This window comes from Bacillus rossius (assembly GCF_032445375.1).
Source record: "Bacillus rossius redtenbacheri isolate Brsri chromosome 4 unlocalized genomic scaffold, Brsri_v3 Brsri_v3_scf4_1, whole genome shotgun sequence".
Taxonomy (NCBI): domain Eukaryota; kingdom Metazoa; phylum Arthropoda; class Insecta; order Phasmatodea; family Bacillidae; genus Bacillus; species Bacillus rossius.
In genome coordinates, this window is record NW_026962010.1 from 18,605,667 (window position 1) to 18,894,024 (window position 288,358).

General features: G+C 39.1%; 3 protein-coding genes across 13 annotated transcripts; 2 read left to right on the forward strand and 1 right to left on the reverse strand.

The window, feature by feature from the left end:
- Positions 1-17,539: 17,539 nt before the first annotated feature.
- On the reverse strand, positions 17,540-27,372 carry LOC134541599 (inhibitor of growth protein 1). The gene is made up of 3 exons (XM_063385142.1): positions 27,052-27,372; positions 23,243-23,446; positions 17,540-18,603 (listed from the first exon to the last, which is right to left on the reverse strand). Exons 1-3 carry the CDS (start codon positions 27,185-27,187, stop codon positions 17,984-17,986), a joined length of 960 nt encoding a protein of 319 aa, XP_063241212.1. The 5' UTR covers positions 27,188-27,372; the 3' UTR covers positions 17,540-17,983.
- Positions 27,373-63,117: 35,745 nt separating this feature from the next.
- LOC134541600 (microtubule-associated protein Jupiter) lies at positions 63,118-155,239 on the forward strand. Of its 8 annotated transcripts, none has more exons than XM_063385144.1 (5): positions 63,118-63,279; positions 147,312-147,388; positions 147,900-148,198; positions 151,619-151,699; positions 154,310-155,239. In XM_063385144.1, exons 1-5 carry the CDS (start codon positions 63,133-63,135, stop codon positions 154,522-154,524), a joined length of 819 nt encoding a protein of 272 aa, XP_063241214.1. In that variant the 5' UTR covers positions 63,118-63,132; the 3' UTR covers positions 154,525-155,239. The 8 variants fall into 8 exon arrangements, with proteins under 8 accessions (XP_063241214.1, XP_063241215.1, XP_063241216.1 ...); XM_063385145.1 differs by having other exon boundaries at positions 154,313-155,239; XM_063385149.1 differs by having other exon boundaries at positions 63,222-63,247.
- Positions 155,240-176,164: 20,925 nt separating this feature from the next.
- LOC134541597 (lysosomal Pro-X carboxypeptidase) lies at positions 176,165-272,348 on the forward strand. Of its 4 annotated transcripts, XM_063385139.1 has the most exons (10): positions 176,170-176,433; positions 196,121-196,261; positions 213,846-213,947; positions 215,443-215,624; positions 228,792-228,949; positions 237,762-237,934; positions 242,209-242,370; positions 267,822-268,009; positions 271,563-271,835; positions 272,001-272,348. In XM_063385139.1, the coding sequence occupies exons 1-9, from the start codon at positions 176,347-176,349 to the stop codon at positions 271,792-271,794; spliced, it is 1,425 nt and encodes a 474-aa protein (XP_063241209.1). In that variant the 5' UTR covers positions 176,170-176,346; the 3' UTR covers positions 271,795-271,835; positions 272,001-272,348. The 4 variants fall into 4 exon arrangements, with proteins under 4 accessions (XP_063241211.1, XP_063241209.1, XP_063241208.1 ...); XM_063385138.1 differs by having other exon boundaries at positions 271,563-272,348; XM_063385140.1 differs by having other exon boundaries at positions 176,170-176,335; positions 271,563-272,348.
- Positions 272,349-288,358: the final 16,010 nt, after the last annotated feature.

Sequence of the window (288,358 nt, forward strand, 5' to 3'; positions counted from 1 at the left end):
GAGTTGTTTGTTGTGGGGAACTAGGGTTATAATCCCAACCATCCTACGATTAGTGATGATGAAGATGCTCCACGCAAACCATGATGGCATGGTCTGTATGAAAGCAGTTGCCAGAAGCTATTTTTGGTGGCCCAAGCTGGATGCAGGAATTGAGGAAGCGGTAAGGGAATGTGTTAGGTGCCAAAGTTGTCACAACAATCCACCCAAGTTAAAGATGGTATCATGGCCAGCACCAGAGAAGCCATGGTCACGACTGCATATGGACTTTGCTGGACCGTTCCAAGGGATGATCTTTTTGATTGTTATTGATGCATACTCAAAGTGGCCAGAAGTTAAGCGGGTCAATAGTATGTCAGCTGCATCAGTTGTGCATGAATTACGGGACATATTCAGTTGCCATGGGCTGCCTGATGTGGTAGTAGCAGACAATGGCACAGCCTTCAGATCACAGGAAGTGGCATTATTCATGAAGAAAAATGGAATCCGGATGATGTTTTCACCTCCATATCATCCTTCAAGCAATGGCCAGGCTGAACGCAGTGTACAAACGGTGAAGCAGAAACTGAGGAAGTTAGTACAGGGTGATTGGAGAGTACGCTTGGCACGTATGTTGTTTTCATTACGCACAACCCCTTGTTTGGACAACTTAAAGACTCCAGCAGAGATGCTGATGAACCGGTGCCTGAAGACCATCTTGACAAAAATGCATCCGAGTGCACAAGAAGAAACTCAGGGAATCTCACGGGCCCACGAGACCAACACCTACCAGGCCCAGCAGTTTGTCTCTGGAGAGGCAATCTGGCTACGTAATTATTTGCAGGAGCCAAAGTGGGTTGCAGGATGCGTGATTGCAAGTGAAGGGAAGCTGATGTACAGAGTGTGGGACAAGCACGGCCATGAACATCGACGTCATGTTGACCAACTACGGCACCGCCTGGGCCAGAAAACAGGGGGACATTCAAATTTATGTCCGAGCGAAAGGACACGGCATGCCTCACGGCAACCACTAGGGTCACAGGAGACTGGTTCATTCATGATGGGTGGTGTCCATGCCAGAGCACAGTTGCCTTCTGGGTTCCCACCACAGAGGGATGCAGAGGTGGTTGGAAATGAGTCTACAACTGTATCAAACCAGCAAGCAGTGAGAGGAAGTGCTCCATGTTCAAGGGACTCTTCTCCATTCCGAGGATTTGATTGCCATGAAGAATCTTCTGCCCCTCCATGATGTTCCTCACGACAACGTCGACCCCCTGCGAAGCTTCGTGATTTTGTGACATCTTAAGAGGGGAGAGAATCTGTTATGTATTGACATAGTGGCAACACCGTGTTTATGTAGCACACTGTGGCAACACTGCAGCCAGTTGGTGTCTTGTGTTATGTGTGCAACAGTTATTACGTAATGGCCGCCTACTAGGGTTTACCAAAGAACAAAGTGTATCACGATTAGCTGGAACAATGTTATGAAAAGGACATTACATAGACACTGGGTGAATGTATCTTGAAAGCAACATTTTTTTTTTCTTTCATCCTATACCATATACTATAAGGTTACATGCTTCATTAAACTATGTGTGTACAGTTTTTAAAGAAGTATGTACATTTATGTGCTGTGTCATAAACAGAACTATGATACATTGAGTATGAAAACACTAATTTTTAAGGGCATTTAATCTTAAACTTTCTTTCTTGTACTAATAACTGCCAATGTGTCAGAAAGATACCTATCATGTTTAACTGTGAAATCATTTATTACAAATGTTCAGCAAAAATCTTTGCATTTTTCTTTCTGTCCAAATGACAGCATTATTTTTCCGTATGAAACACCCACATTTGACAAGTATAAAGTTGTATTACATACTTTTTCCCCCATAAAACCATTTTTATTTTAACATTCTTAATGACGTTTAATTAAATAACAATGAAATAAAATTCTAAGTGTAATTAAAAATAAGCACAATTATGATGAGGATCGATTAGATAATACTTCATTTCCATAGGATGTCCCAGGATTTTAATTTATAAGCAATGTTCTGTCTTTCTATGCCTGCAACAAAAAGCAGAAAATAATTCTTCATTTCCAATGGGGTGTCCAAGGAATTTAAAGTATAAGCTAATATTCTAATTTCTTCACATGCCTGCAACAAACAGAAACAATTTTCAAGTACTGAGGATGCAGTGAATAAGTCATATAAATAGCACTCTTGAGATAAAAGTTCTTAACAGAAAATGTACGATGAAAAAGTATTTGTGCCAACATAATACACACCATATAGTCAACATTACATTTCATACTGTAAATATATGTATAATTTGATAAGATCAATACCGTGTTTTATCGTATAATCATCGCACATTTTATTCTAAAATCAAGTTTGAAAAGTAGGGGTGCGATGATTATGCGGAAAAAAAATTTTGTTAGGTAAAGTTACAGTAGAATCCCTCCCGAACGACCCCCCTCTGGAACGACCATTCCGTAAGAACGACCAGTTTTCGAGGAACCGTGAAAAAATTCGAAAAAAAATGAGTAAAATCGGATGAAAAACAAGTGCGCTACACACTATGTACGGCGCTGCGCGTCACATTTTTCTTGGCGAGCACTGTACTGTTGGCAGGCGCACGCATGGCTAAAAATAGATACCACCCCTCCAGAGTCCAGACTGGCCACCCTAGCGATAACGGTAAACAGTGGTGCGCATGCGCATTTCTGTTGCCGTCTCGATCCCGTGTCTTTGTCTTGTGGCTAGAGGTGTAAAAGTAACGAAAAAAAGTGTACCCGTATGTATTCGTTACTATAACAATTAGGACTCGTTACTTTCGTATTGTTACTCGTTACTTCTGATACCGCATAACATGCTATGTTATGTAACAGCAACGAATCAAGTCGTATTTCGTACGCGTACAGTATGACGTCGCGTAAATAATAATAAATCGAATATAAACAATTTAAAATATTTGATAATTAACAGCTTTTGTTAACCAAAAACAATTAAATCTCATTAGAGCGGCTTTATTATAATATATCTTTTAAGATAAGAACATGAAACGTGAAAATACGCGATAATAAAAAACAAAAACATACATATTTATAATTTGTAAAAAATACTTTCTTACGTTTTTTCTTTTCCAATCTAAAACTTTGTCTACACACACAATACCTTTAATAAACAGTAAAAAACTTGGACGACGAATTTCCAAATTATACTTTTATTAATAATAAACAAACATCGTTCTTTGTAACGAATAAGCGCATCATGCGTAAAACATACGAAAGATGCGAGTAACGAAATGCATTCGCGTGTAACGTTTCGTTACTCGTTACTAGATGCCGCACCCGTTACTCAGTAACGAATACATACGGTTTGCAACAGCTCTACTTGTGGTTTGTTAGTGTGATCTTGCTCGCTGCTGGATACGCTTCTTTTGCTTGTTCATTCGGATATTTCTTGGTTTTTATTATTGTTGACGACTTATTACGCTTTGTTTCTTGGACGCCGATTTGGTTAGTGGTTTGATTTTGTGAATTTTGTATATTGTTGACGACACACGCATTTGTTTTTGGATTTTGATTTGGTAAAATTATTGACTTGTTTCTATGAACGATCGTTGACGTTTGTTTATCATTATCTGAAGCTGTAAAAAAAAAAAACGTTGCCATAGCTTCGGCCCATTTTTGTGTTTCGGCCGCTCTATATTTCAAACCACCCAGTTACGTACCATGTAAAATAGCTTTTTGGCCCGACCCTTATTTATAACAACCTCAGCTGTCACACTTTTAAAACCCAGGGAAAATACTCTGACGCCCGCTTCCCTTCTCACGTCGGTTGGTTATTATGTCCGCCGCCCGTTAGCTCGCCTGGCGCCGAGAGACGTGTCTGGCAGGCATCCGGCGCGGCGGGACGAATGTTGACGCCGAAAGAGAGGGAAAAGGGGAGGGGGGGGGGCAATAAATGGATAAAAAATAAACTACCCACGTTACATAACGTTAGCACGATGTTATTTTTAAGCTGCCCAAATAAAGGACCGTTCCTTCCGTGAAACGGCCTGGGGGGTTGGGTTGGGGGGGGGGTTTGGCCAAAAATTGCCCAAATTCTCTGGAACGACCCTTCCGTAAGTATGACCGTTTTTTCGGGAACCGTGAGGGGTCGTTCCAGCGGGATTCTATTGTATTTATAAAAACAAAACCCGTTCATGGAAAGTACGTTTATTTAAAAAAAGGTGGAGTATATGCCAAACAATCTATGTATATTAATAATTCCTTAAACAAAAACCTTTCTTCAACTTTAAATAGAAAAACCAAAACTCTAACGCGAACACAAGCCACTTGAATCTGACGTGAACTAACGTGTCGTAGTACACACTTGCCACAAAAAGAATGCGGGCTATCAAATGTAGTTAACTCGGCACCTGACAGAGAGTGCGCGTTGCATCCAATCGGCGAGATATCGATATTCGACTACGTGCACGCGCTCTATACGGAAAGCAACATAACCAAACATGAATAATGCACTGGCTACATTTTTATAAGCGGTACGCCACGGTAACGCAGACAATCAGATAAAGGAAATACAGTTTAAAAACGTCTTTAAAAGAAAATTTACACGTCAGACAACTTTGTATTTCTGTTAATTAAATAAATAAGTGGTAATGACCGAAATTAAATTTTAGATTATACCTACACCGCGGCGACGGAGACGATCAGATAAAGGAAATAACGTTTAAAAACGTCTTTATAAGAAAATTTACACGTCAAACAACTTCATGTTTTTCCGTTAATTTATTAAGTAAGTGGTAGTGACTGAATAAATATTAGATTTCTACTTTAAAATACATAGTTTTATACGGAAAAGATACCTACACAAAGCGCTCGGCATCTACTAGCAGGACCAAAAACATCATTCAACGTTTATGTGAGAAGTTTTTTTATCCCAATTTTGACAGCCTAAAATATGGTTGCGACGATTACGCGCGTGCGACCATTATGCGATAAAACATGGTACGTTTGGTATCTTATTTATTAAATGTGATTTATTCTTTATCTATTCACACCTTTCACTTTTTTTTTTCAAAGCGATTTTTTCAAACATTTAGTTATGCAAAAATTATGAAATTATGCACCATAAAGTGTTTGGTGTAATAATAACATTAAGGCAAAGGTAAAATATAGCACCTACACAAATTAATTCTCTTAAAACTATTTATAGATACAAGTACGTAGTAACAAAAGTAATGGACTTACAGCTCTTATGTTTCTCAGGTATGTAGAAGAGCGTTTTGTAGAGTTAAAGGCTTTTGAAAAACCAATTTTAAAAATAATTACGAGAACAATAATGTATGTTCATTTAAGGTGACATGGTATTTATTTCCGATGGACCAGAGGGCACACACATCCCCCTGCAGTGCAGGAATGAATATTGTTTGAATTTTTTCTAGTGAAATTTTTATTCTGAGAATTCGAGCAAAATGTTTAGTATGAAAGTGTAAGTGAAGCAGATCTCTCCATACCGGTAAGCAAGGCGTAAACATTTTGATCAGAAAAAATGTAAGGAAAAGATAAGACCTCACTAAAGTTGGAGAAACAAAGAGAAACATTGTTAGTAATATTGGTAACAGCGAAATACTGAATATTGTCATGAAAATAAATGCAAATGATGGACAACGTTTATAACAATCCAGAACACCAAATAGCTGGAATCAGTTTAATTGCACATATACATACACTAAGAATTTTTGCTGGGTATTTAAATTATACTAGTTAAGTTCCAAAAAAAAAAAATGTTTCCTTCATTGATTTTTAAGTTAATTAAGTCTCTTGAAACTTCTAATGATCTTAACTGGTTTTTATTTCTTCGCAAACATTAACCTAACACAATGACTTACATCTTTTGATCACAAAATATTTATAGTGTAACCGCCCTGTTTCTTTACTCCAGCAACACCGCGGTCAACAATCTGTCCTCACACTCTTACCCCAAGGAGGGTCAAACTTCGTGCGGGTAGCATGATCCCACCGCACGCGACTGTACAAAATATAGTTCCCCTTTTCATTCCGCAAGTGTGAGATGCTTTAAAACCAAGAGCTGGATTCAAATTCTTTTAATTCTCTCATGGCTGTTACTAAGTAGCATGATTCAAACTAACTCCTAAGAACATTAACCTATAATTCTGTATTTACATTTACATTAAATTCACTTGATTGGCAAAAAAAATATTAAATGAAAGGTCCTTGAGTCTCTATAGTTCCTGTGCGCGCACTTTTACGGTATTATGCATGAACTCGTTTGCTGTCTGTCTCGATCAATCACAGCCTAAGTGGGTAAGTTGCACCTCTCGTAAAAAGCATCCAAAAGAAAAGTACGTCCACTTCAAAAATAGTAAGACACGGGCCTGCCCTTCGCATATTCTGGCAACAACGTGTATGTGCGTTGACTGGGCCCCAGCTGGTCGTCCATGCAGATCGCGGTTGCCGCCAGCTCTCGCCGCCCCATGTTGCTCTCGTCGTCGCTGGCTCGCAATCCCGTCTCACAGGCTCGCGTGCCACAGCTCTGCGCATCACTCCACCACGTCATCGTCGTGCACCTTCGACCGTCCTCGGGATTGCTCGGAACACCCAATACCCACAGCAAACGATTTCAGTTTCATTTTAGCATCCTAACAAAGTTACTTTAACAAAATGGCAAAAACCAATAAAAATGAATATTTCTAATTAAACACAAAAATAAATACTTCTTCAAAAAAAATAAACTCACGTAGGCAACAGCTAACTAATCAATGAAGAAAGTTACCGGAACTGGTAACAACAGTACGAAAGGAACATTTGCAATAACCAATTTCACTGGCTCACACAATTTTATTCATTACTTGGAATACTAAATTATTGAAAAGTTTATGTAAAATCCTCCAGTTTCTTTTGAACACACAATACAACAGCTGAGAGACCATTGTTTTCTCAGTTTGGACAAAATTGCTCAAAAGGCTCACTTGGGCCAAAGTTGCTGCCTTTGGTCGAAATAATGTAATTAAATCTAAAAATCTCAGAAAATGAATAATGTAATAATTTATAATTTGTAAAGCAAATAAATAATACTTATGGGAACATAACATCACGTATATAAATACACATGAACAATATTTATAAACACAATTTCTATCACTAATATTCACAATAAATAAAGTTTTTAATTATATGGACCAGTATTCAAAATCATTCACTAAAATAGGTATATAATTTAAAAACACATGTGTTTTTTTATTAATTTACATTATGTGAAGCCTTATATTTATGCACTTTTTAAAAAAAAAAAATTCAATTTTACAAACTTAACATAACTTAATTTTAAAAATGTCTCGGTCACAATTTTATGAACATTTATTTACAGTTAAAGCAGTTGGTATTTTCCCTTGTTTATAGTAGCAGTCATGCTCTAAATAAATCAAGTTTTTACATCTTTACCATGATGGTGATACATATGTTTATTTACAATGTATGAAATTCAAGAACGTAATTATAGCACAGGATATTTAAGTTTGATAACTATTTGATAAGTATGGCTGACACATGTAGCTAAAAAATGATGCATCTTCTAAGTATGTAGTACTACGAAAATTAATGAAAAAGGTACTCTTGGATTTTTAGGCTATGGCAGACACTTCCATTTTTCAGTAATATCAGTCGAAAATTAACAATCGATTGTAAATCGGCAGAAATGCTTATTCAACTAGCAAAATCGGCTTCTGTTTATTTGTATTGGCACAGGTGTAATCACAATTCAACATATTATCTTGTCCTTTATTATATCACATTTATCATATTTGTCATTAATGTTATTTACAGGTTTGTTCATAGCAAATATTCTATCTGTGTGTTTTCTAAATGTTGCTACTGATCTGGACCACAGGGGTGTTTCACTTACGTGTGTTTGACTCCACATTTGAGTAAACATTGCATTTAACTGACTGAATTATTTTGGCCTCCTTCATGACGATTGCAAAAACAACAGACGTGCTTTCACGAAGAGTCTGTCTCCCGCTGCCCCGTGCATCATTTATTCCCCTCGAATGTGAGTTCAGCCAAAATAACAGCTGTGCATTTTAATGTAACATGAATGAAATAAAAGTGCCTCAACTGACAGCCACCACGTTGAGCACCACACAACTGCTCTCTTCTTCCCTTACGTGCACCTCAGCTAGTGTTGGCAATGTGGGGTTTTTGAAGGTGGCTTGGATGACAGCATACTAGTGATATGTTCTGGAGAGTCCAACAACTAGAAGGAAATCAACATGCTGCTACTGACAAATTTATTCCACTACTTTTAACAACAGTAAAGTAAGACACACTGTACCTTTTTCAGAAATAAATCACAGTGGACACAAAGATATGCATTGGCATATAACAATTTTTATACTTACGGACACACTAATTCAGAATTAAAAATTATTTTGTTGATGATACTACATTCAAAGAGGGATCACACAATATTTGAATTAACTTATTTGTTGAAGAAAGTCTATTTTACCTACACTAACACCACAAAATCATCACGCCAAATATCAACAAAGCCTCTGCAAGATGTTAAGTGCGTTGACAACCTCCGAAATCACTCAATATACTGATATATAGTTCCCGAGGAACAAAAAAAAAAGCATAAATAAGAGAGAATGGATTTACATCTCAACTATTTTGCACAAGAGACCTATCGTCGAATGGGAATACTTGAGACAGCAGGGAAAATTGAACCATTTAAGATTTTTTTTTTCACGTTGGTAGCTTTGCTGAAAATATAAATAATCATATGTTCTTATAATGGCTGAGTACTTCACATTTTCAAGAGGTACTTTGAAAATCATAACATTGTTTAGTTGTGTTTAACATATTTCCTGAATAGTTTTTATTATTTTCTTGTAAAAAACCACAAAAAGTAAGTAAAATAACTTGTTATGTACAACAAACACTATGCTTACTGTTTGATGGCTACTTTTCCAAAACATATTGGTGTATGCATGATATCATATTGCTTATACATCCTGCTTAATTTGTATGTACTTTTTTTTAGCTAACAATGTTTGTAATTGTGACAAGCATGAAAATCGAAAATTATATAAAATCGTTGGCTATGTTCACATTTTGATTATTTTTGAAGCTCTAACATACAAATAATTACTAAAGTACATACTAGGTATATTTTGACCAGTAATTAGGTGCAGATCATAGACTATAAAAATCAACTTAATTACTTTTATCATTTTCATGTTCCAGAATGGTCAGAAAGCATGCAAGGAAACCAGCAAGTACGAGGGTTATTTTTTTTTCAACCTCTGATTGGCTGTAATAAAAAAACGGGAATGAATTGGGAAATTATTTTAATGTCAAAAGAAACGTACATCTTTACTCTATTTTTCCACATAATCACCGTGCAGATTGAGGCATTTGTCGTACAGATGCACCAGCTTTCCAATACCCTCTGCATAAAATGATGCCTCCTGCCTATTCAGCCACGTTTTAACAGTGCCTTGCAGTGTGATTACAGTTTCATTTCTCCATGGCATGCCCATTAATCGATACCCTAATCGCTCGTACACGAATCGACACGTCTCGTAGTGTTTACCCCCTTCCACCAACCATGTGGAGCGGCCAACTCACACCTCAGTTGAAGCTTGGTTATGGGAATGTCAACATGGCTGCAACGATAAACTGTACGGTGAAATGCGAGCTGTGTGGAGTCATCCGTTTCTTACAGGCAGAAGGGCACACCAATGATGAACTGCAGGGCACTGTTAAAACGTGGCTGAATAGGCAGGAGGCATCATTTTATGCAGAGGGTATTGGAAAGCTGGTGCATCTGTACGACAAATGCCTCAATCTGCACGGTGATTATGTGGAAAAATAGAGTAAAGATGTACGTTTCTTTTGACATTAAAATAATTTCCCAATTCATTCCCGTTTTTTTATTACAGCCGATCGGAGGTTGAAAAAAAAAAACCTCGTACATATGCTGCTTACTCAAATAAAGCGATGGAAGATGCGATGAAAGCAGTAAGCGAAGGTAAATTATCAATCAGATGCGCTGCAGAAAAATATTCAGTGAACAGGTGTACACTTAATCGAAAACCGAAAGGAGTTCATGTTCAGCCATATGGGAGACCACCAGCATTAACACAAGATGAAGAGGCAGTTCTACTGAAGAGTATTATAACAGCTGTAGAATGTGGCTTACCCCTTTCATGTTTATATGTTAGATTTATTGTGAAGCAGTATTTGGACAAAAAAGGTGTTAGAGTATCTTGTTTTAAGAACAATCTTCCTGGAGAAGATTGGTGTCGTTCCTACTTGGGAAGACATAAAGATGCCCTCACCATAAGGCTGAGTGAGAACATCAAGCACAGTAGGGCACAGGTCAATGAGGAAACACTGAGGGAATATTTCAATAACCTCAAAAATTCAATTCAGGACATACCTGTTGAACTGTTAATAAACTATGACGAAACAAATTTGGTTGATGATCCTGGGAAATCCAAAGTCATCGTGCGGAGAGGTTGTAAACGTGCTGAACGCATCATAGATTCCAGCAAGGCAACCAGTTCCTTGATGTTCGCAGGGACAGCAAGTGGAATTCTTCTTCCACCGTACCTTGTCTACAAGGCGGAACACTTATATAACACATGGCAGGAAGGAGGACCAGAAGGGGCACGGTATAATACCTCAAAAAGTGGATGGTTTGATTCAGCATTATTTGAGGACTGGTTTGAGACAGTTGCACTGGCCTACTTCAAGAAGGTAGCAACTAAAGACCAGCAGAAAGCATTGATCGGGGACAATCTATCAAGCCATTTGACTCTCAGTGTCATCCAAAAATGTGAGGAGTACAATATTAGAGTCATCCTACTCCCTCCCAACAGCACTCATCTTTGTCAACCTTTGGATGTGGCTTTCTTTCGCCCGCTAAAGTGTCATTGGCGTCAAGTCCTTATGGTCTGGAAAATGAAACACAAAGGAACCATACCAAAAGATGTCCTTCCACGTCTCCTGAAAAGTACATTAGAGTTTGTCTCCATCAATTGAAAAGAACTTGAAGTCTGGATTTCGAGCGACCGGAATTTATCCTTACAATCCTGAGGAAGTATTGAAAAAACTGCCTGCTACAACTATTGGGAATATGTCTATTTCTGATGGACTCTCAAAATCATTGGAAAGTTATTTGAGAGAGTCTAGAAATACCACTTCCACCCCAAAGCCATAACAAAGAAGACTGAGTGTTGTCCCTGGGAAGAGTGTAAGCGGAACATCGTTAGAGTCAGATGATCCTGACATTGCTGACTTGGTATCTTCAGAAGGTGAAGGCAATACTCCAGTTTCAGTAACCAGAGCGACAGAAGAATATAGGCTCCAAGTTAGTTACACAGGAGATGTTCAAGTTTGTGATTTTGTTGTGGTAAGAATCAAGTTTACTGGCCCTTCAAACAAAATGGTGGACATATACTATGTTGGTCAAATTTACTTACAGCTTCAAGGTCAGTATCAGTGTAAACTGTTGAGGAAAAGTGCAAAATGTGACAAAACATTTATCTTCCCTGCTGTCGAGGATCAGTGGACTTTCAAAATAGAAGACATTATTGTGGTATTGCCATTCCCTACCATTGTTAGAGGAAGGAATAAATTCAAGTGTAATTTTTCTGTTGTTGTACAGTGATGGTTGAACTTGTTAGTAGTTATTGTAGTAACTACCTATTTAGCTAAGATTACGGTATTAATTGAATGCCAATAATCTCAATATTTATGATGTAGATCTATAACCAAATTTGCATGTTAGTTTTGTGTTAATACGCCGCCTTTAATTTTATCTAATAAACCTTTCACGTAAACAAAATTATATCTACAAATTTTAATAGTAGTAGTAATTGTTAATAACGATAATATTTTATGTGGTTAAAGTTAGACAATGTAAGTCAAACATGTACCAAAATGTATTTCTGAATGGGCGGCTCAAGTTACCCTAAACCCTGTTTAACTTGAGCCATTTATAAAAATCAATATAAATACATTTTAAATATCTTCGGGCAATATATCAATATGGGGGTCTATTCCATATAGCTTTACTCAAAATATAACCTATACAGTGTATTTTATAAATTAAAATGTACTCGTTTATGCCAAGCTGAACATTCTGAAGTGGCTCAAGTATCCCCATTTGACGGTACTAAATATTTCCCTTATGTCTTCTTTGCTGTTTTTCCTGCATATAAGGAAAGATACGAGGAAAGGACTAGTGAATAATAGAACACTTGAACAAAGTTCTGAATAGAAAATATTTTAGTGCATTCTTTTATAACCATAAACAAGCTGCTAATTTAGTACAAATTAATTAATTGCTCAACTGGCTTAGATTATATATTTGAAAAAATATCACAAATATATTTTCTGAACTGGGCAAAGTTGTGACTTACACCAAACATTGAGCCTAATAGCTATATGGAGGACATGTAAATATGTTTTTTCGGTGCTTTACACTGATGGCTTCATAACATTTTTCTGACAATGCAGTAAGGATTGTCCCAAATAACAGTGATCTTGTGGTCCTCAAATACAAACCTGGAAGTGATTTGATAGTCAGCTAGTTTTATGGAATTTTGTCTGCCTACAGCAATTAGTGTCATGCTGACAACAATAATTAAATGGAGGTTACAAGGAATACAAAATGCTGTAATATAAAATCTGCTCGAGTCATTACACAAAGTACTGCATACAATAAAATTTTTGTTCAGTTTAAAATAACAGCTCATACATGTCATTTTCATCCCAAATTAGGGACCCATCAGATTTGCAGCTTGAGCACAAAACCTATAAGAAAATTTATAAAACTTCCATTGCAGATACAAGTGAAAGATGAAAGTTACAAGAATCTGCCTCATTCCCCTAACTGTACAGTGACCTCCTTCTTAATTTGTCATCAGCAACTCAACAGAAATGAATAGGCTAGTGGAAGTTATTTCAGACTCATGGCGGAAGAGTAGAAAGATGGCCGATTAAGAGGGAGACCACTGTAGTTACCTTCTACACAAGGAACAAAACCTATAAAATACTGTAGTGTAACAAGGAGAGGGTGCGAACTTCAGGGCACCGATTTTGACATCCATTTGTGAGAGTAAAGTATCTCACAATAGCAATCTACCCTGTTAAGGAGAAAACCCAACTCTTAATTGTTCTTGAGAAATAGCCAAAATGAAAAAAAAAAGGCACAAATTATGTACAAAAAACGTTGCACTCTGAATTGCTAAGGCAGTGTGGCCCAGCGGTTAGTGTGTCTGACTGACTGACGCTGGTGACTCGGATTTGATCCCACTTTGGACATTTTATTAGATCCCACTTTGGATATTTTGTTCGATCCCACTTTGGATATTTTTTATTTTACAACAAAAGTTCCACTGCAAGCATGAAGGTAATATAAAATAAGCAAAATGCTGTTATTAACTGCACAACATAATTTATTTTTCAAATAAATAGCTAAGTGTGACTACATTTACACATCGCTGTCACTATCATTTTCTACAGATTTGGTGTACACTTACAAGTGATATTTACCGTTAAAACACATTAAACATATGTTCTGTTTGCACCAATCATCTTGAGTAAATGAGACAGTGTTGCATGAACAATTTTTTTTTAACAAAGACAGAGAGAAACAGTTTTTTTATATCATTTTGTATTGTGACACATGGCTCTATCAATTTTGCAGTATACCAAGTGTATTTCAACATGTTAGTAAACTTTGGAGTGTTCAAATGGTTAAAAACTATCGAATGTATTTTTATGGCATCTTCGCGTGATATTATTTCCTATTGTTCTTGTAATAGAGTAGGGGCATTAAACAATAATTTTATGAAATGTTTAACCTGACGGTAAAAACACACATTGCATGACTGACAAAGATACGTACACTTTGGTGGAATGAATTTGAGGGCGCAAGTCGCTTCAACACTGTCATTGTGAAAAATTTCATCATGCAAAGTCCAATCCACTTGCCCGCCCACGAATTAACGATAAGATAAATTTATACTTTTTAACGTGAAAATGTTTTTACAAAGTTTTCCATACTAAGGTTCCACCAAAGTTGGCGATAAAATGCTTTTGTTGTCACCAAAAATATATAACATATCTTGTGACTCAAGGGTTGTACCGTCAAGTGTTGTATATATTCTGAAAATAGACCACTGTATGTTACCTGTTAGTGAACTCACGTCATCGTGTGCTAATGTCATTGAGTGAGGAGAGGGGTTTGAAACAGAACCTCGAAATTCACTCTGCGCGACCAAAGATTTAGTCATAACTCCACAACGTAAAGGGTTACACAGGTTAATTGTGTGTCATCGTGTGGATATTGAAGTGCTCTAAAAGGTTAGCTAGACAGAAAAAAAAAGTTGTTAAGTGGAAGTTTACAAAGAGTTCTAAAATTGCTTGTTTCAAGTAATGCTGTGCAATCACAGAAGTATTCAGTGCCAGAGGCAGCAGGAAAGGACTTGAGTGCTCAGGCCGGTTTGTACCGAATAAAAAAAAAAAAAAAAAAAAAAACCAGAATGAGTGAGGCCCCTTCGTGAGCGCTGTAGACTTGAAGTATTGGGCGCTGTTGTAGGGCCACCAATTGTGTCAACCAGTACTGAAACTACAATAAATGAACTCAACAAGAACTATGAAGACCTGATACAGATGAACAAAGACGAAGCAAATGAAACACCTCAAGCTGATACGCGGGGCAATGTAGACCCTCACATTCTTAGGGATTCCGATAAAAATCTACAGCCAAGTGAACTCATTCCATCCGAGCGTCCGGTTCACTGTCGTACGCTCTGGCAGGTGCCAGTTTATCGAAAATAAATTCGGGTACACATGCAGCATATGCCATAGATTATGGTTCGAGAAAGATCTAAAGCGGATAAATGTGACCTTGGCAGCCTTCATCGCCATACACTTTCAGGGTGAAAATGTGGTCAACTTTGAGCTTTGCAACAACTGTCTCAAATTGAGCAAAACTCGCTGCTCGCCATCACAGAGAACTGGGTGGTGACGAGTGGTGCTGTAGTCTACGTACATAACTTTCATCTTGTGCATCAACCGGCTTGCGAACTCCGAGCAGGTTGTGTCGCTGTCCACCAAAGGAACGACTGCCCCTATGACATAATGCCCATTCACATCTAACTGACAGCTTCGTAAGAAACGTTGCTGCGGACGTCCACACACGTCGCCGACTTGGCAGCAGATACTTTCCAATTCGTGTTTGTCATGTGCCACGCACATCAGCGGATCGCTTTCAATGATCTAGTGCTCTTCCTTACTGCTTACCTCTTTCTCTATAGCGAGTTGGTCGATTACATGGGCCTAGCTGTAACTCGAAAGTTCCAATGGTGCTTCTTGGTGACTTCAGTCTCACTCAGAGCTTAAGAACAACCCACATGAACGGACTTCACACGCTGGGACCTGTCTGGATATGACATAAGCACGCGACTTGCATTTTATTTGTAAACCATACATTTTGTATTTCTCATTTCACTACCCATTTTAATGTATTAAATGTAAAGTGAATACTTATTTACACTTGATAAATGGAAAACATAATTTATAGATTAAACAGAAAAAATACAAATAATTACGTACATTCATAAAAAAGTGAGTATCATTTCTTTCCTCTTAAATTATACTTGATGGTCCACAGGAGACGTTTTCAACAAAAAAAAGTTTTACGCAATACTACCCACCCTGATTTTAGCATATTGGACTAGAATTGTTCCCAAATACTATCTACAGAGTTATTTCATGAGTTTGGTGGAGTTTTAACAAGTTACAACAACCTTGTTGAAATCTCTTTGTCAATCTATTTACAGTCTTCGATAGAATCAGACCAAATTTGATCGATGGCTCCTGCAGGTAGATGAAAACTTTCAGAAGCAACTTTTCTGATGCCATGATAAGAGTATTGGGTGGCATATGAATGTGTGATTTTGTTTAAATTTTGTCATTTAACATACACATTTTGAACATTCTTTAGGTCTAACGATTTGTTGAACATTTTTTTTGTATACACAACCTGCTTTATTAGTGTTAATTACAATGTCAAAATTAAAATTTTGTATAAAAAACTGTATTTTTTTTTATTGGAATCTCTCAGCTTTTTTAATAGTTTCTTGCAAAATTGTATTTCCAATAAATACACATGAATTTTCACATTATCGATGAAAAAATATTAATAATGAAAGGGAAAAAACGTATTGGACATGGGATTGACTTGAGTCCCAAGCATGGTAGTCAGATACTCTAACCGCTGAGTGCTGCCTTAACAATTCTGAGTGCGATGTTACGGGTACATACCTCATTTACTCGCAGGTGATTTGCCCCTTCATATGGGTCGCATCCTTAATTTTGGGCAAAAAAAAATCTAACTTTTTCACGGTAAGAGTCCCCCACTAATATGAGTCACGCCATAAATCTGTCTCAACTAGAATAGAAGTGAAGTCTTTATGGTCCATGTCTCAGCTTATTGACACTTGAGAAACACTGCATCCTGCCCCTCTCCATATTTAATGGCCCTTCCCCTCCTCCCCAATCATCTTAGCACCATGTAACAAAAAATACAAAGGAAACATTTTTCCCTGCCCCGTCTATAATTTTTTTACCCGTCACCTTCCCCAAGAGAGAAAAGATCGCCGTTCTTCAATAATAACAAGCAAGCTCTTTACAGCAGGTTTGTCATGAATGAAATGTTGCAGTAGAAAGCGTAGGAAATCTCATGCAAAAACAATGTTTGGACACACTTGCGTCACAAAACCTTGTCGAGATAGAAATGTGATGATTGAGTAAGGTGCCAGTTCACAGATATTTACAACACTCACACATGCATGCACTACCCTCCCCTCTCTCTCCGGCTGGTTTATTTTTAGATTACCCCCTCTTGCCGGAGCGTCAACCCCCACGGCAGACAGCCTCGTCACATGTTGCCGGTTGGATAGCCGCCTGAAAGGTGGCAGATGTAGCTTAACAGCACAGTTCATGATGCCTTTCACGCACTGCTGAGTTATTGTAATTAAATAATTTATACTTACTCATGACGTGTTTATTAAAAAACCAACACTGGCTAGTTATTTAAGAAATAATATTTTTTTTTTTCCCAATATGGAAAATATGCATATTGATGCAGTACATTTTATTAAACAAAATATTGGGATAAAATCTGCGAACCATACACTGGTAAATACGGTAAGATGTGCGTCTTTTTCGATTGGCTATTTCTGGAGTACAATAATTATTGAGATTTGGGTTTTCTCCTTTACAGGATAGATTGTTATTGGGAAATACTTTACTCTCGCAAAATGACATCAAAATCTGCGACATGAACTTCGCAACCTCCCCTTGTCAGACATGAAGTGCCTCAGCTGATGGTTCTTCAAAGAGGAAAAACATGGAAGACGAAGACATTTCAGACTGTATTCTAAACAATTACTAGAATATTTAATTAACAGTCATCAATTATCATTAGGCTCATTGCAATAAATCACATAAAAACATAAACACGTATTTGTAATTCAGAGTTAAATACTTTTTCTTCCCTTACATAAAATTAATAACTAACTTTAGCCAGCTAGCAATTTGCATGTGTTACAACATCATTATTCCACTTTCTTAGTAAACAAAACTGGCGGGAAAGAAAGACTGTCAGACCAAAAAATTTCACTACTACCTATTTAGGGACCTGGTAAAAATCCTTTTTTAATCAATGGAAATTAAAATTCTGTGTAAAACTGTGAAAAATTATGACTGCTGAGTCAACTAAAATTGTTACTACGTCACTTAGTAGTAGTGCCTTGCTTTATAATATAAATCTTTTCTAACATTTTTTGTACAAAAAAAATAAATTATATACTTAATTCACTGAGAGAACAAAGGCAAAGAACAATATGTACTTTGTAAGACCGGTCTGGCACAGACACTGTAGGACACGATGCTTCATGCCTTCTCTTCCTTCTCCTTGTTGTAGCGCTCCAGCTCCTTCAAGAACTGGGCCTTGGGCTTCATGACGTTGGGGCGGTCGCCACGGCACTTGGGGCAGAACCACTTGCCCTTGGGCTTGGTGGCCAGCGCCACGCACGAGAAGTGGAACCACTCGATGGGGCACAGGTCGTTGTCGCACAGGATCATCTCCCCGTACGAGATCTGGTCGCACAGGCAGTAGGTGGGCTCGTCCGGGTCGATGGCCAGCTCGTCCTCGCGCGGCGGGGAGTCGTCGCGCTGCGCCTGCGCCTGCGCCTGTGCCGCCTGGCGCGACTTGCGCTTCTTCTTCTTGCCGCCCGCGCTGCTCTTCTTCTGCACCGCCGCAGAGCTGGCGGTCGCGGCGGGAGTGACGGCGGCCGTGCCGGCGCTGCTCTTGGGCTCGGGCGTGGCCGCCTCGAGACCGGCGCTCTCCGTCACCGTGTCGTTCCGTGCCCGGCGTGGCCGCTTGGACTGGCGCTCCCCCTGCACGGGCGTGGCACTCGTGCCCCCGGCCGCCCCCGTGGCAGCGCTGGTGCTGGTCGCTCCGTGGTGGGTCTCGCGGTTCGGCTCTGTGTTCTCTTGGTCCTTGCCCAAATCTGAAACAACATGCCACTTCCTGCTGGCACAACTGGTTGACTACGTAGACACATTTTACAAAGGACCACAAACAATAAACCACAATGCAATGAAGTTTGAAATAAGAGACATGAACACATATAAAAGCCATATTAATAGCATTAGAAACATAGTGGTTACATAAAAGTATATTAGGGTGTGAAAGAAATGTGCTCTCCTGTGTATAATATTAGACTTACACTTATAGATTGGTAGAAAATATCCAACAAAAAAATAAAACACGAGAAAAATAAATAATGCTTTTATGTACTTAATACCAAATTCTCATACATGAAATATAAAATTGTTTACCCCATAAATTTTTAAATAAGAAAAAAGAAATAGAAATACTTAGACATTGCAATAGAAATGTAAGTGGCAAAGAAATTGAAAAGCAAATTTAATAAGAATGGTTGCATTGACGGCTCATACAAAACAAACAAAATTATCTTTGCAAATTAATTGTCAAAAGTACACTAAACAAATAGCATTTTGTATCAGACACAGTAAAATAACTTGCAATTAAATGTAGAGACCACAACACTATTTAAGCCTAGCAAAATTTATAATGAAGAGAATCTTTACAAGTCATGCTTAGTAATACTTTAAAAGGAAACTAATTATTTGAACAATTTTTTTTATTTAAATACTGTTATTAAAATACTGTTGTTAAAGTTTAGCTAAGTAATGTCAAAAGTTCATAACACCAATTAAGCTCAAAACATGGTTGTGATATTTCAGCAAAACTACAACCACTACACCCAAATACATTATAAGCCTTTAACTAATGGTAACATATTCAAATACTGTTCTACGAACATCCTGATCATTTCAGAGCAAGTCATGTTGCTGTCCCATTCCTTCAGTTGCACCACAACCATGGGCTACAAGAGGCACTAAGGAAATTACCTCCACTGAAGAGATATAAAAATATACCCCCAGGCCCGGCACGTTAGCACGAGTGTGTTCGAGTTCCCTGGAATTCTGTAGCAGGGAGATAGAGTTTGGGACGTGAAACTAATTACACCTGGGATCGTAAAAATATTGTTTTATTCCTTTAAAATGTTGTGAATGTATCCTAAGACAATCACATGCAGTGAATTCTTGTATGGACCTGTGGAGCCATGACCTAACATTTGCAAATTTGGAAGATTTTGGCAAAGCAGTAGAATGCTCTTTAGGCCATTGAGAGAAATTGGGGCCAGTGCAAATAATTTTATGTGTGTAGAATTGTAAATATATTGTCGTGTTCCAGAAATTTTTGGTATAAACACCTTTAAATTTCTGTCTTTCTTGGTGCAGGCTGGTTGGGTGTCGCCACAGCTGAACCGTGGCACAACTCGGTAACAGGAGCGCGTGGCGGGCCCGGGCAGTGACTGTGCTGGCGTCACACATACCGATGTGTGGCGTGAGCCCAGTAGCGTGTTGGACACTGTCTCGTGCTGACGTTCCTGGGTTGCTCTATGGTGAAACTGTCCCTCTCAGCATGAGCGACGTGGGGTCTGCTCAGCTAGTTTGTATCCTGATTGCGAAATTTGGGGCCGGCTGCACCGAAACCTTTTGGAAAGTAGGAGGGGTGGTCAGGCCTTTTTACGTGCAAGTTTGAGTGAGCTCGGGGCTCACTGGGCAGGCTCCTGCCCGTCACGGTAACAAGTCGAGGTAGTTTGAGATGCCAGTTCGCGTTTTATGATGTAAAGTTTTAGAATGACTGGGCGGGCACCGGCCACCCAGGTATCTGTTCGCACGTTGATAAGTGTTTAAAGGTAAAATGCCAAGTTAAAATTACAATGAGAACAGAGGCAGGGAAGCCCCAGGACATATGAAAAGATCCATTTCATGTAAGTTAAGTTTTTATCCAAGACTCACTCGATAGTAACTTCTTTAGTTAAGTATTTTGTTTTAAGTCTCCTTTAAGTGCCTAGTTTAAATATGTCTATTTTACTCAAGTTCTGGTACTCCCTTAAGCACAACTGGTCTCAACGATAATGTAATGAATATAGACACCTTAAGCGATTTTTTCGGCAACTGAAACATGTAAGAGTGTTACACCAATCCTTCACTTAGCATGACTAATGCGTTCCTAAAAATGTTCGTGTTATACGAAATTGTGTATTCTGAAGCACTGGTTTCCATATATAGCAAGGCTAATTTACTTAATGTGTTCCAAAATGTGTAGGGAAATATTCTTCACATAGTATAAATGTGTAGAATAACACTCAATGATAAATATGTCACGCCATTTATCTTTATAAAAAGCCTACCATCAAATACTTTGTATGACATATTTGACACCTTGTAACGTAAGATAGTTATCATCAATTGGGTGGATGACTTGCCCGCCCGGACGTGACCTTCATCTCACGTCACATATCTTTCCGCGAACTTTCCAAACCATCCTTAACTGGCAATGAAAATGATATTACTGTCCGGATATTTACATTTTCATTTTTCAAAAATTAAAGTGCTTATTCGTGTATCACCGCTTGGTTCACATCAATCCTGTCAGGTCCGTGATGTTTCCTCATTGCACCTTTCATCAAACAACGTTTTCCATGTGAATCATCTGTTCATTTCTGTTCTGTTATCTAATATCAAATATATTCCCACTAGTACAACCAACAGCATCAGACTTACACAAACGTTTGATAAGAGTCCTTATTTTGTACGTTTGTGCGCACAGTTGACTTGCTTAAACTAAAAGTACAACCAACATAAATGTGGCCTTCATGACATTCTGCACGCCGTAATACTTCTAGTTTTGTCTCAAATACTTGAACACGATGCATTATGCTTCACTTGGAAGTCATGATTCCACTATAATTCCCACTGCAGGCGCTTGCGCACATAGTTACCAGCAGATGAATGGGCAGACGTTGCTTTGTGTTATACGAGTTCCCTGCCACTGGCTGGACTGAATTTCATCAAGGCCAGGTCTGTAGCTGGGCAACAACGGTACGGCACTAAATGAATTTGCGCAATCTGAAGACGTGCTTAGTGAGGGATTGGTGTATTGTTAATCCTTATCTCTCTATAATTAAAGTTTATTTTAATATATTTAAATTTTAAGTTATTTAGATTAGGCTAATTCTTTTGTGTAAACCTCTACGAATAATAGGATGTCATACCCTAGAACCTCCTGTGGAGGAGGGAAACAGATCCTTGATTTATGTGTTAATGTCGTAAATTCTCTCGCAGCTCTAACATAATAATGATTTAATTATTTTTATTAATGAGTTATGTCGTATTTTCACCCAAAGAAAGATACCATCTACAATTTGTGTATCAGCTTGTGTGTTTTATTGTTTGATTCTAAACTTCCTTCTTCCAATTCAAATTCTAAGTCTCCACATTTTTGTTACATTTGGTGGAGGTGCCAGGTAGTTTCGTTTCTGGAGGTAGGTAGGATATTGTCATTGATTTATGATAAATTTACTACGGATGTTTTAACGCAGCATATTTGTTTATTTGTGTTCCGGACGAGGAATGTAATTGTGAATGTAGAGTGAGAGCATTTTATTTACGTGTGGATATACACACATTTCAGACAGATAGATTATTCTTGGTAGCGTGTAGGATGCTACGTACACATGTGTCTTGTTTGTTGTTAGTGCATGATTTTATTTGACTGTTGGAGTGATGTAACTAAAAGATTTTAAAGTTTAAGTTTGTACCTTTAATTATTAGATCACACAATCACTCGCACCAGTTTCCAGGCCAGTGGGGCGCTGTTTAAACATTAGCACATGTCACGCTACACACGCAAGGGAGGTTATGGGTAAATAGGAAGATGGCGGCACAACTGGCTCAAGTGGGCATAGCTCTGGACGATATCAACGCGATCACACACACAAGTATAAATCCTGCTAGTAAGTTACTAGCTACACCCTTAATACTACACAGAGACTAGTACAAGATATCAAAACCCATCCGTACCTTGCCACGTGTCAAATAAGCTTAAATGTGCATATACGTTTGCGGTAGAGTTCGTAACTTTCACGGGCACCACTGTGTCAGTCCCTCACAATAAAGTTTTAAGCATGTATTACTATCACGCTCTACTTGAAATGTTTCATGTTTCTTTTCATGGTCATCTTGCCTCATTATGAAATACAATAATGGTAGGTCCAACCTACTTCAAATCAGTGTCTCTACAAATACCTAGTAAACCCATTACAGAACTTTTTCAGGACATTTTAATAAAATTTCTTACATTTTTATATTACTGGTTATTTTTCAGATACAAGCAAAATCAAACATAACTAATACTCGCAGGAATTTGCCGATTTTTAAGTTGGAAAACTAAAACCTTTTCAGAAATCATTTCCATATGATTTCAGTGAACAGTTTACAAACATTTATATATTTAATGGGCAACGATAATCTGAAGTGGTGAGGCATCAAAAAACAAAGTGCAATGTTAGCAAACGGCTTCCCAAAATAAATGATCTGTGACGTCCAGCACTGCTAACGTTTATTTCGTGAATTTCGTGACCATTCCTTAGTTTTTTTTATTTTTTCATGACCTTCCTGACTTTCACGACGGGCAGACGACATCCAACGCAGGAGGCACAGTCATAAATAAAAAGGAGCCAGTCTCGGCCACTGGCTGGCGGGACTCACCCAGGTTCCTGTAGTCGAGGTCGAGCTGGCGCGACTTGTTCTCGATGAGGTCCTGTATCTGCTGCACCACCTGCAGCTTCTCGTCGCCCACCTCCTGCGCGGCGATCAGCATCTTCTGGACGCGGACCAGCACCTTGCGCTTGGTGGCCAGGTCCGTGTCGCGCTGCGCCGCGTCCTGGTGCTGCTCCACCTCCTTCAGGAACGCTGTCCACGCACACACATGCTTCAGTGACTTGCTCCCCGCCACTTCACGAGAACCAACTCACTTGCAAGCGTCTTAACCCTTTATAGGGCAAAAGGTCGGCAGCAAACATTTAATGTTTATATTCAGGGAACAGCTTCTTCAGGTTGATAAAAACAATAGGAAATAATTTTTTTTCTATTTAATTATATATTTTTATCATACTTTAGGGGTGGTAAATTATTGTACCAGTGACCACCTGGGATATACTTCATAAAGGTTTGTGACAAACACAAAACATTTATTATCAGTCAACAGCTTTTTTTATTAGTAAGAAAATAAAAAATGAAACAATTTATGTATTATTATTATATTTGTGTGATGATTAATATCTTAGGTAGGTAACTGTTAATATTAAAATAAAAAGTGGTTCGCAGTTTCTCATGAGACTTATAACTTTAGATTTACTAACAAGAAGGAATTCTCAAAAGGAGCAAATTATTTGTGCTTATAGATGAAAGCCAATCACTTAATCTCACTAAAAAAATAAAACTACTACACCAGCAAATTAAAAAAAAAATTAACTTTTTTTATTATTAGGCTTTACCTACATCACGTTAACAATGGTCATAGGCAACAAAAAAACTCCATCAAAAAAAAATGGAAACCAAATTGGTTACCGTCATTGTTACTTTCAGTGATTTAAAAAAAAAAAAAAAACATGGAAAACTTTCAGCACAATCTTAAATGCTTTTTGTAAACAGACCCCACACATGTATCTTGGGCAGTTATAAAATTGTATAGATTTTTCTGAAGCTCTGCACATTGTACATGTGCCCAAGTAGGCAGGTCCCTTAAGAGCCCGTGGATGATGAGATTTTGGTTATTGGTGAAGAAATTACTAACGACTAGAGAACAACTGAGAAGCCTACAAGATTGTCTATGGAGTACGGGGACCTAACGGAGACCCCCTTGTGGCACGAATCAGCATAAGTTGCATTTGGTCACCCTCGTGACCAACAAGTTCCTCACTCAGTTATTTCAAAACCCATAAAACTTATATAATTATTAAGGAAGCAGGCCCCAAGGAAAACTAACAAAGTTAACGGCCAGCGATGACAAGCGATGAAGTCCCCAGGGTGAAGACACTTCCTAACCCAGGCGGTGATGGCTTCAGAACTGCGCCAGACATAAGAAAATGGCCAATGACCAGGGCTCTTCTCGCCTCGTCCATAACCATTATGAGATACTGGATCAATGCTGCTTACCTTAATAAACTTATACATAAACACCTTCACATAATTAAAATTAATTAAGTTCTGTTAAAAGTCTCTTTACAATTATAGTAGGTACCTATGTATTTAAATTTATAAAGTTTGGAAATTTGGATTGCAGCTTGGGGATGCATTCTGTAAGTGTAACGTTCGAGTCTGCCTGGAAACAATACAATTCTCACAAGTTATTTAATGAAAGGCCAATGGGCATTGTTGAAAAGAACATAAACCTTGGGGAATAAAATAATGCATTATTACGTATTTATTGGGATGTAGCAGTGCTTCTAATGGAACTCACTCGCAACTTCTTTCGGGCCAGTGGCACACCATTTAAATGCTAACACTGATTACACAGCACACGTAGATAGAGCAGGAGAGGTTATGGATAAGGATGGAAATGGTGGCATATCGGGCTCAAGTGTGCGAGGCACTGATGATTGGATAATGTCCATTTATTTATTTTTATTCAATGATCCCCCATGGAGTCAAGGCTCTGAGATATAGAACATGTCAATCATACAATGTAAAATGTATAAGCACATACATTGCTATTATCACACATTAAAAATAATAATAATAATTATAATTCTTTAACAGCTCTTAATGCTGTATTTGATTTATTACCTATGTATGGAAGATAAATCACAACCAAGCATATTAGATTGTCCTTTTTTATACAAACTCATTTTGATAAGCAAAACTTTTCAATACCTAGTATTAAATCATTTGTGTGTGGTAAGTAAAAGATGTTTACACTAGGCTGTTTTCAGTCGAGAGAAATATTGTTTCTTTTTCTAGTTTGTTCTTCATTTAAAACCCTAAAATGTCTGTTTTTTTAAATAAATTTTATAGAAAGTAGTGTAGGTAACCTTTTGTATTAAGTATTTTAAGCCATTAGAAATGGCTCCGATAAAACCTCGAATTTGGATATGATTTTTGAAAAGGAATTTGATTAATATTCTGTCCATCTTGTTAAAATTCACTGAATAGTAATACTATAAAGTTACAACACACATTAGATGTTATAATTCTATGTCATTACTGAAATATTAACCTGAAACATTTTAAAACACATAACTTATTATAACATTCAGTATATGTTTATATATTTATTTTTGCTGAAACTACTGAAATCAGTCTGTAAATACTTCCTACAAACAAACCTTAACCTAATTTAGCTGATTTAACATTATTTTTATACAATATTATTCTATTATGTTATTAAATTTTTTTTTTTTTTTTTTTTTTCCCCAGTGACGAGATTTGAACCATGTGCCTTGAGGTTAACAAGCACGTGCTTGACCACTGTGCTACTAAGCCTGTTGAGAAATTATAAGGAGAATATGTATTGTTACACTATAATACCAATTTTCTTACATTTTTAAAACTTGAGATTACTTTTTACAATGACTGTTTTAGTTTACCAAATATATTCCAGGGTAGTTTCACTATCATTAAGTTCAATTTGACACACCAATATGTTTGGTATGTACCCTAATGTTTATGAAAGTGACTATATACAGGTTTATGTTGCTACATGTGGGTAGCACACATTTCCGACCATTGACATCAGTGCTATTTTCCCGAAATTACTTCTACCAAATGCCTAATACTAAGCGCCGTGTTGAGAAACCTATTATGTGCCGGAAATTAGGTTTTTCAACATGGCGCTAAGATGTTTACACATAATTTTTTTATTGCACTATGGTAGGGATATTGATGAAGTCATAAACAATGCTGTGCTGAAGTAATTACCACCTATATGTTTTACGGCATAAGCACAGGAATGGGTGTTTTTGGACGTGGAAGATTCATGCGCTTATTTTGAGAAAAATAAATTAGTGTATGGAATATATTTTTGGTATTGGTTCTATACTAGAATAGGTAGGGCTAAAGTATATTTTATAACATAATACAATTTAAATCATTGTACAAAGAATTTTTACATATATACAAATGTGGTATAGCAAAATATACTACACTGGGTGGGACTGTACTATAATAGATATGGCTATAGTATAATTTACGATACCCAGGACGTTAAAATCAATTTGAAAGTGAATAATTAAATTATAAAATGTGTTATCGCAAAATATACTGAACCGGTGGGATTGTCACATATCGCAAAGATTATTCATAAAATTATTACAAAAATGTTAGAAACAACATTTGCAGGTTGTTAATTTTTTTTTCTGGTGCGCCTCTCTCCTAGACTAGTTACTATAAGATTCCAGTAGTATACAACAAATATGCGTGCTGTATGAGTGAAAGACCGAGGGTGTAGTCGGCACCCTCTTAGTACACAACGTAAATAAATCATATAAAATAATAAAAATTGTTTAAAACATACTTACCTTGGTACGAGACGTCAAGTTCTCTCATACGTGTTAGGTACCTCTGCAAATCATCAGGCAAATTTTCAACGCAGTCTAAGTAGTTCTCAACATATGTAGCAGAATACAAAGCCTCGACGGTAGCTTGATTCAACATGACTGCAAATATGTTTTTAAGTTTTATTCTTAAAAAATATTATGCCTTCAATGAAACCTTTCGAAACACAAATATCCCAATTTCTCCCATACATTGTCGAAATGAAAATAACCTATCACTAAAATTACAAAAGTCAACAAACGACATGTTTGTTTTGTTTACATTTCACAGTTCGAGTTAAGCATGAGAGAGACCTGGTGGCGATTTTTGAAGTCAATAATTCAGTTAAAAATTTTAATATGAAAAAGTTATCATTAAATAATACAAAGTATGATTTATTTAATAAAGATACTTCCAGCAAAGTTTTTAAAGTTTTTAAATTATTGGGACAAAAACATTAATATAGGTTTGTTTTTCATATGGGCCAATGGAAAGTTAGGAAATTGAACTGGCGGTTTGCGTTTGCGCTCTTTATAACTGTCAAGTCGTAGTGGTCAGCGGTAGCCAGTTTCAGTTGGAAGAATATTTGTAATTTCAAGGCACGCTATTTTACGCATTGTGCTCTCAAGATGACTTCAACGCGCTTTAACGTGGGACTTGGCGACAGTAACAAGAACTCTAGCAAGTGAGTTCATTTATCTTCCGCACTAGCCTATTGCTGAAGTGTATAAAAACCCAATTTTGTTCTTTGTTAACAATTCCTTTTTATGCTTTAATATCTTTTGCTTTGTGTAATGGAATTTTATTTGTGTAGACAGATTCATTTATTACTAATTTAATGCATATATTATAATTCTGGGAATGTAGCTCCAAATAACGTAAGCAATAACTCGCACTGAATGCTTATTTTTTGATGGTTATGTCAGCATCAGTGCAATAAATTTGTAATATTCAATCAATTAATATTTGTTTTAGTTGCGTAGAACAATTTAATACGTTGCAGTGTGTCTTTTATCATGTACACGTACATTTTTAAGTCATGGGTTTGGATCTTATTTATATTAATTTTACCACTGAAGCTTTGTTTATTCAACTATGTGAATAAAGTAATTGAATTTGTGATTTGATCACATATAGAAGTGTTAATGCAGCGTCGAATCACCGGAGATAAATCGATCTGATGCACGGAGGTGAGCAGAGACCTGTTCGAGCTAGTTTGCGCCAGACGAAGCCGGAAAATGAGTCATGACACATTTTATAGATCCACTGTTAGATGACTCGTGCACATGTGACCACGCACTGTGACCGCATTTCCGTTACCTTGCTGTGCTTTTTTTGTCAGAAATCGCCCCAGTATCAGTTGCTCTAAGTGATATCGAGAAACCTTTAAGAACCAAAATGGGATTGTAACCATCAATCAATCTATCTGTCCGGGATGCGAACACGGACGACGTTTATTTTCTAGGCTTACCGAGTACTGATCGTCTGATAAGCATTATAAACGTCTCAGAACTTTGAATTAAGTTACAGTTTTTTCTGAGTAATTAGTTTAAGGTTTTTCCCCTTCAGCCCCAGGAATTTTAAGTATAAAAGCATAATATTTTATACTCATTTTGAAATTTTTTGAGAAAAGTATTTTTACAGAAAAAATTTGGGAGTTTAATGATCAAATAATTACATATATAACCTAAGCCATTTTAGGTTTGTCGGAATCATATTTGTTTAGAAATAGTGACCTGTGAATATTATTTTTATGTAATTTCAAAGAAGATTACTTTTGAAGTCGTTAACTAGGTAAAATTTCACTTGGGGGATAGAAATGGAGAAGGTTTTATTTAAAAAAAAAAAAAATTGGGAATCTTTACAGTCTTAATATAAAAATATTGCACAAGTTAAACTTAAATGTAGTACCAAAAACTAATTTGAAAGGGTTTTTAGCTAACACCAACCATTATCTTGAAGACAAAAATTTGTGAAGGAAAAAAGTCACATATTAATTTATTACAAACCTTAAATATATTACCAAAAACTTTGTCTGAAACCAATTTTGATATGACCAACACTTACTGCAAGTGATAACTATAATGAGGTCACAGACCACAAAAAAAAATATATATATATATATACATACACACACTCAGGAAGCTACCTGCGTGCACCGGACCAAAGTTAACCCATGGTAGAGAGATTGGTGAAGTTTTTTTATAGATGACAAAGTTCGAGGGGGGGCTAGGGAACACTGGGAGAACGGTTGAACATAAGTGTGTATAGAGGGAGGGATCATGGGTGGAAGATTCAGAGTGTGGAGAAGAACGGAAAAAGGAAGGCAAGTAAGTATTCCTGGTGAGGATGGGGAGGGAGTGGAGTAGAAATCGCATATGCAACAATTAATAGCATATTCTTTAAATTCTATGGGAATATTCAGTGCATTGATGAGCAATCATTAAAAACATTTTGGGACATTTGATATGTTGATCATTTTGAAATATCTAAAAGCATATAGTGAGCCCTTACATAATGTTGCCACAATGTTTCTAAATAAATATGAACTTCATAAACTACCTGCGGCTTTAGGCCAAACCAAAAATGAATTATTTAAAATTATTTTAACATTTTTGACCCAAGAGCAGGCAGCAAGTGAACAAATTTGGAAATTTTTTAAATGGTCAACAGAATTTTGTGCTAATGGCCAGAGGTGGAGAATTACTTTAGAGGTTAATGGAAAGCTAGAAGTAAATGCCTTCAAAACTTCTTGGTTGAAGCACATCAACCATAGGCAGAGACTGGATCCTGGAATATGGGAAAAATGAAAGGGAGAGGCCCAGTCACCACAGTGTCTCCATGATTAATTCACTAATTTTGTTCTTGGTTGTTTCTTGTTCACTGTTGTTTACATTCATGGTTGTTTACGTTCGCTTTATTGATTGATATGTTACACTTGCCTATTAGTCTTCTATATCTCTTGCATCTCTCGCCCCCACCATTTATTTCTCCAGCCCATTCCAATCTCTCCCTGTCCTCCCAAGAAAACATGCCTCCCTCTTTCCATTCACCTCCATTCCCTCTGTAGCTTCCACAGTGATCTCAGTCTTTCATAACCACCTCTGTGCACCTAGTTCCAAGCTGCCCCCAGCCACCCTCTCCTTTTTATCACCTTACACAGTCACTAACTTTTAAACCATTCTCCTCTGTATTGCTTCTCACTCCAACTCCTTAATCATCTCTGTTGAACTATACATTTCCCCCTCTTGCCCTTCCCTTCCCTTCTCTTCATACCCATCACCCACCTCGCTGCTCTACGCTGCACCTCCTCCAGCTCCCTTATCTCTGTCACTTGGTAGGGGTTCCAGATCACAGCCGCATACTCCATCACTGGCCTGACCAATGTAGAGCATGACTTCTCCCTTACCCCTCTTCCTGCTCCCTGTAGGGTCCTGCCAAACAGCCCCAGCGCCCTCCTCTCCTTACCACCCACTGAACTTGGTTTGTCCATCCCAGGTTATTTTGCAGGGTCACCCCTAGGTACTTATAATTGTCTGCCTTCTTTATCTCCTGCCCATTCCAGCTGTACACTTACCTCGTTACCTGCCTCTTCCTCGTGAATCCAACCACCTTCGTCATTTCAACATTCAGCAACATCCCATTCTCCTCTGTCAATCATTCCAGTATGATCATGTCACCTTGTGGATGTACCCTTTTCCCACACCATCTCATACACTATGCAATTATCCAAATACTCTCATCCTGGCCACCACATCCTCTCCGATATCGTTCTTCATTATCGTGAACATTAAGGGCCCCAACACACTCTTCTGTGGCACTCCTGGTGCCTTTTTCCTCTTCAGACCTTTCCCCTCCACTATCCCTCTAATGTTCTGTATGAACATTATAATTAAGAATCTTTGCTACTGGGAGTAACATAAATGATGCTTCAAAAAGTATTTCTGGGAATTTGATAACAGCAAATTCTAAATTACAGATGCAATATACAAGATCCTAGTTTAAAGCATTCAAAGAGCATGTGATTTGATCATGGGGACTCAGTATTTACATGTTACAGGACTTTTTTTATGATATTTAGTTAATATAGATGGTCAAAACAGGCATTGTCTTCTGTGCATAGTCTTAATAATAGTACTTTTTTTCCTACCATAGATTCATTGCATCAGAGATAGTTGTATGCCATCAGTGTTTGGATTTAGGGATGTGAATACCCCTATGTGAGGTGAAACATAAGAGTTTAATTCTTTTTCGCACATCCAGCTTTTTTTTTAAACTGAGAAATGGGTATGAATATGGGAATTATATCGGTTAATATGTATCCCCTTCCAAGCTGCTAATTGCACTAATTTATTAACCATTGATGGTCCTTTATTCCAATGTGACCAGGCAGTCCTACCAATAAAAATTCTATTGTGTGATTTCCCATGCAGTTCTTATTGTGAACATAGTGTCCTGATTTTTCAGATAAAAGTCTCAGGTGGTGGTTTTTGGGAATTATTATTAGACTGTATAAGCATCTATGTAAATTTGTTTGTATTGCATTAGTGTATAGTACTGCGTTGCTACACAGGGCTGGTAACCATGTACCCAACCTGTGGGTTTTGTGTTGGGTTTTTTCAACATATTCACTTTAAAAAGATTAATAAGTTTTATTACAATTCAACGTAAATAACACATGCAAAGTACGTATTTACATTCCAGGAGCACACAAGTACAAAACATGGGTTGATTTCAGCTTATAACTAACCCCATTGAAATTAAATAGATGAGTAATATTTCATTTAAAAAACTAAGAGTGTAGACAACAAAATAGAAGGCTTTTTATGTCTTAATATTAAAGACCCTATTTCACATTGGAAATTTTGGTAATTGGTCGTGATTGAATTTCTGTGAAGATTTTCTACAAGGTTAGCCAGTCAACACTGCTGTTGTCTTGTATAATGAACTGTTTTCAAACTTAAAATGCTTACCCATTTTTGATCTTTTTGGAGTTTTGAGGATATTTGAAGTGTATTTTAAATACACTATTGTCTTAGACCATTTGTATGTGTATATAGTGTAATATGTGATTTTTATTCAGATCAAAAATGTACAATGTGATAATGTAAGTTGGCCTATTGCTGATTCCTAGATTATATTATTTTGAAATTAAATTCATTCCAAATTTAAAAAAAAGTAATGTCATTTATATTAACTCATGTAATGGGTTTGAGGGTATGTGCAATTTACTGCAGCAAAAAATTGCAACACAAGTGTCATTCCAACCTATCAAAGTTTTGTGTTCTTGAAAAATAGCTTGAATAATGGACTAACTTAACTAGTGTAGCTCTGGACTGAGTGCGAAAACGGAGCTGCTGTGCCGTAGCCAATAAATGATTCCCTTGAGAATAACTATGTCACACTGAATAAGAGGTTAAGAATATTGCATTTGTTTCTGTGACTGGCAATATCAAACAATTTCTTACATATTAATAAGAGAGTTAGAAGTAGAAATTGGCAAGTTTTTTGTTACTGTCTCATTAGCCTACTTAACATTTTACATGACCACTGCAGAAGATTTGCTGTGTAGAATTTAGACACATATTTGTAAATTGAGTTTTGTGATGTCATTTCCATGTACCTAGTTGAATTTATTTTTCACAAAAAATATTGCAAAAAAATGATTGCCTTACGATTGATATTGCACCGGAACTAGTGATAGGCTTATAAAGGTTATGCACATTCTAAATAAAGTAGACCAATGATTGTGGGATTGAAATGCACGTCATATGAGTCCAGTTATATATCATTCACCCCATTACAATTTGAAAATGAGGGTTATCCTTTGTTCCCCTCCCTATCTCACAAACCTATCCTATATTCTGGCCATGTAGGTAGACTGGTGAATAATATCCATGAAAACAACACACCAATAAAACCCACCCCTGTATTACTGTAACTAAACAATATGACAGAAAAGGATACTTGCTGATAGACAAATTTTTGGTTAATATATAGATTATTTCCTAAAAACTGTTTCTCTACAAAATTATTAATATTTTACTGCTATAATTGCCCTCTATATTTGCCAATAACTTGTTCCATTTAAAGTTATGATTTTGTAATGAATTTTAGTGTTAAGGTTTGTTTTATAACTAATTATAATATTGTTTTTAAATTAAAATTAAAAATAATCAGGTTGTTAAGTATTTTCATGAATGTGTATGGTTTTCTGGTGCTCAAGTTTTATGCTTGTCACATTGTCGCAGGACGCCACATGACTATGTTGCTGTGGTATAGTTAGTTTTATAGTAAAAGTGAGTGAATGCTCAAGCAAGTATGCGTTTTAATTTACTATTTTACTTATGTAGTGCCTATTTAACTAAAGCAAGGTAGGTTGCAACAAGGAATCAGGTGAGTAGCTAATAAATCCACTTAAAATAAATCCTAGTTGCATTCAATGTTAGTGAACACAATATTATTTGGAACATAATAGCAATATTTACCGACACTACGAATCTGAAAATTTTTGTCCCATGAAAAGAAACTACTTGTCCTATCAAGCAAAGCAATCTCTAAATTAACCTTGAGCACAACAGTCAGTGCACACTGAGTTCTTCCATACCACCCGAACTCCTTTGATCATATGTGTACTCAGGTGAACTTCAACGTGACTGAATAGGCATGACATCTGAATCCACCTGTAGTCCGCTTTTGCAACATTTAAAAAATCAATATCGACAAACAGTCTCTATAAAAGCTCGGAACGGGATTCCAGTTTGTTTATGTATAATATTAATCTTATAGTGCATTGTTTAAGTTGTTTAATGTATATACACACATATATGTATGTATGTATGTATATGTGTATATATATATATACATACATACATATATATACATATATATATACATACTGAAAAATCAAATGGTAAACATGAAATAAGTGCCAGAATATAGTAATATGAGACCTAAAATACAAAGTTGACAATGTGTGGTCTGTGCGCACATTTTCTTGCCGGCATTATTTGTTCTTTAGAGAATTGGGAAGTGAGTTTGGCTTGCACTTTTTCTTCACAGGAAGTATGTTAAAAATTTGGTTGTAGTTTTATGTATTAGCAAGGCGTGATTTTTTGTTGCGGTCCAAAATATTTTTATAAACATGTGACTATGTGAAAAACTATTCATCACTTAAATATTTATTTCAAAAATTTTTTGTAATTTAATAATCTATATTAAGTAACCTTCCACATTTTGGAACCACGAGATATTTGCAGATATTTGGTGATATTTTTTATAATGAATGTAAATCTCTTAAAAACACTTTTAAACACGAATTGAAGTTGTTTGCAATTCATGTATATAGTCTGGATCGCAACACTAATTTTGGTGTATGTAGCGGTAGGCAATCCCCAACCTTGTCATGACCTTGTTCGCAGATAATGCAGTAACAGGACTCCAGCAGATACAATGACAAAAGAGCTTCCCCCTCCAATATTCCCTTTCTCCTTATCCATTAGATGCTCAGATATTTCGCTCCGTCCATCCACTAGCGTGGCCAGTAGCCCAGCGTGCTAAAATGTTTTTTTTTTTTGTTACTAGGGAGGCCCCTAATGTAATTGAGGCTTTGTATGTCGCACTGTAAGGGTAAAATGCTCCCCCTCTTTTTTTTTGACGTGTATGAGTCACTAGGCAGCTGTGCAGTTCGATGGGGTGTGCTATGGGTGCACATCAAAGGGGTGTGGGCTGGCTGCTAACATCCTCGTGCTCCCCTCTAGTCTAGTGTGGCGTCATTTTAAGGCCAGGGAGTCGTGTGTGTGTTGTGTGCTGAGGTCACTGTCCAGTCGGTGCGCGCTTCAGTAGAGCTCTCATCTACGTCCGGCAGATTTCAGGTAAGTAATTGGTGGCGGAGTTAGTTGAACGATGCGTTAACTTTTTTTTTTACAGTTTTTTAAATCTAAAATGTTTGTGAGTTCAACGGGCAAAAGAAACTCAGCCCTAACAAGCGAGTTAACTTCAGTCACTGTGAATACACATAGTGAGTTTGTAAAAGTAAAGAGGTTTTAATTTTATATAATTACCAACATTCGTGAAACGTTATAGTAATCAAGTATGAATATCGTACTATTGCATTTTGAAGAAAAAAAGTCAGGCTACAACTTAAGTTACTAGTGCCATTGATAGAACTGCGTAAGTTAGTTGAAAGATGTGTCTTTTGATACATTATTTAGCGAATTATAGTATGTTAAAAAAATCCAACTTCGATGTTGGACTTGTAATTTATAGAAGCTACTTTTTTTTTTTTTAGAGGACGTTACTTTATTAGGTGTAAAGTTTGAAAGGATTTTTTTTTCTTAATATTTTACAGGTATATTGTGTAAAACTTTTCTACCACCGGGTATGGGCATTTTTTATAGCAAAATAGTTTGTGGCAATATAGCTACTGAATAATACGTAATGCACTACGTGTATTGAGTGCATATGAAAACGTTCAACCGAAACCTAACCTGACGACTGGTAGGGGAACTTTCAAATTTAATTCTACCGTGATTTTGTTGCAAATGAAAACCCGTGTGATTATTCACCCGCCCGCCCGCCCACCCCTTTTAGCCAGGAAAAAAAAAAGATACACGTGTGCTCGAAGGATGTGTATTGTTGACGGTGTAGGGCTGCTGTCTGCAGTTCGGCCGGCGTCTAGACCCGACGGCGGGTTCACCCTGCAGCTAGGGTGATCGATCCCTCTCGAGCAAGCGGCGTCACAGCCCTGCTATCACGATAGTAGTCCTTCACAATAGTGGAACAGCTGTGCGTTGGTTAACTGCACAGCAGTGATATCGGCAGCTTTGTGGCGGAACTGTTTCATTTACATTGGGGCGGGGGGGGGGGGGGGGGGGGGATGTGTGCAGGACCCATGTAACTGAATTAAGTAGGTTACAAATGTGCAAAATTGGTTTTCCTGTGTGTTTAAAGCACACACTGAAATGAACGCGTTCGCACAGACCACAATATTTTTTAATCGATAAACGTGTTTCAAAGCACACTACTGGGCTATCAAACCATTATTTGTTTTTGATAATCCTTTGAAAAAAAAAAAAGAAAATTTTTTAACGCGGAATAGAACATTATGTGCTAGAGACCCGGAAATTGGCGTCAAGCTAAAATTCAAAACCTTATGTTTGTTTTTCCAGTAACCGATTTCCAAGTGAGAAACTTTTTTTCTCATTAATCGGCCCTACTTGATTTGCTTACTTCTCTCCTAGCTGGAGATCGTTGTTTCACTGTCGTAGAGGGGCGTGTTTCCAAATAACTGCAGTCCAATCATGAATACATTGCAAGAGTACGAAGATTTGAATTCTAGCTTGCGACCAAATGAATTCGAAAAATTTTCTTACTTCTATGCATTACGTTCGTGAGACAGTTTTTTGAGTTGGGGGTAGGAACTCTAAACTGGTTTTTGTACAGAGAGTAATCGTAATGCGACAGCAGTGTTAAACCTATAACTTTAAAATTGTTGGATGATTGTTGAATAGATAGGCTTTTCCGAGCAAAATATTCTGAAAGTATTTTTAATACTACCTACTTGACCAATTATTGTGCTTGATATCCTGTAAAAGGGCGCAGCTTTTTATTGCTATATTACAATGCTATTTTACCCAAGAATGATTTTATTTTGTAGTGTGCCACTGTGAAGCCCGGGGAAATTGTATGTTCATCAAATAAAACACTAGTAAATATTGCTAAAAAAATATTTAAATAGCTGGCTGTTTCCGAAAAGTAAATTTGTTTGTTAACCTTTTCTTACTCTTAACCGGTAAAGTTAATATTTATACAGTAATAGATAAACATTAGATGATGTTGGCAGAAGTTGACTGCTTTAGCAAGAGACTATCGTTACATTTTTTTTTACCATAATATATTTTCAACCGTCCCTCAAAGAAGCATGGCAGGACGCGAGCGAATCGAGGCTGCAACGGCAATTCTTCAAGAATCCTCGCAACCATTCGGAAGGTCAACAAAATGGCTGACATGTTTTCCATGTGTTTGGCATTCAGGATTCAGGTCACTAGTGCAATTGGGACTAGCCCTGTGTCAGAGGGTAGAAGTGAAAAACAGTTTTAACTGGTGAGCTCAAGGATATAACAAAAAATAATAGTTCACAATAAAATAAGTTACCCTGTACGGGGTGTTTTCTTTAGCGCAAAGTGTGACGTGAATGGTTCTTCAGAGTGATAATTTGGTGGTAAAGCTTCGAATGTTGGACTTTCAAATGTTGACCCTGCCACCGAATACTCGTTTATAATCGTTTTGACATTGCAGCATTTACTGTAAGTAAATTGTTACAAATTTGAGGGGGGTAAAATAAAATAATTTAAGATAGCAAATCCTCCGAATAACGAATCAAAACGTTTTATCTTTTTTTTTTTTACACTACGCGATATAGAGGCATAAGCAGTACAAACCGATATATGCCAAAGTTACCACAGCAGACCCTGCTGGTACCTATTATGACTACTCTGCAATATTCGTTTAGCTAACACTAGATTTGAATTGCTCATCTCGTTAGCCAACTCGTCAACTCACTCGATCTGCGCAGACAGTGTCGCGAATACACTGGACACGAGCTGCCCCGTGGATCGTATCACTGTGGAGTAGACGGAATTTGTCCTTGAGTTTCTGTGTATTAGGAACGTGTGTTAGAGAGTTCGTTATTCTTTGAAGTAGCTTGTTTGATAGTGATTACTTACAACGTATTTGAAGCCACGTAGCGGCCAACCAAGACGAACGCGAATTAGAATGCGAGAAGTAAGCGAGCCGCAGAAGACAGTTGCAGCGGGCAATGGCGGAGCCTCGGTTTGGCAACTTCCGGCAGCCAGTCAGCCGTCTCGTTCCTGATTTGTCACCCCACTTGCGCACTCAGCGGTGAATTGTACATTGATCACTGATTACAAGTCGCGATGTTTTCCCTGCACCGTCAGATGCCACCCAATATCACTTTTTAGACCATAAAACAATAAACGAAGTGACTAAAATGAAACGTGATAAATGTTAATGTAATATATATTTTTCAAGTTAGCCTTTTTTAGGCGCGTAATGAAAAAAAAAATATGAAGAGAATGAATTTTATGGTGCGTACGCAGCATGCTATAAAAATTGACAATATGAAAAAGACTACATACAAATATTAATTATGCGTGCTTTTGAATCATATACTTTCGTGATTGATACTGAATACTGGCTCATATAATTAAACACATTTATTGTGAATAGTAGTAATAGGAATTGTGTTCATAAATTTTTTCATGTGTATATAAGTGGGGTTATGTCCCGTGTGTATAATTTTTCCATTATAAAACACTTCATTTAATAAATAATTAAAATTAATTGTAACATACATTCAGTATTATTTATTGATTTTCATTATTAATTAAAATTTATCTCGATTATTTTACTAAGTAATTTTGTACATGTGTTAATATTTATATGGAATACTGAGTGTCCATTTAAATTTTTTAATGTGTATTTATACTTGCCAACCATATTCATAATACCACTCCAGTCCGTATATTACTTTATTTCTATTAATTATTTGCATGCAAAATTAATTTTTTTATTACGCCAAGTAAGTATAACTTCTAACATTTGTACATAAGTACACGCACACAATTTTTTTCCCCTGAATTTTCCAGTATTATGGAAGGATAAAATAATTTGGTAAATATACCTTCCTAGATGGTGGTATCAACTTTTAGTAAACCTTACTGTAGCAAGTTTACTGGCGGTCGCATCATTAAATTGTATTTTACCATGATAAATACAGCTGCAATGATTAAGAGTTAAATTTAATGAATGTATTGGATATTGGATACCTTGAATAGAAGGGCGTGTTCACTAAAGTGCCTCACTGACTCCAGTCTAGTTACTGAAGAATGACAATTTAGCTGTCGGAGTCCTCTTTGATCTTAATATTAGTCGTTAAAACACTATATAAACCTTTAAAAAGTAGGTCTACACCTAATTATGCTTTCTCTTTACTATTTTTTAAAAATATATGGTAAATATTTACAATCGCGGTAGATGCCAAAAAAAATGCTAAAAATCTGAAAATACTTTTATTCTGTGCCCTTTCACTTCCTCTTTTCAAAACAACCGGCGGAGGTAAGAAATTCCAAATACTTTAGGAGATATCGAATTTTTTAATTTCATTATATGTAGAGTCGCGGTAGATGCCAAAAAAAAATGCTAAAAATCTGAAAATACTTTTATTCTGTGCTCTTTCACTTCCTCTTTTCAAATCAACCGGCGGAGGTAAGAAATTCCAAATACTTTAGGAGATATCGAATTTTTTAATTTTCATCACAATACCTGCGTAGTATGCGGCGATGACCATTGTTTCTTGTCATAGATAATAAGGTTTCTTGTTTACGAGTATCATGTTTCTTATTGGACAATTTTGTCACGTGACTGTTCCGTGATTGGCCAGTATTCAAATGAACCAATATGTGATTATTTATTCCGTGATTGGTCAGTATTGAAATGAACCAATACGTGATTATTTATTCATTTATTGTTCAATACGATGTTTAATTAATCGGTCAACTTCTGCCGTGAACGACTACATCATTTCCTTATAGTGACAAAGGAAATGTACCCGCCTCCAACTTAGGTGAGTTTTTAACGTTTCTAATTTTAAAGTATTTTTTTTTATATTGTTGCGCAAGTAATAAGTAAAAAAAAATTACGTGAGTTGTTGATCATCATTTGTCCGGGTTTTGTTAGGTCAGGTCAGTTACATTATAAATAATTTAAAACTAAAGAACCATTAAATTAAATTCACATGATTTTTAATGTTCGCTTAGTTTGAAAGTATAATGTAACTGACCTGACCTAATCGACCATTTTATTTATTACGCATTCACTAACACACGTCAAAATAAAAAATGGCGACGTTCGAAGGGTTAAACGGGCGTTGTATTGCTAAATTAAAAAATTCGATATCTCCTAAAGTATTTGGAATTTCTTATCTCCGCCGGTTGATTTGAAAATAAGAAGTGAAAGAGCATAGAATAAAAGTATTTTCGGATTTTTAGCATTTTTTTTGGCATCTACAGCGACTCTACATATCATGAAATTAAAAAATTCGATATCTCCTAAAGTATTTGGAATTTCTTATCTCCGCCGGTTGATTTGAAAAGAGGAAGTTGAAAGAGCATAGAATAAAAGTATTTTCGGATTTTTAGCATTTCTTTTGGCATCTACCGCGATTGTAAATATTTACCAAATATATATATCATATTTATTTTGACTCTGCAGGGGCCAAATATTTTTCCAAGTTTTTTATGATACGTCCATCAGTAAATGTTAGTGAGGTGTAGTCATAGTAACACAAACAAACTTTTATTGGATCATTCACGATGGCAGCGAATAAGGGAAAAGTGCGAGTTCTGATTAATGTAATATAATTAATACGTTGTTGGCAGTATGTGCTTTTTTATTTTCTTTGTACAAAGATACAGCGTAACACCACTTTGGCCTGCTGTTTGTTGCAGACTTTAAAGCCTACAAATGGATTAAGTATTAAAGTTGAAATTAAGTGTAGAATCATATATATGTAAGACACTTCATTTTCTTTTTATTGCAGCCGACTATAGCTAGGGACTTGGATTTCGTTCAAAACAAACATAAGTTTTCTCAGTATTTGAGTATTTTTAAGTTAGTTAATGGCATGTTGTACGCAGTGGTGCAGAATCATCTGTGGTGGTCCTTTCACACCCGTTGCTAAACAATTCCAATTTCGTATCAGGACTGTTTATGGGGTGGCGAGAAAAAAAAAAGTAGGCTGATAAGGCTTTTAGCTGCCAACCAACTAAAATCAGTATATCTGTGCCCTGACGATCCTTGAGAGGTAATGCAAACTCGGTACATGCTGCAAGCTGTTAAAAGTTATTAGATAAGTCATCACTTCACTTGGGCAGTGCTATAGAATAGACTTGGGCACCCGTTTCAGCTGCATTTCAAAGGTTTTGAACGTGGGTATGACCAGCATTGTGGTCTGATGTGTATCGCCTGAGGTTGAACACAGGTTTGACCGCGCCGCTAGAGCGGAGGCTGTCAGGAATGCGGAGGCGACTGGAAGTGGCGACCTCTGCTGGACGGAGAGCCAGTCTCCCCCTCCCTCCTTGTCTACCGGCGCGCGCATGCCCTATCGCTCCGGACAGCAGTCGCAAGGAACGTGCAGTGTACGTGCTTCAGGTGTAGCCAGATGCACGCTTTGTTGTATCGTGTGGCACGTGGCTTCAGATGAAGTCTACACCTCGAGATCTGCCGGCTAGCAGCTGGTCTCAAAGCTTTTCCTCGTAGTTGCCAAAATGGTTGAGATGGTATATCAAGTTTTGCTATAAAATAATAAGTTTGAACAAAAAAAAGCAAAATATTTCCTTCCAGTGATATTCCGTGCGTGCTTTTAGAGACAATATGATACTGTTAATTTATCGTTTACACTACTAAATCAATAACTATAATTTCTTGAAAATAATGTGTTGGATGCGTATTCTCTATTACCTGGTAAACTCATAGGCAGTGGATTTTATGTACGTTATTTCATCCTATTTTTTGTATGATTTATTATATGTTAAGTCTTTAGTAATTTATATTTAATAGGCGGTTAGTGTGTAGAGTAAATGACCCTGCTAATTTTTACTTGCGCTAGTTTTCACTGCTGTATTAGTGACAAAATAATTCTGATTGCAATGGTGTAACAGTAAAAATTGCAGTTAGGTAATTTGTTAATCATGTAAAAGTATCCACCAATTGTTAAGAGGACCTCTAGTCTGGGCTTCTGAGGTTGGTTAAAACAAAGTTACGAATGCTCAGTTCTGAAGCTTATCAGGGTGAAGGATTACATCCTATCTTCGTGACTAACGAGACCAGGTTTTGGGCAGCTTATTTAAATCCATGGCGTTGGCATAGCTGATAAGTCGTTATTTCCGGAGTGAATTATCTAGACATCAGAGGTTCATAAACTAAAAAAAAAACCTTTTCTAATAAAATGTTACTGGTTTCAGTTAGTTTTATGCTTGCCTATCATGCGAGTTGGAGTACCTAAGCGATGTGACTACCAAATTTTGAGTAATGGGATCGCATCTCACGTTTTACTTGCGATTTGTTTAGTCTTTGTAGCAGCAATCAGCGACACGACAGGGAGACCGAAGCTGTTTTTTTTTTTTTTTTTTTAGATGAAAGGACGCCCGGCTCGTTAGTTCAAGCAGATAAGTATTGTTGACTCGCTGACTCACGCTCACACTCAGTTGCTTCAGCGCTGGCAGCACCTCGCAGTGAAGACGTTCTTGGATCAATTAGCGTAGCCTTCTGTCACTTAGCAAACCACCAGTTGCAAATGACACATGACATCTAGTTATCGATACTAGTTTCAGTTGTCTCAGTAGGCAAGGTGGGAAACCAGTGCGCTATCCCAGAGTGTAACATACTGCCCATTTTAGCATTATTTGGGCTCTCGAGTCGGACATCAGCGGATCTGCTAGATACACAATAGTGCAGTTACAGCGAACTGCAACCACACGTGAGTTCGATATGACTTGATAGTACAACTATATTTACTTTTTTTTTCCTTTTAAGTAAAGAAAATAGTTTGTAAAATAATTGAACACTTTTGATGAAAGTGTCTTTTCGCTCGCAGTCACAAAAAATTTGCGGGTCCTTCAGATGGTGTTCAAAATGATTGTTGTATTTTCTTGTGTGTGTGTGTGTGTATATATATATGTTTCGCTCACATGATTCGTAATTATGCATTTAATAAACTCCAGGGCTATGCTATTTGGTGTCATGTATGAAATTCCTAAAACTAAGGTAATACCAATATTATGTACATGATCAATAACGTTTGAAAAGTCATTAGTCAGTATAGACTAAATATCTCGTACTGGCGACCTAAAGTATTGTCCACGTTCTGTGTGAGCTATTATATAGTATTTCATGTAAAAAGAATCTCTCACGTGAGCATGACAAAAGAGTGCTTGTTGGCTGCCATTGCAGTTCGGGACGACGCGGATGCGAGCGCTAGTTGCGCTCGAACACGTAGTTGCGTGGCGGTATGCCAGGTGGCAGCACCAGTTCCTCGCAATCTCGCGCGCTGGCTTTTTTTTTCTCTCCACTGATTCTGGGATGAAAAACAGGTGGATTCGATGCGAAGTCTGCCAAGCATCTCCTTGCTTTTTGAGGCAAGAAAACTACTCCCGTTAGCAGCTCGCTCTGAAAAATAATGTTGCGACACCCAACGGTAATTCCGCAACGATAGACCGAACGAAATCCAACTAAATTATGCTTCGCTCGAGCAGTACTGCGCTTTGAAAACTTCAAAGGCAAGGACTTATTTATTTAAAGTGCGTGTTCGCATGCGCATGTTTACCTGATAGTCAATTAAGCGAAAATGCTTGAATCTGCGCCCGTTTGTAGAGAATTGTCGTAGCATTCTGTGGATATTTGAATGGTTTTTAAAAACTAGTTTTCATTGCCTTTTGTCAATCGCATTACGACGCCTTACGTTCAGACTGTCCACATAGCCAAGACCTGAAACAGATTTACAATTATTTGACTGAAAAAAATTTCTTCATTATTTTTATCTTAAATGTCCGCATAAGAGAAAGCATTAATTTTGTGACTTATTTACATGTGATTTAGTCAAAAGCGTTACACTTTTAACTGCTAATAAATTCTAAATACCAATATTCAGGAATTCACTTATCGTTATGTATCAAAGTCTTATGTATGGACCTATGGAGCTGTCGACGAATTTCTAATTTTCTGGATGAGGTAATAAAAATACATGAAATGGGCTACTGTGCTCAAATTATTAGTCCGTAATATTCATTATTAAAATTTATTAAAATAATCGCAACTTTAAATAACTCATTGAGGTTCTTGTATCTTGGATGATAACATCAAAATAGTGGTTCCTGAAAACTGTAGCAGAAACAAAAAATAAGCATGATTGTGGAGGGGGAGTAGAGAATTGATTTCCCAGATACTAAAGTGGGTATTAAGCCGTGGAATTTTTCTTGGAAGCTTATATGACTTCATGTATGTATGGTTCTATGAAAGGATTTTCAGAGAGCTGGCAGTTTTTCTGTAGAAAGTTTCTTACGTTTTCTTACTAGGTTGACATTTTTGCCAGTCAGATGACTGTTAGTTATCAACTGTGTTGGGAACTTGGCAATGCTAACCCATCTTTAATAGTTTTTGGACATGATGTGGGGCTTTAAAGCGTTAATAATCAACTATAGGTTTTTTGTGTGTCGTTATATTATTTATATGTAGTCTACCGCCGACTCATTTATTACATTTTTTAAAATTCAATTTCAATCAGACTAAAACTAATTTAATATGCCAGTGATAACTAGTAGTTTAATGTGTGACGACTACTTTTAAATTTCATTGCAAAAATAGTTATTCCAGAATCCATAAAATTCGTGTGGTAGTTTGTGGGAAATAGCATAACTGTAAAGGAATACACACTTCCAACATAAATTTTAAGGCTAATGTATGTTCCCGGACCTGGAAGTCTTTGAGTTTCTAAATATCAACAAAACATTTAAAGGCGAAAAATTTTTTTGTTCATTTTACATGAAAAAGGCAGAAATTTTCGCTGTGTAGAATTTTGGCACATTAATAAAGGTTTGTGATGCTATGTCGTTTTCGCATGATCCAATTGTAAACGCAAATCCAAATGCAAAATGTAGCACTCAATCATGTTAGAACTAGTCGCAGGCTTATACAGTTACGGTTCTGAAACTAAAAACAAATTAAAATTGTAATTTTTTAAATCACATTTTTTTTCTTTAAAGTTTAAGGATCCCCACCCTGCACCAACTTATTGACTACTAAGACTACAAATTTTTGCTACGCAGTCCTCAATAACGCTACTATTGATAACCTTTCAAAATAAAATATCCTGGATTTGGTGGGGAGATGGGGGGTTTCTGGAACGATTAATAAGGCAAAAAATGTTAATCGGACAAATTTGATTATTCGTACTGTAAACAAAAATTAACTATGGTTGCTTGGCAACATAGGCGTGCCCAGATATTTCCATTAGGGGGGGCCCTGCTAAATTTTTAAATCAGAAGCTGAATTTAGAATGTTAAATAGCCTAAATACATTCACTCATTGCCGTGTTTATATTTTTGTGCAGTATCAACGAGATATGTTTACTAGTTAATATTTATATTCGTATAATTTTAACAATCTTGAAAATAAGTTTCTTTTTTCCATAGACAATGTTTAAAGGGTACTTACACATTTTCCCCGCTCGAATTTTCCAATAGCTTGGTCCAGATCTACCTTGAAATGAACTTCTTTTTAGTGAAGGCAAACACAGCAATTCAGACAACAGAACTTTAACAAACCTCTTAATTTTTTTTTTTTGCTTGGCCATGAAATCGTGTTTTAAATAAACTAAGGCGGTTGTATTTCCAGAACGATAAAATGTTTAAAAATATTGTTAATTAGCACGCTGCAACACTGAAAAACAGTTTGAGTGTCACAGTGCCAGGAATATACGAATATTAACGAACGCATTAGAGAAAATGCCGATCTGAGTGATTACATTAGGGGGGGGGGGGGGGCATGGCCCACCTGGGCCCCCCTGTAGGCACGCCTATGCTTGGCAACCTATATGCTTAAATGAGCGTTATTTTCATGGTTTATATAAACTGTTCTTGGCTTGACGTTAAATTCCAGGACAATCTGTACATGCAGTTTTTTTTGGAAACATAGTAGGCATATTTAGTGATTGAAATGCACTTAAAAATGACTACAGATGTAATAATTTTACCCAATTATATTTGATGTTAAAATAAAGTTCCGACACATCTATCTTACTTTCCGAGATACATTCTAAGTACTCAAAAATAACGTATTTCAGAGTTCAAAAACTTGTTGTAATGTCACAGTGCTGTTTTATAGAATAAAGGATAATGAGAACTAAAAAGTACCCTTTTCAAAGTTTTAATGCTACTAATTAAAAAAAATCACTATAAAATATTATTTAATTTGGTCACCTAGAACGCAATAAATTGGTACATGACACAAGCTTAAACAAATCAAGTATTAATTATAAAATGATGTTTAAGTGTTCTGTAGATACCGTAATATGCGAATCCCAAAATCATCTAAATTATTTGTCTTCGTATAGATAAAAGTGCTTATCTCCACAATAAATTGTGGCTCGGGTAGCAAGCAGCTCTTTGATTATTTCCGATAGATTCAAGCGTAAGTTTCTGGCGTCCACATCTCGACCTAGGTGACGTATTTTACATAGCCAGTCCCTTCGTGGGCCACAGGTTTGTCGCGGTCCGCCGGTTCCACGCACCTGCCCTGGAGGGAGGAATGCTGCCCTGCCGGCTCGCCGTAACTCTGCCGTTCTCAGCCTCTGGACCGGACCCCGTCTCCCCCCTTCATCTTCTTGCGTACGTGCGGCGCAGACACGCACTTCTAACTAGGTCTATTTTGGCTATGGTACGGTTTAAGCGAATAAAGAATTGCAATGGTGTGCATTTTAAAATGCTTGTTTTATTTTTACTTTTTTTGAACTGATATTTATTTATTTATCGTCATTATTGGTGGCGAAGTTAAGGCGGTACGCCTATTCTACACTTAACCACTTTTATGCAATTACATCAAATAGTGGAGTATTAAAAATTGAGCATGGCATAAGCAGATGTTGACTAAATATTTATAGAACAAATAAAAATTTTAATTTAATGTTCAAATATTAACTATTACAAAAGATTTAACCATAACTAATTTAAAGTAATTAAAAATTAAGCATAGACATTCGTAAAAAGGAAAGTGATTAAACATACAGCAAATAGTATCAAAAAAAATATAGACGACATAGTCGTAATCAAATGTTATTTAATAACACATATGTGACATTTATTGCGCATGCATGCCACCTAAAAACTATATATAATTGTAGTACATAACAAGTATAACTGTTCTGCACTCCACTCTAACCATTCGGGAAAAATATCGATAGCTATAACCATTGTTTAAATGCCCGTGTAGTTTCTGAATCATTTAACTATCTGCACGACCTTATTCTAAACGCATTATTGATTTCTCTTTTTTGAAAAGTATATGTTCGTAAAGTAAATGGTGTTCCTCTTAGTTGATGCGAGGTGTTCCTCATGAAGGCAGAGCACTGCAGGGCCGCGCCGATGCGCGAGGCTGATCGACACGCTCACTGTGCATGCGCGCACCGAGAGAGAACTCCAGTAGCGCGGGCGTTACGAGTGGTATATACCCCTTTTTAAAACCAGTTATACATGCGTCCACTACTAGCCTATTTTCTCGAGAATTATGATAGCTACAGCTTCCAGATTATTAATCTGACGAAAAAAGTAATGCAGTTTTTCCAATATAGTTTTATATTTTGTAAATCGTGACGCAAAATATATTTAAAAAAATGGTAAAAACAAGCAATTCGTTGACGAATTTCTAGTTATTCGATGAGAAAAATTAAAATTTGAATCTATATTGGAAAAGATTATATTTTTCTGAACAAAATGGTATATTAAAAGTATAAGGTCACCGCATTAAATATCAGTTTATTTGGTTAGGAAAACTGGCTAATTTGGCATTTTTAGTGTCTGCCTTGTGCTGCTCGACGTGAAAGTTGACGCCAAGCTCCGGGAAGACGAGCAGGGTGGGGATGACACTGACACGCCTCAACGTCGCCCGCTGTAGGGGAAGTGCTGATCTGTAACGGTGATAAACCTCCCTCCTCCCTTCAACCTCCTCCCGCTACACAGCAACACCGTTTCTCTGAAGGATTCATAGTCCAGGCATTTCATGAGAAAAAGGGGTCGATTTACGGACAAATTGCAAGAAAAGGTTTTATTATATCAAAATTTGCAGAAAAATTTGTAGAATAACATATCAAAATCCACCGAAATCCACTTTATTTTGGTAACGTTTTTTCCGGGATTTGTCCCGGAAAAATGCGGAATAAATTAATAACTGGAAAACGGTGCGTTCTACGAAGAAAGGTAGAGACACTAAAATTAAAGAGAGCCAAATTTACCATAACATACAAAAAATTTACAAAAATACACTAATAACTACTATTTTGTTTTCTGGAATTCGTCACGGAAAAACCTAAAATATTGAAATAAATTGAAAATAGCGCATTTTACAGCAAAATGTTTCAGGACAAAGTTAAAGTACACAACGATTTTCATAATATATTACAAATTAACAAAAATCAACACAAAATAGGTTTTTGGTTTTCCAGAAAATTTACTGGAAAAAAAAGGACAAATCGAAAACGTGTCGTACGTCAAAGAAAGTCGTGACTAAAATTAAAGACTTTTTTTTGTATTAAATATAATTTAATTTCACCAAAATCTGCTCATATATATAAATGTATATATTTTTATATGTATAGTTTTTTTTTGTGACTCGTCCTGGAAAATCTTTAAAAATTCAATAAAACGAAAACGGAACATCGTATTGAAAAAGTTTCGGTGGGACAAACAGAAGCACACAAGATTTCCTTTACCAGATCCTAAATTCACTGAAATCTGGTAAATAGATTTTATTTTGTGATCGGCCACGGAAAAAGTATTGAATATGTAGGCAAAATAACAGAAAGCATTGTATCCCATGTCAAATTGTCAGATCCGAACTATATTCATTTTCCATAATATATATTTAAAGTCACTTAAATTATATTCCTTTTTTCAGTTAGTGATGTGTTAAAACGTTTTTGAAATCTACCAAAATTATATTCCAGAAAACAAAATCAGACTCATTTCAACTGCTTATCGTTTGAAAGAAAAATTCGACACGTCCATTCTCACAAAACATACCATACAATTAAATTTACACAAGATTTCCAGTGACCTGTATCGAGAAGAAATAGAAAAATATACACACATTGGGATGCACTCTAACACACAATACTGAATAAACATGCATTAGGTAACATACATAAGTACTTTAATTTAAAATATAGGTTACCTAAACAAACATTAACGTGATTTTATATTTCTATTAATGTTAACAAACTGATCCAACAATTCGGAAAATTACCTACATATAAGCTCGAAATGTTATTTAACAGAATCATCCTGTTTAAGAGTGGTATATACCCCTTTTTAAAACCAGTTATACATGCGTCCACTACTAGCCTATTTTCTCGAGAATTATGATAGCTACAGCTTCCAGAGTATTAATCTGACGAGAAAAGTAATGCAGTTTTTCCAATATAGTTTTATATTTTGGAAATCGTGACGCAAAATGTATTTAAAAAAATGGTAAAAACAAGCAATTCATTGACGAATTTCTAGTTATTCGATGAGAAAAATGAAAATGTGTAACTATATTGGAAAAGATTATATTTTTCTGAACAAAATGGTATATTAAAAGGTCACAGCATTAAATATCTGTGTATTTGGTTAAGAAAACTGGCTAATTTGCATGGATATGTAGGAACACCCTACCTTAAAAAGCCGTCACAGTAATTGCAGTCCTCGGGAGGTAATTCACGGTTTTTACAGGTTGATCCATGACAGTTTCCACAAGCCGAAGAACATGAGATGCCGTGTTTCCTAGAACTGCAGTTGGATGCACCGCAACCATCTTCCTTGCAAGTGCACCTGATTACCTTAAAAAGGCATTCCGGAACTGTTGGCTTGTCTGTCGAAATTGGCAAGAGAAGGTAGCCACATTTTCTCCATCCCCATTCTTCTGGATTCATCTTAATTCCCTTCCATTCTTGTATCTGATAGAAAACCCTTAAGAAATGGAAACGAGCTGAAGCACTAGTTGGAGGTAATTGTTCTGGTTGTACACATTTGGAACTAGTAGCTGCATTCTCACTAAACACTTTACAACGCAAAGTGTCGAGTGTGTCACTTCTTGACCCATTGTACAGGCGTACTACAGCTGTTCTGCCGATTTTACAGTGTCTTCTTTTGACACACTGGGAATACTATCTGAAATACTTTCGCAAGTTGCCTGAAGGCACTGTCATTCTGGAGCAGATCCAATGTTTTCCCCTTTCCTATACCATAGATGTGTGATGTGTCACATCCCATGAATGCATGACAGAAAAGAATATTACTACAAATTTCATCACCGAGCTTCAGCTTTAGCTCCTTAATGTGATATGTTTTCTTCTGCCTTTGTTCACTTTTTAAACACAAACAGTTATGTGTTTGTGAGCCAAAGTAGTAGAGTAAAAGGACAAGTAAATCTGTGTCTGTTCCTATAACTATTGTCAACTGTTATTTTGCACATTTTAAAGCTTCTTGGACAATGTAAATATCTGCATCACCTGGTGCTTCAACAACAGGACATTCTGCTTCGCGTAAATGTATTGCTAATAACCTTACAAATTGTCCTTTATTTCGCTCGTTCAAAAGAAACATATCTTTACGGAGTGATAGATGCATTTCTCCTGTGAATTCAACTACGGGTGAAGCATTACCTCTTGTTCTTCTCATATGTGCTGTGTCTTTAGTACTGTGAGTTTTCCCATATCCATCAAATACAGTAGTTGCTAATCCATAATTTTTCAAGATGAAACTCACGTACAGCTGAGCGATCTCGTTGTATGTTGCAGTATGGGGCCAAGGTAACTGATGAAGTAAATATCCTCCGTCAATGACATATTTAATTTAATTTTATATATTTTATCGTTTGCAGAGTTATAACACATGGATACATAAAATCACTCAGTACAAGGGAATGGGAATTCAATCGTATAAATAGTAACTACATATACCAGCCAGGACAATAGTACACAAATTTTAAGCACAATTTGATAAAGGTCAATTATATAATGCAATTTTTTTGCCCATAATTTAATTCACGATTTATTTTGAAGTACAGTGCACGATTTCCGTTTTTTTTGCTTTCGATAACTTTTTACCGGGACATTTCCTGAAAAACAAAAAAAAATTAAATGTTGATCTGTGTTAAATTCTCATATATTATGATAAACATTGTTTACTTTATCTTTTTCCTAAACATTATGCTGCAAAGTGCACAATTTGCGATTTATTTCATTTTTAATATTTTTTCCGGGACTAATCCCGGAAAACGAAGCAGAATTTATAAGCTGATTTTCTTGAACTTTGGATATGTTATGGAAAAGTTAATCTTCTTTAATTTTTGCCTCTACAGGTTTTGTCGTCACATGCACCGTTTTTGAGTTATTATTTTATTTCGTGTTTTTTCCGGGACAAAACCCGGAAAAAAGTTACCAAAAGAAAGTGGATTTCGGTGGATTTTGGATATGTTATTCTACGAATTTTTCTGCGAATTTTGATGTAAAAAAACCTTTTCTTGCAATTTGTCCATGTTTTTTTCATATCTTTCCTGGACTATCATGGGACAGACGATTTCCTTGGCGAGTAGCTTGAAAAGAATCTTCACTCGGTAGCAAACTACATTGTAAAAGATTTTTAAGTCTGCTGATTCGTTCAATGGTTCGTTAATGCTGTTTGTGAGCTTTCGCATAATATAAAAAAGACGCAATTATCTGTTAGTCGGTACGCATGGAAAAAAAGCAAGACAAATTAATCGGTAAGTTAGGGCGACTTTATTTAAGTGCGAAACGGAAGAAAAGAAGACCAACGGATCTGATTGAGTACCAGAAACAAAGGTAAGATATAGCGATACCGATATTAATTTTTCTTTTATCAATGTAAAAGAACACCGGAGAATTCCAAAACCGGCTAAAAACTATTTTAAGAAACATATTTTACAACTTAGTTTGTACAATGCATTTAATTTTTTAGAAAAATCCGAAGAGTTGAAGAATATGGTGCAGTTCAAGAGGAAGTCAACAGCACAATAACTGATCCCCAAACAGCTAACTTGACGGCTCATTTTTCTTTACCAGGATCAAGCAACGCAGGGAATGAAAATATGGTTCTGAATCCTGATGAGGAGTAAGTAGCCAGTGTTTTATACTACACAAACTGCGAACTGTATTTAACGATAACATTTATAATTAGCATTTTATTACGTTCAGAGTCTAATGAAAGGCTTAAATTTTTCATATAAATAATTTTCAGTTCAGTAATTGAACTTCTATGGATTTGTTCTTGGAAAAATATATATATAGGCCTAGTGTTACGGACAGATTAAAGAAAAGTTAGATACTCGGTATTACTGTTGTATGCAAGTCATAGGAAGTTATTATGGCTTGACGACCATACATACGTCATCGATTATCAATTTCAATTAGTAATTTTAAAAAGTGAACTAATAGGGCATTTATTCAGTCCAAGAAAAGTCCATGTGACGTGAAAAATACTAGTGCTATTATAAAACAAGCCGAAAGATAATTAAATTAATCAGTATGGATGAAGTTATGAGGGTGGGGGAATAATTGCGAGAATGGAAGGCAAGCTATTGATAACTCACTGTGTTCGGTTCCAAAAGACAGTTTCTTCATCCCCCACCTCATTTCCCTTGTTTGAGCGTGTCTCAGTTTACAAATGCGTTCGACTATCAACAAATTATTGTGTTACTTGTGGTAGCCGCTAGCTGTAAAAACGCCAGGAATCCTTACTGCTGTATGTTGCAATATTCAAGTGCGTCATTGGGTGATTGTCCATGTTTCCTTATAAAAAATATTGAGTGCGAAAAATTTTCGCCTCGTAGGCTTTCTAGTAAAGGACGATATACAATATGGCTCTCCTGCAAACAAAAAACATTCAGTAAATATATGATGACATAAATTATTATTGTTCCACGTAGCCTTTCCTTTTTTTTGAATGTTACTTCTTTGTATGCAAGTTTGTACGTGCATGCATGTGTATGCCCGTATCTCGTGCTGTACCTACATTCTGGAATTAGACTTGTCATATTAGTGTACAATAAAACTCTCTTACATCATATCCCACATTTACTGATTAGTTTGCGAACAGTGGTAGAGTTTATAGGCAGGATTATAGAATTAACTGAATATTTCACTACCTTTAAAGAGTAATTCATCAACATTTTGAGCGGAACACACAACTATAAAATTGTACTCAAATATGAGAGCCAAAATAGGAAATTTCGTTACTTTTGGAATTTTGATACTCAACATGTCACAAATATATTTTGTTTTAATCTTTGCAGGACAGTCACCAAATCGTACGCCAAACTTCAGCCACCAATCCAACTGCTGGAAACGGAAGCCGGTGTTTTTCATTGGTCCACGGAAGTGTCTGACACCATCATCATAGAAAACATCAACATCGTTGAAAACTTAATAAAATGGCGTATGAAATGAGCAGTGTTCAACAGGAAAGAAAGGTATTTAGAACAAACATTTATTGCTGATTTAGAATTTTTGTAATAAAACGTTTGAACCTATTTGAAGCCAACAACAACCTGCTAGAACCTAGTAAGAGCCATAATATACTCTCATGACATACTTAATGTTCCAGCAGTACAACATGGCAGGCAGTCCGAAGAAATAGTCATCAAACAGCTAGAAGACCAGGAAAAAATTAATATAAGTAAAGCTGGTCTTTTTATTGACCAAGAACACCCATTTCTTGCCGCAACACCCGATGGCCTTGTTGGCGAAGGTCGTCTCGTAGAAATAGTGTCCTGCTTCGGCATATGGAATGAACATAAATGAAGCCATGCGAGAAGGCAAAATAAAGTATTTGAAATATTCTGAAGAAAGTCCTACTGTCATTTCATTTAAAAAAGATCCTGAATATTTCTACCAAGTCCAGGGTCAACTTCACATAACCAGAAGGGATATTTGCTTGTTTGGCATCTGGACTTCGAGCCAAAATAAATTAAAAGTACCTATTGGAAATTTTCAGAGACGACACATTCTGGAAAAAAAAAAAATGGAACCAAAACTCGTTTTATTTTACACACAATGCGTTCTTCCGGAATTAGTTGATCCTAGACACACAAGAAATATGGAAATTCGGGATCCGCCGCACATAACAGAGGCTATCAGAAGTCATAAGATAAAATGCATGGGAAAACGAAGATCGTCCAAAACAAAACCGAATATTACACCCTGATTACATTAAACGTGAACATTTTTCAAGCTTTTGCAGAACTTTCAAGAAAATGTTGGTCTTGGATAATCATTCAAACTAATTTTTATAGTGACCTGTTTGATTTATCAATCTAAGTCGCCTGCTCACTTTGCTTCATAAACTATCACCTTTCATACTGGAAATTATTCTTGCTCATTGTTTCTAGAACGTTTAACCATGCCAAGCATTTTCATGAACCTTCATTTTTAGTATGCCAGCACCTACGTGTGCATAAGAAAGTATAGCCCGTGTGGTCACGTTCAGTGGCTACCTAGAGAATCATTACCGTAATTATTTTGGATATGTAAAAAAATAAAATGTCTTACCTATAATGTAAATTTTAAAGCTGAGTTAAGCTTTCCAGAATGGTTAAATGCTCAAGTGAGCAATGGTGTTTAAAATTATAGAAGACATTGCTTGTTTAGGTGAATAAATACTGAGGTGTTCGTAACTGTTACTTTTGAAGGAAATTAATTCATTTGGCAGCCAATTGAGAAATTTTGTAAAATTTTTAAATGAGAAACAAGAGAATTTCATAAAAAGAGTGTTCGGTATGCATAAACTTCTTGTCTGGTAAGTCCTAACAAAAAGGAGAAACGAAATAAATGTATAATAGCGACCATAAAAATATTTTGCTTCAGTGGTAAGCTGAATTAAATTCTGTGTTTTGTTGTTTTAAAAGTGTGTGTGCATTAAATCGAATAGTATAAATGCCTGTCTAGTTAAAAATATAAAGCTTATGTACATTTTTTGTGCGTCACAGGTAAAAACCAATTTGTGTGTAATTCTACTAAACTTGTTTAAATAATCTGTTGTCGTTTACTGTATCGGATTTGTAAAATTATTTCTATTTAAGCATTTGTTTCTCTTAAATACCTCTCTAAAGGCCATCTACATACTTTTAAGATTGTTGGACTTTTCTGCAAACTGTTTTGAAAAAGGTTTTTGTGATGTAAAAATATTTGTGTTTAAAATGTCTATTATACCGTACAGTTTTTTTTTTAATTTGTCTTTCTTGGAAGTAACTCGTGCCCACTTTGGTTTAATTTATAGTGCTCTTTTTAAATTTATTTGTCTTTTATAACATAATGAACATTGTATATTGGTGTGAAACAAAATGTATGAATTACGTGTGAAATAAATACATGTTTTATAATGTGGAATTATGTAACGATTTTTTGTATAGTGCCTTTTTATACCACGTCCAAATAAAATATATGCTACCTGCATGATAACTCATTGCCATGACACAAGTGAAACAATTACAAATGAGATTATTCCATGTTATAAAAACACGAACACTTTTTTTAAAAAAATAGTACATAATATGTATGTATTTCGAAAAGCTTTTACAACTATCATTGACAGATGCGAGTTATAAAAAATACATAACATCGATTCGGAAAATATATTTAACTTTGGCAAGATTTGTTTGCAGAATAAGGTAATTTCATGTTCCTTGGAGGATATGTAACGTTTAATATCCACGTGACTTCGAAAATTACGATGTAATATCACTTTTCCCACTTCATGTAAAAGTTTGTGTTTTTAGCAAAAACATAGTAATCCATTTTATCTTTTTTTTTTACTTATGAACTACTAAACACGCGTAAAAAAATGCTACCATTACGACAAACATACTTTTCGCGTTATTTGACATTTGAGTTGAATGAAACGTTGTGTGTAGCCACTGTTAGCTCGCGCGGCGCTCCGCTCGTACGGGGAAGGAAGGCAGGCAGGCAGGTAGCAATGCTGTCGAGACATCCCGACCCGTACCGCGCCGTCATGAGGAGGGAATGACCATGGAGTGAGGGAGGGTAAACCGAGTCCATCCCCTCCACCGACATCATTTCGCCAGGACGCGCTCCTAGTAGGCCACTCCTCCAAGGCTAAACTCCGCCCAGGCTAGAAGTATTTTGTGCTGCTCGCGCCGGATTCTGAGTAGCCGCTTCTCTATATACCACTCTTACGCCCCAGATGTGAACACGCGCGGCCAGCGTCCGAGGCTTCTCACTGTGCATCCGTGCAGTGCATTTGAAACTGATCTGTTCTCGCGTTTTCAAACATTACACTTTTCCTTTAATTCTTAGACATGCGACTGTAATCAACTTGCATCACTGTATAGACTACTCCCAATTCACCTTAAACATAGCCTGCCTTAATTTACACATCCAACTGACAAATATATAGTGAAAGGAAATAACGTTCTAACATCTTACTGGAAAAATAAATATTAAGTAATATTTTTTGTCGATAATAAAAGTACGAACGATATTGTTTCTACTTCCCCTTTCACACGCCTTTTTTATTTTATATATAATAGTGAGTGGTTTTTATCTTCAGAATCCATAAGTCTTTACTTACGTGTTAAACTTTGCGGTGAAGTTTATATTTTTTACATATAATAATCAACTTGATTTGTGGATTTTTTAATGTAACTTTTGTTTCATCATTTGGATGTTAGCGCAGTGCTGGGCCAAGATTAATGTACTAGAACCTGGACGACCGAGCTTTGTTTTTTTTTTTTTTTTTTTTTTTTTGTGTTTTAGAAATTATATTTAAATACGAATTACGTACTGATGAAATATGAATAATATTTTTAAATCTTACAGACATAATAATAATAGTTTTTTTTTTCAAAGATCGTTTAGGCATTTTTTAGTGAACACATGAGTTAAGAAGACACAAATAATGTAAGTAAACAATTATTGAATTTCTTGGTCTAACCCAAACCAAACACTCATTGGCTTAGTGTTGCTTAACAACGCCATCTACTGGAGTAGCTTTAGTGTTGTTGTGTCGTTAATGCAGTTAGTTGCTCCCAATTTAAAAAAAAATGGTATTATTACTCGCCAATAGATGTCAGGAAGAGTCATTTATGTTTAAGTTGATTATCAATAAAGTTGATTATTGAAAACACGGATAAAACGACATTTTCTAAAAATGAATCCTAGCTAGATAGAATTATCGCCCCCGAAACCCCGTGCATACTAAATTTCACGAAAATCGTTGTAGCCGTTTCCTTGATTCAGATTATATAGATACAAGAATTGCTCGTTTAAAGATATAAGATTAGACCAAACATTTTTTACGCTGTGGCAGTTTCCACAGCAGAAGAGCTGCAGTAGTTTAACGTGCTGGATTTACTCCCATTGAGGCCTGAATCCACCAACACGAGAGAGAGAGAGAGAGAGAGAGAGAGAGAGAGAGAGAGAGAGAGAGTTCCTAGGGGCCTGATATCTGCTCGATGTGCGTCGCGGACCGTGTCTGAACTTCGCACCGCTGGCGCAGGTGTCGCCTGGCGCAGCGCTGGGCGTGCGGAACTAGAGTAGGACGCCTCGCGGACACCAGACCCCGCGTGCGCTGCGTGCTGCTGGCGAGACTGGCCCTCTCGAGGCGTCACGTCCAGCTAGGCGTTCCACCTCGGGTTGCTCAGCTGAACTAGCCTTGATCCTTGCATAGTCACTAATCGGTCACTATTTTGACCAGGGTTAAATATTAGACACTAAACCGCCGTTTATAAACGAAGTAGGCTGAGAACTAGTTAAGGAGCAACTACGGGGCAGTTTGCACGGGCACACAAAGGTTTAACCACACACCAAAAAAAAGATGGAAACAGTTTTATCTTTTTTAGGGTCTCCCATTTGCTATCTAGCTTTGCACCTCATGGATTGCGGATTCAATTTGAGTGACAAACTCGTACCTATTTTTGAAATTACTGCGTACCAGATGGTGCTGCATAATTAAGGGGCCTACCTAGTAAAAATTTTTAGCGTGCTGGGCTACTGGCCACGTGTTGCAGGTAGTGGATGGACGGAGCGAAATACGTTATCTTGCGAAGTGGTGGGGGTGACGGCCTGGGAGCATTGGAGGGGAAGGTTCTCTTGTCATTGTGTGTCTGCTGGAGTCCAGTTACAGCTCGTACCCGCGTTATCTGCGAACAAGACGGGTTACTCTGCCTATCACTACATGCACTAACAGGATCAAATTTTCGTTTTTCCTTCCTCGCTTCGCCACATTGTTTGTTTACTTGAAAAATGAAATAATTTCTGCGCTCCAATCAGACTATATCCATAAATTGAATTGCAAACAACTTTAATTCCGTTTTAACGTTTTTTAATTCGCATACTACGTAATTAAGAGATTAAAATTAATTTGAAAAAATTGATGTATATATAAACTAAGTTGACGGATGGTTTTGGAGTCTAAGGACTATGAAAATTTTTCCGGAAGTTGTACCGTGGTAACGGCTACAACATGCAGTATTTCTTCTAAATCTTCGTAAAACAGCGAGAAAACTGTACACACATTCAAGCAAATGTTTAGATTTATAAGCATGAAAATAAAATTTAAAAAAAGTGATCAATTCTTTTAGCACTCGCCAGAGATGTTTACATCTAACCTCGGTAAAGAACTAATTCATGTGTTCTCGTGTTGTTCATCCTGCAAATAAACGTATAATACGAAACTCGGACACAAAATTTAAAGTATAATTCTATTATAAAATAATTCCCAGCGTAATAATCATATTGATCAATAAAATATTCTTTTTCAAGTACATACCAACATTTCTAGATGTGAATCATGCACTTACCATAAATCGACAAGGTAGCTCGGGTTTTCCAATAACAAATCACAAAAATATCTCCTACGTTTTTATTTTCGAAATAACATTTAGACGATGAAAGGTTTTCCACGTACAGTCCGCTTAAATTTACAAAAATGTTCCATACCGCGACGAAAATCTCTCCTTATTAATTAAATAGATTGTATTCTAACACTAGAAATAACAAATATCGCAAATTAAGTATTAATACTCGTACACACATAAATAGATTTTGAAATTGCAAAACACCTTTTGAATTTGCAATAACAAAACTACAAACAAATGTTTAAACTACTTCCTAAAGAAAATGTGCAAGTCAAACTCGCTTCCCAATTCTGTAAAGAACAATTTAACTTCGGGAAGAAAAATGGTGGTTGCAACGACACATTGTGATCTTTGTATTCTAGGTCTCAGATCTTATTTAGTTTCACAATTTATTCAATTTACGGATACGGCATCTTACTATTTTCTAAAACGACTTGAATTTTGGACAGTATGATGCATAATTTAACACAAATTATTTGGGATCCCGTTCCGAGCTATTTACAGAGACGTTTTAGCTGTTGCAAAAGCGGAGAACAGGTGGATTCAGACTTCAGGCTTATTTAGACACGTTAAAGTCTACCTGCGTTAACATACGATCCAAGGAGTTCAGGTGGTATGGAATAACTCAGTGTGCACTGACTGTTCTCAAGGCGTCAGTGCAGTGTACAGCTGAAATTAAATTTTAACCTACGCACATTATTTGGTGCGGTATTTAGGCTGCCAAAAAAGTTTCAAAAATGGCTGCATTGATGCACGAGCGCAACTTTTTTGTCTGAAAAAAAAAATCCTCCAGCTACACTTCTAAATACACCACTGCTATTGCTGGATTTTTTTATACAAATCATCAAACCAATTTTTTTGTTTTTTCACTAGCTGGTCTTGTATCAAACGGAAAGTTGTATGCTTTACGTATTAATTTACGGCATTCAGCTCAGTGTAAAAACGTTAGTTAACCATCTTTTAAAAATTTATAAGTTTATCTACAATATAGTATAAGCAAGGTAGAATACACTGGCTTAGTTTAACATCCAGATCTGAATAAAGTTTCTTATTTTTTGTTCACAGAAGTTTAGACTTTGTTCTACATTGGAGTGGCTGTTTTCCCTAATTTTAGTTTCTTGTGCTGCTTCACTCCCGTGGCTGATATTGTGTTTTGAAGCGGATACCAATTGAAATTCTAAGAATGAATCTTTCACCACATCTTTTGTTTTCACCGAACAATGATTCGTCTCTTTTTTTTATACGTCCCAGAAAAAATTCATCTTCAGTTAGAAATAAATTTTTACGCTGGTATAAGAATCGCAAACTTTCACAATGCAATATGACCTGGTTAAAAATAATAAATACTAACCTAATATTTTCAGGTTGTTCGGCAGAGTAACAATTTGATAAAATGTTTGGTCCAAAATCATCGATATTTTCGCACGTGAAGAAAGCAGATAGCTTTGTCGGTTGAAGTTCTGTTAGTTGGTATTCGTCAATTCCTTGCGTCTGTTGTGCATTAGAACTTACCTCGGGTTTTATTTCTCAAATCACTACCAAAATCAAAATCAACATATTTATAAAATTAAATATATAAAAACAATGTTATAAATAAATTTTTAAAACCATGCTATGCAACAAATTCTATTTTCACCTATTGTTAACGGTTTTTATAAGATATTTATTTAGCCTCTTCAAGCTCACATACTTAGTATTTCTGCGAAACACAACCGTTATTTTCCTAACTAAATTAACTAATTCCTTACCGAATGATAAAAATATCACCATAAACTTTAAATGTGATAAATAATTTATCTGGTTCATAAGAATTTCGCAAGTTTGACACAAGTAACTAATGATATTTGTTTATCAGTACAATTATTCCCTGGCTGACTAGGTACGCTGATCTAATAGGGGTGCTGCAGTACGTAGGTTTTAAATGTAACCTAAAAATTAGCCATCCAGCTCGATTGTTTAAATATTCGTATTTGAAATAAAAAGTAGTATTAAAATATAATTATAAATCACTCATTTCCATGGCTGTAATTGATAGTGTACTACTTATGTAGATATCTTCAGGCTCAGAATTAGCAACCTTATTTACAATGGCTGTTGATGCTGCAGCAACAACTTTCTTCAGTCTCTGCAATTTTCTATAGATAAATTTTTAAATTGAATTTTAAAAACATCAATTTCTACTTAGTTTCATACTGGCAATTTTTTTCAGGGGATGGTTTACAAATAAATTAACATAACTTGCACACGAGTCTAAGCCTGGTTAGTCTTGAAGTCAAAGTTACAAATACCACTGCACTGAGGGGGAATCAAATTTGTAATCGGAACGAACAAGAAAAATTGCACCACTTCGCTATAGTGGTCTCGAAAAAAAATTGACATTATTTCATGCAAAATTATTTTATACGTTTTGCTAAGTTTACTTTCTCACTAACAAATACGAGTAATTATTATTTTTTTTTGCCTATTTTTATTATACGCTATTAATGCAGTTGCTCTTTTTCTTTCGTGGTTCACCAAGCTTCAAGCGACGTCTCGTTTTCTCCTGTTCAATTGGTTTTTCTTCCATTTGTAGTTCAATGCATTGTTAAGTAATTTATTTCATTAGAAATTTTCTATTGTAAGCTTAAAGATATTTTAAGGAAACAACGTTTTGGGGTCAAACGAATATATTTAAAGAATATCGTCGATCTAGTTATCAAACATCGTAACTCCCTGCTTTGGATAGGAAGTGAGAATTCCTTTCAGTCACAATGGTATCGTTTACGTGGCGTTATCTTCCTCTCCACGCGCGCACGCACGCACGCACGCACAAGTAATCTGCCTCCCCTCCGAGTCCGTGTTCCCCCACCACTCTCTGACAGCCCTGGGTCTTTGGCTGGATCCGTCGAGCTGCAGCAAGAGACGCAGACGGTTGGAAATATACCAAAATTTTCATAAACGGCGCATAGGAAATCTCTGAATTTAAAACAATGACTATAGGTTTTTATTACACCAATGTCTTCAGAATAAATTATCTTTCTGTCTGTAAGCTTTCTTTCATTCATTCTCCCAAACAGCACAACAATGACTCAAAGTTGGACATTTGATGATTTTTTATTCATATTTAGAAACTCAAAAAACAAAATTAAAACCTATATCCACAATTGTTGTAGTTTCTTCTCGTGGGTGAAAAATTTTCAAATTCGTAGTTTTCATAAATAGTGTGTTATCATAATCCAAAAAGTAGTGTGTTCGCTAACCTTTAATTCTACTAGGGAGGCCCCTTAAAGCTGTAAGAGTGCAGCTGAGTGGCTCACAAGAGTAGGAAATATTTGTAAGTGTTGATTTATTTCAATTTGCGACTTGTAAATATACCAGTCAGAACCTAAGAAGTTTATTTAAAACTCGTGCGTTCAATTGCAACTAGTGTGGTACTCGCATGCTGGTGTGTGCGACCTTCGGCCCGGGCTCGCATGCCGGGACATCCGCGAGGGGCGCGGGCCGGGAGACGCCGCGAAAGGCGCCGCCTGCCGCTGGAACCGGCTGGACCGAAGGAGACCTCTTTCTGCCCACTTCTGTCGCGACCCACGTGCCGCTGGGTGTGATGTCATCCGCTAGGGTCCCGCTGCTGTGTGCATTTCGACCAGCAGCTGGCTTATCTCGCACTCGCGGAGCTTCTTGCGCCGACAACTACGTAGCAGAAATGTAGTAAATGAGTGTTGAAACGGTTTTGCAATGTTTGGCATGGTTTTGAAGTCCGAAAGTCACCAAGTGGGCGCACCTGAAAGGCTAAGGGACCGGTCGCGGTGCATATGAACCTCGTTCTGCTGCTGAGATCTCTGGGGGGGGGGGGGGGGTGAGCTGTCGGCGCGTGGGCGCCCCAAGGTTGTCGCCGTCGTCCCACGGCGGTGCTGCGAGCCGTCCTTGCTGCGCGGCCTAGCGGCCTAACTGTAGCCCGCCTCCGACGATCACCTTTTGTCATGGTTCGGGTCTCGTGGGACGGGCGGTCCTTGCTGCAGCCAGTGCTTTTCCACTCATTGTCGACTCTCTTCTGCGCGTGACGAGAGCGTACGGGAGGAAAAGGCAGCATTCCCGTGCTTCCGCGACCTAGAGTAGACGAGGCTCCGTACCGCACCACGTTCTGGCATGCTCCCTCGATGATGGTGGGAGTGTAGGGAACTACGTCGGGACCTTTTGGAGCACGTAACATAGTCACTGCGCGTCTATCCGGCAGTGAGGCTGTCCTTTCGAGTTGATGTGATCGTCGTTGGCCCAGGGCAGCTACATGAGCGCGGGCCTTGGGAGCCACGGTCGGAGCGCCCTCAGCAGCCGGAACGTGCCCCAGATGCGTGCCCGTGCTGCCCTACATGGCCGCGGGCCTGCCCACACGACACCTCCCCTCCCTGCCGGCGGTCCCTCGCAGCGGCGCCCCTTGGCCCGTGGACCGGCCAGTCCTGCTGTGGGTCCCGTCCGAAGAGCACCGTGAGTCTGCGGGTCTTTGTGAGCGCCTGCAGGTATTCCCGCCGCCACCTTCCGCGTCGTCCCGACCACACGCACGCGGTCAGCTGGGTAGCTCGATGGTTATAACAGGCGCGACCGTGATCTACTCGTGATTACGAGTCACCTTAACCACGGGGCGAAATTAGAAATAAGATAATCGCGCGTTCAAATGTGCTCTATTCATGGTGGAACGATTATGTGCACTAGTGTTCGGCCATGTTTCTTTTTGCGACAGGGCTTGGTGGGTTGAAACGTGATGCTAGCTTACATATGACATGCTTGTGTGCGCATGAGTAAAGAGGATGAACTGAAATATTGCTGTTCTTACCGTCGACGTAATCAGTCTTTCACTTTATTTAAAACTTGCGTAAAGGTTTTTTATATATATACCGGAGCCATTCAAATTACCAGTATTTATCTTGGATTGTGATACTACTACTTGGGTTTTTTTGTTTTCCTTGCGCGACCTTCGTGCGTTTTTTTTTACTCCGCGCGAATTTGCTAGTTATTACTCATTTATAGTGACACTATTACTGAATATGTTGACAAATTATTATAAAATATCGTAAATTATTAACAAATACGGATATTGAAAGAGAGAGAAAATGTTAATTTGTAGATTAGTTTTTCTTGGAAAAGATGGTGTAAATAGTACAATTTATTTTGACTTACAACTTTATTCTTCTGATGCTGACATCTAAATATCATTAGTTATGTAAACAGTCTGGTCACTTAAATATCTATATCTGAAACAACTTCCAGATATTTTTATGTATAACATTTTAGCTCTTGGTACACGGAATTTGGTGGGAGTAATTTCGTAAATGGGACGTAAGTGAAGGGACGGAGATGCGTAACAACCACGGTGCTGCCATCTGTGGCGGATGACACGATTCAAGGTTCAAAAAGACAAAGGGAAACTTTATAGTACTAAATGTTAAATTAATTTTAACACGATGGGCAGTATTTAAATAAAATTCCTTGTCGGAAAGCAGGTGTATAGCTGGGGTTTAGTTTTTTTTTTTTTTTTTTCAATTTTTTTTCCCCCGCTTTTTTTGATAGAAACTTCCCGTTGGCTTGTGATGTTGCAGTGGTTTTATTTGAAGTTGATGGTGCTTCTCACAGGAGTACTGGTCTGAGTGATATGCCGATTACAGTGCTCACATCCCGGAAGTCGACGTGAAATTAAGGCTTTGTTGAATTTTCTCCAGATGTTTTTTCTTTCAAATTTTCGTCTTTTAGTTTAGAATCACCATGCATTCGTGGACGACGAATTTCTCTAGAAATCCCATTTCCGCCGGAGCCTTACTATTTCCACCCATTGTCTCGTTTTATTGGTTATGGGTCGGAAGGCAACGTAAACCCGCGTCACTGTTAGTGTCGCCATTTTGAAAGCAATGCAGCGCTTTCTGTTCTCGGTCAGGTTCGTTGGAGGAGGAAATGGGGGAGGGGAGGGGGTAATAATAGATGATACGAACATATTCTCAAAAGTATTGCGGTTGTGAGGCAGAAGGATTCCATGACAGCGTATTTAACTACGCGGTTACTTAATTATCTACTGAGAAGTAGATTGTTTCAATGTTTTGTGATGTGGGGGGGGGGGGGGATATAAACACTCAAGCATCCAGTGTCAGTTTTAAATTAATTGTTCGTGGTTATAATTTATTTTTCTTGAAAATAAATGGATAGTTTGTATTTTTAATACTGACTAGCTAATCACATTAATCTTTCTTAGAAAATAATTATTTTATTTCATGTGTGGGGAAAAAATCCAACATAAGGTAAATGAATTGTGTATTAAATGAAGTCGTCTTTAGATTAATTTATGTTTATAAAGTTTTCGGAGGAAGGATCTGATATATTCAATATAGTGGTTATTTCAAGTCTTGACGCATTCTAACTGAATGTTGACAGTGACGATGGCGTTTATTAGAGAGGATTACCCGGGTAAATTTGGCAGTCGCTTCGACGCGGCGCGGTGGGAGTGTCTTGATTGGCCACTTGAGAGGCACATATTCGTGACCTCGATGCGTTTGAACAAGGTCATATTTAACGTTTGCATTTAAATTCATGGCATTGTGCTGTGATGAGATTCTAATGACGTATTGTTACGCTTTGACGCGTGTTGTAACAAATCTACTTTAGAGTAATAACGTAGCTAATCTACGCGTGAAATTAGATTTTTTTATTTAGTAGATGAACCATTCATGGTAGTTAATGGTTTGTAGCCTTGTTCTACCAGTTATTTTTAGTCAAGTATATTATTACGGGTCTTTAAAAAAGTACTCTTAAAATTTACGTTCAAATATATTTTGAAACATACTCAGCGCAAGCGTTTAGTAGGTTTTGTACTTCATTAAATAATGCGTAATTTTTATATCTTCCGTATTTTTTAAAGTAAATTTCATAAATATTTTATGTACATTAAAGTTCTTCAAATATTCCAGAAGTGTCCAAAATATTTCTAGAATATATAGGTACTCCAAAATCTACCTAGGCTGTGCCGAAAGGAATTATTTTTTTGCTGTTATAGTTCGGCTCATCAAAAATTGTTTCAGCCAATAGTTAAAGATAATGTTAAGAATTTTCACAATAAATTATAATGGATTTGGTAGTATACCTAATAAAAAGTTACGTTTTTTTCTTTCAACCTTTGTTATTTCCACCCCTTGCAGTAATTGTTGATTACATAACAATTTACTTAGAAAAAAGCTTTCGACCAAGTTAAGAAATTCAAAATAAATAAAAACGGATTCAATATTTTTCGTGTTACGAAAGTTAATTTATATTTTTTGTTCCAAACCCTTGTTTTTCAACCCCTTGCAGTAATGATTCGTATTACCAAAATTGTTTCAGGCCAGAGTTTGATCGTTTTTAGAAGATTCATAATCTATTGTTACATATTCTAAAGGCTACCTAATAAGGGAGTTGTGAATTTTTTTGTTCTTTTACCCCTTTTTATTCCATACTTTGCAACAGTGGCTGTTGTAACAAAAAATGTTTGGGTCAAAAATTATTTTTGTCCTTCATCCCTTGTTTTTTTTTTTTTTTTCACCCCTTGCTATAATGGTTGGTCGTATAAAAATTATTTCGGATGAAAGTTGTAGATATATTCTAAGGTTTTATATTAAATAAGAACGGATTTTATAGTATACATAGTATGTAAATGATAAATGTATATAATTCCCCCCCTCCCCTTGTTACTGCCTTGCTGCAATGGATTGTTTTATCAAAAATTAATTCAGACAAAAGTATTAGACAAAAAAGGACGTTATACAAACAATTCGAACGGATTCTTTTTTTTTTTTTCATTCGTTTTTCCACCTCTTGCAGTGATGATTGATCTTATCAGAAATATATCTAGACAAAAGATTTTAGTAATACTCCTAGGAGTTATAATACGTCCATATGGATGTGATTTGTATAATTATGGAAGTTACAGCGATTTTTCTGTTTTTCAAAAAAAAACAACTCAATTTCTATCCCTTTGGTGGAATTTTTCCCATTAACTAACTCGACATAGATTTTCCATTACTATATTCTATGTATCGGTTTGGAGGTGATTCGTGCAAAATTACAGCAGTATTGTTTCCATAAATTTGTGATTATTTATATATATAAACTTTTGATTTTAAGATGGGTTTGGGTTCTGTAGACCATAAAACTATAAACTATGTAAAAAAAAATTCTTTAAGTCGTACCATGGTAACGGTACAATAGATATTATTTCTTCGGAATCTACCTAACAATACGTAACATTCGTAATTTTTACCATACATCTATCACGGAATGGGTTATGTCAGGTTTAAAAGAACTAGAAGATAATCTAATGTCTTAACACAACATACGATACATATACCTTGAAACCTTTTTGCTAATAACGAGCACAATAAGTTTTGAAGTTGGTTCGGAGTCCATCATACATAATTTAGATGTATCATCCTATATCGCAAATTAAAAATATATATTGAGCAAATTGAGCAGAAGTGTATTTATGAACTAGTTTGAAAGAATTATTGCCAGTTTTAACTGAAATGAAAGCACGTTTGCCGTTTGCTGTGTGTCGGGGCCGAATATACCTCGACAACTACTGCAGTGCTTTGCAAAGGACGACTTCCAATGTAGCTCGCACTTCCTGGCAACACTCGCGCCTCGCGATGTCCGGAAATTAGCTTCTCATCTGCTCGCTCGCGGCGAGGGGGTGGGACTGCAGGGTGTTGGTCGGAGGTCATGCGCGGCAAATTGTGTGTGTGTGTTGGTGGAGGCGAAATACGTCATCGCCTCCAAGCGTAAGGCTCTAAAATGGGCGCGGTCTCCCCGTCGTGCAGTGAACAACTATAGGACTGAGTGATGGTCCTAAGATTTCAATAAAGTTAAGAGGCAGTGCAAGATTTGGCACAGCAGTTCTCATACGTACAAATTATATTCTTAACATATTTGTTTTGGAGAAGAAATAAATAATAAGACAGAACTCGGTTTAAAGTGGAAGTTTTTTTAAGTGTAAATCTGAACACTTGACTGCCAAGTGTGCTCAGAAATTAGGCTCGAGTAGGGTTTATCTAACCCACGTCGCCTCGCCACATCCACGTTAGTTGTCAAGGTCACCAAAGACACTAGGGGGGAAACGCAACTATACGAATGACGGAAGTAATTAATTACGTTCAAATTTGTTGGCAAATCATATGTTTTCAGTCCTTTTAGAGTTACTATATAAAAAAAGGAAGGTATCGAGGGTGAGTCATTACCTAACGGGTGATGTATTTCGAGACAAGAGGGCTTGAAAGTTGTGGTCGCCCGTAAGGGTAGTATCCCAAGATGTTCGGGTAAGTTAGCGAATAAGCACTGGTACATAACCGCAACGTAACTCTGCTGTATTCCAGAACGGGTCCAACCGAATTCCATTAAGGGAACAGATGGGCAGTAGTTTCAACCACGCATTCTAGCGGAAGTTCCGCATCCACCTACATAAATAAAAAAAGTTCTGCAAAAATCTTTGAGGTAGCAGCACCATCGCACAAAAAATGAAACCTAAATACCTATCTCATATTAATCGAGAACACTTCTCAGTCCAAACTCTGGCCGTAAAACAGCCTGCACACTGTAGCTTGGCACGACAGTGGCTCGCTCCTCCGCCAGTCTGTCCGCGCTAACCGCAGTCCTCGACGACTACCTACCACTCACTCATGCCGCGCCGTCTAGGACTGTCGCTGCTGTCGTCCCGACTCCTACCGAAGAGGCTCTCGAGACACACTCGCGGGTCACCCTCGCTGGTATCGCTACAACAGAGACTCTTCCTCGGCGGCCAGGCCTTCAGCCGTCGAACAGTCGCCCCGATGCCGCCGGTAAGTAGGGACTCTCTCCCCTACACTACTGCTCGCGTGCCCTGAGCTGGGGCCCAGGCGTGGAAGCGCCCAGAAGCCACGTGTAAAGAGCCCCTGGTCAGGCGTGGAAACACCCGCAGACACCGCGTTTGACGTCGCTAGTGTCCCTGATCGTGGCACGCCTCGCCCATCCCTCCTCCCCCCCACCCCCCGAGGCGACCACCCCAGAATTATCCAGACCTCTCTGCGCCCAGGCCGTCTTTCATCCCTCCAGACTGGCCGGGCTCCGTGCCACGCTAATGGCCGGGCAACACACGCACCTCCCTCGCTGGTGGGAAGGGGGGGGGGGGGGGGTCCGTGGTCTCCCGAACTTCGCGGCTGCCGGTAGCCAGCCTAACAATATTGTCAGTTGAATACTTGCTCCTCCGGACACGAGACCCGCCGGAGCAAGCGTTGCCATTAGTTTAAACGCTACCCGGTCATGCAGGACGCAACCGGTTTAATGGGTTCACTATCAATTTACGTTTCTAAGAAACGGTGGTCAATTTGTAGAGGCTTAATGTAATTTTTTTATGGTAATTGCCTTTTAAAATAGCTATTTGTTGCTAGACGTATCCCAAGGACGTTAATACCATCAAGCAATTAAATTTATGTTTATTTTTACTCTAATTTTTATGTATAAGAGATACGAATGCAAGCTTACGTTAGAAAATGTTGTACAGCATAGTTCTGCATGAACTCGGTTGTACATCTACATATTCTACGCGTATTTGTGTCAATTCGTACAGATTATTAAAAAAAGATATTGCACGTATAAACGTTTAAAAAGTTAACTTTTTTATTTGAAGGTTTTAGTTTTCGTACCTTTTTTTTAGAACCGTTTACTTATAAACAGGTAAGAAATGTTCTGGATGTTTTCAAATGTTAACTACCCTGGAGGGATCGGCGGTAGTTGAGTGGTCAGACCACTCTTCTCCTACTGCAGTGACCTGGGCTGTGACTTCCGGCGGGACCAAACCGGGAATATCCGCAAGTGGGAGACGTGGCAGTCCTTATCGGGTTCCCCCTCACGCCCCCAAAACCTGGCCTCGTTGCTACCCCGTCTATGTGCTGTTACGCCCTTCTACTGTGGCACGAAACAACTTTAATCGCCGCCAGGTGCGACCGAAGAAAGTTGCCCCAGCAGTCTCCCGGAGCGACGCTTGTCTGGAGAGGCTTGGTGGACGCCGGTCCCGAGGCGTCTCAGGGTCAGGCCCCAGTTCGTCCCTGCCTTTACCTCACATAACTGAACTGTCTCTATTGTCATCATGGAGGTATTAATATAAGGAGTGAATGACTGTTCTCAAGTTGAAGTCCACTGGTTAGCAATTTGATAGCAAATCAATAGTAACTATATAAAGGCTAATATTCTAGGAATTTGTTTAATAACTCGAAATAAACCCCTTGGGAACAATTGTAAAAATTCCATCTTTTAATGAGTATTATTAACTGACTTAACAACACATTTGCAAAGAATGAGTGGTTAGCGTCATAATTTAAAAAAAAAAAAAAATATTTGCTGATAAGAAAGAGGGTGAGGGTCGTTCTCACTTTTGACGTATTATTATTAATTTGGTAAATATTTTACTTGTTCAACCTCCATGAACAGGCTTAATTCCCGCGCATTCTGCGGACATCAGGGCGTCAAGTGGACGGAGGCCACTCGCTATGCAATAGCCAGCCGCCGAGTTAACTCATTTCCCCCAGCGTCTTTTATTATTACTATTATTGATATTGTCAAGTTACTTCTCTGGACGACCATAGACAACTGGAAGCTCGGACAGTAACGAACATGCGCAGTCCCTTTTAAACGCGCCTCATAGCTGGCCTGACGAAGTCCTCGTGTAGCGAACTGTTTATCAATTAAAGAAATGGAAGTGCTTTTCAGTGTAAAGTTTATTTCTTTTTAAAAAAAAATTACTGTATAACGTGTAGATTTTAAATAACTCTTCGCTATTTAAGTCAAACGTAATGTGCAATATCTCCCGCGTTTCACAATTTGCTGTAATCTAATGCTAATAATAAAACTTTTTTTTTTTTTTAAGTTTTTTCAGTGCTGGTAGTGGCGTGGCATGTATCCACTTATTTTATATCCACGTCGATATAATGGTGTTAGATTCATCGAGCTGAATTACACCAGTCATCTATCCATGTGTTTTTATATTTTTACCAAGCGAGGTTTGTCCCGTTCCGCTAACGAATTTCTGTTACTTCAACATGATCTGAAAGTCCAAAATGATTTTTTTTTTTCAATAATGTGCTCGTTAGGAACGTATGTGTACATGCACTATTCAATAACATTGAGTTAGTAATAGACTAATAGGCTGTAACCAATTGAAGGGTACCTGCCTCGAGTGATTTTGGAAAACAAATCTGGGTGCCAGTCCATTTTTATCATTGCGCCACATACGCTCGGTAGATTTTTAAAATAAAATTATGAAGTCTACTGAATACATTTAATGTCATAGATTTTATTATGAAGGTATATAATATATATTTGGTTGCACATGGACATTTTGTGCGTGATCGTAAGGCAGTCCGTAGAAACTTTTTTTAAGTGAAGTGTTTTAAACATGAGCTAATTTAATGAGCATTTTTCGTTACTTCACTAAGTGTGTTCAAATACGTCCCATTTTCGCTTATAGGAACACTTCAAATCTACCTGTGAGAAGTTACAGCCCGAACTGCGTGTAGTCAACGCAAACACTGAAATTGGCATTGCGGCAATTTGCCAGCTATTCAAAAAAAGTAGTTCCACGTCTTAGTATTATTTAAAATGTAACGTTAAGAATGTTTGTTTCATGAAATGTGTGTGTATATATAATGGGATCTAGAAATATTTACTGTTTTATTTGTAACAATTTGACATTTTAATATTATGACACGTGCTTAAAGTTACTAGGTCTATAGTAGTATTAAAATGTTCTATGTGATGAATGGATATTTAAGGTGGATTAGTGGATTTTATCCACGGTTTTCCAAAGTTAAATTGAAGGTGAACGATCTGTGCATGCATGTTAATGTACAAACATGTTGGCCTTGCTCATTTAATGCACAACTGAAACTGTTTTGTGTGTAAGGCCGTGTCTGCGGTCCCATTGCTCATGTGTAAGCTCATCCTGCTTATGTTCACTACGACACGAAGTTTGTAAGGTTTGTGTTACTGGTGTCTAATATTTTAGTACATAGTTTCAGTTGCCTGTAGATAATATAGCTGTTATTTCGTGACACAGATTCTTGCCGTTATTTGGTCACATGAACAAACTTTTGTCTTCCTGTTGCTTTGTACACGCGACTGGACTAAGTTTACAAAGCAACACGTATTCAGGAAGCGAGTAAAGGAAACAAACATTAATTTTAGTTCCTAACAAAATATCACGAAACGGACAAAGAAATGCTTGGAAGAGCGCAATAGCTTTACACTAAGCAGAATAGAGGGTACATTTTGGAGGACCAAAACGTTACTGTAAAACTAGCTGTTTGATTACTCGTGTAAACCACGTGCACATTACAGGAACAATATTACTTATCCCAAACGTATTACTAATGACTAGCTCGAGATATTTTACGCAATCTGCAAATAACATTGTGTGAATTAAATGTATTACAGTATTTGTATGTTACAGATTCGGATACTTGTTATTGCATTGCAGTATGCAACGTAAACTCGGGCAACGGAGACAATGTAATATTTTTTTCTTATTGGTTACTGAATTTTTACCCATTTATTATGTTGTTAGTTCCTATTTTAGTAAATATATCCTGATGTAATTTTATTCTTTATGAAATCTACAGATGGAAATTGAACTCTTTACGCTTTAATTTATTGAATGTGTTTGACATTCTTCTAGTGATGTATAAAATCTCATGAATTTCGTTTCAATAAAAGTTAAATAGGTTGGTAAAAATATATTAGCGGGTAATTTTCATTAAGTTCTTTGCTGAATAATGTAAGTCATTGCTAACCCTATGATACTCCGCAGAATGTTTGGTTTGATATCCTTGTTTGACAGTCGAGTCGGTGAAGCTAAATAATTATTCTAGTTCCTGTTATGGTGTATTGATTGGCGAGTGTATTAAATATAACAAATGTTTTTTTATTTATAGCTGTGGTTGAATTAATGTTAATCCTTTGTCTCCTGTGTCCTGAAATGTCAAGATTATCTCTCAGCAATAACTCAGCGAGGTAATTTGCAGTGTTTTCCATAACTTGATTTGTTTTCTTACGCATCTAGTTTTCAACCATTACACTTTTGATAGCTATAGTTGAATTAAACGCATTTGTAGAGGCAGTTTTTGTAAGGTTTGAAAAGATTTCAGATTAGTACGAATGCACTCTAGCGAAGTGGATGGGTTGCATAATAACTCTACGTAATACAGCAAGCTGTTTTGCTCCTAACAACTTCAGGAGCAAACTATGCTAAAAATATCTTGCTGTGTCGTGAAGTTTCTCCGTTTATTGGAGGGTTGTACAGTGCCGCGCGCAAGACGTCAACGACGACATTACGATGTGTGTGATAAAAGGGGGGGGGGGGGGAGTGTTTTTCCCGCAGTCTGGCACCCTCCCAGCGGCGGCAGTCCGCAGAGGCGCGACTGCAGACTCCGTGAGGCATGCGCAAATCCTCGCGCGCCGTCCCCGCCCCTCTTTTACACTATTCCTCCTCCTCCTGCCCACCCCCTTCCCCCCCGGGGTTCTGGGTGAGAACTCGCAGCTCTTAAGGAGTATCAAACTTTCAGCGAACAGAGCTTTTAGATAGTCTGTATGTCAGTACACTGCAATGCATGATAGTTGTGTGATGTAATGAATCCGTAATGGGTTTCTTTTAGCGTAGGGACCCTTTGTTAACTAAAATGTATTTTATAAATACCTCCGAGAAGGCGTGGCAATTAATTTAGTGTGTAGCAAAGGTTACTTCACGTCTGATAAATATGCTCGGATGTGTCCTACGCTTCTTTCCTACGAATCAATTGCGGGAACATATAAATATTGACAGTGATATTTTCGCATTCTCTTCGGTATATTTGCAAAGAACGAAACGCATTCAATGTTCAGCGATGTACTATCGACAGGTGTATTTAATATATAATTTTGATTACTTACGGTATGATGTAAGCATACATTAACACAGTTATGAGTTTGATACGTATGAGGGCCTATTTTCATTTTAAGTTTTCTTTCAAAATAAAACAGGCTACACAGTGTTACAAGTCATTTCCACGAACAGAATGCACGCATTGTATAGCTTGATATGAAATTAAGGAAGCGACTTCCACGTCGTATTCCTGTACTAATTTCGTTGTTTCTCAGATAGTCTGTAAATGTTTCTGACTTCAGTCGTGGTTATATTTGATGCTCCTTAAAAATCTTGGTAACAAGGTGCACAGGGCTGTAAATATGGAACTGAAATATTCTGAGAATCATTGAAAAGTGACAAGAATGTTTAAGTTTGAAGTGGTTTGAGCAGTTTGATCTGCAGTAGTATCGTATGCGAGTGTCTGGGAGCGAACCGCAACCCTGCTCACGAACTAGACGCCTTGGCCTACACCGGTTCGCCGAGGGCCCTACAAATCACGCTGTGAGACTGAAGCGACGGCGCCCTGTCAGGGATGTGAACCCCGGCCGCTGAGGGCGTGGCCCCCGGAGACAAAGGCCGGACGGGGGCTCCTCCCCTGCCATTGTAGGCCCCGTCCCCCGGCGTTGTTTGAGGCCGTGCTGGCGTGCTCTCGTCATCGGGACCGCGTGTGCTCCACATATTTTGTCTGACGTAACTTTACTCAAATTCCACGCTTCTCAAAAGATGTGCTAGTGGTGCCTACTTCCCAAATGTGTTTTGCAAAGCAACTTGAATTTTTTTTACGAACACTGAACATCACATAAAGTTGTTCACAAACTGTTACACCTAAGTGGCAGAAGGATATGCGTACCATTAGTAGTAGTACTCCTTTGTGAACTGTTGAATTTGAGATAGGTCACAGAAGGCACTCTACACATCCCGTGTTAGCTGCGGTGTCTGAGGATTAAAAGAGCGGGACGTTACTGTGACTTTCCAGAGACGACTGTTCAAGCTAGCTCATTAAATTTCTGTAGTGAAACAATTGAACCCGGAACTTTCCGTTTGATCCTACCAAGCGGTTGAATGAGTACGCTTTGAATGTGCCACCCAACAGCTCTAATGAACATAAACACACAGCACTGAGAAGGCATACTGAGCCAAGAAGAGTTGCATGTGGAAGGGTGACCAGTACATTTCTAAGTCGGAAACTCGCGAATGAAATGCAATACCCTTTAAATCAGTATATTTCTGTGCAGTTAATTTATAGCTTTTAACTTACAGAATTAGGATAAAATGTTTTATTACGTAATATAACTATATAAATTTATAAATGAATAAAATATAATTTTTAATAGTGCACATTAGAGGTGAAAATGAGTTCTATAATTACTTATGCTAAAATTCATTTTGGCTGTAAAGTATATAGAGAAGATAATCACAAATATTTAAATGACACTGGCATTTAAATAATCATACCTAAACTGTCCCAATTCTAGCCAGATCTACTGACGCGGACACTGGACACGTATACACGCCAGCGAGCAGTTATAAGGCTGGTTCCAACGCCAACGTGCACACCAACTTATTCCAGTAATTTTTTTCTTTGCAGAGTTTTTGGTCGACTTGATCTGCAAACTAAATTTATATCGGAGCGATTTATTGCTTTTGTGATTTGATGGCACTATGTAGAATGTTGTACATACGGGGACGAATTTAGATTGCAATTATATCCTATCGTGAAAATTAAAATTATCGCTGGAATACACACATACAAAAAAGAAGAAATCAGAAATAAATTTGAAACCACAAAATCTTTCTAGAGAATAAGTTAAATTTTCATGTATTATAAATATATTGTTACGCGGACTCCTACATGACGATGCTGGCCAACTAGCTCGCGCGCCTGCCTGCGGATTGTGCGTGATGCAAGTGAAGCCTATCCCTCCATTATCGCTACACGCCTAATCCCATTAGCAGCGGCGCCTCGCTACCCCGTTTCTCCTTACCCAGCGCTTTCCCATTGAGCCCGGGGAATTCCCTGCGGCTCTCGAGGGTTCGACATATTACCAGAGTCCCGTCTGAGTGAAGTGACGTAACTAGGCTGCTGATTTTCTCGGAGCTTCGGATGTTAAGTTGAAGATTCTGATGACGCGTAACTCGGGAGGGCTAAAATACCTTTTCAGGGCAGGACTTTGCAGGTATTTAACTGGGAGACTGACATACGAGGGCAGTGAAGTGAAGAGGGCGAGTGACCTCGTGGTGAGCTATAGCGGACTTCGTGTGCGAAGATTGGTGCATCGGGGATCGAGGCATGAGAATGTAATATGTTCGGCGGACGAGTGAGTAGTGAGGCAGTGTGTTGAGACAGGTGCGTGGTAAGACACTACCATTAGAGCTACTGTTGAGCCCAGCTCCAGTGGGGAAAGTGAATTTTAATTTATGGGCACACAGTTAAATTCTCAATTTAACGAATAGTGTAAATGGTGTCTGATGAATAAAACTGCAATTAATTAATTGGTAAATCCTTTACAGACCTGTTTTTTCTCACTAGTAACAGTATTTAAGATAAAAATACCGAGCGGTTTAATTATTTTAAATTGAACGAAGTTCCGCAACCACTGCGAATTTTTTGCTGTAGCAAAAGTATTTCATTTAAATTATTGGGGGTTGTAACACGCTGCAATAATACGGAAAATAAAGGTGTTAAATCCAAATTGTTTCAATGAAGTAATTTTTTAGAGCGACAAAATTCGCAGTGGTTGTAGAATTTATATAAATTAAATATCCAGATTTAAGTGTCCTATATTTTATCATAAAAAAAGGTTCAACTTCAAGTCACTATACCAGCTTTGGGAAGCACTTAAGAGTTAAGACCAAACGTCGTATAGATAGATGTTTTCGACTTTTTTTGTGATGAACCTGCAATCTGTTTATCGGTCGAATTCAGACAAATCCTGTATATCTGGGTTTTGTTTGACTTCTGTGTTAAAGAACCTTTTAAAATCATAGCAGCCAAAAATAGTTTATTTTCTGTTTATATTGTATTCGGAAAATACGCTTCGAAAATGCATAACCATACAGTAAGGATAAAATAAAAAAAACTTTTGGGCCAGTAAAGCAATACAGGAGACTTGCAGTTAAATTCAACCCAACGACGCCGATTGGAATGAGTAGGTAGCAGATGTCTCGGAGTGGGAAACCTGAGTGTCGCTGTCCGCAGCGGTCGTCGCCGGCGGAGTCAGGGGTGTGCGAGACGCGCTCTGTCCGGGCCGCGCCACAAAGACAGGAAGCGGGGCCCTTGTACGCCATTGTCTGTAGCGCCTGCCTCTTGCCTCGCCCTGTCACGTCCTCACGTCACCAAAACAGTGGCTCCACGCGGGTTGCCTTTATTGCGGTGGGCTGCGAACCACCGGTCAGCGGTCTCGTTGCCCGTGATGCTGGCGGGTGGGGTCGCCACGGGGACGCATCACAACGCCGAACGTACAATAACGCCGAATGTCAAATTGACTACAACTCCGACAGCTAGAAAACTGCTGTCTACCACAACGCCGAATTACCACAACGCCGAAAAATGTCATTGCTGGACTGCTACAAAGGTTAGGTTAGCACACAAATTCATTCAGTTGTTTTCATTTTGCTCCTCTCCTGTGCCCCCCCCCCCCCTTCCCGAAGCAACATTTTTCGGCGTTACTCTATTTCGGCGTTGTGATACACAGCAGTTTTCTAGCTGTCGGCGTTGCGGTCAATTTGGCATTCTGCGTTATGGTATTCGGCGTTGTGGTAACGACCCGGTCGCGACTTGCTGCTCCTGCGAGGAAGAGGGTAACCACGTCATCTAGAACGTCTCAAACTTTGCTCATTAAAAAAAAAGGCAGTCCTCTGCGGTTTACCATAAAATAAGCTGAGGAAGCGTAGGCGACGATCTCACTACTAGCCAATACAATTTTTAATATGAATTTGCAATTATTAAATACTATAAATATTTATCTTGTTTGCAAAGTTTTAAATGTTTTTGTGCATGAAGAAAATACTCTTAAATAATCTAAATACCTACAATAATGGCTGTAGTTTTGGCCGTGCCTGCAAAAGCGAACGAGTGCTATCATTTTCTGGTTACCGGAAGTTTTTCCCTATTTACTGCAACTAGATTAGGGCCTACTGTGTGCGGATGTTATAAATTTAAAATTCAAAACTTTGTGCCACACCTCGAAGATATGTAGTAATTCACGAAAGTGTAAACGAAAAAGCTTTTTTGCTAAATAGTAAGTCAAAAAATCAAAATGAGAAAAACAAAAACCAAACGTAACATTTTATGTAACTAAATTTTTTTATCGATATAAAGAATTACAAGAGATTTTGGAAAGTGCTGTAGGCGTTCAGTTTTTTTTTGAGGTGCTCATGATCTGAATGATGTAAGAAATTTTCGGGGTGAGAAACAAAGGTTCTGTGTTTGCATACTGTTTTCTTCATGCCGAAATTAACATGCTAGTGGTGTATCTCCATTTATTAGTTTCGCACATAACCGTACAATCTTACAGGAACTAATTTTACCAACATAAAATTTCTTACTGTATTTTTAAAGGGGAAAGCATCAATAAGTCTTCATATCTGCAAGGTAATGATACTCTGTGGCAGCATTTGAAAATCCTGGGCTATAGCCTGACCTCTGCTTCCCTGACATCACTCAATTTATGAGCACTTGGTTATAAATAAAAGGTTCTGATCCCTCTGCTCGACTGCTTTTATTCAAAATCGTGCATCAGAAATAGTTCTAGTTGATGTTCAAATGAACAATTTTGCATGTTCACACATTAAATGTAGCATTTTCTTAGGCCTAGTGACCCGAACAAATGCGCCGGTCATGCGAAGCAGTTAAATTGCTAACGTAGTCTCCGCATACGAAAGTAAACAAATATCTCTTAGTAAAGCTAACTTAATTGTTTACATTATAGGGAGAATTACTAGACTTGATAAGCCGCCACATTCGCCATTTGTAGGTAAAACAACCCATTCTAGGCATGTTGTAACGGTTAGAAGTAATTATTTTTGGAGGTGGATTTTAAAACTGCTCTAATAAGCGTTGACGTGTTTTTTTTTATCGTAACATTGAAGTTAGTGTGAGTGGCACGTGACCTTGTACCGGGAAGGATGTCTGCAAGGTCGATGTACACGCTGCACTCGAATTTAAAAAAAAACTTTAAAATGAAACTGGTTTGAGAATTGGAAGGTGTGGTTTAGTTATAAGTTTTAAGATTGGTTAAGATTGATTGGTGAAAGACAAGCATGCTCTTATTGAAGTGAAATGTGGTCTTTCGGCAATAGCAATCAGACTGAAGGATCTTTAAAACAGAAGAAAGGCTTCTTTCTTTAATTACAGAAGGCGCCAAATTATTTAAATTAAAGTGTGAAGTCATCATTACAGGACAAAGTGTTTTGCTATTTTGGGCAAAGGACATAGTTCTTAAACTTCAGTACAGTGCAGTGTAAAATACTCTGACTATTGATTCATGTGAGAAAAATTCTGTTATTGAAAACTTCTGATGTAAACATTATTCCTCAACTTTGTAATTACTTTTGTTGGTAAAGAACTACTATACTTTAGACCTACTATGTGTCAGTAATTGTTTTTCTACGTAACTTAAATCAAACTAACATCCCACTTATAAACACAAATGTTTAAGGAGTGGAAAAATAAATTTTTCTGAAATTATTATCTCTATACATATTTTATTTGTGTACAATGAGAAGAAACTCCATCCGTATTATATTTTCGGGGCGCCTCTGCAAAACGCATGTCACTTAAGGTTTTAGGTTTATTAACAAATGAATTGAAAAATTAACGTTAGATATATCTCCAGATAGCTAGTTAAGACTTTTAGGAATATGTCTTTATATTTTAATTGCCAGAAAAAATATATATTCAACTTTTCAACAGTGTAGCCTAAATTTATACTGGACTGATAATTTTCGTTAAATTGTTTCAACATCGAGTACTGTGGTTATCAACACAGCTCTGTTCTCCAATTATTATAATTGTTAGTCATAATAATTACCGCTGGACGACGTACTTTTAACTAATTTTGACTAATTTTTAAGTTCTCAATTTATCTTATACAATATATTAATTCACCATTAAGCTATACATATAAATTACTACGTACGTTTCTCAAGTTAAATTTGGTGTATAGAAAACAGACGCGAATTAAATTAAATGTTAGTGATATTTGAATTTTTAACTTTTAAATTAAGAAATAATTAACAAAACATGTTTAATGTAAATATTTGCTTTTTTTGTTATTAATAAAGCAATATAATTATTTTCATATTAAATGTGACATTACTAGTCATCGGTTGAGAATTATAATAATTTATCCTCTTTGCCTTTGCCAAAATTATTAAAAAAATATTTCTCTACAGATGAAAAAATAATCATTTTACACTGCCTACAAATAATAGCGACTATATGAGTAAATTACGCCCGAATTTCTAATACAGTTTGATGAAATAATTATTTTTCTTTATGAAGAGTTTTGTTTGGGATGTGTACACATGTTGGTTGTTTGAGACAATACTAGGAGGTTCGTGGGAGTGCAGCAGCCCACACCGCGGCTCGGCGGACGGTCGCTGCCTGCTGCCTCTGTGATGTGAGGAATCGTGGTGCGAGGGGGAAGCCTGTACAATTGGCAACACTCACTCAGCAGGTCTATTCCAGCAGGGGGAGGCTTTTAAACACGCGCTTTACGCAGGATATTGGAGCGATATATCCTACCCTCTATAAAGTCTTCTCACTACCGACCGCTTCCTACGGCCAACCCAGTCTTTATGCAGACCAGCTGAACGGTGGGGGATGTAGAGTTCGACACCCTCCACAATAATATGTCATCAAAATTAAAAATTAACGTTTGGGAAAGTGACGATTTTTGGGGGTTGAGTCGTCCCCTTAAGTAGCGAAAAACCCGAAACGCCTGCAGTGATTCGTGGGCGCTCGCTTAACTAAACATCTGAGAAGCGTCGCTGCTGGCCCCCTGTTGAAAGGGACACGCCACGTTGGGCACAATCGAGTGTCGTGCCGAGAGTCCTGCACCGTGCGTCGCGCTGAGTCAGCCCTCGTGTCTGTCCGCCTGCCTCTCTCTTTCTCTCTCTCTCTGTCTCTCTCTCTCTCTCTCTCTCTCTCTGTCTGTCTGTCTGTCTCTCTCTCTCTGTCTGTCTCTCTCTCTGTCTCTCTCTCTCTCTCTCTGTCTGTCTCTCTCTCTCTGTCTCTCTCTCTGTCTCGCCGCAGCACCGTGTCGCTCATCAGTGATGAGTGAGAGCCAAGTGAATATTCCCTTCCCCCCCCCCCCCCCCCCGCCATTCTTTCAGCGTCACGTAAATGCCTTAAAGTTAAGAAATCAAGCTTTTTTTCCAGGTAACTGATGCGTTTTATTTCTAGGCATATTTTCTGTTAGCGAATGCGTTAAATTTTATGTTATAGTGAATATCAGAAAATTCCCACCTGACAGCTCAAAAACCACCAGTTCAGGACGTTGGACTTGTGCTCTCCTTCAATCCCGACATTCTACATTCCTAACAATAGGATAAAACTGTAACATTTTAAATTTTGTTGCTGCGATTTGTGTAGCTTGTCTGGATTGTTCTGGGGCAATTCAGTTAAGACATCGCGCAAAGTTAGCAGCCATTAAAACGGTAGAAATTGCCCACCTCTGCAGAGTCATGGAATTTGTCCTAGGAGTCAATGAACCCTCTCTTTCTGTATAGGTCGGTGATCTGTAGTGGATGGCGCGGAGCTTGCAGGGTCCACTGCCGCTCTGTTTGGAAGAGGTGTCTGGTGACCATTTGAGAGAAACAGCCCTGTCTCCGCTTGCCTCGAACCCCCTTTCTTTCCTGGCTTTCTCGTTACACGGTCCGACGACAGTCGATTCAATTAGCGCCTGACGGTATGCGGCCGGTGCGGCGGTGCCCGAGGGAACTCCAGGAAGCTGCGGCGATACGGTGGCGGTGAATTCCGAAATTTTCCGCTCGGCCCGCTGGAGGATCGCAGACTCGAGGCATCCAGAGCGTGAACCTTTTTCATCAGCTGTGCTTGCATCCACGTAGCTCTAGCCTTTTTAAATTTTCCATCCTAGCCAATAATTTCTACACAGCTGTACGCGGAACCTATAGCGATCGATGAGAAATTGTGGTAAGGTATATGTGGGGAAAGGGGGAAGTGTTCCCCACGTTAGTTAAAAAAATTCGAAACCTATAGAGGATGTTCGGAATTATGACGTCACTTCCGTCTTATAATTTCGTAATTATTATCCAAAATATCTGCAAAATCTTTGAAATTTATGAAATCAATATTTAGTACAATTTTAATAAAAATGCAATTACTTGAAGACTTGCGAGGTAATGGGTTTGATTCCAGCCAGAGCGATTTAATACAATATTAATAAAAAATTCCTGAAAAATAGAAAAGGTTATAAAAATTTATTAAAATACTGAAATGAAAACGGCACTTATGTCATACAGTTTGGGGTCCTTTGTTCGATTCTCTGCTAATGCACTTTTGAAAATTAACAGCAACTTTCCAAATTTCCACTAAATAGACTTACTAATACCAAGACACACATTTACTCTCTTCCAATGGAATGTTATGGGAGTTATCTTGGATTCCGCCATCTTGGATCCAACATCTTGTTTACATCCGCTAGTATGTGCACCCACTATCTTGGTTTATTTTTTACCTGCTACGAGTGCATTAGTATTGATTACCACATCGTAGTGACATCCAGTATCTTGTTGACTATTTAGGCCGTCATATTGAAAATCTGTCATTCACTGAGATATTTGGGAAAAATTCCAAAAAAATACCTAAACAAATTCCATAATATATTTATGTATTCGTTAACACTGGGTTCCAGGTACAATTTAAAAAAAAAATTCAATATCACATGGATTAGCTGGAGGTGTTGAAATAAATATTATTTTTATGTGGGATGTGTGATGGTCTTTCACGATTGTAAATGTAGGACTTCACTAGACCTCAAGGGGAAAGGAAATCGTCTTGCATGATAGTGTTTATCTGCTTTTAAAGGCATAGTAATCGACAGAGTAATCAATTATTTGGTTTGAATTCTACCAGATGAAAATTATTATTTTTAATTTTACAGGCAAATAAATTAAACAAAACACAATAAAATTACATGTCTCATAAAAATACAACTACAACACTTGCATATGCCTTGGGGTAGGCGGGCGGGATGGAGGCAGGAGAGCCTAGTCAACTAGGTCACGGACGGTTCTGACTTGAAAATTCATAAATATCCCTTAATCTCTTATGTTAAAATCTTTAAAGAGCTTTTCTCGCTTCATAGGGCCCACTGAGGCGAGATTTTAGGATGTTGGAGAGGGCACCTACCTGTTTTTACTCTTTAACTCTTCAATCTAAATTAGTGAGCCTCTTCCCTTGTGACTGTATTTTTGGTCCTTGGTAAAATCATTTGGTTGCAGTGCTATAAATCCTTTGGTCGAAGATATATCGTGAAAAAACATCGCAAGATCTGTACAACCAAGCTGAGGAATGATTACGAGGACGAGTCTACTGCACCAAGGAAGTGGAATTAAGTCAAAATATTAGACTGCTATTATCTAGAAGAATGTGAAAATGTTGATGCGTTCAACACTATCCCAGATCTCGCTAATGATTTTTAATTGAAAGCTAATGAACAAAGAACAACTTCATGGGAAATGTAAGAATATTTATACAAATTTGTAGTCGTCTCAGCAAAATTGAGAAAAGTATTGAAGCTAAAATATATTATATTGTGCAAGCTTATGATGGTCACTGGGGCGATGACGATTCTAATGACTTAAAGGATGGTGTTAAAATATGACTTCTTAAAAATAATAATAAACTTGCAGGGAAAATACCGTATTAGAAGAGATTGTTTACATGTCATGGGATGATCCTAACATCGGATAAAAATTACATATTTACAATATGGTGACCGTAACGAAAATTGTAATGCTAGGTAGTGGAGAGTTCGATGGCAGTAAAACAAAATGGCGGATTTCAAAATGTCAATTCAAAGGGACAAAAAACCAAACGGTGTTTAAAAAATGACCGCCGGAGTCAAGGTCATCCAAGATGGCTTCTGTGACGTTAAAAGTCGTCTGTTATTGACCTCCTCATTCCGACTCCTATGCTCGGGCCGGTCAAGCTATACTACCAACTTACTGCATGGACATTCATTGTTTAACTACACACAAGACTATTTTATAACATTTAAATTAAAATTTATTCAAGGCATTATCAAGTAAAAACAGGAGTAAATAAAGTTAAAATGTCGTAGAGAAATATGTTAGCTGTTCGAGAGTAAGATAACTTGTTACTTTTTAAGCTATGTTAATGTACTATGAAAGAAAAACATAAAAAAATAATTCTAATTCTGAACCAATTTTTTTCCCTCCAACATTATTAATCGAACGACATATTTCTAAAATATGAGCAAAAAACTTGCATTTTACTACAATATCAGGTTAATCCTCGTGCAACGTTTGTTAATCGTTTAGGATTCAACCCATATATTCGGCACTCGTATTTATTTATTTTAAACGTGACTGGGTTATAATTCCATTCTTAAGTCTTCCAGCCTGGAAGTTTTTCAAGAAAGTTTCACTCCCGGTCCTTCAATTGAATTCTGATTTGAAGACACCAAACGTAGTAATTTGCGTTCCTAACCCCTTCCCATTTCAACAGGGGGCTAAAATATATCCACGCTGCAAGCTGGTTGGTAATCATCAGTACGTCGAGACAATTGCATGGGTGGGGCCTAACTTCCACCCTATCCACCGAAGTTTGTGATGAAAGCCAGTGCTAGTGATTTACTCTTTATCTTAGTACTTTTTGTGTGAAATTATGTACTTAGTTTGGTTGCTATAATCGATATCCTATTTGGATCGTCGATAACTTGTGTTTCTCAAATAATTCTACTTTCAGGTTTAGGGCGCGGTTACACGGGACCCTGAACTACTTCAGGTGAACATGTTTAAGTAAACACGTTTACAAACGCGAAAGTGTACGGTTACACTGTAGTTGCTGAAAAGTGTGTTTAGCTCTAATACCGATTGTCTACTGTCAACGAATGACTGTGTTGTTGATCTCTATTTTGTAATTGTATCCAGAAAACGCGTGATATTCTCACTTGTTTATACAGCATTATCAGCACAAATGGAATGTGTTTTATATTGCTCAATATTTTTTTTTTACAAATCGGGAATTCAAACAACATGCACAGTAAAATTTTTAAACTTATTTATTATTATTTTTTGAGCGAGAGTACCTATCTCAGTTTTCAGAAAATTAGGATCTATTTATATATATATAATAATTATCTATTGATTTTTTTTTGTTGCATTCGGTAAAATATTACTCGAACTTGTGCCAGAAACACTTTCCAGCTTGAATTTCTGCAAAAGACTGTTTATATTCTAAACAGCCAATCAGAGGCTAATGTAGAAGATATGTCGATCTGAACTACTTTGCCAACCTGTTTAAGTTAAATGGGAACTGGCCTCGAACGAAACATGTTCAGACTGTGTGTAACCGCACTCAACAGCTGAACATGTTCACCTGAAGTAGTTCAGACTCCCGTGTAACCGCGCCCTTAGAAACAGGATTTACTACGTCTAAAACTCCCCCCCTCTTTTTTTTTTTTTAATTGGAGCTATGTTTCAGTGTTATAAATGGAGCCAGATGTTGCAGTAGATTACTGGCGTCTAAGAATAAAAATATATATATAAATTTGGAATATTACTTAATTAGCGTGAAAATGTGCATAGTAGTTGGAAATGTGGGGACTGATAATGGATCGAGAGTAATGCGCATGCGCGGATGTGGGTCCCGTGGTAACCCTAGCCGGCGCGACGAAGCCTGCCTCACGGGACACAGTGTCGGGGAAACTGACACCTGGGCGGGGAAGGCTTCCCTTCCCGATCACCCGATCCTCGCCCGGGGCCCCGGGGGACAGGGTCCACTCCCCGCCCGCCGGCCCGGCCACGTGCACGGCGAACCCAGTTCGAGGTCAACATCGATCACCTCACATGTTGTATTGCATATGGCTTGAATGTAGTTTCTGCATTGTTCGAGTAAAGTAAACTTTGAACATCGGAAAGAATGTGTCGCTTGGAAACTCCCCGACCAGTCTGGAAATCTACACCGGGACTTCGAAACACTTGTCAGAATTCTTGATTCTTGATTCTTGACTCAAGATGCCGGAAATCCACATATGCGCCTAAAAAAATTATATTGAACCCAACAAGGGAAAAAACCTAAGTTGCGTGCAAGTTGTTGGTAACCATAAATATTTGTGGTTGGAATAAAGCTAATGCATGGGAACACTTCCTGTGTGACATGAGGTCGCTACCGTTATCTGAATGTTTATGGCAGCCACTTTTGCCTATTAGCATTGATACCATCTTTAAAGAAGGCCTTTTACTTCCCTCAAGATTGTTGTCCCCGGGATGGAAAGACTGTCGTGGATACAAGGAACCTCTCACGATGTCGGCTGGTGGCTTATCGTGCCCGGACCCAGAGGAATGTGGGAAGGGACAGTCGCCCGGTCGGCGACACTCCAGGACGACTCGGCCGTCGGCGGCGGAAGCGAGGGCTCGGGTGACCCGGTTGCGGGCCTCCCCGCGGATGTGCTAATCGCCCGGCACCGCTTCCCACGGCTGCGTCGCCTTTCACCGCGGCGCCCTCTCCGGCCCGTTCCTGCGTCGCCTCTTCCGAAGTCTGATCTGTTCACTCTACTCTCGTTCCAGAGGACCGGGGTTGTTGTTTAACTCTCTTCCGAGTACTTGCAGGCAAGGGCGTCGCCAGCCGATGGCCTCGGAGGGGGCAAGTTGTGGGAAAAGTATGTTTTTTTTTTCATTTGGTTACATTTTTTTGAATCTCTAGGTCTCTAGGGGGGGAAGTCCCCCCCCCCCCCTGGCGACGCCCTTGCTTGCAGGAAGTCCATAAAAGAAAACCCCATGTTCAGTTTAATTTAGACTATTTACAACAACAAATCATGCATCAGATTGAAGGTCAACAAACCCACGTGTCCTTAGAAATGTTCATTTATTGCACCTTCAGTTGTACGCCACACACTGGCAAATCATTAGGTAGCGGCGGAACGTAGACTCGCTCGATCTTTTATAAAGCCCCAAGGGGGAAAAAATCGTTATGTCAGGTGAAGGTGGAGGCCAGCGAAAAAAAGCTCTGTAGTCTCGACCATTACGACCAATCCAACGGTCAGGGAGCTTCGCCGTTCAAACACTCTCGTACAAAGGGGAACTCAACGTTGAACTGGAATTAGTCTCGCTCCTATCAAACTGCACAAGACATCGCGTCATTTTGCTCAGGTGGCGCTGCAGGCGAGAAACAACAAAGCAGTACTCGCGCATGCGGTTATGTAAAACCTGTTTGTGTTACTCTTTAATGGAGACCTTGCACCAACACACATTTCTTGCAGTTGATACTATTACAATTTATAACTGGGACATTATTTTATGGACATACTTTAGTTTTATCTTAAAACGTCTTCGACGGAACGCCCAAGTGGTCACCACGCACGTTAGCAGTGAAACTTCACACTTCAACAGCTTGAACGATAAAGACAAAAAATTGATCACTTTTAACATTTTAATATCAATTGTAATGCCAATTTTACTGTATTTCTCTGTTGTTGGGCTATACTTCAGTTTCGTAAACGATTTTGTATTCTATATTTGATGTAAGTTTGTGTCCCTGCGTTGCTTGATGTCAAATGTCATCTCGATTGTATCTCAGTGCACAGTTAATGTAATAGTTAAAAGATTTTTTAAAAAAATGTTTCTTGTCTACTAGTATTTTATTAAATTCCTCGTCGTAAAATCATGCAGCACCTGGGCCAAGTCATGTTATTTTTCCATCGACATGTGTTTTCAGCACGTTATTTTATACCGTTTTCGTTATGTACCATTTATTTATATTGTGATGCCATTGCATAGAATGACCTACCTGCTGTAAAAATGTAATTAATTACTTTTTTCTCCTGGAGAGATTTTTTTCCCCAGATTCTTTTGGAAATATCTTCAAGCAAGTATGAGACATTTCCTTACAAATAGGTCGTGACCGATCATTATTTTTCAAACGTTCCCATTATGTTCTATTGTGTGTGTGTGTGTGCGTGCGTGCGTGCGTGCGTGCGTGCGTGTACGTCTCTAACGTTGTCACTGCTAACGGGACGTTGCGTTCAGCATCGAACTTGCAAAGGTAAAAGATGAGCCCTGGACGTAGTTGTAGACGGAAACTGCCCCCCAGCGCGTGCCTTGGCCGGGTCGCGAGACCTGGGTGCAATAACCAGCGAAGGCAGCCCTGGTGCCGGCCGGGCGTGGCTGCAGGCTCCGATGGAGCGCGCTTCCGAGCCGCGCTCGGCTCGCCTCTTCGACGACGTGCCACGCTCGCTTCAAACTCGTATTCGTTTAACGTCTGATATCGTTACCTTAGTATTTTGTAATTGCTCTTGTTTTAATTTTAGATTCAAGAACTTTTTACAAAAAAAATTTAAGCCGCATTACAATTATAAAAAAATAATGTTAACAGTAATCTAAAAAAAAATTTAATTTTTAGGGATAAGTGTTCTCTTGATAATTTTATATACTTCAGTTTCTTTTTTTTTTTTTTGTTTCTAGCTCTGAAACGTGAATTTATGTCACAGTTGGTGCATAAACAATTAAATACTCCGGAAGGGGTTTTTTTTTTTTCAACGTCCACTGTAGCAATTATTATTTATTGCAGGTTTCTTTAAAGTTTTTTTTTTTTTTTTTTTTTTTTTTTTTTTTTTTTTTTTTTTTTTTTTTAGTCTAGTCATGCACATACTCAATGTAACCTCTTAACATAGCAATAAACTGCAAGACGTTTTGAAATGTCCGTTTTGCCGTATTTGTTTTTAGGTAGATTTCGGACAAATACTACCTATTGTAGCCGTTACCATGGTGCGACTTACGGAAAATTTTTGTATAGTTTTTTCGTCTCATGGTCCATAGACCCCAAAACCATCGTAAATTCAAGTTTACTTGAGTTGACGTTGGTTTTGGGGTCTATGGACTCCCTTAGTAGGCACACCATGGAATTCGTACAAATTTTGTATTGATCTTATAATTTTTATCTAAAACTTTTGTCTGAAACAATTTTTGATAAGTCGAACCATTGTTGCAGGGGGTTGAGAGGTAAAATTTAAAAAAAAAATCATAACTCCTTTAGTAGGTACATTATCAAATCAGTTTGAATTATTTGTAAATCTTATAATTTTAATCTAAAACTTTTGTGTCAAAACAATTTTGGATAATACAAACCATTGCTGTAAGTGTATTGAAAAGGTGGTGGAAATGAAAAAGAAAATCATTAAATCCGTTCCTTGTACACTATTAAATTCATTCCTTTTTATATGACGAACCATTAGTGCAAGAGGTGGAAAATAAGAGGTTGAAGACAAGAAAATTCGTAACATCCTTAATATGCCCACAGTTAAATCCGTTCAAATTGTTTGTAAAGAGTGTCTATATTATCTAAAACTTTCTGCTGTAATAATTTTATATACTACCTACCATGACTGCAAGGGGTGGAATAAACAGAGGTTGAATAAGAAAAAATTCATAACTCCCTTAGTATACACACAATGAAATGCGTACAAATTGTATGTATATCTTATAATTTGTATCTAAAACTTTTGTCTGAAACAATTTGTGATAATACAAACCATTATTGAAGGGGTTTAAAAAAACCTGGGGCTGGAATGAGAAAATAAATAAAATTCCCTACATGATACACTATCGAATCCATTCTTATTTTTGTCTGTCAATAAATATTGACTATTCTTAAAATAATTTTTGTTTACCCAACGATTACTGCAAGGGGTGGATAAAAGGTTTGACAGTAAAAAAATAACCATTACTTTTTTTAATAGATATACTATTTCATCCGTGTTAATTTATTTGTATGTATCCTAATATTCATCTAAAACTTTGACTAAAACAGTTTTTTTTTAAGAAAAGAATTATTACCGTAAAAACATGGGTTGGAATTAAAAAAATTCGTAGTGTCTATTTCCATTGAATTTATTTCAAACCATCTTAATATTATCTTAAACCTTGGTGTAAAGAAAAATTTTATACGATGACGTTATTGGTACAAGGGATGAAAAATATTGTTTGAACTTAAAAAAAATGAAATAATTACCTACTTTACTTGGATATAATATGAAATTCTTTCTAAGCTATTCAGTGCTGCGTTGTAAACTGTTCAGTGTTGGATGCATTGATTAAAAAATATTCGTAATAATTTTGGTGCATGGGAAATGGGCAAATATTTAATCGATCATTTTGTAATATTGGAGTACATAAATGTTATGTACATATCTTCTTAAAATGTTCCAGAATTTTTATCGAAGTATCGAAAATATTTCCAGAATAAATCGATACTTCGAAAGTCGAACTGGATATTTATTTTGCCTGTGTGTATTCCAAGGTTGGTGTTAAAACGTCTCTACGCGACACGGGCCGGGGGCATGTCCCGGGGGGGAAAGTGCGCAGTGCGGCGTAGCGGCGAAATAAGTCACAAGGCCAACAGTGTCCATTTGTGGGTTGGATCTAGAAAATCCGTGTTTCTCACGTCATATGTTGGGTGTTCTCGCGTTGGCAAACCATAAAGTTTTGTTCATTTATACACCTCAGGGTTTTACGGAAAACATTGTTCATAAACTCGCATTAAGATAAAAACAAAACATTATTTCATTTTTAGTATTAATAATCTACATTTATTTCAATACTTTTTTTACATTAGTAAAATTATGACTCACGGAAATGATTTCAGTTGTTTCTTTGTTTGCTGTTATTTAATCAAAATTAGAATCGTCCAAATTTGCATCATATGTTATTGGTAAGGCGTCACATTACTCTGCTACTCGCAGTCCATATTTGTGCTATGGTTCAATCTCACGAAAAATACGTTCGGGCATGACAACGTCTGTCGGGTCCGAGTTTGTGTGTGTGTGTGTGTGTGTGTGTACGGTAAGTGTTCATGTGTGCACCATTGTAAAGTGTATATTTATAGCTCAGTAAGAGTGATAGGAAAGTTTCCCTAACTTTGATTCCGGGTGACTCGCCTACTTTAAGAGCAGATTTTGAACTCACGCGTTCACCAATTTGAAACAATTTTTTTTTCTTCGGAAAATAGAGAACTATGTAAACCAGGTTAGTAAAGTTTTAAAATGGTTTATTATTTAACATGTGAGACGAAATTACTACGAATATTGCGGAAAAAAATGGTTTAGGCATACGGCGATTTTATACTACTGTTGGAATCACAAGAAACTATGATCAGAAGAAAGAATGGCAGCTAAAAGGCGCCACTCGCTGGTACCGAACAGACCAGTCTCCGCAAGGATAGGAAGAAAGCTAAGATGGCGGGCGTTGTCCGGCCTAGTATGAGTTAAAACTTGCGGCCGTGTCTCGACAGCTGCAGCTGGTCGAAGCGAGGGGATGGAAGCAGTAGCTTGCTCGCGTCAGCGAAGCGCATCCAGGCAGGGCGACGACTCCCGTTACCCGCCTGCACTGCTCATCCTGCTCGCCCTGCTGTGGTCCTGCGCGCCTCGACAAGACGAGGCTTTTTGTGCCGGTAGCCCGCTGGCTTTTGGAAAGCTTCCTGCACCAACCGTGTGGTCTTACATGTTTTATTGTGTTTTTACATGAAGAAAATGTTATTTCTTTATAGCTCAAAGTTCTTATGTCGTTCAAATGTGTGTTTATATAATTTAAAATAGAACTGTCAAAAGAAATCAGCTTGGCAAAGTGAAGAGAGTTAAACATAGACCTTAATAGTTGCTTGCATGCACCGTTTTGGGTTTTGGGCACCAGCTGTAGAAAAAAAAGCCTGTCGTGGAATGAACGTACGCATAATTTCATCTGGTGAGTGTTTTTTTTTTGTGGGAGTAGTCCCTAATAATAGGGTGTAGGGGAGGGGGCAATTCCTCCTCCCGCGCGGCCCTGTTAGAGTAAGACAAGAGTAATACAACTCGCACACGCATCACGTGTCTAAAACCATTGAATGGCATGCCGTGTTGTCGTGAGCATATCGTTTGGTCGCGTAATAACGAGGCAATAACAATGATGCTGTATTCGAAGCCTTAATGGTTGTATTTTTAAGTGCTTCTGTTTTGGATAATATTCAGTAGTCATTCCGAAAACATCATGGAAAAACTAAAATTGTCATCTTGTGTGTCACTACGCGTCTTGTCAGGTTGACTTTTGGATTGCAAGCAGCTGAAGTGTACGTCAGAAATTTTCATTATGCTGTATCTATACCTATAACGATTCTGGGAATTGTGTATAGCATTTTTTTCCCCCGTTTACAAGCAGTAACTGAAGTGATATTTGACTTCGGTAAGAAACTGATATTGTTAAAAGAAAACATAGTTTCACAACTCCCCGTTGATCACACAACAGTAACTCTTCGGAAGCGTTGATGGACCGTAAGCTGGGCGCAAGACATATACAATATACGTGTTGTGCAAGTGTTGTAGTTGGGGTAGGCGGGCGGGATGGAGGCAGGAGAGCCTAGTCAACTAGGTCACGGGCGGCGGCGAGAAGTGGCACTCCGGCGCGGCTAGCGGCATCTCTTGGGGCGGGTCGATATGACACACAGCCGTCTCCAGCCTCCCTCCGGACCATCGATTAGCCGCCTCCCCAGCAACCTCGTGACCTCACGTTCTGCCAGTCATCTGGTGGCGAGCATCTCCATTTCACTTTCTTGGCTAGAATACCCTTTTAGCGTGTTATACTCTTATTCAGATCTCGAATGTTCGTGTGCCCATGTAAATAGGAGAGCACTTGATAAAATCGTTTGTGGATATGTCAGACTTCGCCACATTTAACTTCTAAATAATCCTTTGCGTGATATATTTTTTTTTAAGTTTTCTGTAGCTTTGGGTTTAGTGCACATTCAATTTACATTTTCTTGGATAGGGCATAGTATCGTAGGTTTCATGTGAATGTTATGTAGTAATATAATAGCTTTTAACGTAACAGTATTCAAACATTACATCACATAACTTGTGCAGGAAGTTACATGAAGCTTAGTTTTTTTGGCGGTGAAATCTGGCATAGCATTTTTCGAGAAAATTCCGCCGTTTATACAGTTTCTGTCGCTGATCGGTCGAACTTAAATATCGTATAAAATCTAGTCGGTTTTTTTTATGTCTTCCAAGCTCTTGTAAAACTAATTGCGAAAAATATTGGTGTTTTCACTAACCGTGGTTTTTTGCACTGCATGTCTGGTTGGCGTGTGTATGCTGCGAGGACGATAAGTGAGCCGCAACGTAGTCTTTAACTGTACCGGGATTCCTCCTCCCAGCCAACAAACAGCCGGCGTCTCGTTACTCTAAACAGAAACATTTACGTAGAAGGAAAGCTTGTTTCAATCCCTCCCGCCGTTATTGAAAGTATAAGTTGAAACATTTTTATAACGATCGGAATCAAATTGGATAAGTGTTACATGGTTTGAGGTAGGCGTTTATAACGCTGTAATTTTCTTGGCCGTCTTTTTTTATTTGGAAACAAAATTTTGTCTGACGTCTTTCATTGTGATTTATTTCATCTTGGAAATTATTATAACAATATTTTTAAAAAAATCATTAAAACTCAAGTCGTGAGCAAGTGAATTTGATTTACTGCTGAAATTGACGTTTTGTTGTTTGTAAATTTGACAAGAAAGTAGGTGTTGGCTTTGTGTAGACGTTGGGTCTGTCGTACGAAATTTTCATCGCAGTAAAAAACCTTTCATGTTTTAACTAACGTTTGATATACTGTTTCACGAACGTGGGGAGGTTTTATTTATTTATTTATTTATTTTAATTATTTGCATGTTATTTGTTTACGTTAAGTGGTTTTTTTTTTTTTTTTTAGTTAGTGGACTTTAGTTTATTGTGCTATAAAATTCTAAGCTCTTTTTTTTTTTTTTTGCCACATTAAGTTTTCCCTTTTCGTTGTTCGTGTTACTTCGCAGGATTTTTTTGTTTGCTCGGGAAGGTGTCTAAATAATGTAAACTCCGGTGGACGGGGAGACTGCGATGACGTGGCGCGGAAGGAGTGCTTTGCATGTGCATAAAGCCCCGAAGTATCCCCTCTTCCCGTCACCCTCCCGACTGTACATCCTGTTAGGGTGCGGGCTATTGATTGAGGGTGAACGGCCGTATGCCTTGCAGCCCTGTCGCGCTTGGGGTGGGCTTCTCACCTGAACCCCTGTGCACACTTCCCCCTCGTGTTCGGCAGTGCGCCTTCTGTTCTTCGCAGACTCGGCACTTGCAAACATGTCGGGACGGCCGCTGTGTAATCGGTCTACTGCACGTCGTACCAGAACTGCCGAGTTACAGTTTAGACGTACTGCCATTTAAAATATCACGTGGTCTGTACGTTTTTGGATTACGCCTCCTGATGCCCTCCCGTCCTCACAATTTATTTTTTTTGCAAGAAAGCTCTGCTTTTTATTTCTGCCCAGAAATAAGATCACCATTGTATATTTTTGAGACCTTTTCTAAATAAGAGAAATAATGCTGGATTCACAACCTGCGCGTAGCGTACGTATGCGTAAAAGTTAAAACACGAATTCGATATTGCCTTTCACGTCCTCGCAGTGTGCGTACATTTATGTGATTACATATTAGCTAATTTCTAAAAATTTCACTTGGTTCCTAGGCATCTTGCATTGACTTTCTCACTTGCACTGATTGAGCAAGTAAATAAATGCAGAGGAGACATTTAAACTCCAATATTAGGATATTTATCATACAAAAAAAGTAACCACCTGATTGATTAGATTATAAAATATTTGTAATGTTACGTGTTTGAATGTTTGACAGTTATTTAGATATAATTCATAATTAAAACATATTTTAATGTATTATTTTTAATGAACCTCAATATCCCAATATTGATTGTACTTGATAGGTTGTGGCATGTGTTTGCATTACAGTAGAATATTCTTTGAAACTTAACTTGGAGGTATTTGATGGGTTGCTTGGGTTTGCAGTACTCGTGACTTACGCTAAGTGTAAGTGCTACGGACAGCTTGTAGTTGCCTTGTCCAGAAGCTTGCGACTGACGGGTCGGGTGTCTCGCAGTGTGGTTACACCTGAAGCTGGGCGCTGCAATGACCCGCTCACCACGTGACGCCTCGGCGATCACGCTTTCAGAGAAATCTAGGCGATGCAGTTTTCATGGTTTTTCTTCCCGTTATTTTTTCTCTGCCTCGTAACTGTTCTACAGACCTGTTCTCTTATCGTTTAGTATATTCACAAATCGCTTACGTGCTGACGTAGCATTTATTAAATACTTCATTGATGTTCCTGCTTTATGTTTGTAAGATCATTTAAAAAAAAAAATAGTTTTCATGTACGTTTTGATGTCCCTTCATGTCCCACGAGTGTAGCAATATGCAATAACCAATTGGAAGAAGCATTTCAATACTTCTCTTCGGGAGTGAATTGAACTCCGCGCTCATCCGAGGTGGATAGTAAGCTTTACTGTCCAACTGAGCTCGCTCACGGTTAACATTAAGGTATCTTAACATTTTACGGGAGTGTTGGTTTTTCGTGTGTAGAAGACGTGCAACGGTATAAATTGTCTCGCATGTTGCCTGCAGTCTTAATCGCACTTTTAATCTAAAATAAGTCTGTTGCGTGCAAGGACTCGGTCATCAGCCACGCTCCGATTGTGACCAAGACGTGTTTGTGACGCGGTTTCACGGAAAGATTTCAGGTCCAGTTTACTAACGGTTATAAAGTTGAACCTAATTTTCTAGACCATGCTAATAGTGACAATGCAATATGCACGGGCACGATAGAAAAAAAATTTCCAAAACGGTTGCTAGATGAATCTGAATTACAGAACTCATTTACAATGGCTAAATCTCTTCTGCTTTTGTTTTTAACGTAGTTTCTGACCATTTTTACAATTGTTCTAGCGATAGTATTAAGTCCTTGAGTAAAGACGTTTCGCAGCATCGGTTTATCAGATAGTTTGCCATATTTTAAATTCAACTGATGGACTGGAAAATTGGTGAGCATCGCGTGTATGACTTGATTGTTTTGGCAGAGAATAATTTCCGCAAACATACTTAACAATGGGTCAATCCATATGAAGTGGTCCAAAAAAAATTTTATTGGAAGCTTCATCAATTTTAAAAAAATTGATATTTTGAGCCTTGTTAACATTATGTATTGACAATTTAAAACTGACACAGTTAATTTTTTATTCTCACTAGTTTGATTATGGCAGCCATTTTTTTTGTCATGGGGCGCGACAATTTTTACATTTACAAGGGTTCCGCTACATTGCTATATCTTGGCTCTGGTAGGCCATATCATGATGAAACAAAATCTGAGGGGTTAAGCACATTTTAAGCTACAATTCTGATGACAAACCATTTTTTTAAAATCAATCAATCTTGCCAACTTTAAAGGTTGAACTTGTGCCTTAGAATTGCAAAAATTTGCATTTTCATAAATTTTTTTAAGAGTGAAGGCAGTATCTGTTGGGCTTCAAAATATTTATGGATGTGCTTATGTAATAGTAGAGTAAATACAAATTATTTGGAGTGTGAGACTTCAATACTTTTTGTTTTACAATTTTGTAAAAACCAGTTTTTTTCAGATTTTTGCTTACTTTACGGCTTAATATCTCTGGTGGGCAGTTATCTAAAAATCTTAAATTTACACACAATTAAGTACTCCATGGTACATAACTCCTGCAAAAATTTAGACTTTGAGATTGAACTGGTTCGGAAGTTACAGCCTTGCCAAACTCGTAATTTTTTTTATTTATTTGCATAAATAAAAGCAACCCTAGTAATTTTATATACGTTCTTAATTATTTTATATATATGCTGTAAGTGCTGTACTAAGTCATAAAAAGTATTACACTAAAGTTTGTTGCCAAAACACATGTATACTATGCACAAAAATATTAATTATAACAGTCATTCTATATCACATTTTTAAACAGACAAATGATTTACGATTTTAATTTGTACCTTATTTCTTATGTTTGTTAAACAGCATTGAAATTTCTTCAGATAATGATGCTGAAATGTTGTGTGAACGTCCAGTTGCTGTGGATAGCTCTGATGGACTGAGCTTCCTCAACACATTCTTAAGCGGCACCCACACTCTGTCTGCACATGACATCTTAAATGATGTTCTAGGTCCAGCTGGGTTGTAAAATTTTACGTAAATATCATTGTTCACAAAATTAACTTCTTCAATGACTCCTAGCCACCACTGTTCGTCATACACACAGGCGATAATGTCATTGTTCCGAAGATTCATGGGGATGGACTTGGTTGAAACTGGAAGATCCTCATACTCTTCTGATTTGGACGTTGCATAGCATCTCATTATAATCTCGGTGAGAGGAACAAAGCGGTGAAATTTTCGTGTTCCAGGGAGCCGTTGGCAGTTGTCGAACCTAGGTTTCAACTCTTCTTGTCGAGCGGTAATTTCCTCTTCTTTAACATATATATATTTGATACCTTTAATAGTCTGTGTACAGTACATATACATATCTTCAGGGGAAAGAATGTGATCCTTGACTGTTCTTTGAAGACTTGCCTTTGTTACTTCCCTTTTTGTTGTTCCTCCAACACCATCACATGCATTTTTTCCATGTGATGTTGCGAAGAAATTCCACTCAGCACTAAGACCGAAATCATTCTTGTGGTGACAGACATTAATTAAATTTTTCTTATTTTTGTACTGACTTGATGATCCATCTGAGAAGTAAATTATATGTTGAACCGAAGGAACAGTGTCTTTTAAGTGTTTCATAAGATGAGATTGAAATGCATGCACTGTTGTTGTGTTATGGTCCAAATGATCACTGATTACACAAACACATTGGGTTAGAAGTTTATCGTTTTCTTTGTAATAATACACAAAAGGATGAACAGTTGCTTGGCGATTTACCCAGTGGTAGCTCTGAATCTCGTCTTGGATAACAAATGTAAAGTTTTCTGCGAAGTCTGCAAGAACAATGCACTCTGTTTCGTTAAGTTTCTCCTTCTTCTCTCTCAAATGCTGACTTTGAATCTTTGCTATAAAATGATGAGTTTTAAGTGAATCAAGTTTTTCAATAAGGGACAGAAAGAATTCTTCTTTTGGCTGAATAACAGTTATCATTTCAGCTCTATCTGTTGTGGTCCATTGTTGAAAAATTATGTTGTCTGGGATGGCATCACTTTCTTCAAATTCATCAAACAGAGATACTAGGGCTTCACTTCCTGGACATTTAACACATTTGCCCATCATACACTCGTAACTACTCATATCACAAACGAGTATAGCAAGTAGGTCTTTGTAATCTTTCATAAGCTTTGCACCGTCAACCATTAGCTTAACATTCTGATAAGTACAAACACAAACATTGTGTGTTCCCGATGATCCGGCTGTGACACACCACTTAGGTCTGAGTTCAATGAATTTTGATCTTCCAATTCTACAGTCTGGATGTTTAGATTTAAATTCCACAAACAATTCATTCAAATTGCAAAGCACCAGCCTCTTCTGCTTTTGACATTTCATGTTATTTATTTTTACAGATAAACAGTCTTTTTTTCCGGGACAAAGACGACTGTATTCATCACTTTCATAGAATTCACGGACTGTAGTAACCACCTCTGATTGAATGCCAAAACCCTTTTTCTTTCCCAACTCTGGTAGAATGCCCTGATATTTCACTAGGTCTCTTGTCAGTTTTACCAAACGATCATATACATTGAACTCTTGAGCTATTCTTAGTCGACTCCATGAATTTGGAAGTAAACTAATTATTTTCACTTTAATTTCTTTTCCTGCAACAGCACATTTATCCTTCAGTTTCTTGATTAATTCGTCAAACTCTTCTACAGACTCTTCACTTGCTTCTCTGTTTTCCATCACTTCATCAAAAGATTCCTCAAGATTTCTTTTCAAAACATTTGAAACTTTACTGATCTTGTCAGCTATTGCTTGTGGTCTTTTATCTAAACCCAATTTCCTTATTTTAGATGCTGGCGAAACCCCTAATTGAGTACATACATTGTCTACTTTTCCCAACTTTTCAATCTCTGTAATAAAGTCTGAATCACATGTGTCCCCTGTTCCATCATTTGCTGTCACAAATATTTTTTTGTAGCATGTAGGACACAAGGACTTACCAGGGACAATCAGTAAATTGTAGTTTGTTTTTTATACATGTGTTCAGGAAGTATTTCCCTAAGTCCTTTTGTGATTGCCTTTTTATGTATTTGTAAAGGATCACTGCAATACCGGCCAAATATATGGTGATATTTAATAAGATACTTAATCTCATGGTACTTACATACAGACTTAACATCACTAGAAACTCTGGTAAATATTAGCTGTTGCTGTTCTAAACTAAACACACAGATTTTCTTCAATTCCTGTTGCACTGAACCATAAACACATTTGTGGCATTGTTCATTTGTTAAATGTCCTATTGAACACTCTTTCTCCATACCGAAAAACAAAAAACCTTCATGGAAACACAAACCACCTTTCCTATACCAGAGCTGCTGGCAGACTAACAGGATGGAACAAATACCAGACCATACTAGAGCAAGTCCGTGCCTGTTAAGACCTGCACACTCCAAACAGTGGTAAACATCTCAGGCAAAATTTTTTTAATGTTCTTAGTCGGAGAACTCTTTTCAATTGCATAGTAAATGCCAATTTTAGGGTATTAAGATTTTTAAAAATATAATTAGAATTTATTATAGTTTCATTGTTGCAAAAAAAATGCAATTTTACACAAGTTTGGCAAGGCTGTAACTACCGAACCAGTTGAATCTCAGTCTAAATTTTTACAGGAGTTATGTACCATGGAGTACTTAATTGTGTGTAAATTTAAGATTTTTAGATAACTGCCCACCAGAGATATTAAGCCGTAAAGTAAGCAAAAATCTGAAAAAACTGGTTTTTACAAAATTGTAAAAAAAAAAGTATTGAAGTCTCACACTCCAAATAATTTGTATTTACTCTACTATTACATAAGCACATCCATAAATATTTTGAAGCCCAACAGATACTGCCTTCACTCTTAAAAAAATTTATGAAAATGCAAATTTTTGCAATTCTAAGGCACAAGTTCAACCTTTAAAGTTGGCAAGATTGATTGATTTTAAAAAAATGGTTTGTCATCAGAATTGTAGCTTAAAATGTGCTTAACCCCTCAGATTTTGTTTCATCATGATATGGCCTACCAGAGCCAAGATATAGCAATGTAGCTGAACCCTTGTAAATGTAAAAATTGTCGCGCCCCATGACAAAAAAAATGGCTGCCATAGTCAAACTAAGGAGATTTAAAAATTTAACTGTGTCAGTTTTAAACTGTCAATACATAATGTTAACAAGGCTCAAATTATGAATTTTTTTAAAAATAGTCGAGCAACCAGAGCTGGACCACTTGATATGGACTGACCCCAATAAAAACGCCTGTTATATTCTATGACGCGTGCTGTCTGTGGCTGATTGTTTTAAGGAAGTTTAAGCTCCACTTAATTTAAAGGTATTGCGTTGTGTGTATCCTTAAGTCACCGAATAGCCTAAAAAAAATATATATAGATTTTGTAAGTGTATTTTTTTTACAGGCGTGCATTAATTACTGTTGTGTATACGTAGCTGATCTTAAAGTTTTTTGCTACTGAGGATCCTTTCGACTTAATTAGTCCAGTCTGAGAACAAATGAGCATGAGAGGCGCGAGCGATTAAATTACAACTTTAATAAGCTTCCGATAGTGAGTCATGACATATAAATTTCTTATTTCCTCAGTTTCCAAATAGATTGTTCCTGCTGTTTGATAAGTGTTGAAAAAAAAAAGGGGGGGGGGGTTCCTGATGGTGCACGTGTTGAGTTAGGGAAGCTTTATTTTCACAGACGAGTGAGCCAAACGTCCGATCGTGCATCTTCGGTTGTTTTTTTTATTTTGGACAACTCATGATAACTAATGGTCAATTAGGTTAGGTTAGCTACATTAAAGATACTGTGAAATTATGTAAACGGTTTCGTAGCCCTGGATGGCTACATATTAAAAAGTTATTTGCTAAGCAACCTTCGGGGAACTTCGGGTGTGAAATGAAGGTTTCCCCAAAGTGCTGTATCTGTGGAGGGATGGACACGACCACTGGAGTGGACTGTCCGCGGCGGCGGACGGTAATTAGACGCGCGGAAGTGGCCCGGCGCGGGCCGCGGCGCGGAGAAGGGCGGTGGAGGTAGCGGCGCGGCGGGGAGAGACAGTTAGCCCGCCTGATATAAGCGGCGGCGCTGCCGGCGCGCGGCCAGTCTACCCGGGGACACCAGGCGAGCAGCGCTTCGCGGGAGGTGGCCAGGTCGACGGCACGAGCCATGGCTGTGTACGCCGCCTACAGGCACATCGAGCTGGACAACGTGGGCGCGGGCAAGAAGAGGTACTTTGCACCACCTTAACGTCCTTGCGGACCTTACCCTGTAGCGCGTGTGCTTCCTTGTAAAGGCTGGATGGCCAAGCCGCTGCATTATAAACTGAAAGTGAATCGTCTTACAACCCTGATAATATCCATGGAAAAGAGTAGGTGGGTTGTTGAAGCTGTGCTAGACTGGTTAAGTTCGCCGCGGTGCCCCAGCTGGTGTGTGGCCCTGGCGCGAGGCGGTGAGACTCCAGTCGTGTCACGGTCAGGTGGAGGCGCTCCTGGTCAGCGGAGCGTTGTCACCGGCGACTCGGCTACCGCTGTCCTGTTTCCTTCCATTCTGTCAGCGAGTCGGAGCGTTTATTTTCTTGCGTAGTTGTAAGAATTCCATCGGAAATTGATCGCCACTCATCCAATACTTTTTCATCTTCACTTAAGCTACAATAAACTATCTAATTTATAATGTTAACGCGTAGGAGCATTTATTACACTTATTATTCATATAAAATATCTACTCAGCCTATTACGTAGTCATAATAAAAAGTTTAAGGTTTAGTCTTGTGCGTGATTCTTGTTTTACTATTGTGGTTTATAAAGTGTTAGCAAAATTCAATTTTTTTTTTAATTTACTAATTTTTTTTTTCAGAAGTTGACAATAGAATTGCGAAGTTTTGTTTCGTGGTTTGTTTAATGTAGCTCGTAAAGAACTTAAAATGCTTAACCAAGGCATGAACCACGAAAGGAACGTAAAATAAAACTATTAAACTGTGTTGGCGGGTTTGTGGGCACAATTCCACTCTGATTGGCACAATTCCACTCTAATCGGCACGACCACCACGAAAAGTAACTACCAGTGCATTAATATTACAATTATTTTTTTTAACAGCCTTGTCTCTTAACAAAATGTAACGAACTATAAATGGAAATGTCAATTCAACGTGCAAACGAAATCGCTAATAAACCTCCCGCTCATCGGTAGCGTTATGACGAGAAAAATGAAATTTAACGTCGTTTTGCCTCGACATAGAATTAGAAGTACGGTGGTGAGAGACACAGCATAAATCATTTTTTTTTTTTTTTTTTTTTTTTTTTAAGTATCTCGTAAAAATATTTGCGTACGATTATGACATGCGTAATTTGCGTAGGCGTATTTGTAACTGAGATTTCTTTCAACTGCCGAAGTGTCGTTTGAAAAAGAATCTCAAGATACAATTCACGTAAAGTGCCATATCGATTGAAAAACTAGTTAATAGGCATCGCGAGGTTTTACTGTTCAGATTATACTCCGGAAAAGAATATATGTAGATAGGCCGCATTTTAGTTGGATTTACAAAAATAATACCTATTGTAGCCGTTACTATGGTGTGACTTTCGGAAAATTTTTATATAGTTTTTCGTTTCATAGTCCATAGACCCCAAAAGAATAGTCAACTCGAAAGTTTTATTTATATAATCATAATTTTGTAGGCACGATAAGTCGCAATTTTTCACAAATCACTTCTAAACTGATAACAAAATCTAATAGTGGAAAATTTCGGTTGAGTTCGTTGCTGAGCAATATCCGACCAAAGGGGTATATATGGGGAATGATTTTTGAAAAACAAAAATTCGCCTTAACTTCCGTTGTACGAAAAATATTACATCCGTTTGAACGTATTATAACTCGCAGAAGTAATAACCAAAATATTTTGTTTGAATAAGTTTTTTATACCACCAACCATAACTGCAAGGTGTTGAAAATACAAGGGTTGGAGGACAAAAAAAAAACCTTATACCTCTCTGTGTAGGCACAATATCGAATTCATAAAAATTATGTATTAATCTTTTAAATTTTATCTAAAAATTTTGTATGAAACAATTTTTGATATACAAACCATTACTGCAAGGAGTGGAAATAACAAGGGTAGAAAAACAAATGTCATTTTTTTAATAGATCCACTATTAAGTCCTTTATAATTTATTGTGAAACGCCCAAACTTTATTTAGGGCCTTTGGCTGAAACAACTTTTAAGGAAACGAACTATTATCGTAAAAAAAGTAGTTGAAATTTGAAGAAAAAAAACTTAGTATCAAATTCGTTAGAATTTATAAATAATCATCTTAATTTTAACTTAAACCTTTGTCCAAAAGAAATTATATGGCCACGTATTAGTACAAGGGATTAAAATAGTTTTTAAATATCGAAAATAATTGCATAAATACCTTAGTAGGTATAATATGAAATTGGTTAAGACTGCTGGAATAAAAACATTCAAAATGTTTTCGCTGCATGGAATATGATAAAATGTTAATCGATCCTTTTTTTATTATTGGCGAACATATGCGATGTTCTATAGACTACAATAAGATTTTAAAATGTTTAGGAGTTTATAGAAGAATCTAAAATATTTCCATAAGAAATAGGTACGTACTTGGAAATCTACCTACGCCTGTAGGCTTTGCCAAAAGGGATTTTTTTTTGTGCTTTGGTAATTTTGTTGTTGTGTATGGCCTTACAAACTTCCCCAATCGATTGTGAAGGCAGCAGTTTGGCTCGATGAGAACTGCGGAGTTTTCTCTTTCTCTCGCTGTTTCCACCCCTCTCCGTGTGGTGATCCATCACTGTCTCGCGAAGAGGCTGACGAGAGACTTATCGTTTCCTCCCGTAATGCGGAAAACTAACAATGTTCCTTAGTGCATACAATTGATCCACTCTTTTATAGTCAGGGAAGCTATCTTACACTCCTTAAGGGATGGAGGGCTTGCATAAAATGTAATCATTTAAATTAATTTAATAAAATCCTTAACTATTTATACTTTTTTTTCGCAAGTCCCTGCAATGTCTTGGGAAAAAGTTATTTTAGCTTCATATTCATTAGTATTTTATATAGGTATGTGTGTCTTTACACTACTCAGGTGCAGCAAGAGCATCCATGCTTATTTTGCTCTTACCAGTTTCGAACCAAGGATGGGAATCGATCTAATCAATCAGTATTCTAATAAGTAAATTTTTTGATGAATTTTGAAAAAAAAATTCATTAAAATAGGATAATAAAGATTTTCAAGATGGCTTCCATAACGATAATTGATACAGTAGTGACAATTCAAAACGATGGGTGTGGCATAAGACATTTTTATTTAATTTTAATGATAATTATTTTAATATATTAATAAAATACTGGTTTAATTTCGCGGGAAATCGAACCGAGGACCGAAATCGTTTTAATAACTAAACATTTGAAGTAGGCAATTTTTCAAATATTTTTCGGAATTTTTCCGGAATTTCTAGCATTGAAATTATGGATTTTCAAGATGGCGGCCATAACAAAACATGCAACATTTATAAAATCCAAGATGGCGACCGTAACAATAAGTGCAACAGTGGTTTTTAAGTAATGTTTTATTAAATTTTTATTATTTAATTCGATTGATTAATTTTTTAATGATTTTTAATAAAATTTCCAATATCTAACATGAAAATTACGGATTTTCAAAATGGCGGATATGACGTACTAGGTAACGATATATATACTTTGTCATAAGTGGTGGGGGGAGTCAGTCTGCCTGCAGCCACCATAAGGGATGGATTGGTCGCCATTTTAATTTTTTTCCCTCGCCGGGTTCGAACGGAGGACTCAGACTTCCATGTCGAAAAAGTGTGGTTTTTTTTAATTTTTATTGAATTTTGTATAAATTTTAAGATTTTTTCATTAAAATCATATAATAAATAAAGATTTTCAAGATGGCAGCCGTAATGGAAATTGCAACGGTGGCGTCATAATCCTAGATGACGTCTGCGGCTTAGAGCGACTAGCTCTTAGGACTTTTAAGCCGCTTTTAGGAATTTGTGTTCTTTCTAAGGCAAAGAATTTTGAGGTTTTACGAAATCCTAATTTTTGAATTTTTTATGAAGAAAAATGAGTAATTTTTTAGTCAATTTGATTCATTGAGGAATTTTTGAGTCCAAGATGGCCGCCGTGACGTCAGAGCAGTCGGCCGGCTCCCGCTCCACCGCCTGGCGCCTGCGCCTGGACGTAACAAAATATACTACTGGTATGTTGTATGTTTTATTGCTTGGGGTCGGCTATTTGCAGGTAACATGCGACACGAAACTCGTAGCCTACCAGTATTTGCTGTGGCATTAAGTTTGAATGATAGTAAAATCCAATATATGTAGTTTTATTTGTAGTAAATGAAACAATAAATTCGTGATCAAACTGTTAAGACTGAATAGATGTATAAAATTAGCAAATTTTATTGTTATATAATTAAATTATTTAGTAAAATCTGGTTTCAGCTAAGTTTTAAAAACTGTGAATGCCGACCTTTGTTTTTATCAGCCTGAAATTATATTCTTGCATAAGGCAAATACTTATAGAACTAATAAAATAACTATTAAAAAAGGTTACTATTGAAATTTTTTCTGTCAGTTCCGCGTGTAGGCGTTGTGTTGTTTCAATCTATGTATTCTACTTCAACTCTAAAGTGGTCTTTTCCTGTTTCACGTAAGGGCATGTTTATATTGCTGCTCCTTATTTTGCATGTGGTTTGCATTCCGCCATGAGATACCCACCCTAACCCCTCCTTCACTTTTTTCTTACTGGTGGCTTGATAGAATCTCTGACGGAGTTGTGGTTTATTTGCTTTTTCTAATCGCTGTTCGATAAGCTAATTGTTATGAATTTGAGGTTTGAGTTTTATTGGCTGACATTTTCAGTGAGAGACTATTGAGTGATTTAGTTTTACGCATTCTTAATTCTGAAAATACAGACACTGAAGCAATCAACATGTCACCACGTACCACTAGAAAATTCATGACTTTTCACAGTTTCTGGATACACATTGTATGTCACTTATATGGTGACATTTGAGACAAATAATTTATGTTAACCACGTTAAAACAAATTACATGATGGGTTATGAAGATTTCTTTATTCCCTTGGGGATTTTTAACTGTTGTTTTGTCATACGGCGGATTGGTCTTCATTTGCTCGGCTACAGGGCTGAGTCCGAAGCTGGTAGTGTTTTCATATCTAGTTGCGTATCTTTATGCTTCCATGTGGTCTTTTACGTTTGGAATAGTCGGCCTGCTTGTCTCGTAGACTCATCGCATGGCTCCAACATTGGCTTGCTATTTACCAATATAACTTGAAATCGGCCAATATAAGCAATCACACGTGCGCATGTTTACTGAAGGTTTTTTTTATCACAATATTGGCTGCATCCAAGCATCTACAAAAGTACTAAACTGTACCTATATAGCAACTTTGAATAATATCAGTAATTAAAAACTACTTGATTCAATCCAGAAACTACGTATTTTATGACCGGCCACGAAAGCCTTTTATCTAGAGTAAGTAATTAGAGGAAACTTATTGCAATTTAAGTACAGTCCCTGTTTCTTGGACACTGTAATTTTTGTAGAACAAGATTTCGTAACAAAATTTGTTTCCATAACCACTGTATAGTTAGTCACCTGCATGGAAGACACATCATGGCGATCTGGTGCCGAGAATTTTTAGAACTCTACTGCATTGAAATTCGATCTTGAAAAGTATATATTTGTGAGAATTGTTTTATTTGGAATTGTGCCACTTTTATTATCTGTCATGACACATGAATGTCACAGTTCTGCCGGCTGATACGTAATGTCGGGAGTCTCATGATTTAATACAATTTCTTGGACATACGCCATTGCAGTTTTGCTCTGTTTGTCATGGGAAAAAATTCATGGGTGCAAAATAAGAAATGAAGATGAAATCATAAACGCACAGAGAACAAGCTAAATCAGCTGAAGTCAAACGGATAAAGCCAACGTTGAACCTAAAAGGGTATTATGGACAACACAACAGTCCTGACGAACACATTCAAACTTAAATTTCAGACAGCACAAGAATTTCGTGAAAAAGGAATTTAGTCATGAAAAAAAAGAAGCCCAGACGGAACACAGTGGTCTAACAAGACAATTTCAACAACAGTAAATGCAAATGCAGGTAAAGCAAAACCTGGACAACACCGACGAACACAGTAGGAAATAGTCCGTGTTGTCGTCGTTGTGTTGTTTACTTTTAGCGTTGGGTTTATCTGTTATCGGCTGATTTAGGCTTTTTCTCTGTGGGGCTATGTTTACATTTTTATTTCTTATTCATGGATTTTTTCTATGAAAAACGGTGCAAAACTGCAACGGCGTATGCCCAAGAAATTGTATGAAATCACAATTCCCCACTGCCTGAATCAAAGAACGTAAAGCCGTCTATGTAGTTACTTTTCCCTCTGTCAGTAACGACGCGACTGAGGGCCGAGGGGGTAGCTGCCGCCACTCGCGGTGGATGGCCGCATGTCCGGCAGGGAGATCGCGGCCGACGCCCCCAGACGTCGCTAGGGGCTGCGCCCCACTTGGCACGCCTCCAGTTGTGGCCGGCGGCGCTAAGCCTCCGCGTCGTATCGACGGGGCTGCGGAGACCAGCCCTCCTCCCTGCCTTCCTTTCTCAACCACCCCTCTCCCACCGTGTGTTTTGGAGCGCATCGCATCCTTCACGCGGCAATGAAGCCGGGAAATATCTCCAGGTCCCCGAGAATTAGCACTCGAACACCCATGCTCGAAGTGGGACCCGAACCCAGTTGCTCGGGAATGCTGATTCCTTGACCACTGGAGCCGGCTGTCCAGTGTCGTTCGGTCTTTACACGTGTGTATAGCCATGCATGCACGCATGCCTAACATACATATACTTATGATATCCTTGTTCGTGCTTTGTCATTTACTGAAATTCCTTCTGTGCAATTTTCTATGATCACATTATGCTAGCTGCAGTACCCGGCGTTGCCCGGGCTGATCACAGAGTGACAATTGTTCGCTAGTTAAAGAAAATGGATATCGCGAAAATATTCTCCCGTGTTCAAATATCTGTGTATACCAATTTTCATGGCGATCGGTAGAACGGTGTCTGAGTTTATCAACGTCATACATTCATACATACATACATACATACATACATACATACCAACATCCTATTATATATGTATGTATATATATAGATTGACACTTGTTTGCATATTTCCGTATTCTTAGGATGAATTGTCTAGTACAACACAGGATATAATGGGTGATATGAATTAGTAACTTGATTCTAACTTTTACAATTGTAAATTTTAAAAGTAGTAAGTACTTTTTTTTTAATTTGAAGCAAAATGTTATTTGTTCAGAAGAAAATCATTAGTGTTGTTTTGCTACTTCAGGCGTCTTGGAAGTCGGTTAAATTATGCAAAAAAAAAATCTTATTAGTAAATGTCCATATGGGAACTACTGCCAGCGTAACACTTGCTGGAGTTTGGAGGTATACTTTTATCTTCATACGGCGAAGGTACGAATTGACCTATAAGTTCAGCCATTCGCCACGTATATTGATCAACCTACAGGGTTGCCGCAGACAGGGTACATATGGAAAACGGGGACGACCAAGGAAATTGAAATATCTTGAAATGACCCACACTTAATTGTTTATCTAGGTACAAAACAATATTGGTAATTTTTCATATACGCAGTATGTTTTAAAACCGAGTGTATTTTAATCATAAGTTATTTTCTTTTAGTAATCCGTATCTTATTTTCACCAACATAAAGTGAAGAAAATACAAAGAACTTACAATGTGTGAAATTGAAGAATCAAATATCTATAGGCCTAGTCTTTAGTTTAATCACAGTCGATAATGTATAATTTATAAGTTTGATCAAACAAATGTATTCATTATCGATATCAGACTGGCAGTGTTGGTTACGTAGTGTTGATCATTATGATAGCAGTGCAAACTATGGTGCAGGAAAACATTTTGTTCGTCAAATTTTCGTTGCATGTATAATTGTGGAAATGAATTTTGATTATGATTTTGATTTTAGTTAATCTGTATTTTGCCATATAGACCGGATGAGACGGGGAAAATGATGCTAAATGGGACAAGGAAATAAGCTGAAGTTAAAGAGTTGAAGCTGTGGCGCCACATGCTGCTTTTTATGTTCGATTGTCGAGTAGCACGTGCAGATTTGTGTGTTCAAACATTAAAGAAGCTCATTGTTTGATGGCTTCTGTGCATGTTAATTGACGAGCAGATGAACGGTGCGGTGGCCAGGAGGTTACCCGGTGCTCGAGACTGGAGTCTGTGGTGTGCCGGTGGGCGGGGCGAGGAGGCAGTGTCCGGCCACTAGCGCGGCGCACAAGGGGCCCCCGGGGTGGGGGGTAGGGAAGTGTCGATAGTCTCCCTCCCGGCGGAGTCGGCCTCACTCAGTGTGGCTGACGGCGTGTCGGGGTGCAGCTGGTCCAGGGGCTCGGGCTGAGCGGCGCTGACTCGCAGGTAACCCGTCCCGCCCGCGTCTTCTGTACTTGAATAACAGGATTAGACTTTTTTTAACATCATGATATAACACGTCATTAAACACCTACAAAAATAAGGATTTTTTAAAAATATCTATACATTTTCTTAAGAAATATATATGAATATAAATTATTTGGTTATTAAAATATCTGAAACATTTAGAATTAAATGGGGTCCCGAAAATAATTCACAACTAAATTATCTTATTATTGTGCTGCTTCAATTTTCTAAATCCAAAAAAATAATGTTTTAGTTGTTTTGTAGGTGGTTGTTCGACATTTTCAAGTTTCATGCTGTAGAATACTACATTTGCCAAAATAAGAAAAATATATTTCCTGAAATGTTGCGGTCACCCCATGGCTGCGAAAATGAGGAAAATCTCCATCTGCCAGACAGGAAATTCACATAGCACAGTGTACCGCATGACCAGTTAGCGTGGAACAACTGAGAACCCATATCTCTGAAATACGAACATTAGGGTAACATGTTCTAAATCTAGTCACAAAATGCAAAACAATCAGTTAAGAACACCACGGTAAAAACTACAAAAAAAAAATTTTTCCTTTGTTTTACTTTCGTGTAATATGCTGCGCTCTTACTATTTCGAACGTTATCGAAACTAAACTGTCAAAAATACAACTGCTTATTGCTTTTAATTTACGTAAACATCGCTTGGTACAGAGTATCAGAGTAAAGTTCGCGGCAATTGCAGCGACATAGTTTCATGACCATTTATTTAATTTTGGAGCTTGTTTTACTTTTCGTCTTATGGTTTATTTAATTTGAATAGTCATTGGCGCAAATAATTTTTTCATGCAGTTGTATGTTGACGTTTGTATGTGTAATTCCCAAGGTGTAAATTTCCGCAGTGCCACGAAAGAAGAAAGTAATGCGACGTTAAAATATCATAAACTAACCGTAAATCTACTGCAACGCGTTACTTTATGTATTATAGTTTTTTGTACATGTCAACGGTGCTTGGCAGTATTCTTTCGATTTATGTTCGTCTCGGTTTGATAGTTAACGTTCCGTGACAAAAATACATTCGTTTTACATTTCTGTCCGTTGACCAAAGAAGCTAGACCAAAGAAGCTATTGATAATGCTGGCATTCGCGTGCGCGCAAAATGCAAATTCGCTTCCAGCCGTAGCAATCGATTCACATGTAGCCCCAAAGTAGACTGAATTCCGCCGGGAGTTTTGGTTGTGACGGTGTTGCGAGACGTGCGCAGAACTCTGCAGAAAATTCTCGTGAATCTGCGTACAACATTAAGCCCAAACATACGGAGAGCGAAAATTAAGTACCAGTAGATTCCTTTCCCTGCGTTTTACTAAGCACTAGATTTTATACCGGTAGGCTGTTCAGGGCTGCTATCTTATACACGCGCTTACCTAGAAAATGCACCATCACACCCATATGAAGATGAACTGAAAAATGGTGACTTTACCCCAAATGTGACATCCCTTAGTCAACCTATGGATCATGGTGTGCTTGAATTGCTGAAACTTACTTATCGCCTTAAGTAACAGACTCGTTGATTGCTGGAACGGATGACGGTGAAAGTGTTACGGAATCCTTACAGATGGACATGTTAAATGTGGTGATCGATTTTATTTCATCCCAAGCACGGGATGAAATAAAATAGATTACACTGGTTAGGTAATGGAGGAAGCTGTTAGATCACGAAGCAACTGAAAATTAAATTCCTGTACCTGCAGTAGTGTAGTGCACATCTAGATTTTGTACAAATACGTATGCCAAACCAATATATTAACGTCTAGCTATTAAAAAATGGCCTTGTGACATCCGTATTTTTCCCTATCGGGATCGGCTGGTTACCATTTTAGTCCTGATATGACCGATTTTACTCTATATACATCTACACACACACCTACACACACACACACACACACCAGTTACGCCTATTTCATCACAGTCCAAATACCATTTCTTAACCTGAGAATTTCAGAGACCTTAAACCATTTTTAATACGTTTTTACTTTATTTTAACGCCTTTGGGTGACCAATCCTGAATTAATCCCTCTAGTGATAAGGCCTATATTCGCGAGAGTGAACTAAAGGAACAAGTACATAAGTTTTCGGTTTTTGTTTGGTCCTTGAACGTACTTCGAATGAATCACACATGTCAGATATGAAATTCTTTTAAAATGAAGTTATCGAGGGTTCAAAATGAACGAGTGATTTTCGAAGAGACGCATCAGCCGAAGATCTGCAGGTAGTCTTAATTCACGTACTGGCTCGGCAATGTCGTATATTCTAGGAGAACCTGACCTGTGAGTGCATGATAGCGCGCACAAATGCTTTCAGTATTATGGAATAAGGCTTCTAACAACTGGACTACAGAGTCGATGCAAATAAAATCTTGCGGGAGTTGATGGCGAACCACCGAGTTTCATCTCAGCTGTCAAAAACGCCGGAGATTCTCATTGATGCAGCTCATAAGTCTTCAAGGCGGTTGTTTCACTTTCATTTGCTTGGTTTAGCCAGGTTCTGTTCAGGATCCGATCGCTTGCTTGAGTATATTCTTTTAAATTAGTGTGTGTGGTTTAAGAAATCTCAACAATCTGTAGACGTCCAGAACAAAGGCATCGCGCTTCTGTGACTATACCTGGCCGGCCATTGTCTGTGCTTAATTACCAGTACAGTTAATAATATGCAAGAACCATGCCCATCAAGAGATTCAAGCTCCCCATATTATTACTCTGTGCTGCTTCTGCGTGCGTAACAGCGCCGGCCGGTAGGTAGTGTGTGTGTGTTGGAGCACGCGCATCTACGTCGCCTCTGCTCACGCGTTGCTACGTGTAGCTGCGAGACAAACTTGGGATGTTCTTTAATCCGTATCCAAAATCACGTGTTACAACAACTTTTGCTGTTTAAGCAAATGCCAACCCTTGTTAAATCATTTAGAAACTGGCGCACACTTAGATATGTAGGCCTACTTATAACGTTTAGGTTTACAACTAGCAATTGGATTGATAAAGTTGTGGGTGCACCAGAGCGCAACGCGTATTGTGGTTACTCAAATACATATGTTCCGAACGTTAGTGCACTGTTGGGAATGGTGGGCCGAAACCGACTAGAGCGTCTGTAACTTTTGCTGTAGCTATGCATAATTATTGTCTTCTAACCACGTAACGTAGTTAACTTCACAGTTGTGTGGACGTGATCGTGCGATTTTCTTTAATGATATCTTCACTGGCCATGTCGAAACTACTCTGCCAGTTGTTCCTGTGGAACTGACCTAATCACAACCTTACTGAAGATAAGGACCGGCAGGAACTGCGCCTATCGTAGCGATGGCCACTTCCGCTTCCTGTGGGGCGAGCCGTGTCCTCGCCGACGCCCCGCCTCGACAGCTGGCAACTGGGAAGCTTTAGTACTTGTAGTTTCCAGCCCTCTTCGAGGTAGGTTGCGTCAAGAGTGACATCAGTAGAGACAAATTTGTTCTGCGCTAAAACAGCAATCTTTGTCAATTATATTATTTACAATGAGCATTATATGTACATGGTCGTGATAATTTGTGGCAGTAAATTGTATAAATTACTAATTACAGCCGAATCACGTGAGAGTAGTTCTTGCTACGTTGCCTGAAGCTACTCTATTTTTCCCCACGCGCCCCTGTGTGGGGGCGAGGCTGACTTAACGCAACGTGCATCTGTTCGCCGGGTTGCGTCTGCGCGCAGCAGGGGCGTGCGTCATGCCGCCTTGTGCGCGCAACCTAGCTCGCGTTATTTTACCAGCTGACGCTGTATTCGGCTTCGGTGAACTGCTGTGATCGTGGACAAGAACTTCCTCACGTTTTACTGAGGGCAAATCTAACTGGTTTTTATTGTTAATTTTAGTAGCGTAGATATTTTGGCGGTTTAAATGGCTTTTCCTTTTTTTTATATAGATAGATGCTTTGCAGAATTTGGAAACTTGTTACTTAAGTAACTGTCTGTCATTAAGGGCTCTGCCTACCCGGGCACACATACGGTCCGCAGAGCTCCAGGTAAAACAACGCGATTTCAAAATTACACAAAATATCCGAGTGGGGTCTGCTTACGAAAAGCATTTAAGTGTTTGCAGAGGGCCGAAAAGTACTCCTGATTTCGAATCAAGTTATTAAACTGTATTTTTAGAAGAGTTAAAATGACTAAAACGCATGATTTCATAGTAATTTTTAGGGGTAAAACAACCGGTACTTAAGGGACTTGCATTACACCTTTATCTTCATTTCTCCGCCATGTAATGTTTCGGTCACCGCTGAAATTTCAAAGAAATCCTGTGACGACCAGAAGACTGCGCGCCAGTTCAGAGCGTTGCGCTTAGAGGCTATACCACGCTAGAAATACCAGCGTCGTCGCGCTTATCATCCCTCCTCACTAACACAAATACACCCCTAGACGAGGCGGGCCCCTTAAACAAAGTCAATTTTTAAAGAAGGAAATCATTTTAAACATTAGTAGTATGTTTTGGTATTATCTGGCACAGGCTTCAGGCTGTGGTGCCGACCGCCATCTTGAATGACCGTGACTTTGACCTTGACCTTCAAAATTAGCCAAAATTTACCCTAAAATCCTCAAAATTAGCCAAAATTTCCAGTTTTTGGGGGGATAAATTCCATCGAAAATTCTCCAATTTTGAAAAATTAAAAATTTCTCTTTTCGAGGAAAAATTTCTCGTTTACTTCCTCAAAAATTCAAAAATTAGGATTTCGAAAAACCTCAAAATACTTTTGCCTTAGAAATAACACATTCCTAAAAACTGCTTAAAAGTCCTAAGCTGCAGACCGACGTCATCTAGGAGTATGACGCCACTGTTGCAATTTCTGTTAGAGCCGCCATCTTGAAAATCTTTACTATCCAATTTTAATGGGGAAAAAATTAAAATTCATAAAAAATTCAATTAATAAATTTTAATAAAAATATTTTAAAAAACATACATTTACGACATGTAACTTGGAGTCCTCGATTCGAACCCAGTGAGGGAAAGAAAAAATAATAATGGCTACTGATCTTTCCCTCATGGTGGCTGTTGGCAGACTGACCCCCACCACTTTTTTCATAGCATATATCATCAGTTTTATGTTAAAAAACGGGAAAATTTTAAAAATTATAAAAAAATATACTAATTAAATTTTAATAAAAATATTAAAAACACCATTGCATTTTTCGTTATGGCTGACATCGGAAAACTGTAATTTTTATGCTAGAAATTTGGGAAATAATTCTTAAATTATAATAAAATTTAATATTCACATTGTAATAAAATACTATTTAAAAACACACGCCTTGAAGTCCTCGGTTCGAACCCAGTAAGAGTAATAGTTATCAATTTTATAATCATTTAGGCCTTCATAGGCGTTTAATGACTAATTATTAGCTCCAATTGGTTTATACTAGACAGAGACCAACCAGATCCTTTACAGACATAGTCTTCCTCTTCTTGACAGAGTTTCTGGATAGGTACCGTGTTTAACAGTTTGCTTCACATCGACGGAATTTTTATTTTTCCTAAAACTGGAAATTTTGGCTAATTTTGCCAAATTTTGAAGGTCAAGGTCACGGTTATCCAACATGGCCGCCGTGACATCACAATCCAAGATGGCGATCGGCACCACAGCCTGAAGCCTGTGCCAGATAATACCAAAACATACTACTAACATTTTCGCCTATATCGGTTTTGTCCAATAGTACATATTTGTTTCTTGTGTGTGTTTAAACCAGGGTCAGATAGGGTTATCAGTTGATAAATTCTGACCCATTACATCCGGTGCCTTGATTACATCGTATTGAGAGCTTCACACTCGCCAGAAGGCAGTTCATAGTTTTTTTTTTTTTTCCTTAGGGTTACTCATAAATAGCACCGGTTATTGACCATCTGTCTTGTAGGCCACAAGCTTTAGTTTCTGTTTGCACACACGAGTGCAAACGACTACGCTTGCCTTCCAGAACATGTTAAATGACACAAATATTATTTAAGTTACTAATGAGGGAATAACTTATCCTATCTTTTGCAGAATCACCTCCCATCAGTCCGTTAAAGTAATTTAAACTTTTGCATGGTCGTTAGTAATTTTTTTTACTTGCGTTAACGTGCTAATAAACTTTTTAAACATCAGAGTATCGCTACCGATTTTTTAAAAAAAAATTTAAAGAACATGCAGCACATTTAAACATTTATTTTCATGCCTCAAAATGCCTGCGTTTGCGACTCGCCTCTATAGGATCAAAAAGAGATGACAGGGTTTTTTTTTGCGCGTGTTTCTTTTTTATCCCCCACCCCCAGAAACTTGTATACATATTAACAAATACGAAGTATTCAACTGGATGCTTATTTTAAATAACGGTGATGTAGGTTTTAATCGGATTGAGTTTTTATAGGTAGCTAGCGAGGATTTTTATTAGCTAGTTTACAGGGTCTTTCTTGCTTGAGAAACTCTTTGCTCGTCTCTGCTGTGGCGGTGGCCGTCGCTGTGTTCGTGTATGGTGGTGGCTGGTGTCACTGGGAATATGGACTCGCGGTCACTCCAGAAGCTTGTCGTGACCGTGGAGCGCGGCCATGTCGCGTCTAGTTCCGCTTCCGGTCGCGCGGTGGCTTCCTCGGCGGGCGCGCACTTCCCTGGCTTCACGTCTGGTGCGCCTGCGTCATGCCCTCCCTGCGTGGATTCCAAGGACGTATATTTGTAATACAGAGTTTTTTAGTGCAAGTAAGCTAATGAAAAGTTTTATTATTTCATGTACTGTGAATCGCTAACCTCGGTAGTTCTTGTATGTTAAACCTTTTTTGAATGGTGGTTGTCAATGACCTGGGACCCACCCCATCCCTCAAAACCCCTCGCTTTGGAGATAATCGAAACTATAAAACGGAAGATGATAAACGTATTGCTAACGTCAAAACGATTTTTTTTTTTTAAGAAAAACTCATTAACTATTCTACAGTTTTCCGCTTATTTTTATTTTTATCCAGAGTTTATTTTTTAATGAGCAAACAGCTTACTTTACGAATATCCCTCGTATTACGGATTTGCCGTATATATTACTGTTTTAGACGTCCTGTCACAGAATTGTGGCTTATTTGTTTATTACTGAATCAGAGAAACTTCACGTCAGAACTATTATATCAATGGTTTGTATATATAAAATCTCGCTCATATTTCTGGTTGGCTGTTGACTGCATATCTGGCGAAATAATACTGGTTACATTCATATCGTCTTATGAAGATTGCTATAAAAATTAATTTACCCTTAAGGATATTCAAAAAACCAAGCGTACTTGCATTATTAAATGTTAACAAGGCAGACGTAAAATACTTTACATGACCATTAATCTTGATACTTGTTTGGTTTTTATTAAGTTGGTAATTTTTAAACTATTTACAGAACTAGCTCATACGGAATGTGTATCAATTATTTTCTTTGGTATAGTATTTGGTTTTCTCGTGTTTTATTGTTGGGAAAATGTGATTCCTGATGGTTGTGCCTGGAAGTTGGCGTCACGCTCCAGATGAGAGGCCGAAGTCGTTAGTGGTCACCAGCACAGATCGCTCGACCCGTCTGTTTCGTTCCACCTGCGGCGCCAAGTCGTACCTCTCGTGTTTGGATTTATGTCTTCATGTAATGCTGTTGTGACAGCAACGTGCCATAGATCATATCGTGCATACACTTCCTGAAGTTGATACCGTTTGACTGATTATTCTGCTGTGTAAATTTCATTGGAGTTTGATGAATTCTCTGTAAGAATATCAAGCAACACACTACAGCCTCGGACAATCAAGAAACATGAGTTTTATGCATTCAGGTTTATGTACAAAAAACTTTACAATTTATTGGCCAAATGTAATATTGGCTTATAGGTTTTTTTTCTTATTACAGATTTTTTTAGAAGAATTTGAAAAAAATTAGGCTATAGAAGTTTTATTCACAGTCAATTATGGAAATACAAAATTAATCAATTAGTCCAACTTTTTTTTTTAGCTATGAATACCTGACTTTTTGATAAATGTCTGAAAACTTGGCAAGTTTAGACGAAAATGCGCTCTAAAAGTAATTGGCAGGTTGATACGCGGCGGAAGCATTCATTTTATTGCCGCCTCCTCACCAATCACCGCTGCCTTTTCCTTCGAGGCGACCTGGATGCTTGCGCGGCGCGCGCACAGTTAGGACCGGAAGCCCGGTCGAGGGACCGTAACGCGGTGCCGTTGTCAACAAGCGTGCCGGTGTGGGGGCAGTCCTCGTGGCGTGCGTGTGGGCGCACTAGTGCACGTACTCTTCCCTCTCTTTCTTTCTCTGTCCCTCTTTCTTTTTCTCTCTTTCTCCCTCTCATTTTCTCCAACTTTTCTTTTCCTCCCTCTTTTCTTTTTAAAATGGTTCTCTGTGGGAATTCGTACACCTGTAAATAACGTTAGTGAAAATTTCAAATTTGCTTGCAAAAAACATGAGTTTAATATAAATTAATATAAAATATAAACTAAGCAAATTGAACAATTTCTATAATTGGCTTATTCCAAAGGTGTGCTCGTGTTTACCTCATGTACGTTAGTCCACATGGCTAAACTTTGTCCGCAGAATACCTGACCCTGGCTGGCGTGGCCGGTCATCCACTCTTCCGCCCCCGTCCCCCACCTGATCCAGCTCGCGTCTCGTGTACCACCGGCCTTGGCGGCTCTCTGCCAGCGTGCCAGGAGCGACAACCCTTCCAATGGCGTGGGCCATGTTTTTCTTTTCCTCAAATTTCATCCCTTTCACAGTTCACGTATTCCAAGAGTTCAACAACCCAGCGCTGGCGCTTCCTTGCAACGTTCAAAGTTCTATTATTCTTTAGAAACGCAAATGGGTATTTCTCATCAAATTCAAAATTTTGAGTTTGTATTACATGTAAATATATTGTGTTAAGGAAATCATTTTTATAGCAGAAATCCAAAGTTTAACTGTATGAGATCTATTTAACAGCAATAGTCCATAATTTTTGTTTATAACTTTTAAAAGAATGGTTTGAAAATAAATATGTATATCTGAGGGAATAATTTATAAATAGAATTATAATGAAAAACAAATGTATTGAATATTAAAAACGTTTATTATATACATATGTATAGGTACTTATAAGCTGTAGTATCTAGAAACCCAACCCAAATTACTTTAAATCAAGAAAACAAATTTAGGATATATATTCTTAGATTTAAGTCAGATTTATGTAGATAATCAATACATCTTTGTTAATATCACTTACCTACATTAATGTGCATTAATCTTAAACAATGACTTGTAGTCTTTGGTCTTTCAATCAAATTCTTAATTAGTCTCTATTTTCTGTATCAAATACTCCCAACGATACAATTGTTGGTCTTGAATAGCTAGTCATCTCCAAAATTTTAATCCTCGCTTCATAAACCTAACCATTACACCCTTTTCAAAAACAGAAATAACTTTCCCGGGCTACTTTTCATTGTCCCATTTAACCAGGATATGATCTCCAGTAGTTGCAATTTGATGTATGTCAATAGACAACAGAAGGTCCATCGTCTAAATAAAATGTTTCCATTTCTTTGGACATTACAGCGCTGTCTTGAATACGCGAAGGAAAAGGTAGTTATAGTAGGCCATTATCATCATCAGTATTTATTGTATCAATTTTCATTGATTTTCTAGGGGGTCTGTTCCGTGTGTTGGCACTACGATTGCCATGAAATGTTTGAAAATATCCTAAATAATAATGAGTACAATATTCTATGCAATCTATGGATGAAAGTCTTCAGCACTGTAGTGTGTTGAAAAATACGATCTGGCGTATTTTTAGTACCCCAAAATATAGGAATAATCGTGGACTGTTTTATGAGGTAATCCATTAGTGATATATCTGCTTAAAAACTTTTCTTCCTCGTCAATAAGTTCTTTATAGTGTCCAATTTTCTCCTTTAATTTTTTTTTTTTTGGGGGGGGGGGGGTGTACTGCCATTCGATTGGCTCTTTTATTATGGTTATGTGGGTTTTCCTTCTCCAATAGTAATGTTGTTTTCAAATCTTCATTTGAAAATTATCGAAACATTTTTACCTTTGAAAGGAAAAAGGTGCGTGACTGCCGGTCGGTGCCGTGTCCGGCATAAGACTGACACGTTTGCTCTCTGTAGATGTGAACCTACCCGCCGTCTGTTAGTATCCGCTGATACTAATGCTCAATTTGGGTTGTAAAATCTTTCAGCGACGTATTTTTTGCTAGTATTCTGCTACTTTTCGTGTGTATTTTTCATCCAGTTTTTTTTTTCTTACCAGTCGTCTTTGCGCGACACCTCGACGACTTTGGACACTTGTGAGAGCTCTGGTAGACGCCAGTGTTTACTGCTTAAATCACTACGATTTTCCGATTTTTTTGCGTGACTTATAAGATGTTTGTCAGTTAAGTTAATTTAGAAAATTGTAATGATGGTACTTTTTAACTTCAATTATATTTATTGTATATAATTTATCATTGTATAAGTGATGACATTACTGTGAATGTTATATACAAGCCACCGTGATATGGCGTTGATAGTGAGTTGTCTCAAACCCAACACGAGCACGATATCGACTTCGATGTGTGTCGGTCGTGTGGCATTGTAAGATGTTTAATATTGTGTACATTTTTTGGCGTAGATGAGAATAAGCGAAGCCTTCGTAGGTAAATTGATGAATGTAGTCGGTATCATAAACCTACTCGCATTTTACAGATAGATGAGACATGAGTGAGAGCTTTCCAAGAAAATAGTGCGTAAGATTAGTTGCTACCAGAACATCACACATTTAATTAAGAATTTACGAAATGCCAATAGGGACGCGCAGACATTGTGTTCATTGCCTTATTTAAATTTAAATCAAGTTCTGCGATATTTAAATTATGTTAAATATTGGATTTACTGCAAGACTATATTTAGCCACAATAATAAATAATACTTTGTGGTATATAGTAATAAAATAAAGCTATACGCGGTGATGGACAAGGAGTCTTGTCAGGGTTTGAATTCAGTAGCACGAAGGCCCCGCAGTAATAGTTCAGCCTGGTGTTACACGCTCCGAAGCCCGCGGCCCCACGCAATCCTTCGGGAATGTTCCATCATAGATTTCTTCCGCCCGCGACCCACTGGACCGTGAAGGGGTGGAGGGGGTACCACGGCTGGGTGCGCTCCGAAGTCCTGGGGCGGACCGTGAAGTCGTCTGGCTCCACTTCCTAGTTGCTCCACAGGAAGAGGAGTAAGCCAGAGTTTGCCTTTAGTCCGCTTTTGTTATAAAATAAGCATTGCTAACTGTTATGTTCAAATTATGTATTCATATCTCCCTCTTCCCTGAGATAGTTGATTGTGGTCTTTGGTGGGTAGGGTAGTCTTGTCGGTTTTAGGAAGAGAAGACAGTTTTATTCTTAATCTTTTAAACATTCATCGATGTTCTAAGGCGTCCCGGTTATACTTTCTTGTGACACGAGTTAATTACAAAAAAATATTCCTAATGTTTTGGGCGTTTTTGCAAGTTTTTTTGTATGTTTCTATGTATATGTACACGTATCTACTCCTTCCCGTGCCTGAAAAAAATTTTCCGTCTTGTGCGAAGGTTCGTCACAATGCGGGTTAATACCCTTCCGAGCAAAGTCACCTGACCGTAACACATTACAGGCGGTGATTGTGGGGTCTGGCAACAGAATTGCTGTCTAGGTCGTCGGTAGTCGGGCCACAACCTATGATCCAGTGCATGCATCCCAACAATCACGTGGTTAACAATTACTGGCTGAGCCGGTGGGGGTTGTGCTAGCGCAGTCTCTTGAGCCGGTGACCTACCTCGAGGCCTGAGCCCAACCTAGTTGAGCTCCGCCATTCCCCCGCCTTATCTCAAACTTACACTTAGCCGACAAGATGTGATTTATCTGAATTGTACGGCTGATGAAAAAATATAACAAGACTTTAAAATATGTTACCTTTTCTTATCGCTAAATGTTTTGTGTGTTGATGATATTGTACAATTCTGTAGTTTCTCGTTCGCTGTGAAATAACTCGGCAATGCTACTGCAGTTTCACTGAATCGCATTGAACTCCGACTCGGTGCTCGTTACTTTTGAGTCGTGCCGAGCTGGTGGTCTCGAACCCGTGACACTCTTCGCTTGGCATGACGAGATAGCGAACCATTTTGTATGCGGCTTAATATAGTCCCATTTCCCTTCGCGCCTCTGGCCGACCGCTTACATTTTAGCCAGTTCTTGTTTATTTATTTCTTTCGATAAGTAGATCTCATATTTCCTTAAAATATAACGTTTTAAGGAATTGCCCTTAATCCAGCGTGCCTACAGACCACGAAAGTGTATCGAAAACAGTGGATGTGCTGGAATTAATAAAACTTTTAATTTCCAGCAATATTTTGTTATCTTGCACTTGTAGTCGCACATTAGATGTAAGTAGTTGGATGCTGTCCATTTAATTCGCATGGAAAATATATCAAATGGTTTTTACCCCCTAACAAAAATCGGCAGGTACTTGTGAATAGTAGAATTATTTTGTGTTATGTTTATTTGCGTATATTATATGTAAGCAATAAATTGTGATATAAAATGCTGAAGAAAAATTGCTAAAATCTGAAGAAATTTTTACGTTGGATCACCATGTATTTTTACTCTGGTGTCAATTATTTGATATAATGGTAGTTGTTGTTACGTGGATGTTTGATTTCGAATATGCGTGTCATTTATAAAGTAATGAAACACTACTAAATGGCGGGTTGGCGGGGGAGGGGGTAGTTTATGTACATGTTCCGCGCCTCGGGACGGGCTGCTGCAGGCGTCAAACGGGCTAGCCGAGGTACGGCCCAGCTGATCCATGGACGGAGTTTTTCCACGCGGTCTCTCGCCCTCCTTGTATGGCGCCCGCCAGACCGCCGCCGTGACGTCACCGCGCCTGACTCACCGCCGGCTCCCGAGACACTGTCCACCCTGCCCGTTCCGACACGTGCGGACCTCCACTGCCTCCGTAACATGTCACGTGGCACAATTACAACCAGCTTGTTTTACATTGTGTGTCGGTTATTGGCTTAATAATTTGACTAAAAATTTATTATTTATTAGATATAGGTACAACATACAGCTTTTAATTTTTAAAACAGTTTGTGTGATTTGACGACTGCAGCATTTTTTTTTGTTAGTTATTTCTAATTGAATGCATATTGACCCACTTATTCGTAAACCAAATGATTGGTTCTTTGTCACGTGACAGTAAACCGAGCTAACACTTAAGTGTGTTTTTTTTTTCACGCCGCTGCGAGCATGCCCAGAAGTATAAACTATTGCATAGGTATCCCTGCTTAGACTAGGAGTAGTGTCCTGTTAGTAAAAAAAACTTATGATAGGATTTAAGTTATTAAATAATAGTGTTAGTGCATTCCAGTCAGTGTTGAAACACGAGAATACTGGCCCCAGTGTTGTATTTATAGATGAGTTCCATACAGTTCATATATGCTTGAATGATCGATGTTAATATGCTTCTGCCTAAACAGCTTCAAGGAATCGTGCTGCATTTTGTTTTCTGCGGCATAATTTTAAAAAATACGTGCGGATTAAATTTGGAAATTACTACCCGAACGTGAATGCATTGGCGACCCCTGGTAAACTGATGTGTAAAGTGAAAGTTCATTATTCTCAAACCTAACCAAGAAATACATTTGCAAAGAATTTTAGGTCGTAACCAAATCCACACAGTAAAGTACTTCATTAGCTTCGTTGAATATTTCTCAACATTTGTATAGTGTTGGATTGACTACAATGTGTACATGCGTCACGATCATTCGCTTTGGAGTCCTTGTTAGTATGAACTAATAACAAAATCAACTGCTCAAATTTTGCAGGTTGAGTGCCTTATGCATGGCAGTGAATAGGCTTTGTGCCGAAGAGGGTGTGACTAACGGTGAGTCTTCCTTTGTGCTCCTTCCCGCTTATTTACAGTTTTTCCGTCTACACTAGTCGCACGTGTCTTTGAGGCGGCAGTGTACACACACCGTTTTGTTCTTGGGGGTAAGGTGCACCTCACATTGTCTCTCGACACGTGCGCCTGAATAAACTAACAGTCCCCTACCCCTTCCCCCGGCAGGGAATTGTGAAAATACAGACGACTATAAATAATCTCATGTTCCTTGAATACAAACTACAGGCTGTTTTGATATGTCTGGCAGTTGCGCACACAGTGAGGTAAAGGGCGTTAAGCATTACTGTCCTTTTTTGGGCTTTAGTAATTCCTTCAGTTTGGTGAAGAGTTGTGGGTGTAAGGTGTAATGGAAAGGATTGTGTAGATTGTATTTCTATCTTTTTTTTTTGGGGGGGGGGGGTATTATATTTACTTTTCACTACCCAAGTATTTTCCTGAATAAATCATTTGTGCGTTCTTTAAATGTTGTGCCAGAGGACGGTAACAAATGTTAGTTCCCGAAACGTCGCAACTGTTGTCATTGGAAACCTTCTGTGTTCGTCATTGCTATGGTCGTTGTGTTGTCTATAGTACTTGTTTACAGAGCTGCCAACCATTACGGATTTTCCGTAATTATTACGGATTTTAACCCCGAATTACGGAATTACGGAACATCGCTAGTTTATTACGGAAACGAGGCTTTGTGCTGCATGGTAACGGAAAAATTTACGTTTCTGCTGTGCGTGTTTCGTGAACGCTGTTTGAATACTTCGCTTGGTTGCTCAAATAACGGAACTAGTAAGTGTGCGCATGTACGATGTACTGTCGAAATAAGTAAATTAATTCTCGTGTTTTCAAATAATAATGGGATGGTATTACGTCCGTTGTACGATACAACTAGTACATATCCTCGGACTTATCGTTTGAAGGCTACTTACATCACGATAATTTTTGTACGGTACTTTGGCTAACCTGTGTTGTATTAATTTATTTCTTGAAAGCCATTTTTTTCATCATAGTGTTTTTGTCCGGTTTTTGTCGTGTCTACAGACGTGAATTTTTTTTTTTTTTTTCGATAGTGTTGTGTTCTTCAGTGCCGGTTGTAGAAATGAAGCGTGTGACAGAATAATGTGCATCTGGGGGAAAAAACACGCAAGACTTCAGAACTTTCCACTTAAATATTCAAAAGAATGGCCATGATTGTCGTTTTCAAATGTTTGGAACGCCACGGTTTTGTAATGTATGCGCGTGTGACTTTTCGATTGCACATGGTGAAAGGGATGACTGTAGACGGCATATTGAATCAAAGAAACATGCAGAACATTTTAAAGCCGTGACTAGCAATAAATCTATACCTTCGTTTTTTCGCTACATCTGAAGAAACGAAAGTAACGAACGCAGTTATTGTTTACAAGTCCTTGTGTTTGTCTTGTTTGTTTACATGACATTTCTTATCGAACCAGGATAAAAGAAGCAAATAAAAAGACAGTTGTTTTAAAGTTTAACTTTGAATACATTGAATTGAAGATTCAAAATATCCAGTAAAATTATTAATATTTCTTACATATTCAGATGATTGTATTGTTCAAATAAATTTTTTTATGTATTAATTTGCATTGTATTCATATTTTTCTTTTTCTTTTGCATATTATTGTCGTTGTTTTATCTTGTGAGTGTGTTATAATGCCCCAGGAAAAATTTATCGTGCATGATTTACGCGTACTTTTTTCATATACCTAATTGCCATTACTGATGGGTGTGATTTGAGGTTGGCAGCTCTGTGTTTATCTTCATCGTTGTGTTTGTGTTTGCTGCGTTGTCCAGGTTTGTTGGCTGCCTGCATTTTATTCTCTTTGTTAGCCCATTGTGTTGGTCTTGTGATTTTATTTTTCATGACTTAAGTTTCTTCAAGGGAATTCTTGTGCTGTCTGATTTTAGAGGTTGAACATTTTTTGTCATTGCTTTCGTCGTTTTATCCATAATACTTGTGTAGTTTCATCTTAGTTCCGTTTGTCCGACATCAGCTAGCTGATTCAGTTGGTTTTCTGTGATTTTTTTATCATCGTATTTTTTTTATTATTATTATTCCATGGAAAAAAACAGTGCAAAACTGCACTAGCGTATGTCCAAGAAAACTGCATTCAATCAAATAATTTGTGGCAATCACTTTTCGTAATATAATCGGTTTATTGAAACTGCTATTTTTATGTGTATTCTATTGTGAGTTAGCGTATTACACAAATAGTTTAACCCATATTTGGTAGTCTTAGTAAACTGACAAAAGTTTTAGTATTTTGAGAAGTGCTGTATAAATATTGCTTTACTAGCCTTTTTCGTGTAGTCAAGTTGATGCTGTTACTCATTTGAATTTTCTTGACAGTGAAAACAGTGGGTACAACAAACGTTACCGCGCTCTTTTCAGGCATAATATTCATCGCTCAATGGCAATTGTATTGTAGTTCCAGAGATGTGGTCCGTCTCTGTGAGTCGCCAAGGGAAAGACTGCTACTAATGAGTGACTTCGAGTTTCTAAGCCGTCGCACTGGAGAGCGCGCGTTTTTAACACCTGCGTCGGTGCTTTTGGTAAATACGCTAACAAATTTGTAGTGTGCGCACTCTGTTATAAGTTCAGTAGTACTTAATCAAAGTACAACTTAGGTACACTTAGAGCGTTCACCACGTGGTGTTAAATTTTTATGATACAGACGTCTAAGACTCGGGCGATTGTGCCGAAAATTTTACACTTTTAACATTTCTATTGAAGCATTAAAAGAGTTAACATGTTAGTGAATGTTCAGAATTTACTAGGTTTTTAAAATATCAATTGATGGTTGCTTTGAAAATGCAATTTTTGGCCATTTTTAAACGGCTTTGTTGACAATAGATATACACGAATCTCCATTTTGTTTTTATAAGAAAAAAGAGTAGTTAATTACACGGGTCTGCGAATTTTTTTTTTTAAGTTTTTCTTGTTAAATGGTTTCATTGTCTTAAAAGTAATAGAAAACGGTATTCATATGATATATACCACGTCACATTTATCAGATTTAGATGATATAGTATTTGAATGCGAAAAAGAACGAAACAAAAATTTAATAAAATGAATGAGAATAATTTTAGAATATTTTATAAAGTTTTATTGAGTCTATAGATATTAAAATACAACAATCAGGTATACATGAATAAAGACATTATTAATAATAACGTTCTCCTTTTTAAAAAAGCTGAGTTTTGTTGGTTTTCGTTTATGATTTTTTATTTCATCTCTGTGTATCATCCAGCAATAGTCCGCCATCATATTAACGTCCCAACGGCCTTTATATCTTCTTTCCATCTCTTTTATGTCCTGATGAAACCGTTCACGTTGTTCTTCACTGTAGTCGCCTAGATTTTTTGGAAAAAAAGAAACACTGAGACTTCATAAAATGAATTTTCAGACTCATATTACAGCCTAAATTTTTATAGGCGTTTAACATTTCCTGGACAATATTTTTATACGCCGGTTTCTTTTGTGTTGCCTAGAAACTTAGACACGACATTTTTGAAGCCATGCCAGGCATTTCGTTCAAAGGTTATCACTTTTTCAAATCCTGTATCTCTAATCAGTTTCCTGATATCAGGTCCCGTAAATATTCCCTCTTTCAACTTCGCATCATATAAGCTAGGGAAACATGAACAAAGATACTTCAAAGTGTTTCCATCTTGCGGTAATGCCTTTACGAACTGTTTGATCAAACCAAGTTTAATGTGAAGTGGTGGAAAAAATATTTTTTCGGTATCCATTAAGCTCGTATTGATGGCATTTTTATTCCAACTTTCAATTCCATTCTAATTTTCCAATCAGTTTTTTTTTTTTCCAATGTAAATTTCTTGCTCTACTGTCCCATTCACAAATATAACAGGGGAATTTTGTGTAGTCTTGCTGTTGACCAAGAAGCATGCATATGATTTTTAAGTCATCGAAAACTAACCATTTGTGTTCGATTTATTTTATTTCCTCCAAAACATTTTTTCAAGTTCGTAAGTTTCTTTAAGATAAACTGAATGAGCTACAGGTATCGATGCAAATTTATTGCCGAAATGCAAAAGGACAGCCTTTAAGCTTCTTTTTGAAGAATCTATAAAGAGTCGCCATTCTTGTGTATTGCATTCGATATTGAATTTTTGTATTAAACCGCCAATATCACAGCAAAATACTAAATTATCATCTTTCTTAAAATACTCCACAAATTCTTGTTCTCTGCTTTGATACCAGTAAAATGTAGTTGCAGCATCTAATAAATTGTTTTCTTTTAGTCGTGAACCGAGAAGTTCTGCAGCGTCCTTAGGTAATCCAAGATCCCGTACAAACCGTACAAATCATTCAGTTCTTGCTGTTTTAAAGGTCGAGGGTCATTTGAAGGATAAAAAATGTCACCACTGCTTTGCAGATGATCACTTTGTTCTGAGTTTTGTGATAAAGGCGTTTCGAAGCTGTTAGTGTTATTAGGAACTGATATGGGTAATTCGGGTCCAAGTGGAACTGGCTTTGTTACAGACGAAACATCAGGATACTCAATTTTGACGCGGTTTTTAGAATTAAATCCTGTTACATTGGTCAAACAAAAATAACAATCATCTGTATGATTTTTTTGTTCCCGCCACAACGTAGGAACACCGAATGACAATGATTTTGATTTACCGTAAGTCCACTGTCTTAACACTTCAACACATAGCCGGCATACTGTATGCGGAACCCACTGTTTCTCTTGGTATCATAACCTCATTCCGAGGTAAGCATAATAAGCATTTTTTACAAATTCTGTTATTTTTAATCTTAGCTTAACTATTGTATATTGTCTGCAAATATAGCAAAATACATTTGGATTGTTTTTGGAACTCCGATTAGTCATAGTTACAGATTTAATAAAACAATCTTTTATTAAAAGTTGTTTTTTTTTTTTTTTTTTTTTAAATTTAAACCACTATGATTAGTCATAGAAGACTACATAAAACTTTTTTTTGATAACTTTTTCTCACAAGGGAAAGGCAGGTTAGTAACAATAGACTATAGGATGGTCGGTCATAGAGTATAAATTAGAAGTATAGATCATGGAATCTATATGCAAAAAGAATGTGACGTGATACGTTAAAACAAAGTTGATATTTGCTATATACAGACCAACATCTACATGTTTGTGATAAATTTATTTTAAAAACTTTTTCATCGCAGACCTGTGTTATGAGAAACTTTGTCGCTTTGCCCCCCCCCCCCCCCCCCCCCCCCCCCCAATTGTCATTGCAAAAAAAATTTCTAGTTAAGTTCCGATTACGAAGGCACTGCACACATTTCTAGCATATAGTTGGGCGCGTGGGACTCGTGTCTGTGAGGATGAGACAATGATACACTCGCGAGAACAGCTTGGAATGCGAAGAAAGAAGCGTCAAGGAGGGGACGAGGAGGATAGCGCTATTTAAAGGGCTCCGCCTACCCGGGCACACATACGGTGTGCAGAGCTTCAGGAAAAACAACGCGATTTCAAAAGTCCTTTTTATTTCGTATTAAGTTTCTAAACTGTATTTTTAGAAGAGTTAAAATTGCTAACACGCACGTTTTCAGAGTAATCTTTAGGCGTAAAACAACCAGTACAGATTCTTGAAAGCACACGACGAGAAGACTGCACGCCAGTTCAGAGCCTTCCGCTTAGAGGTTATACCGCGCTAGAAATACCAGCGAGCGTCGCGCTCGTCACCCTGCCTCACTTACACACATACACCCCGACCAGGCGGGATCTTTAACGAGGTAGGTGAGAGATGCGAGACAGTATTACCACCTTAGTAAATAATTTACATCTGGCTCGCTAAAAATTACACTTCGGCACTACTATTTGTTAGCATTAGTTTAACAGCAAAGAAATGTAACAATTAAGAAATAATTTAACATAGTGAACTGTAAAAACTTCTTGGTTTATTGGTTCAATAGGTCGTACCAAGTTAGAATGCCTACTTTTTTTTTTCTATACGTGTAACATCATTCCTGTTCTTCCTTACAATGACTACAGGGTAAATGAAAATGAACTTATCGATACTATACAAGCTAAATATATTTCCAAGAAGAAAATGTCAACTGGTATGCGTATACATATGCCTGACGAGACTAAGTGGATGAATTATTCACACTTACGTGTAAACATTAATAGCATTGTGGTTTGCACGACAACTTTCTGTGTGAGAGGCTTAGGTGTAAATGTAAGTTGTTTTTTGTGAGCCTCGAGATGAACATTAGAAATAGAGCTATTAGTAAATGTTTCACGAGCGTGAGCGAGTGAAAAACAGCCTGATAAAACTCGAAGACGATTCAACACGAAGTAAATAAAAAGCCAAACTGAAAAATACTGTTAAATAAAGATAAGAAGTGCAAGACATTAATTAATATTAACCTAGTTTGAATGCATGTATTTGCTGACAATAATAATGCTACCATAGCAAGTTATTTTTTTTTCATTGCATCTCAAAAATGTTATAGCAATTAATAAAATAACCTTTTCCGACCGTTCATAATAATTGCGTGTTTAAGGGATGGAGCATAATTAGAATAAATATTACAAATAAGTAACAATCATGGGTACATGTACTCACACAGTTATAGAGTTTCACATGTTCTGTGCATTATCATTTCATGCACATTGATTGATCTATAATTATTAAACTATGTAAGGTTTCATTAATGGATTGATGATGTTACACACAAAATTAATTTACTCTTGTGTGTAAGTGTGACCCATAGTGACCCCTACTGGATGAATTTATTGACACTTGTCATGCCTGATAAGGCGAACGACTAACAATGCGGTGGGGGGGGGGGGCACAAATAAAACAACCTTTCGTACGTAATTTTAATTTACTCGTGCATTCATGCTGAGCAGTGGTAAAGTCCAATTAATTAATCTAGTATGAATTCGTAATTACCAATACAATTACAACGGGATATTTATTCCTTCATTGCCAGTTTCGAGTGTGAACCGAGTTTATGAGTACGAACGGTAAAGCGTTGGGAAATGAGATAAGGGATTTTGATGACACTGATTGAAATATCAGGTAATAAATAAATATCCCCCAGATATAATATCATAATAACATCTTCATTAAGTCTGTATGATATTATTATCAAATTGGTTGTATTTTCTTCATAGCCCATAGTGATCATAAATGAAAACTACGCCTATAGGAAAAATATATATAAATAATTTGATATATTTTGATAATGCTACTTAGTTTAGCATCACAACAGTTACAAATAGCATACGAGTTTAAGTGCGATGTGGAGTATAACACAGTATTTTTTTTTTTACTTTTGTAACAGAAAATATACTAATATGAAAACAAGACTAAATAGGATAGGTGGACCGCTGGAGAATGTGTAGGTAGCGCCGTGGCTCCCACGGGGTATTGTGCGTCCGTGGCCTTGGACCGGTTTAGCATTACATAGGGCCGGCAGGTTGGGGGGGACGAAATATAACACCTCGCGAGTGGTGTACGAGAGCGATAACTGGCATAGTTTTGTCCACTCATTTTGCTTTCTTCGCGGTCACACACACGCATATGCCAGGCGCGAGTTGAGGCTCTGATTAACGCTCTTGGTGATATGGAACAAAAGCGTCCGCTAATTGTGGCGGGTGATCGGCAACTCGGCGAGCAGTGTTGGCTGGGCTGGAAGCTGCCTAGGTGCGGGCGTGGCGGAGTGCAGCGGTGCACCGGGGCTGGGGCTGGTCTAGTCTGGTCTGGTCCTGGAGCAGGGGTGCGGAGCCCGCTATTAATAACAAGTGTCGACTGTGGCAGGAAACGTCGCGGCGGGATCCCGGGCAGGCGGCGACAAGGGCGTCCTTACAAGGCGGGCGCCTGTCGACCGCCGCCGCCGCTACTTCCAGACAGTCCCCGCTACTCCGGGTCGTCTCCCAAATAACTACCGACCCTTGCTTTCTTCTTTTCTTTTGCGAGCTCGTCGTCTAGTTGGACCTGGTTCAAACCATCAGCTCCTGCTTCCAGCATCCATGCGCCTGGTGGCTGGCGAGACGTCCCACACTCAACTGCTTGTTTGCTAATGGCGTGACATCTCGGCGCGTGTTTAAGGTAGACAAACCTTTTGGTAATAACTATTGTAAGCTGTTGCGGGCATTGTCTGAACTGTCTTGGATTCTGGCGTGCGTCGAAGGCGAAAGATTTCACCGCCATCATCAGGGTAGCAATTACCTAATACTCTCGTCTTAAGAAGAGTGCTTCCTGATTGGCTGTAGCTATTGTCCATTCAGAGCCTTCCTTCTGGTTGGCTGATTGATTTGGCCAGTCGGAGCTGGGCTTATGTGATTGGCTGAAACTGCAGGCCAATCAGTTGCGATAGGTCCTTTGGTGGATGGAAAGCTTGGTTTTTGAGGATTTCTGAAGAGTGGCCAAACCAACCAGAATAAAGGAAGGTTCTGATATTGGTTCATAGCTGCAGTCAATCGGGAAACATTCCCCTCTCAGGCGAGAGTATTTAAAGGCAGGAGAATTTTCTATTTACTGTTATAGTGAGACAGTAATTACGTCATGTACAGAAGAAAGTCTATACGGTATTAGTTTGGATGAACTATGTGAAATACTAAAACTTTTTTTTACGCTGTCAATCTAGCCGCATGTTTACCAGGCGGTGAACTATCTGTTTTCAGTTTTGTATTTTATTTTGTTGAGGTTGGTTTCGATAGGACTGCCATTGACTCACAGACGCGTGCTGGACTTGCTCGCCGCTGAATTTCGTTGCCCGTTTAGAAGTCACAGCTCTGCGATAGGTTAGTCTTGGAACGTGTTAAGTGTACAGTAGCGTGCAAGCACCAGCTCACCGCGTCTAGACGACAAAGTAAATACTCTTATTTAACTGCAGTTTGCGTTATCGATTTTTCACTTCACGATGTGCTCAGCTTACCTGACCAGTTAATAAGTCTTTCCCATACAAATAGCAAACATTTGTAAGTCGCAACGTACAAGACGCTGGCTTAGTTATAAAAAAAACTTAAAATATAGCCTAAATGGTTTGCTTCGTGTGACTTTTTGAAACATGCAAACATTGTTTTGAAATGTGTTTAGATGTATTATGCTACTAAATTAAGACGTCCATTAATTGATGTAGGTTTTAACGTTCTTATACATGTGAACGCCATTGTGACAACATGTGATCGCTGTATGTGCAGCTCGGGAAATGATAGAACACGTGATAAAGTTGAAGGTCTAGGTTTCGGTGCTATCGATAGCGTGGCGAAGGAAAATTGACCTTATCACGCAATCCTGTGCAGCCGGATATCCGTCCTTGACAAGGTGGTTTTTTTTTTTTTTTTTTTTTTTTAATTTCAGTGGCCTCCCAAGTCGGTTCAGACACCTTGGGCGCCTCATTTGACAGCCTAAATACCGCACCAAATAACTTACTTAAGACTAAAAATTAATTCCTGCTATACATTCTCTGACACACAAAAAATCAATACCGCACATAAACAGTCTCAAGCTCGGAACGGGGCCTCAGTTCGTTTATGTTCAAATATTAATAATTGTGTGCATCATTAAAAATGAAATAGTAAACATGAAATAAGTGCCAGAATATAGTAATGACGTGTCGGTAAAGTATACTGTAACTAAACACGATCTGAGACCTAAAATACAAAGTTGACAATGTGTCGTGGGTGAGCACATTTTCTTGTCGGCATTATTTGATCTTTACAGAATTGGGAAGTCAGTTTGGCTTAACACTTCTAACGAATTGATGTTGTTTGCAATCCGTGTATATATAGTCTGGAGTGCAACACTAATATTATTTTTCAAATTAATAAACACTGTCGAAACGCAAGTAAGGCGATACGCGGTAGTGACCAGTAGCCCAGCGCGCTAAAAAATTTTACTAGGGAGGCCCCGTAAGATTGAAGCGCGTTATTTCATCAGGTTCGGTTTCATCTCTGTCCACGTTGCTCATCTGAACTGACTTGTAAGCTTTTCGTTAGCGTGGTCACTATGCTGTATGGAAAGTATCTGCTTAATACTGATGTCTTAGTTTCGAAGTATCTAATTATTAGGCGTGTTGATTTTTTTTTAGTTTGGATAACTCTTGTATTGATTTTCAAACCCATAATTTTTATTTTGGGTTTTGTCTTGCCGGCAGTGCGGTAAACGGGTGCGTTCAAAGAACACAGTGCCGTGGCATACGATAAGGATGCATTCCGGTATGTGTGTCTAAAGTGAGTCCAGGAAGCATGGGAAACGAAAATTTCGTTAGTTGGACCACCACCTCGGCCATGACCTTGGGTTGGTGCAGACGTCGTGAACGCCTCGCCACGTGACAGATGGACCGCTGGCCAGTACTGGTGCTCGATGTCGAGGCCCGAGCACAGAGGCGCTCCTTGTGCCGGGTATGGAGCGGTCGCGATCTCCCCGGGGTGACCTCGCCACTCGCGACATGAAGGCTCGGCTTGTGGCTGCAGGGGATTAGCGCAGGCGGTGCCTGGCGTGGCTCTGGGGGCTCTTACGTACTACTGCAGCGACAGTCGCTTGCCCTTGGCGCCCGTAGTATCAAGATGGAGTTCATCTTTCTGTACTCCTACTCATTGTTTGGAATGCACTGTTAGAATAAAAAAACAGTTGGCTCTGCGATTAGTTGGATCTTGTACACACGTAACGTTTACATTAATTAGCATCGTGTACGTTGTAACACAAGGTGAGAAGTTATATGATTGTATATAAAATTAGCTATTTAGTTAGAGCGTTTTACAGACTTATATTATGTGACATGTAAAATATATTACGAATGAATCACTTGCTGGCTAAATTTTATATCAATAAAAACTTAAATCTACTAATAAATATAATGTCCCCTTTTTTTCCTTCTCTACGACCAGCTGGTCCCAGTTTTTTTTAATATATATAATCTTTAATACATCTGCCATCAGCTTCATTTTCAAAACTGTCACAATATTTTTCAATACCCAATTGTAGAGTTCGGGTAGTTACTCTACATCTGAAACCGACTATTATGGCTATACATTCAGTGTTAAATAATGTGACGATACGTACAAGACACAATCTCTGTACTGTTTTTTTTTTGTACTTAACGCGATAGTCGTTTCAGTTCTGTCACGCGTGTGAAGGGACATGTTTGAATACGGGTGTTTCCTTGTCCTTATTTGGCCATCGCTCAGCGACCGTTTCGACGCGACCACTCACCACTGAAATGGAACAGGTTGCGTCTTTTTAGTTGCGTCGATGAAAAAGCTTACTCGTGTGCATAACTCAGTTAAAAAGCATTGGTTTCATTACGAACGACTTTAAAGAAGTGGTGTGTGAGCCCAAAGAGCGTTCCTGCGCTGCTGGTCCTTGCATTCTGCTACTTAGTCGGCTCCAGAGGCTGTGCTTGTGTGGAAAACTTACATCGTCAAGAAAATAACCTTTTTGCTATTTTTTTTTTTTTTTTTTTTTTTTCCAGAAAATTTTTCGTCCTTTTAATCCTATTCGGCCCCTCTGGACTGTCTCTGGATCCAGTCTCTCCTATTTGGGCCGATTCCCTACCTTTAACTCTAGAATAAACTGCTCATATTTTACTTTGACTCATTGTCTTAAGAGGCCGTGTCACAAATTTGCGCTCCTATCTATATCAATGTTATTTTAAAAGGCAGTTTTTCTCAAAGTCTATAAGAGGTAGGGGCCGGAAATTTTGCCTACTGAAAGTATACAATACATTTAACATAACCGCTTTTTTCAAATTTATTTATCATATCATATATTATTTCTGTGATGAAAATAATATTATCAATATTTTGATTTGTCCAGATACATTGAAATTTTGCTTATATTTATAATTATTTAGAAAAAACTGAAAACGCCATTGAAATGTATTGCACATTACCTTCCGATCAGTGTCTTCATGATCATGATGGGTTTATAAACCTGGGTGTAATCAAGTCTTTAACTATTACATGACAACATTTATACTTAATAATTTGGAGATATGCCTTTTCTATCCTCAGCCCCTGAGCTTTTACTATCTGGTCTGGCGACCGACCTGACACTCTTCAACCACCCCAGGGGTCTCCGATTACACATCTTATCAAAAAAAAAAAAAAGCTGTTCGTTCATTTGTTTTTGTGTTCGAGCGAAGGTTTACTTCTCCATTAGTGCCACAGAATTCACACATTTATGCCAAGGGAATATTCCGCTGATGTGACGCCATACGAATGTATTATTCGCGACCATACAACTTTTTTGTTTGTCATCGGGAAAATGATGCCGCAGTTTGATTTTTTGTGGTGATATAAAATAAATTTTCTTGGAATGTTCATTTTAAATTGAGCATTTTTAAATGTCAGCGTAGAATATGCTTATCTGCCCATTTTGTTTCTTTCCATAATAATGAGTAAAGTTAACATTGTCATAGACATTTTATTATATTCGTTTGCCGTCCAAGTACAAATGTCACACTATATCGCACGTAATTATATTTTTTTACTAATTTGTTAGTTGTCATTTTATTTAAGTTATAAATAATATTAATAAAAATTATTACTTAATAGTCCAGAATAGAGATTGAGTTATTATTCATTTAATAGGGGTTTAAAATATGGTACTACATACATATTTATATTATCTTCTTGTCTTCTTTGTAACTTTACTGGAAGAATGGCATTTGGTATGTATGTTAACTCACAATGAAAATACTTCAGAAGTACTCAATTAACAGTGAACAACCTAGGGCCTATACTAATTTCATTATGTTCATGAAATATAATTGATATTACTAATAATGAACTGTATGTGTTTTGCGTAGAGATATCGTACGTACTGTATGTGGTACAGACCAACATTAGCTAAGACTCTGTAAATAAGTAATTTCAGTTAATGTGTAGAGAATATTAAAAGTTAGAAATAATGATATATATAAAACAATGCAGAGTTATCAGCATAAAAATAGAAGTTGTTTTTACGTAGCGCCTACTGGAATGTATATTTTGTGTTGAATTATGTGGTATGATTAGTATTCTCTTATTGTAAGTGTGTTTTGTTAAAATCTTATAAAACATCACTTACTGTTGAAGGATTTTCATTTTTTTTGTGATGATCTTACTTAAATAAGTTTTAATTATATTACACATGTATATTTTAAAAGCATTTTAATGTATACTTATAGAATTGTAATAGGCTTTATACGGACTCTCACGATGCATGTGAGCATCTATAATTAATAGAGACCGGAAAAATTCGCGGATTCATTCGGCGATAGGCTAGAAGTCAAATACATATACCTTTTAGATGATTTTGCTATTGGCTTACTGTTCATCTGGACGAATCTCAACCAATTATAAAACACCAACCAAAGAAGGATCGAATCACAGACAAACAAGCTGAGACGACTAACAAGTCAGCAGCAAATGAACTGCCGTTCAGTGGCGTAGCGTGCCATCTCGGCGCCTGGGGCGGGAAACCCATTTTGCCGCCCCCATTCTATAGGTGCTTAATTAAAATTAAATTTCACATGCAATGAGGTACCTTTTATTGAAGTTAAAATAGGATGAGCGGTTTTACAAGCGGATTCTACGGGCCTTATGAGCAGCGAAGTCAGAAATAACTTTGTCAAAATCAATATTAGCAGCCAATTCTTGTTCAATCGACAATATAGTCAAGTTTGATAGTCTATCGGAGTTATGTTCTTATATATTTTTAACGCCTTTTTGGTAATTATATTTAATTTTCGGAGCTCCGAAGTATATGATCAAATTATAATTTTTCGGGGGAATTGTTAAAGTATTTTTTTAGTATTATTATATAGCTATTTTTATAAGTAGTAATAGGGTATGTATTTTATGATGGATGCACCGATTTGTGATGAAACGATTTTATGATATATATATATATATATATATATATAAAATGTTGTCATATAAATTTTGTGTCTTTTTAACTTGCTGCCTCCTCTCACTGTTCGCAACCTTATTAGTATTTTTTAAGCCTGCTATTAGTTTGGGTTTTAATATTTTTTTGGGTTTACCTGCGCTCGCGGTTCGGGGCAATATATGAGTTTTACTGTGTCCCGGTTTGCGGAAGTTGTTTGGTTTGCCCTGGGTTAAGGTCAAACTTTACAGTACAATGCGTAGTACTAAATTCAATGAGTGCGAAAGAGAGGCATCGACACGGGCCGACGCGTGAAACAAAAGATTTTGTATGAGTAATTAACACAATAAGGAGTGCCGCTCAACTCGGCTCGCGCGCGCCGGGCGGCGCGGTGTGATGCGATGTTGCTGTTCGTATGTAAACAAACAAACGTTACAAAGAGCTCTGTCAGTGATTTCGCAGTTTTTCTTTTAAATAAATATTAAAAAATAGTTGGTGCGCAAAATTCTAGATAAAAATGGAACATTATAGTGTGTCTGACACATGTAATGAATGAATCATAGATCAGATCTCAACCCGCTTCACCGGCGACCCGCCCCCGCGGGCTGCCGCCTGGGGCGGGCCGCCCCCTCCGCCCCACCCACGCTACGCCACTGCTGCCGTTATTTGCCCGAGTGTACAGGGGAATGTGCAGTCTATCCTGAAGGCCGTCGAAACCGCGAATTTTTCCGGTCCCTAATCTACATCAATATTATGGCCGTTTCACAAGATCAAATATTTATTGAATTCAATCTGTTGCATTCATTGTACATGATTTTCGATATGTACATTGAATTCAATACAAATTGAAGATGTTACTCAACTAAGCTTATTCTTATTAACTTATAAGTATTTTGTTTGTTCAGTACATAAAAGTAAAAGATTCGTTATTATTTAAATAATGAGCATCTTTAAGCAATAACGTTTTCAAAATATTTACATAAACATAATGGAATATATTTTTTAAATACTTTATATCTACGATCACATCAACGGCAGTATTATGTAATGAATGAGGTAATGAAATATCTTGAAAGGATATTTTCTTCTCTGTAAAGTAAATTTGTAATGCAGCCCTCTTAATGTTAGTCTTGTGAGTTATTTCGTCTTCTAATATGCTACAGCAATGTATAAAATTAAGTTTTGTTAGTGTTTTAGTCTTGTGTAATGTTAAAGTGTAATGTGATAAATTCAATAATTTTTTTGTAAGTTCGTATTCATAAAGGTAGGCTACATATCGTATTAAGATAAATAGTATAATATTTGTTAATTTAAATTCTTTGAAACAACGTCGATAAGAGGTTCACCTACCTCTGTTAAACTGTATGATGGTGCATTGTAAAAAATTAGGTAGTCTGACTTAAGTGAGATTGTATTTAGATTGTGTGTGATGCATATGCAATATCTAAGCATATGCATTTATGTTATTATCCTTTTAAAACGTTACATGATGAATTTCGTATACTTTTTAATGTCAACTAACATTATTTATCACGGACTATTACATCCAGATAAAGAATAATTACCACATGTTTGAAGATTAATTGTATTCCGATACGTTTAAAGTATTAAAATTTTTAGATTCGACTCATACCATAGTTGTATAAGTGAGGTTTCTTGATTCTGAATCCCTGCATCCGCAATTTCCTAGTGAGCCGCCGGTCAGATTGTCATCCTCTCAGATTGTGGAGGAACCAGATACATTTTTCGTCGAGTAAACTCGAGCTGTCAACCTTCCCACTAATCCTGTGATAAGGGTATAGTAGCTTTATCACGCGCTGCGGCTACAGTTCCTTCGGTTGAAAAAGCCACTAAATCTCACTGTTAAAAGAGAGAACTTCTAGAGCAGAATATTGGAAATAAACATTTACTGACACGGCCTCTTAATATTATACACATGACCACTGAGGACACTAAGCAATACGTGTGTGGTTAATAGTTTGTAGGTTCCTTGCGCTATGAAACTCTAACAACATAACACTTTTTATTTTATATATTCTAGAAAACTAAATATAATTTATTTTTACCTGAGAGTATTTCACGTCAAATGCAGATTTTTTGGTTTCTGCGAAATATTTCAGTTGGTTTGGAAAAGTATTATTCTGTTAATACATATACTTATGTGTCGATGACACTGCAAAGCTATCCTTGACGATTACTTTGAATTAAGTTTCGTAGATTAAGCGATTGTAAAAAAGCCATAATGTGCTTGACAATCCTGCTAGTAAAAGAAGTTAGTATCCAGAATTATTGTCGACTTTCCTCTACGATTGTACGCATTTGCGAAACTATTTACCGTCTATAGTTACAGCATATATGTATAGCCTGGTGTAGACAAGCGTAAAGGTAGAAGATTTGCTATTGACATAGCTTACTGTTGACCAGTAGCTGGCGGTGTTCCCTATACCATTGATGGCCAAATAAACTCATTTCGAGGACCAAATATTTTTGAAACTAATGAGAGCCAGACATACATTAACATTACAATCCTTACAACTTTTTAAAATATTATTATTCTGTTTAAAAAAACGAATAAATATTTGCCTTGTGACGAAAAAAAGAACAGTCTTTTAAAAATATTGACAAAAAAATTGTATACAATAACCAAGTCTGATACTAACTCCAAAACTATATATTTCTTAATACTTGTGTGAGAATGCGGTTGCTTCTGAACAGTGCCTGCAATGCAAACAAAGAAGGCAGCCAGCTAATACACGGTGGTATACTTGATAATATTTCTAACTTGAAATATTCTTTAATCGGGCCGCACTATGTCGCGAGGCATTTGGCCATCGATGACCTAGACGACGAAGTTCCCCTCCGAGTTCACATCAGCAACTTCTTGGCGCGTGGCGATTGTACCCTCTGTCCGCCCTCTGGCGACATTCCCCATGGCTGCTCCGTCACGGCGGTGAGCGGCGAGGCAGACCCCGCTCCCGGGAGTCGAAGCGCTCGACCGAGCGCGAAGCAGAGCTCCCCCGGCAGAGGCACTTGTGCGGGAAATTGCCAAGCTTGAAAACTCATCTTTCTGGATGTGTCATCCGCGAGTTACTGCCGTGGAGTAATAATTTACAAGTTTAATTACAATCGTTGTAATGCTCTGCGTGTTAACTTCAGTTCCTTTGTTTATCCTCTCCGTTATGTTAAATTACAAGTACACATCGCACAAAAGTTGGTTTTGCAGTGCACTTGAGATCTTCCGAAAATAATGGCGCTATGCATATCTCGGATAACCCAGAAGGGAGTAGCCGCACAACTAATGCGTAAAATTGATGTGGACTGATGTTATAACAAGGCTGCAATAAGGCGATTTTTGTTTTGTTTCCCCCAATATTTTCTAATGCGACACCAGGGCTGCTGATTTAGCATATATGTGGAATTAAGTGTGTCCTCCATGGATATAATAGGACGGATGGCATCCCCACATTCTTCCCTAATCGTGGTTTCTTTAGTTGCTTAGGTCTAGTTGACTCCTCAAAGGGAAGCCTTTTCACAGACGAGGGAGTCAAAACCCGAAGTTCATGTTTTTTTCCGTATCGTTAATGTAGCTATCCTAACCTAATTGACCATTAGTATCCTTTTATCAACACCGCCATATTTATTTACAATGAACAAAAAAAGAAACCGAAGATGCGCGATCGTTCGTTTGGCTCTCTCGTCTGTGAAAAGAAGGCTTCCCCTCAAACACATTTCCCTGTTGATGGAAGAAATTAAACAATGGCAACTCCAAGTGTGCTGCTATCTTCCGATGTCTGTAATACGTTCCCATTTCTTACTGCAGGTATATTTATTTCCGTGATGTTGTTGGGAATGTTCGTGAGGGAGGCTCGGGCACGGCAGTGTTATCGACGTCGACCGTCGACGGGGTCGTGGCGAGGGTGCGCCCCCGTGCACCTGGCACTCCCGGCGCCGCCTCGCCGCGCGACGTCTCTGCTCCCCCGGGTCTCCACATCGATTTGTTCGGTGCCCGCTCCACCACTTCTTGCTCTGTCGTCTTTGTCGTGGGAAACATGCAGAAATAAGCCCGAATCATCCGATTCAAACAGACAAACCCAACGATGAACCTAATTAGGTATTATGGAGAACACAACGACGAAGCACAGACGAACGAATTCAAACTTAAACATCAGAAAAACACAAGGTTTCCGTGGAAAGAATTTAGTCATGGAAAAAATAACAGCACTAACAACGATGGGACAGTTTCAACAATAACGGTAAATGCATGCAGACAACAAAACCTGGACAAAGCAGCAAATGTACGAACACAACGATGAAGGTGAGCTGATATTATGTATAACAACGACGACAACACAGACTAAGCACACTAACTCGTGCCCTCAGAAGGCCGATGCATTTCCTGGGGTCGGCTTTACTCTTCAGGCCCCGGAACTGAATCAAATACTAGACGTTACCGTGACCCTTCGGAGGCCGGACGCGTCAGAATGCCTTTGATGCAGTATACAGACGCCTTCCTTCTCCGCACATTGTCCCTCAAGGAGGCTAGTTCAGTGCTCCGGACTCTTCCCGGTCCACCAATCAGCACTCCTCAGCCCCGCCCCCGCAGCTATATTCCATCTTTGTGGGCAGTTTTTATTGTGAGCTGTTTGAATGTTCATATTTGTTACATGTATACACTGGTACATGAATTTCTTAAATTAATTATTATTTGTATGAGATTTTAGAACATGGTTTTAAATCTAATATTCCACTGGCCTTGCGTACCGCTCCCCCATTGGCCAGGAGGAAGAAAGAGCCGGGTCTGGTACAGTTGTGGCTGACCCACCGAACAGCCCAGCAGCGCAACTCAGTTCCTGCATTATCACCCAGCTGCGTCTTCACAAACTTGCCGTTCGGCCAAGCCATAGTGCATTTTTTTTTTTTTTTTTGTTACTGAAGTCAACGTGAAATTTTTAATTCAAACAAGATTAATTAATTCACTAATACCTGTAATGCATTTATAATAACAAATAAATTAAATTGGCATATGAAAAGAGAAAAATGGACTTTGTTATTGATAGTTTTTTGAGCCTTTATAGTAAACTTCGATTAATTTTATATACATACTATATACCCGGTAATTCGGTTGGATTATTTAATTAGCATTATAACCTGGTACCGTAAGTTTTTAAAAAAAATGAGCCTTTTTAGGTCTCCAGTTTTTGCTTGAATAAAGTAATTTTGGCTTGTTATTATTGTAATGAGCAGCCGACCTTGGAAAAGTGTGGGGGGGGGGGGGGGGGGGTTGTACTTTTTATACCTTTCATATAAAGTGATAATGTTATCATTTTGCGGGTTAAAAATATGTCGGGCCTTAGATTTCGGTATACTATGTTCAGAATTAACAGAAGAAATGGAAAATATTAATTGGTCTTGACAAGAGGTTTGGAGTGGTTGTAATTTAGTGAAATACTCTTGAGCGCGCGTGTGTGGATCGTGGAAGTGATGCTTCCCGTGAACTCGACCTTGGAGCGGGCCGGTGTGGGAGTGTGTCTGCCGCTGACCCCGGACAGGGTCACAGCTGCCTGACCCCGGAGTTGCTGACAGTCTGGGTCCGGTTTCATGTTCCATTTGGTTAAATATAACTTATTTCGACTGTCTCCGCCAACCAGTACCATGGCGCGACTTCCGGAAAATTTTTATATCGATTTTAGTTTCATGGTCCATAGAACTCAAAAACCATTAACTCAAAAGTTTATATATATATATAAAAAATCACAATTTTGTGAACACGATAACTGCCGAAGATTTTCACAAATCTCTGTCGAGTTGGTTAATGGGCAATATCCGATAAAAATGGTAGAAATGGGAAGGTTTTTTGAAAAACAGAAAAAAAACCTATAACTCCTATAATATGACTACTATAACATCCTTTTAAACGTATTGTAATTAGTAGGAGTAATACCATAAATTTTTGTCTTAACAAATTTACTATACGTCGAACCATAGCTACAAGGGTTGGAGGACAAACAAAATCACAACTCCCTTCGTAGGTACAACATTGAATCTGTACAAAATGTTAGTCGATCTTATAGTTTTTATCTAAAACTTTTGTCTAAATCAATTTTTGATTAGACGAATCATTGCTGCAAGGGGTTAAAAAAACCTGGGGTTGAAATAAGAAAATAATTAAAACTTCCCTGCGTTTACTCTTATCGAATTTATTTATTTTTTTAAACATTCAATATTGTTGAAAACGTTTGTCTATATTAAATTTTTATCAGAAATCATTATTGCAGGGGGTGGAAATGGGTATAAAAAAAAGCCGTTACTTTTTTAATAGATACACTATGAAATTCACTATAGTTTATTGTAAAACTCGTAAACTTTACATTTGGCTAAAACAATTTAGGATGAAACGCGCTGTTACCGTAAAAACAGATTGAAATTTAAAAAAAAAATCACAATTCGTTAGGTTTTATTAATAAACATAATCTTATCTTAAACCTAAGTCCAAAAATATATACGGATACGTATTAGTGCAAGTGATGGAAAATAGTGTGTGGAGTTCAAAAATAATTGCATAACTACCTTAGTAGGCATAATATGAAATTCGTTTAGGCATTCAAAATATTTTCGCTGCATGGAATATGATAAAATATTAAATCATTCATTTTTTTTTAATATTGGCGAATATATAGGATGTTATGTAGGCCACATTAAGTTCTTAAAATGTTCCAGCAGTTTACAGAATTTTGCAAAATATTCCTCGAATAAGTAGGTACTTCGAAATCTACCTACGCCTTTAGGCTGTGCACGCGTGTAATATATATATATATATATATATATATATATATATATATATATATATATATATATAAATTTCTTTTGTAGGTATGATTTTCAACACTCGTTCTTTAACAAGTGTTTTGGTTGTTCCGCATTGGAAAATATATAATCTGAAATATTTATGGTAAGTATTCCCAGTAACAAACGACCAAAAAAAAAAAATTCGGTAGGCAGCAGTTCTTCCGAAACGTTAACGACTTGTTAGGTTGCTGAATTCCAAAGAAAATAAGAGCGTTAGTTATAGCACTGAGTCGTATTTCTTTACTGTCCAAATCCCACCTCTCGGCTACGTTTCAGATCAGTCTTGTGGAATCGTGCAACTCCGCAGAAAGCCAGCCAGTCAGTCCTGTACCGGGTTTGACGCAATTACAATACTTCGGTATATATTGGCCCGCGGTAAAATAACATTTTTATAAATCCTGTTAAAATTGTCGAGTGTGGCTGGCTGCCGAGGCTTGTCGACGCAGTGCGTCTGGCCCAGGGGGAGGGTGTGTGACGTCATCGCTCGACAAAGACCTCGCCCCGGGTTTCCCACGGTGCGCCATTTCGCCCACTTCCGCTCCAGCGGTGTGGCTCCAGTGCGCAGTGTTCCTCTAGTCCTGTAGTCCTGTAGTCCTGCTCTGCACTCGGCAGGACGTGTTGCGTGAAGCACGACTCAACTACACGTGACGTGTTTTCATATTTCAGTAGCTCTATACATTATATATATATATATATATATATATATATATATATCCTCCTGAAAAATGACTTATCTTAGTGTGTGTTTAATTACTTCTTTTAATTAAAAAAAATTATCTGTTTTTCGTTGCGTTTTGGTATTTTTTTATACTTAAGTGATAAGAGTGTGTTTAATTGTTATCTGTAGGTATAATAAAAGTTTACTTATAAAGTTATATATTTATGGAGATTTTAATTTTTCACCAACGTGTCATGCGACTCGTGAACGCGTATTTAAGTTTTAAGTGATCTTTCAATTCTGCATTCCAGAATGCTCATTGGCTGCAATGTAATTAGCAGCTCGCTTAATGTAATCAGGGCTCCACATTGCATGGCTGAAATTACTCACTTTCCAAGCTAAGGTTCGCATCACATTAGCGTGTTAGTGGATAGCAGTAGTGCTAGCAAACTTGTATTTATTTTTATCTATTGTATTTGTCTTGGTTGTAAAAACTAGTATTACTGTTAAACGCGGTGAATAGAAACGATACGCTCGAATCTTTGTTAATAAAATTTTCTATGTCATTCTATAGTGATTTGGTAAATAACACTAAATTGATGCAAAAAGTTATATTTTTTCATGCCGTTGCCTGTTTTGTTTACCATGGAGACAGACTTTGGTTTCAACGTACTTAGAGAAAAACAAAGAAATAATTTTTGTTTATGTTTTCTTAATTTGCTGTTTTTTTTGTGTAAAAGTTAAATATTGGAATTTTTACCCGCCAAGAAAATCTTCAGTTTGTTCAGTCTAGCAAGAAACGGGGCACGAATTATTCACTGTGAGTACTGTCGTCGCATAATGGCGTAGCCATCGCAGTATGTATGCGTGCATGCTTCGGTTATAATGTTCTCGCGTTCGAAGTAATGTTTGGCTAGCTTCACGTGCATGAACCATTGTATCTGTGCGTTGGGCGGTAGTTCGTATATCACCCTCACTTCTGTGCTTCGAAGAATGTTTGTAGATTGCTATCTGTTTTACCAGCCTCTTTATTAGTTGTATCTATCACGCGTAAAACATTGTGAAACGTGTAGGCGATGAGCCGAGAAAGAAAGCTTTAGTCGCTGAACGTCAAGAGCTAATTTCCAAGGTTCATTAAGTGTTTTCAGTGTTATAAAATCTCGTGGATGCGACTTTGTGTCAACCACAGCAATTAACCCAACTATTCATGTTTTTGTTACGGTTCATCGTTTTTCTTCTACCAACTGCTTATATGATATTCTAAACTAAGGCATTTTCCACAGTATGAGAGGGTTTTTGAATTCGAGAAGCACTTGCATGCAGTTAAAATAAATTAATCATATATTTAAAATTGAAAAGACTTTATTCCCTAAATTTGAGTAGATATTATATTGCTATAATAAAAATTTACTCAAATGTTTTCGATCATTGAATACGTAATTTTTTTGCATGCAAATATACTTGACCAACTATGAATGAAAATAATTTAAGAAAATGATTCAGTGTGACAAAAAAAATGTGAGCGAGTAATGTGTGAGCTTCTAACCTCGGTAACTAGCAAATACGTGTGTTCTTATGTTTCAAGTAAACTTATAATATTAAAGTTGTGTTTTCAACTGCATTTCTTAATGTGAATCACGCATAGTTTTTTGCACCCGCCTCTATAATTCGCTACAGGAACAGCTACGTCGACTATCGAATCTTTTTGCATGTACGAAATTTTTAAACTATATTTTGAATCGCGCCATCCGCCACAGATGGCAACACCGTGGTTGTTACACATTTCCGTTTTTTGATTTCCGTCGCATTCACGAAATTACTCCAACCGAGAACTAAAAGTTTACACATCAATTTTTAAAAGTAAATCATGTTCAAAATATAGATCTTTAAAAGAAGCGTAGCATTAAATTTCTGGAGCATGGAAACTATGCTTTGTAGTATTAACATCGCAATCCGACTTGCAGCCGTGTGGGCGTGGAAGAGCCACCCGGACGGACACGCGACTCTGATAGACGAGATAGGCGCCGGAGTGATGGCAGCAGAAGCTGTCCAGTAGATGCTGGCATGTGTGGTCTGGAGCGGGCTGGGCTGGGGGGAGGGAGGGAGGGCAGATGCAGCTCAGGGCGGGACTCATTTGGTGCTTTGTCCGAGGCAGGCCGGCGACCCGGCGACCTTGGTGCCGGCCGTGGGCAGCGGCGACGCCCACACGTGTGCCACTGGCCGACACGTGTCTGGGCTGCCCCCTCCTCCTCGCTTCCACTCCCTCTCCTCGTGCTGCATCCAGTGCTGTAGCCGACTTCCCTCCCGCCGAGTCTGCCCGCAGTCTGGCGGCGAACACTCCAGCAGCCGGCCGCTCGATAGGTCCTCTCTCCCGTAGTTGTTGTTCGTTCTGATACTTCTCCCGGTTACGTTGCGGAAGGTGGTTGCGACCTATTTTGGCGACTCGTGATCTCTTGTAGGCCCTTCTTCGGCGAGTGTGTGAACTGCATGTGGTGTTGTAGGAAGAGATGAATTCGCCCTCCGACAACCACGACCGACTGTTCGGGGCGGAATTCAAGGCCACCCCGTGCCACCAGAGGCAAGTAGCACAACCACTCTTTGTCCTTTCTTGCAGGTGTGGTGGTCGCAGTAATCGCAGATGCAGCACAGCTAGAACTGTTGTGTGGATGTTTAGCATCACTAAATACTCACAGAATGCTTTAGACAAATTAAAAAGAATAAACTTGATGTAACGATTTAAAAATAAAATTCAGATTCTTTGGTATGTCATTCATCTCCAGGTACCAGTCGTATGCCACAGTAGTAACTTCAAAGAGCCATGTGGTTTTTGATGCCCTTATGCCTCTATGTTGTTGGGTCTGCACTGGGTGTGTGAATTTGAGTTTTGTTTAGCATTTTAGAGATTTTTTGTTGCCCAGTTATGCTAAGTGTTTAACAGATGGTCTTTCCAAATCTTTCTTTTTTATTTACTGTTTATATTCCCGTTGATGGAATACGACTCCATTGGTTATTTTTGTGGACTCGTTGAGTTGTTAGTGTGTTTCGGCCCGGCGGGTACGGAGGGTTGAGGGTGTCGCGGCCTGTTGCAGGGTGCTGAAGCCCCCGGGCGGAGGGTCCAGCAACATCTTCGGCGCCCCCGACGTGCCGGAATCGTCGCTCCGCCGCCGCAACCAGAGCCACCTGCAGTCGTCCGTGCTGGCCGGCGCCGACATGGGCACCCCGGCCCGAGCCAAGCCTGGTAATAACTCCTACGAGCGGCTGTTTGGCGAGCCGGAGCCCCGCCAGCCGTCCGCCATTAAAAACAGGCTCAAAAGTAACGTTCCCATAGGTGACCAGGTGAACGGGAAACTCGTCAATGGCTCCGCACACAACGGCTACACTCAGAAAGGTCAGTGGTCCTCGTGTGGTCTTGAAACGCAGCTCTCATTAGCAAGCTATACAGCCCCGGTCCCTACCTTCCTTACATCTGGGTTTACTGAGTACACTTGACATGTTGCATTTCATTTAGTTACCTCTTTTCTTTCCTGTTCTTTATGCCTTTCATGTGAATCGTGCAATACTGCTAGAGCTCCGTGCTATAGGAAACTATCGTCATTTTAGGCGTGTTCACACAATTAGGTGCTTTTGGCTTCTTGTGCTACTGAATAGGGCATACTACTGAATCATGCATCTGTATTGTAAATTAAATTGGACATCTGGGATACTCTGCAGTTGATTTTAGTGCCTATGAGTGATAGGTTTTGTTTTCCTTTCCAATGTGCCCAGTGCCTATATTTATCATAATGCATAATAATGAAAATCATTAAATTTCAAGCTTCATTAAAAGCTAGTTATTGTACATTTCATATGAAACCTCTTAAAGATAACCTATTTTACTAATGTATGATCCGAGTTGAACATATAGTTATAAATTTTAATATGGTGTCATTGCAGATATAAGCTAAATACCACAGAACAAATGCTTTTGTGATGCAAGGTTTTTCTGACATACAGCATAGCTCGGCAGTGAAGTAAGAATATTTGATGCACTTTTAAATGAGCATTTAGGAGTTTTTTAAAACAAACTTTTAGTATGATGTTGCCACATGTAAAAAATACCATTGCTGTAAGCCTAGTGACTTGTAGGCATGTGTCAATGAGTTTTAAACTAAAAGAACCATTTATTGACCATCAATTCAAAACAGCTCTGGGCACCACTATTCCTGATAATCTACTAGTATAGTTTGGTGTATCAGATAATGAATGTGCTAATTCATTCTCGGTAAATTTATGGTCAGTTTTAGGTTCAATTTAAAAGTGTTCAAATAAGCACACATGAATTGTACATACAACATTTTTATCTAGTCCTTCAACGTGTAATTGTTTAGATATGTGGTACTATTTTGTATAGTGCATAACAAGCTGCCATTATGATGAATAATTGGATCTAGTATAACGTGAAAAAATTAATTTTCTTTGGGTCAGTCAGTAGTATTTCTTGATGATTTGCGGCTAGCCTAAAAGTATATTTATTTCTGTTACTGGCTTCTTTACGATGTGCAATACTTTTTCTGCAGGGGACAACCTTTATGAAGTTTTGTTATGCTAATTTAGTAGTCATGAGTTAGGGCATGGGTTTCCTTGCACATTGCATGCAAACATAATCAATAATAATAATTTATAATTATTATTAAAAAAAAAACATTTTAAAATGTTTATATTAAATTATTGAAGACATACTTGCTATATATATAAACAAACATGTGAAGAATGTTATACAAAAATTCACCATTAAACAAGTCCAGTGTTCAAATTTTTTAAAATATTGGTAGGCTTAAGCTTATACTGTAATTAGCATGTTTTTAAAAAATAGGTGTATTATGTTTTACTTAAAGGTTAGTATGAAAAAATTCAAATATGTTAGTAAATTTATGGATAATAAAGCTGTTTCAGTTAGACTTAAAATGAAAATAAATCTAATTCAAGAAGCTGTTGATTTTGTAATAAGACAAGTTTTTTTTTCTAAAATGCTTCACATTTCTTTTGTAAGTATTGTAATACTTTGTTAAAATTAACATTGAAATGGGGTTACATAGTCTTGCTGCAGCTGCAGGTGTGTTTCAAGATTACATTGTTTTGTTTTACTACCATGCGTAATATTTCTCGACAGGTTTTTTTCCCTGGACGGTGTAAACTACTGGGTTTGTGGGTTCGTAAGTGTGCTTGCATGCGGGAAGGGGGTGGATCAAGACAGCATGCCTCTTGCTTTCTCTGTAATTTGCTGTACTGTTGTACTTTTCCCTGCCATTCACTATCATGGCTGCTTTGTACTTGAATAACATGTTTCTTAGTTTCTCTTATGCAAATAAACTTATGACATATTGATATCTGAATTTAACCTATACTTAATTATTGTGGTGTTGTATTTTAGAAGTGGTTGTGGTATGTACTTATGTTGAAGTAATATTAACAATCTCTTCTCTATATTTTGTTTAAACAACTTGTGCTGAAGTAGTTTCTGTTTTGTGTGGAAGCTTTGTAAATCGCTGAAGCAAGTTTTTTTTAAGCATGTTCTCTGTGTTGGCTTGGCTTGAACACACCTCAAAATGGTAACGGTTGAAAAACATTTTGAATTTGTGTTATGGCAGTACCGTGTGATTAACAGGTTTTTGGGGAAATTGAACTGGCAAAATATTCAGTCTACCACCGTGAAGACACCATCACTGCAATAGCTGACCAGAAATATATCTGTAATGCTGTCAATAAACTATTGATAAAAGTGTACTGTGAAAGTGATAGCTGGAAAGATCCAAACAGTATTCTTATCTCCACTTGCACTTTTACCAGCTAACCATAAAAAACAAAGCTGCTGCTGATTATTAACAGTAACAATTGTTAACTTACTGTTTGGTTGCGGTAATTTGGAATTCCTGTTCTTACTCTCAATCTGCACTCGATCACCATAGAAACAGTTCAACAGCTCTCTGTGCCATACAAGTATCCAAAATGCAAAGCCAATTGGAATCGACTGCTTTAAGTTTTGCCTAAACAGACCAGCAGTAGTATTTTGCAAGATATTTGGGAATAAAGATTGTGAAATCATGATGTTCTAAATGCATTTGATTTCATATCATATGTGCGTAGTACCAGATGAGCCACTTGCCTCCTAAAAGGTGTTCCCTTTTCCATTGCTAATGGAAGTACTTAACATGACAAATTGCTGAAATCTGTTAAACTTGAGTGCTGCAGAGGTTTATTTAAATTTGTTAATTTGCCTTAAACATGAACCTAAGTGTTTCAATATACTGCAGAGATCAAAACTCCTTGAAAAGGCATTTTTTTTTAGAATGCAAGGTAGCTAATTATAATTATCACTTGCATTGCTACTGTATCCATGAGAATGTGGCTTTGACAGTTGCGCTTGAATTATATGTGCTACCTTACAGAGAAATATTTTTTCATGCTGAGTCTTTTCTCACCTGTAAAGAAGGTGAATTAGCAGATTTTGTAACATTATACCCTACCGCAACAGGACTGTTTAAAGTAAATGTTTTTCAGCCAGCGGTACCAATTCGATGAACTAAGCACTTGAAGTATTGAAACTAGTTTTCACCATGATATATAAGAGAAGTATGCATTCTGGGCCACTATTTCAGCCGAAACAATGAGAGCAAAGCGAATTCCAAAGCTTCTGTGAGCTGAAGTGCGTACACACACGGCCCTGGTAGGGGCGGGGCTACCGAGGCCTTGCTGTAGGCTGCTTCGCTCGCGAGGGGACAAAGGGGTGGGGACATGGTGGTGGCTGCATGCGAGGGTCTCTTGGTTCCAGCGTATCTGCCGCGCAACCCGGTCACAGGGCTCGGCATGACGGACAGAGACTCCCAGGTCCGCAGAAGTGCACGCAGAAGAGGTAAACTCTCTCTAGTCCCTCCCTCCCTCGGCACAGCTTGCTGGGTGGGACCGAGGCTGTTCCGGAGTGCAGGTTCAACAGCGAAAGCAGACTTTGATTTTTAACAGTTAGTGTTAGTGCAGAAAGTCAGTTTTAGAAAATATTTATTTAACAGATTTAAAGTGTTAAGTCGGTATTGATTCTTAGATTTAGGAGAGGTAAGTGTAGGTTGTGATATACTAAGAGTTCAGTTTTATATATTTATTGCAAAGTTTTTTACTGTCATTTTCACTTTTTATGTGAAAACCGTGAACTTTAGAAGAAGATTTACATAGTATTCGGTAGTCCAGCACCGATCACGCCACTTGGGTTTCGATTTTTCGGGTGAACTTGGGCATCTGTTGACATAGAACAGTCAATGCGCTGCTCTCAGTGTTTATCATGGCTGGCAGTTGTCGGTAATGGCATGGTCGTGGTTCTGAAAGTGTCAGGTTGATTTTTACTGTGCTACTGTTCAGTTTTCTATAGTAAAGCTTGTGATAATACATAGTAGTTAAGGGTGAATTTGCTTTTATGTTTTAGGATTTAATTGAAGAAAATTTTTTCCCATTATTAAAATAAGTCTGTTTTCTCTGTGGGATCTGATAAATGTGAGAGGAGACTAGACACTACATTCAGCTAGTTTAACTCTTTCAGTATTTTGTTTCATCAAAAGTATTTAATTGTACATTTATTATTTTTCCTTGGCAATTTTTATTGTTTGTTGTTAAATGTTAAAACAGCTCTATTTGCATGTAATTTCAAAAACAAATTGGAAATATTGCAGTCGAACAAAATTAATTTAAACATTCTAATTATTCTGTTAAGTTTTTCAAATCAACTTTCATCCATTGAAGTTCAACATAAAAATTATTTTTTTATATATATATATTTTAGTTGTAAAGAATTGGTCACAGCTCAGAAAGAGTTAAATTACAATGCAACAAACTTGCAACAAAATATAAATCATCATAAAAAAAATCATTCTTGTGTGTGTGTATTTAATGACTATCTCTGTGTATTATACGTTGTGTTTGTGTTCCTTCTTCGGCAGTGTGGTGATTATGTGTTTGTGTTCGTATTTCCCAAGCATTTCTTCCTGTGGGACAGTTTGCACTGAGTAAGTTGTCAGGGCTTGATGTGTTGCATTGTGGGCGGGTGTGTGAGTAGTGTTGTAGTAGTGTGTGTTTCTGCATCATTGCATCTTGTAGCAGTGCACTTTGGATGCTGCACGAATTAGTACCTCATTTTCTTGTAGTCTGACTGTCCTTTTATGTGTGTGTAAGTACAATTTTATGGGAATACAATTCTGAATGTTGTATTAAGTGTTCTTTGTTTTGAGAAATACATACTGAGATATTACATTGTTTAAGTGCAGGAGTGTTTACCAGTTGACCTAGTTTGTTATAATGCTGTTTTCCTAGTGCTAAAAATCATTCTGGAAAACAAACTGTTATGATTTGTGTCAAAAAAATTTCTAATGGTGCTTTGCATATGCATATGGAATTTATCTGTTATGAATAGACTTAATAATACTCCAAACTTTTAGGAATGTTTAAGGAACATAATATGTACGTTTTATTGAACTATCCAGGTAAGAATGTTTTGATGGAGGTACTTTAGACATGATTAAAAATGAGATGAAAATTGTTCCATGACCATGCTAATTGTTTAACTTCAAAAGCTCTGTTAAAATGTGTGACCCAAAGCTCTGGAACGATGTGCTGTTGCATGTTGACTCGCTCGGTAGCTTGCAGCTGCTTGCTCATTACAGCGAGAGTATGTTTAAAGAGTACGAAATTCACTCTGCAGTTGTATCTGCGGGTGGCAGAACATCTGATCAGTTCTGGTTAAAAATTATAATTAGTCTACTTATGAAATCTGTTACCTTTATAATCTGTCATGTCGAAAAGTACCTGAATTATGTGCTGACTTGTGAATAATCAATAACACCCCCCGTTTTTTTAAATTTAATCTGATCTGACATTCCTATAAGTTTTATTGGATTATGCTACAGCCTGAATTATTTCCAGCATGTTAAGTGTGGCATACAGCAGCATTTCAGTGTCTGGTACTTTCAAAGGTTATTGTAATTGTCAACCAATATATCTGCTAGATTATTATAATTTATTCATAGTTTGGACTAGTTTTAATGAATCACTCTAATAATTATTATTCTTCCTACCTGTCTCGGAATGTTTTCTAGTTATTAAATGGCAGATTGTGTATGGCTTTGGCATGGCTCTGCTGGATAATTAGACATCTAAAGAGTTTGTATGTGCTAAATACATTGCCTTCTGTGTGCTTAAGAATATTAAAAGTATCCCAACATTGATCCTAATCTTCATATGAACATCTCGACAATGCTGTTTTCATAAATGAATTCTATTGCATTGTGAGTTCTCTTGCATAGAAAATGTAATTTTTCGCATTTGATATGGGTTTTCAATAGCTAGGTTTATTTTTATATATAGGTATAGGATTAATGGTTATTTATGAACACAGTGTGTATTCATGCAGATATGAGTTATGTGGCAGGTGTGGCAAGGTGCTTGTGCCATCTCCTAATAGCTTGCTCCCACCCTTCCCTAGCAGATGGCAACCCAGTGACCGGGGAGGGATACATCGCCAATGGCGAGAAGGCGGCAGCACCGGCGGTGGACGGCGCTGCTGCTGCTGCCCCTGCAGTCAACGGGACCACGGCTCCTGCTCCGGCCCAGGACCCCGCCCCGGCCCCCGCCCCCACTCAGTCAGCCGGCGCACCCCGCCGCGTGCCACCCGGTGGCTTCTCCTCCGGTCTCTGGTGAACGCGAGCTCCGTCCCGGCCCTGCTCTTGTATCATCTGCAGTCCGGGGTTCATTTCTCATTTGTATTCTTCCGGTCCTTTCTTTTCAAAACTGAGCAAGTTTCATTAAAGGTTTTATGCGTATTTTAAATTTCATTGAGGCTGATTTATGTAGGATTGTGTTTTTGAATTATGTAATTCTTGTAAAGAGAACTGTGGATAGTATATTGGTACTGAATAAAAATTTTTGTCTATGCTTGTTGAAAATCAATAAGGAAATACTATAGTGGAAGAGTCGTATGTTTAAATGACTACACACTAATGTTAGTGCCTTTTTAATATTGCTTAAGTATGGGTGTGGCTCTTCAGATGATTATTAATTTAGGTTTTTATCTTGATTTTTCATTAGCAGCAGTTTTAAATAGTTTAAATGCTGTACATATTAATTTATTTTTATTATTTAAATTATAAGTGTGTTTTTCTCAAATTTTTAAGCTGATTGGTAGTTAGTCATCATTGTTTTTGTCAGTAACCAATATGGTTTACATTAGTACTTCTGAAGCAGTTTTGATATATTAAAGATATGTATTCAGCAGTTTCTCTTGTCATAAAGATATAATTTGTTGATATAACAGGATATAATTGGGGAAAAAAAAGATTAATTTTTTTTCCCATGACAAATATTGAAAGATGTACTGCCACTTACTGTCTGAAAATAAAACTTTTTTTACTTGTAAGTAATGCATTTGATGTTGAACCTTTTCAATCCCTCTAATAAGTTTGAGCACTTTTTAGAATGATGTTTGTTGTGTGGTAATTGTGTAATACACTCTTAATTTAATGATGTGACATTTATAATTTTCTTGGAAAGAAAATTTATATAACTAGCTTAAGCTGTTCTGCTTTTGACTCTTGGTTTTGGATCTGTTTGGTTACCCGATTTGTTGGTTCCTGTTCTTTTAAAATACTCAACCCAAAACAGCCTTTTGAAATCTTTAATTCTATTACCTCATGATTTGTAATCTTCATTATCTGTAATGTTAACATAACTGATTATATGTGAATAGGTACACACATTCTTTTAGGTGTTTCCATGGAGTAAATTTTTTTAATAGTCATTAAAGATTTATTCAATTATTGCTGATTCAAACTGCAATCTGAAAATTGACTTTAATTAATTTTTAAAAAATTGAATGTGTATACTATAGAAATGTACTACACTTTTAAATAATTTTACATTTAATTCAATAATAATAAATCAGCGTATCACAAAAAATCATTTACTTTTCAGCAACAAAAATTGTATTTTCTCATGAACACCAAAATTAGTTAATCCACATTAACATTTCATTACAGCTTATCCTAATGCTTATTTTCATCTTGTATGAATATAATTTTGGTTATAAATCTTAATTAGCTTTTTTTGTGTGTGTGTGTGTGTGTGTGTGTACAGTTGGAATTAATAATCGAAGTAGCCTGACTCGTGTGGCAGCTCATTCGCGTTGAGCCACGAGTGGTGCGCCTGGTGTCGACACTGGCAATTATGCGTACTTCATGGGACGGGCAGACAATCTCCGTGCAAATCTCAGTGATTAGCTCAGTTTCGTTGGTGTGATTTAGGAGTTGTTTCAGGAAATCGTTCTATTTCCGTGCTTAGGAATTTCATTTGAATGTGGGTCACTTTGTAAAATTAATGGTTTCTAGGGAGCTACTCATTCCAATGTTTCAAAGTTACAGTAGCTGAATGTCAATTCTTGCCATTGTAAATGTTAGCGTAAAATGTACTAGTAGTATTCATGTAATGCCATGAGAAATACAGGAATTAAGCGGCATGCGTGAAACAATTTGCACTAGATTTTAAATTCTATATTCTATATCACACTCATGGTAACAAATGCATTTATATAATCAGTTTGTCTGTTTATTTTATCATGATGTTGTGCAAGTAAGTTGTTGTAACCAACTAACATGGGTTTGATTCACTGTATGAATTGAAATAATCAAAATTAATTCAGGACTATTTTACAAGTTTTTGCGTAGATTGTATTCCTATTAAATGTAAAATGTTAGCTGGACAGTGTTGCAGATCCACAATTTTATTATAACAGTAGCGTAAGAATCTGTCCGCCAAATTTTTCCCAATATGTGCCTTCATCATAAATAAAATTATTATATTTTTAAAAAACTTAAATAAAAAAACCTCAGTAATGGACTAGGGGTTTAGTAGTAGCCATTGAAGAGTTCCACTATCCACCTCCTGGCTCAATCAGATCAGTTGTATGATATCAAATTATTATTTTGTCATCAGTACCACATACTTTCAAAAATTTTTTACATAGTTACACAATTGAACAAATAAGTGTGTTAAAATTACTCATTTTTTTATTTTACAGTTCACTATTTTTTTATTGATTTATGTGAGCTGTCATTTAGTCTATAAATAAATGCTTAATAATTATAATGAATTTTCACATTCAGAAATAAGAAATTCAAATTTGCTTTTAATTATGCAGAAATTACAAATATCTGTCATGTTATAGTTAAAAAAAAAATTAAGAAAATATGTAGTCAGATTTAAAAAATAATAAGATTGTCATTTCTCTAAAATTAATTCCTATCTTACCACACACAATTTAGGTTTCTTTGTTGTTTTGCCAATCATAACTAGTCAAACGTGCTACATTAAAGCAGACAATGAAAAATGTCCTAAACTTATATGTGGAATCGCACATTGATGGTTTTGCAGATGTGTTGGCGATTGCACGGCTGTAACCCCTCGCATTGTGAAATAAAACATTCAGAAAATATTACAAAGCATAACATCTCAATTGAAAATATAATCTGCTGTAACAGTTTTACATTTTTTTATGCAGTTAATATTTTTATAAATTATATGTAGAAGAATATTATAAGTGTTAAATATTTTAGACTAAATGTAACTAATAAAGTACCTTTATAAAAAAAACTGTCCCCATTTTCAAGTTGTGTGCATAACTCTGAGCGATGACAGGTGTTTCAATTAACAGTTTGTCACTGACAGCTAAATTTTCCATACAAACTCTCAAAACTATTTTTGATTTTCCACTAGCGAGTTTTGTGATCTACGAAAAACTGTAAGTTTTATTAATTATTTAATGGCATATTATTCATATTATCCGTGATAAAGTAGACTGCAAATATAATAACGCATAGTAAACTGTAATTTTTTTTTTCTTTTAAGTATGCTCCGTAAAATTATACGTATGAATATGGTATTTTGTGTACAAAACTAAAATAGTTACAGAACTGGAATGTTAAAAGCTCTACCAAAATTAATTAGTGGTAGCATACTATTTAGTTTACATGAAATTAATGGAAAGAACGTAGTTGTATTTTTCACGTGAACTGGATTTAGAGAATAAACTGACATTTCATATCTGTAGAATTTTTACATGTCTATTATAGTCTACTTTCCTGATGAGTGCAGTTTCATCGTTCCATCTTTGCAGCATTATTATGTCACTTCCTGAACCTGCTTCTTGTTGCTCAATGTATTGAATTGCAGTCTTTAGTCTTAAATCCTTCGTTATGTGAAATTCTGCAAGGCTCAACGGTTGGTGTTTAATCTTCATCTCCATTTTCGTTGTCATCGCAGTTGACAAGAGCGACAATTTCTCCATCAGCCTCCATCCAACTTCAGATTTCTTACGAAGATGCATCCTCACATCCAGGAATAAGTTTCTTCGGCTTCATACATGTTTTGAAAGTCCATACTTTCTTCATTATGGAGCAGCTTTTTTCATGATTTGGTTGAGACCTTGCATCAGCCCAGGCCACAGCAACCCAATAAGCAACATTCTTCACATTCAAGCCTTTCAAAATGTCAATCATGTCTCACCCTTCATAGATTTCTTCAATCACTGTAGACAGTAGCTTCCTGCGCTAGTCCTTTTTAAGCGTTTCCGATACGCTCTGATCCATAGGTTGGCATATGGCAAAAACTTTGGGAGGCAAAAATTGCCTTAATGTCACCATCTCAAAGCTCCTCTGCATCAGGATGCATTGGAGCATTATCTAACAACAAACCAGCTTTTCTGGGGGGTTTTCTTTCAAATACTTTCCTGTTGAAGGAATAAATTCCTTAAAAAAAACAGTCTCTAAAAATTTCACTGCTCATCCACGTGCTTCTCTGGCTGTAGTATTTTACAGGAAGAGAGTCTTTTGAAATTGTTTTAAAGGGTCTAGGATTTTTGGACACTCCAGTCATTTTAAGGTCCATTTTGAATTTCCTGTAGCATTGCTGCATTCTAAAATAAGTCAACCTTTCCTTACTACGCTTGTAGCCAGGGGCTGCTGTTTCAGTTCTGGCTGCACAACTCTTACTTGGTAACATTTTATAATTAAGCCCTGTATCATCACCGTTGAATATATGATCACTTGTTAGGTTTTCAGTTTAAATAAATTCCTGAAATATTATCTTGAATGCTTCATATCTTCGATGTTCGGTGACAGTTTCTCACCAAAAATACTCAACTGATGGATGCCTTAGCGTTTCTTCCATCGGTCGAATCAACTGACACTTGCTGTGAAATACTGGTCCCCTTCATTGAATTCATTACAAAATAAAATGCTTTTTGCTGTGAAATAGGAACACCTTTGTCTATGAAATGTGTAAATCAAAACACATCACTGAGTGCACCGAAGACCAAATAAAACATTTCATCCTGGATGTGTGCAAAGTTAGGTTCAAGCCGGTGGTTGGTCTGTGATGTTTTAGGGGTGATTTTCATATCGTGGATTGGGCCCGCTCACTGCGGTGACAACTAACATGAACCAGCATGTTTATTTTAACATTCTGGATTATCAGGTGTTGCCATTGAGTCAACATCTGCATGATGAGTATACCCTCAATATTTTAGGATAACAGAAAGTTCATCGGGCTGGACGCATATAAGACTGGTTTTATGTGAACACTCCCCCACTCTATTACATCAAGATTGGCTTGCAATATCTTCTGACTTGAACCCCATTGAAAATCTGTGGGACATGGAACAGCTGGTAAAATGCTGACAGCACCCCCACATTTTGGTGGAATGGTGCACTAAAATCCGCAGTGAGTGGCTTAACCTGGATGCGACATTCCTGCACAACCTTGTGGACTCACTTCCTAACCAAATCCATGCGGTTACCCAGTCTAGAGGCGGGGAAGTACATGCTATTAAATGATGCTTGTGATGATTTCTCTAGGGGTGACTAATTTTTTGTCTGGTGAGTTTATTTCTTTTTATCAAAATGAGCTCACAGTGTTAAATAGATTTTCACCAGTTGTTTTGCCTTCAATAGCCAGCACTTTGTAGAAGCCTGTGTCTACTTGTTGATTAGAGATATCTTGCCAAGATAATCATTTATCTATAGTAGACTCATCAATTAAAGTAAAAAGAGAAATTCTCATTGTGTCAGTGTCTTCTCTTGCCCATTTTTGTGCAATCATAATTAAAGATTTTTGCTACATCACTGTCTGGGAACATATTTGGCATTAGTTAAACAAAATTATCACTTAAATATATTGACAGGTTGTTTTCACGAACAAAATTTGCCCAGTGTAGCTCGACATCAACCACACCACAATTTTCTTCCACTACAAAACTGGACAACGAACTCTGTTCTATGCCCCTTTGATTTATTTTGTGGCATTCCGTATTGCTGTGATGTTGCAGATCCTGAAGTCCCCCAATGAAAATATTGTGCATCTAACTATACACTAAACACGTTGCCTGGTAACCGCTGCTCCATGGCTCTATCCATTCTAGTTGGTGTTACTGTTCTCTTTTATACTTCTGCTGAAACAGGTCTATCTGGTGACTCATGTTTTTTTTCATTGTAACAAGGGCTGGAAGTATTTAATTCTAGTTTATATTTATCAGTCCTAGAATTTACACGAAATCAACACAACAAAATGTTAAAAAAATTCTGAAACAAAAGCAATAATCACAGATAAAGGATTAATCTATAATGCTATGTATGTATATCAAATTACCTTCTACAATCAATCACAACAGTGCTCACATAAATTGTATTAAGTCAACTATAATTAGGTTCACTGCTAGAGTTCTGAGTTTTGTTTAGAAATGCACATAAACAAAAGAATAACTATGCTGTGTTTCTCCACGATTCACAATATTTGTTTTATGAACTAAATATGTGCAAGTATGGCAGAAATTACATTTGTAAAAATCTGTGATAATTTAGTAAAATCTGGGAATACGTTTAAAGGGCCTAAAATCTATGAAATCAGCATGCCTGGTATATACTCTTAAGATGCAATTGGTTTAAAAAAAGGTTTGGAACATGTTATTTCTAACGTGTTGCACAAACTTCTGTAACATCCATTGTTATACAACACATGTGGGGTTTAGTGGAGAGGCGGAGATTGGGTGCATGTATAATCAATGAATCGATCAAACCATCTTTACTTTAATTACTAAAAATTACAAACTTACTACTATTATATACAAAATCAGTAAACTACTATAATGCAATTTCAAAAAGTACATGAAAATAAGTTTTTTTCTTTTTCAAAAAACTTTGTTTGCAATATTCTTATAAGATCTTGCACTTGTGGTTGTTATTCGCAGCCCACAACATAAGTTTTTCCCCTGTAGTGGACTTTACATCTGCGTGTTGCGGGGGCCTGTCTTCTCGGCAAAGCTTCTCAACAAGTTTCATGCACAACGGCCGAGACAGTGGAGTAGTGGGGGTGACCACATGACTGGTCATGTGATTACCACCCCTCCTCCATGGAAGTAAGAGTACCTCGGACTTTCTGGTTTGTTCGGGAACAAAGGGGAAGCGCACCAGAGGGGTATATATACCCCCGACCTGGGCAAAGCAAGCAGACGAAGGAGTGGGAGTACCATGCCTGCAAGAGCATCGTCCTGCCTCCGCCCTGCCAGACCACCTGGAGAACGTCACTATGTCCAACTATGCACAGATCGCCGGAGTACACTTAGGTCTCTGTGACTGGTAAGAGAAACTTTTAACTAACTTTACTATGGAATCTGACTTAGCCCAGTCAACGAGGGATACTGGAGTGTTGTGCTAGGAGACTGGCAGAGTGAAAAAGGTAATCATCAGCAACGTGAAGTGTCAACTCATGTTGCGAGTAGGGGACTTGTTGGGCAATTTTTTTTGTGAAAGGTCGCTCAGTAGTTTTGGGCCCTGTGGCCAGTAGCACCAGAAGTCGTAAAATGCTTGCGGTCGATGTTTCAAAATTTAATCTGGCCGAGTAGGAAGTAGCGAGTAGAAAGTATGAAGGGATTGCAGAGGACATATGAGCGTCAGTTCATGATGAGAAACAATCGGTGGTGGTTGGTTTGTGGCTATTGAGAGAATATCTTAAAATTAATCTAAGGAGATACTGTGTGGTACGAGTAGTGGTTTCAGTCCCGGGATCCTAGCCCATTTCCAGCACCGAAATGTTTGGGATATAAATTTCTTAAATTGGGAATTGACAAGAGAAGAAAAATTGGTATGAAACATACAATCAGTCACTTGAAAATAAATAACATTTACCTAGATAACTTGATAAGCCACTTTCACTTTTATATCTGGCTTTGAGATTTAACTCAAAGCAAACAAATTCCTGTAGCCATACCTACAACTAGATAAATATTAAGTGATTTTCTATTTCATAACATTAGTTATAGAGTTCTTTTAACTGTCTACTCAAATTACTGCTGCGTAAGGACATATAACTACTTTGTTAGTGTAATTGCAATGAAACAAATACCGGAATACCGGTATTAGAAATAAGGGCCGGGATCAAATTCTCTACGTACAGGGCAGAGTAGAGTCAGGTAATTATGATATATTAGCAGTAATTATAATAAAAGTAATCTTTCTTTAAAAAAAAAAAAAGAGAGAATTGTGCAGATGAATTGTGAATTGAAGGAAATTGATGATTAAATAAAAGGGAAAGGAAATTTACCTTTTGTAGCAACTTGCGTTTACCTCTACAATAAGTATGAAGTATAAACAATAAGGAAGGGAGTATAACAAATATATTTTGCAAAACAAATGAATTTGTTTGTTACAGCATTTACATTCACAAGTTATAACAGATTAATACTTGTAACAAGTACAAAACTTATATATTTGTATATATGCCATACACAGCCATGTATTATTAAGAGTTAAAAATGAAAGCACATATAATTGATATCCTAAACATTAATTGAATAAATGCATAACATAATATTCTTTAACCATAGCAATATCTTTGCATAATCAATTTGTAATTTAAAAAGTATTCAACATTGTTACCGGTTATATTCATTAACTTATCTTGAATGTATTTTTTGTACTGACAGAACAGCTGTTGATGCAGATTAATCATATACCTTTGTAATTTTATTAGTTACTTAATTCTGGAAAGTTTTTTTTTTTTTTTCAAACACACACTGTGTGACAGGTGACGTAATTTTAGGCAGCCTGAGGTGTTCTACAAATAAAAGTCTACAATTTTTTTATTTTTTGTTACAAATATTGTTTGCCTACAAATGTGATGGTAATGTCAGTATTATTTGCTTCTGGAAAAAATTTCTGCATGAATTTTGGGTACTACTATATAATTTTGCAGCGTAAATACGTTTTTCTGGTTGGTTGATTTAGACCATCTTGTAATATCTTACTTTCAGGAAAGAATGCACTTTTTGGGGAGTAAATAGATAGTACTGTATTTAAAGGCACATACTACTCTCTATGTGTACAGAAAGCTTAGCTTACCATACAAAGATTAAATTTTCAATCGCAGCATACAGCAGGGAAAAGAGGTATAAATCTCTAAAACTAAAACATATTACAGTGCAGTGATTACATTAAAATAAGCGTAACACAAATATTCACGTTACTTAAATTAAGATAATTATTTCTAATATGTCAAAGGCCTATTAATATAGTGTGCAGCACTATATGTACATTCCCAGCCTGATAACATCACTACAAAATGTTACTCTTTCTCTGGCATTTAGAATTTTTACATAGAATGTGCTTACTTTCAGGCTATTATTTTTAATTGTATGGAGATTAAACCATGATAACGTTGAGGTATTTAGTAACATGAGAAATATATAGACTACAATTTTTGTTCTTCACCTTCTCTAGATTACGATTTCTATTATATCTTAATTATATATTAACAAAAATAAAGCTAACTATATTCAAGAATAAAAACGTGTCATATTAATGATGTATTAAGGGGGGGGGGGGGGGGGGTTTATGGTCTGTAAAGTCTGTTTACGGACGATAATTTTACGTGATAACGTTGACGTCCCTTGGCCTATGATCCCTAACTCCCTGTGGTGAATTGTCCTGGTTTGCCCGCGTAGCTCTCATCGGAGAGGGAGTGGAGTTCCGGCCAACGTGGCCGGGACCGGAAAATACGGGACCTGAAGGGAACGTTACGTAGGTAGAAGGAACGGTAGATGGTAACAAGGATAATACGATCAGGGTGGCCAGCAAGTCAGTATAAAAAAATTCCCTGACTTTTCCAGGTCTAAAAGAAAATTCCCTGACCACTATAAAATACAAAATTTTACACGATATAGTGTAGCCCTATCAATACAGCTACTTAAAATGCATTAATTTCTCAGCAAAGATACAAAAATAACAATGTGGCAACTACGCCAACACAGAATTACTAAAAAAATTTAAATTATATGTGAGTAATAAGCAACATGTAATAAATTTATTCAATGGAAAAATTGACAAAAATATGATAACTCACCCTGGCGGCTTCAAACTCTTCACAGCAGTTCACATAAAATAAATTGCACTTTAATAGTGCGTTTATTAAGTAGTTTAAACATTTGATCACACATTTGAAGAAAGCATGCCTGTTGATGTGATGTTCAACAAAATGACAAGCACAATGTTCTAAATCTGAATAAAGTTGGTATTGTTAATAAATAAATAAAAATGCTGAAAACACAGGTATAATTACTGAACACTATCCAAAATCTCACTTCTCATGTTTGTTGGCCATAAGTTTCCCACACAGCCATCCTAAATTGTAAAGAAATCACTAGCTGAAAAAACTTGAAACATAGATGTATACACGCTTGTTTTCTTTTGTAGCTGCGAACAACATATCACTAATTCAAAGACAAAATTCATTTTTCAATTAGTTCAACTTCCCTCTGTGCATTTAACATAAGTAAGTGCAGCTTTTTTTGCCTTGAGCTCCAGAGCGGCAGCTTTCCTCTTCAACATTTCCTTTGATAACGCATATTCTGCTTCCTGTTTCTTTTTATTCATTTCTTTGTAGCGAGCATGGGAATTTTTTACAGAATGAATCAGAGGTTTGGTGATGGTTAACTTGTTCAAACCTCCAACGTTGGTGACAGCATCATACACGACTCTCCTTGCAATCAATGATTCTTCTTTCATATTCACTATCAAACTTTCAGCATTTACCGAAAAACTGTTGAAATGAAGAAATTCTTCAGTGAAGTAGAATCCCTTGCAGAGTTGCTAGCCAGCATATGGCTTTTAGAAATTACGTGGCTAGTCACCACATGCCGTCCCATATTACTCAAAGAATAACTTTTGAAACACAGCTTGCAATATGCCATATTTATGCTTTTGGCATCTCTCTCCAGACAAGAAGAAAATTGGGGCTCCTGCAACCAGTTCGACTGAAACCTACATTGTTTTTGAGTTGACATATTTCATATGAAAGTCTGGGCTACCTGCGAACACAAGAACAGATGTACAAAATTAATAAATATAATACTAAGTAATTGACTACACAAAGCACAAAGCCTTCATACCATTTTCTTACAAAAATGTTACTGAGTTAGACATCAGTTAACATGAAGTTTAAGATAAAAACCTAAATATCACTTCTGCATTTTAAAGTGTCAGAGAAATGATAATACCAAGCGCCTAGTGTTTGATTTTAAAAATACCGAACACAAAAACGAAACTAGCAAACCGCCATTTTGGGGTAAGCCTAACCACAAAATCTGTGTAGAAACACATTAAAATGTGGAGAATACTTACGTGATAAAAAAACACTGCTGCGACTTTCCACTTCAATCAGCATTCGCAGTTTCGCATATCAATCACATTAACAACGTATTATGTACGTAACCAAGAAGTCAATAACGAATAAGTGCATAGCGACGCTCACGTTTCTCGCAGTTGCGCATTTTACATTCGATTACGATATTTTCGACTGCATTGGGTACCAATCTCAATATCTCGCAGTCACGCATTACAATCGATTACGAAAAGTTCAATTGCTCTCGAAGACGTAGTCTGACGTGTTACTAGTTGAACATCACGATACATTTAATAAATACACACGTGCTTTTCAAATCTGGAATGAAGATTTATGTTTAGAAAAGATTTTGAATCGCTAAACCTATGACATTTTTCATAAAAGTACATAAACGCAGACTGAATCACCTACAAAAAATTTCCCTAACATCTAAAAAAATTCCATGACTTTTCCAGGTTTCCTGGAATTCCCTGACTTTTCCCGGTTTTCCCAGTCGCTGGCCACCCTGACGATGCTGTCCGTTTTCACGAGCTCCTTTATTCCGTGAAGAATCCTGCCGCAGCCTGGCCGGCACGTCGTAGAACGAGCGTCCTCCCCGCCGCAACCCGGACTCCCGGAAATAACTCTTGGCCACAAAATTTGACCCGATGTGACAGAGAATGCAACCCCGTAGCGAATCGTACCGGTTACGAAAGTTCAGCAGTGCTACGCAGCACGTACGCGACCCGTCACGTAAGCGGAAAAGGTCCAGTAACTACACGTACTGACTGAAAGTTCGGCGGTTCGAAGAGGCACATACACGGCCTGTGATGTATGCAACTATAGTCCCGAAACGGTACATAATGACAAAGAGAAGTCCAGCGGTACAACGAATGCTGATATAGAGCAGCTCAACTGCAGAGGCAGTCCCGTGACGCTTACACTGACTGCGAACTCGGAGCTAAGATCCACGTCTCCCGAGCGGAGCGGAGCGAGCGCGCGTCTGCTCGTCCCCGCGTCTGGTTCGCCACTGCCCTCCTCCGCCCGCTAGCGAGCCGAGGCCCGCGGGCCGTGGAGGAGGGGAGGGGAAATCGGCCGGCGTGGGAGAGGCCCGCCTCGCGGTGAGCCAGGCTGCGATTACATGACTAACATAGCACTTGAAAGAATCAAAGAATCAAAGAATGATTAAAATGACATGACAAGTAATTAATTAATGAAACGAAAACACAATTGAATTAATTAATAAGTTACAGATTAAAGACAAGCGAAGTATTTATACAGCATTTACATACACTATTCCAGACGTGAGAGTTCTGTTACGTCATACGTATATATAATTGTGGAGGCTCGTGATTACTTAAAAATATGCATACAAAACATAACTATTTACAACACCCTGACGTCCGCTGACGTACCAGGGCGCACGCGGGTGCGTCCCTGCTCGTAGCACTTCACAGCCGGTGCACTAGGGGGAACATACCTCCCTTAGGCCCACGTCGGCGGACAGGTACGGCCTCTGCATCTAGGAGGGCACGACGACTGTCGTCAACGTCAATAAGAAAACATTGATGAAAATTTGCATACTTTTTAATTTTCAAATATTTACAGTTTTTGCAAATTTAATTTAAATAATTTGTTTAAATATTATCACGAACAATTAGTTGTAGAAATAAACTGTAATCAAATCAATGTCAATAAATTGTTAATTTTAAATGACAAAATTGGACAAATAAATCAAATTTTTCAAATTGCTGCTTTTAAAAAGCCCGCCTAACACCTGTTTGATATTATAGATTTTCTCGCACGGAAGTTGGCTGGTTCTTGCATGCTCGGCTCAGGCGGAACGTGATAATGAGTCATGCTTTTTCGTGCGTGCAGCTGGCGTTCATCGATTTATAAGACTTTATCATGTCAAAAATGTTTTCGTTTCATTCGTTATGTTTCTTTGATTTTTCTTTTATGTATGTAGGGTCTCTGCATTTCAGTCCACGAACATACCTCAGGCCAACAATCTCAGGAAGAACACAGTTGTAAAACAGTTCCAACCTCTGAAGTATGTATTCTCTGAAAAGTCTGGTTGCATGGAACCTGTACAAATTCTGTATCGAAGTCACAAAATAAAAGTAGCAAACAATGTTCTCTCTTAAAAATGTATTTAATTATCAGATTAGATAGAAAAAAGAGTGTCTTCGTTTGTGTTCCAACATGTTTCCTTACATTTTAGTCTGAACACCTATGAATTTTGCTTTGTTTAACTTCTATGATAGTGTTGTTTTCAAATGTTCAGTTTGGATTTGCTCCAAGACAAGCATGAGTTGGGTGAACAGAGTCCAAAAGGGTACATTTTTTCTTGAAATTTCCTTTCGTAAACTTTAATTGTGGTACTTTCATACATTCGCCCCTACCTTATTACTTCTGTGTTGATCTCTTTAGGGTACACTATTTTAACCATTACCTTGACATCGTCTGGGGCAACGCCTCCGAGCCCGATACGCCAGTACCCTCCCACCTTCCCCTCCAGCCACAGCATTCAAACCTCTCGCTGCATGTGTAGTGTGGTGATAGAGCGCCACACACCTCGAAAAGATGGCGCAAGAGGCTTTTGTTGAGGCTACCCGGCGGCCATGTTTTTCCTGGCAGTTCTTCACCATCACCGTGTAGGGCTGTGCGAATGTGACTTTTTCAATGCGAATCAAATGTGAATCAAATAATTTCAAATATTTGCGAATAGCGAATAATTTGCGAATATTTTCTAATTAAGTTCTAGGTATAAATCTAAATAATTTGTCAAAATTTGTCATATTATATATGGTTTTTTTTTTAAAGAGTAATGTTCTTTAGCTTTATATACATTTTTATTACTCAAGTAACATGTATATTTTTATGTCTCTTCTAATGGTTTAGTAATAAAACACAATCAGTGATATAGAAATGTCTTTATCAAAAGCCAAGCCTACACCTTGCCATCAACATTATGTAAATTGCAGTGCAAAAAGACCAATTCCTTCACATGTTCTGGATCCAGGCATTGCCTCTTGGAAGTGACAATGTTCCCAGAAGCAGAAAAACAACGTTCTGAAGCAACCTGAGTTGCAGGTATACTCAGGTACATCAAAGCAACATTCGCTATGTTTGGAAACTTTGTTTTACCAAAGTTTTCCCACCATTTCCACGGGTCACTTGTTCGGTGGATACGTTTCTCTGTCAAATATGTTTGTATTTCTTGAGCACAGTCACTGTCTTGTAAATCTTCGTTGGGAAGTTTGTCAAGTGCTGACCAAAGTCCTGATGTACTGGCGGAGGTGGTGGGGTCACCCAACTTCTGATTGTGTGTAGTATGTTGTTCACATCTTGCAATGTGTTTGATGTGCGCTTTGAGTGTGGCTTGTGCAACAATCTTGCTAACAAATGCATCTTTGTACCTAGGGTCAACAATCATTGCTACGAGAAATACTTTGTCTTCTATGTAATTTGGAAATTGTGCCAAAAGATGTTTTGAAAGACATTTCGCAAAAATAACTCCATCAGCCTTTTTATCAATGTAATCATTAAGGTGACTGTGCAGACATTTTAACATAGGAATAACCATGGAAGATGTTGGATATAAATTGCCACTTATTTCTCGAGTGGCATCAGCAAGAGGCTTAAGAATGGCCACTATTCCAGCCATCTGCTTCCATTCCGAGCTAGTTAACATTTCTGTGCTATCAGTGTTTATTTGGTCTGCAACCAGTGGTGCTTTTATTTGAAGAAGCCTCTCTAACATAGAATAATCTGACGACCACCTAGTGTCAACATGTTGTATCATTTCCAAAACAGGTTGACCCATTTGTTCCATCTGGCTGTGAAGGCTTTCCCTGGCTTTGCTGCTGCGTCGATAATGACCAACCACCTGTCTTGCTTTTGCCAAGAGATTTGATGCTCCATGACATTCGCGGTAGGTGTGATCTATAGACAACTGTAGAGAGTGTGCAAAGCAAACACGGGCTTTATCCCCAAACAGAAGTCGTGAAGCAAGCTGGAAGTTTGCTCCGTTATCTGTCACACAGTATATTGGAATAGTTGTTTCTGTTACGGTTATTCCCCAGGAATTCACTGACAAACTCAACTCTTCAGCAATTTTCTGACCTGTGTGTGATGTGTTCATGTTGATAATGTCCATCAGGAATGATTTGTATGAAAAATCTGGAGTGAGGTAATGGGCAGTGATGCTTACATAGCTATCTCCAGCCTTGGATGTCCAAGCATCAGTTGTAAGTGACAAACTGGACATACTTGTCATGTCATGCACAAATTCAGCTTTCAGTTGAGACCTTACCTCTTGTTGCAATTTTGTTACATAGTTGGTGGAAAATGTTGTTCTAGCAGGAATTTGATACTGAGGAGCTACTTCCTTCATCAAATTTCTGAAGCCATCTCCTTCTACAAAACTGTACGGTAAAAGATCTGGGTAAATCTGTATTGTACGGATTAGCGCCAAAAAAAATCGTACAAATATGAAATAACTTTCATTATATGCTCTTTTACGTCCTATTTTCAAAACTGCCTGCGGAGATTAAAAATTCCAATTACTTTTGGAGATATCGCCGTTCTTATTTTGCAATACAAGCCCTATGTAATCATTCAACAGACGCCATTTTATATTTTGCCGTGTGTGCGTGAATGCCTAAATAACAGAAATTTTCCATTAGGTAAGGTTAGTTACATGATAAATACTTCAAAATAAACGGAAATTAATAATAATATCAATTAATTTTACTTGTATAGTTTTAAGTATTTATAATGTAACTGACCTGACATAACAAAACGGGACAAAGGTAGATTAGGTCAGGTCAGCTACAGTATAAATACTTTGAATTTGAAACTGAACGGTCATTAAAAATAATAAAAATTAATTTTAATGGTTGTTTAGTTTTAAAGTATTTATAATGTAGCTGACCTGACCTAACAAACCGGGAAAAAGGATGAACAGTAGGAACTCACGTAATTTTCTTTTTACGTGATGTAGTCGTTCAACTACGTCGCGAAAAAAAAAAAAATCATTCTTGTAAACAAGCAACAATGGTGAAACGCGGGAAGCCTACGATTCACTCATCCTTCTGGACATACCCGAATACTCACGTTGGCAAGCCTTTCAACAGACGAGAGGCGAACGCCCGATCGTGCATCTTCGGTTTTTTTTTTTTTGTTTATTGTAAATAAATATGCAACTCATGAAAACTAATGGTCAATTAGGTTGTTAGCTACATTATAAATACTTCAAAACATTGTGGATGGTTGATTTGGTTAGGATAGCTACATTAAAAATACTGTGAAATCATGTAAACGGTTTCCTAGCCCTGGATAGCTACATATTAAAATGTTATTTGCTAAGCAACCATAAAATGATTTTACAGTTTTTTTAATGTAGCTATACTTACCTAATATAACCAACCATATACAATGTTTTAAAGTATTTTTAATAACTTCTTGCTAATTTTAAGAAAAGAAGGCTTGCCAACGTGAGTATTCGGGTATGTCCAGAAAGATGTGTGAATCGTAGGCTTCCCGCTAAACGCCGCAGCAGTGCACAAAAGGAAATTAAAAAATTCAATATCTCCTAAAGTATTTGGAATTTCTGATCTCCGCCGGGTTTAATGAAAAGAGGAAGTTAAAGAGCACAGAATAAAGGTATTTTCGGATTTTTAAATTTTTTTTAAAAAAAATCGCCAAAAAAATGAATATTAAAAAATTCGATATCTCCAAAAGTAATTGGAATTTTTTATCTCCGCAGGCGGTTCTGAAAAGAGGACGTAAGATAGCATATAATGAAAGTTATTTCATATTTGTACGATTTTTTTTGGCGCTAATCCGTACAATACAGATTTACCAAGATCTGTAGCAAGCATTCTTGCAATCTGCTTTGTAATTTTCTGTGCTGCACTGTGGTTGGGTGCCCACTTGTACTGCTTATTGAAAGCAGCATCAATACTGAGCTGTGAAGTTTTGCTGATCTTGACAGGAGGAGCCTGCTGTTGCAGGCTGGCCATTTCAGAACAGTAGGTCTTCCATTCAATGGGGTGGGTGGACTTGATGTGGTTTATAAGAGGTGTTGTAGTACCTAATGACAAAATATAATGTTTGTACTTACATTACATATATACATTACATTGTCAGCACATTCAAATTTTAATTACATGAAAACCAGAGTTATATAATTTGTAAACGTAAAATTCATTAAAAGTTAAGTTAATTATTGGGTTCAGGGTGCAAGACAATTATTCACATTTTGTAAGTTGGGTTTCCATAAGCATTTCGTATTGTACTATTATCACTTAAAATAACTAGAACAGATTAGCATCGAGGCATTCTTCTCAAACTTTACCAAATGCAAACAACAAATACTAAAAATCATGTGTGATTGAAGACTGTTTTAATTGTACTCATTAAAGGAGACAAAGGGAAATAAAAATGCACATATCATGCAATCCTAACACTCTCTTATAAGCTAATTTCGAACTTACCTCGTTTAGTTTTATAGTCCTTCTTACATAATTTGCATTTTGCAAATGTCTTATCTTCTGATTGTGAGAAATTAGACCATATAACACTTCTTTTGCGTGTCAGTGCGGTATTAGTATCAACATCTTCGTCGTCGTTATTCATTGTACCAGTTGTATTTTGAATTTAAACCAGCGGAAACATGAATATCGTAATGCAGGAATCAAAAAATTACGTCCAGAACTTCACTTCTTCTGAAAATTAAAAACGGCAAAGAAAGTTTATGAAAGTAAACAGATCTTCGAAGTATCAGTTTTATTCTCCGCAATAAATATTCAAGCGATTAACAATCGATATATCGAAGAGTTGTTTTTTTACAACTGCTAGTAAGCATGGTCAATATTCCGTTTTCAGTCTTTTGGAATCAAACGTGTCAAGGCAAAATAATTTTTAATGAATTTTCTTTATCTTGTCTTTTTAATTTTATCTAATTATTTACGTAACATTTTCGGTAGTTTAAAAAGCAATTGCGCTGGAGCAATTCTAGCAACACAAGTCTCTGGCCATAGGCCGCTCTGGTGGCCATAACCACAAACGGACACGCTGTAGCCATGATGGCCGCTGTGCTTACTTTTCTATCGTTAAAAAAAATTCTCTAGATTTGTATTAGCAACTGGATATAATAAAATAATTATGCTACACATCACGTAAAGTTTGCAGTAAAATCGTAAGCATTTATGATAATTTTCACGCTACATTGGCTTTAACTGTTCTCAGTATGCCCATTTACCTAACCTAAAATTTGATGTAAGTAAAGGTCCGCTTACAGTTTTTTTTTCTTCCATTAAGTCTCTCGGAAAATGATTTCTCGAGGTTCGACATATTATTGTATCACACGTTTTGTCAAACAAAAGTAATATTTTAATACATTCGAAAACTTTCGAATATTTGAAATTTTCAAATACCTAATTTGGTTTCGAATGTGAATCGAATCAAATATTCGATTCGCACGAATGTTTGCAATTTCGAGTATTCGCACACCCCTATCACCGTGAGAGGGAGCTGAACTCTAGGTAAACCGGATGTACCGCGGAGTGTTTGAGTGATCTTGTAGAGTTGGGTTCGTAAATAAACGTGTGGACAATCTGTGCCTGCGCGCCTGTGAGAGTTAGCTCAGTTCTACCACGTGCGTGTTGTCTGAATGCCTGATCACTTGTTTGCCTCTACTACACCATCTACGGCAATGTGAAACTAAAAATTACCCAAAAAAATTTATAGGCAGGGAAAAAAATTCTGTATGCCTTGAATTTAATGAAATGCCTTTTTTTTTTAATTAATGTGTAAAATTGTACCATAAAATTTTACTCACTAACTAACTAGAAAAACTTATATTCACACATCTCCTATGCTTTCAATTCCATCGGACATACTTAAAATCATGACTTTATAGAGACTTGCTTAGTGTGCAGTGAAATTTATTTCATTCAGTGCACTTCATCATGGAAAGCTATTGCAGCAATTATTGGTGTTAGTCTTAACAAGTTAATGGTAATTTCATGATTAGAAATGACAAAATGGAAATTGTGTGATATGTGTTTACCAAAAACTGTAAAAGAACAAAAGTGAATTCAATAAACCATTAGTGTTCCTTTGAAAATTAGAAATGACTACGTCTTGGCTTTTGGAATTCATAATTACTTCAACAAGGCACACTGGAACATTGAGCCTCAATCCAGTTTGTGACTGGCCATGAAAGCCTACGTTCTAGAACTTTGAACTGGTGGGAGTTGAGTGTATTTGCATAAACATAAACTTTAACATTAGTTTATGAGTGGTCACATTAATATTTTTATTAGCAAATTATCTTGAGAAAATGTATTTTTGATGTGTTAACATATTGGCTCTCTGTATACGGCATTTGGTAGGAGTAATTTTATGAAAATGGGACGGAAGTCGATGAACGGAAATGTGACAGGTGGTGCACCCATGTGTGGCAACATAAAAAAGCAAATAGTCACTTTTGTAAACCAAGTGTATTGGTGTGTCAAATGAAACTTTTATGAAAGTAAATATATTTGGTACACTAAAATACATACGTAAACTGGCATTACACATAGTTGCCTTCCCAAACCCAGAGTCCCAACAGCACAATGGTAGGACACATAGTTGATGAGCTCAAGGAGTAATTTTTGGTGTGGTTCAAACCTCGTCACTAGAAATAACTTCTTTTCCTTTTTTAATAACAGATTACTGGATTGTACAAATTGTGCTTAATCTAATATACATAAATACATACTTATTATTTATATTACTTATTGCTATAATATTAAATACCTACCTCAGTCCATTGGATTGATTATTTCATACTAGGTAGGTCTATATCCTTTATTTTTTCACTTTAGTAAAATTCAATAAATTACATTTAGTAGGAAATTAATTCCATGGTTTGCACAAATACTAAAAAATAAGACTATAAATTATTAAGTATTAAAGCATAGTTGTACTATTAAAGTCATCTAATGTGTGTGAAGACATTATAGCATTAATAGTTTGATAAATTTTAACCAGTTTTGAATAAAATTGCTTGTCGAAAGCCGGGGTTTTGGTATTTTTCAAATTGTTTTCACTTTTATTGTAGCAATTTCTGATAGTTTAAAATTTTCTTCTGTTGTGCTGCTATCTATACATGATAGTGGCAATGAAGGATTATGATTCAGGTAGCAAATTGTAGTGGTGGGTGGAGAAAGTACTTCTTGGAAATTGAATATTTTACAATTTTGGCATTGAATAGTGTGATGCATTACCAGGGGTGTAGCTGGGGGGGGGGGGGGGGGGGGTTAGGGGTTCTAACCCCCCCCCCCTCCAGCCCCAATTAATTTATCTTATCTGAAAGCAGGTTAACTAAAAGCCTGAGTGTCTTACTGCTATCACCGGCCACTGCACTGGAGGGGAAGAGTAAGCGAGCCCTACAGATTCTCCTTCCCTTCCCCTACCCCTGTCACGAGCAGAAGTTATAAGGTTTTGACGCCGTGACGTCCCAAGTTTTCAAATATCTTACACCTATTGTATTTAACCAGCGCAGTAATTATAAGCAGGTGTTGACTGGGTAATTCTTCAAGCTAAAGCTAATTGTTTCCAGGAATAGGCCAGTTCTGCCGAAACCCAACCATTTTTATTCTTTTTTTTTTTTGAGCTTCGAGCATTTTTTTTATGATTTTGAGTGGACGTGGACAAGGCACTTGGATTGATTATAATATCTTTAATTAATTTCTTACCTCATCACGCAAACAATTTTTTTATTAAAAAATTAATATTTTTACCATTACAATATTTAAAGTTAAGTACCGAAAACTGCTCAAATAGCACTATTTTACACATTAAAATCCAAATTTTTTCAGGGTTGAGGGCCCCCGGACCCCCTCTTTAATAGGGGGGGGGGGGAAACCATGCTTCTTAACCCCCCCGCCCCATACACAAATTCTGGCTATGCTACTGCGCATTACTGTGTAGTTTTTTAAGGCAGAGTTTATAAACTGCATAAGAAATACAATAACACAAAGCAGCGCATGTTATAAGTTTATTTTCTTCAACATAACAGGAATGTTGAGGTCAAATGGTGTTCCTAACCTTCAATAGTATTATTAATAGACATAATTACTATATTTTAGACGAAAAATAGACACTACGGTACAATATATTAAATAATTATTTATCTCCAGTACTAGTGGAATTTTTTTTTTTTTTTTTTTTTTGCTTTTAATGAAAATATATAATCGCGGTTATGTCATTTGTAGCGCCAATATTAAAAAAATCGTTTACAAATAAAAACACTCCTAACATTTTAATGTCCCGTCGGTAAATAACACAATATTTTCTAGATGCTGATCGAATGTATTTTTTTTTATTTACCCCACTTAATTTTAATAAGACGTTATTGTTAAAACTGTTAATTGTATTGCTTTCCTCGCAGCAATTAGCATCAAACTGTAATTATGGATACAATTAATTTATCAGAACCCGACATTTCCATCACTTCAAATTCCAATTAAATGTACATATCAAACTTAAAAGCGTCTAATGGAACCTGTTACTATCAATATGTGTGCAAGATTGCCTTATCTTCTTGGATGGAATAAGTCAATGGTCGCTCGTTACTAAAGTTCAATACCTTATTTCTTTATCGTCTTTGTTATCGTACACATACATTGGTAGAACCGAGCTCAGCATTATGGTGCTTTTGTTTTATTGGTAGCTACATGGCAAGTGGCTACAGTTTTGGTTTTAACGTATTTGTACTGTTTGTACGAGTAAGAACATATTTATGAAGTGTCAGGTTAGAACAAAATGAAATTACTTTTACTAGTGTTAGTGCTTGAATTTTTGAGCTCAGCATGGACTTATCAATACAAGACAAAATACATCACTTTACCGGTAAGTCAAAAAGTCGTCCTGAAACCATGGCTACACAACACAATTGACATAACCATCGTGAAACTATACTAAGACCATGGAAATAACTAAACTAACTATTTGTACTGAAAAGTGTGTCTAACAATCTTGCATGACAATTTATTACCAGCAATGGTAAACTAAAACAAGAGTGTACATAGCGGATAACGTTAGTATTGCAAAAATGTCATAGAGTGACATGAAGATAGAGCATGGTGATTATGTACAAAGCCAAGAAACGTGACATTCGTTTATTTAATGAATATCTTAGAAAAAAATAAGAAATAGTACTTTTTTATGTAAATAATACCAGGACATCTTAAACTTTAATTAAAACTGCATTTGTGTTCATCAAATAGGTATCTACAAAACACCTACAACAATAAAACAAGTACATGTCTGCGTTAGGCTGTCATTAAAGTCCATTTACTAAGGCAATTTAAAGTTACCTGGGGCCCTATATTTGATGCTGTCGGATTAATTCTGCTAGCGGAGTGGCTGAAATGTGATGGAGATTTGCTCAAACATATTCTGGAATACTTGTTAGCGGAATGATGTCACAAACTCGGAATTATTCCGTGACCTTTGCTGGCGGAATATCAATTTCGCTAGAGATACTGGTGTTTTTTTCAACTTTGATTTGTTGAAAATGGCTGCTCTATTTTATTTCTAAAATACTTCAAAATCGTGTGGACAGGGTTAAGTTAGGTTATTTGCATTCAAATTTTGTAAATAGTTAGGATGCCTAAGTTATATTAGGTTAGCTACATTCAAATCAACACAAAATTTGATAAGCTCCCATGTGTTTACCAGTGAATGCTGATGTTGCTAATGCGAACCCAGTGTGCCAGATAGCTAATCCATGAAATCTTAAGACTGGGTTTTGGCCACATGGCTGGAAACAGCGGAGGCTTAGCAGCAAAGATCCCCCCCCCCCCCCCCCCCCCCGAGCTGTTGGCCACTCGGGATGTCGTGATAAATGACTGTAGATTAGACTGGTATGATGTTTGTTTTACTACAAAATCTACACTTTACAAGGTGCTGTCATGTAACTAGCCCTTCCCATACGAGTGCCGAGACATGTTCCATCTCACTATTACCGACTAGTGTTAATCCGCTTAGTTCCAGGTCTCGTGCTTATAGCGATGCACGTATGGATGGCTGAGCATGGCATGAATGTTCATGGTGCATTATGACATTAAGACAATACGAGGAGCTTCACTCTTATGCATGCAAATGGAAGTTAACTGGGTCGAGCTATGTTACCTAGGATGAGAACAGTACATATTCGCTACCAAGCACGAAAGTCCGTAGGACAGCCTACAATATCGCAAGCAGTAGCGGCCGGTGATGTTAAATTATGAGTGTTCACACATTCATACATACACACATGCGAACACATAGGCACTCATAAAAAAAAAGATGTGCTACCTTACTGCGTTCTTGAAGCCTGTTTTGGTTTCAGATTATCTGTGTTGGTGCGGCACCGTAGCAGTTACTGCTTATCTTGGAGTCGTGAAAGATATATTTCGTTTATTACACAAACTCATGTCTGTATTTGTAGCCCGAATTAACACAACGAAGCTTATTGAGCAGACTAGTTGTTTTTTAAGAGATTTTAAATTGTAATTCAAAATGGTAGATCTCTGATCAAGCCTCACATAAATAATAAAAAATTATGTTTGATGTTCTTGATTTTTCAAATTTGTGGCTGGGCTTAAGCTTATCAAAGTGTTGCACCTGAAAGCAGACTCTCTGTAAGCACTGTCTAGATTGTTTGGTTAGGAGATATAGTATGGGAGTGGACAATACTGGCATCTACTGGGCTGATTCATAACTTATGACTTACTTCTCTGATCAGTGCTGCTGTGCGTGCTGATATTTGGAACTCCATCAATGGGCAACGAAACGCCAGGATAATCACGAGCACACCAGAGTCGTGCACTCGTCCAGAGTTAAATGTCCCGTAGGAGGTGACGTAATTCCTTCGTGTGCATGCACAAAAGGACCGAGGCAGGCATGCAGGCAGCACGTTTCGTGCACAGATTCATTGTGAACACTACAGCGTTGCCGTATCGCCACAATCGAAAAAATAAAAACAGACGTCTGTGACAGATGCAAACAAAGCGACGAGTGTAACTCTGGTAGCTGCCACTGGTAAAAGTAGATAACAAAGAACTTTTAACTCTACAAAATAAATAAATGTTCTGTAGAAAACTGGGTGTGCACGTGCACCTGTGCTACTGATCGCAAGTCTTTTAGTCGTACGGAATTAATAGTCCTAGACAGTTACATACATGAACACTAACACAGTACCTATGCACACAAAGGGATTGACACACCATACACGAGGAGAGTAACGATTATGAAGTATAAATAGGCAGAGGACCCCTGTAGGTATGTGTCTCGCGTGGTCACTAAATGACACATCTCAAAGTCCCAAGTTGAATTCACATTTGTTGAGCTGTTCGCACGGTTAGCCCAAATGCTGTCCAGTTCAGGCGAATTTAAAAGATATCCATTTAACCCATGGTGACCAATGAGGGGTCCACGTGGTGTGGCCCTCCGACAATAAGGTTGCAATGTCTAGACCACGAAAATGTCCAGAGACTAGATGAATTAGGTTATGTGGCTTAGGTTTTAACTTGACCCAAATGGAAGCCGGCCACAGGGTGGAAATAAAAAGATTGATGGTAAACTTACACTATTGTAGCTATTGGTGGTGGCAGGGTGGAAATAAAAAGATTGATGGTAAACTTACACTATTGTAGCTATTGGTGGTGGCAAGATGTTAAAATCTCCGCGGTGTGAGAGTGCATCCGGCCTCTGTGCCAGGTGTATGATCACTGAGATATCCCCTAGCGATGCCGTGCCGCGCAGAGTTGCTGTTCATGTGCGAAAGTGCGTGAAAAGCAAAAAGACTGTTCAGGCTATTTTTGTGGACTGAAGTACACAGTGAATTTAATTTAATTAATAAAACAACATGGCGATACAAAAAGTTTTAAAATACATGCGCTGGCCATGTAGTTCCGCAGTCAGTTTGGCCGATAGCGGTTTCGTCTCATTCCCCCATCCATTCCTCCTGTGGCTCATCTACTCGGTCGCTGAAATTGGCATCACAGAGGTTTGCTGAGTGGCCCAATGCTTTGTGAATTAGCATCGGGGTGGCCATGGCACTGGCACCTCTGGCTCCCCTACGAGTGTTTTCGGTTTTGGCCAGTGTCCCATTTGGTCTCCCAGCTCTTGTGCGGACATGTCTGTGATGATCAGATGGGATGGATGAGTTCTGCATCTCTTCTGGTGGCATGACATGTCCTAGGGACTCATGGCCTCTGCTTGCTCGAGTGGGAGAGCACAAACATCATTGTCCCTCTCTTCCTGTGGTGGTGTGCCCTTGGTTGGAGGTGCATCCTCGGGCATTGGCCTGGCCATGGTTTTACTGTCGTTCCACTCCAGAAACAATCCTCTCCGGCATCGAGGCGACTAAAGTCATCCCAGTGGACCTTCTTCACTTGTTAGCCCCCGAGGTTGACGAGGTAGATTGTCTTCCCAAAGTACCTCTGGACAGTGTACAGGCCTCCCGAGTGTAGTGCGAGTCTTGTACTGCAGTTCCATGAGGTGGTTGACAGGAGGTGGGTCTACATGAGCACCTGTTCTCCCAACCACATTGGGAGTTGTGACCACATTGTCTGGGGGTGATGTCCAGAACATAGGTCGCTTGTTGTTATCGGGCAGTTGCGTGCGCCTCTGTACACCTCTGTTTGCATTCTTCTGGTCTTTCCCCAGGGTAAGGAACCCCATATGTGGCCCACACACCAGGTAGCAGCAGGTTGTGGTCCTGTATCATCTCCACTGGCATCATGCTTGTGGTGGCGAATGCAAAGCAGTGCATCTGCGATGTGCTGATCCCCCTGAGTATGGCCATCTCCGAGCCAGATTCGCAGTTGTATCTTCAGGTCTCGTTTCTGCGCTCAGTGGGGTTGGCCCTCAGGTGGTAGGCGGGTGTGATATGGCGTTCAAATTTTTTGCTAGTGTACCAGTTCTTTCATAACTTCCCCAGAAATTGGCTACTGTTATTGGTGAGGGCCGACTGAGGGTAGCCCCACCGAGGCAGGAACTCTCGGGAAAACACGTCGGTGATGGTGGTTGCTCGTAAATTGCTACCTGAGTATGCTCCTGTTCACCTGGTGAACATGTCGGTTACGACCAGAAGGAATTATTTACCTCATGGCGAGCATGGGTAGAGCTTCATGATGTCTAGGGCAATGGTCTGAAAGGAGGCTGTTAGAGTGTGGAGCGGCTGTTGCTAATCTCTGTCTCTCCATCAGGCTTTGAGTGCTTCGCATGTCTCACACTCGCGGACATACTTGTGGATGTTCCGAGTAGCACCAGGCCAGTGATAATGGCAACTGACGGCTTTCCTAATTTATTCCGTGCAGGAATGTCCGGCCAAGTCATGGTAGAATCTTAAAACTGTCTCACGGGACTCAGGGTGTTAGGCGAGCATGTGTCGGTTCAAGTCTGCGGTGATGCAGGCACAAGCTGGGCTGTGTCCATTGGATATGCGGGGTTGAATGGGCGGGAGAATGTGGTTCCACTCCTCCATGTCCAGTACTTCGCCTTGGCCATTCAGGTCGTGGGACAGCATATCGGGCAACCGGTTTTCCATGCCTGGCATGTATGTCATTTCAAAGTCGAATGACTGAAGGAATTAAGGTATCAGTCAGCTGAGAGAGTTTAATATTGTGTACTTAACTGATTTTTTTCTTGGATAGGTGGTGGCTTCCTAAGAGTGTACGGTTCGGTATGAGAGTAGATGCTATTGTTTCCTGGTGGGAACCTGAGGAATGAACCGTGTACCCATGTACTGAATGTACATATTGATTTCCCTTAATAATTTGGTTTCGACCCGCACTAAACAATGTTCACATGCCCACGTGTTACATTAAAAATGTTTGGCACTCAAGAGTATGTGAAATGTACAGTGATGTTAGTACACACGACAATGCGAGAAATATACAGTGAAGCTACAGTGTATATACAGTCTATTATGTATAGTGTTCTGACATCCTATCACAGTACAGTAACAACACATGACACTGTAAGAAACTTATGGCTAGGACTGACCTGGTATGCTCCGAGATACTTAGAGCCATTACACTTACCTTATAAGAGTAATCCCACTTATACACTATTTTCTTCATCTTCAAGTAGACAACTCCTGTCGCTTAATTTTGATCCCACAGGGTCACAATACACTCATATGGTTAATCATATCGACCACATTTTCCTCTTTTCATTGGGAATGAACTTACTTCAGATTTGCTATTTTAGAAACAAAATCTAAAATACTCTTTAACGGTGATTTATTGTCGTTGTGAGATGTCTACATTGCACAGGGAATGAGATAGTTTAACACACACATATGACTTTATTTCACTCGTGAAGTTTTATTCTTGTTATGATGGGACTTATTCAGTACTGATTGCAGTGTGTTGCCTTCTACTTGCAAGCAAATGTTGTGGTACACCTGTTATTTAGTGTGTAAGAAGGGTCAAGATGAGTATCTTAGGGAGTAGGTACTAACTAAAAGTCTCAGTACAACCTACTGTACTCATCCTCGACACGTCAACTTGTATAAGTTGCATGAAAAATGGCAAAGAAAAATGAATGAAAAATTGTCAAAATGCAATTAAAACTCAATAAAGACTGTTCATGAATGGTATGAACTAAATATTTAGCTGACATTAACAGTAGCGGCCGGTATTAAAGAGCACAGGTGCACGTGCACACCCAGTTTTCTACAGAACATTTATTTATTTTGTAGAGTTAAAAGTTCCTTTTTACCTACTTTAACCAGTGGCAGCTACCAGAGTTACACTCGTTGCTTTATCTGTCACGGAATATTTTTTATTTTTTCGATTGCGGTGATACGGCAACGCTGTAGTGTTCACAATGGATCTGTGCACGAAACGCGCTGCCTGCATGCCTGCCTCGGTCCTTTTGCGCATGCGCATGAAGGAATAATGTCACATCCTACGGGACATTTAACACTGGACGAGTGCACGACTCTGGTGTGCTCGTGATTATCCTGGCGTTTCGTCGCTCACTGATGGAGTTCCAAATTTCAGCACGCACAGCAGCACTGATCAGAGAAGTAAGTCATAAGTTATGAATCAGCCCGGTAGATGCCAGTATTGTCCACTCCAATACTATCACCCCTAACCAAACAAACTTTTCGTTTTCAGTTTTTTACGTTCAGTGGAAACAAGTAGTTGTGTGTGGTTCAATGCGAGCGTAAATATCTTTAAAAAATTAGTGTGCATGTGCGTTTGTAAAATATTTTTCCGTGCCTTACGCAGGACAACATTTTTCTGAGGTATGTTATAAAGTTTCCCTTTGTTGTAAGACTTTAACTGTGAAAATGTGACTGCGTTATTTTGCGCGTACAGCAAACATGTATTATTTTTTAAAATCGCCATAATGAATTCCGTACAAACAATTTTAGCAAACAGAAAACTTACATACGAGGAAAAGTTAACAATTAAAAATTTTGGTCCTGATCAGCCTCATTTAGAAATAACTACGGAAACAAAGTCACAAAAACGTATTTTCAGACGTAAATTTAACAAAAACATGTACACAAACACAAGTGGCTATGCGGCTGTATAAAAACAAATGCTCTGTTTTGTTTTCCGTGCCTGATTTTTAGTGCAGAAGTTAGCACGTGGACAAAGTCAGGTTATAAGGAACTCGTACATTTAGGCGAGAAAATTTATAAACATGAAAACTCTTCTTTTTCACAAAAATGCCAATATTGAACTTACATTGTTAGGTAGAATAAACATCAGTATACAGCTAGACAGTGCTTACAGAGAGTCTGTTAAAAAAACATAATGAACAAGTGGACAGGAACAGATATATTGTCGGTAGACTGATAGATTGTGTAAAATTTTGTGGAGCGTTTGAACTGGCGTTACGAGGGCATGATGAAAGTGAAACTTCTGAAAATCCTGGTGTCTTCAGGGGCCTCGTTAAATTTGTAAGCTCGATCGACATTGCAATGAAAGAACACTTAGAAAATGCCACTGTGTTTAAATGTACTTCAAAGTCGATCCAGAATGAATTGTTAGAATGCATGTTGTCTGTTTGCAAGGGAAAGAATTTCAGAATAAATTGACGCCGTCCCCGTTGCCTGATCTGAGTTTACGTGAATTTAAACTGTTTAATTTAATTTGGGTCTCAAGGGCGGGGTTCCTGGCCTCGTGGCTGCAGGCAGGGACGCGTCGATAAAGGGCCCCCCGGGCTGTTATGGCCTCCCAGGACGCCTTATTAATAAAACACACACGTATTGTTAGTTGTTTTATTCCGTTGCACAACTACACGTCACACGCTCACGTAACTGGCCGCTTCATCGTCGACCTAAGCCCCGTGTACGGTGAACCTATTTCGGCTTGTGCGAGAATACGTGGACACCACGTGAAATGCGTGGACGGCAGGTCCCGCGAATTTACTTATGATAACACATTATGCTAAAATCACTGTGGTTAGTCCCGCACAGATGGATATGCAAAGGCGGCTATTCCGCGAGGTGGCGAGGGCCACGTTACGCTGGGTACGGACACGGTGGAATCTTGTATGATATCACACACATGGCCGTGGCACGTCCCAGTTAATGACTCGTCCGAATGTTTGGTATCGCGTTTGGCGCAGTGCCGCCCTGCGTGGGCGATGAACTATGTCCTGATGTGGGACGTTACAGCGTGAGGCGCAGGTGCCACGATGGGCCACCTAGTTAATTACGTAAGATATTAAAAGTCCCTGGATGGACTGCACATTTTATTAATAGACCGCGCGGGGTCGCGAACGGCCGATTCGGGCCGACCGGGGTGCTGATATAAAAACGGTTTGGCTATAATTACCTATTGCAGTTACTGGATGTTGGCGCGAAAGTTGAGAGCTCCCCGTGCGTGGGCTGCCGGCCCGGGCGAGTGCTGGATGGCGACTGACTAACCTCCCTGGCCGCCAGGGCCAGGGAGGGGGGAAATTCCGCGGGAAAACTGCGGAGCGCGGGAAGATGACTTCGGCCAGTTTTGTGAATGATAACCCTTTATAACATGATTATTACATTAACATTAATTATTGATGGTTTTAGATTTATTAGTTTCTGTTTATATTATCAAATGCATGAATAAATAATACCCTTGCGCAGTGCCACACCCGGCCGGGCGCTTTGCACACGTAGGGGGCCGTGACTGACGTCACGCCGTTCGGGGCACTGCACTATGTTGCGCGCGCGGGCGCGTTCGAGGCGCGGCACTGATCAGGTGTTGAGGACACAATTGACGGCCTGTGCTCTCAGAGGGAGCACTGATGGCGGCGTCAAATGCCCCCCCCCTCGACGAGGCCGCTATGTGCCTCAACACCTCTACACACGGCGGGTCGCAGCACTCTGACGTTGCACTGGTTCGCACACGGGTCTGACTAAGCTATGAGTATGGTACTGGGGCGAGGTGTGGTCCCTCCAGGTGAATAGGGGTCCCCCCTTGTGGATGCTGGGTGTCCCTGGCTGTGTGCCCCCGGTGAGTGATGAGATTGTCCCCAGGAAGTAGTCCCGGAGGTGGGTTGGGGCATGGCGAGTGCGGCCTAGACGGCCACGGGGGCCTGGGGGCTCAGTTTCGGGCCGGTGGGCACGAGTGGGGGCCCCAGCCCCCTGGTTGCTATTTGCCTCCCTGTCGGCCTGGTCGCTGGTGATGTAGTCACCCAGGTGCGAAGGGGTCCGTCGGTCCCTCTGGGGCCGGGCCGTCCGAGTGTCGGCCTGCTCGTCTAGGTTCCCCGTGTCCCTGGCCGCCCTAGCTCGCGGGCCAGATGCCCCGTCTCCTCCCCCCCCTGTCGACGGTTCTCCTGTGCAGCATGTGGGTCGTACCAGACGCCGCCTCCGGCGTGGATACCTCCTCTCCACTATCTCCTCGTCCCCTGCCTCGGCCGCCGGTTCCTCAATCACTACTCGGAATGTCGACGTGCTCAGGTTTAGGTCTAGTGGCCACCACGGCTCGTCCTCCTTGTCCGCTTCCGGTACGTAGGTCTCGTCGTCCGGGTGACTCACGATGGGTGCGGTCTCGCCCGTGTCGGTGGGGTCAGTAGCGGGGTGGTTACGGGAGTACGTCGTCGCCCCTGCCCCGTCCGGTTGGTCGTCGGTGGGTACGGTGACTGGACTCGTCGGGAGGTTGACATCAGTGGGTACTGTGACTGGACTCGTCGGGAGGTTGACGTCAGTGGGTACGGTGACGGCTCGTCGGGAGGTTGACGTCAGTCGGTACGGCGACTGGACTCGTCGGGAGGTTGACGTCAGTGGGTACGGTGACTGGACTCGTCGGGAGGTTGATGTCAGTGGGTACGGTGACTGGGCTCGTCGGGAGGTTGACGTCAGTGGGTGCAGGGGAATCGGAGCCCCCCGGGTGTCGTCCCTTGCCCCGCCGGTCGGTGTGTCAGGGAGGGTGGTTACTAGTCTTAGATCGTCCCGATGCACCTTGGCCGGACGCCCGCTCGGGGTGCGCACGGCGTAGGTGGACGGCCCCGTCTTCCACAGCACCTGCCGCGGCGGGGACCACTTCGGGGCCAGCCCGGCGCAGAAGTTCTTTGCCCCCGCCGAAAGGTGGTGTTGGCGGACGTAGACCCACTGTCCGGGTGTGAGGAGGACAGGGGCGTGCGTGGTGGTGGGCGTTTTGTGGGTGAGGAACTGGGCCTGCCTCTCCCGCGCCTGCTCTCGCATGGCCTCGATTTGGGGCCGCAACTCCTCTCCCCACCAGTCCTCGGTGGCTGTGTTGGCTACTCGACACTCCCCCTGGAGTGCCAGGTTTTGCCCCTGCAAGAGTTCCGCGGGAGAGTGGCCGGTAACGGCGTTGACGCGCCGCCTCAGGCAGTACAGAATCTTTGGCAAGTGCACATCCCACTTAGTGTGGTCATCCCCCAGGCGTAGCTGGAGCTGGGCCTTGATGTCCTGATTTCTCCTCTCCGTAGGGTTGGCGCGGGAATGGTACGTGGGGGTAGTGTGGTGGGTGATGCCCCAACGGCGACAGTCAGCCCGCCACTGCTTGCCCATGAACTGACTCCCGTTGTCCGTCAGGAGGACCTTCGGGAAGCCGTAACGGGAGTAGACCTCCCCCTCCAACAGGCTGGTGATCGTCCGAGCCCGGACGTTAGACGCCGGAAACGCCTCCACCCATCGCGTGAAGAGGTCGGTGACGACCACGAGGAAGCGTTTCCCCCTGGGTGTCCTTGGGTACGGGCCCATGACGTCCAACGCCAGCGTGTGGAAGGGCGCCTGTGGCCTGCGGGGCTGTTGTTGTTCTACCCCATCGGCCCTCCGGGCCTTGCGTTGTTGGAATGGCTGACAGCCCCTGACGTACTCCCGTACGTCTCGTGCTACCCCGGGCCAGTGAAAGGTATGCCGCAGCGCCTCCTGGGTCTGTTCCGCCCCGGGATGCCCCACCAAGTCATGATCGTGATAGAAGTGCATTACTGCTGGACGGGCGGCGGTGGGCACGTACGTGCGCCAGCTCTCCATGTCGCCGGGGGCGCATGTCTGTAGCTCGCCGTCCAGACACCGCTGGAAGGAGCAGTGCCCGGCCGCGCACGCGGCCACATCGGCGCGCGCCGTCGCGTCCGTCAGCTATGCGTGACGCACGACCTGAATGAGGCTGGCCAGATTGTCGGGCCAGGGGGCTTCCGGTGTAGCGGTGTTGTGGGTGGCGTACAGGGTGGCTGTCTTCCCCCCCTTGGGCTGGTCATGGGAAGTTCCAGGTGGCGGCAACAACTCATCCCACGTCCCCTCGTCCTCGAACTCTGTGCCCGGGTCGGGGTGGCGTGACAACTCGTCGGCCAGTTGATTCTCCCGACCCGGCACGTGCTCTACGTGGAAGTAAAAGGTCTGTAAGGTGAGTGCCCACTGGGTGAACTTGGATTTCCTCCCTGCACCGAATCCAGCCACTTCAGGCACTGGCTGTCAGTCCGGAGAGTAAAAGGTCGACCCTCGAGGTGGTGCCGGTAGCATCCCACGGCCCACACGACCGCCAGACACTCCTGCTCGTTTACGTGGTAGCGGCGCGCCGCTGGCCCAAACTTGGAACTGGCGTATTCTACGATGCGCCGCTCTCCGTCGGGACCCAGCTGATACAGGACCGCACCTATGCACTCCTGGCTGGCGTCGGTCTGCAGGTATATGTGCTCTGCGGGTTGTAGGCGAGCAAGGGTGTGACATTCCCGAAACAGGCGTTTGACGGCGTTCAGGGCGTGGTCGGCCTCCGGGGTCCACCGGAACCGGTACTTTGGCGACAGAAGGTCGGTCAGGGGGGCGGTGACGACGGCGAAGTTGGGTATGAAGCTCCTGAGCCAGTTGAGCAGCCCCACCAGCTGTTGCAACTGCTTCCGGGTACGTGGGGGAGGTTTGGACTCGATCAGGTCAAGCTGGGCGGGCAGAGGCCGGCACCTGTCCGCGCTAACCATGTGCCCCAGGTAGGCCAGCTCCACCGCGCCGACATGGCACTTGCGGGGCGCGCAGGTCAGGCCGTGGCGGGCCAGCCGTTCGAGGACCATGGCGAGGTGGTGCGCATGGTCCTCCCACGTCCTCGACCAGATGATGACGTCATCCAGGTAGGCCGCGGCAAACTTGCCCACGAACCCGTCCAGGACGCGCACCATCATGGTCTGAAAAGTCGCGGGGGCATCCATCAGCCCGAACGGCATGGCGCAGAACTGGAACCTGCGGCCGTCGGGCGCGGTAAAGGCCGTCTTCGGCCGGTCCTCGGGGCGGACGGGTACCTGCCAGTACCCTGACTTGAGGTCCAGTGAGGTGAATATGCCTGCCTCCCCCAACCCGGCTAGGGCGTCCGTGATGTTGATGATCGGTGGAGGGGCGGGGATGGTGACTGCGTTAATGGGCTTGAAGTTTACGCAGAACCGAAGTGAGCCGTCCTTCTTCTTGGCCATTACTACCAAGCAGTTGTATGGCGACTCACTCGGTTCGATTACCCCGTCCCGCAACATCTCCGCGATCTGGGCCTGAATCGCCTCCCGCTCCCTGGGTCCGAAGCCGAAGGGCTTGACAAAGCGGGGCTCGTGGGGTCGTGTTGGGATGGTGTGTTGGGTGACTGTGGTCCGCCGCAGCATGTCCGCGGCGGCGAACACCTGTGCTTGTTGGGCCAGTACCTCGTTGAACATGTTCCTGTACTCAGGGGGCACCTCATTCTGCAGGTCCGCTAGGGTGATGGTGGAGGTTGGCGGGGCTGCCCCCCTCTGGTTGACACTGTACAGCGTCCTCCTCCCCTGAAGTCGAACGTGAATTCTACCCTCACCTACGTCGATGGCGGCGTCCTCCTGTACGAGCCACGGTAGTCCCAGGATCAGGTCGTCCCTCAGCTCCGGCACGACCAGGGCTGTTGTCCGACTGCACATATCCCTGACGGCGATCCTTACCTGGGCGCGCCCCGTCGTGAGCGTGCTAGCTCCCCAGGTGGCCAGCTGGACGCCTCCCTCCTGCTGCTCCAGGTCCGCCTCGGGCACCAGGTGGGCCGCGACGTAGGTGTGGCTCGCCGCGGTGTCCACCAGGGCGTGGACGGGCTGGCCATTCAGCAGGACGGGCACCCGCATCAGCTTGTCCGTGGTGTTCCCCGCTCGCCCCAGCCGCGGCGGTGATGCCCGGTCAGGTCCCGCAGGTGGTGCCGGGTCCGTCGGGGGCGTCGGTGACGCGGCGCCGCTCGCCGACGACCCGGGGCGGGACGTCGACGGGTGCTGGGGCACCCCACCGCCTGTTCTGACGGGCGGCGATGGTGCCTGGTCAGGTCTTGCAGGTGGTGCCGGGTGCGTCGGGGGCGCCGGTGACACGGCGCCGCTCGCTGACGACCTGGGGCGGGACGTTGACGGGTGCTGGGGCACACCACCGCCTGGTCTGACGGGCGGCGATGGTGCCTGGTCAGGTCCCGCAGGTGGTGCCGGGTGCGTCGGGGGCGCCGGTGACGCGGCGCCGCTCGCCGACGACCTGGGGCGGGACGTTGACGGGTGTTGGGTTTCACCGCCGCCCGGTCTGACGGGCAGCGATGTTGACGTGCGGACTGGCCTCGTGGGTGATGCGCTGACCGTGATCCAGGAACAGTAGCCCACCGGTATCCTGTTCCCTAGTGGGCGTTTCCCGACTGGGTTGCCCCGGGTCGGCGGTCCTGCCATAGCGCGGCCCGGGTGGGGCACACCTCGTGCCAGTGGTAGGCCTCCTCCCTGCAGTAGCGGCACTGTGGGGGCCGGTCTCGCTGTCCCTCAGCCCGCGGATTAGCGCGCGCGGCCCGCGGCGTGGTGGTGTTGGCCGCGTGCGCGGCGGGTTGTGTCGAGGCCCCTCTCTCCCTCACCTCGCCCCCCCGTCGGGTAGCGTCAGGAGGGGGAGGGGGGTTCACGTACGGTACGACCGCCCACTCGTCTTCCAGGGCCATCTTGGGCGCCGGGGACGCCCCTCGGCGGCGGGCTGCTGTGTCCCGCGGGCGCGGTGACAGGCGTAGGTCCCGCTCGATTTCTTTCGCCAGCTGGACGAAGTCCTCGAGCTCCCTGTCCACGGCCCCTCGCACGTGCGGGCGCAGCTCCCTCTTCATCAGCTCCACCGTCACGTCAAGCGCCGCATTGACTGGTCTGCCGGCGTCTAGACGTCGGTGTAGCGTCATCTTGGACCGGATGAAGGTTTCTACGTCCTCGTCCGCCCTTTGCGGTTCGCAGAACAGAGCGCGCTGGCACTGGGCGCGTGCGCGGCGGCATTGAACCGGGCCTCCAGTCGTGGCGCGAAGTCCTCCCATTCCACGCCGTACTCGCCCGTCATGGACCACCAGTCCATGGCTGGCCCCCTCAGCTGTTCCGTGACGCGTTCCGTCCACTCTTCTTTAGGTACGCCGTACCTGGCTAGGCGGTCCTGGCACGCCCGTGTGAATTTCTCCGGGTCTTCGTTAGGGTGCCCTGAGAATTCGGGCAGCTTGACCCGGATGTTGTCTTGTCGGGTGTCGGTCACGACAGTCACGAGTGCGGGCGAGTTCACTTTGCCCTCGCACGTCGCGCACATGAATAGGCCGTCGCGAAAGTTCAGGAATTCCCTGGCTTCCGTGCACGTGCGGTGTCTAGTGGTGCCGCACTGGTGGCAGTAGGCTACCTCTTCGAGCTGGCGGTGGCACCCCACAGCGTGGCAGCGTCGCGCCGACGCGACCTTGACCTCCCTCTTGACCTGGGCCATCGCTTCCCGCGCGCCGCCTTCCCGTGTGGTCTGCGTTTCAGTCCTTACGGCTCCTTCCCCCCGCTTGTTAGGAAGTCCGTATTCCACCACTCCCCCATGTCGATCGTGACGTCGGTCTGCATCGCGCCGCGGCAGGACGACCCGGGCGGCGGGTCGTGACGTCGCTGTCCCGACTCCGTGGTGGCACAGTCGCGTGACGTCACCCCTCACAGCTGGCCTGGGGGTGGAGCGTGGTGGGGAGGGGTGGTGAGCGGAGTGACGTGCGGGCTGAGGGGTGGTTCCGGGTGGAGGAGGGGAGGGGTACTGCGTGGGGTAGGTAGCGGAGGAGGGGGTTGTCCGGCCGGCGCGGCGCCGCTCTGTCGCGCGGTGTTGCCACGCTGCGCGCTGTTGCCCTATTCCTACTCGAGCCCTTTGTCTGCTAATTTCTTCGTTTCGTTTTCTTGGCTTGATTGTCGAAAGAGTTTGGTGATGTTCTAGCCACACTAGTTGGGCGCCATTTTGACGCCGTCCCCGTTGCCTGATCTGAGTTTACGTGAATTTAAACTGTTTAATTTAATTTGGGTCTCAAGGGCGGGGTTCCTGGCCTCGTGGCTGCAGGCAGGGACGCGTCGATAAAGGGCCCCCCGGGCTGTTATGGCCTCCCAGGATGCCTTATTAATAAAACACACACGTATTGTTAGTTGTTTTATTCCGTTGCACAACTACACGTCACACGCTCACGTAACTGGCCGCTTCATCGTCGACCTAAGCCCCGTGTACGGTGAACCTATTTCGGCTTGTGCGAGAATACGTGGACACCACGTGAAATGCGTGGACGGCAGGTCCCGCGAATTTACTTATGATAACACATTATGCTAAAATCACTGTGGTTAGTCCCGCACAGATGGATATGCAAAGGCAGCTATTCCGCGAGGTGGCGAGGGCCACGTTACGCTGGGTACGGACACGGTGGAATCTTGTATGATATCACACACGTGGCCGTGGCACGTCCCAGTTAATGACTCGTCCGAATGTTTGGTATCGCGTTTGGCGCAGTGCCGCCCTGCGTGGGCGATGAACTATGTCCCGATGTGGGACGTTACAGCGTGAGGCGCAGGTGCCACGATGGGCCACCTAGTTAATTACGTAAGACATTAAAAGTCCCTGGATGGACTGCACATTTTATTAATAGACCGCGCGGGGTCGCGAACGGCCGATTCGGGCCGACCGGGGAGCTGATATAAAAACGGTTTGGCTATAATTACCTATTGCAGTTACTGGATGTTGGCGCGAAAGTTGAGAGCTCCCCGTGCGTGGGCTGCCGGCCCGGGCGAGTGCTGGATGGCGACTGACTAACCTCCCTGGTCGCCGGGGCCAGGGAGGGGGGAAATTCCGCGGGAAAACTGCGGAGCGCGGGAAGATGACTTCGGCCAGTTTTGTGAATGATAACCCTTTATAACATGATTATTACATTAACATTAATTATTGATGGTTTTAGATTTATTAGTTTCTGTTTATATTATCAAATGCATGAATAAATAATACCCTTGCGCAGTGCCACACCCGGCCGGGCGCTTTGCACACGTAGGGGGCCGTGACTGACGTCACGCCGTTCGGGGCACTGCACTATGTTGCGCGCGCGGGCGCGTTCGAGGCGCGGCACTGATCAGGTGTTGAGGACACATAACGGCCTGTGCTCTCAGAGGGAGCACTGACGGCGGCGTCAAAATAAAGCAAGCAAGTTATTTAGCTGTAATGGTAGATGAAACCACTGATGTGTCCACTTCACAACAAATGGTATTAGTATTTCGATACGAGAGAAATGGAATCATTTTTGAGAGATTTTGGGGTTTTTTTTAATCCAGAAGGTTTAGATGCTTAATCTATATACAAAGCTGTTTATTCAGAAGTAGACTCGCAACTGGGAGAGAACAAGACGAAATTAATTGCGCAGTGCTATGATGGTGCTGCTGTCATGAGTGGCCGTGTTAACGGAGTGCAAGCAGAAATGAGAGAACAGTATCCTTTTGCGTATTACATTCACTGCTATGCTCATCAGTTTATTTTAGTTTTTCAGAAAGCTGCAGCCATAAACCTTTCTGTGAAAATATTTTTCTCCAATTTGTCAGGTTTCCCAGCATTCTTTACTCGGTCTTCGCAGAGGACAAAACTTCTTTATAGTGTTGTGAAAAAGAGACTTCCAAGATTGGCAGCCACAAGATGGGTTTTTAACATTCGGGCAGTTAACACTGTATTTGAGCAAAAGAACGAGCTGATTGAGTGCTTAGAAGATATCTGTAATTCAGAGCGAGTAGAAGACAAAACACGACGAGAAAGCAGTGGACTTGTTTCTAATTTACACGACCCAGTAGGTATTTTTATTTTGGCTCGAGTTTTTTTATCGTACCATGCCGCACGCTGACATTTTCTTCAAACAACTGCAAACCACTGACATTGACTCTGGAAAAATCAAAACATGTATTGAGCAGTTTGCAAGTTATGTACAGGTTGCTAGAGATAAAGTGGAGGACATGTGTACTTCAGCGGAGCAAACTGATCAAAACAAAAGGAGAAAATTATCATTTACATCCATAACTACAAAGGCTAAAGAAGTCTGCGATGCAATTATTGTTGGTATTAAAGATAGATTTTCGTTTAATGGTAATTTGATAGTTTCTAAACTTCTTCATGTCAATAGTTTTCCAGTGTTTTCAAATGCATTTCCAGAAGAAGAATTTAGAGTAGCTCTTGAAACATACCCGGTTATATCAAAGGAGCAACTGCGAACAGAGCTGCAAGTTTTGTATAGTAGGAATGACTTTCATCAAGCTGATGGTGCTTTAGTTATACTGCAGTTTCTTTTGAGCAATAATCTGGACCGGGACACATTTCCTCAACTTAGTTGTCTCTGAGGATTATTGTAACATCTCCCATGACAACAAGTGAAGCTGAACAGTGCTTCTCTACTCTCAAGAGGGTCAAGACTTTTCTTCGGAACACTATGTTAGAAGAAAGACTTACTGCTTTAGCAATGTTGTCAATAGAAAAGACTCTAATAAATAGCATGCATGATTTTAATCATAGAGTCATCAACAAGTTTGCTCAGCTGAAAACCAGAAGAATGGATTTTGCGCGCAGTCTCCATTGCGATAGAACTAACTCCTCCTTGGGAGGACAGGCGGTGGGATATCAGGACGAAGGATTCCGGCACATCCTCAGTTTTCACAAATAAATAATGATATTGTAGCATTAAATTTTGTAAAATCATATTTTTTAACTTCACATTGCTTTCAGGTGCAACACTTTGATAAGCTTAAGCCCAACCACAAATTTGAAAAATCAAGAACATCAAACATAATTTTTTATTATTTATGTGAGGCTTGATCAGCGATCTACAATTTTGAATTACAATTTAAAATCTCTTAAAAAACAACTAGTCTGCTCAATAAGCTTCGTTGTGTTAATTCGGGCTACAAATACAGACATGAGTTTGTGTAATAAACGAAATATATCTTTCATGACTCCAATATAAGCAGTAAATGCTACGGTGCCGCACCAACACAGATAATCTGACACCAAAATAGGCTTCAAAAACGCAGAAAGGTAGGAGGTCTTCTTTTTTTTCTTTATGAGTGCATATGTGTTCGCATGTGTGTATGTATGAGTGTGTGAACACCCATAATTTAACATTACCGGCCGCTACTGGACATTAATGTTATACTATTTCAGTCGATGTTTACACTGTTGTTAAGATGATCAGCAGTTGTGTTTTTGACAAAGTCCGAAGGGAATTTTTCTTTGTTAAAGAAAAAAATCAAACCAAAAAGTTATTTTTTACTATGTTCCAAGAAGCATTTTATGCCTTATAAAGATTTATGTTAATGCAACATTTTTTTTGGTCATATGTGATAACCAATTCTAAGTCCCATGCTGAGGAAAAGTGCAAAAATGTGAAACATGTAGCAAAAAGATGTCATGGTCATGTTTTTTTTTCAATTATTCTCAATTAAATATGTGTAAGTATGGACATGATAATAATATTTTGAGTTGGGACTTTCAGTATTCTGTGTTGAGAAGTGTAAACAATGCATCTGTTGTGATTTTGACTAAGTTCAAGCCACGGGGTAGTCCTGGCTGCTGGAAAGGCTTGGCCACAGGCACAGTTGCCGACTCACGCCAGGATAGTTTCGGAGAGTTCCCACAAGAAATACCTGGCAAGGCCAACAGCCACTCACACGACCTGCTTGGTAATCTGGATGTCGCCTGTTGCATTGCTAGTGGGTATATTTTCTAGGTTCCGCATGGGGCCAGCACTCGTCCTACAGAATCGCAAAGCATGCGGTTGTGTTGGGAGGGATTCCAATGCAGGGCTCTGGAGGCAGTTGCTGTTTGTTAATAGATGGCACAGCTTGTCCCCTTGCTTCTCCCTCCATGCCTTCTCTGGGATGTGTGGTGATGCAGCCATGCAAGCAGGGGAGAGATGGAGGGCTTGTACCTGCTCGTGTCCTTCGGCAGGGATCAGAGTGTGGTCGCTGTTGGGGGGCTGCGAGTATTGTTGCCACTCTGCCTGTTGCGAAGCCTTAATCTCGACCTCGCCCCCCTACCCCCTCGTAGTAGTTCTCTTGTGGGTTGGCTTAGTCATCGTAGCAAGTGGGAGCGAGGGGGAAACACGCCAATCCCCGTTTGCAGCTTGGGCTCGACCTTACTTTGCGCACACACATATGAAACATTCCCTAAACAAATCAGCATAAAGGACGTGTGCAAGAATATGGTAAGAAACAACTATTTTATTATCTTCATGTCAATTCAACCTGTGCATTAGAACTGCTTAAAAATGCTATATTTTTTCTATGTTCGAATATTATCACTAGCAAATATATCGTAAAACACCTTTATTTAATAAACAATTTGTACATATAAAAAACTTAATTTCTCATACTTAGGCTCAGAATCCACCACCAATGTACAGGTGAAAAATGTGTGAACTCGATCTACATTTATTTGCAATAACCTACTGAACGGGCCATAGAGTAATGATGGATACCTATTCTTGCCATAGACTAATAATAATAACCTCCTCTTTTTTTGAAGTCGGTTAAAAATAAACCGAATATGCAAAGTTTTCGATGTCATGTCACACTGTCAAACTTTCTCTTCTAACACGTTTCAATTAAGTTATTCAATTGATTTTAAAATGTTACGACTAAATCTATAACGTCACTAACGCCACCCATGTTTTGTTGGTATAGAAACATTTTTTTTTGTAAACTTTTCATATTATTTCACATTTGTGTGCTCCTGTACTCCACATTGTTTACAACAATATCCTGTATGAGATGTACCTGTATACATAAAGTTCATTATAATTTTTTTTAAATGTCTTGTCACTTTCTTCATTTCAATATTGTTTAAAAATGTGATACTTTTCAGGTCGATCACTTTAGTTTCACCAATAACCATTCATTCAAGCTGAAATACCTTGTCAACGATACTTTCTGGAACCATGATGGAGGTCCTATATTCTTTTATACAGGAAATGAGGGGCCTATTGAAACGTTTGCTGAAAACACAGTAAGTTATTTTTTATGGTTTTTATAAATGATGTGAAAATCATATTATCCTGCTTACCTTATGTATCTTATGTTTGCTTGGAATGTAGTCATAGTAGCGGGAGGAGGCATCTCTTTTGGAAGCACCATCACCGAGCGCTTTTTTTTTTAGAAACCCTGTGCATGCTCTTTTATTCTGTAAATGATTTTACCTGCCCATTATTAGGGCAACCAAGGTTGTTATCCTTTGGAAGCAGTGGCTATCGACCACAATTTCAACCATCTGGTAGGAGAATTGTGGTATAAATTAACAATGTGGTGTGAGAGAACAGAAAGTCATATGATCTGGCCACGATGTGGTTTGAATGAGTAATAAACAATCCAGGTATCAGGTTACATTTTTATAATAAATTGACACCTACTTGCCTTGGTGGAGGAGGATGTAAGGGCGACTGAAATGGCTGATGGTGAGAGTAGTATAGGATAGTATTTTCTGGGACTGGCTTCTGGCTGTGGATTGATGATTGTCGACCGCCATATTGGATTGTGACGTCACGTCGGCCATCTTGGAGGAGTGTAACGGGAAATAGCGTAACGGGACAAGTTTGACCTTGACCTTTGACCCTCAAAATTCGCCAAAAATGGGCAAAAATTGCCCAAAATTCCTCAAAATTCGTCAAAATTTACATTTCTGTGGAAAAAAATTCCGCCAAAAAATCTCAAAAAATTCCACAATTCAAAAATCAGGATTTCGAAAATCCTCAAAAGTCGTTTTGCCCTAGAAAGAACCCAATATCCTAAAAGCGGCTTAAAACACCTAAGAGCTAGCCGCTCTAAGCCGCCGAGGTCATGACCTTGAAAACTAGGATGCCATGTCAGCCATATTGGATGATGACGTCACCGTTGCAATTTCCGTTACGGCCACCATCTTTAAAATCTTTATTTACTATCCGATTTTAATGAATTTTTTTTTTTAAATTATAAAAAAATTCAAATAATAAAATTTTAACAAAATAATTATAAAAAATATACTTTTACGACACGGAATTCGGAGTCCTCAGTTCGAACCCGACGAGCGCAAAAAAAATTAAAAATGGCGACCGATCCTTCCCCCGTGGTGACTTTTGGCAGACTGACTCCCACAACTTTTTTTAAAGCATATATATCGTCACCCAGTATGACGTCATGTCCGCCATCTTGTCTTCGTTGCTGGAGACCACCATCTTGTTTTCGTCGGCGAGAGTGCGCTGATAACATGTTAGTTTAATTCTTACCCGCTAGAGTGCAGTAATCATTTATTACTATGACACCCGCCATCTTGAAATTTGGCCGCCATCTTGAAAATCCGTAATTATTTAGCTAGAAATTCGGGAAAAGTTCCAAAATTCATTAAATAAATCACTCATTAATTTACATATTGATTCGATCGATTCCCGTCCACGGATCGATACCCGAACGATGCAATAATGTTTAATTTTATGTAAAAAATAATAATTGCAATAAACCATGTTCAACATATTTAAAGAGACTCTAAATCCTCTACTACCATCATCCTATCAGACATCAAGACCACCATATTGGAAATTCGTAATTTTAATGCTAGAGATTCGGGAAAAAATCCAAAATTCATTAAATAAATTTGTAATCCATATAATAATTGATTGGATCGACTAAGGTCCTTGGTTCGACCCCTGGCCGATACAAAACAACTTTAATTTAAAAAAATACTAAAAAAGTGCTAGGTGTGAGAAAATAAAAACACCACAAGTTCTTTAAAAAAAAAAAAATTTATTACATAAATTCAATACACTACTACAAGTACAAAAAACACACTGACAAATTACTAAAGCCTTTTGGATTCCTCTATTCAAACAGTCTTCTTATTGTACGGACTAAGCCTTTTACATGACTTTAAATGTCTATCCGATCCGTTTATCACCGCAGCCAGAGACGGACTGAAGTACATATCACTTATATAGTCTCATTAGCCGGTACAACACATGAGTCAAATAAATAACCATGTTCATTATACATCTCGGAGCATTTTTTATAATGACGATGTAAGCTATCGAGACGTGAAATTAGTTTATTGCACTTATTGCACTGAAAGTGTATTCTTTGAACATTATTAGAACAACCGCTTCTTTCATGTCTGCGAGCATTTGAGGCGATAGTAAATGATGCGCCACAGTATTTGCACTGATGCGAAGTACGCTCTTCATTAATTGAAGTATTCAGTGCTGATGAAACTTCAGCTGATGGTGGAACAGCACATATCGAAGTCTCCTCCAGTGTTGTCAGAGGCGTTGTCAACGGGATCTGCACCTTCTCCATCGTAGCTGTTGTCAAGGTTCCCGTAGACGATTGTACAACCTCCGAGTTCGACGTTAAAGACGGTAAAGATGCCATCGAGGTCTCAAGAACAGATAATTGACACGACTTATGCACCAGAAGAAACAAACTAGGTGATCCTTACACCGCCGACGTCAGTAACAAACTGAGCGTCCTGCTGTCTAGGACTCGCTTATATACATGCACCGTATGGAATAATACGCTAGTCAAATCAAGAACCATTTACAATAATACTAGAGTCAAATCTACAAATTAAAAAAGAGGATCATTTGATCGAAAAAAAATTTCGATCTCTCCAATATACGCCAGGCTCCAAGAGCTACAATTCACGTCACCAGATCCATCTACATTTTGCTCCTATGCTTCAATTGACTATTAGCTGCAAGTGCTCCAACAGCTCCATCAGCTCCAACACATAATGTACGCAATGTACGTGCAATACATGCAATTTACACGCAATAAATGTAATGATTACACAGTACACACAGGAAAATAAACGTACACACAGTACACACAGGAAACGGAATGAACACACAGTACACACAGGAAACGGAATGTACACACAGTACACACAGGAAACTGAACGTACACACAGTACACACAGGAAACGGAACGTACACACAGTACACACAGGAAACTAAACGCACACACAGTACACACACAGGAAACGGAACGTACACACAGTACACACAGGAAACGGAATGTACACACAGTACACACACAGGAAACGGAACGTACACACAGTACACACAGGTAACGGAATGTACACACAGTACACACAGGAAACGGAACGTACACACAGTACACACAGGAAACGGAATGTACACACAGTACACACACAGGAAACGGAACGTACACACAGTACACACAGGTAACGGAACGTACACACAGTACACACAGGAAACGGAATGTACACACAGTTCACACAGGAAACGGAATGTACACACAGTACACACAGGAAACGGAACGTACACACAGTACACACAGGAAACGGAATGTACACACAGTACACACACACAGGAAACGGAACGTACACACAGTACACACCGGAAACGGAACGCACACACAGTACACACAGGAAACGGAACGTACACACAGTACACACAGGAAACGGAATGTACACACAGTACACACACAGGAAACGGAACGTACACACAGTACACACAGGTAACGGAACGTACACACAGTACACACAGGAAACGGAATGTACACACAGTACACACAGGAAACGGAATGTACACACAGTACACACAGGAAACGGAACGTACACACAGTACACACACACACAGGAAACGGAATGTACACACAGTACACACACACAGGAAACGGAACGTACACACAGTACACACAGGAAACTGAACGTACACACAGTACACACAGGAAAAGGAACGTACACACAGTACACACAGGAAACGGAACGTACACACAGTACACACAGGAAACGGAATGTACACACAGTACACACAGAAAACGGAACGTACACACAGTACACACAGGCAACGGAACGTACACACAGTACACACAGGAAACGTAATTATCACACATACAGTACCGGAAACACACACAGGCTTAGTTGGAAATCAGAATAGGTACAAGAAATAAAAACATTAAATTTTTACTTTCAATATTTTATTACTTCTCAACATTACACAAATACAAGTAAAAGAAGCCATTATTGTATGTAGCCAGCTTTCCTCAGTTCTTTGAGTATGAAGGATATTTCTTTGATGCACGGATAGTTTCCTGCACAAAGCGAGCCATGTAGAAGTCTTAGTCGGTCAACCAATATGTTTGGATCTTTCTATGATGTGTAATCAATCTCGTCTACCACCATCTTAATTGCTTGTTTATTATAAATACTTTTAATATCAATCGTCCCAGTGATCATAATAAGCATTATCAGATTTATTTATTATAACCCGACGTTTCCATCGTTTCGGTCTCAGGACATCGCCACATTCTTCGATCTTGTCAGCTCTAGGTGCTTCATCACAGTCTATGCCTTTGTCAACAGCCTCAGAGTCACTGTAACAATCACTGTAGAAGACATCCTCTTCACCCAGATTACCGTATGAATTCGCTATCGATGATGTCGAAGTGTCTTCATCGTCTTCATGCTTCCTTTTTAGGAGTCCATCATTTTTACAAAGAATGGAGGATCTACTGAATATAGGCTTGAATGTATTCTCACTTTTCACGGTGTTGATACTTCCATTAGTTTCAGTCTTCCCGAAGCCATTAGCATCCTTCAATTTATGTTCTTCCTCACGATCGGGTTAGCTAATACCATCACGCTCAGGACAAGGAAAATTATTGTCATAATGCAGATCACTCTTCTTTAGTCTAGTGGATCCATCGGTGTCCTCTATGCCGTAAGTAGTCTTGACTTTACATGTTCTACCATGTCTTTTTAAGCTGTCAATTCGTGTTAACAACCTGCTACAACGATTAAAGCTTAACATGTTGCGTAGTGGGTTTCTAGCACAATCATTCTTCTCATGACGTCTAGCATTCCTTCTCATGACAAAATCCTTGCCACAGTATCTACAGCGGCTTCCTTCCGATTCAGCTGCAGATAAAAAAACCATGATCCATGGTAGCTTCTGTGACTAATGTTAGAATCAAACTGTCAGTTTTCTCCAATTGGAACCATTACTTAAATAGAGTTTTTGAAATATTTCATCAGCGAGAGTTAACTTATCTAATGTTAAGCAAATTGATGCAAGTAGTTCCGGCTGTCGTCAACAGATGGCGCCACGTGTTGCTTGCAGGTAAATAATATATATTTCATTAATGTGGGATGCGGAACGCTCACTATCGATCGCAAAGGGAGGTTGGCTTCGATAGTCTCCAAGGAGAAAATCCTTCCTGCTGGTGCTTCTCAGATTTCTCACGGTCCGCCATCTTGGATTGCGACGTCACGGCGGCCATCTTGGATGGGTGTGACCTTGACCTTTCATTGTTGAGCAAAGATAGAAACCGCAGGAATGATCGCAAGCACACGGATTAACCATCAAAATATTGATAAGAATAATCAGGAGCACACGGAGAAAACCATCATAGTATTGGCAAGAATAATCAAGAGCACACGGAGAAAACCACCACAAGTTTTCTTTGATATCATAAAAATACAAAAAAAAATTAATAAAAAAATAAACAACGAAAAAAATCCAAACATTCTGGCTTGTACTAAAACTCTATCTTTGCTCAACAATGAAAGGTCAAGGTCACACCCATCCAAGATGGCCGCCGTGACGTCGCAATCCAAGATGGCGGACCGTGAGAAATCTGAGAAGCACCAGCAGGAAGGATTTTCTCCTTGGAGACTATCGAAGCCAACCTCCCTTTGCGATCGATAGTGAGCGTTCCGCATCCCACATTAATGAAATATATATTATTTACCTGCAAGCAACACGTGGCGCCATCTGTTGACGACAGCCGGAACTACTTGCATCAATTTGCTTAACATTAGATAAGTTAACTCTCGCTGATGAAATATTTCAAAAACTCTATTTAAGTAATGGTTCCAATTGGAGAAAACTGACAGTTTGATTCTAACATTAGTCACAGAAGCTACCATGGATCATGGTTTTTTATCTGCAGCTGAATCGGAAGGAAGCCGCTGTAGATACTGTGGCAAGGATTTTGTCATGAGAAGGAATGCTAGACGTCATGAGAAGAATGATTGTGCTAGAAACCCACTACGCAACATGTTAAGCTTTAATCGTTGTAGCAGGTTGTTAACACGAATTGACAGCTTAAAAAGACATGGTAGAACATGTAAAGTCAAGACTACTTACGGCATAGAGGACACCGATGGATCCACTAGACTAAAGAAGAGTGATCTGCATTATGACAATAATTTTCCTTGTCCTGAGCGTGATGGTATTAGCTAACCCGATCGTGAGGAAGAACATAAATTGAAGGATGCTAATGGCTTCGGGAAGACTGAAACTAATGGAAGTATCAACACCGTGAAAAGTGAGAATACATTCAAGCCTATATTCAGTAGATCCTCCATTCTTTGTAAAAATGATGGACTCCTAAAAAGGAAGCATGAAGACGATGAAGACACTTCGACATCATCGATAGCGAATTCATACGGTAATCTGGGTGAAGAGGATGTCTTCTACAGTGATTGTTACAGTGACTTTGAGGCTGTTGACAAAGGCATAGACTGTGATGAAGCACCTAGAGCTGACAAGATCGAAGAATGTGGCGATGTCCTGAGACCGAAACGATGGAAACGTCGGGTTATAATAAATAAATCTGATAATGCTTATTATGATCACTGGGACGATTGATATTAAAAGTATTTATAATAAACAAGCAATTAAGATGGTGGTAGACGAGATTGATTACACATCATAGAAAGATCCAAACATATTGGTTGACCGACTAAGACTTCTACATGGCTCGCTTTGTGCAGGAAACTATCCGTGCATCAAAGAAATATCCTTCATACTCAAAGAACTGAGGAAAGCTGGCTACATACAATAATGGCTTCTTTTACTTGTATTTGTGTAATGTTGAGAAGTAATAAAATATTGAAAGTAAAAATTTAATGTTTTTATTTCTTGTACCTATTCTGATTTCCAACTAAGCCTGTGTGTGTTTCCGGTACTGTATGTGTGATAATTACGTTTCCTGTGTGTACTGTGTGTACGTTCCGTTGCCTGTGTGTACTGTGTGTACGTTCCGTTTTCTGTGTGTACTGTGTGTACATTCCGTTTCCTGTGTGTACTGTGTGTACGTTCCGTTTCCTGTGTGTACTGTGTGTACGTTCCTTTTCCTGCGTGTACTGTGTGTACGTTCAGTTTCCTGTGTGTACTGTGTGTACGTTCCGTTTCCTGTGTGTACTGTGTGTACATTCCGTTTCCTGTGTGTACTGTGTGTACATTCCGTTTCCTGTGTGTACTGTGTGTACGTTCCGTTACCTGTGTGTACTGTGTGTACGTTCCGTTTCCTGTGTGTGTACTGTGTGTACATTCCGTTTCCTGTGTGTACTGTGTGTACGTTCCGTTTCCTGTGTGTACTGTGTGTGCGTTCCGTTTCCGGTGTGTACTGTGTGTACGTTCCGTTTCCTGTGTGTGTGTACTGTGTGTACATTCCGTTTCCTGTGTGTACTGTGTGTACGTTCCGTTTCCTGTGTGTACTGTGTGTACATTCCGTTTCCTGTGTGAACTGTGTGTACATTCCGTTTCCTGTGTGTACTGTGTGTACGTTCCGTTACCTGTGTGTACTGTGTGTACGTTCCGTTTCCTGTGTGTGTACTGTGTGTACATTCCGTTTCCTGTGTGTACTGTGTGTACGTTCCGTTTCCTGTGTGTACTGTGTGTACGTTCCGTTACCTGTGTGTACTGTGTGTGTACGTTCCGTTTCCTGTGTGTGTACTGTGTGTACATTCCGTTTCCTGTGTGTACTGTGTGTACGTTCCGTTTCCTGTGTGTGTACTGTGTGTGCGTTTAGTTTCCTGTGTGTACTGTGTGTACGTTCCGTTTCCTGTGTGTACTGTGTGTACGTTCAGTTTCCTGTGTGTACTGTGTGTACATTCCGTTTCCTGTGTGTACTGTGTGTACATTCCGTTTCCTGTGTGTACTGTGTGTACGTTTATTTTCCTGTGTGTACTGTGTAATCATTACATTTATTGCGTGTAAATTGCATGTATTGCACGTACATTGCGTACATTATGTGTTGGAGCTGATGGAGCTGTTGGAGCACTTGCAGCTAATGGTCAATTGAAGCATAGGAGCAAAATGTAGATGGATCTGGTGACGTGAATTGTAGCTCTTGGAGCCTGGCGTATATTGGAGAGATCGAAATTTTTTTTCGATCAAATGATCCTCTTTTTTAATTTGTAGATTTGACTCTAGTATTATTGTAAATGGTTCTTGATTTGACTAGCGTATTATTCCATACGGTGCATGTATATAAGCGAGTCCTAGACAGCAGGACGCTCAGTTTGTTACTGACGTCGGCGGTGTAAGGATCACCTAGTTTGTTTCTTCTGGTGCATAAGTCGTGTCAATTATCTGTTCTTGAGACCTCGATGGCATCTTTACCGTCTTTAACGTCGAACTCGGAGGTTGTACAATCGTCTACGGGAACCTTGACAACAGCTACGATGGAGAAGGTGCAGATCCCGTTGACAACGCCTCTGACAACACTGGAGGAGACTTCGATATGTGCTGTTCCACCATCAGCTGAAGTTTCATCAGCACTGAATACTTCAATTAATGAAGAGCGTACTTCGCATCAGTGCAAATACTGTGGCGCATCATTTACTATCGCCTCAAATGCTCGCAGACATGAAAGAAGCGGTTGTTCTAATAATGTTCAAAGAATACACTTTCAGTGCAATAAGTGCAATAAACTAATTTCACGTCTCGATAGCTTACATCGTCATTATAAAAAATGCTCCGAGATGTATAATGAACATGGTTATTTATTTGACTCATGTGTTGTACCGGCTAATGAGACTATATAAGTGATATGTACTTCAGTCCGTCTCTGGCTGCGGTGATAAACGGATCGGATAGACATTTAAAGTCATGTAAAAGGCTTAGTCCGTACAATAAGAAGACTGTTTGAATAGAGGAATCCAAAAGGCTTTAGTAATTTGTCAGTGTGTTTTTTGTACTTGTAGTAGTGTATTGAATTTATGTAATAAATTTTTTTTTTTTTAAAGAACTTGTGGTGTTTTTATTTTCTCACACCTAGCACTTTTTTAGTATTTTTTTAAATTAAAGTTGTTTTGTATCGGCCAGGGGTCGAACCAAGGACCTTAGTCGATCCAATCAATTATTATATGGATTACAAATTTATTTAATGAATTTTGGATTTTTTCCCGAATCTCTAGCATTAAAATTACGAATTTCCAATATGGTGGTCTTGATGTCTGATAGGATGATGGTAGTAGAGGATTTAGAGTCTCTTTAAATATGTTGAACATGGTTTATTGCAATTATTATTTTTTACATAAAATTAAACATTATTGCATCGTTCGGGTATCGATCCGTGGACGGGAATCGATCGAATCAATATGTAAATTAATGAGTGATTTATTTAATGAATTTTGGAACTTTTCCCGAATTTCTAGCTAAATAATTACGGATTTTCAAGATGGCGGCCAAATTTCAAGATGGCGGGTGTCATAGTAATAAATGATTACTGCACTCTAGCGGGTAAGAATTAAACTAACATGTTATCAGCGCACTCTCGCCGACGAAAACAAGATGGTGGTCTCCAGCAACGAAGACAAGATGGCGGACATGACGTCATACTGGGTGACGATATATATGCTTTAAGAAAAGTGGTGGGAGTCAGTCTGCCAAAAGTCACCACGGGGGAAGGATCGTTCGCCATTTTTAATTTTTTTTGCGCTCGTCGGGTTCGAACTGAGGACTCCGAATTCCGTGTCGTAAAAGTATATTTTTTATAATTATTTTGTTAAAATTTTATTATTTGAATTTTTTTATAATTTTTAAAAAAAAATTCATTAAAATCGGATAGTAAATAAAGATTTTAAAGATGGTGGCCGTAACGGAAATTGCAACGGTGACGTCATCATCCAATATGGCTGACATGGCATCCTAGTTTTCAAGGTCATGACCTCGGCGGCTTAGAGCGGCTAGCTCTTAGGAGTTTTAAGCCGCTTTTAGGAATTTGGGTTCTTTCTAGGGCAAAACGACTTTTGAGGATTTTCGAAATCCTGATTTTTGAATTGTGGAATTTTTTGAGATTTTTTGGCGGAATTTTTTTCCACAGAAATGTAAATTTTGACGAATTTTGAGGAATTTTGGGCAATTTTTGCCCATTTTTGGCGAATTTTGAGGGTCAAAGGTCAAGGTCAAACTTGTCCCGTTACGCTATTTCCCGTTACACTCCTCCAAGATGGCCGACGTGACGTCACAATCCAATATGGCGGTCGACAATCATCAATCCACAGCCAGAAGCCAGTCCCAGAAAATACTATCCTATACTACTGGTGAGGTAGTGTAAGGGTTGTGGTGACTTGGAAAGGGTACCAGCTAGCTAATGAAGGATAAGGAGCTGTGTGCTTGCCCACCAAGACCACAGGATGGCTAATGTCATCAGTGGCAGTGATGTAGACAGCAGTCGTTGCCCGAGGAGGATAATCAGGGTGTAGGTTGCAAGAATGCTGATTACATCAAGGATGCGAACATCCAATGGATTGGTGTACCTTTCAGCAAAGCGATCGTCATTGCGGCCTCATTCTGTTTTAGAAATGCAAATACACTACTGCTACACCTTAAGTCACCACTGGAGGTGTTTAATGGAAGGATCTACTATCGACCTTGCAGCCCCTGTTTGTCGATTCATGTCGTATCGTGCCTGAACATGATTCCCTCTATGCACTGTGCATCACTGGCACTGGTGTTTCACATGCATCGGAGAACAGATGCACACTGGTTGGGTTGGTAGCATGTATTACCAGCCTTAGTGAACCCGTGGAGACACTGAGGCTTGGCACCAGAATTTGTCATTGAATTGGCTCGCTAATCCTGGTGCTTATTGAGTGGTTTATTTTTAAGTTTCGTTTGAAAAAATAGGAAGTTAAGTGAGAGTGTTTGCTATATTACCAACCAGACTACCTTTCTCTGTTAAGATACATTGATTTCATTTCGTCAGTCTTCTATCGCCACTGCACTATCTTAATTAAGGTATAACATCTTGACAGTTTCTTGTCTATTCATAGTCTTTCATGAAGGTTGTGCGCAACAAATTAGAGAAGTTCGTTGGAACTGAGATAATGAAGATAATAAACCACAGCTCCCCTAGCCATTTAGCATATTCGTCTCCCATACCAGCCTCTTCAGGTGAAATAAGACTGCAGCTGGACTTGTTTCCCACTTTATTTAACATTTTATTTACCGATACATATTAGGTTAAAGGACACATGAATGTAGATTTTTAACTTGCACTATTATTCACAGAAGCCTAAGGCAATGAGACCTCTAATACACCTATACACTTTATGTTGGGTGGCTTAGTAACCACGTGCATTCAAATCTTGTACTGTGTGTAGCTGAATACTGGGTGTAACTGACTGTTTGGGTGTACTAGTCAAACGTTTAGTATAATGAATGCTTGTGTCGCCGAATGTCTTTACAGCTCAGCATGTGTAGTCATTTGTGTTGCCATATAGCTATGTGTGTGCAGCTGAGTGCATTGCCAAGTTATGATATTGATAGCTCAGCAGAAGAGTGGTGGCTGATTGTGGCAGAGAGTTGGTGGCCATTCTTATGATTGTTGGCCTATTGTGTTGATATGTTGCTGTGTTACGATGCGTGTGTGTTCTTGCGCTTGTATTACAGTTGTAGCTATGTGTATCAATCTGAATATTGTCAGAGTTTGTCACAGTAATGTTACCGAAAGTATGCATACCCATGTATGTCATTACTGTCCTGTGCTGCATGATTTGGTTCTACTTCATATGGTTTCGGAGATGATTGGTGAATATACATTTATTCGATAATTTTGCTAGACTGTGGTAAAGTTACTAAGTGAAACCTTGAAGCATGCCAAAACACAGCGAAAGGTCTTTAATACATCAATATATGGTTCGACTCATCCTGTAATCTGGTACCAAATGAGCCTCTTTGTGTTCAAATGTTTTCGGGTGTATTCTGCCTTAACCATGCCGCATCACTGCGCTGCTGGCATTGTTGTACTCTCAGAGTACATAATAGTTACTGTCTGTTTTCATTTCAGTACAGTGTTTCCTGTTTTCTAGAGTGTTACATTTTACATTTCACTGGTATTCCCATTAAAAGTACATCTAGACAATTTAGAAAAATCGCTTATCTGATTTGGCCATGGTGCTGAACATGCCAGATTAAAGATATTTCACTGTATTGTACTGCAAACCATAAGGTTCGAATATGCGCTGTGAATATACTTGGTATGGTCAGGGCCGCAACTAAGGGGGGGCAAGCGGGGCATACGCCCCGGGCGCAAAGCAGTGGGGGCGCCGAAATCGCTTGCATTGTAATTCCTACTACAACTGGTAACTGGTAAAAAGTTTTTTTAACTTGAATGCCAGGAATGTCTAATCTGATTTACAATATAACGTCTCAACATAGTTACAGTAGCACAGAAACTGTTACATGTAGGTATGGAAAATGCTTAAATAGCACCATTTTTCCGTGGGAGGGCCCCCAGACCCCCCGCTTTATTGGTGTGGTATGTGCAAAAAAAGAGGGGGGGGGCATGAATCCATTCATGCCCCGGGTGCCATAGACTCTAGTTGCGGCCCTGCGTATGGTCCTACGATAGGCATTGTGAATCATACTCATTTGGTCCCTAGATGTAGTTGTCGCCATAGCAGTCATATGGCAAAGTGGTTATAAACTTAAATCTTACTACCTAAAGGCCTTTTCACAATACCGCGATGCGACGCGATCTGGCGACGCGATGTAGCGAAGGCAGCGACGTAATTATATGTCGCCAGCTAGTGCACTTCATAATAGCGCGACGCGATCGCCATGCAGCTGGTGAAAAAAACCGAACCAGCCTGCACTCTGCTGGGGATATTTTACAACATGGTTGTAAACAAAAGCTTTTGGCGGTAATATTCAGATTGTTGTTATTATATTTGTACACTGACTGACTGGTAGAAGAATTTAATTATGGATAGGAATCGCGAAGCCCATAATATATTTCTAACCAAGCATTATTTTTCTCCGTCTGATTACAATATTTGTTACTAGAAACATCGTTCAAACACGGCTTTTTCTGAACTTCATCAATCAGATGCACTTCAAAACTCATTTCAATTGAACAAAATCCACGTGTTGTTTACTAACATTAATTAGTTGCATCAATACATAATTTCCTACCTCTTGTTTTCAGTTCTTCTTCTTCTTTACCACAATCTTTTTCTGATTGGCTGTTATTACTGACGTCATTAGCGACATCGCCGAAGCGACGTAACAGCCTCGTCGCCAAGTGAGCTGTCGCGCATCGCGGGCGATGTAGTTGTGATTGGCTGGTTTGGTATGACGTCACGTCACATCGCGTCGCGGTATTGTGAAAAGGGCTTAAAGTGTACAGAGTATGGTCCGTCCTATATTAAGATCCATGTTTTGGAAACTATTAACTCATAGTATTGTAATCCACCCAACAATAGGCATATTGCACACCAGCAAACACTGCGCGTAAAGGATAATGAATATGGAATCTGTAGGACTCGTTCAGAGATGATTGGTAAATATGTATATTATTTTATAGTGTAGGATCAGTGGTTTGGATAAGTTTATTTATTCCATAATCGTTTAATTTTCCTGATAGTAGACAAGGCATTCTTGGAATAGTTTTATAGTAGGAATAAAATGTACAGTGCAGAGTATATGCCTATAGTATGTGTAAACCGTACATAGCATTGTCCTACATTAGGCTTCGTGGTTAAAATACTTGTGACTTATACGCTGTTTATTAGCCAAATAGGTATTTTAAGACGTGTCGAGTGTCGCCGTGCAATATATGTGTAATGCATACGTATGTAGTCCTGTATCGGGTTCAATGGTTTGGAGACTCTTGGCCATAAAGATGGTGTAAAGCATACCAAGTTCGATCCTATGGTAGGCATGATGCTTACTGTGTAGGGCCATGTAGTAGGCTCCTGTTAAAATTATTAGTAAATGGCTTATTGTAGATTAAAGGTGTACTGATTAAGAACGAACAACACACCTTATGGTTGGACGACAATTGCCCTTGTACAGTGAAATATCTTTAATCTGGAATATTCAGAGTTACGAACATGTTCTACAAATATCACCGTCACCATCTTACAACTTACCCATCAGCTCATTCACACCAACACAGTTGAGAGACATGAAACGACTAGAAACCGCAGCCCGCAAACAACCTACGCACCTAGGATACAGAGCGCGGGAATATCAGCTCCACTGAAACGTTTTCCAATGAGATTCGAACCCACGAACCCGAATCACAATCACCTAAATTCTCCCACCGTGCTTTCGAAATGGTCCTCAACACTGAATGCAACCCCGTCAAGTTATCCAACACACACACACACACACCTTAGGGTCACAAAACATCTGGTACTTACATCATTATTAAAACCTAATATCTATCTTCACAACTAGAAGCAGTGGCCATCATCCGCGGCCTGTAGCTCTCCGCGGGTCCGTGGTTCGATGCCCGGATCTGGCATACGGACCTCGAGGCCCGCAATGGCTTTCATGACAGTACAGTTGCAGCTCACCCTGCGGCGGTATCGCCTGATCAAGCAACAAGTCTGAGCCTGGAAGGTTCAGAACCACAGCCTTGCCAAATAAGAGATGTTGCTGGATGATCAAACACTTGTGTAGTTTTAGCAAGATTACAAAGAAATATTAATATACAGTTCAATGATATCAAAAATGTGTTTCAATAAGCTGATATCGCATTGCATCGTTACAAAAATTAACCCGTGAAAGGTGAAGTGTGAAATGTAACACGCTAGAATACAGGCAACACTGTACTAAAATAAAAACAGAAAAAAAATCGATAAACTCAATAAAAATGCTAACTTAGCAGGAATTTTACCTGGGCGTTTATTCTAAGTTTTTCGTATATTCTATCGTAAGATTTCGATGTCGATTCCGACATACTGCTCGCTCGCCGATCGGAACAAATCAGTTTTGCCGACAAGGGTTTAAAATGCTATTCTAAGTGCTCGGTCGTTACGACATTCCCTCGGGATGTTCGGGTCTAACATTCCCCGCCCCTTCTCTTCGGCCTCCTCGTCCAGACAAACAATATGGCTACACTAAACAGCCGTTACATCTTCATCATTTATCACTAAATCGTATCTATTTATATTAACTCTGCGCTTGCAAAAAGGTAAGATACTGTAAAAACATTAGAACAACATATATTGTGAATAATACCATGTCGCAAATGAAAGAAACATCTTGTCTTTTTTTAGCACGAAACAAGGGAAATTTAGAGTGAAGTTTCCCGCTGTATGCTGATAAATTATTCAATGTATCCACACGTGTACATTTGGGTTAGAGGAATGGTATTCGTTGTATGAAAAATCTTGTGCAGTTCACACTATGAACATCTTGCTAGATTAAATGTAACACAGATGACTTTATTATTTTTTATACCTGAATGGCATTAAATTATAACAGTGTTTTTACGGCTATTAGGCGATTTCGTACATTTAACATTTAAACACTTAAAAAATGAGCTTTTAAAAGTTAAAAAAAAATTACCGATTAACCAAAAATAAATACACACTTATTCTCAAGCCTTATTTGGAGTTTATATACTACTAACGACCCGCCCCGGCTTCGCACGGGTGCAATGCTGATACTAAATATTCTAATTATAAATATATAGACTAAAAACAAAAGATAATCAACAAATATCAACAACAAAAGATACATATTCTATTCAGTTCTTTTTGAACTTAAATACCTTAACTTAAACTACGAATTTCGATAATTAATAAAATAAAAATATTTTACTTACTATTCGTTTGACTAAAAACAAAATATAATCAACAATTATCAACAACATGATCTATCTCGTAGGGTTCAGCCAGCGTTTGAAATGTAAGCGCAAAAAAATGTATTTACGACATCACATTAGAAACCTCTAAAATTATCAGTGTTTCTCTACTATATTATGCATGTATTATACATATAAACCTTCCTCTTGAATCACTCTATCTATTAAAAAAAAAACCGCATCAAAATCCGTTGCTTAGTTTTAAAGATCTAAGCATACATAGGGACAGACAGACAGCGGAAAGCGACTTTGTTTTATAATATGTAGTGATAATAATGACAATAATATGTACTTAAATTAGCTCTATTGTTAGGGTGACTGCAGAGCTCGCTAAAACTGCTGCGTAAAATTGTTTCGGGGTCGGTTCTCCAACAAATTGAAAATTCTTTTTATTCTATAAAAAATCATTATTCATTTTTATCCACAAAAATATTTTAAAAACGAGAAAAATTTATGTGGATTTTTGTTACATATCAGTGCAATCTCCAGTAATCTCGAATAACAAAACAAACTCTTTAAACTTAATTGTTTGAATAAATATGAAGTCTTTTGAGCTTAGTATAAAACAAGAAATAATATTTTTAAATGTAAATTAAAATATAAAATACGAAAAAAAATAGCACTATATAATATCTGAGTATGCTGCCAAATATAGGCAAGACAAGATTAAAACTTAAAATTCCAGGTACCTTAAAATAATTTGAAGTCTTTGTCTGGGAAAAAAATTAAATTACTTAATTTAGAGACAAAAAAAATTGTTAAAGGGGAGACCTGAAATCACAAAACTTTTTTATTGTGGTTGCAATACCATGACCTAACACACTCTCCACTTTTTCAGGTGACAGAATGAGAAAACTATAGCTAAAATAATGAGTAGTTTGTGTTGGAATCATAGGTAAATAAACATAAATTCGTAAATTTATTTAAATTTACTTTAAGAATAATGCAAGTAGTGCCTAAACAGTGAATGCGTGGATATTCAGCTTATACGTAACTGTTGCCACCACGCAATGTTTGAAAGCGAGTGGCTGATCGTGAAGTCAGGTTCCGACCTCCTAGCAGCAGTCGGGCTCTCCTATCCCGGTCGGCGGCCAGCGAGAATCGAGACGCCACACTTAACTTAGAATACCAAACACGTGAAATCTTCCGACAATCGTCATTTTACGTTCGGGAACTCCTTTCCGAGTAACTCCTGGCAACCAGGTCAACAGCCGAAATCCACCCGAGAAAATCTCAACTAAGCGTCTCAATCGGTGCCGGATAACAGGATTGTAGGAACCATAGAATGAAAGATTAACACATTTTACTGTTATTTTCCCTGTGGTTTGTGTTAAGCGCCACAAGCATGATGCTACAGCAGGTAAAGTACTTGCAGTACTGAATCCTATGGTATACTTCGTAGTTCCAACACCTTTGGTTCACGTTCTTGTAACTGGTGCATAATAGGCAACTGGTGCATAATAGGCTTAAAATGTGCTTTGACTTTTAGGCGTTCTGCTGCTTGGTGCCGGGTTGCTGTTGAGGTGGCGATGATTCGCCAGGCAACAGCTGGCCCATGCGCTAAATACTACAACTCTGACATAATTGCTCAGTTTGAAAGTGATTATTAGTATAGGTCTAAAGAAAAATTTTGGGACTCAGTTTTAAGGTAAAGTTTTTGTAATCCTTATACATGATCGCCGTTTTCAAATTGTGTTTATGTCCGCTAGGGATTCATGTGGGAAATCGCTCCGGAGTTCTCTGCTCTGCTGGTGTTCGCTGAGCATCGCTACTATGGGGCCTCCTTGCCGTATGGCAACAAGTCTCTGTCGGTGAGTGTACTGTCTGCCATGTCCACCTCAGTCGGCTAGGTTAGCCTCGTGGGCGGACACAACAGGGAAGCCCCGGGACCTTAGGCTCAATGACACTGTTTTGTATGTGTGGAGAAATAAATTAGCAGAGAAAACATGCGCCGACTGGCTCATCACTTGGCTCTTACAACCAACAGATCTTACCAAGAGAATGATTACTTAACGAAAGGATCTGATTTTGTATAAAAAAAATTACATATATAGTTCGGTTTAGGCCATTTTTATTTTAAATAATATCATGCACATAGGCACTTAACTTACAAATATAAAAATGAGTATTGTAGTTAACAATAATCGTTCGTAAACATTACCAAGCTTGGGAGCCCCGCAAGAGAAAATAAACATAACAAAAATTATTAACACAAGATTTTCTATTAATTTTACATTTTTTCCAATTTTCTTGCATTAAAAATGCATATTTTCAAGATGGCAGCCGTAACGAAAAGTGAAATAGTAGGGAGTTCGATTCCAAGAGAAAGTAAATTGTCGGAAAACTAATTGGTGGAAATTTATAGAATTCAAAATGGCTGAAAACAAAATGGTTGGTTCTAAATGGTTGCGGGTTTAAGAACAAGTTCAAAGGTTTAGGTCTACGTAGAATTACAATTATTTACAATATCTTCTACTGGTTGTTTTTTCCCAAGCTTCGGCCGCAATTCGAAATTTCAAATTTTAAAATTTCTCAAAGCATCACCATTTGAATTTTTTTTAAGCTCCGAAGAAAAATTCCTGAACAGAAAATGTTTTGACCAAAAAGTTATATATAATTATGTAGGTTTTCATTATAAATGCTATTTTATTACCAGCAGATGTCTGTATTAAATTGAAAAATAAGTTAAAATGTTAAATGGTTGTGAATTTGCAGAGTTTTATTTATAAGCACGTCGAGTAATACATACATTTGCTACGAAAGGTGCAGTATTCCAGAAACTTACACTAGTTGGAAGAAAAAATTGGTAGCAATTACTTCCCAATCTTTGAGCATTCCAAGACATAGCAGACATAATGTTGGAAATTCAATTATTCCGTGATGATTTGTTTGTGTCATGGTCCAACTATCTTTTTTTTAAGCATAAGGTATTTTTTCAAAATGAATTTCTCTAGAAGACTGCTCATTGGCGTTAAGTATGGGGTTAATTAAAACTGTTTTATATTAGAATTATTACACTTGAGACAATAAAACGTTATCTTGGTACAGACTAAGGTTGTAAACATACATGGGAGGATTGTCAGATTTGTGTCAATCCCTGGGTTGTTTGTTAAAAAAATTACATTATTATATTTAAAAATCAAATATCTCATTTAAGTGAAGGGTAAAAAAGTACAAATTTAATACACGCTGCTAAGATGACTTACTAAATATTTGTACAAAATTTTTATTAAACTCCAACAAAATCTTTTTTAACTAGTGCTCACTCTTAAGGAATGACAGCTTCCTTCTTGGTTACCGTTGCAGGACCTGCAGTACCTGGGCTACCTCAGCTCCCAACAGGCCCTGGCCGACTATGTGGACCTCATATCGCACCTCAAGATGGGGCTGTCTGGGGCGGCTCACAGCGCCGTCATAGCGTTTGGCGGATCCTATGGAGGGATGCTCTCTGCTTGGTTCAGGATGAAGTATCCGTACGTGGTAGACGGGTGAGTGACTTGGTCATCACATCTCTTGACACTTCTGCTGTTGAAGCCATATTTCACTCCAACTTCTGTGGCCTGTGTCGATACTGGGACTGAAGCTGGGGCGTGGTGCATAGTTCCGATGTGGATGGGGTCACATGACCGGCTGCCCTGATGTCATGATGGCCATTTTTTTGTGTCGAATATCATCAAATTTACTCAAAAATGACTCACAATTCCTAGAAATTTCCCCCTGTTACTGTAAAAATTCCCATTTAAAGGGGAAATATTCCGTTTTCTTTCCCAAAAAAATCTCGAGTGGCCAAAATTCCTCGGAGAGGGGCAGTATTCCTCGGAGAGGGACAATATTCATCGGAGAGGAAATTTTTTTTTCATTAGCCCCATCTGAGGTCATGACATTGACCGTAAACATTAAATCTTTAATATTCAACCAAAAAATTCCGAAAAAATTTCAAAAAATATAAAATAATTGCTTACGTCACACCTACCACCATGGCTTCTATAAACGTTGCACTTTTCTTTACCCCCGCCATTTTGGATTCTATAATGCTGCACTTTTCGTTGCGGTCGCCATCTTGGATGTGTATGACGTCATCGTTGCGCTTTTAGTTACGACCGCCATCTTGAAAATCTGTAATTATTATCCGATTTTAATGGGAAAAATTTTAATATTCATAAAAAGATTTACTTAATACGATTTTATTTTAAAAAAGCACTTACAACATGAAGTCCTTGATTTGAACCCGGTGAGGACAAAATAAAAATGGCGATTGATCCCTCCTCCACGGAAGCCACCCGACAGATTGATCTCCCACCACTAATGCCAAGGTCTAAATTATGCCAAACATATTGTACCCCTTTCTCGGGGTACCGTTTTACAAGGAAATTAAAAGGAAGTTTATATTATAGTTTTCCTTTAGTATAGTTTATTTGAGTATTGGTGTTATCCGTACGGCGGTATTTTTGAAATATTGGTAACGTTTTTCAGCGCTAGTGTCGCCCGGGAGCACCTGGTAACAGTTAGTGAGAATATCATTAAATAATTGTGTTTATTAGTTATATTTATAATGTAGTTATATATTTGCATTTGTATAAAACTATTTTAATTATTAATGCGACATAGCAAAGTTGTACAAGTGGTGATCGGGGTAAAATGAAACAAATCACGAGCACAGCGCGCATGCGCGCGAGGGAGACAGACTTTTTCCCCTCCCTTTTTTGAAGGAGGGGAGGGGAGGCAGGCGATCAGCTGTTCTGGACGACGGGCCGGTGTGTGAGGTGGTCCGCGCAAGCGGCCTCGCAAAAAAATGACTTTTGCGAGTGTGGGGCCGGCTTGGGCAGCAAAATAACTCGTTGGTATCTGTGTGCAAGAGTAGCTGTAAAGCTCGTCAAGAAGATGGTCGCGGTACTATCGCGGCGGAACGAGGCTCCTTCCGGCTAGTATAGTCGTCAGCACCGACTGGCCTGACGACCAGTGGGGTTTAGCGAGGATTCGCTAATCCAACGGAGACGACGAGCCGATACGTGAGTGACTTCCCTTGTGATTCCCCTTGTGCAACGGGGTTATGCTGCAAGAGATTGGTGGCAGAAATAATTACGTCAAGCCTGAGAGTGTTATTTTACGTCGGAGGTCTGTTTTTCCCCAGCTACATTTAACAACTTTATGATATGGACACGTGAAGTAAATAATTGAAACTTATGATGAAATTCAAATGGTAGAGACTCGCGTTGAACGTTTTAAGGGTACCCGTCCCCCGAACACTTGAGCACGTCGCGTAACAAGGAAGGTGTTAACTAGCTGGAACTTGGTTTATCAGAGATTTTAAATCACTATAAGGTGTCTATTGTAACTGATGTTAAGTTTAGGGTATTTTTATATTTTCTTATCATGTGCTGGGTATGAATATATATATATATATATATATATATATATATATATATATATATAGTTTATAGCATCGGGCCCGATTTAGTTAATATGTACCGGCGAATGCTTATATTCTTTTAATGCTTGTAATAGTTTGATTTCAGAGGTTCAGATTAATAAATAATTTTTTGTCGTACTTGCCGCAAAAGTTGTGCTTTCTCAAGCAATTTCCTTTCTTTCGCTGTTTAATTTAAGCCTTGATTTTTTTTATACCCGTGTTGAATGCCGAGAGGTTTGGTGAACTGGTGTGCCGTAACCTATTTTTCTGATATGTCGGATGGCGATACTCTATACCAGGTAATTCCCGGCAGTTGTTCGCGGTTTGCGACGCTCCCTTGGGGCTTACGGGGGCGTCAAATGCGCCACTCTGCTCCTGGGATTTGCTTGTGGCTAAGCATAGCGGTTGTGGTTGGTATTGGCGTAATTTCAATGATGCCTGTTAGCTGGATCTATAAGCTGACTAAGCCCGAGTTACTAAGTAACGTTCAGGCTGCGGGTTTGGCTGTAACTGACGATGTGCACCCCGACGAGCTTCGCAAATTATTTCTTGAATATTTAAAGACTGAGGGATGGGTATCGGGTAGTCGCCCGGCCGAAAGGGCGATACGTGAATTTCAGGAAAAAAGTAATCCGGAAGGCCAAGTTGAAAATAAAGTCATCATGGAAGGTATTAAAGGGGTGCCGGGGTTACACGAGACCGCCATTTCGGAGTGGGTTCACCAATTGACGAAAGAAAATGTGGTTAGTAATTTGGAAAGTCTTGGGGTAGTGGTAGATGAGAAGGATGATTGGCCTATGTTGCAATTGCAATTGCTAGCTGAAATGTTAAAAGAAGGTAAGGAATCGCATAAACAAATTCCGCGACATGTCGACAGAGAATTGTAAAATAAGCTGGATAAAATGTCATGGTTGGAGAATATTAAGGCGGTTCCCAACTTGCAACGGGGGGAAATCGAAGATTGGATTTTATTTTGTAGGGAAGTGGAAAAATTCCTGGAATTAAATTATAAGGTGAATCAGGAAATTTTGATGAAAAGTCTGGCAAGTAAATGTTCGGGTATAGCCCACACCGTTATTACCGACGGCATAAAACGCGAGAAAAATTGGAGCGAGGTGAAAGAAAATTTGTGGAGTAGTTTGTGCCCGCGTAAAAAAAAAATTGGGATTAGTGCAGCAATATATATTTAGGTTTCAAAAATTTGATGAAAAAACTGTGGAATATGTAAATGATATTAAGTTGTATTTGAAGGTTTTTGGATTGGAGCTGAGTGAAAGGGCGGTAGTCGATATAACTATCGAAAATATGAATCCTGATATCAGAAGGGAATGCAGTTTTGTCAAATATCCGGGGAATTTAGTGGAATTGAATTCTTGGGCTGTTGAGGTCGATAATGTTATGTTCATGCGTCGTGAGTACGATAAAAGGCGAGTGGATAATAAGACTGATGTAGTAAGCGTGGGTAGCAGTAGGGTAGGAGAGGAGGATAAGGAGGTTGAGAGTGAAGTTGTGGAGCGGGATAGAGTAATGAGTAGGAGAGGGCAAGAAAAATGTGAGTGTAGTTATTGTGGGCAGGCCGGGCATTTAGCCCGTTTTTGTTTTAAAAGAAAAAAAGTCCAATACGTCGCTGAGGTTAAGGGATTAAGGGCTTGTTATGGTTGCGGAGTGAGGGGTCACGTGTTGAAGGAGTGCAAAAAGAATAAAGCAAAAGATGTGGTATGTGGTTTTTGCGGTAAACGGGGGCATTGGGCACGGAGGTGTGGCATTAAAGCCGAGCTACGTAGACTTAGGTTCGGAAATAAACATTTTTTAGCGGTGATGAGGAGTTCAAACACTTTCAATATTGGCGTTGAAATAGAGGGAAAGGCGGTTAAAGCACTCGTGGATACGGGTGCAAATAAAAGTTTTATAAACAGAAATTATTTGGTGGAATGCCAGCGAGAAAATAAAAAATTTAAAGGGAAGAAAATTGTTCAAGAAGAAGTGATTAAGGTGCAATTAGCGGACGGGAAAGTGTATGAGTGCGCTGAACGGGTAAAGTTGCATGTAAAAATTGATAAGTTTTCCTGGGACAGGGAGTTTTTTGTCATGCCGAATTTAGTCAGCGAACTGATTTTAGGGATGGATTTCCTCACGGATACCCAGGCAGTTATTAATTGTAAAAGAAAAGAAGTGAGGTTTGGGTTTGAACCAAGTGTGAAAGTACCGTTTGGAAAAGGGAAGAAAGGTAGGGTTATTTGTGGTGGTATTGAGGGTGTGAAGGAGCGTTTAAATACGGAAGAGGTGAAGCAAATAGAGAGGATCATAGAGGATTTTAATGACGTGATATGTAAAAAGGTGGGTAAATGCGAGTTGGCTCCCTATAAAATTGAGCTGACAGATAACACCCCGGTTAAGTGTGTGCCATACCAATGTGCCCCTCCCAAATTGAAAGCTTTTCGGCAAATAATTAAGGAACTTGAGAAACAAGAGATCATTGCTCCTTCCAACTCAAATTATGCTTCTCCGGCCTTTTTAGTAAAAAAGAAAAAGCCGGGAGAATATCGTTTAGTTTTGGATTATCGTTTGCTCAACCAGAAAATTAGGCTGTATCCTTTCCCCTTACCAAAAATCGAAATTATTTTTCAATATTTAAGCAAAGCTAAATATTTTACGGTGTTAGATTTAAATGCTGCTTTTCACCAGTGCGTCCTAGAAAAAACCAGTCAAAAGTTTACAGGATTTGTTACACCCTGGGGGCAGTATGAATGGAAGAGGGTACCATTTGGGGTCAATTTTGGAGCGCAATGTTTATCTCGTATCTTAGGAAATATTTTGCAGGATTTTCAATATAAGTTTGTTTTAAGTTTTTTAGATGATATTTGTGTATTTTCCGAGAGTTTTGAGCAAAATCTTCAGCATTTGAGAAAGGTCTTGGAAAAATTAAGAGATGCCGGATTTACAGTAAACCCGGAAAAAGTGTGTTGGGCGCAAAGTAAGATTAAGTTCCTGGGTTTTGAAGTAGAGGAGGGTGTATTACAAATGGACCGCGAAAAAATTGCCCCAATTGTTAATTTCCCTGCGCCAAAAAACGTTAAAGGAGTTATGAGGTTTTTGGGAATGATAGGTTTTTTTAGTAAATTTATCCCTGAGTATGCCGATATTTGTGTTCCCCTAAATCAGCTAAAAAAGAAAGGGCAAATTTTTGTATGGGGAGATGAGCAAGAACAAGCCTTTTTGAAACTGAAAAAAGCGATCTCTGAACCCCCCATATTAATGTTACCGGACTTTGAAAAAAGATTCGTAGTGCAAGTAGACGCCTCTAGCAAAGCGTTAGGGGGAGTTTTGCTTCAAGAAGCTAAAGACGGGTTTCACCCAATTATGTATGTAAGTAGAACATTGAATAGGCATGAACAAAAATATGGCGTATATGAGAAGGAGGCGTTGGCGTGTATTTATGCTATTGAGCGATTTGAAAATTTTCTAGAGCACGCGGAATTCGATCTGTGGACTGATAATGAAGCATTAACTTGGTTATTCTCCCATCCCCGCCAATTGGGAAAAATAGGAAGATGGGTTATGAGGTTAACTCGTTTTAGGTTTAAAATTCACCATCTTAAGGGACGTGAAAACGTCATTTCCGATGCCCTCTCTCGAATGTATGATTCACAGAATTTTTGTAGCGAGCCAGACGAGGAAGAGGTAGGGAGTTGGCAGGGAGATGATAAAGGCGAAGGAAGTGAAAACGAGCACAGTGATAGTAAGGAAGAAGGCGAGAATGGCGAACCAAGGGAAAATGAAGTTTGTAATGTGCTGTGGGGTTTTCCGGAAAGTTTTGAAAATATTAAAGAATATCAGGATAAGGATCAAGAAATACAAAATATTAAGACTCGTATGCGAGGATCGAAAGATGATGAATTTCAGATATTTAAAGACCAAATTTATAGAGTGCAAGGTGGAAAGAGAAGGCTGGTAATCCCTGTTTTGATGAGGCCCATGATTCTACGTTATTTTCTTGACTCTGTAATAGGGGGACATGGTGGAAAACAGAAAACCCTCGATAAAATTTCTGAACATTTTTATTGGGAAAGTTTAAAAAAGGATGTGGAAGAGTATGTAAAGGGGTGCGAAGCCTGTCAATTAGCTAAGCAGCCGGTGAATAGTATGGTAGGTTTTTATTCAGTGGAAAGCCTTTCCAGGCCCTGGGAAAGGGCCTATGTTGACGTGTTTGGGCCCCTGCCCCGATCATTGAAAGGGAACAATTGTGTTTTAATTTTATTAGATGGTTTCAGTAAATTTTGTGTACTATTACCTATGCGGGACATGAAAAGCGCCAGGGTGATTTCCGCCTTAGTTGAGAGAGTCTGGAAGCTTTTTGGGGGACCCGAGCAATTGGTTTCAGATAATGCGAGTTATTTTAATAGTCACAGTTTCCAGCAGATGTGTTTTAGCTGGGGTATTAAACACGTAAACACTAGTCCACACTATCCGCAACCGAATTTAGTGGAAAGATTGAATAAGGGGGTGAAAGCAGTGTTAACGATTTTTCACCATGAACAGCATAGGAAGTGGGATGAGTCACTGGAATTTTTAAATCTTGGATTAAATATGACGCAACATGGAAGCACAGGTTACACCCCTGCTAGTGTATTTTTGGGACGAGAACTATGTCATCCCTTGTTGAACATATGGGGAATTGAGCCAACTAACTTTACGGTGTCTAGCCCCCGCCTTCTGGAGAAGGTTTTGGACCGAGGTTTCAAAAAATCTGGGTAAAGCTCGCTCAAAGTTAGCCCAGAAATATAATAAGGGGAGAATTGCAAACCCTTATAGGGAAGGTCAAGAGGTGTTATGCCGCCAATTTTTAGCCAGTGATAAGGGAAAATACCTTAGTGCTAAATTGCAATTTGCGTTTGCCGGGCCTTATATAATTAGGAAGTTTTTAGGTCCAGTTACGGTGCTTCTAGAAGATGTGGAAAAAGGGAAGTTTGTGAAAAAAGCACATGTTAGCCACCTTAAACCTTATTCTAGGAAATCTTAAATATGGTAATTTATAGTTTTCTAAGTTATTAGGGTTTAGTCTTCTTGGTAATTATGTTTTAGAGATTGTAAAGAGTGCTCATATAGTTGTATGGTTGTATGGTATGCGCCGTACGTTTTTGTTATTTATAAGTTTTTGGTAATTTTTTTTTACTGCATTAATTTTGGGGTAGGTTTAGTTTAGCTTTCGGAGTGAGGTACCACTCTATTCAGTGTGTGTTCTATCATGTCTCTTGACTCGTGTTTTTGAGAAATTTTCCGCAATCTGTTTGTGATTCTAAGGCTGTGATTTATTTCCTTCTATATGTATTTAAATGTTTTATTCTATGTTTTTATTGGTACCTGCCCAAAGAAATTGTTATTACCCTAGTTTTATTTTTAAAATTTTTTTTGGGGGGATATTGTACCCCTTTCTCGGGGTACCGTTTTACAAGGAAATTAAAAGGAAGTTTATATTATAGTTTTCCTTTAGTATAGTTTATTTGAGTATTGGTGTTATCCGTACGGCGGTATTTTTGAAATATTGGTAACGTTTTTCAGCGCTAGTGTCGCCCGGGAGCACCTGGTAACAGTTAGTGAGAATATCATTAAATAATTGTGTTTATTAGTTATATTTATAATGTAGTTATATATTTGCATTTGTATAAAACTATTTTAATTATTAATGCGACATAGCAAAGTTGGACAAGTGGTGATCGGGGTAAAATGAAACAAATCACGAGCACAGCGCGCATGCGCGCGAGGGAGACAGACTTTTTCCCCTCCCTTTTTTGAAGGAGGGGAGGGGAGGCAGGCGATCAGCTGTTCTGGACGACGGGCCGGTGTGTGAGGTGGTCCGCGCAAGCGGCCTCGCAAAAAAATGACTTTTGCGAGTGTGGGGCCGGCTTGGGCAGCAAAATAACTCGTTGGTATCTGTGTGCAAGAGTAGCTGTAAAGCTCGTCAAGAAGATGGTCGCGGTACTATCGCGGCGGAACGAGGCTCCTTCCGGCTAGTATAGTCGTCAGCACCGACTGGCCTGACGACCAGTGGGGTTTAGCGAGGATTCGCTAATCCAACGGAGACGACGAGCCGATACGTGAGTGACTTCCCTTGTGATTCCCCTTGTGCAACGGGGTTATGCTGCAAGAGATTGGTGGCAGAAATAATTACGTCAAGCCTGAGAGTGTTATTTTACGTCGGAGGTCTGTTTTTCCCCAGCTACATTTAACAACTTTATGATATGGACACGTGAAGTAAATAATTGAAACTTATGATGAAATTCAAATGGTAGAGACTCGCGTTGAACGTTTTAAGGGTACCCGTCCCCCGAACACTTGAGCACGTCGCGTAACAAGGAAGGTGTTAACTAGCTGGAACTTGGTTTATCAGAGATTTTAAATCACTATAAGGTGTCTATTGTAACTGATGTTAAGTTTAGGGTATTTTTATATTTTCTTATCATGTGCTGGGTATGAATATATATATATATATATATATATATATATATATATATATAGTTTATAGCATCGGGCCCGATTTAGTTAATATGTACCGGCGAATGCTTATATTCTTTTAATGCTTGTAATAGTTTGATTTCAGAGGTTCAGATTAATAAATAATTTTTTGTCGTACTTGCCGCAAAAGTTGTGCTTTCTCAAGCAATTTCCTTTCTTTCGCTGTTTAATTTAAGCCTTGATTTTTTTTATACCCGTGTTGAATGCCGAGAGGTTTGGTGAACTGGTGTGCCGTAACCTATTTTTCTGATATGTCGGATGGCGATACTCTATACCAGGTAATTCCCGGCAGTTGTTCGCGGTTTGCGACGCTCCCTTGGGGCTTACGGGGGCGTCAATATGATGTAATGACAGCCATTTTGTTTTCGACTGCTAGAGAGCGCAGCCACCATCTCGTTTTCAGTAATCTATACCAGAAGCGCTAGTGCCACATATAACACACGTCTGTCAGAGTGAACTGCCGCCATATTAGTTTAATTTTTGTTCACTAGAGTGCAATATTGGTTTAATACTGAGGCGTCTGCCATCTTGAATTTTTGGCATCATCTTTAAAATGTGCAAGTGTAAGTTAGAAATTCGGAAAAAATTTCAAAAATCATTAAAAAATTCCTGGTTCGAATAAAGATTGATTCGATCGATATCCGTCCTTGGTTTGGTTCTTGTTTTATGCAATAAAATATAATTTGATTAAAATTACAAAAAAAAAGGGTTCAAGAAAAAACAACAAACTTACAATAATAAAAATTATTACAGAAATTTTACAAGAACAAAATAACAAAGTACAAATGTTTCACGATTTCTACCGTCTTCTTAGAAGGCGAAGCGAGTCCTTAACATGCATGACATGTGTTTTCAGGGCATATCTACATGACAGACGATTAACCAGGCATGTCCAATCAGTGGCCAGACACTTCCAGTCGGTGCCCAGTTACATCCAGTTGGTGTTGCCTAGGAACGTCAGATATGTTGGACAAACACATCAGTCGGTTGGTCAGGCTAACACGTCAAGTTGTTGGCAAGGTACGCCCAGTCGGTAGCCAGACACGTCAATTCAGTGGCCAGGAACAAAAGTCCAATAGGAAGCAAGACGCATCCAGTTGGTAGCTAAGCATGTCTATTCAGTAGCCAGGCACGCAATCGGCTGCCAGGCACATTCATATTGTTACGAACGTTAGCAGGGCTGCGGCGCGCAAGTGCAGCGCTAGCTGGCTGCACCTGGGTCGCCGTTTCCCCCTTCCTTCCCACCGCTCTCCGCGCGACGCTGTTAGTTTGACCTCCGAAACCTGACAGCCGCGGAGTTACGCGAGCCGCCGACACGTGTTTCGAGAGATTTCTGGCGTCGGGTCGGCGCGGAATGACGCGACAGGCCCCAGCCGCGCTCGTGAGTTCTAGAAATGGCGTCTGTGATAAATAAGACGAGGACGCCGGCCTCAGGGGCAGTTCAGTGAAGTCGGGAGTTCTCCCGCGGCGGAGTTTCCGGGCGATAGAGCGGCCAAGTCCCTGGACGAAAGTCCCAGGGCGAAGAGTTCAGTTCCGGGCGATAGTGACGCGGGCGCGGCGGAGTCCCGAGCGAAGTTCCGAGCGAGGTGTCGAGCGGTTCCGCGGCGAAGGCGAGTGCGTCGGCGGCGGCGGAGTGCGGCGGCGGAGTCCCGCGGTGGAGATCCACGAGGGGTGCTGCGGCGAGAGTTGCGCCAGAGGTGCGGCCCAGCGAGGCGTGTGGAACGAGTGACTGGGGAAGCAACATTATTTTTAAGTGCAATTGATTATTTGGCATTTTTAGATTATTTGCTAGTAATGTAAATAGTGGCAATAAATAAAACTGTGTATGCAATAAAATCTTTAGATAATTGGGCTATCCCTTTACGAACCCGGTAAATCGTAACAATATTATAGCCGTCATGTCCAGTTATCAGCTAGGCATGTCCAGTCAGCTACCAGGCACGACCAGTTGTTGCCAAGAACATTTCATTTTTTCATTTCATTTCATTTATTAGCGTCCTATATTTGACAGTACATATGTCCAGGTTTTGTCAGTAACATTATAAATAAAATACATCATAATACACTAACAAAACAATATAAAAAAAATACATTATAACACAATAATATATGTTACAATAAAAAATGATAATAAAAAAACAATGCAGCAATTTATGTAGATGCACTGAGGAATTCATTAACAGAGTATGGAGCTATTCGTAGTAGGTAATCTTTGAGATGTCGTTTAAATATGGTATGTGATTGGGATGCTGTATTTAACAGGGATATCGGTAGAACATTTATTAGTTTAAGGCCCATGTAAAAAGGGTTCAATTCGTATTTTTTTGTTGAATGAAAAGGAATGTGATTCTTATAAATGGATCTGGTAAACTGATTATGTATTTCATTATTCTTTACATACTTAATATTTTGAATTACATAAATGACAACCGAATATATATAAATGGCTGGAAATGTTAAGAGTTTGTTATTCAGGAAAATAGGCCTACAAGAATCTGTCTTACTAAGATTATAAATAATTCTAATAACCCGTTTTTGAAGCTTAAATATCTTTAGCCAATTTAAGGAATTTCCCCAAAAAATAACACCATATCTCATTATTGAATATATGTTTGCATAATACATAGCAATTACTGCTTTATGTGAAGTTACAGTATTAATAGTTTTTATGGCAAAACAAAGAGAACTAAGTCTACGACACAGAAAAGATATATGATTAGTCCAATTTAGATTCTCATCAAGATTCAGTCCCAGTAATTTTGCTGTTTTTACATCAAGTTTGTGCAAAGGTAATATCTGTCTTTGACCTGGCATGTAAATTCAGTGGCCAGGATCTCACGTCGAGTAGGTGGCAAGGTGCATTCAGTTGATGCCCAGACATGTTATAGTTTTTATGCTTTGTAATTGTTTAGTTAAGTAAGTATTGTTGTTTAAGGCATAATGTTTACTAAGGTCTGTGTTACGGAATAACTATTTACAATTTCTGTAAATAAATTGGTGGTTGATATCTTATATGTATAAGATTTTCTATATATGCTGTCCTTAAACATTTAAGGTCTTTGATCTTTATTTCCCGTTGAATTTTTAATATAGTTTACCTGCACCTATTTCCGGAAAAAGAAAGTCATGTTTTAAATATGATAATTTTTTGGTAACATCTATAACATGGCTTGAGATATAGACATGCCTTCAGGACGAGTGCGGGAATTGTCGGTTTTTAACTTAGGAAGCAGTACCAGTGGTGTAAAAAACATTACCATAATTTTCATTACATAGACTTGATTGAAGAACCTCAGAGCGATGGCGAAAATGTTGTGATTTCTATTCCTTATACAAGTACCGAAGGGGTGCCAAAGAAGAAAACCAAACTAACAGATTTTTATAAATCTGAGTAAAAACCATATCCTAAAGTTATGTTTTCACACATGACTTCTTTGAGAGTATACCATTTAAGGCAATTCAATGAATGTGAGGATTTGAGAAGGCTCTTTGAAGCATCAGGTCACAAAATACCGAAATCTGTAGACACTGTTCAAAGTATTGTTACGATCACGAGGATCACGTCACTCGCCAGGTTGGGAGCTGGCTGGCGGCCTTGCACGGTGACTGGAGTCAGATACTGCGTCACGTGGCTGTCACTGACGTAAGGCATGCCACTTGTGAACGGCCGGATTACAAGGGTCGTCTCTACCCCCTTCCCCCCTCCGCTCCCCGCGCATTATAAATCCCTCGCTGAGTGGTCTTAGGGAATTCCGTGGGCCGCCGCGCGAAGTGGCGTGAACAAGCGACGCTATTCTTGACTGTTAGGGCGTCCGGTCGGCCAGGGATGACGCAACTCGTCACAGCTGCTGTCGTCGCGCTATCCTCACTCCGGGGCCGTTGGCGCTGTCGGTGATCGCTGGAGCAGCCTTGAGCGGGCTCCACGTGGTGGCGTGCGGCTCAGGTTGAACCCCGCCATGCTGCAGGGATAGGCGGGTCGCGGCGGTAGGGACCCGCCTGCGCCTGACTTGCTGGCGACTAGTAAGGGAGTATCTGGGCAGAGGACAACACAACAGGGTTTGAGCTTATTGTTGTGCACTATGTCAAATGAAAATATTGTTCTTTCAAATGTGTATTATTATTTTAATTACTTGTGTAAATCATTTTTTTTAAACGGTGTTATGTGAGTATTGATGGAGCTAGGTCCTATTCGTATGCCATGTTTTACATGCCAGTTATCTATCTCAGACTACACACGTCCATTTGGACAATTAGTTAAGCTGCATAAACTATATTATCATCGGCAAGCTTCAATTTTAAGAACTATTTAAAATAAAAGTTTGTTTTTTAATGTACAAGGAAAAATTTTAATTTAAAGAATCTACAATTTATTTATTCGTATGGAAAATATTTATTTCATTTGAGATCATACCCGCGTCCTTACTATTCTCAATTATTATCTCTTGTTCTATTAAAAAATATTATTAATTTATCTCTATAACTTATAAGAAAGAAGTTTCACTTCTGTCGCGCATGGACTCCACACACACATTTTTTTTTGTAACTTGCCCAAAGAAGTATAACATATGTGACATATATAATATGGCACTCGAAATTATGGAGTGGGACAAAATCCCTACATAAAGGTTTTGCTATCCAGATGGGAGGAGGGGATGGAGATTGCTCTCATTTCCACTTCGATCATTAGCACGGGCAAAATTTGTGACACACACGCACTCCCTGATGTCTGCAGGTCCATCGCATCGTCGGCTCCCATCTGGCAGTTCTCGGGCCTGACGCCCTGCAACGTGTTCGCCCGCATCGTGACCTCCGACTTCACCATGGAGTCGGAGGAGTGCAGCAAGTCCGTCCGCAAGTCCTGGGGCGAGATCGACAGCATCGCCAAGTCAGGTATCGCCCGGTCAGCTCCGCGGGTCAGCCTGCATTCCACGACAGTTCGCGCACGGCAGTATTCCCGTCTCGTGTATTGTTTCTCCATTCTCAGTTACACGCTCGGAAAATCCGCGATTTTGCGACTTGGAAGTTTTACTTTTGGTAAATGATAACAATTATTTTACGAACTGACACAACCCAAACAATCCTTAACTTTAGGAATGATCACATGAATTTGTAAAAATTTGGTCATGTGATTGATAATTTGTGCATTTTATACGCATTTAATGTTTCTCCGCTGATGTTTACGCAATCAGTGGCTCTCGAAGTCCTTGTTAATGAATTAACGGCGTAAACGCTACACTGGAGCTTGTCATAGTTTTCTTTATCATACCAGTGATTTAATTCTTCAGATAACCGGCGAGTAGCTATAAATCACGGGGGTTTACGGATCACCTGTTTACTGTCGTAATTTTTTTTAAGGATCTTTACATCCATCGACTGTATTGTAAGAGTGCTAACAAATTAAGTAAGAAAAATTCAACCCTGCCATCTGTGGCGGATGGCGTGAACCAAAGTGCATAGAGATAATGGGGAAAGTTATAGTATAAAGTGTCATGAAGTTTAGCAATATTGGCAGTATTTTTTTGAAGGTTTTTTTTCCGCTTTTATCGAAGCCGTTTCATTATATAATTTAACTTTTTGCTCTGCAAATCGAATGATTCGATAGTCGACGTAGCCGCTCCGGCAGCGAACTCTAGCGGCGGGTGCGAGATCTAAGTTTTCGCGCCAATAAATGTAGTTGAAAACCAAATTTTCGTATTTTTTTCACGCTCGGCAATAATTTAACGAATTCTACGTTAAATTCAGTGTCCGAGTTTCGTTTTATAAGTTTATTTGTAACATGAGGATACATCAATTTACTCGTTACCGAGTTACTGGTGAGTATTGAAAGACTCTCCAACAATAAAAAAAAATCCACCACCTTTTCTAATTATCAATATAATTTTCAATGTTTGACAAACCTAGGAAGCGCACATTGTTTCTTTCATCTTGAATGAAAGGTTCGTGAGAGCCGTTACTACAATAGGGAGGAAACCACTAAAAACCCACCGATACGAGCGTGCCGTTGTCCTCGATACACGTTGAACCTGGGGGGGGGGGGGGGGGGGGGAGCTCTTTGCCTTGCAGTGAAGGTTTGACGCTCTCGTCAGCCCAGTTTCACGACTGGCCGTGATCTTGGGCAAACAGGCAGCACACCAAATACTCAAAAAGAAGGCGTCGCTGATGATATGGAGCTGGGTCAAGTTTCACTTGTGTGAGATTACATTTGACCCGACACTTACAGTAAACTCAGGTAAAAGGTACTTAGGGCGTTCGATGCGAGCCATCGAGTCACGGCCTGTGTGATGCGCAGCTGGTAACTGCCGTGTTTTCAAACGTTCGAACGGACGGGCGGGATTTACAGGATTTTATCCTAAATTACTTTGAATTTACTCATGCTTTCTGTAAATTGTTTTTCAATTGTTATATCAATTCAATGTGTGTTTATTTAATAGTTTTGATAAACTTGAAGGCCAATTTGTATAATTAAATTCTAGCATGAATTAAGATCATGCAATTGTTTTGTGAACGGTTTGGAGAGATCTGTATAAGTAACCTTTCTCATAAAACACTTTAAGTAGGTAGGGGAGACCAGGGCAATATGATCCCCAGGGGCAAAACGATCACCCGTGGTTTTAAAACCTGTAGGTGCTGCTATCTAGCTGCTAGCATACACACTACTTGTCTTTGATAAAGAAGCACTGTTGTGAGAAGTGTCGTGCGTTCCGGATTAACCATGCAGCTGTAGACAACAGAAACCCATTTTATTGGTGAGCTTTTCTAAGGTAAGCACACATTTCAATAATTTTTTATTCTTAGCGTATTTGCTTAGTATTGCAATGACTTTTATTGTCAAAACACGCGGGGAATATACATTTAATAGACAATAGTATGAACAAAAAATCTGTGACGGTTGGATGCAGATGTCCGAATGAAACAAAATGTCGCGCTCCGGGGCAAAACGATCCCGCAGTGGGATCGTTTTACCCCGCGGGGATTATTTTGCCCCTGAAATTTAATAGGCTTTACTTGTGTATTGGATATCTGTCTCTGTGTGTCTACAAAATGAATTACACGTGAGCTACTTGAATATTTATACTTATTACCCATTTTAGAGTTGAAATTATCTGTTGTTTTTTATACAAAGGCTAAATAATTACTAAAAATAATTTACTGCATTTTTACGATTATAATTAAAGTTAAGTTTCAATATTTTAATTTGGTTTCGCATATTTTAGCTTGTCTGCATCAAAGTTTTGTTTTAGTGAGTTAACAAACTGTAGACCAATGAAATTGTAGAACTAAAAATATGCATTGTTCTTAGAAAATTTAAATAATAACCTTTAAAACGTCAGCCTATAACACTTTTATTACAACACAATTCCAAAGTTGTCTTATTTTTTAATGTTTTGGATATATTGCTAACACATTTATCATAGCATTATTATTATGTTGCATAGTGTTTATTTTCAGGATTACAAAATGGTGCGTACCTACAAACGCAAAACTACTCGCCAAAGCTGGGGAAGTGAAAACATGTCGAGTGCCATTGAAACTGTACGAAATGGCATGGCTGTAAATATAGCAAGCAGGAGATTTGGTGTCCACTGAAGCGCCGAATCACTGGTAAAACCATTGATGCAACATCAAATAAAATTTTTTTTAGGTAGGTTTAGACAAGTTTTTAACGAAGAACAAGAACAAGAGTTGGTGAGTCACATACTTCAGATGGAAAACACAATGTATGGTCTAACTACTCGTGATGTGCGCAAGTTAGCATTTCAGTTTGCAGAAAGGAATTGCATTGCACACCCTTTCAACCGTGAAGAGGGCCTTGCAGGAGAAGACTGGTTACTTGGTTTCCGACGTCGTCATCCAGAATTATCATTAAGGGTTCCTGAATCCACACCTGCTGCCAGAGCACGTCCTTTCAATCGACCAGTTGTGGAGAAATTCTTTAAACTTCTTGGGATGTGAACACAAAGAGACCTTTTCCGCCACATAGAATTTTCAATGTTGATGAAACTTCTATTGGTACCGTTCCAAGTAGAAATTCTTCAGTATTGGCTCAGAAAGGAAAGCGTCAAGTTGGTAGGATTGTATCTGCTGAGAGAGGCGAGTCGTCTACAGCTGTTATGTGTGTGTCTGCTAGCGGTGCTCATATTCCCCCCATGACTGATGGAGCTCCTCCAGGTTCAGTATTTGCATGTAACAGCTCTGGGTGGATGAATTTGGATGTTTTCTTTTTGGTTTGATCATTTTGTTCACCATACAAAACCAACCTGTGATGATCCCGTTCTTTTGATTCTGGATGGCCATTTGAGTCACACAAAGAACCTGGATGTCATAGAACTAGCGAGGAAATGTTATGTCACAATCATTTGCTTACCACCTCACTGTACACACAGGCTCCAACCCCTGGATGTTGCAGTAATGTTTCCACTGAGTGAGTACTACAATGTAGCCCTTCAGAAATGGCTGAACAATCATCTAGGCCAAGTTGTCACCCTATACCAGATAAGTAAATTGTTCGGCGAGGCATTTTTGAGAGCATGTACTCCTTTCAATATTATAAACGGTTTTCAGAAGTGTGGAATTTACCCATACGACCCTGATGTGTTCCAAGACTGTGACTTTACACCTGCAGAAACAACAGATCAAACTGAACTTCAACCCTGTAATTATTCTATGCCTACTTTACCTGTTTCTCGCCCTGAGACCTCTTCTGCAGGTTGTTCACAAGATCAGGACATTGCAAGTGCAAATACAGCAGCAGATGGGCTGCCTCATAATTTGGTTGATGTCCCTTCATGTATACCTCCTGTACGCTTAAGTGAAGATTGTGCTTATGTGTCGAAAGTGTCTTCTGTGGTTGACGAAGGTCAGCCAGGTTCAAACAAGTGTCAGCATCCTTCAGCATTTACGAATTCACCTCCAGGGGACATCTGTCCACTTCCCAAAATCAGCGGCCCAAAGTGTAACACCACAATAAGACGAAAACGTGGAGCTACAGCAATACTGACAAGCAGTCCCTACAAAAATATGTTAGTGGAAGAAAAGAAGAAAAAAGAAGACGAGGAACAAAACCGAACGCTAAAAAAGGGCAGGCCTACTAAGTTTCAGACCAAATCAGTTCTCAAGAAGAATAATAAGGGAGGCTGTTTACAAAACAGCATCCATAGTCAGTTTCATGTGGATATGCCACACCAAGATAATAGTGAGGATGACGATGATCCATTATGCATTTACTGCACTGAAACATTTCTTCAATCTGTAGGAGGTGAGCCTTGGGTGAAGTGTCAGTCGTGCAAACAGTGGGCTCATGTAAATTGTGCAGGCATTGAAGAAGATGATACAGTTTTCTGTTGTGATTATTGTCGCCATTAAAAAGGGAATGTGAGAAGGATTCGTTTAGTGGTTAAAACATTATTTTGAAAATGGACTTAACTTTAAAAACCAATATGTCATGCCAGTTATATGGTGAAAATATATTTTTCTTGATGTTTATCGACATAATTACAAATGTTGTAATATTACTTCATGTCTTTGTTATGCTGCATAATTTGTTAATTTATTTTTGTTTAAATACACCTGTGTATGTGTAAATTAAGTTAAGGATCATTTTGCCCCATACTCCGGGGCAAAATGAGCTTTTTGCATAATAAGATTTAATCACTCTCAAGGATTTTAGTTTTCATGTCATAAATATTTAAAAAATTCGTAAGTGTTCATTGATTATGTCTTCATAGACAAACAAATCCTCACATTGCTTCATGCACTGATAAATTGGGAATAATGCTTCAAAGCTTAAGGGGATCATATTGCCCTGGTCTCCCCTACATCATTCATATATAAAATTATATTTTTTTCCTTAAAACGATCAATATTCCGTTTAATAACCAAATTTTTATTGACTTATAAATGATATCCCAAAATGTAAGATGTTTTGTGACAAAGGTGATATATGATAGTAGTTTACAAATGTAGGTCCTGCGCCTGGGTTCTGGGTGTGAAGCCAGAGCCGATATCCGTATCCTTGGATTGTGACTTCACGGTGGCCATCTTGTTTGACCTTGACCTTTGACTCCGGCTGCCATATTGTATCCGACATCTTGGATTCCGCTATTTTGAATTATGTCACAGCTGCCATTTTGTTTTATGCCATCTTGGTTTCTAGATCTTTTAACAATATTAAATTATGACATCACCATTGCAATTTTCGTTATGGCTGCCATCTTGGAGTCTGCCATTTTGAATTATGACATCACAAACGCCATTTTGTTTTTCACTATCTTTGTTTATAGACATTTCCGCCATTTTGAATTATGACTTCGTGGTATCAAAACGTTGACAGGAATTGATCGAATCAATCATTTTTAACAAGCGATTTTTTGATGAATTATGGAATTTTTTTTCCGAATTTCCAGGTCAATAAATACGATTTTTACAAGATGATGGCTATATTGGCTTACTGGAGGCTGTTAGATGAAGAATAGCAGATTTTTCTTCGGATTTTTCACCATCTTAAATTGAATAAATATATTATTACTAAGAATAAACAATTTGAATCGAGCTATGATCGAAGTAAGCACTGTAATCGATCGAATCAATATATTATTTATTTGCTGATTTATTATTATTTTTTGTTTTCTAGCTAAATAATTACTGATTTTAAATATGGTGGCAAAGATGGCTGACAAGATGGCGGGCACCCAGGCAATAAATAACTACTGTACTATAGCGGGTAAAAAAAATTAATTAATATGTCAGCAGTGCACTCTAGCAGATGAACACTTAATGGTGGCCTCCAGCAGACGAAAACAAGATGGCCGCCATTACATCCAAATGGATGTCATTGACATTAGAGGTGGGAGGTTAGTCTGCCGGTGGGTTTGGCGAAGGAAGGATCGGTCGCCAATTTTAATTGAATGACCGCGCCGGGTTCAAACCAAGAACTCCGTAATTTTTATTAAAATTTATTTAAATTAATATTTCATGTATTTTAAATTTTTCCCCGTTAAATTTGGATAATATTTACGGATTTTCAAGATGCAGACAATTTTCTAAATGGCATATATTATTTTTATTAAAATTATATTAAAGATATTTGTAATTTTTGAAATTAATACCTATTAAAATAGGTTCAAAATGACTGATTTTTAAAATTGCAGCTGTAACAAAAATGTAAATCATTATGCCATGATTTAAAAATGGCATAACGATGATTTGATAATAAAAAATGGCAGATTCCTAGATGGCATAATCCAATATGGCGGAATTCAATATGGCATATCCAAGATGGCGGCCGAAAATCCCAATTCACGAACGAGAACCAGTCCCCGGACATTTATTTATATATACTACTATGGACGGCATTGAAAAATACATCAAGGAAATTTTACCACAGGATGTAGACCATACACCCACCAAAATCATTCTAACATGCATTGAAAATGTCGACTTTTCGAAATCTGGGACCATAGGCACGATGCTCGGATTCTAACCAAACATTTGCGATACAGGAAAAACGTACGAATCTACGTGAGCAGTAAACATATTGCCCGTGAATGTCATAATAATAAACTGAAATCATTCAAGTGGAACATATCTGACATAAGACTAAACAACTTGCTACACGAGTTTTTCCAATGGTCCCGCCGGGATATAAACTAGTTGAAGTGCAGAAAAGTATCATTTACATTCCAGTCATCGTGAAGTGCGCACACGAAGTCGTCGTTAGAATCGTTAACCAGCAAGAACGCTTGGTGAATTTTTAAGACGAAGAAATTTCTTTACGTCTGTACTTGAAGCGGTCATAAAAAATTGTGACACCGAACAGTTATAAATTATAAAATAAATTGCATTGGCTTGCAAAAGACCAGTTTTCAACCAGTCTTTTTTTTTTTTTTTTTTTTAGATATTTTGTGTAAAAGATTTGAGCATGTACACTTTAAATTTGTAGTTAGTACGTACTTAGTTTGTTGTTTATATACATCATAATTTCCAAAATATTTCACTTCACTGTTGATTATTTAGGGCTTTTGGTTTTTTTTTTTTTTTGCCATCCATTTCCCCCTAATAAATTGTATTTGATATGATATGTACAATCTGCACAACAAAACAACTGATTATGAAAGCGATTAATCATTGCAGAATGAGTGCTGTAGTCCTAAGTGTCGCTTGAATTAGGCATTAATATTTTGGTAACACCCAGAATTTATCTTTCGATGGGAAATTTGCAGATTTTGTTACTTGATAGTTTGAAACCTAATATTTGAAATAAAATCAGTTTCGATTTTTTTTTTTAGTAATTAGTAACACCCAAAAATATCATCTTTTGCAACACTGAATTAGTTATAGTTAGGGCCTGGAAAATTTCGGTGTTTTATGTATGCAAAAAGCGGTACTTTAAAATTAGAAAAGCGGTGGTTTAAAGTCGGTATTTTCGTTATGCAATGGAAGTTTTACCGGTATTTTTAATGTTGACTAAATTGTGCAGTTATTGAATATAATAGTTTACATATTTAATAAACAATCCATGCATACTAGGAATAGACTAATATGCATAATAACAGCCAATTAAATCCAAAACAGTTACACAAAACAGAACCGTTTCTATAGATTTTGCAACTACAAATTTTCTTTTTTTTTTTTTTTCGGCTGCCGATGCCACATGCTTAGCCGACTTTAGGTGTTTGTCAATGGAATTTTTTGGGTTAAATGATACTTTAACCTTGCGTGAGTATTAGTGATCTGCAAATTCGTAATGGTACTTTTCGGGGATATATTTGCAGTGTAATATAGAAATGGTGTGGTTTTCGCGAATGTACTTACTTTTCGCGTTTTCATGCGAAATTCGCGCGAATTTTCGCAAAATTCGCTATCGCGAAAAATTCCAGGCCCTAGTTATAGTTCAGTTGCCTACAACAAACACTCTTCTCTTGGACTGTAAAGTAGTCGAGCCTATGTTGCACGCACATGCTGGCACCCCACTGCCGTTAGACCGCGCGGAATTGTCCACATCCCCCCTCCCCTTGGGCAGCAATAGGCTGCTGTCTGACCTTGAAGATTAGTGACACAAAAAAAATAAAACACTTGTAAAGTTCAAGGGTGCAGAGTGAGCATCAGCAGGAAGAAGTAATAGTCCAGGAAACGAAGACATAAAAAGACACAAACCTGTGAAAAATTTGTCCAAAGCTGAATTTTCGCACAGTGGTAGAGTCGACAATGATTAACAACATACTGAAAGTTTACCGCTGTAGACCTTGTGCCTATCACCAAAAACGAGCGATAACAGCGACTTTCAGCAGTCCATTCAAATGCATTTTTGTGAATCGTTAACTATCGCGAATTATAACTTAGGACTTAACTGCGCGTTGTTAGTGTGACACACAATGATTTCTGAGGCAATCTGTTAACATAATAATAGAAAACGTTGATATTACCACCGCACTAAATTTTAGTTTAAAGCAAATTTTCCAGAGATTAAAAAATCTCGATTTCGTGGGAGCGAAAGTCGCCACAGCGCTTGCGGCTGCAGCACTGTTTTGTGCATCACAACACTGCTACACTCGGAACGCCCTGGCGACCCAGTCGATTAAGATAGCTTCTTGATAAATATTACTTTAAAGTGCTCTAGAAATGTTTGCCCATGTCTGGCCCATCCCTTCTTCCGAACCTAGTTTCTGGGCAGAGTGGATGGCAACGCAGGTGTGTTTGCTTGTAGCGGCAGGCAAGCAGTGGCTCTCCGAGACCTTGAAGCTGTGCCAGCCACTCCAGACGAGTGTCGACGTGCAGTCCCTGAAGGACTGGCTGAGGGAAGTGTATACTGACCTGGCGATGGTGGACTATCCCTATGCTGCCAACTTCTTGAAACCGCTACCCGGACACCCCATCTCGGTGAGTGCTCTGCCCAGCCTTGTACACGGTCTTACCCAGCCTTGGGTGCAGACTTACCCAGCCTCGTACCAGCCCTGTGTCTTACAGTCTTACCCAGCCTTGTTCACTGTAATACCCAGCTGTGGCCACATTCTTACCCAGCCTTGTGCACTGTATTACCCAGCTGTGGCCACATTCTTACCCAGCCTTGTGCACTGTATTACTCAGCTGTGGCCGCAGTCTTAACCAGCCTTGTGCACTGTATTACCCAGCTGTGGCCACATTCTTACCCAGCCTTGTGCACTGTATTACTCAGCTGTGGCCGCAGTCTTAACCAGCCTTGTAAACAGTCATACTCAGCCTTGGCCAGGGTCTCACCCAACCTTATGAACATTCTTATTCAGCTTTGGATATAATAATTTATTCAGAGTTGGTATATTATTGTATTTTTTATTTTCCCCAAAAATACCTTTTTTTGTAAAAATATGGATTTTTTATTTTTAAATATTTTATATTTTTATTTGGTTGTTCTGGAGACAAATGGTTGTTTTGAATGGAAATTTTTGAACAAAACATAACTTGTGATTACATATTATGATACATATAATTACAACTGTACCTAATTATAGTTAAATATGTATCTTGCAATTTTAAATCTCTTCTTTCTATAACTGCACCTCCTATAACACAAATAAAACATGAAAATAAATTTTGACATTTGTGTGCTTTAAATCAGTAATCATCTTAGATTAAGAACTATGTGTTATCATATTCAGCAGAAGTAGTTCCTGATGAAATAAGTAATTGGTTGGACCCAAAAAATTCATTTATTAATTAATAAGGACCACAGTGGTTTAGTGGTCTCATCACTTGCCTCCCGTTCAATGGACTCGAGTTTGATTCCCGGCGATGTTAAACCCAGATATTTGGCAAGTGGGAAACGTGACTGATGTTGCCACGAGCTGTATCTCTCTTTCTCAGCACATTTATTTCGTAACTACTTCATTTTCATCCTATAACCCCTATTAGTCTCTAATGACACCGTTTACGAGACGTGAAGCCTTATTTCTTCCATTCATTTATTCATTTTAAATAACAATTCTAAACACTCTAAAGTAGATATAATTAGAATTTACACAATACATCGTTATTATATTATTGACTATATATCGTGTTCTGAGTTGTCTCCTGATTTAAGCTGTGCATACATTTAATACTGCTTCTTTTGTTTATTCTATTATGCCGTGGTAGCCAGTAGTCACTGCCCTGTATCCCGGTCCTGTGTTCGGTGGAGGAAAGGCCACATGATCTTTGGCCTCACCTCAGTTGTAGCTTATCCTGTGTCGACGGCCACCTGATTGGGTATCGCGTATTATTGCCTTGACTTATTATATTTCGATCCTCTCATTCCTGTCGACACCGGGTGCTCAGGAACTCGGGCCACCGACACTTCGCACCTTATTGGTACACATGAGGGTAGCTGCGAGATGCCAGGCTGCAGATCTTGGCCGAGAGATCGTGGCTGATCTAGACGCCAGATTTGGGAGGGTGGGCTTTTTACTTCACTTTGCGTGCTTCAGCTGCTGTTGGCACAGTTCGCCAGGGTGCCAACATCTATATCCACGGACTATATCTCCAGTGCTCTTGACAGGGCATCTCACATGGTGCTGCCAGGCAAAATACTTGCCGAACCTCACCGTCGACATAAACCTTCACAAAGAAACCCAAAGCAATTGTAATTTGGACTTCATGTTGGTAGTCACATTTGTGACAGCTGCATAATGTCCTGCCACAGCTTTTAGCTCCCCTGTTCGCGAGTTGCAGCTCTGTAGCTGGATAAGATGGGCATGCCTCAGGTAGCCATATCCAAATCACTACTGTAGTCCATGTTCGTCTCGCAGCAAATGCTGAGTATGAGTATGCTGAAAGCTAAGGCTTTAGAACAGCAGTGAGACAGCGTGTGGTGGAGCAGTATTAAAAAATACTTCATTAGGTTTACTATAGTTTCTCCTAATCACACATGAAAATAGTTCCATAATTTCTTATTTTATGCCAATGCCAGTTCCTTCCCTAGATTTCCTGACTTGTGTTTTGTGTGGCCATCTCTAATGACATTTTTTGACAAGTTATAAAAACCAAACTAAAATAAACAGCAACTAGTTTATAGGCCTGCTGTACTTACTGTCTGAGGAAGTGATACAAAGCTGTTTGAGGTACATCCGCCGTAGTGACTTGTGTTGTGAAGTGTGAGTTTGACTGCAACACGTCTCTCATCACCAAGGAAGATTGCTGCTCCTCTGTGCTCGCTGTGTAATTAGCTCTCAATTCTTCATTTACAGCATCTATGTCCCGTCTCGTTACTGCAGATTTTTTCTTGATGCTCTATAGCCCTTTCATTTCATGATGATTTTGTTTTATTAAAATGGCCTATCCTATCACCTACATAGAGTAAATTTTATTTTTCACAATCTTGATTCCTTGAATATTCCTGTTTTCATATTCATATATTACTATTAGTGATTTTACTTAAAATTTCACTTATTGTGGCTACTTATTTTTCTGTTTACACTTAAATTTTTATTAAAATAGTTTATTTGATTTGTCACTCTACCAATTTGGCTATTTACCCTTTCATTGACATTACTGGGTCGATTAATTAGTCTACACATCATCTGGTGGCACATTTGGATTTTTAAACTTTTAATCTCTTAAAAGCTTCTTCAAAGTTTGCATTCATAAATATATAATCTATGTGCAGATATTGCAATAACATCCTCAAATGCACAAATTCCCAACATAAGTGATTTAAAATCATAATGTTACTCCACCGTACTTCTGACACCAATATTACTGTTACGTATCATCAATAAAGCTTTGCAGTGTACTAAAATCTTTAATTGGGCTATCCTTTTTGAACCCGCGGTTAGATGTGTAATATTTTGGGGCATAATAAGCAGCATGCCTGTGGTTTACATACCAGACCCTAGTACAATATTATTTAAAGGATTTCATAAAGTAATCTATTTTATAAGGACTAACCCACATTCATTTTAATATTTTTTTGTTTTGCAGTTGTATTGTTTTAAAACAGTTCCCGCCATTGAATATGTCATTGCCGTAGTTTATAAGTAATAAATATTTGACTTATAACCACTATCAATGTCTTGTTTGCTCTAATTCGATTGTTTTTATAAGATCCATTCTTATCAGGCTCCTTGCTCCACTGATTGCAATATTAAATAAGGGATAAGCTGATGATATCAAAAGATAAAGTAAGTGTCTTCCTGTTGGGAACAAATATTGGACATTCCTGGTGGGACAGTACAGTGGATTCAAAACAAATTAATCATGCAACATTTATCCATGCGAACTTTGTGTTCTGATGTGTGATGCATGGCGTATTATTAAGCAGTGCGTTGGGGATTCTTTGCAAAGAAAATAGTGCTATTGCTTCAGGTCATGATTGAATCACCTTTATTACCTGTTTGTCATCAGTCACCTTACCCACAGTGAATACACGGCCTGATTAGGCTTTATTTGGGCACAACTTTGTCATTGCACGATATAGGATTCACCAGAAAAAATTGTTAAATTTTTTAACTGTAAACAATGTGCAAAGAATTTATTTTTGAGTAAGATAGCTGCAGCACTATCTATTGTAGTGTCACAGGTGTTCACCAGACATGTTGCTCATTTAAACTACCAGAAATACTTTGGCAAGTTCTTGGTAATAGGTAATTGACATTGAGCGATGTACCTTCTTTACAAGCAGCAGGTCTCTTTATAACATTCTAATATTTCATCATGTGTGTTTAATTTCTGGTATACTGTCATACTCATTTTGGGTTGGAAACTGTTTTTCATTGTTTTTATTGTGCACTTGTTTTCAATTTGGTTCTTTTAATCATGATACGTATGTCCTCTTATTGGAAATTTTAATTATTATGTTGCAATTTCAGCACAATTATACCATTGTTTTCATTTTTTTTCTTGCTTTCAACTTTTTAATTTTATCTAAATTTATACATTATAAAACTTCTTTGCCCACTAATTTTTTTAATTGTAGACACGCCTCATGAAACCCCAAAAGCTGTATCAAGCCCAGACTCTTTGTGGGTAGCTTTTCTGCAACCGAGGCAGTTTGATTCTTAACTGAATTTTTTACAACATAAGAACTTTTTGGATATTCCTGGACAAAATATGAGAGCTTCTTTTAACTAGTTAGGAACTGTATGGGTCTCAAAATTAATAAATTATTTAGCTTTGCGTGATGTAAAAGTTGTGTGTGTTGGTAGGTTGTGTGCCGATCTCTGGCAAACTCTTCTGCATCCGGAAAGATGCTGCTCAAGATGCTGTCCAAGGGTCTCAATGTCTACTTCAACTACACTGGCAAGGAAAAGTGTGTGAATCTCAGCAACGTGAATGGCGCTGTGGGCTCAGATGCCTGGGACTTTCAGGTCAGATCATAGTCATTCTGCTCTTGTGAACAACTGTATGCATGTCGGTCAGCTTTAGTCGCATAATTAGCATTTAAATGTTTCGTCTGATTACCCTGAAGAGTTTCTAGGTACGATTATTGTTTCCATCAGCACGAGTCCAGGTGTGAATCACAAACGCAGAGATGAACAAAGTTACAAAATGTTCTCTCTCAGGCTCAGTGGTTTAATTCACGTACCTATGTATTTGCATGAAGAGCAAAACCGTTTGTTTCAGTGAAAAGCCCTGAAGCATATGTTTTTTTTTTCCTACAAATGTTTCACGCAACATGATAGTGAACATTTTGTATAACAAGCAAAACTAAACAGGTGCAAATGTAAATGATGACTGGAATATGAAAGACTGGTTATTATAGAGACACAGTCTAAGTACCACAAATAATTTAAACTGTGGGATGAGAAGGTTAACTGCTGTTTTGTTGATTTAAGTTTTGATATTTTATTTTATAAGATGCTTTGGAAAATGTGTTTGTTGGTCAAGGGCGGGCCCAGAACGGGTCAATATAATTTTCTAATAAAATTTTAGTACATTTAGAAATGAAATATTTAGAACTTTTTATTTGTGGTTCATAGATATTCTATTATCTAAGTTTGTAAAATTATGATGAGGAATTACGAGAGCATCTAAAAATTATTGTCTCAGGGGAGGAAGGGATGCCATTGTTGTCGGTAGATCAAGTAATTTAACCATTTTTAATTGACGGATTTCCTTTGTTATATCACAATCAAACAACAAAGTAGAGCTGATCTCCGTCGTTGATTCACCCATCAACTGGTGTATAGAACAAGAATTACACAGAACCTCCGAATACCCTCTCACTCCACCAGCCAGTATGCTAAAAACTGCAGCTATGTGGGCATATGCTTATACAATAGCCTACCGCAATCAATTAAAACTATCAACAACAAAAAAAGTTTTCCAATAGAATTACACAACCTGGCCCAAAAAAAGTTCTTGTATTGTAAATTGGCATTGTAAATTATATCAAACTTAAAAACTGTAAAAAAGATGCTGTAATATGAATTTATTGAAGTAAGAATTCATGAAAATCATCATGGTTGTATAAAATATTGTGCATAGTAGTTTCGCTACTATTAATTGCTTTATAGTGTCACAAAAAATAAGTTATTTGTAAATAAATCACAAAAGGTAATTATAATGTGTTTTTTTATATTTTTGTATGTATCAATATGTATCTTATTTTTTGTTTTTATATTTCATGTGTAACATTGACATGTATCATACCCTGAAATGGGGTCCAGCCAGGGGCGCAACAATAGGGGGGGCAAGGGTATTTTGCCCCACCCCCTTCTGAAACCTTGAAGTGGGTGCAAACGGGGGCAAAGAAAGTACTATGTAATCAATTTTTAGATAATACAACTGCTTAAATAGCACCATTTTCAACCTTGAAATACAAATTTTCCCGGGGGAGAACCCCCAGACCCCCCGCTTCAATAGGGGGGATCGATGATTCTTTATAAAAAGGAATATTGCCCCCCCTTTGGAAATTTAGTTGTTGCGCCCCTGGGTCCAGCGATAAATAAATAAAAAGTGTTGCAAGCAGGGAGAACACCTCCAGTTCCAGTGTGACAGCCACGTGTTCTTACAGTCGTGCACGGAGATGGTGATGCCGATGTGCAACTGGTGTGTAGAAGTGTTGCAAGCAGGGAGCACGCCTCCAGTTCCAGTGACAGCCACGTGTTCTTGCAGTCGTGCACGGAGATGGTGATGCTAATGTGCAACTGGTGTGTAGAAGTGTTGCAAGCAGGGAGCACGCCTGCAGTTCCAGTGTGACAGCCACGTGTTCTTGCAGTCGTGCACGGAGATGGTGATGCCGATGTGCAACTGGTGTGTAGAAGTGTTGCAAGCAGGGAGCACGCCTCCAGTTCCAGTGTGACAGCCACGTGTTCTTGCAGTCGTGCACGGAGATGGTGATGCCGATGTGCAACTGGTGTGTAGAAGTGTTGCAAGCAGGGAGCACGCCTCCAGTTCCAGTGACAGCCACGTGTTCTTGCAGTCGTGCACGGAGATGGTGATGCTAATGTGCAACTGGTGTGTAGAAGTGTTGCAAGCAGGGAGCACGCCTGCAGTTCCAGTGTGACAGCCACGTGTTCTTGCAGTCGTGCACGGAGATGGTGATGCCGATGTGCAACTGGTGTGTAGAAGTGTTGCAAGCAGGGAGCACGCCTCCAGTTCCAGTGTGACAGCCACGTGTTCTTGCAGTCGTGCACGGAGATGGTGATGCCAATGTGCAACTGGTGTGTAGAAGTGTTGCAAGCAGGGAGAGTAGGTATATATAGTTCATATGGGGACAGAGGAGGGGGGAGGGGGATTCGGGGATTCGAAGCGGCCATCTTGAATTACGTCACTTCCGGCGGCCATCTTGGATTACGTCACTTCCGGCGGCCATCTTGGATTACATCAAGTCCGGCGGCCATTTTGTTTTCTAGAACTTTCCACCATTTTGAGTTTCGTCCGCCATCTTGAAAATCTTTATTTATCATCTGATTTTAATGAAAAAAAAATTAAAATTAAAAAAAACTTAAATAATCAAAATTTTAAAATAAAATTAAAAAAATATTATTTAATAAAATTTCAATTAAAAAACCTACGCATCGAACACCCCACTCCTCTACATTACGAATACACCATCTAACACCCCGCTCCTCTGTTACAATGACATCATCATCGAACACCCCACTCATCCCTGTTACAATTTTTCGTTACATCCACCATCTTGGAAAATCATAATTATTAACTTAGAAAATCAGGAAAAAAAAAATATATGTATATATACCATCGTTGACTGCTGGAGGCAGCCATCTAATTTAATGGAGACCGCCATCTTAATTTCATCTGAAGGATGTCATCATCGGGTGTAGGTTTCTAAAGTACGTAGTGTACGTAAGGTAGAGTTTCTATCCCGTACCAGCATTATTATGACCCTTATAGACAAAAATCCACAAAAATCCACAAAATCCACAGTAATTTCGTTGTTGTAACCACCATTTTTTCTTAAAGTCTTATCATTTATAGGTTTTAACTAAAATATATGTTATTTGTACTAACATTGTGGATGTGATAGTTAAAGTAATGATAATATTAAAAAAACATTTATTACACCATCTTAGCGAGGCCAGAAATTTTTCAGAGTCCTAACTCACAAGTAATATTCTCTTCTCATGTTTGCGTACTCGTATTTAAAAGGCTGCATGGAAGCAATTATTTTTAATGTCTGTGTATAATTACATTTCTAAACAATTTCATGTTTGCGTATCCATGTTTTAAAAGCTGCATGGAAGCAGATATTTTTAATGTCTGCGTTCTATTTCACTTTTATAAACAAGTTCGTGTTTGCGTACATGTGTTTAAAAGCTGCATGGAAGCAGATATTTTTAATGTTTGTGTATAATTACATTTCACCATTCTGTAAGACATTTATAAGTATCAGTACCTCGTGGGATATTGGTTCTATATTAAAAATAATAAACAATATGTAGGTAAAATTGTATTTATTAAATTAAGAACATATTTTACACAACAAAAGTGGAGCAAAAACAGAAACTACACATCAAAAATCTGAAACTTTACAACAAAAATGGAAACTATACATCAAAAGCATAAACTGTACAACAAAAATGGAAAACTGTACAGCAAAAACATAAACTGTACAACAAAATGAAAACTATAAAACAAAAAACAGAAAAACTATACAACAAATGGAAACAACTACCAAACTGCCAAACTATTTAAATCAAAAACTATTTACAGAAAAAAAAAATTATTCGTCGCCTCCAACATATCCGTGGGGGACTGTGTGGATACCATCTTCGCAAATCAGCCGTTTGTCGTCCTCCCACGTTATGGCCAGCTTATTGCTGTACTCAGTATAGAGTATGTGCTGACGGGAGCGAATTGCTCTAACGCCTGCCCTCATTGTGCCGTGGTCTTGCAGGGCATCCAGGTAGTCATCGAATGTTATGTGGTTTTTGACCACACATCGCTGGATGCCCTTGGCCTTTTTCTCGCTCTTACCGCCACACCTGTAGGCGTAGAGTTTGGCCCGTAGGCTTACAAACTCCTCCATTACTTCTCCCCCACATTCATCTTTGAATTTACCGACAACTTTCTCGTTGATGGGGGAGAAGCATGGGTGGTCGGAAGGGTAGCAGCTGGTGTCGAATTTAGCCATCAGTGTAGGGTCGGCTTTGAGGTCTGAGTAAAAGTCTGTTGTCTGGATCTCATACACAAAACTGTCTGTATCCATATACATCAGGTGAATATTGTCATGGTAACGGGGTTTCATGGTATTGTAGTGGAATTCGTACATGAGAGTCTTTGAAAGATCTAGTACAGCCAGTCCGGCATAAATCGGCTTGTCGAAAATGATGGTCTCGTGATTAAGGTGGACTAGAGACAAATTCGGTTCGTACATTGTACGGTCCTTGAAGGACGGACGACACACCAACTTCTTGAACCTCTTCTCAGAGCACACCAACTCCATTTTGAGCCTCCGCCTTTTATTTTCCATGAGTTTACCAAATGTCGAGTTCACAGCGAGCTTAAAGAACTCCTTCTCGAACTCGTTAGCTGCTGTTTTCCGCTTGTTGGTATTCAGTCGAATATAGGGCTCCAACCATGCCGACTGCTCAAACTGCAGGACTCGGTGTATCTTAGTCACTCTCAGCCCATGAGATACCGCTTGCTGGAGGTTTTTGTAGTGGACAATGTAGTGCTCTTTATTTTCAAGTGTTGTCATCAGCTTTGATTGATTTGAGCCGGGCGGACACTGATTTACGGGAAGAAATGGCAGGTCTTTGTGACTTTCGTGGAGCTCGGGAGGGTACTCCACATCACACTCAATAATGTAGCCTGTAGGAGAATCATCTGGGACAGACACGACATCAATTGATGTGTCTGCCCATTGGAAATGCCGAATTGGAAGCGGCAGAGACATCGCCCACCCGTACAAATTATTCGCATCAATGTACTCCAGGAATGTGGATGGCTTGGAAGCATCATATGTCTCAGGTATGTAGGAGTTATTGGCTACGCAATGTCGTTTAATGCTTTGCGCTACTCCCCCCCTAATACCAGCCTCCACAAACATGTACATATCGTAATCGGTAAGAAGCTCTAGCTGTACACCTGTGGTTCGAAGCATCGCATCGAAAGCGAACCCTGGACAAGAAATATAGTGAGACGGATCTAGGCTGTATGTCTCCAAACATATGGAACGAAAATTCTCGAATACATCCGCCAAAATCAGAACATCCGTCTTTAGGTACAAGTCAGCGTACTCCCCCAAAGTAGCACACTGAAACTTGTCCCAGACTTTCACTGCATGAGCGTACTCCATCTCTGAAATCATGGAATCAGTCAGACTATTGTAGAAATCATCGATGGATGGAAGACGAGTATCATCTAGTCGAGCAAAAGAATCCACATAATCATACGGGAATACACCCTTGCGGGTAACCAACTCCAACTCATCAGGCGCGAAAAACTCGGTAGTACTTATAAACTTGTCTGCAGGCAAGAACTCAGCGAGCGAAGCAAGACCCCGACTCATAAAACGGAACGTATCGACAAACTGAATGCTGAACTTATCATGTAACTTCTTGGAAAAAGTTATCAGCTTCTCCTCTGAATTCGGAATGATGAAGATGTCTTTACTATCATACCCCAACTTCCTGATAATGAAGTTCTGATCGTATGCCAGGTTGTGGAAGAACACAATCAACTTTTTTGGTCTGCGCCTGAGAAGGTTGCAGTCATTACATGCAGGCCCAATAAATTCGCCGGTGAAGTGATTGTGGTCACGAACTTTCTTTAGAGTTCCTCCGAACTTTCCTCCACAGTAGCAACAACACCTTGCTTGCAGAAAAGCAGTGTTTTGTGCATGTGTGAGCGGAGTCATAGGAACAGACGTAGAAAATATTTTCTGTACATCATGTCCAATCTCCACAATGCGGGATATGAACTTATCCTCTGCATCACAACCGCGATACAATTCAGGCTCTGATGGAAGTGCTGAAGTGAGGTGTGCAGGAATGATGGTATTATCAGCTTTCACGTAAATACAGTAGCTGTATGCTTTATGCTTTTGGTACTGCAGCGTGTATGACTCATCAGGATTCGGGTGACATGTATGGATTTTCTCTAGAATAGCTTCAAAGTCGCAATATACCACGATGGGCATCTTATCACTGTGATGGAAGTTTTTGAACTGCAGAACAGGAGGCAAGCCATTTTTATCGGGCGATGGCATCTCCATCCTAACAGCAGCATGCTCTTTGCAGAGCTCACGGTGTTTTTCCAAACACCGAAGACCAGTGAGCCCGCTAACCCTTTCCTGATCATCATAATGCTTGAAGCATCTTTTACAAACATGAATAGCATCATGATGTGTAGTGATTTGGGCCCGAACCAGGGCAGAAAAATTAGTGATGTAGGCGAAATGGGATGAATCGTCATTGACCAAGAGCAGAAGATCGAAATGATGTTCTTTTTCTTCAGGAGCGACTCGAGCAGGAACAACATTCAGATTCTCGTCGATACTGTAGATGTTGATGGAGACTCTGGGGTTCTGTTTTTCAAACAGTGGTATTTGCTTGATTGGAGTAGGGAAGTCAATGTTGTTGAAGTTGAACTCCCCCTCCAAGTCATTGTAGCGCTGGTTGACACGTTCAGGATGCTCACCTTCCACGTACTTCACAAGAATCGACCACTTAAAGCACATGTGGTCTTCGAGGTTTTGCGGATTTATCACTGCGTATTTGTCTTTGATGCATGTAGGTAATTCGATGTAGGAGCTGGCACGGAGTGGATCGAGATTATTTATCCGTAGTTGAAGCCGCTTAACGGCCGACAAAGTCCATCCGGACCCCTTCCCCATGTAGTCTTCCTCCTCCTTGCAGATCTTAGAGATGGACTCGGTAACTGCCTCCACAACCTCATGAACTGCGTAGAGGGGGACATTCATGGTTTTGAAGGCCCTCTTGTCTTCACAGGCATCTACGGGTTTTTCGTAGACGCACTCGAGCACGATATTGAATTTGAGAGGTCCGTTCTCTTCAATCTCCTCCACAAGTTGGTTGATTATTTTGTTCTTGATGGAGTCCAGGTACTTACAAATATCCTTGGCAGAACTTGACGTATTTTCTGCCACGTACGTCTTAAAGTTACCCTTGAAACCCACTTCGGCGGTGATGAAGCCGTGGGTATTGGCCAAACCAGTCCCGGTCACCACCTTTGTTCGGCTGGTCGAAGGCTTGGGCGTAACTGCAGGCTTAACTGCTACCATCCTCTGCTTCTTTGTTGGAGGCGGAGCAGGCCCCTTGCATACCTTGATGTGGGCTTTTAACTTATCAGCCCTGGCGAACTCCTTAGCACAGTTGTCGCAGGTATGTGCTATGCGGTTTGGGTTAAGACCGCAAGCCGACTTCTCATGGCGTCTAGCCAAATCAGCACGGGCGAAGGCCTTGTAGCAGAAGCTACACCGCATGCCTGATGTCGTAGCGACAGCTCCAGCACATGATGCAAGGTGCTGCTGCATCTTATCGCTGCGTGCAACCATCTTTCCACATAGGTGGCACTGCTGGTAGTCACGATGCTGGTTCTCGGCACACTGTCGCTCGTGCCGGTAGCGGTTGTGGCCTGCCGTGAATGTAGCAGAGCAGAAATGGCATTTCTGAACGGTAGACGCCATCATCACGGCAATCGGTAGACTGGTCTCAACGTACGGAACACGTAACGGTAGCTCGACGCACGGAGAACTATAACAAAATAATTAAGAATACAATGTAGCTAGATGTTAACACGAAAAAGTTGCAAACATAACCTCAAAACTCTATCCCTTAAGCCTACTAACCTAAACTGATAGCAATGTAACTAAATAAAAAAGTTACAAACATAACCTCAAAACTCTAGCACTCAAGCTTACAAACCTAAACTACTAGCATTGTTACTAAATAAAAAAAGTTGCAAACATAACCTCAAAGCTATTCCTTCATGTACAATCCTAAAAATGGTAGAATATTTAAAGTACTGATAAAAGTTAAAGCTGAAAAATATTCAATGCTAACTCAAAATGATTGATTACATAACCTCAAAACTACACTAATTCACAACTCAAAAATGCTAGAATATTAAAGTACTGTTAAAAGTTTAAGCTAAACAATTCCTGGTTACCCTCACATAAGTGTACAGAGAAAAAAAATAGCTAGCATATAACCTACGAAAAAGCTGAGAAACATAAAAATATTAACGAAACATGTAGCATACCTCAGAAAACGATGAAGTGGAGCTGTAGAACACGAAGTAGCGTTGACGGTAGAAATCGTGGTAGCAGCGAAACTCACACACGAACTAGCTCACTCAAACTCCAAGAACACACTGAAGCTCCGACAGCTAATCCTGGCCTTTTATAGCCTCGGACCTGCCTGTTCTTGGAAAAACCATTAGGAACAGAGTATTTCTGTTGTATCCACCAATAGGAATGTAGTACATGGAAGTACCATTGTCTTCGGAAAAACCCAGCATGACTCATTTGCATGTCGTAGCAGGTCTGTGAGGGGTGGGGTTAGAAATGTAACCTGACAGCCAAACATGGGAAACCACTCTCGGGTAAAACCACTAATGACCTAGGTGATTAGAGATTAGGGCGCGAGGCACTGCCTGCATCGTGACTCATCACTCAGGAATGTCGTCTCGCAGTGTCGAGGGGACCCAAACAATAGACTTAACCGTGCATGTCACAACTGGTACATTAGTCCGCGACTTTGTAGCGCCATGAGGCGCTCATGAATGTCTGAGCCTGCCACAAACAGCTCGTCAAAGTGTAATCACGAAGCACTCGAGCTTCAGTCATGACGCGCATGCTGCAACAGGCCCGTTAGTCACCGACTTCGTGGCGCCAAGCTGACACTCGGGTAGACAGGTAGCTAAATGATAATACTAGTAATGCAAGGAAATAAAACAATCGGGTATGTTTAATACATTTATTAAAAGTAAGAACACATTACAAAACTAAAACATTAAAAATTTATTCTACATTTATTATGACCAACATTCGTTTAAAAATTTTTAGCATTTCATTGCGAATGATCAGTTGAACATCCACAGTATGACACAATTTGCTGATGTTCCAGGAACAACCCTTTTCACAAACATTTAAGGAGACTTTCCTTAAGCTTTCTTTTCATTGGTCAAATAAAACATCTCCCTCTCTTCCCCTTTTACAATGATGCTGCTTTACCATCATGCTAAAATTCTGTAAGACAATAAAAAAATTTACTTCCCTTAAACCTTACGGTAGAAATTTCATCCTAGGTTGCTGTTACTGCATCTAGAAATTAAAAAAAATATTATCTCATACAGGTTTTATTTACATGTTATACTTAACCATCCTACCACACACACGCACACACATTCACACACTTACGCACATGCGTGCGCATGCGTGCACTGAGATGAAATACATACTTGCCCACATAATGTACTTTTATTTAAAAGGCAACATATTAAAACACATAATATTTAAATTTTGTGTAGATTGGATGGTACTAGAAAACCATACTACAAAACGAGCGGACAACACTTGAGTCTTTATTATGATTGGGCTGACGGATTGCCTCTGGAACGCCCTTGTTACCTTCAACGACTCAGAATTAATACTTTTTATCCATCAAAAAACAACAACAGTTTAACTAAGCAAACATACACCCCACACCCCTCAAAAATTGTTATTACACAATGCATTATTTACATGGTAGGAGACCGCACAAACGAAGTGCGCAACTTCAGATTAGAAATATTGATTAAAATAACTACTAAAGATGCTAATTTGTTTATGAAAAAATTGCACATGAAATACAGACACTTGGTTATTTACACACACACACACACACATACATACATACATACATACATACATACATACATACATACATACACACATACACCCTGCATGGCTTCAGAAGTAAGTACGATATTTTGAAAACCACTCAAGACTTACATCTGTTTATGAAAAGGAGCTAAATATTAAAAAAATTTCAAAGTTAATTTTAGAGATGAAATATCATGTGCAAGTCCTTGCATGCGAGAACATTTTATTACGCAATTATCTTCATTTTTCCCAAACCATAGGTCTGATGTTTGGATACCACACAAATCTCATACTTAACATATGCACTACGAGATGACAGCACGCCAGTCCAAGCCCCTGCGCTTAGAGACGAAACTGCACCAGAAGCGTTAGCAAGCATTGCAATTATCTCGCTTCACTAATGCAGATTCACCTCTGACTAGGTAGACCTCCTGAAACAGTAAACATAGGACAGTGAAACACATTAAAAAAAAAGCATTTCAAAATAATTGAATAATATAAAACACTGCACATTTCACGAAAATCACCACGAAACTGACAGCCCTTTCAGTCACAATTCTGCGAATGCTATCACAGAATGCTAGATTTAGAAAGAAAGGATCATTCATGCCTTCATTATGGAACAAAGTAATAAATCACATGAAGAGAAACAAAAAAGGTACACACTTCGTTCTTAGACTCGTGCCGCCTCCTTGACAGAGAGAAAAGATTTTACACATAAAATAGTATATATTTCATTTCCAGCGATGAAGATGTACTAATATCACCTTGACAAGCTTAGATGATCTAGGGAGAGACAAAGTAAATATATTAACAAAAAAAAGTCGACTAAAAATCATTTACAAACAAAATACTTATCATTCCTTAGATTACATATTTTTCTCAATTTAATAAATGAGAGAACACAAACATTTACTTAAATCACTATTTATCAATTTTAAACTCTCGTGTACATCAGGAAAAAATAAATTGTATCATTCATTATTAGTTGTAATGTAAAAAATGCAAAACAGTTTCTTTGTGGGTTGTGGAATGCTCACTCACGATCGAAAAAAAGAGGGGCTTCGCTGTAAATCAAGGGAGGGGGAAACCATCTTGAAAGTTGAAGTTTCTCATATATTTGGATGTATAGTAATCAAGCAAGTAATAACATTTGGTGGTATAATATCCGTCTGATTAAAGTTTATTTGCTAACATGAATTCACAAATTAAACGAATCTCTGAGTACATTTGCTTATCTTTTATAGGAAAAAAATGCACAGATTGATTGTTTTATCATGAATAACCAGGAGCACACTAAAAAAACAAACGAAATTCTCGCCAATAATAACCAACAGCACACAAACAATAAAAAAATGATGTGTCAGTAATAACATGCAGCATGCGGAGAAAATCACCAAAATATTGTCAAGAATAACCATCAGTACATGTAGAATACCAATAAAGTCTTGACATGAAAAAGGCTGAAGTGCACGGAGAAAATCAAATTCTCGTCAGGTAAAAAAAGCAGAAGCACATGAAAAAAAAAAACAACAAAATTATAACACAGTAAAGTTGAAGCACACGTAGAAATCTATCGAAAATTCATTTGAAAAAATAGGAGCACTCAGAGAAAACTATCCGGGAGAAGATTAAAAACATCATAAATTATCAATTTTTTTTTAAAAAAGTTCAATTTAAATCCTGCCAGATATCTCATGTTGCTTAAGCAAGGAGTTTACAAGTTGACTTGTGCCAGAACTCTCATGTTGCTTAAGCAAAGAGTTCACAAGCTGACTTGTGCCAGAACTCTCATGTTGCTTAAGCAAAGAGTTCACAAGCTGACTTGTGCTGGAACTCTCATGTTGCTTAAGCAAAGAGTTCACAAGCTGACTTGTGCCAGAACTCTCATGTTGCTTAAGCAAAGAGTTCACGAGCTGACTTGTGCCAGAACTCTCATGTTGCTTAAGCAAAGAGTTCACAAGCCGACTTGTGCCAGAACTCTCATGTTGCTTAAGCAAGGAGTTCACAAGTTGACTTGTGCCACAACTCTCATGTTGCTTAAGCAAGGAGTTCACAAGTTGACTTGTGCCAGAACTCTCATGTTGCTTAAGCAAGGAGTTCACAAGTTGACTTGTGCCAGAACTCTCATGTTTCTTAAGCAAAGAGTTCACAAGTTGACTGGCAGGATTTAAATTGAACTTTTTTAAAAAAAAATTGATAATTTATGATGTTTTTAATCTTCTCCCGGATATTTTTCTCTGAGTGCTCCTATTTTTTCAAATGAATTTTCGATAGATTTCTACGTGTGCTTCAACTTTACTGTGTTATAATTTTGTTGGTTTTTTTTTTTTCATGTGCTTCTGCTTTTTTTACCTGACGAGAATTTGATTTTCTCCGTGCACTTCAGCCTTTTTCATGTCAAGACTTTATTGGTATTCTACATGTACTGATGGTTATTCTTGACAATATTTTGGTGATTTTCTCCGCATGCTGCATGTTATTACTGACACATCGTTTTTTTATTGTTTGTGTGCTGTTGGTTATTATTGGCGAGAATTTCGTTTGTTTTTTTAGTGTGCTCCTGGTTATTCATGATAAAACAATCAATCTGTGCATTTTTTTCCTATAAAAGATAAGCAAATGTACTCAGAGATTCGTTTAATTTGTGAATTCATGTTAGCAAATAAACTTTAATCAGACGGATATTATACCATCAAATGTTATTACTTGCTTGATTACTATACATCCAAATATATGAGAAACTTCAACTTTCAAGATGGTTTCCCCCTCCCTTGATTTACAGCGAAGCCCCTCTTTTTTTCGATCGTGAGTGAGCATTCCACAACCCACAAAGAAACTGTTTTGCATTTTTTACATTACAACTAATAATGAATGATACAATTTATTTTTTCCTGATGTACACGAGAGTTTAAAATTGATAAATAGTGATTTAAGTAAATGTTTGTGTTCTCTCATTTATTAAATTGAGAAAAATATGTAATCTAAGGAATGATAAGTATTTTGTTTGTAAATGATTTTTAGTCGACTTTTTTTTGTTAATATATTTACTTTGTCTCTCCCTAGATCATCTAAGCTTGTCAAGGTGATATTAGTACATCTTCATCGCTGGAAATGAAATATATACTATTTTATGTGTAAAATCTTTTCTCTCTGTCAAGGAGGCGGCACGAGTCTAAGAACGAAGTGTGTACCTTTTTTGTTTCTCTTCATGTGATTTATTACTTTGTTCCATAATGAAGGCATGAATGATCCTTTCTTTCTAAATCTAGCATTCTGTGATAGCATTCGCAGAATTGTGACTGAAAGGGCTGTCAGTTTCGTGGTGATTTTCGTGAAATGTGCAGTGTTTTATATTATTCAATTATTTTGAAATGCTTTTTTTTTAATGTGTTTCACTGTCCTATGTTTACTGTTTCAGGAGGTCTACCTAGTCAGAGGTGAATCTGCATTTGTGAAGCGAGATAATTGCAATGCTTGCTAACGCTTCTAGTGCAGTTTCGTCTCTAAGCGCAGGGGCTTGGACTGGCGTGCAGTCATCTCGTAGTGCATATGTTAAGTATGAGATTTGTGTGGTATCCAAACATCAGACCTATGGTTTGGGAAAAATGAAGATAATTGCGTAATAAAATGTTCTCGCATGCAAGGACTTGCACATGATATTTCATCTCTAAAATTAACTTTGAAATTTTTTTAATATTTAGCTCCTTTTCATAAACAGATGTAAGTCTTGAGTGGTTTTCAAAATATCGTACTTACTTCTGAAGCCATGCAGGGTGTATGTGTGTATGTATGTATGTATGTATGTATGTATGTATGTATGTATGTATGTATGTATGTATGTATGTGTGTGTGTGTGTAAATAACCAAGTGTCTGTATTTCATGTGCAATTTTTTCATAAACAAATTAGCATCTTTAGTAGTTATTTTAATCAATATTTCTAATCTGAAGTTGCGCACTTCGTTTGTGCGGTCTCCTACCATGTAAATAATGCATTGTGTAATAACAATTTTTGAGGGGTGTGGGGTGTATGTTTGCTTAGTTAAACTGTTGTTGTTTTTTGATGGATAAAAAGTATTAATTCTGAGTCGTTGAAGGTAACAAGGGCGTTCCAGAGGCAATCCGTCAGCCCAATCATAATAAAGACTCAAGTGTTGTCCGCTCGTTTTGTAGTATGGTTTTCTAGTACCATCCAATCTACACAAAATTTAAATATTATGTGTTTTAATATGTTGCCTTTGTAAATAAAAGTACATTATGTGGGCAAGTATGTATTTCATCTCAGTGCACGCATGCGCACGCATGTGCGTAAGTGTGTGAATGTGTGTGCGTGTGTGTGGTAGGATGGTTAAGTATAACATGTAAATAAAACCTGTATGAGATAATATTTTTTTTAATTTCTAGATGCAGTAACAGCAACCTAGGATGAAATTTCTACCGTAAGGTTTAAGGGAAGTAAATTTTTTTATTGTCTTACAGAATTTTAGCATGATGGTAAAGCAGCATCATTGTAAAAGGGGAAGAGAGGGAGATGTTTTATTTGACCAATGAAAAGAAAGCTTAAGGAAAGTCTCCTTAAATGTTTGTGAAAAGGGTTGTTCCTGGAACATCAGCAAATTGTGTCATACTGTGGAGGTTCAACTGATCATTCGCAATGAAATGCTAAAAATTTTTAAACGAATGTTGGTCATAATAAATGTAGAATAAATTTTTAATGTTTTAGTTTTGTAATGTGTTCTTACTTTTAATAAATGTATTAAACATACCCGATTGTTTTATTTCCTTGCATTACTAGTATTATCATTTAGCTACCTGTCTACCCGAGTGTCAGCTTGGCGCCACGAAGTCGGTGACTAACGGGCCTGTTGCAGCATGCGCGTCATGACTGAAGCTCGAGTGCTTCGTGATTACACTTTGACGAGCTGTTTGTGGCAGGCTCAGACATTCATGAGCGCCTCATGGCGCTACAAAGTCGCGGACTAATGTACCAGTTGTGACATGCACGGTTAAGTCTATTGTTTGGGTCCCCTCGACACTGCGAGACGACATTCCTGAGTGATGAGTCACGATGCAGGCAGTGCCTCGCGCCCTAATCTCTAATCACCTAGGTCATTAGTGGTTTTACCCGAGAGTGGTTTCCCATGTTTGGCTGTCAGGTTACATTTCTAACCCCACCCCTCACAGACCTGCTACGACATGCAAATGAGTCATGCTGGGTTTTTCCGAAGACAATGGTACTTCCATGTACTACATTCCTATTGGTGGATACAACAGAAATACTCTGTTCCTAATGGTTTTTCCAAGAACAGGCAGGTCCGAGGCTATAAAAGGCCAGGATTAGCTGTCGGAGCTTCAGTGTGTTCTTGGAGTTTGAGTGAGCTAGTTCGTGTGTGAGTTTCGCTGCTACCACGATTTCTACCGTCAACGCTACTTCGTGTTCTACAGCTCCACTTCATCGTTTTCTGAGGTATGCTACATGTTTCGTTAGTATTTTTATGTTTCTCAGCTTTTTCGTAGGTTATATGCTAGCTATTTTTTTTCTCTGTACACTTATGTGAGGGTAACCAGGAATTGTTTAGCTTAAACTTTTAACAGTACTTTAATATTCTAGCATTTTTGAGTTGTGAATTAGTGTAGTTTTGAGGTTATGTAATCAATCATTTTGAGTTAGCATTGAATATTTTTCAGCTTTAACTTTTATCAGTACTTTAAATATTCTACCATTTTTAGGATTGTACATGAAGGAATAGCTTTGAGGTTATGTTTGCAACTTTTTTTATTTAGTAACAATGCTAGTAGTTTAGGTTTGTAAGCTTGAGTGCTAGAGTTTTGAGGTTATGTTTGTAACTTTTTTATTTAGTTACATTGCTATCAGTTTAGGTTAGTAGGCTTAAGGGATAGAGTTTTGAGGTTATGTTTGCAACTTTTTCGTGTTAACATCTAGCTACATTGTATTCTTAATTATTTTGTTATAGTTCTCCGTGCGTCGAGCTACCGTTACGTGTTCCGTACGTTGAGACCAGTCTACCGATTGCCGTGATGATGGCGTCTACCGTTCAGAAATGCCATTTCTGCTCTGCTACATTCACGGCAGGCCACAACCGCTACCGGCACGAGCGACAGTGTGCCGAGAACCAGCATCGTGACTACCAGCAGTGCCACCTATGTGGAAAGATGGTTGCACGCAGCGATAAGATGCAGCAGCACCTTGCATCATGTGCTGGAGCTGTCGCTACGACATCAGGCATGCGGTGTAGCTTCTGCTACAAGGCCTTCGCCCGTGCTGATTTGGCTAGACGCCATGAGAAGTCGGCTTGCGGTCTTAACCCAAACCGCATAGCACATACCTGCGACAACTGTGCTAAGGAGTTCGCCAGGGCTGATAAGTTAAAAGCCCACATCAAGGTATGCAAGGGGCCTGCTCCGCCTCCAACAAAGAAGCAGAGGATGGTAGCAGTTAAGCCTGCAGTTACGCCCAAGCCTTCGACCAGCCGAACAAAGGTGGTGACCGGGACTGGTTTGGCCAATACCCACGGCTTCATCACCGCCGAAGTGGGTTTCAAGGGTAACTTTAAGACGTACGTGGCAGAAAATACGTCAAGTTCTGCCAAGGATATTTGTAAGTACCTGGACTCCATCAAGAACAAAATAATCAACCAACTTGTGGAGGAGATTGAAGAGAACGGACCTCTCAAATTCAATATCGTGCTCGAGTGCGTCTACGAAAAACCCGTAGATGCCTGTGAAGACAAGAGGGCCTTCAAAACCATGAATGTCCCCCTCTACGCAGTTCATGAGGTTGTGGAGGCAGTTACCGAGTCCATCTCTAAGATCTGCAAGGAGGAGGAAGACTACATGGGGAAGGGGTCCGGATGGACTTTGTCGGCCGTTAAGCGGCTTCAACTACGGATAAATAATCTCGATCCACTCCGTGCCAGCTCCTACATCGAATTACCTACATGCATCAAAGACAAATACGCAGTGATAAATCCGCAAAACCTCGAAGACCACATGTGCTTTAAGTGGTCGATTCTTGTGAAGTACGTGGAAGGTGAGCATCCTGAACGTGTCAACCAGCGCTACCATGACTTGGAGGGGGAGTTCAACTTCAACAACATTGACTTCCCTACTCCAATCAAGCAAATACCACTGTTTGAAAAACAGAACCCCGGAGTCTCCATCAACATCTACAGTATCGACGAGAATCTGAATGTTGTTCCTGCTCGAGTCGCTCCTGAAGAAAAAGAACATCATTTCGATCTTCTGCTCTTGGTCAATGACGATTCATCCCATTTCGCCTACATCACTAATTTTTCTGCCCTGGTTCGGGCCCAAATCACTACACATCATGATGCTATTCATGTTTGTAAAAGATGCTTCAAGCATTATGATGATCAGGAAAGGGTTAGCGGGCTCACTGGTCTTCGGTGTTTGGAAAAACACCGTGAGCTCTGCAAAGAGCATGCTGCTGTTAGGATGGAGATGCCATCGCCCGATAAAAATGGCTTGCCTCCTGTTCTGCAGTTCAAAAACTTCCATCACAGTGATAAGATGCCCATCGTGGTATATTGCGACTTTGAAGCTATTCTAGAGAAAATCCATACATGTCACCCGAATCCTGATGAGTCATACACGCTGCAGTACCAAAAGCATAAAGCATACAGCTACTGTATTTACGTGAAAGCTGATAATACCATCATTCCTGCACACCTCACTTCAGCACTTCCATCAGAGCCTGAATTGTATCGCGGTTGTGATGCAGAGGATAAGTTCATATCCCGCATTGTGGAGATTGGACATGATGTACAGAAAATATTTTCTACGTCTGTTCCTATGACTCCGCTCACACATGCACAAAACACTGCTTTTCTGCAAGCAAGGTGTTGTTGCTACTGTGGAGGAAAGTTCGGAGGAACTGTAAAGAAAGTTCGTGACCACAATCACTTCACCGGCGAATTTATTGGGCCTGCATGTAATGACTGCAACCTTCTCAGGCGCAGACCAAAAAAGTTGATTGTGTTCTTCCACAACCTGGCATACGATCAGAACTTCATTATCAGGAAGTTGGGGTATGATAGTAAAGACATCTTCATCATTCCGAATTCAGAGGAGAAGCTGATAACTTTTTCCAAGAAGTTACATGATAAGTTCAGCATTCAGTTTGTCGATACGTTCCGTTTTATGAGTCGGGGTCTTGCTTCGCTCGCTGAGTTCTTGCCTGCAGACAAGTTTATAAGTACTACCGAGTTTTTCGCGCCTGATGAGTTGGAGTTGGTTACCCGCAAGGGTGTATTCCCGTATGATTATGTGGATTCTTTTGCTCGACTAGATGATACTCGTCTTCCATCCATCGATGATTTCTACAATAGTCTGACTGATTCCATGATTTCAGAGATGGAGTACGCTCATGCAGTGAAAGTCTGGGACAAGTTTCAGTGTGCTACTTTGGGGGAGTACGCTGACTTGTACCTAAAGACGGATGTTCTGATTTTGGCGGATGTATTCGAGAATTTTCGTTCCATATGTTTGGAGACATACAGCCTAGATCCGTCTCACTATATTTCTTGTCCAGGGTTCGCTTTCGATGCGATGCTTCGAACCACAGGTGTACAGCTAGAGCTTCTTACCGATTACGATATGTACATGTTTGTGGAGGCTGGTATTAGGGGGGGAGTAGCGCAAAGCATTAAACGACATTGCGTAGCCAATAACTCCTACATACCTGAGACATATGATGCTTCCAAGCCATCCACATTCCTGGAGTACATTGATGCGAATAATTTGTACGGGTGGGCGATGTCTCTGCCGCTTCCAATTCGGCATTTCCAATGGGCAGACACATCAATTGATGTCGTGTCTGTCCCAGATGATTCTCCTACAGGCTACATTATTGAGTGTGATGTGGAGTACCCTCCCGAGCTCCACGAAAGTCACAAAGACCTGCCATTTCTTCCCGTAAATCAGTGTCCGCCCGGCTCAAATCAATCAAAGCTGATGACAACACTTGAAAATAAAGAGCACTACATTGTCCACTACAAAAACCTCCAGCAAGCGGTATCTCATGGGCTGAGAGTGACTAAGATACACCGAGTCCTGCAGTTTGAGCAGTCGGCATGGTTGGAGCCCTATATTCGACTGAATACCAACAAGCGGAAAACAGCAGCTAACGAGTTCGAGAAGGAGTTCTTTAAGCTCGCTGTGAACTCGACATTTGGTAAACTGATGGAAAATAAAAGGCGGAGGCTCAAAATGGAGTTGGTGTGCTCTGAGAAGAGGTTCAAGAAGTTGGTGTGTCGTCCGTCCTTCAAGGACCGTACAATGTACGAACCGAATTTGTCTCTAGTCCACCTTAATCACGAGACCATCATTTTCGACAAGCCGATTTATGCCGGACTGGCTGTACTAGATCTTTCAAAGACTCTCATGTACGAATTCCACTACAATACCATGAAACCCCGTTACCATGACAATATTCACCTGATGTATATGGATACAGACAGTTTTGTGTATGAGATCCAGACAACAGACTTTTACTCAGACCTCAAAGCCGACCCTACACTGATGGCTAAATTCGACACCAGCTGCTACCCTTCCGACCACCCATGCTTCTCCCCCATCAACGAGAAAGTTGTCGGTAAATTCAAAGATGAATGTGGGGGAGAAGTAATGGAGGAGTTTGTAAGCCTACGGGCCAAACTCTACGCCTACAGGTGTGGCGGTAAGAGCGAGAAAAAGGCCAAGGGCATCCAGCGATGTGTGGTCAAAAACCACATAACATTCGATGACTACCTGGATGCCCTGCAAGACCACGGCACAATGAGGGCAGGCGTTAGAGCAATTCGCTCCCGTCAGCACATACTCTATACTGAGTACAGCAATAAGCTGGCCATAACGTGGGAGGACGACAAACGGCTGATTTGCGAAGATGGTATCCACACAGTCCCCCACGGATATGTTGGAGGCGACGAATAATTTTTTTTTTCTGTAAATAGTTTTTGATTTAAATAGTTTGGCAGTTTGGTAGTTGTTTCCATTTGTTGTATAGTTTTTCTGTTTTTTGTTTTATAGTTTTCATTTTGTTGTACAGTTTATGTTTTTGCTGTACAGTTTTCCATTTTTGTTGTACAGTTTATGCTTTTGATGTATAGTTTCCATTTTTGTTGTAAAGTTTCAGTTTTTTGATGTGTAGTTTCTGTTTTTGCTCCACTTTTGTTGTGTAAAATATGTTCTTAATTTAATAAATACAATTTTACCTACATATTGTTTATTATTTTTAATATAGAACCAATATCCCACGAGGTACTGATACTTATAAATGTCTTACAGAATGGTGAAATGTAATTATACACAAACATTAAAAATATCTGCTTCCATGCAGCTTTTAAACACATGTACGCAAACACGAACTTGTTTATAAAAGTGAAATAGAACGCAGACATTAAAAATATCTGCTTCCATGCAGCTTTTAAAACATGGATACGCAAACATGAAATTGTTTAGAAATGTAATTATACACAGACATTAAAAATAATTGCTTCCATGCAGCCTTTTAAATACGAGTACGCAAACATGAGAAGAGAATATTACTTGTGAGTTAGGACTCTGAAAAATTTCTGGCCTCGCTAAGATGGGGTAATAAATGTTTTTTTTAATATTATCATTACTTTAACTATCACATCCACAATGTTAGTACAAATAACATATATTTTAGTTAAAACCTATAAATGATAAGACTTTAAGAAAAAATGGTGGTTACAACAACGAAATTACTGTGGATTTTGTGGATTTTTGTGGATTTTTGTCTATAAGGGTCATAATAATGCTGGTACGGGATAGAAACTCTACCTTACGTACACTACGTACTTTAGAAACCTACACCCGATGATGACATCCTTCAGATGAAATTAAGATGGCGGTCTCCATTAAATTAGATGGCTGCCTCCAGCAGTCAACGATGGTATATATACATATATTTTTTTTCCTGATTTTCTAAGTTAATAATTATGATTTTCCAAGATGGTGGATGTAACGAAAAATTGTAACAGGGATGAGTGGGGTGTTCGATGATGATGTCATTGTAACAGAGGAGCGGGGTGTTAGATGGTGTATTCGTAATGTAGAGGAGTGGGGTGTTCGATGCGTAGGTTTTTTAATTGAAATTTTATTAAATAATATTTTTTTAATTTTATTTTAAAATTTTGATTATTTAAGTTTTTTTTAATTTTAATTTTTTTTTCATTAAAATCAGATGATAAATAAAGATTTTCAAGATGGCGGACGAAACTCAAAATGGTGGAAAGTTCTAGAAAACAAAATGGCCGCCGGACTTGATGTAATCCAAGATGGCCGCCGGAAGTGACGTAATCCAAGATGGCCGCCGGAAGTGACGTAATTCAAGATGGCCGCTTCGAATCCCCGAATCCCCCTCCCCCCTCCCCTGTCCCCATATGAACTATATATACCTACTAGGGAGCCCGCCTCCAGTTCCAGTGTGACAGCCACGTGTTCTTGCAGTCGTGCACGGAGATGGTGATGCCGATGTGCAACTGGTGTGTAGAAGTGTTGCAAGCAGGGAGCCTGCCTCCAGTTCCAGTGTGACAGCCACGTGTTCTTGCAGTCGTGCACGGAGATGGTGATGCCGATGTGCAACTGGTGTGTAGAAGTGTTGCAAGCAGGGAGCACGCCTGCAGTTCCAGTGTGACAGCCACGTGTTCTTGCAGTCGTGCACGGAGATGGTGATGCTGATGTGCAACTGGTGTGTAGAAGTGTTGCAAGCAGGGAGCACGCCTGCAGTTTCAGTGTGACAGCCACGTGTTCTTGCAGTCGTGCACGGAGATGGTGATGCCGATGTGCAACTGGTGTGTAGAAGTGTTGCAAGCAGGGAGCACGCCTGCAGTTCCAGTGTGACAGCCACGTGTTCTTGCAGTCGTGCACGGAGATGGTGATGCCGATGTGCAACTGGTGTGTAGAAGTGTTGCAAGCAGGGAGCACGCCTGCAGTTCCATTGTGACAGCCACGTGTTCTTGCAGTCGTGCACGGAGATGGTGATGCCGATGTGCAACTGGTGTGTAGAAGTGTTGCAAGCAGGGAGCATGCCTGCAGTTCCAGTGTGACAGCCACGTGTTCTCAGGGGGCAGGCATTAGCGGTTTGGAATCTCACGCTACTGCGCACTGCGTCATGTGGAATGCAGGGCGCTCGGATTCGGATAAAAACGGACTAACTCACCCGCCTGCTTGACACGGTAAATTTCGCCGGTCAGCACAGACAATAATTTTGTGACTTGATGTACCCTCAATTTTCCAGCCCCTACTCATTCACACCTGTGTTTTTGTACCATGTGCGTCTCAGCATGAGGACGGCAGCAGATAGCAGTTCCCGAAACGTCGCTTTTTACTGTTTTGGAAAACTACTGTGTTTGTTTCGTCTTCTCGTTTTGGTGTGTTTTTGTCTCGTCTCCACTGTTGTGCTAAATTTTTTCTGGGGTTCAATATTATTGTGCTCGTTCTCTTTGTCCATTTTTCTTTGTTTTTCTTAGTTTGTTGACCATATTCCTGTTATGGAATATAATGTGGTGTATATATCCTATTGACAACATAAATTTTTGGCTTTTTTTTTTGTATTTTTTGTCTTTTGGTTTTTTTGTAGTTTTCTTCTACAGACATACATGTGATTAGCAATGGTGTATGTCCAAAAGCTTACATCAAGTTATGCACTCACATTGCACAAATCTTTCAAAGATAATAATTTTGTGTAGTCTTGTGATAAGAAGAAGAGGAGTAGGAGGCATGTAGTCCATAAAGTGAAGTAATTTTTGCCTAATTGCCGAGGCTATTCTGGCTATCATAACAACAATGCCATTTCCAAGCTTTTCTTATGACAACGCCACTGTTTTGGTAGCCACGGTTTTTGGCTTCAGCTAATAACACGGCAATGATTCTACATGCCTACTCCTCTACTTCATACCTCCATGCTTAAACTCTAGTTAACGTAAAAAATAGTCAAAATTAGTGTGATGTGTTTTATAATGCAAATAATAATCTAATGATCACATTAATAGTTAAATTGTTTAAGAGATTTCTTAAGGGAATACAATTAAAATGATTTAGTCGCGTACAAAATTTCTTCTTGTTTGTGCAAGTTGTTTATTGAAAATGATATATTTAAACGAATTTGATCCAAGATTTCACAAAAAAAGTTAACTAGTTCATTAATGTTAAACAGAGACAAAATAATAATGGCACAATTTTTTATATACAAATCACTACAAAAACTAAGATAGGCGACAGTCAAAATACAACTTTACACAATACATTTCAAAATTGATACATATAAATTTAAAATATAAATAAAGTAAAATCATTTTATATAAATGACAAAATTATTAATGACCCACCTCAATTACACGATGAAGCTAACAAACTATCTGTCTTATTATGTTACTTTATGTTATGCTTGAACGTCATAACTGTACAACATATTTCCACCATGGACACGGTTAACTAAAACTTATCTTAGTATACCATCATGATTATGTGGTAGTTTTCTTCATTTTGTTTCGTAGTTTCCTTTTTTCGTCTTCTGAGTTTTTTGCTTTCATGTTCAGCTGTCTAACCCTAATGTAAGTTCTACTTCTGACGAAACAGTGGATCACTTCTCGTGGCACTTTCCCATCAATTGCATTCACGATATCATTAGTGAGTGTTTCAAAAACATTAATACCCTTGCAAACATACTCGCCATGCATGGCAATAAATCTATCTTCCGAAATTTTGATGGCATTCATAAGTTCGGAACTCGGAATAAGAAGGCCACTGTATGAAAGGTAACTAATCCAGCTAATTCTATCTGATTCTAATGAAAGTGTACCAAGCTCAGGATACTTAGTTTTGAAACGAAATGCCACATTACCCGCGATGTATTTTAAGCCTTAGCTTGAAGTTATATCCTCGCTTGGTAGTTCTACTTCAGTCATGTCTGTAACCAGAGAATCAGTTGAAGTATTGACTCTGACTGTGTTCTGTAACTTGCAGGTTAAATTCATTTCCTTATGTAACAGTAATTGTGTCGGTTCCGCTACGTCGAAGTTCGTAATTCCAGCAGATGAATGTATTAAGCATGTCTCGTCAATTTTGTCTTCCGTGTTTGTTTTGGTAGAAAATATTGCTGCAGAGTGTTTACCCAGAATACAGTTTCGCACTCTATATTTGAAGTCCACTGGATTCAGATGATTATTCTGGTGTCCCATGCCTCTTATATAAAAAAAAAACCATTCTAGGATGTCCTGATTCAGCTTTATTGTAGTCACATATCGAACATGTAAAAATTCATTTAAATATTGAAATAAATCTTGCATGGATTTATTACAAATTTTAATACCTTCTTGTAAAGGCAATTTTTCTTAACTCCTTTTGCCCTGATAATTTCCATGAGCTTTGTCATTTAATTTAAAACTTTCTACTGCTGGTTTTTATGTGAGCCATAAGCATTATCAGGCTGTGATGAATTCATTACATCGAACCAGTCATTGAAAATTTTACAAAAATTTGCTGTGGCGGTGGAATCTCCTGTCCCTAAATTATTTTCCTTTAAGTAACCTAAAGCTTGAGGTTAGCTATTCGATAAGAGCTGAACTGCTGTTTTAACTTTTTGCCGGCCACTGCCTTTCACCTCTAAATGATGTTGTGTTAACTTAGGTGCTAATTTCAAATTGTGCACTGATTTCTCTAGCAGTTGCTCGACAAATATTGTATCTACTTCCCCGCCACTATTTGTAACAAATTCCTTATCTAAAATGTGATTTCTTGCCAACTTCAGTAGGTGCGGAACATCTGCAAATACGAAAATTTTTGTAATGCTGTCACTGGTGTTCGAGAAACTAGTATTTTAAGTATTAATTCCTAGCTGTTTCCATAAAGCTCTGTTTCCTCCACCCATGTCACTTACTATTGCTACAACCGGGAAACCACATTCTTGTACTTTCGTATAATTTATTTTAATATATGCTCGGACATGAACTGATTCATTTTCCCGCCGCAAAGACTTGAGCAAGCCACAGAGCAGCGAGGAAGTATCCGCAGTCGCTCTGCGCTCCCTTCCCAGCTCGGCGGGAGACGATGTTTCCACGTGACGTCACGAGCCTGGCTTAGGGAGGGGGAAAGATGCGCGCGCCTTTACCTTCTCTCTTTCCTAATACCATGACGTGTTCTTGCAGTCGTGCACGGAGATGGTGATGCCGATGTGCAACTGGTGTGTAGAAGTGTTGCAAGCAGGGAGCCCGCCTCCAGTTCCAGTGTGACAGCCACGTGTTCTTGCAGTCGTGCACGGAGATGGTGATGCCGATGTGCAACTGGTGTGTAGAAGTGTTGCAAGCAGGGAGCCCGCCTCCAGTTCCAGTGTGACAGCCACGTGTTCTTGCAGTCGTGCACGGAGATGGTGATGCCGATGTGCAACTGGTGTGTAGAAGTGTTGCAAGCAGGGAGCCCGCCTCCAGTTCCAGTGTGACAGCCGTGTGTTCTTGCAGTCGTGCACGGAGATGGTGATGCCGATGTGCAACGACGGGGTCGAGGACATGTTCGAGCCGGCGAAGTGGGACCTGAGCACGTTCTCGGACGAGTGCTACAAGAAGTGGAAGGTGCGGCCACAGCCGGACCTGGCCATCAAGGAGTACGGCGGGAAGCGCATCTCGACTGCCAGCAACATCGTGTTCAGGTACCGACGTGGTGTGCTCCTGGGTCAGTGGCGTATACTTCCTGGACAAAATGTTTTAGTGGCTCAAATGTATCAGAGCAAGGTCCACTACAGTAAAAAAATTAATAATAGCAAAATATGTTAATAATCCAATGATAAATCAATCAGCATCAGCAGACGATTTATATTATCAGTTAGCAGAGCACTTTGTGTATTTGATAAGGTGGTTGGGATAATAAACAACAAGCTTGGAAATAGAAAAGGGTACAAAGACGTTAAGGTACCTTCACATTTGAGCATTTTCATTCATATCAAAATATATTGGCAATTTTAAAAAAATTACTATACATAGTGCCGATGACACTTTGAAGAAGTCTGATTCCTCCTTTCACAGCAGTCTGCAGCAATTTTACACATATACTGTGGAAAGTTTTTATGAAAGAAAAAAAACTTTAAATTATGAATATAACATGATTTAACCTTGATGTACATTATTGATCAAAATCTATACTGTAATGCCGAGCACCGAGAGTAGGAAACTCGCTCGACTTCAGTCCAGAACACAAATTCAACTGCTTTTGAAAGCATAGTGATCAATGACATTATTTTGCAGTTCACATGCATTTATCAACAGTAAAATTTGTATTACTCTCCATTATTTACTGTCTATAAAAAAGCTACGAATTTGCAAAATACTTGTTTAGACTCTGACATACGACTATTTAAAATATTTGGTCCTGAACAAACAGTCCCAACTGTGTTTGGTGCTCGCCACGTTTCTTCCGTGCAAGCTACAAGTCTTGCACTCGCTCTTCGACCTTCATGATGGTACGAGTCTCCTACCCGCTCAGATACCAACGTCTCAGTATTACTCGCTCTGCGACAGACGTTTCTTCAGTATCGAGTCACCACTCGACCCTTAACCACTTTTTAAGCAGCGATTCATTCTCTTAAGCGAGTGTTCGCTCGTTCAGCTACTTGCCCAGTGAGCAGCATGATGGATCGGTACTCGCTCGGACAGAGCTTCCGCTCGCTCGTTCCTTGTAGAGATTCTGGCAGCTCGTCTGCCTGCTGTTGATCGGACTCGAGGCTGCCAACTGCCCGGGTTTAAACACCCGTCAGCTGCGATGACGTCAAATGTTTGTCTGCTGCTGATACCTGGGACGACTTACACTTCGTGGCACTTACACTAGGCGAGCAATTTTCACATTTCGCACAAACCATACCGTGTTCCAGAGTGAACACAGTAAAGGTTTAGGAAAATAAAAGTTGAAGCTGTACACACCATAACAAGGTTACTATGTTAAACAAATGCTCACCCACTAGTAGGAGACACTAGAGAGTGATTTAGTGGTCAGATAACTCGTCACTCACCGAGGTAATCGAACCCAAATATTTTACAAGTGGGAAACACAGTGGACATTGCCGTTAGCCTGTGGTTTTTCTCTGAGTACTCCCGTTTTCCCGTCCATACATTCTCACCTCATCGTGACTAAGGCCATCAAAGTCGACGAGACATCAAGCCCTAATTCATTAGTATATTTACGCACAAGCGCGCACACACGCACGCGCACACACACACACACACACACACACACACACCTTTCCACCACTCGGACATAGGAGGATTGTGAAAGCTGCAGTGTGTCGCTTTGGACACAGTAAGAAAAGAGAGCCAGATATGTCACTCTCATGTTGATGAAAGTTTCTTATTGAGTAGTCTTCTTTGGGAGTGGTGGGTGGGTAGTACCAACCTCAGTCAAAGACGGGAAACAAAACCATTATATAATATGTAACAAAATTATCTTTTATCTTTTTAATGTGTATTAGTGTCTATATCCAGCATACTAATGCCAGTAACTTATCTATTCATGTCAAATATTTAATGTCATCTTTTGTCAAAATACATTTTATATCTACAGTTTTACAAATGTATTTTCTTTACGTTTTCATATTTTTCTTACATAACCTATTTTTTTTTCAATAGTTTTTTGTTTATAACTAACACTCAACATCTTTACCGTCCCAGTTTAGATTTTTGAAACAAAAGTTTTTCCGAGTTATCCAGCAACAAAAACCACCTAAGTATTCCCGTGCGAAAGACTATAAAAATCTGCCACAAAACCAAAATTAAGTCTATACTGTTTGAAATTACAGTGAATTTCCCATGGAAGACACGGCATGCTGTGACGCAGTTGAAGTCACTTTATAACCTCACCTTCGCCACATAGTTCCACTCAAAACATTGTTAAAATGGTGCTTGATAACGCCAGACGATGGTGGTTAAGAGTGATTTAGAATCTTCGGTGTTGAAAATAGCCACTTTCATAAATAAAAGTCATTTAAAAACTGTTTTCACAATACAAAAACTACACTTCAGTCAATGTTTTGGGCGTGTAACCAATATGGCACAAAAATTATTTGAAGGAGAAAAATGGCTTCAAATACTTACCATGTAATCATGCAGATGTGGCACTCCTTGAAATGTATTGATATTTCAGAGAATAATTAACCTCAAATAAAGGAAGTGTTATTCGTAATTTTAGATAACTGGATTTTCGTAAAAACTACGTTGTACAAATAGGGTAAACGCACACATGGAAGAAATTAGTAGGTTTTTGCATGAGCCTTGATGTTTTTCTTATATCAAGATTGTTTTTGTGGGGTCATATTCAAATAATTGACCCGTAAATTTACGAATATCCCTGGATTATTTGTAATCACTGTTCTTGGTAACCGTTAGGTGAAATATTTTAGCAGTGTAACAGTGTAACCACCCTTTCGAATAGTTTTATGTATTACCTATGTCAACAAGAAAGGTGATAATTTTGACACACTAAAATTAAATAACTTTATAAGCATTAAGTATTTAAAGATGTAAAGTAACAATTTTTAAGTTATTGAAAAACAATTATTATCGCTGGAATACAAGACGTAGTTTTATATTATACTTGTTGGTGGTTTATTTCGATGTTCATAATAGCATAGTGGCCTCGTAGCCCTGGTGAAGTGTGAGCCCAGGTGCCACATCTGTATGATTACCTACACGGTAAGTTTTTGAAGCAGTATTTGTTATTAGATAAATTGTTGTGCCATGTTGGGTGGACTCCCAAAACAATGGCCGAAGCGTAGTGTTTGCATTATGAAAACAGTTTAAATAATATTTCTTTTAATGAAAGTGACTGTATTAACGACGGGGGTTCTCATTCGTACTTACTATCAGATGTGGTCAAACACGATTTTCGCAATGTTTTGTGCAGGACAGTGAGGTTAGAAAGTGACTTCAACTACTGCATGCCGTAAAAATTTTTTGAGGTTAGAATTGTTAAAAAAAATTTTTAACTTATGCGTTACCTAAATAATGTAATTGTTGAAAAACTTGACAGGCTGTTGGTAAGCTTTCGCGTAGTAATCACCAGAGAATTAAGTTATTTGTTTACCAACACTGCGGATAGATGTCGGATTCTCCATGGAATATCCATTGCCATTTGGCACGGCCTGCCACGCACGCTCCAGGGGGCTCGCACCACACCGTCCCTAGATGCTTGGCTCTCAGGAACTATGCTCCTTGCAGCAACGGGCTGCTGGACCCGTGGGCGGGCGGCGGGGTGCTGCTCAACGTGTCGGAGACGGCGGTGGCCGTGCTGATCCCGGAGGGGGCCCACCACCTGGACCTGCGCGCCAGCGACCGGGCCGACCCGCCCGCCGTCAGACTGGCCCGGGACTTCCACCGCCGCTCCATCCGGCGCTGGTGCAGTGAGCGTCTCTTCCTGTCCTCGCTGGCGCCCCCTCACGCGCGCGGATAGCCTGCTCTCTCGGCTCGAGGAAACAGGACTGTGATACCTAGGTCTAGCTGTTCCTCCAATTTTATAAAATCTGGCGAAAGAATCTCATTCCAATTTATTACTGCTACTCTGTTTACACTTACAGTATCTTGCTTTCATTTTCTGCAGTGTTACTTATTCCGTGTCATTTTATTTCTGTGTTTTTTTTTCCCACTACAATCATCTAGGTGCAGATTAAGCGAATCCATCTGGAACGATCATAAACTGGATAATACGTAAGCTCCATCAAGTCAGCAGTATTCTTCAAAATGTTTTCTGGAACACCGACAAAGAAATGTGTCAAAGAACAAACAGGGAATGTATCCGGTCTGCGACACAAATTCTAAACTAGTTCAATATACACATTTCTGAGCAATAATTAGCTATTTTAGCTTAGTAGAAACATGTATCAGTTGTAGGTGTAATTGCTAGTAATAACTAGTTATTAAATGTATTGACCTTATTTTGTATTGCAATTATTATATTGTTATATCTATGTGACTGTGTAATTGAATAAATTTCCTTCAGATTGAAAATTCTTCTTTATTTCATTTGTTAGTTCATATGAGTGAGGTGAATAATTGAAATTAAAAATTGTATTAAGTAGTGTGTGTTTGTTTGTGTAGGTTCGTGTCATAAGATAGAACTGATAACCATTTTCAATGGTATTGCAATTCCATAGTAAAATAAATTCAATCAACTATTGCCTCCATATTGCCACGAGGGAGATGACAATGGATAAAGGCATGTATGAGGTTTGAATTTGAACAAATGCTAGAATTAAATACGAGGATAATGTTGCTGGGCACCTGATCTCAGTTCACATAGCAGGTGGTGTACTGTGTGTGTACTCATGGCAGAGAAGCAGAGCAGGAGATAAGCTGCATGTTCCATTACTGCTGTCAAGCGCTGAGCTCATTGATGACCCATCAGGAGTCATATGCAATTATGGAATGGTGAGATGTCAACAACTGGGTGTGCTTTATCTGTCATTTCCAACCCTTTTCATTCATGAAAATTAAAAACGTTCTAATTGTAAATATTATATTTATAACTTTATTTTGTGATTTATTTAACACACCTCACAAAATTAATACAAATAGGTACATCTATTGACTGGAGAACGACGAAAGGGAATTGGCCATGTTTTGTTGTTTTTTTCGGCTGCATATGAAAAACGCTCACATCGTCACGATTCAGAACTGTATGTGGCCGTTTATGTAAGTCCTTAAGTTAATTCAGTGTTCTAGGTGCTCCGTACTTTGTAAAAATGATGGACTCTTAAAAAGGAAACTTTAATGACGATGAAGAAACTTCAACGTCTATGATTTCGAATTCTTATAGTAATCTGGGCAAAGATGCTGACTTATACGATGTTGGCGACAATGACTGTGAGGCTGGTGAAAAAACCAAAGACTGTGATGAAGCCCCTAAAGCTGGCAAAATCGAAAACTGTGATGAAGCCCTGAGACCGAAACGATGGAAACAGCGTTGCCGTCGTCCGGGTTCTCGTGTTCGAGATCCGGCGGGGTTCCTAGCAGGAAGGCTGGTGTTTAATGAAAGTGTATCCGGGAGGGCGCCAGGCTAGCTCTGTGTCTAACCGAGAGTTGGGTCGTTGGGTGCGAATGCCCCTGCGTGGCCCGCTAGGACTGTCGGTGGTGGTCGTGGTTGGAGGGGTCCCTGGCTATTGACACGTTACGTGCCCTGCACTGGGTTAGGGAAGTTCACACAATAACATACACGGATTCGGTTTTGCACTGTCGTAAACACGTCGCGCACGGAGTGTGCTGAGTGGACGTTTAATTGTATCGATCAGTTACACTTGCAGTTTACAGTTACACGATGCACATTGAATTACCCTACGGAAACTACACAAAATTGACACTGGGCGCTCTGACACGCCATCAGTAATCTTAATTATCCTCACGCCAGTCGAGGTTGAGGGGGAGGTCGATTGGAGGCGGCCAATCCCGAAAATTGCAACACGGCGATACCCGGGTCCACCTGTATGGACCGCGGTTCGCTATTAAATTTATTACAAGTCTTTACGTCGTTGTTGCCGGTGCCTGTGCACTCGGCGATTATCCAAAAGTCTTTGGTGGCAGGAGTCGGCCCGTGCCGTATGCTGCACTGCCCCGCGAAAAGCTTTGTGCGGGGAGTTTATATTTAAGCGGCTGGGTTACGCCCTACACCGTAAAAAGGACTGATTACGCACGGGAAGTTTAATAAACGAAAAGGATTTGGATTATGACTACAGTTACCAGTAGTGAATTTCAGTGGAGACAAAAGATGAGGACTCCCCGTGGGACACACGTCCGCCCCGGTCCGCGAGTCGCTCGGTACTGGCGTTTGCCCTTGGCGCGAGGGAAGGTCTCAGCGTTCTCGAGATCTTCCCTCGCGCCAAAGTTGCTAAAGTTCCGTTATTCGGAAATTATTAAATTAACAAGAGATTGAAAGTGGCTCTAAATTCATACATTAAATAATAAAAGTTAACCTAGTTTGCAGATACTCTCTAATAATTAGATTTAACATGTTTACTTAAATTACGTTTAAATAATACGAGTCACACTGGAGACTGTTCGTCACTTGTTAATTGCTCCGGTGGCAAGTGATACACAAACAACCGGGGGGGGGGGGGGGTGTCATATTTACGTTACACAATAGGTACTCTAATTAATTTAGGCTGAAGGCCGCAAGGGGAGCACTCACAAATGTATTGACGTAAATTCACACGTGAGTGACCCGGGCACTCCTACGTCGCACTTCCCTTGAACGGGGTTTTCAATAAAAAGTGACGTTACCATTAATGTGTGTCTGATTTCTCATGAACTGGGGTCAAGGTGGCTGATTAATTAGGGGGTGGTCTTTGATTCTACCTGTTGCACCGGTGCTCGCCTGACTCGGGTGGGCCATGGCTAGGGGTGCGTTCCGTTAGCGGCAGGGCCGCAACTAGGGGGGGGGGGGGCAAGCGGGGCATACGCCCCGGGCGCAAAGCTGTGGGGGCGCCGAAATCGCTTTCATTGTAATTCCTACTACCTCTGGTAACTGGTAAAAATTTTTTGCATCGAAGTTACAGTAGCACAGAAACTGTTACATGAAGGTATGGAAAATGCTTAAATAGCACCATTTTTCCGTGGGAGGACCCCCGCTTTATTGGTGTGGTATGTGCAAAAAAAGAGGGGGGGGGACGCATGAATCCATTCATGCCCCTGGTTCCAGAGACTCTAGTTGCAGCCCTGGTTAGCGGGGTCAAATACTGGCAGTTGCAGGTCGGGCTTTGGGGTGGCCTTCGGTCGGACGACGTCAACGTGATAAAATAAATAATACTGATCAAGTTTATGATGAACACTGGGATGATAGTGATCTTAAAAATATTAATAACAGACATTCCAGGAAGATGACGATAGCAAAAGAGATTGATTGTGTATCATGGGAAGATCCTAACATATTGTTAGATCTTCTGAGACTATTGGTGGCATCAGTTTGTAGAGAAAACTACTAGCACATCAACGAAGTAGCCTCTGTACTTAAAGAACTGAGGGAAGCTGGATACATACAATAAACACTATTTTCCTTGCATGTGTATAACATTTAAAATAAATAAATAATTTAGTATTCAATAATTTAATGTTTTATCGTTTTATGTATTGTTCAGTTTTTTCTAAGACTGAGTTCTCGTAATACAGCTTCCTTTTTTATTATTGTGATCCCAAATGTGCTTCCTTTTCGTTGATTGTGCTTTTTTTTACATTGATTGTGCTTCCAATTGTGCTTCCTTCTCGTTGATTTTGCTTCCTTATTTTATTGTGCTTTTAAATGTGCTTCCTCTTCATTGATTGTGGATTGTTAAGTCTGTACTCAGGACATTATTGGTCTCATGGTTCGGAAATGTCTAGTCTAAATGCCTGATATTGGCCATTGCCTGTTTATAAATGTTTTTCAGGTTTCATCGAAAAACTGTAGGCTCTGCTTTCGTGGAGCTACCGACCCCTGTGAGCTCCCGACGGCAACTGGCGCGAGAGCGCCGCGCGACCTCGCGCCAAAACGCGTGTAGCGTGGGAAAACAGCTCCGACCAGTTTTGGACTTAAATGATATATTTGATATTACATGATTATTTAACAATTGCACATAATTTTCATATTATTTCAGTATTTTTTAATTGTTATTAATTTGGTTGTTTTAAAAAGAAGAATTAATTATTTAATTATACATTAGCGCATTGCCACACCCAGCCGGGCGCTGTAGTCGACTTGGTGTTCGTCGCGGCACACTTTCACTCACACAGCGGACATCACGCTTGGGCGTGTTCGTTGCACTTACGAGTAAGTGTTGGGATGTAACGGCCTGTGCGATCCAGAGGGAGCACCGGTGGTTGGCGTCAAAACAATACCTGGTTGTAATATATTCCAAGTGACGAAAAAATAGACTTCCGTGATAGCCACAGCGACACCATAATCATAGAGTAAATAAAGTATCATCATTATTTCGTCGGACAGGTATTTGTATAGAGTCGTTTTTCGTAGAATGAATAATAGTAGTATAGGAAAGTATTTCCGGGCCCTGGGTTCTGGCTGTGGAGCAGGAGCCGAGCCACATCTCTGATTCTGTCGTCACGGTGGCCATCTTGGATTAGCGTAATGGGACACAATGTAATGGGACACCGTGTAATGGGACATAATGTAACGGGACAAGTATATCACGGCGGCCATTTTGTATCCACCATTTTGGATGACGTAATTGTGTTTTCTCGAACTTTCCGCCATTTTGTTTTCCGACATTTTGATTTATGACGTCACCGTTGCAAATTCCGTTATGGCAGCCATCTTTAACTTTTTATTTATTATCCGATTTTAATGGAAAAAAAATTAAAATTTATAAAAAAATTAAATAATAAAATATTAATAAAAATATTAAAAAAAAAAAACATTTACGACACGGAGCTCGGAGTCCTCGGTTCGAACCCGACGAGGTCAAAAAAAATTTAAAATGGTGACAGGTTCCTTCCTCAATGGTGGCTGCAGGCAGACTAACCCCCACCACTTTTTACCATGCTTATATATCATCAGGTAGTATGACGTCATGTCCGCCATCTTGAAAATCCGTAATTTTTATTTTAGAAAATCGGGAAAAAATTTAAAAGTCATTAAAAAAATTAAATAATCGAATTAAATAATAAAAATTTTTAAAACCACCGTTGCACTTTTCGTTACGGCAACCATCTTGAAAATCCGTAAATCAATGCTAGAATTTCGGGACAGATTCCAAAATTCATAAAAAAATTCGCTCATTATGGAAATTATTGATTCCTGACCTTGGTTCGATCCCTGGCCGATACAAAAAAACTTTAATTTAAAAAATACCACAAAAGTGACAGGTTTGAGAAAATAAAAAACATCGCAAGTACTTTTAACAATTTTTATTACATAAATTCTAACCTACGACAAGTACAAAAAAAACACAGACAAAGAACTAAAGTCTTGTGGATTTATCGATTCAAACAGTCTTCTTATTGTATGGACTAAGCCCTTTACATGACTTGAAATGTCTATTCAGTCTATCAGGTCGACATATTGGTACACCACAATTTTCACACAAAGAATTATCGACTTCATTAAAAGGACAGTGATATATTTCATGTTTTTTTTTTCACTTCGAATAGTTGCTAATGTTTTGTTACAAAATATACAGCTTGATTCTGATGAATGTACACCCAGTCTATCACAATTCCTGAGGTGTCGTTTTAATCTTCCATAGTGTATAAACTTGCTTAAACACCTGTTGCACTAATATTTAATGCGTTCAGAGTTATTATTACAATTGTGTATTACATAATCACGTAATTTCAAGTTTTTGATCTTGTCACAGTACGTACAGTTGGGTGATGGAACACCGTTGGATGCTCCTTCCTTTATCAATGACAGTAGAACTGTTGAACCATTGTAACACTGCTGACATGTTAACTTCGGAAGCCTTTGAGGTCTGCTCTGCGGAAGATGTTGCATGCGTCGAAATCTCCTGCTGTGCTGAGAGAGCAGGTGTAGCTGTAGACGACGTTGTCATCGTGGTCTGCACTGATGATGGTAGACTTTCGATCCAGGTCGGTGTTGATACTGGTAATGATGCCATCGAGTTCTCAAGAATAGCTAGATACTGGTCTATTATTCAAGTCTGACTACCCGATCCGTTCATCACCGCAGCTAGAGACGGACTGAAGTTCATATCACCAGGGTCTCACTTATATATTCTCATTAGCTTGTTCAACACATGAGTCAAAACAATAACCATGTTCATTATACTTGCACTTAACTGTCTCGGAGCATTTTATATAATGACGATGTAAGCTGTCGAGACGTGAAATTAGTTTACCGCACTTATTGCACCGAAATTGTATTCGTTTCAGTAAATTATTTGGACAACTGCTTCTTTCATGTCTGCGCACGCTTGAAGTGATAGTAAATGATGCGCCACAGTATTTGCACTGATGCGAAGTACGCTCTTCATTAATTGAAGTCTCCTCTGCAGTCGGTATCGGGATATCCACAGCTGTCGACACCACAGCCATTGAGCTCTCCGCTGCCGTGGTCTCCTCTGCAAATGGTATCGGGATCTCCGACTCCATCATCGTTGCTGCCATCGAGGTCCCCGCTGTTGACGGTAAACAGTCTATTCCGGTCGACATAACTAAACCTCACGAAACTACCTGAAGAGAGCAAGTCCGTACTGCACCGTGGTCAGAGGTGAACTGCGGGGCTTATATACCCGCGGTCTACTGGTATACTACATGAGTCAAAATATTGTCTGTATTTAAAATTATTTTTTTATTAGGAACCTAAAAATTATAGAAATAAAAAACACACAAGTTCAAGTTTTACACAGTTATTTATAAAATTTACACAAATACACATTAAGTTAAGGAATCAAGCATTTTCACAAGCAAAGTCTTTAATGCCGCACGCACTGTATCATCGACTCCGGTTCCAACTGGTTCGCAGGCCACAGGATCAGGATGTGGCCGTCAGGGCCACATTTAACCTTGTAATTTAATTTTACTTTATTGAGGTTACTGGCTTTTAGTTTTATATAGTTTTATTTTACGTATTTTTACGTTTTCATTTTTTATTTGATGTTAATTCATCTCTTTAAATAATGGTTGTAACTGTTAATATTTTATTTTAAGCTAAGCGCTTTATTTTGTAACTATGGATTGGTAGTTACGTGATATCGATTGTGTTTCGCATGAGTTCCACTTGGTGCGCTCCCGGCGGTTTGGCGATGACGTCACCGATGCGGTCGGCCGGGAGTGGGAGGTATCAGCTGGAAGCTAGGACTAATGGTGGTACTCGTGGTGAGAACGCAGCATGTGACGGCGCGGACTGAAGAGCCGGACGGCAGCGGGCGGTTATGGGCAGGGTCAGCATGGAGACACCACGCAGGGCGACAGGGCAAGGGATTGCCCGACGATGCACACTTTGAACAAGGTAAAAAGAGGCGGCCGCATTGAATTTTTCCCTCGTGGTGATAAACTAACTGTTGCGAAGATCGTAATTTGATTTTATGCCCATGCTGAACTTTTCTAGTTTGGACGGAACTTTTGCCCCCTTTTTGTGAGATGAGGCCCATGTTTTTAATGTCACACATTGGTGATATGATGACGTGTTTTTGTTAACGCTCGCCCGTTTGCCCGTTTTGTGGGACACGAAAGTTTATTTTTAAAATAATTCGGCGTTTTGGAAAATTGTAGCAACGTTTTGAGACATTGGCATAATCAGCGTATTTTCAATTGGACTTTACTAATTCTAATGACTTTCTGCAGTATTATAGAGTGTATGCGAGGGAGTTTTGCCGCACGCACGGACTGATGTTAGTGCGTAATTTATTCATTTTTATGGAACAGTATGTCGGCGAGGCATTAGACTCTCTAGTTTATTGAAGAACGTCAGCGAGCCGGCGGACGTCTAGAATGTTAACATAATGGCAAGCTTGTAGTGACAAATTATTTCAAGGAAGAGAACAATTAATGAGAACTGAGAAATACGTTTAATTCATGTTTTGTATTAGAACATTTTATGTACAATTTTATATAGAATTTTATATAGATTTATATATTTTTTTTTATAATTGGTATTAAGGTAGGCCATCTTGCATTTAACTTTTTTTGTGGCCACACCTCACGACCTTCGTTGTGATCATTTAATTATTAGTAAGGCCGTTGTTAGAGGAAAAGGTGTAAATATGGGCACCATATTTATTTATTGTCTTAAAGTTAATTTATTTTAAAAATATTCTAGATTATTGACTTTCATTAACTACTATTACATATTTACTACATTATAGGTGGCAAAACTATTATTAATATATATTATTTCAATTCCAAAACAAAGATATAGGTACAGAAAGCTTTAAAAAAAGGCCTCTGGAAAAATGGGGTGTAAATATGGGCCCTCTCCAAAAAAATTATTTTAAACCTTTTTAAAAATGGATAAATAATTCAAAATGTTACACAGAACATCACACCAAAAATTATTTACAGAAATCGCAAACATAAATGTCTCTTTCAGCCCCGGCACAATCTAAGTGTGCCCACATCTGGCACATAACACATTTAACCCACACTTCTCCACGAGTGTCTTCAGAGAACTTCATATCGCAAAAGATGCAAGTTGCATCGCTCGAGTCTGGTATATGCCCATCATTTATATTCAAGTCATCGCTGTCGACAAGGGGAGGGTCGCTAGAGTCTGATGAGTCCGATGATGAAATGTAGCTTTTCGTGGGTTGAATTTTCTTTTTCTAAAGGCCTTTTGTCTTTTCGCCCCTACCTCCTGGCTGGTATCTTGCCCCGGAAAAACTCAACGACCTCTTCTTGTGAGCACTTTGTCAAGCGATTTGGTCAACTGCATCTTGTATGGTGATCCAGTGATGAGGGTGACCCTTGCTGCTTTGCACCCCCGAGTGGTGGTTCTCCTCTTAATGTTGGGGACAGGAGATATGTCAAATGGTGAAACTGCATTTGAAGTTCCTGTGGAACATTTTGGTGTTTCAAGAGCCTCATCAACTGGCATAGAAGGAGCCTGATGTGCTTGTATATCAGGATAACTTTAAGGAGTGGCAGATGATGTTGATGGTGCACAGAAAGCAAGTTGAGGAGCACATGATTCAGAAACATTATTTTCCACTATGGAGCAAGTTTTTCCTGCTACCAACTCAGCAGCTATAAAGTCAGCGTCATTGAAGATATAGCGATTCAAAGGTTATATTCCAGTTACTCTGAACCCATTTATTGCTATCTCAGCCATTTGGACACGAACATAGGCTTTGCCAAAAACCTCCATAACATCATAGGGTGTGAGAGGACGCCCATTCTGTTGCAACCATACTCTCACTGCCTCGCTGTAGTACAACTTCAGAGGCCCCATAAAAGTTTTATCTAGGGGCTGTAATTTGTGGGTGGAATGAGGAGGAAGCGAGATGATAGTCACATGGTTCTGCCTTGCCAAGTCAATTACATCTGGATTACGAACATGGCTATAATGACCATCCAAGATGAGTAAAACAGGCCTTTGTTCAGTAGGGCATGTTTTCTCAATGAAGTGAGTGAACCATTCTGTGAACAAATTGTTTTGAACCCATCCAGAAGGATGGGCTCTACCAACTGCACCATCAGGACAGCCTCTCATCAGAGCATGGGTCATATTTGTTCTAGGGAAAATTATCATTGGTTTGACATAATGACCCGAAGTGCTCATGCTTGCGATAATTGTAATTGTAGCCCCTCATTCTGCGGATGTTAGAGCTGCAATTTGTTTCTTCCCTTTCATCCCAATCACTTTAGGAATTCTGCTCTGAACAATGTACAGTCCCGTCTCATCCATGTTATACACTCGATCTTCTGGGAATGAGTGTTTGTTAAAAGTATCTGCCAAGAGATCAAAGAAAGCAGCTACATTCTCTTTATTGAAACCCAAAGCTCGAGCATAGGATGTTCCACAGGGTTTGCGAATTGATAGCTGATCCTTGTGTCTCTCAAGAAAAAGGTCAGCCCATGCTCGTCCTGCCTCTCCATTTTTGAAAGGGGTTGTCAAGCCATTTCTCTGGGCAAGTAAATATGCTATTCTTCTCAGGTCTGTCAAAGTGCACCCAAAAAAATTTTCCTCCATCACAAGGAGGTAAGAAACTGTTTTTCGAGCTCTGCATTTAAAATGGTTTCCTTCCAAGCCTTGATTCTTGAACCACTTGCTCGGGGCTTTTATCAAGTTTAAGAAATCTCTGCAGAGTACTACGTGGTACTCCGAATCTTCTTGCGGCACCTTTCACAGAAACCTCCTTAGCTTTTACAGCTGTGATAGCATGTACCATCTGAGATTTATCCCACTGATTCCTCATGTTCTTGCATTCATAATGCTTCTTAGTTCTTGTCATTCTGCAACAACCAGAAAATAATTACTAGCATATTTCAATGGGGAAAAACTGCTACAATGCCCTCACATTAATTTTTTTTAGCTCTTACTAAGTGAATAAGATAATGTAGGTATATAATGTTATATGCTGCACATTACTCAATATATTATAAAATAAAACTTACATATGCTTTGAGGTAGGAGAACTTTAAATGTCCTTATAATTGTTTAAGATAAAATTTAAGAGAAAACATGGTGTAAATATGGGCCCCTTTTAATGGAGGCCCGTATTTACACCAGTGAAGGGTGCCCATATTTACACCATCATCACCAGAGAGAGTACACGTCACAGAGCCTAAAATTTTTCAGCCTAAAATTAGGCTGGATGTATTTTAGGCTGAGTGACTGTAGGCTGAGTGACTATAGGCTATGTTACTTTAGGCTGGATGTATTTTAGGCTGAATGACTTTAGGCTGTACGACTTTAGGCTGAGTGACTTTAGGCTGAACGATTTTAGGCTGTGTGACTGTAGGCTGAGTTATTTTAGGCTGAACGACTTTAGGCTGTACGACTTTAGGCTGAGTGACTTTAGGCTGAGCGACTTTATGATGAATGACTTTAGGCAGAACGAAATTCTGATCTTGGCTGTTAATGTATGTGAGCGGTTGTATTTTTAGGCTAAACGATTTTAGGCTGAATAAATTTAGGCTGAGTGACGGTTCTGATACGCAATGGCATAAAAGTTTAAGTTTTGTGCGCTTCGCATCTCATGTAGTAACATATTTTATTCCTAGGTGGCAGCACTGATACGATATATCGTAGAGGACGGTAGTGTCAGATTTCACCTGAAGATGGTGCCATGAGCACTACATTTTCGACCTTTTCATTCAGCGGCAATTACAGCTAAAGCCACAGAAATTAAACTTAAATGTATAATGAATTGGCAAGGCGAACACAACAAATATGTTGCAAATACTAAAAAGAATAATAGTAGTAATACGTTGAGAATTGCCATAGCGTTATGAAAATGTAATAATAATATACAAAACATTTCACTTAATTGGTAGAGGTCAATTCTAAATGAATGTGTGCATTAATTACAAAAATAATCTATAACCTATTTTTAATAAATAAAAAAAAACATTTTGGCAGGTCAGTTATTTGTAGACTCAGTGCTATTTCGTGCCAAAAAATTAAAACCATACTGAACGGCTTGAAATTGTGTTAACAGACACATTTAGAATAAATTGTGGACGTTATATCCACCACGCTACCATTTGACACTGGCGTCCTTTTCTTTCTTAATATGTTTTGTATGTGTACCTATAATTCAAAGTTTTGTAATTATTCTATGACATGTTTAACAACAATTTTTCTTGAAGAATTGCACTAATAAGTTTTAGGGTTCGCATTGGTATATTGTAGGAAGATGTAACTTTCTTGCGACGCGATATGTGTGTCATATTACAATAATATTAAATTATTTTGAATAGTTGTGAAGTGTGTGCATTTTGCATGGTTTTTTGCAGTTCAAGTTCAACAATGTCAGAAAATTTGTTATCTGTGAGATTTTTTGAGTACACGTCACTGAGCGTCAGCCTAAGAATACAACTTAAGACGGTACAATAATCACTGCAATACGAAATAATTAGCAACTAGACACATTTAATAATAAATTTAATAAGTCTTGTGGCAAGAAAATTCAATAACAATGTTCTTGTCACCATATCACATAATGTGAAAATAAAATAATGAAAGACTTTACGTCCAAGGAATGAACATTGGCTATCATAAACCACACATATAACAGACACAATTACCATTAAAATTGCATAGCTTTGTAGAGCTTTACAATAAATTCTTCACTAGGACTTTTACTTTTGTGAATAGTTCTTGAATTAATCCCTGGGTAAATCAGTAAATAGATCAACTGAAATTCATTTCTCGGGACCTCTGGGCTAGTACATTTTAAGATATATTCGATTATACGTCAAGCACGAATTCAAGAATACCAGTAACGTTTGAGCGATGACGTGAATTAAACTCACATATTTTAGTACAAAATACACTTCCGAAAAGTATGGGTCGACAATTTGACTAAACGAATTTTCCATGACTCCCTCGTAGGCTTCTCTTGCGGTGACGCTTGACATCGTGCACTAAAGAAACTATTTAAAACTGAATTTTAAACCAATTAACACTGTCTTTTTACCTCAAACTGTAGAAAACTTGTTTACTGCCAAAATTATGCTGATAATAGAAGATTAAGGGCCGAATTTATAAACGACATTCGAATGACTGCCGGCAAGCCGCCGGCTGTCTCCCACCCAGCGGCTTACTGGCGGCAATCCACCCTTTCCTAGTTATTAACATCTGCCATTTGACCGCCCGAAGAATGAGAGTTGGATGGCTCTTCACCTTGAAATGTGGCAACGTTGCTGTGATTTTTGTGTTTGAAATACTTCCGAACCACACTTTTTCGATATTTTGGAAAACGCCTTCGAAAATCATTTGCATTTAGCTTGTTATTGTTTTTGACTGTGAGCTAGGTGGCTCGAAAGTCGGAAAATAGTTTTAAGGTTATAAAATGTAAATACTAGAGTATGTGTTAAACATACTGTCATTTTGAAGAAATAATGCTATTTACTTGAATATAAATAAGCGCGACGTGACGGAATACAAGAAACTTGAGGCAATTTGAATTAAGAAATTTAAACATGTAAAAAGGTTAGGGTGCATTAGGATTTGTCATATTTCCACAAATTGCTTTCGTCCTATTATATATGTCCTAAAAAAATTTAATTCAACAACACATATACAATAAAATTGTAGTTTGGATAATAAAATATTATGGTGCACAGTCAAATTACTTACTCAACTCACGCATATTTGCTTGGATAAAGTTGTTAGTGTTAAATGAATTTAAAACCATGTTGACTAGAGATCTAACAGCAGTTGTATCTTTACCTGTTCTAAAACAAAATTGATTTTCTGATCTTTAAGATGGGGAGGGAAAATCAAAAAACTACTACCCTGCGTTTTTTTTTTTTTCAGCAAAAACCAAGCATAGTGGCAATGTCAATACAGAGTGTATCAGAAAATATGATCCATAGGCCACTCACAGTACAAAGCTCTGTTAACTCTGAACGTGCCATTAGCACAAACAACTACACAACTTAGGTCAACTACTCCATAAAGAATTTTAGTTCAACTTATGGTTGCATGTTGGAAATCTTGCACAGTAGACCTAAAATTAAAACAAAAAAAACGTGCTTTCTATCATCTGTAGCACCAAAACTAAGCAATAATGTCAGTAGGTAGTGTACATAATAACCTAGTTACAGTAACGGGGTAGGATGGTTTAGGAGAGGATTGGATCCTCCCAATAAAGTGTGATTCATTAACCTTTCCTAATAATTCTTCTTGTACCATTTTTGTTTTGTCCTACTGAGTGAAAGTGGCATTTGGAAAATGATGGTTTTTATATTAGTCATGTATTTAATCACATGGTTGTTGTATTCGAGTTTTGCAAACACTACTGATTTGCAAAACACCACCAAGAAAACATCACATCCATTGTACAATTACTTGCTCGTTACCACAATTATATTAATCGCAGTTTGACTGTCTCCAAGTTGGGTTAGCCACTCTATAATTGTACTCTGTAATTAAATCATCTGATCATGTGTTATACCTATCATATATGTATAACTTCTATGACTAGTCTGTATATAATTACTATTATTTCATGAATGAATTGTAGTTGCTATAGGTAATAGGACAACTATTATTATTTTTATACGGGCGCCACACTTTAATATTACTATATTACTCATAAATATTTCCACTGCTATAAGTGGTTTTTCAATTGCGGCTTATGCCCAAAGTTACCCATTTCAAATATTAATACAACTGAAAATTATCACTTTTATTTATTAAAATTATGAATAAGTGTAAACACAATAACATTAAAGCTTAGTTTGACACACATAAGGTGATTAACACTGGGAAACAAGGTTGCTTACACATAACTCATATAAAATAAAATTAAATATAATTTATCTACATAGTTATGTTGGGCACAGCCGAAAGCAAAAGTTCATTTATGGTAAATAATAATACTTAAAGTGAATTAAAAATCAACTCAGTTCCCTCGGATCACACAAGAATCTTTAAGTCGAGACTACTGGGTGAAAGTTAAGATAATTATGTTGTGCCATGACGAAAACCAGAGGCATTAACAGGAACAATCAGTTACTAGGCTGAAACAGTTAATATAAGGGGTTCGCGGAACACAAAACTTCAGGCCTAAATACATTAAGAGGACCGGGAATTCCCTATCTTGACAGTGTTAAAATTAGCATCTTAATGTCCCATTTTCTCAGGATCCTTTAGTCACAGCATGTTGAAATTTTTTTTACGTATTCATGAAGCCTTATGTATGGAATAGACATAAGGAAATTGTATTGTGTTGTGGTATAATTGGGGGGGGGGGGGGGGAATATTTAGCATTTTAAATTTTTTTTACAAAATGTTATCAAAATTTTTTGCAATAACATTTTTTCTAATTAATTTAGAAAAATAATCTTGTGTAAAATTCGCATAATCATACTAGCAATTTATGTTCCAAGTTTCATTATTCTATCTCGAATAGTTCCTGAGAAAAAGGGGCCTTGGCAGAGAAAATTTTTCCTTTGAGAAAAATGCATTTAAAGTAAATACTGTATACAATACAATCTCACTTAACATTCTAATACATTCCAGCTCCATATGATGGCTCATCCGGGTCTTCTTGCTGCTCATACAGATCCTTCAACTTCCGTTTTGCTGCATTCCTCTTCTGCCTGGCTTTCATTTCAATATTTTTCACCACACGCTTTGCTTCGTCTATTCTGTAGCTGTCTAGTCTTCATTGCTTCCACACAATTTTTACCAGGAGGGAAACCCAATCTTTCATACACATGACACACCACCAAATTTCCATCATTGAATGATGCAACAGCATACCACACTCCAAAATGCAAGGTACGGAAACCAACAAATGTAGTTTTGGGAAGTCTGTTCCAGATAACACTGTTCACACTTTCATTTGGATTTTGTGTACTTCCATGTAAACATTTCTTCAGCAACTCGGGCTCACTTAGGTCTCTAAATATGGGTTTCATTTCTTCAACCACGACACGAGGAAGGTGAAAGTGATCAGCATGTTTATAACATTCTCCTTTACTCTTTGCACGCTGATATTTACACCAACTTTCTGAACCCTTAGGACAGAGTCCATGCTGGGGGTCTTCATCCGATGATAGTAAATGGAAATACTCTGCCCATACACTCTCTCTCATTCCTTGAAGATTATTTGAATTTCTTCTTATTGCCAAACCATAATATTTTTGAATGTCCGCTATGGCTGAATCAGTAACTCGTCCTCGGCCACCAAAAACTTTGCCATCTTCTAGTTTCTTTCCCTGCAATTTGATTTTAAAATTTTTCAACCTAGTACCCATCCTCTTTTGTACATGCCCTAAGCATTCTAATTTTGATACTGTTTTATCGCCATAAGGGGCAGCCTGAAGAACAGCTTTGTGTCCCTTGCAATCACCATCACCTAAATAGTTTGTATATCGTACATTGTACTGTGATATGGATCGATTGAAATTGTTTACAACACCAGAAACCTCCATGCCACCACTAGTGCCTTTGAAGTTTGCAGTGCATGCTTCTTCATGCTGACCTTTTAGTTTATCCTTGCATGTACAGTGCTTTGATAAAATGTCTACATCTATAACTTTACCAGTATCAACACTCGTACATGTTACAACACAGTGAAACATGCCCTCTACGAGCTGGAAAAATACCAACATCGAAAGAGGGAAAAAATATATTTCTAACTATAAAAGTCCCAATATAATAGCATTTTAAAATAAAAAGTTATTTAACATTGAATTTTGTAATTGTTTTCGTACTTGATGGTTTTTCCTGAAAATCACAACTTTTAAATTATTATTTTTAACTAAATTATTTTAGTATTTACCCTTAGTGTAATATGTCATTTTAAAGCTAACATTCTGAAGAAAAATAATCTGCAAAAACATAAAAAATGTTTTTTTTTTAAACAATTTCATAATTCCCAGTCCCCTTAAACTTTCGT

Excerpts from the sequence above, each read along its gene's own strand:
- LOC134541599 (XM_063385142.1), bottom strand. The coding sequence starts at position 27,187 with ATGTTGAATCAAGCTACCGTCGAGGCTTTGTATTCTGCTACATATGTT. Across the intron at positions 23,447-27,051 it reads ACTTGACGTCTCGTACCAAG|CGTTCCTGAAGGAGGTGGAG; the intron begins GTAAGTATGTTT and ends GTGCGTGGACAG. Across the intron at positions 18,604-23,242 it reads CCTCGACTACAGGAACCTGG|ATTTGGGCAAGGACCAAGAG; the intron begins GTGAGTCCCGCC and ends ATGTTGTTTCAG.
- LOC134541600 (XM_063385144.1), top strand. The coding sequence starts at position 63,133 with ATGGCCGCGGGCCTGCCCACACGACACCTCCCCTCCCTGCCGGCGGTC. Across the intron at positions 147,389-147,899 it reads GCCACCCCGTGCCACCAGAG|GGTGCTGAAGCCCCCGGGCG; the intron begins GCAAGTAGCACA and ends GGCCTGTTGCAG. Across the intron at positions 148,199-151,618 it reads CAACGGCTACACTCAGAAAG|CGTATCTGCCGCGCAACCCG; the intron begins GTCAGTGGTCCT and ends TCTTGGTTCCAG.
- LOC134541597 (XM_063385138.1), top strand. The coding sequence starts at position 176,347 with ATGAAATTACTTTTACTAGTGTTAGTGCTTGAATTTTTGAGCTCAGCA. Across the intron at positions 196,262-213,845 it reads AAACGTTTGCTGAAAACACA|GGATTCATGTGGGAAATCGC; the intron begins GTAAGTTATTTT and ends TATGTCCGCTAG. Across the intron at positions 213,948-215,442 it reads ATGGCAACAAGTCTCTGTCG|GACCTGCAGTACCTGGGCTA; the intron begins GTGAGTGTACTG and ends TTACCGTTGCAG.